The 288,358-nt window shown below is 33.7% G+C and overlaps 16 protein-coding genes and 1 non-coding gene across 40 annotated transcripts; 10 read left to right on the forward strand and 7 right to left on the reverse strand.

The window, feature by feature from the left end:
• Positions 1–670: 670 nt before the first annotated feature.
• LOC125056134 (dTTP/UTP pyrophosphatase) lies at positions 671–2,154 on the reverse strand. The gene is made up of 4 exons (XM_047659096.1): positions 1,886–2,154; positions 1,471–1,712; positions 1,175–1,321; positions 671–866 (listed from the first exon to the last, which is right to left on the reverse strand). Exons 1-4 carry the CDS (start codon positions 1,973–1,975, stop codon positions 725–727), a joined length of 621 nt encoding a protein of 206 aa, XP_047515052.1. The 5' UTR covers positions 1,976–2,154; the 3' UTR covers positions 671–724.
• A 455-nt stretch (positions 2,155–2,609) lies between these two features.
• On the reverse strand, positions 2,610–19,003 carry LOC125056133 (zinc finger protein 62 homolog). 6 transcript variants are annotated; one of them, XM_047659091.1, is made up of 28 exons: positions 18,883–19,003; positions 17,960–18,077; positions 16,475–17,695; positions 16,228–16,337; positions 15,814–15,897; positions 14,598–14,681; positions 14,265–14,314; positions 13,645–13,776; positions 13,435–13,499; positions 12,786–12,903; positions 12,517–12,561; positions 12,013–12,113; positions 11,380–11,556; positions 10,610–10,730; positions 9,691–9,846; positions 9,168–9,285; positions 8,643–8,784; positions 7,757–7,864; positions 6,995–7,127; positions 6,212–6,327; positions 5,337–5,429; positions 4,963–5,063; positions 4,356–4,434; positions 4,175–4,243; positions 3,816–3,930; positions 3,132–3,236; positions 2,833–2,929; positions 2,610–2,739 (listed from the first exon to the last, which is right to left on the reverse strand). In XM_047659091.1, exons 2-28 carry the CDS (start codon positions 18,067–18,069, stop codon positions 2,726–2,728), a joined length of 3,864 nt encoding a protein of 1,287 aa, XP_047515047.1. In that variant the 5' UTR covers positions 18,070–18,077; positions 18,883–19,003; the 3' UTR covers positions 2,610–2,725. The 6 variants fall into 6 exon arrangements, 5 of the variants coding, with proteins under 5 accessions (XP_047515047.1, XP_047515046.1, XP_047515049.1 ...); XM_047659090.1 differs by having other exon boundaries at positions 2,610–2,758; XM_047659093.1 differs by lacking the exon at positions 14,598–14,681 and having other exon boundaries at positions 2,610–2,758.
• A 459-nt stretch (positions 19,004–19,462) lies between these two features.
• On the forward strand, positions 19,463–24,632 carry LOC125055907 (sentrin-specific protease 1-like). Of its 2 annotated transcripts, none has more exons than XM_047658626.1 (7): positions 19,463–19,695; positions 19,928–20,019; positions 20,090–20,337; positions 20,459–21,510; positions 22,126–22,312; positions 23,028–23,252; positions 23,938–24,632. In XM_047658626.1, the coding sequence occupies exons 1-7, from the start codon at positions 19,610–19,612 to the stop codon at positions 24,097–24,099; spliced, it is 2,052 nt and encodes a 683-aa protein (XP_047514582.1). In that variant the 5' UTR covers positions 19,463–19,609; the 3' UTR covers positions 24,100–24,632. The 2 variants fall into 2 exon arrangements, with proteins under 2 accessions (XP_047514582.1, XP_047514583.1); XM_047658627.1 differs by lacking the exon at positions 19,463–19,695 and adding an exon at positions 19,731–19,860.
• Positions 24,633–27,736: 3,104 nt separating this feature from the next.
• LOC125056302 lies at positions 27,737–43,472 on the reverse strand. 3 transcript variants are annotated; one of them, XM_047659332.1, is made up of 18 exons: positions 43,263–43,472; positions 42,893–43,014; positions 42,475–42,621; positions 41,661–41,798; positions 40,463–40,595; positions 38,872–38,998; positions 38,058–38,183; positions 37,116–37,247; positions 36,509–36,643; positions 36,074–36,129; positions 35,137–35,289; positions 33,729–33,868; positions 32,891–33,065; positions 31,791–32,028; positions 30,865–30,967; positions 29,872–30,011; positions 28,360–28,537; positions 27,738–27,897 (listed from the first exon to the last, which is right to left on the reverse strand). In XM_047659332.1, the coding sequence occupies exons 2-18, from the start codon at positions 42,917–42,919 to the stop codon at positions 27,766–27,768; spliced, it is 2,280 nt and encodes a 759-aa protein (XP_047515288.1). In that variant the 5' UTR covers positions 42,920–43,014; positions 43,263–43,472; the 3' UTR covers positions 27,738–27,765. The 3 variants fall into 3 exon arrangements, with proteins under 3 accessions (XP_047515286.1, XP_047515288.1, XP_047515287.1); XM_047659330.1 differs by lacking the exon at positions 43,263–43,472 and having other exon boundaries at positions 27,737–27,897; positions 42,893–43,256; XM_047659331.1 differs by lacking the exon at positions 43,263–43,472 and having other exon boundaries at positions 27,778–27,897; positions 28,352–28,537; positions 42,893–43,255.
• Positions 43,473–43,831: 359 nt separating this feature from the next.
• Positions 43,832–119,151, forward strand: LOC125056303 (long-chain-fatty-acid--CoA ligase 4). Of its 2 annotated transcripts, none has more exons than XM_047659335.1 (14): positions 43,832–43,978; positions 88,785–88,827; positions 104,044–104,179; positions 104,993–105,208; positions 106,111–106,288; positions 110,526–110,777; positions 111,662–111,880; positions 112,468–112,583; positions 113,673–113,816; positions 114,155–114,333; positions 114,771–114,870; positions 115,362–115,515; positions 117,043–117,318; positions 118,374–119,151. In XM_047659335.1, the coding sequence occupies exons 2-14, from the start codon at positions 88,805–88,807 to the stop codon at positions 118,526–118,528; spliced, it is 2,148 nt and encodes a 715-aa protein (XP_047515291.1). In that variant the 5' UTR covers positions 43,832–43,978; positions 88,785–88,804; the 3' UTR covers positions 118,529–119,151. The 2 variants fall into 2 exon arrangements, with proteins under 2 accessions (XP_047515291.1, XP_047515289.1); XM_047659333.1 differs by lacking the exon at positions 43,832–43,978 and adding an exon at positions 60,618–60,752.
• On the forward strand, positions 72,774–76,952 carry LOC125056273. The gene is made up of 2 exons (XM_047659303.1): positions 72,774–73,140; positions 73,247–76,952. The coding sequence occupies exons 1-2, from the start codon at positions 72,965–72,967 to the stop codon at positions 76,950–76,952; spliced, it is 3,882 nt and encodes a 1,293-aa protein (XP_047515259.1). The 5' UTR covers positions 72,774–72,964.
• Positions 119,152–122,023: 2,872 nt separating the features above from the next.
• LOC125055720 (venom serine carboxypeptidase-like) lies at positions 122,024–131,023 on the reverse strand. Its single transcript, XM_047658227.1, has 8 exons — positions 130,963–131,023; positions 130,193–130,659; positions 129,336–129,448; positions 127,415–127,585; positions 126,103–126,267; positions 125,157–125,419; positions 123,849–123,977; positions 122,024–122,264 (listed from the first exon to the last, which is right to left on the reverse strand). The coding sequence occupies exons 1-8, from the start codon at positions 130,995–130,997 to the stop codon at positions 122,123–122,125; spliced, it is 1,485 nt and encodes a 494-aa protein (XP_047514183.1). The 5' UTR covers positions 130,998–131,023; the 3' UTR covers positions 122,024–122,122.
• Positions 122,024–159,590, reverse strand: LOC125055718 (venom serine carboxypeptidase-like). 8 transcript variants are annotated; one of them, XM_047658226.1, is made up of 9 exons: positions 159,471–159,564; positions 141,597–142,063; positions 140,682–140,794; positions 139,432–139,602; positions 138,417–138,584; positions 137,041–137,303; positions 136,442–136,570; positions 135,320–135,502; positions 122,024–122,083 (listed from the first exon to the last, which is right to left on the reverse strand). In XM_047658226.1, exons 1-9 carry the CDS (start codon positions 159,503–159,505, stop codon positions 122,071–122,073), a joined length of 1,542 nt encoding a protein of 513 aa, XP_047514182.1. In that variant the 5' UTR covers positions 159,506–159,564; the 3' UTR covers positions 122,024–122,070. The 8 variants fall into 8 exon arrangements, with proteins under 8 accessions (XP_047514182.1, XP_047514176.1, XP_047514180.1 ...); XM_047658220.1 differs by lacking the exons at positions 122,024–122,083; positions 135,320–135,502; positions 136,442–136,570; ... (3 more) ...; positions 140,682–140,794; positions 141,597–142,063 and adding exons at positions 134,269–135,292; positions 151,051–151,260; positions 152,735–152,863; ... (3 more) ...; positions 157,373–157,485; positions 158,668–159,134 and having other exon boundaries at positions 159,471–159,590; XM_047658224.1 differs by lacking the exon at positions 122,024–122,083 and adding an exon at positions 134,269–135,124 and having other exon boundaries at positions 135,277–135,502.
• Positions 159,591–162,211: 2,621 nt separating this feature from the next.
• Positions 162,212–162,283, forward strand: Trnad-guc. Its single transcript has one exon. It is a non-coding gene; the product is annotated as a tRNA-Asp (tRNA).
• Positions 162,224–164,001, reverse strand: LOC125055971. Its single transcript, XM_047658764.1, has 5 exons — positions 163,660–164,001; positions 163,272–163,448; positions 162,966–163,032; positions 162,700–162,813; positions 162,224–162,464 (listed from the first exon to the last, which is right to left on the reverse strand). The coding sequence occupies exons 1-5, from the start codon at positions 163,852–163,854 to the stop codon at positions 162,307–162,309; spliced, it is 711 nt and encodes a 236-aa protein (XP_047514720.1). The 5' UTR covers positions 163,855–164,001; the 3' UTR covers positions 162,224–162,306.
• Positions 164,002–164,871: 870 nt separating this feature from the next.
• Positions 164,872–181,443, forward strand: LOC125056264 (cyclic nucleotide-gated cation channel beta-1). 2 transcript variants are annotated; one of them, XM_047659294.1, is made up of 15 exons: positions 164,872–165,002; positions 169,834–169,937; positions 170,405–170,473; positions 171,161–171,277; positions 171,604–171,731; positions 172,729–172,988; positions 173,422–173,571; positions 173,964–174,138; positions 175,356–175,486; positions 176,034–176,157; positions 177,006–177,088; positions 177,708–177,854; positions 178,370–178,482; positions 179,137–179,425; positions 180,458–181,443. In XM_047659294.1, the coding sequence occupies exons 1-15, from the start codon at positions 164,976–164,978 to the stop codon at positions 180,554–180,556; spliced, it is 2,016 nt and encodes a 671-aa protein (XP_047515250.1). In that variant the 5' UTR covers positions 164,872–164,975; the 3' UTR covers positions 180,557–181,443. The 2 variants fall into 2 exon arrangements, with proteins under 2 accessions (XP_047515250.1, XP_047515251.1); XM_047659295.1 differs by lacking the exon at positions 164,872–165,002 and adding an exon at positions 165,570–165,708.
• Positions 181,444–196,169: 14,726 nt separating this feature from the next.
• On the forward strand, positions 196,170–199,399 carry LOC125056096 (outer dynein arm-docking complex subunit 4). The gene is made up of 3 exons (XM_047659033.1): positions 196,170–196,743; positions 197,701–197,961; positions 199,083–199,399. Exons 1-3 carry the CDS (start codon positions 196,270–196,272, stop codon positions 199,335–199,337), a joined length of 990 nt encoding a protein of 329 aa, XP_047514989.1. The 5' UTR covers positions 196,170–196,269; the 3' UTR covers positions 199,338–199,399.
• A 1,195-nt stretch (positions 199,400–200,594) lies between these two features.
• LOC125055969 lies at positions 200,595–204,563 on the forward strand. Its single transcript, XM_047658762.1, has 5 exons — positions 200,595–200,875; positions 201,127–201,183; positions 201,968–202,054; positions 203,093–203,329; positions 204,453–204,563. Exons 1-5 carry the CDS (start codon positions 200,834–200,836, stop codon positions 204,537–204,539), a joined length of 510 nt encoding a protein of 169 aa, XP_047514718.1. The 5' UTR covers positions 200,595–200,833; the 3' UTR covers positions 204,540–204,563.
• A 2,430-nt stretch (positions 204,564–206,993) lies between these two features.
• On the reverse strand, positions 206,994–225,949 carry LOC125055675 (probable histone-lysine N-methyltransferase CG1716). 2 transcript variants are annotated; one of them, XM_047658134.1, is made up of 20 exons: positions 225,747–225,947; positions 223,823–225,467; positions 223,437–223,565; positions 222,568–222,867; positions 221,794–221,884; positions 220,536–220,676; positions 219,855–220,075; positions 218,879–219,024; positions 217,920–218,044; positions 216,628–216,938; positions 215,553–215,706; positions 214,992–215,344; positions 213,990–214,104; positions 213,136–213,286; positions 212,109–212,219; positions 210,522–210,616; positions 209,497–209,670; positions 208,582–208,764; positions 207,925–208,011; positions 206,994–207,475 (listed from the first exon to the last, which is right to left on the reverse strand). In XM_047658134.1, the coding sequence occupies exons 2-20, from the start codon at positions 225,451–225,453 to the stop codon at positions 207,317–207,319; spliced, it is 4,677 nt and encodes a 1,558-aa protein (XP_047514090.1). In that variant the 5' UTR covers positions 225,454–225,467; positions 225,747–225,947; the 3' UTR covers positions 206,994–207,316. The 2 variants fall into 2 exon arrangements, with proteins under 2 accessions (XP_047514090.1, XP_047514091.1); XM_047658135.1 differs by lacking the exons at positions 206,994–207,475; positions 207,925–208,011; positions 208,582–208,764; positions 209,497–209,670 and having other exon boundaries at positions 210,555–210,642; positions 225,747–225,949.
• A 314-nt stretch (positions 225,950–226,263) lies between these two features.
• LOC125055677 (signal peptidase complex subunit 2) lies at positions 226,264–228,182 on the forward strand. Its single transcript, XM_047658139.1, has 5 exons — positions 226,264–226,401; positions 226,624–226,689; positions 227,108–227,241; positions 227,440–227,592; positions 227,918–228,182. The coding sequence occupies exons 1-5, from the start codon at positions 226,384–226,386 to the stop codon at positions 228,099–228,101; spliced, it is 555 nt and encodes a 184-aa protein (XP_047514095.1). The 5' UTR covers positions 226,264–226,383; the 3' UTR covers positions 228,102–228,182.
• A 477-nt stretch (positions 228,183–228,659) lies between these two features.
• Positions 228,660–250,693, forward strand: LOC125055676 (glycerol-3-phosphate dehydrogenase, mitochondrial). 3 transcript variants are annotated; one of them, XM_047658137.1, is made up of 16 exons: positions 228,660–228,925; positions 238,080–238,178; positions 238,844–239,012; positions 239,501–239,723; positions 240,198–240,361; positions 241,439–241,572; positions 242,276–242,433; positions 243,076–243,269; positions 244,449–244,643; positions 244,926–245,047; positions 246,143–246,279; positions 246,589–246,742; positions 247,301–247,489; positions 248,208–248,306; positions 249,765–249,908; positions 250,605–250,693. In XM_047658137.1, exons 2-15 carry the CDS (start codon positions 238,086–238,088, stop codon positions 249,897–249,899), a joined length of 2,166 nt encoding a protein of 721 aa, XP_047514093.1. In that variant the 5' UTR covers positions 228,660–228,925; positions 238,080–238,085; the 3' UTR covers positions 249,900–249,908; positions 250,605–250,693. The 3 variants fall into 3 exon arrangements, with proteins under 3 accessions (XP_047514093.1, XP_047514092.1, XP_047514094.1); XM_047658136.1 differs by lacking the exon at positions 248,208–248,306 and adding an exon at positions 248,530–248,628 and having other exon boundaries at positions 228,661–228,925; XM_047658138.1 differs by lacking the exon at positions 248,208–248,306 and adding an exon at positions 248,530–248,628 and having other exon boundaries at positions 228,661–228,925; positions 249,765–249,907; positions 250,608–250,693.
• A 3,740-nt stretch (positions 250,694–254,433) lies between these two features.
• Positions 254,434–276,613, forward strand: LOC125056129 (transcription factor Sp3-like). Of its 4 annotated transcripts, XM_047659084.1 has the most exons (17): positions 254,434–254,573; positions 257,035–257,140; positions 257,827–258,053; positions 258,768–258,842; positions 259,484–259,603; positions 260,723–260,845; positions 262,281–262,383; positions 264,021–264,191; positions 265,679–265,839; positions 267,517–267,603; positions 268,622–268,684; positions 271,017–271,157; positions 272,280–272,415; positions 273,760–273,961; positions 274,663–274,809; positions 275,307–275,451; positions 276,316–276,613. In XM_047659084.1, exons 1-17 carry the CDS (start codon positions 254,514–254,516, stop codon positions 276,478–276,480), a joined length of 2,232 nt encoding a protein of 743 aa, XP_047515040.1. In that variant the 5' UTR covers positions 254,434–254,513; the 3' UTR covers positions 276,481–276,613. The 4 variants fall into 4 exon arrangements, with proteins under 4 accessions (XP_047515040.1, XP_047515041.1, XP_047515043.1 ...); XM_047659085.1 differs by lacking the exon at positions 271,017–271,157; XM_047659087.1 differs by lacking the exon at positions 264,021–264,191 and having other exon boundaries at positions 257,827–257,903; positions 258,765–258,842.
• Positions 276,614–288,358: the final 11,745 nt, after the last annotated feature.

Here is a 288,358-nt window from a genome sequence, read left to right on the forward strand (position 1 = left end):
CAAACACGAAAAACAAACATACTTCATTCAAAAAAAACAACATTAAAATTATTGAACAGGAACAAATTAATAAATTGTCTAACAAGTATTGGTCTAAGATCCCGCTATACAACGACCTTCACCGAGATGCTTATTTAATGAAACTTATTTTATATATAATTTAATATGTCAATAAATATAATCCATATGGGTTGCCTAGCAAATTTCAGTCCAGAGTAGGTTTAATTAATTTAAAAAAAAAATATTTTTTTAAACATTTCACCGGTATGATTATTAGATAAATTCTATACCAATCGAAAGTATGAAGCCCATAGAATATGCAAACGTTAGGTTGTTTTTAATCAATTAATTATTTATGTGTATATTTTTTATGTGACACTAAAGTATATATACATCTTTAGTATATAAGAAGGTTATAGTGATACATATATATTATATAATACTACCCTGATTAAAAATATTGATTGAAAAAAGTTCAAAAAATTTACTACATGCAAATTATAAAAAAATTTTTTTTTTTTAAATATTAATTAAACATACTCTGGACTGAAATTTGCTAGGCAACCCATATGGATTATATTTATTGACATATTAAATTAAATATAAAATAAGTTTCATTAAATAAGCATCTCGGTGAAGGTCATTGTATAGCGGGATCTTATACTATATACAGTGGTAACATTGTTTGGTATATAATGCATTAAATAAAAACAAAGACTTGAAACTATTTAACCTCTTTAAACATGTCATAGAGTATAGAGCAAAGTCTGTAAAGGGGCAAGCCGACAACAGTAAAGTAATCACCTTCCACACGCTCTACAAAAGTGCCACCAACTCCTTGGATACCATATCCACCAGCTTTGTCCCTAAAATAGGAATATATTATTATTACTGACGATCAAAACAAAAGATCTGGAATGATCTGGTTTAAAATATGACAATAAGTCATACATTAGCTAATTTACTTAGATAGCTTTAAAATTATTCATTGGGTTAGTCGGCAAATAAAGATTATTTTCTTCCTACATATTTATTTTAAACAATATGCGTTTTTCAGCTTTAAGAATTAGTTGAGACTGCAGAAAAGATCATTAAATTATTACTTGCTTGTGCCACTGAGGCCACAGGCTAAATAAATATTTAACAATTCAAATGTCTTAATAATAAAGCTTACATTGGTTCACCAGTTGCAATATATCCTCGGATTTGTTCATCATCTAATTTACCAAAGTAGACATCAGTTTTTTCAGTAAATTTTACTGTTTTCTCTAATGATTTGACAACCACTCCTGTATATACTGTGTGACCTCGTCCAGAAAGCCTGCAATTGTATATTGAGATTTTGTTTTTTAACAGTAATAAGTCTTCTCTATATAATTTATAAACATATTCATGTTTTTGATACTTATGAGCTGTGGAATATGAATATTATATTGGGATATGAACTATTGACAAAAATACTGATCTTACATTGATAACATATCAAAAGCTTCTTCTTGGGTAATTGGCTTGCCAAACATTTTACCATCAAGTGTCACCATAGTATCTGCACCAATAATAACATCAGCTGCTGCACCCTCTGTTTTGAGTCGATTGTCAACCTCTAAGACTTTTTGTAAAGCTGTCTCTTCGACAAACTCTGAGAAGTTTTGAAAATTTTCAGGATCCAAATCCTCTTTAAATAAGGATGGGCACAACTTTACTTTTAAGCCCTATAAATTAGAATAGTGTGTAAGTACATATATTAAGAAATTCAATAGTTTGTATTTATAAACATATACAACAAATGTCTACTAAGACTAGATATATGGTTAAGTGTTATTATTTACTATATCAAACCTCAATTCCGACCTAATAAATAATATACAGTTGAATAAGTACTTACAATATTTTCTATCAACTCTTTTCGTCTGGGAGAGCCACTTGCTAAGATAATATGTTTTTGTTTTAATACGTGCATTACTGGTTGAAGCATGTTTGAAGAAATTAGTTGTTACTAAATATAAGGTATTTTGGTTGAAAAACGAATAGAAGTATTAATTCTACGACAACTTTAAGATAACATTTAACAAAACATTAACATATGGTGTTAACAAGTAATGTTTATCTTTACCTATGGTAATTGCCCGCGCTTTTGTTCATAAATCATAGACTACTCTCAACTCTAGACTGTTACAATTGAGACAGATACCTAGACGACAGGCGTGCTGCGTGACCCACTTACGCCAGAAAATTCGTATGGTTACTAAAATTTTATGTAAATCGTTCATTAAACCTTGTTTTTTTATTATTGCTATATATATTATTAATAAACTAAAAGTATAGAAAACACCAAACAAACCTTAAGGGGTTTTAGCCTTGGTGCCAAAAGGGCTATACCACAGTAAATTTTAAATTCCTTAAACTATAATTTAAAAAAAATGCAATTAATACAAAAAACTAAACAAAAACAGTGTCAAAAAAAGTTTTTATACGTAATGTGTTATATGCTTAGATCAAGGCACAACTCTGAGCTTTATATTTTATGTTAGAAATTGTTTACAAAAAATGTATAATTATTTAGCATGGATATAACAAATTTGTTTGACTTTAGATAAAATAAAACTTCATTTACTTAGAACAAATTTATATTTTAGCTTGGTGAGATTATTTATGTTAACTTGAGAAAAATGTTAACTGACGTAGTTACTTCCAAAAGCACCATCCTGTGAGCAGCTTCTGAACCTTAGTTGGCTAGACCTAAATAAATTATGAAGTACTAAATTGATTTTTTCGTACCATGAATAGCGACGAATATAATTTAAAAAAAAATCAATCTGTAATTTTATATACCTTCATTAGGTTTATCAAGAATGACATCAGTCCTTGGAAACGAATTGCTTAGCATTTCCAGTGCCTGCGGTGAATTTGGAATTATGTGTGGGATACCCTAAAACAAGATAAAGATTTGAGTGTAATTTTCAAGGCAGCTTTATTTCTGCTACCTACTTGTTAATTAATATAAAAATCTTTGTTTTTGACAGCAACCCTGAGTAAAAAACATATATAATTATAATGAAGTGCTTATACAGTCTTGCTTTAATCTGTTGTATTATTTAAATTGTAAAATTCATTTGTAAGCCAAAAAATACCATAGGAACGGATATGTAGTACGTTTCGGAGACGCTTTCTCGTGGTATGTTATGTAGAGATAATTGCTTCAGTACATCTTCGCGTGTTAGGCTTGTGTTTTCTAACTGAAATTATTTAGTATTAATTGTGATTATAGCACCCTTGGGACGAATAATCAATTAATTAACATATATTAAATTACATTAATACTAAATGTTACAATCGCAAACCGATACTCCTTAATATACACACACTCCTGATTCTTAAAGGAGAAGGCACAAACCATAGACCTCCAAATGCTACAAATGCTCCTTAAATATATTTCAATTTAAAATGATTCCATATAATAAAATATTTAATTAATAATCAAATGTTATAAGAATATATGAAAATGATATCTAAAGGGGCTTGTATTTTTTTTAATGTAGCAGGGGGCCTCCGGGCAGAAGGTTTACCTGATGTTAAGTGACGCCCATAGACATCACATTACCAAGAAGCTCGCAAGTGGGTAGCCGGCCTTTCAAGAACTATTACGCTCTTTTCTTTCTTAAGTATAATTAGTTCGGAAACACTTCAGTGGGCAGCTGGTTTCACATAAGAAACGCTCAGTTATGGAACGACGGACGTAAAATTAGTAGTATATTATGAAATATATCATAATTGTAAAAAAATAAATAAACTAAAGTGCATGTAAAATAAATTACCTCAATAACAATAGTAAAAGAGGGATGCTTGAGTCGTAAGTGCGCTTGTAATTCTGACACTTGACGGAACCTACCAGGGCACCGCGGACAGGTAAAAGTACGACGCATTGGCGGGCTAAAATACATAATAAACAAAGGTACAAATGTAAATGGGAAATACACATTAAAATACATACTACTATTGACAGGAATTATTTCACTCTTAAAGCCCTAGACAAAAGCTTTTAGCGTAATATGTATGAAAATAGTGGTCACAATTCACAAGTTATCAAAACATTCACGCCTGCCGCAATAAACATTTGTCTAGAGTAAGTTATCAAGCGTGCGTGAATTGCTAGTTGTAAATATTAATAAATTACCGTCTAAGAACGTTCAGAGAACGAATGGGTTCGTTGCGAACCGAATCATTTTGTATACCGTGTACTTCTCTGAAAAAAAAATACAAAAAATATGAAATGCTCTTCTATGAGTAATCATACAAATTAAACTTCAATTGCAGTCGCTTTTATTATTTCTCCAGAAATTTTACAATGAACTCACTTTAAATGTTTTTGGAGCGCATTGACATTGTGCAAGTTGTGTCCACATTTTGGACATATTGTGGAATCCTTGATCATTTCTGAAAGAAACACTTCAAAATATTAAAAGTCAAAAATTCTTTTATTTTTTTTCTGGATCTTCAAGCACTATCTATATACACAGATTACACACAATATATTAAGTTTTAACTGACAACAAATATGGCGGTAAAAACCAGAGAAAGATTTTAACTAACTACGTCAATTGTCAAACTAGTGAAACAGAATACTACTAAAATCTATAGTTGATTTTTTTCGTTCTGTATTTAGAACTAATATTTTTAAACACGCAATGAGATAGGCTTTTCTGATTGACAGCCGATGCCGACTTTTGGTTTTACGATATTTTCCCTATGAGCAAATTCTTTGTGCGCAGATAGAGAAATCCATTGTATTAGTTTAGTCTTTATTTGAACCCAGAGTTAAGCTCGTCAAATAACATGATATAACATGACAGTTACATATTATAATATTAATAATATCATAAGTATTACTTTACTAACAATATATGGACTTTTTAATGGTCTGTATTAAATGATTTTTATTTTATTTTTATTTATTAAGAGTACCTTCATAATCATCCAACGCCTCATCACAATGTTCCTTCTGTCTATGTTTGTAAAGTTCAAATTTATTTGGCAAAACTTGGTCACAATCTCGGCATGGTATTCTAAAATAAATATAATAACTCAAAAACTATGAGAATGTCAATAAAAATTATTACGAAAAGAAAGGATAAACAAGGAGATGGAGAATTTTTTATCTGTAACAACGTTTGTCACTTTTTGCTCTGGTAATGACGTCTTCTGTGGAAAAGTATGGAAAAGTGTGTATTATTTGTAAACAAAAGAAATATTGAAAAACTATAGTCATTATATATTTAGATTACATGAACATGTCTAAAAACTGTCTGAATTAAAAACTACCCAAACAAACCGTATACCTATAATAATCTTGTCTGGCTATTTTCGTGGTACCGCCATCTTCATGTGCGGTTTTTCCGTGAATTTTCTTTCTATGATATGCAACGCTCCAGCTAAACATAAATTAAGTTAAAGATTTAATTAATAAATTACTTTAATAAATTTATATATACGTGATCGAGGTTAATTCTAAAGAAGTTATATTAAAATCCATCACAATACCATATTAAATCAAGGACGGAGCGGATGAGCGGTTTCATGGAAGATGGAGGGATCTTGGGGTCAGGACCCCCTTAGAACGTGAAATGGATTTGGTTTTTATTTGATATTATTAAAAAACTACCACTCAGTTGAATGAATTTCATACTTTCATTTGATTATTTGTAACTCGCTTTCAGCGACAACGTTAGTTTAGCTTTAATATAAAAAAACTGTGTCTTAAAATGTGCTTAGAAGCCTTAAAAGCCGGCAACGCACTTGCAAGCCAGTCCAAGAGTGGAGGTGAGCACTTAACTCTGTGTTTATACGTTTGCCTCCTGTTTCATAAAAAAGGTTAACTATTCGATTGTTCGTATAGTTACAGGTATTAAATAAATTGAGAGAGCATTGTCGGCCTAGCGGCTACAGCGTGCGACTCTCATCCCTGAGGTCATAGGTTCAATCCCCCCACCGCACCATTGCACCGATGGTTACTTAGCTCTAACGGTGAAAAAAAACATCGCGAGAAAACCGGCTTCCCTTAGACCCAGTCGACGTGTGTGTCAGAAGGCTGATCTCCTACTTGCCTATTAGATTGACAAACGATCATGATAGAGAAATCTGAGGGCCAGACCTAAAAAAGTTGTAGCACCACTGATTTATATTATTTCTTTATTAAATAAATTGACTGAACTACCTGTTAGGAAATGTCAATTCACATTGGTTACACTTAAATAAAAAGTTTTCGTTGGCATGCTTCAAGCGGCGATGTACTTGTAAATACGTCCAGTGCAGATAGGAGCGACCACAGTCCTATAACGTATTTTGTATTGTAATATATCTACTGCCTATATAGAAACTACCCTCCAAATATGTAAAAAAACTTGAGAGGTGTGAAAGGACACCCGGATGGAACGAAGTACCTTTCGATTAATTAGTGAAGGAATTGTAATAAAAATTTATTTTTTTAAGTTATAATAATATATTTTTGAAGTTATACTTTTTTAGGCGCGTTATGAAAAATTGATGAGAGTGAAATTTTACGATGCGCGCACACCGTGACACAAAATTAACAGAATGAAGTTGCCCACGGAAGATGCTACGAATAATAATAGAATTTATGTTACACTTAATGTAAGAGAATAATAATAAATATTTATTTATTTAATTTTTCAAATGTAAACTGAACTTTATTGACTATAATGACTCCTTTTTCAGTCTTTGATTAATAATTGTAATTAATTATTTGCATGCAATCAAAAACTATTTTTAATATTAATAGAACTTAATTTACAAAAAAACGGGAGAAAAATAATAAAGGATGTTGCTATGCTTACTGCTAGAAGCAGTTTCTTCCAGACGTCCCAGACATAATATAAAAAATAATAATAATAACTAATATCAAAGAAGTGCCTTCCGAAGCCGTATTCAATTACAAATGGCGTATGACGTTTTTGTCAGAAATTTCAGAATGACATACCTCACACAAAAAGTGTTTGACAACAGGAAATCCACCATATCCCAAAATCCCAGCACTGCTTGCGCTTTCCTCTTTTTTACCATCAGTTAAATTCCTTTTGTAAAACCCATGTGTTGTCTTATGGGTTGTACACCTATATTCAAAAATTAATTAATTAAAATGTTACAAGATTTTAGTTCGGGACCAACGAGAACATAAGAAAAAAAACGACGGGTTGCACTAATTATCAGTATAAAAGTACTATGATTTATGTGGTAGAATTCAATATATTATTATAATTGCGCTATCGTACACAAACATGACAATTTATATTACATTAAATACGCCTCGCCAGCTGTCTACTCTCCATCCGTCTTACGAATTTTCGATCAGGTCACGTGTCCTGACGCGAGTTTAAATTTTTTTCCCATTCCAAAAAAAGTGTACAACGTCGCTAAAGAAGTTTTCACTTCAAAAATATTATTGCAAATATTCTGTATCAAGATAATGACTGCTTCATCAGGAATTGACTCCAGGACCAGGGCTGTTGCTGTATTTTTGGAACACTTAAAACTGTCAAAAGACAGAATATGAAATTCCACTTGTATCACCTCGACGTTCGTCGTTCCACAACTGAGAGTTTCTTAAGACAGTTTTTGTCGCACACCACTATGTGCCCACTGAAGTATCCGAACCAATTCCACTTAGGGTCTTTCAAGAAGAGAGCGTATCAATTCTTTAAATGAGCTGTTTGCAACCTGTTCAAATACTTTTAGTACAAACCTGGAATATGTAGCGAAGCTGACTTTGCAGACGTGACAAACGAACGGATTTTTAACACCTTTGTGCTGGATTCTGTGCGAGTTTAGAGCGCCTTCCAAATAGAACACGCTGCGAAGAAATTTAATTTTTAAATTAAATTTGCAAAAATATTTTTATATAAACCAATACAAAGAACCCTATAATATTAACTTTTCTTCTAAAATTAGAGCACTTCTAGTCAAAGCTCTACAATATTTCGTACATTCTAAGCCTACTTGAAACTTTAAATGAATTATTTTAATTTTATTTTGTTTTCTTTACCAGGGTTATCGCTTGAAAGCGTTGTCCTCCTTAATTTTTTAATTGTAATGTATTTCTTGCAACGAAGTGTTTATTTATTTATTTCGAAAAGCTTGCCAACGCTCGGCACACATTGGTACAAGAACAATAAAATACAATTTTTAATAGACAAACATAACATACACGACGAGATAACAAAAAAAAGTGTGGCATTCAGGGACTGCCGCGGTCAAGCTATTACATAGCATTTTTTATTAACTTATGCATATTATATTTTTTTTATTTATGCAATATTTTTATTTTCTTTGATATTAATTCAATCTACCACTCTACCAGACTCAGAGACTAACACGCCTATATAGCACCTGCGCTACGTCACCGATCACGCCAGACCTATGTGAGACGCAGTAAGCGTTCTGTCCCGCTCTAACGCGTATTGGCCGCACCTATATTACGTCATCGTGTGTTAGGTTTTTATTTTCGTTACGGAATTTCTTGATTCGGTCGCCGCGCTATGGATGGAGCAACCATGGATGTGTTAAATAATAATTCTGGTAGTCCATAACTCATAGGCTCCATAACAATATAAAAACAATAAAGTACTCACTCTTCACAATATTCACACCGAAAAGCCTTTTCAATTCTGACAACTCGTATGATGGCGTTGCTCGACTCATCCATCTCTTTGAGCAGGGGCTGACTCTCTTCTTGACTCACTTCTCTTGGTATTGGCTTGCTAAGAGTGGATTCTGTAATATTTTATTGATTATTCTCTTTCTTTTGTTTCTATCAAATGGTGTTATTGGTAATGTAAAGACAGATGAGCTAGAGGGGGGGGGGGGGCGTAGTTAGGGACATCTGTCCCCCCCTATATAACACTATTTTTTTTAGTATATACGGGCAAACGGGCAGGAATCTCATCTGATGTAAAGTGATACCGCCGCCCATGGACACTCTCGAGAGGGCTCGCGAGTGCGTATCCGGCCTTTTAAGAATTGGTACGCTCTTTTCTTAAAGGACCTTAAGCTAGTTCGCTGCGACATAAACATGAAAATTAAGAATGGATGGATGTTGGAGACATATTTAAGATTAAAAACCAAATTTAATTATTGAACAGTTAATATATAATTACCAGTTTTGACAGCCTGCGTCACAAGTCCACTTGTGGGAGAGAGTCGCTCGCTGGGTTCATCCCGCTTTATGTCGTTGGCAAATGTCTCAATACATTCACTTGATTTTGTTAAGTGCTCCTAAATTTTTTATAATTATTATTTAGACTAGAATATTTAAATAAAAAGGAGGCCAACTGGCGGCCTTATCTATGAGCGATCTCTTTTAGGCAACCACTGTGATTAAAAATATATTAAATTTAAGGTGAGCACAAGAAGTGCAAACATACATAAAATATACATATGTAACTAAAATAGACTGTGAAAGGGCACATGGAAAAGAAAAGGACTCATAAAACACGATATTTTCAGTTAGATCAGTTAGTACTAAAGTTACAGGTTAATAATTGCTTCATTGGTTATGGTATTTTCGACTAAAGCTGATAGTGTCTAAGCACAGTCGTGTACACAAAAATAGACAATATTTTTTTTTATGAACATCGTTTTGAGAATCAACTGTATAGTGGTAGCAGATAATAGAAATACCTGCGCATCTGTATGGTCCCTAAAAGCACGAGAACAAATGCCACAGACCAATACGAGTTTTGGGCATAACTCCTCCTCATGCGCTCGTAAATGCATACGTAAGCGAGATCTTCGAGTCAACTGTTTCAGACATATGTGGCATTGGAATGGTTTTATCTGGAAAACCATTTTTAATAACTTTTTTATACGTTTAACATATTAGAGCAGTGTTTTTTCGGATTTTAGTGGCTTCAGCGTGAGACTCTCATCCCATCCTTTCATTCTATGTGCGCATTTAAAATTAGCTCGAACGGTGAAGGAAAACATCGTGAGAAAACTTGCCCAAGACCCAAAAAGCCGACGGCGTGTGTCAGGCACAGGCGGCTGATCACCTACTTGCCTATTATATTGATCATGATTGAGTCTGAACAGATTCAGAAATATGTGGCTCAGACTTAAAAAGGTTGTAGCGCCAGTGATTTTTTTTAATACGTTTAATACTAGCGAAAAATCAGCTATGGTGGGCATAAGTATGAAAGTGGTTACATTACTCAAGTACTAATAAAGACGCAATTTTAATTTATTGTAAGAAGAAATTATTGCTATTATTATCCACACTACGTGGTCCGTCCACGATAAATCATATTTCAGAGAAACGGTTAGAAAAAATGTGTTTGGAAGGCAGAGAACCGTAGATAATAAAATTACATTTCAAATACACGCGGGTTCTAACGCTACAGAACCGGAAAATGATGGAATGAAAAAGTATTAGGTATCTGTAAAAAAAACAATAGGGCCATGTAAGACTCGATGTCGAAAAGACTCGTATCTGTAATAAGGTATGTAGTGGTTTATGTCGAAAAGGCCCGTATCTGTACTAAGGTCTGTAAGACTTCCTGCCGAAAAGAAAAGGAAAAGCATTGAGGTTATAAAAAAATACCTGTAAATGTGTGACTCCGTGCTCATCTAATGTCTGCTTATCAAGGAATCGCTTTCCACATGTCACACATACGTATCGGCGTGTGTCTGTGTGCGTGCGACTGTGTTTTGTTAATGTCGCTCTAAAATGGAATATTTTTAATACTATAAACAAAATCGATTCATTTAAAAGACCATATAAAGTTTTCAACTGAAACTATTTAACATGGAGTAAACATAACTTGATTGAAAAAGAAGAAAGAGTACTCAGTGTTCCACTACTGTTATAGTTTTTGAAGTTATACTTCTTTTGGCGCGTTAGGGAAAAATGATCAGAGTAATTTTTTAAAATGCGCGCGCCTTTTACACCTTCACAAAAAACCGACACAACAAAATAAAAATGTCAATTTCTTTAATTATGTAGAAATATTTTTTTGTGATATTTAAATAAACTTTATTTAACTAAATAATGCATTATAATAATTTCAATGTATTAAATATCTTTTTTCTATTGTTAGTGTCGTTTTTTCTACAAAAGCAGACTACAATTTTTGAAAAGATTTTTATCTTGTTAAGCCAAAGAAGTATAACTTCTAACGCGTGTACATAAGTTTTTGAAGTTTGGTTAAAGAAATCCTCCTTAGAGGGCACGCAAAGAACAAGATCTATTGGAGATTCTTTGTCCCTCTCTTTATATATATAATTTATCGGACACAATAATTTATTGAGCATTTTAGTTATTCAAACATCAAAGTATTTTGGTTCAATTTCTTAGGTTCAAATTATACTAACCTCAAAAAGAAGGTCTTCCCACAGTCTTTAACAGGGCACTGCCACCTTTTCTGTTTACTATGTTGAAAATGTATATGGTCAAATAATTCTGTCTCTGTTAAAAACGTCGTATTCTTACATTCGTTACATTTGTACATACCATCTTCGGTTTGAAGAGCGCTTTTTTCGTGGAATTGCCTTTTAAAAAAAATACAGTACTGTAAATTCAAACCTCAATAGTTATTAGTGTATCGGAATAAAAAGTTAGTTAAATTGTATATTTTTATTAATTTAGGCGTTAATTATGCGGCAAATAATAAATTTTAAATTACGTATTCCAGCATTGTTTAAACAGTACTGTATATAACGTAATCAAATCAAGGAACACTTGAAATGACGTCAAACATTTTTATCTAACACGAAAATGAGACAGCATATAAATACAACATATGAGTGAGCAGGACAAAACAATGTGATGCCTCTGTTTTACATTGTTTGCCACCACTCTTGCCGCCAAGCAACGACTATAGATGCTACAATATGTAGTGCGAAACATTTGTTCATCAAAATATAGACTATGTATATTATTTTATTTTATGGGATTTCGTTTTTATATAATATTTTGTATGGAATCTTTTATCAAATATTACGTACATATGAAATTTGAGCCTGACTTTTGATGAAAAGGACTCATTACAGTTGTGACAAGTGACAATTTGCGGACTACCTGACCGACTTCGTTTTTTACGGATTTTCTGAAAAAGAAAATATAAAAATAGGCTTCTTTGCTAATATGTTAATAACAATGATACCTAACATTTCTGTATGTGTGAGGGACATATAAACAATAGATGTTTTACTGATATTTCCATTTAATTTTGGTTACATTAATAAAAATTTGTTTATAATTTTTTTAACTAAAAATAACTGCTACGTGTGCGACGATGCCTACATATATATCCAGTTTGTCTAGCTAAATATATTTTTATAAGAGCGTACCAATTCTTAAAAGGCCAGCAATGCACTTGCGAGCCTTCTGGCAATGTGACTTCCCATGGGCGGCGGTATCACTTAACATCAAATGCTCCTGCCCATTTGCCTCATAAAAATATATACACATATTTTGACTAATCCTTACTTAAGTATATAAAACCTTACCAATAAACTATCATCATTTGTTTGTTTCGGCCTTCCTTGCGCCCGCTGTGACAAAATATTATAAATATTTAAAAAATCTGTTATAAAAAAAACACCATATTTCTTTAAAAAAATTAGGGCACTTTCGGAATAGTCTTTTGGCTCTCTATATATCTTTCTATCCCTAATGTAACGAAATATAGCGTCTTCAAATTTGAATTAATGATTTTCCGTTCCTAGATTTAAATACTTTTTTATAAACACTACTAGAATACTTTTTATGTACTTACTTTAAAAAAGTCCTCTTTAGAAGGCACGCAAAGAACAGTATCAGTCGGCGATTTTCTCTTTCTCCCTCTCTTCCTACATTTATGAGTGTTTAGGGTTTCTGCGTTTGGGAATATACGGCTGAAATTATATTTGAGTATGTTGTAGTTCCTTTAGTAAACTTTTGCAGATTTAACCGCAATCCAAAATCGTAAATTAACATTCACTATATGAGACAAATGTCATTTCTTGCTTGAAAAATGGAGATGATTGACGACTTTACCGGTTTTTTAGCGTCACATTTCATATATAACGGCAAAAAGCTGAACGAAAAACTATGTATACTAAGTATTATATTATAACAGCGTAGAATAAAAATTTCCTTTTTTCAGGGAGCAAACGGAAAAATTATATTTTTTTTTTGAGGGGGCGGACGGACAGGAGGTTCACATGATGTTAAGTGATACCACCGTCTATGGACACTCTCAATGCCTAAGAGGTCGCGCGAGCGTTGCCGGCCTTTAAAATATATTTTTTATTTCACTCTTCTCCCTAGCACGTTTTAATCTTTTGTCTCTTTCTGTTCAATTGTGACTAAAACGGCGTAATTAGACTAATTTATATTTTTAAAAGGGGAATAATTTAATTAATAATAAAATAAAAAGTACCCACCTACAATTAAAACACTTATGCTTAATCAACTCATTGACCTTCTGTGATAGCTGAACTTTTTCATTCTGAAAAGATTTACACTAAAGTATAGGCTTAAATAAGCTTAAAAAAATTATTTGCTCTGACTGTGGAACACAATTTCAAAAGCACAACACAAATCCACCAATTAAATAACATACAAAAAATAATTCTAATTTATTAAATAATTACCTTAACTTCATTAAATTTCAACAGACTCTGCAACTGTTCATCAACGTCTTCACCAGTGTGAACGATCCATATGTCTTCATCATCACTATCTAAGGTCTCTTGTTTTACTATTGTCTCTAATTGCATTGGGGCCTGAATTAAGAATTTTTCAAAAAAATAAAAATTATTTGAGCGTGAAAAAAATCGGCGAATAAAAAAAAATGCGGTTGGTAATAACGACAGATCGTGTCAAGTGAGTAGACGAGAGAGGCCTTCGAAAACTACTAAATACGATATCGTTATGACCGAATTGTCTTCTTCGATTGGAGTGATATTAATCTGAAACTTTTTGGTAAATCGAAACATTATTGCAGTTTTAGCCGCGCAGCTCTACTATGTGGAACCAGCTATCCACTGAAGTATTTTCGAGCCAATTCGACTTAGGGTCCTTCAGGAAAGCGTATCAATTTTTAATAGGCAACGCACTGGCGAGCCCTCTAGCATTAAATGTGCGGTATCACTTAAAATCAAATGAGCCAGCAAAATAATAACTCGCTTTCCAATCAATACAAATACAGATTTGTAACTTTAGAGTGAAAATGAAGGTAGTGTCAAATATTTTAACAGATTTTTTTACCTACCATGTTTCCTTCTATACCCGACTTGTTTTCGTCGTTTTCATCTTGTCCCACTAAAACAATTTTAAGAAACTTATGGAGTAGAAGTACAGAAAAAAGACCCCAGAAAAACTTTCATAAAATTCAGTTCAGTCGGCACATGAGTAATTCAAACTAGCTACATTTGTATTTCCTACAACATCTATCTATAATGATTTATAAATTGTAACTAATGAACAAATCCGCCACTGATTTATTATTCATTACTGCCCTAAATAGATATTCTTAATGAACGGCTAATTAAGCTAGTTGGCTGCAAAATATACAAATAAAGGAATTAATTAAAAATTATTCTACCGTCATCGCTCTTTTTCGCAGAACTTCTAGTCCGTGTTGCGACCGGTGAAGACGTTTTTGATGTAACATCATTAATCTCCTTATCTATACAAAGTAAATTACAATTTACCGAGGTATTTCCGCACCAATTCGACTTAGGGTCTTTCAAGAAAAGAATGTACTAATTCTTAATAGGGCCGGCAACGCACTTCCGAGCCCTCTTACATAGAGTGTCCTTGTGCGGCGGTATTAATTAACATCAGGTGAGACTCCTGCCTATTTGCCCCATGTTATATATAAAAAATATGTTTACGAAAAAGTTCACGATCTTCCAAGTAATCAATTTAGTTAGATAAAGTAACTAGTAACTCAAATTTTCAATTTTAAAACTTTCAACTGCTAATCATTGAATTACCTATAAATAAGAATCGCAAAATATGTTGCTAAGCTCAAAACTCGAAGGCCAAATCGAGTATTTTTTTATTTATTCCTTAAACCGAGGGAGAAGATTTTTATTCCGGAAAAGCGAAAAGTCTCTATGGGTTAGCATAGCAAAATGTTCTATATGTTGGTATATCCTTAAAAGGTAGGCTAAGTAAAATTATATTCAGGCGAAACGAAGGTTGCCGGGACAGCTAGCTTTTTATATTCAAATGTTTCATTATCTGTACTTTTACACTTAGCTCTTAGCAAGGGTTGTCTGGAAGAGATCGCTTATAGGCGATATACGCAATAAGCCCATTGCTCTCAGCCTTTTGATTTATAACCGTATGTAGTGTATGCAAAAGTGAAAATAAACAAAATACTCGTCACTTTTACTGGCCGATTGTCGTCAATGAAAATTATCTTACTCTTTTTCTTACAATACTTAAGGAGTTTCTTGCCCATTCATCTGCATATGATACTACTTTTTGGAAGGGGCAACTTTAATTTTTTTACATTTTTAACTTGTAATTTTAACATCACAAAATGCCTTTTAATAGGCCTAGTTGAAATAAATTGATTGACTTTGAAGATCGTGAAAGAGTTCTTCGTTTTTACCGTTTCTAACATTGGGCATTTACATAACTAATGAATTCAAAACACTTTCTCACCGAATCAAACCTAGGATCTACTTATACACCATGTTTACTGAACTTTTTCTCAGCAAACATTTCAGCAACTTTTCGCATACTTTCTGATTATTTGGTAACTAAGTTTATTAGGATAAAAAATGGCTGTCGCTACAGGTACTTACCCTCATTTTGTGCATCTTTGCTTTCTTTAGGTGGTTCGTGCGCTGTCTTTACATGTCCCTTTAACCACTTTAAGTTCGCGTAACCTTAAATTAAGCATTTGCAATTATTTATTAAAGTATTATTTGCATTAGATTTACAATTTACAATACTATATAATAAAATCTAGATCTTATGTATAGACTAACCTACTCTATTGTATTGTAAAGTTACACGTGGCGGCGGTATCAGTTATTCTATAACAAAATATTAAACAAATCTACTCTATTTAGTATAAAAACCTACTTGTCGGAGTAATATTCAAGTAACGACGACACTACAACTAAAATGACTCTTTTTACACAAATCAACATATATACCATTCTCTACCCACAAAATATTTTTTCTATCTACCCCCACAAACACTGCATAAATACCATAATCACACAATGGACAAGGAAATACGGCTTCCTCGTCTAAATCATGTTTATGCTCTTCACAGTGATCCATCACTTCTGGTAAATCCACAAAATTTTTGTCACAAAAGCTATAAAGGAATGTTGCAAATTATTAATAGATTCTAATATAATATATTTGAAGAATACCAATGACACTATCGAAGCTTTTCTTATTTAGAAATTTAAGTTTATATATTTTTTTAATTTAATTTCTAATTTATATTACCGGCACTTTAATTCCGCTAAATGCTTAGTTTGATATTTTCCCAAGAATTTTTTAACTTCTTCATCTGCCTCATCTACATTATCTATCGCTTTATCGAGTTCTGTTTCCGGTTCTATAATCTCTACGTCACTAGAACTTTCCTTTCCGCCATTTAAATCTGTCCTTAGTGGTTTGTCTTTGTTTTGATCCGAGAATTTCTTTTTCAAATCAATGTCGGTTATGTTTTGAAAAATGTACTGTTGGTTATTTTTTATAACCAAATATTCGTCGCTATTAAGAGATTCGTTCGGACTTTTAACCAGACACAATTTGAAATGGTCTTCTAGACACTGTTCACAGATAATTTTTAGCTGCACCGATGTTCTTTTTTGAGGTGAACATCTGTGAATTCTTTGATCTTCATTATCGAATAAATACATTTTCTCATAATTATTCCGGATTATCTTTCCACAGATACAACAATCCTGATTTGGGCCTGCATCTAAATTGGATTTATACCAGTTTTTATGCACGATTCTGGATGGGTCAGATTTTCTGGAATGCTTTCGTTTATCATAATTAATTGATTTATCATAGGGTAGATGCGTCACAGGCGAATCTTTAAACATGTTTAATATATCCTCTCTTGTAAAAACATCTTTTTGATTATCTTCATATTTTTTGTAGTTGTCTTTAATAATCGTTGTCGGTGATGCGGCTCCATTAACTGAGTTTAATACTGCATAAGTTTTAGTATTGGATTCTAAATATTTTCTAAATTGTAATTCATAATTAGATGTGTTATTGCATATAGACTTAAAAGGTAGGCTATTAATAAAGCTTTTGGCTCTTGTCGGGCTGGAATTTCTGCTAGACCAACGCGATACTGGGCTATCGATGTGAAAGTCTTTGATACTGATATTGTCATCAAAATCAATTTCTTCGACTGGATCATCTGTGTACTTGATGAAAGGGATTTTTTCAGCAGTTAAATCAATTAAAGGGTCTTCGTTGTCGAATTGAATTTGAGTTGCGTTTATTTGAGTACCGTCATCTAGAACGTATACTAAATCGTCGTTTTCTTTTTCTATATCACTATATCCTGATTGAATATAACTGTCAGAAATGTGTCTACTTACATTTTGCTGATTATTAAGAAAGAACTGATATATATTATCATCTAGAGATACTGGTTGATTGCCGGTGATTGAATTTAAATCAATATCAAAACCTAATTGTGATCTGAAATAATTACCAAAATATAATCCGAGATCTAGAAATGCAAATATAAAACTAAATATCAATGTGTTTATAAAATGAATCTTTATTAGGTATATGAATCTTTAAATAGTCTCTTTGACATATATATGTTTAACATTAAAAGGTACCAAATGTTGCTGTTCACCTAGAAATGATTCAATATATATATATATTTATATAATCCAATGTCTACACTGTAGGAATTTTAATTTAATTAATGAGAGAACCTTACAAATATGTACTTACTTGGCTTTGTCAAAAAATAGCCGAAAGTCATCATGTGGATCAATTTTTAAAGTTACTTCATCACCATTAATATTATCCATGCACAGGACCAGGGGTGGCGGATCTGCCATTTTAGCTTCTACAAAAAAAATGTGTTACATATGAATGTAAAAAAGAATAATTGTAATGGACAGTGGGCTGTACATAGTAAATCTAACTTTTTACTTTAAAAATATTATAAATTAAATTAAAGTACCAATATTATAAACTACTTTAATCTTAATTTTTAGCAATTGATATTATTTCTTTTACATAAAAGAAACTAACTAACTGTACCAGTTACAGTTTCAGCAGGCTTAATAAAAAAAAAAAGAATAGAGCTTTGTACCCATATTTTTTCTATGGGATACGAGAAAATAATGTTAAATATCATCCAGAGAAAGAGAAAAATGATCATTTATTCATGTAGGTAACATAATGTACATGTTTGAAAAAAATAGCAAGGGTTAAAATTTACTAAAACTCTTATTACAGAGAGAGAGACAAAATTATGTTAATTTAGTTTTTCAATGTTTTCTAAGATCAGATTCACATTATGACAAAAGTAAATAAAAGACAATTGATGAAAAGTTATAAATAAAGTTATATGAAATAATAAAACAAAAAGTTTGGCTTCTGCACATTGTTTAACTGTTTTCTTACAATCAATAACAATATAATAAAACAGAGTCTGAGCTAAAATAAAAACTAAATGAACACTGAATATTGGATGTTTTATGCCTTTTATTTCCAGCCAAGAAATTATGTTGAAATTGAAGACGAAATAGAAAAAAAACAGGTTGTGTGTGGCCAGTGAATACATTCTAAAGTAGTGTAACAAACATTAAAACGACAATTTAGGTGAAAGGGCATTATGATGAAATAAAAACTAAAATTTTACTAACCAGTTCCAGGTATTCATCAAGAAAATTCTAGTTTATCATAAAACTGGCAGAGAAAACAAATGACGATTCTGACTGTTTCGTTGAGAATTTTTTTATTCAAATTTTGTAAGTCGCGCCTCGGCCACACAATTGCGACAATTGATGATATTATTTGTCATTTCGTATTCAGCGGGAAATGTCTAGCATATGTGTCATTTTTGACACTTTCTTGAATAGTATTAACACCGCAAATTGGTAACATGCTTGGCAACTAGTTTCTATGAATGTATATTTTGAAAAAAAAAAATATTAGAATATTCGCTTGATTTAAAGTTTAGATGCTTAAAATAGCTTGCATTTATTGTTTTTACGGGTACTGATTACGACTAATAAGGCTAAGGAATGAATTGTGTGACATGTAAATAGTTTGAATAATATTTAATATTTTGTACGATATATAGTATTCCAAAATTCTTTACTTTTCGTTTTAATCAATAATAATTAATAGTTTACAATTTTATTGATATAACGTATTATATGGGCTCTGTGGATACTAAATTTGTTTGACATAACCCAAACTTGCAACACAATTTCTAGTCTGTGATTGTGAAAGCATTAAGCAATTAATGGCATGGCGAGTTAATGGCAATTCTTGTCATTTTGTTCGGCTTCTAGACTTTATATTTTATTGTTTTTTATAAACCCGCCTAAGTAATAATCGGTGTGATGGGAAAGTTTTTGTTCTAAAATGCAGTCCGTCGTATCTTACGTCCGTTCTTTGCTGGGCTGGGCTGAAGAAGACGAAATTAAAAAGACTATTATAAAACGACACAGGTATGGCTTTGACACTTGTTTACAACATTAATCTATCTAGTTATGGCGGTAAAGTCGTTGTATGAAAACATATTTACTATGTTCGATTAATGTGAGCTGCAATTGAGATTAAAAACGCACCAACATGTATAAAATACCATTAAAAGTTGCGTCAAAGTTTTGGAAGTAAGTTTTGGTTTACTATTTAACAAATTGTTAAAGCCGTTTCATATTAAACTTTGTCGTGTTTTAGATATGATGATGACTATTCTGATGATGGACGTCCGAAGAAAGTAAAACATAATATTGAAAACACAATTTTTCCTGGAGTTATGACTTCAAAAGGTATTATATATTTCTAATTGTTGGTGTGCCTATGTGAAGTATTCAAATCAAAAAATTTGTATTTTTTTAGATTTGTTTGAAGATGAGTCATATAAAAACGTAAGAATAGTACCAATAGAAATTGAGGATAGACGTCCAAGCACCTCAACCCCATATGAAAACATAAATAAGGAGAATCGCACCAGGACAGTGCCAGTTAAAATAATTGGTAGGCAGAATGGATCACTAACTCCTATTAGAAAAGAAAAACTGCATGGACCAGGAAATCGTTTAGTTCGGGCTGTACTTATTGATGATGATGCTGCTGATGAACAAGAGGTACTTACATTAACTTGTACATATGTTTTATTTATTATTGACTATAGTAAACTCTTATTTATAATTAAACTGTAAGTAATGAGCTGTGTTAGGTAATTATAATCTGATTTTCATGTTCTAGGTTACATTAGTGGAAACTCAGCCACCTAAAGAAAAACCAAAACTTTACATTAATTTAGATGACGATGAAGACAATGATAGAGATGTTGTGTTTGTGAAAAGAGTTTCTTCACCACCTTCAAGTAAACCTTTCAAACTGGTCATTGACGATAATGATACAACAGATTTTGCTGAGCCTACAAAATATAGACAATATCGTAAAATAGTTGACAGAGGCACAAATGTTTCACCAAGATCATATAGTATTCTTAGAAATAATGGTGGTATTCAAAAATCATATAAAAAAGCTCCATCACCATCATTACCAAACTGGCTTTCAGCAAATTCCACAATGAATCCGAGAACAAGAAACAACAACCTTAATGGCACCAAGTCAACACTACTAAAACTTTTTAATATAGAAGAAAAGAATAACTTTAGGGAACTTATTAAAAAAGTCTGTAATGCAAATCAAACACCACACACACAGAAACCGATTGACATAATTAATTTAGCAGAGGAATCAGCATCATTTAGGCTGACAAGGAAATCGCAAAAGAGTTCTCTGAATGAAATCAAAAGGTTTGAAAAAGACTTGAAAGGTAAAGAAAGTGAATCAACAACAGAATATGATCCAATAACAGTAGCATCAATTACCTCTTCAGATTCAGAAATAGAAGTTATACCATCTGATTCTTCAGTTTCATCAACAAGAATAGAGCCTTTAAATACATTGAGAGACTCATTCAGAGACAGAGATGTAGTATCTAGTGAATGGTTAAGAAAATTAGATACTAAATATAAGAACAAAAAGAAAGAGACACAAGTTAAGTTAAATGATGCCCGACGAGAGTCTGATATTATATCAAAAGTTAACCATGAGCAATGTTTAGCACATTTAAGGAATAAGCTAAAGTATGAGTTGTGTATACCCGAAAGTTTGATTGAGGAGGAGCAGCCAGCTGTTGAGTTACCCCCACTAACTGCGGAACAAGAGAAACTAGTCAGTAGAGCATTGGGGCCGGGACCTCAAGGACAAGTGCTTATTGAGAAATTTAATTTAAGGATAACTAGGTGAGTTGTCTTTTTATCGGTAGGGCAAACCCCAGTTCTGGATTTTTAAAATGAAAATTTTCTATTAATTTGTTACACTTTAATGATTTTTAAAGCTTTAATTCAGAACCTTTAAAGATCTATAATCTAACTATATATTTTTAATAGTCTATTGAGTTACATTTTAACTATGAAATTAAGTAATTTTAACAACCATCTGAAATTGTAATATTTTTATAATTACATTGTCTTTTTGTCCAAATAAAGTATTGATTCATTTTTATATTGATTGCTTTGAACCAATATTATAATCAAGCGTAGTTTGTGTGCTATTTTGATTTTAATAAAATTAAGTAGAAGATATTTTTTATCTTTAGAGTATAATAATAAATTTTACCAGATTTATATTTGGTTTAATCTTGACCAGAGACATTCCATTTTAAGGTAGAGCAGAGACAATTGACTGATAATGATTTAATGTTATATGTACTAGATTATTTTTAAATTTATGCAGCTGTATTTTACCCTCAGCTTGATATTAAAAACAACTCTAACCCAACATAACCAACAACTCAAAACCATAGACAATGCTTTTTTAACAAACTATAAATTTATTAATAAATAAATACTTTCCAGACGAGACCTCCAAACATTATCAGGTCTAAATTGGCTGAATGATGAAGTGATAAATTTCTACATGAATTTACTAATGCAAAGATGCGGAGAACGAAAAGATTTGCCCCAAGTGTATGCTGCTAACACTTTCTTCTATCCCAAATTGATGCAGAGTGGACAAGCTGGATTGCGACGGTGGACTAGAAAGGTTTTTTTATTTCTTATTAATTCAAATTTAAAAAATTTTTTAAACCAGGGAGGAATTTAACCTCCTTGCTTAATTTTTTTAATTTTCTTTCTTTATTCTAACAAATTACCAGTTGTTTACGATGCTAAAGTGCTTTAAGTCCCATAACCTAAAGAAGGTGGTGAATAGACATTTGTCATTTACTGGATTATACTTTTAAAGCTTTTTGTGAGCAAACTGCCTCTTGTCTATGGTTTCCTTGGGAAAACTTTTCTTATATATATAAATTTGTTTACTTTTAAAATTCATTGATTGGTTGGTATATTACAGTATAGTACAGTGTTATGGCCTGATAAATTTTGTCATTTCCAAAAATTCTATAAAATAAATACCTATAAATAATATAAAATAGCATTTGCCTAAATTTTAAAACAAGATAATTCCAATGCGTAAACTTAGCTTCATAACTGCCATAAAACTAAACAAATAACAGTATTTTCCAATTATTTTCTGTTGTGCATTCTCTTTACTATCATATAACTTTGAGTCAAATAAATATATTTTTTTATTTCTATTGCTATAGATAGTTTGAGAACCTCTTTTTGAAAGCAAAATAAAAAATAAATTAAACTTTGTAAATGCTGAAAAACTTTTTCTAAGAAATTCAAAATTAGAATAATTTATTTGTATGACAGAATCCCCCAGAAATTTAAAACAATTATTATTTATTGTTTAGGTAGACATATTCGCACACCAGCTGATGGTGGTTCCTGTCCACTTGGGAGTCCATTGGTGTATGAGTATCATCGACTTCCGGGAGAAGAAGATATCCTACCTGGATAGTATGGGAGGGAAGAACCAGGCGGCCCTGGTTGCGCTACTGCAGTATCTCCGGGATGAACATAAAGACAAGAAGGGACAACCCTTTGATGATAGTGGATGGAAGACTGAGTGCTTACGAGTGAGTATGAGTATCTGACAAAGACCAGTTTCTATTTCCAACGAGTCGTTGATTTTGTATATCGATTAAATCTGAGGTCTTTGATATGGATTGTCTATTTCGCTTAAAAAAAAAGGGTTAATACTTAATAGGCATAGCTAATATTTGCCATAGATAGAGTAGTAGATGTCAATGCATACAAACAATCAGAAACTGACATTAGCGTGTCAACATATACATATAAGTATTTTCATGCATTTTATCTAACTAGACTATAAAAATTATGCATCTCCTAGCAAAATCATTAAGGACTTTAAATAATGTTTTTTTTAATTCGGCATTTAAAATAGTTTTTTTTGCTAATAGTCAAACTAGACTTTTGACCACATCCCCTAAAATAACAATATTAGTTGTTCTATTATAAATTTTATTAATTCAAATACTATAAGAAAAATATCTTCATGGACATGTGCTATGAAATTCATAATGATATCCTCTAATCTCTATAGCAATCAGTTTATAAGTATTTTAAATTTTTGTCATTCGATATTTAAATTGAAACTTTTTTTTTCGTTGAAACTTCTGGCCAAAGTCTCGACCGGAAACTGGCATAAAGTTAAAACTATTGCTTCAATATAAAAAAAAGTGTCTACCGAATTTATAGTACGCCAATTGTTTTGAAATTTAAATATCTTTAAAATTTTAGGATATCCCCCAACAAATGAACGGCAGTGACTGCGGTATGTTTGCGTGTACGTTCGCGGAATTCTCATCGCGGAATGCGCGATACACATTCACACAGGCTGACATGCCCTATCTGAGAAGAAAAGCGGCCTTCGAGATTTTACAAGGGAAGTTGTTACTATAAGAAATAGTCCATAAGTAATGAACAATCTTCACATACAGTCCTAAAAACAATAAAAAAATGTGTTTTTTGTATGTTAATATTTTTTTCTATCCAGTGTAATTAGCTGAATCTCTATTAAATGTTTTAAACGGGTTTTTTTGGTTCAATACTCAAAATTGTACGAATTTGGTCACTTAACATAAATAAGACAAAAATGTTTTAACCCCGAAGTTACAGCAGTTTGCAGATACTATTCGTAATTTTTACGAGGCGTAATCGTTTACTAGACTAAAAACGTTAGCTCCTTAGGGTTAAGGAATGTGGCGATTCGGAGGTCTTGGGTTTGATTCCTGGCGAATCAATAACATTCGTAAACAAAATAGAAGTCTAGTATATGCCCCGTTCAGTTACGGTAACTTAAACTCCGAGTCGTAATGAATACGACTGGTTTTTCATTTAGCAACCCTTTGTATATTACAGATGTATGTATGTATGTTAATTAAATACTTTATTTGGACTATATCTTAAGAAATAATATATTAAAGAACTTCCAATATGTTTTTCATTAAATTTCCTAAAATTTCTTCCGAAAACTAATGTCCTATGCTATTACTGGAATTTTGAAAATGTTATTTTTTATCTGTATTAATGTCTTACAAAAATCTTAATTTCTCTATCATTTATGGCCTCGAAATAGTCAGGATATTTGACATAAAAACCTTAATAATAAACCTCCTTTCAAGTGAATTGTCAACTTGACCAATTGCCAGAAACCTTTGACTCAATTTCACGACATTCGAACTGTAAGATATTTTTGCTATATCAATTTTCAAATCCAATGTCCATAGGTAAGAAATTCTGACCTCTTGACTTCCAGGAGTAGTATCTCGTATTTGAGACTCATCTATTGGACTTGTCAATCCTATGCAAATGTCAATTTAAAAGTTCCATATATGTAAAACAAACAAACGAATAATATATCATATTAGGCAAGCATACACAACAGATAAACGTAAGAAGGTAAAGGTCTAAAGACGCTGGCATGTCCACGACTTGGGCGAATTAAAAAAAAACTCATTACTGTCACATTGACAGACGCAAATGAATGAAATGGCGGGCTGAATCACGAATTACTATTTTGTACCACGAGATTGTGGATTTTTTTAGAGAAAAAATATGCAAAGACAAGGTACGGTCTTAAGACAGCAGAATAAAAAAATGTTTTTAAGGATTTTGACTAAAACTACAAATTAGAATTTTATAGATTAGAATAAGTTGTATATAAATCTGAACAAAATATGTTCGTTTAGCTGTTGGTTAAAAAAATTGTTCCAGAGACTAACACCAATTGTTAATAAAATGGTCTGATTCCACTGTTACTTAGTGGCCGTTCAAGTATTACATAAGCACTATAAATAGGCATTGAGTGGAATACTTTTTAATTTTTTTTGGCCTTATTCAAATAAATAATATAATATAAAACTTAGAAATTGTTTAGTTTAACACCAGACTATTGTACAATGTACATATTATCCAACTTATATAAAAAACCCCTTTACTTCAAATAGACACGAAATACATTTACCTTCGTAAATTGGTCTCAATGTACTCTTTCGTCCCTTTCTGCCAGATTGTGTTTACGCTGTGGTGAAAAGAGATAGATGAGTTCTTTAGTTTAAACTGCAATAGTGATTTTAAGAGGGTCAATGTAGGCATATACGTGATCTGTATTTAATGATTTATTTTAAGGTTTAATGTTAAGATAAATAGTATTTTTCATTAAAATTTGATTCGTATTTTACTTTTATTTAGAATATTTTTGCATTTAAGTCCTGTTCAGTAAGGTATTTAAAAAAATTCCAATAAAATAACTTATGACTTGTTTTGAGTTTTATTTATGAATTTTACAAGTCTGTGCAATCTATTACTGCTAATATTAGTGTTTGTTACGAAATTTGCATCTTTTTTATATTTCGGATATGTCGCTGTATTATACAGGGTGGCCAAAAAGTCGTGGATCAAACGCAAATAGAGGATAGATGAGGTCATCAGCGGCAATACTAATTCTTATTAAAATTCGAAAATATCTACATCCAGTATCTTTCTCATAATATCCTCATTTTTATTTGTTATTGTTTTACCTTCGCCATAGCATAGATTATGTACTTAATATCAGAACTAGAACTGATGTCTACAGTTGGCAAAGGCCTAAACTGTTTAATTATGAGTTTCATCATCGGACGTAAAGGCAGAATACGAAATTCCACCCGTGTCACCTCGATGTCCGTTGTTCCACGAATGAGAGTTGTTTAAGGCAGTTTTTGCCACGCACCACCTCTATGTGGAACCAGCTACCCACTGAAGTATTTCCGAACCAATTCGACTTAGGGTCCTTCAAGAAAAGAGCGTACGAATTCTTAAAAGGCCGGCAACGCACTCGCGAACCCTCTGCCATTGACAATGTCCATGGGCGGGCGGTATCACTTAACATCAGATGAGCGTCCTGTCCGTTAAAAATAATACTCGAAGAATTTTATTATCTTGTCTGTAAATACTATTAATCTGTCATGAAAGACTGTTTACACAGTATTAACGCAATAACGAAACGAAGAGCGCATTTTTCTGGGAGAAATTATGATTACGTTGCGGACAATTATCACCGCTGCCAGAAACAACATTTTTGCAGCAGCTCCCGCAGCTTAAACAGGTAATAAATTAAACAAAGATTAAGGAGAAAAATAAAGAAAAAATTAATCTACATCAGTATGCATTACGGCTACTACACAGTAACTAAGTATTATTCTATTATACGATTGTCTTTCGATTAGGCTTACTGCAGTGTATGAAAATCTTTGAAACAGTTATTTCTCTGATTTAGACACAACGGTACATTCCATTTGGTACATAACCATTGGTACCCATACAATTGGGCATCTTGCGCCGTAATCTGGCCAATACAGACAAATGCTCGAATCCATCTACGCGCAAATCTTTTGGCAGGAGTGGATGTTGCGGACCTTTCTGTTTTTGAAGTTAAACTTCATTTGGCGCGTTAGGAAAAATTATGAGGGTAAACTTTTTCTATTGTGTCGTTTTTTCTACAAACGTAGAATAAGCGAAAGATAAAATTTTAGAAAGAAGTAACTTCTAACGCGTGTACATAAGTACACACACGTTTTTTATTTTATTTGAAGCTCGCGTTCTAGACAGTGGCGTAACTATACTATCTGGGGCCCGTGGCAATTCTTTTGATGGGGCCCTATCAGTAAAAATCGTTTAATCCCTGCTCAGATTAATTTTAATAAACTTCGAGATTTTCAGCGTACTCAATTACACGTTGTATATGTCCCACTAATGGCAATAGGCCTCCTCGTTTAGGCGAGAGGGAATGGTCTGTAGTCCCCACGCTAGCCCGATGCGTATTGGAGACTTCACATTCATCCATAGAACATAATATCTTTTGGGCAGGAGCCCTCTTGGTTCGGGGGCCCGTGGCATTTTGTCAGCCCTGCCACCCTATTGTTACGTCACTGGTTCTAGAGGAAGTACTACAACGGCCACTTTTCTCGACTCTTCGTCGGAGAGCCACCAATTTGTGTGTTTTTATAAAAATGACTTAAATGTATAGATAGTTTTACTAATTCTTTTAGTTGTATAAGCTGTAAAAAAAATTGCACAGTATTTATATTATATGTAATCGTTTGAAACTCGAATAAAGCGAAGTTTTCCATCTTCCAGTAATGCCACACCGGAGTCATTTGTTCCACCACAGTAGTGCGATGAGGAAAATACAGAGACTAGGCGACCATTGAATTGTACCTGTGAATATTGGTATATATTAATATCTAGATGTTGTTTTATTTGTATCTCAAATGTTACATTAAATACATGAGTTGAGACAGCCCCCGTAAGACGATTCTATGAACTTATTCTTTGCATGCGTGGTTGTGTGTGTATGTGCGCATGTGTGTATCTGTGTGTGAGTGAGTGTATACTTGTTGTTAAGTAGACTGTAGATGTAGTAGATGTAAATCCCACCAGTATCACCTCGACGTCCGTCGTTCCACAACTGAGTATGCTGCCCACTGAAGTATTTCCGAACTAATTCAACTTAGGGTGCTTGAAGAAAAGAGCGTTTCAATTCTTAAAAGGCCGGTAACGCACTCGCGATCCTCTGGCATTGAGTGTCCATGGGCGGCCATATCACTTAACATCAGATGAGCCTCCCGCCCGTTTGCCCCCTATTCTATAAAAAATGACAAGTAGAACTAACTAAGATACCATAAATCCGTTCTGTTGTAGTTCATGAGCTCGCACCACATGGGACAGCTGGTTCGCGAGAAGAAAACGCTCAAGCGCGCTCTGCTCGAACACGTGACCCGTGCCACGTTTATTGTTCACTGCGAAGCCTTCGTTCGCTGCCAGTTCTAGGGCTAGGGATGCTGTTATCTTATTATTTCTGAAAATAAATTATTCTAGCCAGCGCTGGATTTGAAATCATTTTCAAATCTACTAAAAAACTCGTAACGAAGTGTTTTTGAAGTTATACTTCTTTAGGCGCGTTATGAAAAATTTATGATAGTGAAATTTTACGATGCGCGCGCACCGTGACATAAAATTAACAGAATGAAGTTGCCCACGGAAGATGGCATTGGACATAATTTAAAAACAACATTCGAATAATAATAGAATTTATGTTACACTTAATGTAAGAGAATAATTATAAATATTTATTTATTTAATTTTTCAAATGTAAACTGAACTTTATTGACTATAATGACTCCTATTCCAGTCTTTGATTATTTAATTGTAATTAATTGTTTGCATGCAATCAAAAACTATTTTTAAATAATACCAAAGAAGTATAACTTCTTACGCGCGTACATAAGTACATGCACCCTTTTTTATATACATAGCTAGCAGGGGTTCTCTTCTTGATTCACTTCTCTTGATATTTACCGATATTGAGATCATTTTATAAAATCGATACGGGTGCGCACTCCTAAACTCTGCAGTCAACTGACAAAATGGCGGGGACGGCACGCTACAATTACAAACACAAACAACTGCGACGATATAGGTCGGCTGCCACCGACGCGTCATTCGTGCCGATCGTGCCGCTCGTGTAAATGAGCCCTAAGGTTTCTAAAACGACTCGGCGAATGGAGTTGCTGAAATGTCCGACGAGTAATTTTCAATCAGTTTTATTGTAAATCCTTTTTAATATAAATATATATGTTTAATTAAACTTCAGCAAAAGCACAGGTCTGACCATTTGACATTACTCTACTCTCATCGTTTTTACTTTAAAATATTAATTGTTACGCCATGTAGGTATTTTCAATATTATAGGCTTACTAGCTGACCCGGCAAACGTTGTTTTGCCATGTATATTATTTCTAGGAAACATTTTTTTAGTTCAATGAAAATAATGATATACTATAATAAAAAATAGGGGTTGATCGTAGAGGGGTGAAAATTAGGGGTTGTATGTTTTTTTGTATGCTGTATCATAAAATAATAAAAACAAAAAAAATTGTCTAAAAAAATAAAAAATAAATTTTTGGGGTGGACATCCTTAACACTAAGGGGTTCGAATGAAAGATAGTAGCCGATTCTCAGACTTACTGAATATGCATAAAAAATGTAGTCGTAGTAGTAGTCTTATTGCACAATTTTAAATAATCTAAAGTACTCTGTCTCTTTTCATCACAGCGTTTACACAATTTGACAGAAAGAGATGAAATATATAAAAAACAGGGCATTCAAAAGCACTAGTATTGTTTAAGTTACCTAATAGGATCATTCCATAGTAGTTCCCAAGCTATCGAGCTCTGCTCTGCTGGGCGCGGCAAGGGTACAGGAACTTTATCAATGGCTGATATAAGAGGGCACACCCATGGTGGTGGGATACCACCATGACAGCAAAATACCTGGCAAATGTAAGAATAGTTTTACAATGTAGATCCACGATTGTATCCGTTTTAGTTTAGTTTTTGATCCTTGACTCTAGATTCCTATTACGGGCAATAATTTCAATTTAGAAGAGAATTATCAATTACAAATAAATAACGTGGGCTCTTTAGCAAGTAAAACAATAGACAGTCAGACTGCACGTGATGAACCGTCTCCAAAGACGCAAAAGTCGGCTGGAAATATTTATCGAAGAATATTAAAAAGGGATAAACAATATCGACTTTTACGTAGCGTTATTTGAGCGTTTGAAGGACAGAATCGCGGAAAAACGGCGCCATTTCAAGACATTGCACCGTGTCTCTAATCAATGAAAATGATGGCAAATTTCCTTGAATTGGGCTTCGAATTACTTCCGTATCCACCGTATTCTTCAGTTTTAGCCCCCAGCGACTTTATTCTATTCTCAGACCTCAAGAGTAAGCTTGCTGGACAAAAATTTATCCGCGATACTGAAGCCTATATTGAAGTGTAAAGACATCAGACTAAAAAAATGGTATCAAAAAGTTATGACCGCTATAATCGTTGTATCGAATGCTTTATTGAATAATTTAAACAAATTCTATCTGAAAAAAGATTGATGAAACAGCTTAGATTGGCCTACAAACATTTCAACCCAACTGTTATAGTTCGTCGTGTATATAATCAAAATTAAAAGAAAGTTTATAAAACTGTAATATAAATAAGCTTTTCTAAATAAATAAGATCTTAGCAGGTAAGATACAGACTATGTATCTACACTAATACACGACTGTATATTATCCGAGCCAATAGAGACTAGAGAGCTGTTCGATAATAAACAAAAATGAAAACCTTTCCGTCGATAACAGCCGCTAGAGGTAACACGTCGAACACTTGATTGATGGCACTCCATATCCGCCCTCCGTCGACCTCACCGTACTTCGTAAGGCACTCTCTGAGGAGTACATTATGTATTGATTTAGTTATACTTTCGTAACTGTTGACTGGCTTAAAGGTGTACCATGACTGTCAAAGCAATACTTATACAAATACAGTCAAAATCTGTTATAACGACATCGACGGGACTACTCATATTTGGTCGTAAAAACCGATAGTCGTAACAGCCGATGACGTTGTTAAGTACCTAATACAATAGAATTCAGCCGGGACCTTTGATTTTGGTCAATATAACCGCTATGTTCTGAACGATGTTGTCGTAAACGGTTTTGACTGTATTTGAATTCTTCAAATATTTGAAACAATCTAACTAGTTGTAAAGGTCTCTAGGCTGCAGAAGAGTTTTGTTTGACTGATGACATACTTACGGTAAATAAATAAATCGTTTATTTGCAAGAAGTGGTACAATCATATTGAATAAATATAAAAAACGCACAATCAGCCATATTAATATCGCTAGCTACATAATATAAATATCGCTACATATTGTGATGATGTAGTGATAAAATAATATAAGAATTGACTATAATTATATGACTCATAATGTAACCTCTATGTAAAATTCCTCTTAAGACAAATTAAGACAGCATATGCTAACTTTTGATTGTACCACCAAAACACTTGTACCTACCATATTCTTGCAAATAAATTATGTTTATAATTTGAATATAAATATCGCACTTGGTACATTTTTCAATTTTGTTGTATAGGTACTTCCCTGTCACAACATATTATGCTGGGTTTTCGGCTCTTGCTAAGCTTACGTACTTTACGAAAAATTCAGCGTTAAGACAAAATCTAGAACGAAAATAGTCACATACGTATGAAAACTGAACATCTTCTGTATATCCCGTGCTTCGTGGTTTCCTCGTATGAGATAAACACCGGTGGGGCGCTGCAACTTAGCTGCGAAGAGATACGCCAGCAACTCCGTACCATATGCCCCTCTGTCAACGAAGTCCCCCAGGAAGAGCAATCGGGCTGGGACCATGGAAGGTCCAAGGGGCCAGAGAGCGGATTCCATTGCTAGCAGTGCTGGTAGGTTGCCATGCAAGTCTCCTATGACAAGTAAAGTAATAATCTTATATGAACTTATTTTGAACTGCTTTAGTAAGGGCTAGGTTTATCTGTAAAAAAGGTTTAAATTGTATATCTAAACTAATATTATAAAGAGCAAAAATTTTTATTTTGTATGAATGTTTGTAATGTTTTCACACAAAAACTACTGCACCGATTTCTAATAAAATGCAATAAGGGGCCGTTCAAGTATTACATAAGCAGATTTACTGCAATTTATCCCCCCCCCCCCCCCCCACCTCCTCTTGTCAGCAAAAGTAAGCAAAGCTCTTAAAAATAACAGTACATAAACGTATTAATTTTTTGTAGTAATCCTCGAAAGTGCATTTCGTTTACAAGCATATACAATGTGAGGGTAATATGTGTAAAAAAATAAATAATTACTGTTGACGTAATCACCAAATAAGAAAATCAAAATTTGTATATGGTGGGGTATTAGTAATAGAAAAGCATTATTGGCCTAGTGGCTTCAGCGTGCGACTCTCATACCTGAGGTAGTAAGTTCGATCCCCGGCTGTGCACTTTGTGCTGTGACTTTCTTTCTATGTGCGCATTTAACATTTGCTGGAACGGCGAAGGAAAACATCGTAGGAAACCGACATGTCTTAGACCCAATAAGTTGACGGCGTGTGTCAAGCACTGGAGGCTGATCACCTACTTGCCTATTAGATTTAAAAATGATCATGAAACATTCAGAAATCTGAGGCCAAGACTTAAAGAGGTTGTAGCGCCACTGATTAATTAATTGGTAGAATATATATAAATATACAAAAATAAATTACATGCTATATTTATATTGCTATATTTACTCACTCTGTTTTACATATATATACATTATACATACCTATAGCATAAACCGGTGAGCTTAATTTTAGTAATCTTGGTTCGAAAGAGCAAATAGACCGAACAGCTTCCGCCAGTTTGAGCAGTATACTGCCGAGAGAGGCTTCTTCATCAGGGTTTAACCAAGACCACGGTGCCTTGTTGATAGTTATTGAACCACCGCCGGATGTCCGGCGCTATACATAAGCCTCATAATTTAATTATATATCCAAACTATATTATTTTAGGTATATTTACACTGAAAATGGCGTCGAGTCTTAAAACTATTTATTAAGTACATTTTTTTTTAATATTGAGTTAAAAGGCAATCCTTTAAAAAAATATTTCAATAAATATTAATGTTCCTAATGTCAGTTTTTATAAAGATTTAAATAACTTAATAGATCGTGGATTACATTTTTAGACGTCAAACTTTATATTTTTATTATTTTTTTATGAGCCACCCACTAAAAGGACACTCATTTGAGTGGGTCGGTTGCCGACCTTTGAGGGTGGAGTATACTCTTTCATTAAATAATCGGTCAACAAACAGTGGTATCTCCCGAGAAGACTCCCACCGGGAGCTGATTCCACAGTTCGCTAGTTTGCAAAAGAAGAGTCTTGTGAAGTGGTCAGTAGAAGACCAGCCATCAAGGTGATGCGGATGAAATCACTAATTATTACGGCTCGTACGTATCATACATAAAAACATATTAATCTACTATATAAGTAAATTATATAAGAGAAATAATGTGAGATGAGAGAAAGAAGATCATCTTCATGGACTCCATTCATCAGACTCGAAACCAAGCGCTTGACCAGATAAGATAACAGGGGCTTATGAATAGGTTTGACCTTACATGAGCAGGTTTATCGAGAGGAAGAGCGAAGTAATGTACAGAGGCAAGTGCCTCAACAGGCATTGCTGATGCTCCAAGGAGGTCCATTGACGCCAATGAGTTTGATATCAAACGTGTTGTGGAACTGCTTACTACGTCTTCTGTGAATAAGAACTTCTAATAAGGAAATCATGACCGCGTTGGTTTGCTTAAAGGTACAAAGAAAATTTATTATTATTGTATAGTCTTTCTAGATCTTTCTAGATTGTCCAACCTTAGCCTTTCTAAAATTCCTATGCCCCCCTAAGCAATACATAAGATTTAATTTTTAATAAAAACGATTTAGCCTAACTTGACTTAAGATTAGTACCTAATTTAAAGCTAACCTTTACTAAGTCAAAGTCAATTCATTTATTTCAATTAGACCATCTAAAATGGCACTTTTGAACGTCAAAAAAAAATATAAAGAAGATTCTAGTTGCCCCTTCCAAAAGGTAGTTTCGTGTGGAGAAGAATGGGCAAGAAACTCCACACTTACTCTTTTAAAATAGGTTTACAATATTTTGTTACATTTGTTAAATAATTATATGTGAAGACAATGTACTCTTAGAATAAACTACTATACTACTAAAAAAGGATATTTAGCATAAGTGTCCAATAACACTACTTACCGTTTACTTAAGAAACTTAAATGATAGGTTTTAGGAAGAAATTACTAGGAAATTGTCATTCGTTAACAGAAACAACAAAAATATAAAATGAAGAACTGAAATTGAGATTTCAAAATTTTAATAAATTTCGAATTTCCTTAACAATCAAATTTCACGAAGAAATATTATTTTAACCAAGTTTTAGGATTTATGATACTTCCGTTATGTATTCTTGTGATTAAAAATGAATTTTGCTAGTTGCTATCTAGTAGCTATAGTCGTATTTTTAATTAGACGAAGTCAACTGACGTTTACGGTGTTGTCAGTTTTTAATGAAATAAAAATAGTGTTGTGACAAAGTGAATGATTGAAAAAAACTCCTGAATTAATGATCGGTGATGGCACTAGTCACCACGCCGCGCTTTGTAATAAGCCGTCAAAAAACTGATTGTAGTTACATACTACTAGTACCTAACTTATATCAGAGCACTTTTATACAATTTTAAAATAGAAATAATATTATTTTATAGTTTGAAATGATTAACTATTCACACTCATTGTTCATTCATCTGATTGAACAAGAACTGAACGTATCACTATTACTTTAAATATGGCAACATTATTTTACAAAGTGACATTAGCTACTGTCAGTTGGCTTCGTCTAATTAAAAATACGACTAAAGATAGTTGAAAAAATATAACAAAATTGTGTTAAATTTACTGGCCCATTACTAACTACAAAGAAAGCGCTAGTAACAATATTTACTTTTTCAGTTTACCATCAAAACTCGTTAAAGCCAGCATTTCAGGATCTTGCTTCTTTTGCAGTTTAACAACACAAGAAGCGAGGGTATAGTCACCCCGATGCTGTGATGCTGCGCAGCTCACTTTACCATGGGATCCTGACGATTGTACTTCTGGCATATTTGGTGCTAAAAATGTTTACCTGCTTAATTATTTATTAGTAGAAGAATGAAATCCTGTCGGTTCTGTGCTTCTGATACTGGCCGTGTCGAGATATTGAATAGCACACACTTGGGTACTGGGTACTGGGTGACAAATCATGATGATTAATTAATTTATATGTAAAAAGGGTTAAAGAGCATGCGCCACCACATTATTGCATGCCGAGTGATGGAAGTGGAGCAATTTGTATTATAAGTAATTTGGAGGAAGGAAGTTGAGCTCTTTCTCCGACCTAAAGGGAGGATCCTCGAACAGTCTAATGAATCCGGCCCGAAGGACCAATAGATCAGATCAAGAAGTTGATAATATTTACGTCCCGGTCGTAGGTTAGCATTTACGGAATTGCAGACGAATGCGGCGTTGCCCATTTTGACTGTCGTCTAGTATGAATGAATTTGCAATGGTGTATTTCAATTTCTTTGTATGGGAAAATAGTTTAGATTGGATTTTAGTTACAATTAGTTCTTGTTGCAATTTTCATATTACACCTATAGCATTATAAAAGTAATGCCATAACTTTTTTTAAATATCCTTAACAACTCTGTTTGCGCGTTTCACGGAATGATGTTATCATAGTGATGTGCAGGCACTGATTGGCGCTGTATGAAAAAGAGTTTCTGCGTGTCCAAGGTGTTAAAGAAAATTGTTCGCGGTTTTTTACAAATAGATAACTCTTTAAAGGAGAAGATTGTAGGTGTAGCTACTTCCTTCCTTCTCAATTTTCCTTGGCTATAAAGTTGAAAAGTTTACCTTGGTAGTTTATCAACTTAGAAGTGGTCGCTGCTTTCATTTCTTGGTCACGTTCGCTGCAAGTTTTAATTTATCAAATTTTAAAATACTTTAATTTGATTAAGAACAGTGAACTATTTGGTTTCAGCGTGTGACTCTCATCCCTGAGGGCCATTCTCTGTGCCAATTTTGTATGTGCGCATTTAACACTCGCTGGTACGGTGAAGAAAATCATAGTGAGGAAACCGGCTTGCCTTAGACCCAAAAAGTCACCGGCATGTGTTAGGCACAGGTTGATCTACTTGATTATTATTAGACCAAAATAAATAATCACGAAACATACAGAAATCTGAGGCGCAGAACGCTTGTAAGCGCCACTGTTTATTTTTTATATTTGATATATTGTAAAATAATGAAACGAAGAAATTTATACATTTTAATCCGTTCAAAACTTACTGAAGATCCAACAAATAACCGGCGATGCTCTTCGGTGAGCGTAACAAGGAGCTGGTGCCGCGAAAAAACATCTCTCCAACAGCACGAAGGAAGTCTGCCATCAGTAGCTGACAGTTCGGCTGGAGGCCTAATTGTCTAAAATCATATGTCCGAACGTATACATGACTGTTTAACGAACATGGAATCTTTGGGAATGTTTAACTTTAGGTATTTAGGTATAAAGAAGTTTATTCTCATTAAAAACATACCTCACATGAGAAAAAAATAATAAAAACATAAAAAGTAAAATATCACGCCACCATCGTACGCTGTTATTGCATTAGACTCCAAAAACTTCGCAGGCGTATTCGAAACGCGTACACTGCTACTATTTCCCGATTCTCAGGACGCTGTTGTATATTTTAGAAGAAGAAGAAGAGAAGAAGTTTTTGTATGTAACGAATAAACTCGTCAAATCGGATATCAAAAACTCTTTCACCAACAGAATAATTCATTCCTTCCATATTTCCAAAATGTTTAAAAAAAATTGTCCAGCCGTAGTCGGGCCAGGCTTATAGACTTTCAAATCTGGTACACGATGGATGAAAGATCTGGTCCCTTTTAATACCTAAGGCAGACATCAGCCTCCCTAGCGACACTGAGAGGATCAACAGGTAACTCTCTTGTTGCGCGTGCGGCTCCAACCAACTCCTTAAACTCTTGGTACTCCAGTTTTTGATCTCGATTTGCATCGAAATACCTTGAAAACAGATATTTTAAAGGTTAGTTGCATTACGAAAAAGGTCGTTTAAAAAATCACATTTACTTTCTTTTTAACGGGCCTGATGATAAGTGATACCCATGGACACTCTCAATGCCATATGGTTCGTGAGTGCGTTATCGGCCTTTTAAGAATTGGTACACACTTTTCTTGAAACGCGTTTAAATGTATACAACGAGAGTAAGCGTCGACTCTCGATGCTTACATGTCGATTGGACAACTTAAGGTGTAATATAATAAAAAAACATAATATTCTTAACCTACATATTAATAATAAAAAAATATATAAATAGAAAATTAACAACATTTATACGTTTGGTCCCTGTGGCAGTGTAACAATGCTGGCAGCATTTTCTCGCTGTATTGCGATACTTGTTCCTTGAGTAAGAAAAGCACCAGCTCTGGGGTCACCGGTACTATCTACCAGGCGCGAACTATATAATTATTTTTTTTTAAGTTTGGTTCCTGTGACAGTGTACCTTTAATGCTTTCTTTTTATCGCTTATTCGTTGGAAAAGCACCAACTCTGGGGTCCAAACTTTTAAATTGGTTTAAGTTTTCTAATTATCCTTTAATTAATTATTATTACTATGCAGGTTTAGAATGTTATAAATACTGTATAATTATATTATAAAGAAAACACAGTGTTTCTTACTTTATCTGCTCTATCAAAAAGTTTTATCATAATCGGGATTTAACAATAATACAGCCTCAAACCGGATTTTTTTCTGAGATTCAAGATTGAATACTAGTTACAATGTTAACATGAGTTATGTTTAATAGAACAACCTGAAAATATATCTACATCGCAGTTCAGCTGGTACGCCCAGGTGTTGCGTCATAGGCTCCAATGCCGCGCACCACAACATCACGTCAAGGAACGACAGGCCACCTCGGCATGAGATATCAGCAGCTCTAGAAATAACCATTTAAATAGTATAGAACCATAAAAATGTAATAACTATCGATTGGGCTCTATCTAATGTGTCTAGGCTTAATATAAATTGTATTGAATACAAAAGAAAAAAATATAGGTACCCTAAAAATCCCCCTAAACTATTGTACAACCTAAATAACCCCTGGGACATCTTGATTCGTCCTACATTCCCCCAACCTTGGGGGGAACCCCCTAACTTGGTATCACTGCCATGTGCTCGCTATGTACTACGTGTACGGGCTACGGGAGGCAGGAAAACAATATCCCTTAATCCGTGAAACTTTCTAGAACTTAAAAATTATTGTGAATCATTATATATTTATATTATTATATATATACATATATGTATTTGTTTTAGCCGTTTTGTTTTTTTATTTATGAATAAGTTATTTAATTTTGATTGTAGTTTTACATTTCTTGCATTATTTCATAAATATTTGTCTTTAATTTTGTTTTTCCTTATAGTGGTTGTACACTTATGCTCTTAATGATCTTAATAATTTAAATTGACTGCCAGTTCTTAAATCAAGGGCTTAGAACGAACGAGAAGAACTGGTCATCCTCTCCGTCACTTTAAATCTTTGTAATCATTACATCATGGTCTCCTTTAATTGTAATGATTAAATAATTAACAAATGAAAGAGCTTTAATAGTGTCTGTGGTTACCTAAATAAATTGGCACATTGTGTTTTCTGCCATCCAAGATCGGACATGAACTGCGTGAATATATTGGGACTCATGTAGAGAGCAGGATACACCAGGAGAATGAATTCGTTGTACAGACGAATTTGATCTAAAAATACAAATATTTATGATACGAACAATGTGATAAAACATTGTATGGCAATGAAGGTTTATTATAATTCAGCAAAAACATTCTGGTTGGCGCGACGTGAGCAGTTGTAATGTACTAATAATTAATATAGCATATGTCACACGCCAACGGTCGCGTACCGTCGCCGTCGCGCCCGACGGTAGTACAAGAAAAGTACGGCGGGGCGCGAACGGGGCGTGAGCGCGTCGCCACACGTTGTGTAAAGGCCGATTTACATTATCTTAGTGTTTATTTATTTATTTATTTACACTTCGTTGCAAAAAACAAAGAATGAAACACAATACAAAAAAATTATAATGGATGCAACGGGCGGCCTTATCGCTAATAAGCGATCTCTTCCAGGCAACCCTAGTTAAAGAGAAAAACTAAAAAAAAAAGAAACATGATGCGTGCGAGAAGTGCAGAAACAAATGTTATATAAAAAAATATATATATAATATACATAGTACCTTAATCTAAAGTAATACAAAAAAATATTAACAACAGACTAAAAACTTAAAAGCTAATCTTACAAATACATGGACAGCAAATAGTGAGTAAAAGGAAACATAAAATTTATACAAGTCACGATTGATCAGGATAGGATAATGTTAAGAAATGATTATACAGAAGAGTTTTAAAAGATGAAAGAGAGGTAGCCAATCGTACGGAGTCGGGCAGCGTATTCCACAACTTAATGGCGGAGATCGTGAATGAATTTCCTAAGAAGGATGAAGTGTGAGATGGAATTTCCGTGTTTAGGAGAGTGCTTTAGGATAGTACTTTAGTTGAAACATGTAAACGCTACTTGCTTTAGTAAACGCTACGCTAAAGAACTTGCCTTTCAAGTTGTACTAAAGCACTCTCCTAAACACTAAGATAATGTAAATCGGCCTTTATATGGGTATTCGTTGTAGTAGACAAACAGATAGCGGTACGTGACGCGTCGCGCCTGGCGTGACGGCAGCTTTGTATTCAACTACAAAAATGGACATGGAGAGAATTGAAAAACTAATCGAAAGTGTTCGAGCAAGTTTTTGTATGATTTGAGCCATTTCCAATACAAAATTGCGAGCTCGAAATCAGCGATTTGGGAATTAATAGTAAGAAATCTCAAAGAGATTGTTTCAAAATGCTCGAGAAATCACGCCGAGTGCGGCGGGTCGGCTGGCGCGACGCTCAAGTATCATCACGTCCGTAGTGTGACATTCACGCCCCGTCGCCGTCCCGCCCCGTCCGCTGTCTGACCAAACCTTCAGAGATCTTCCTACTAGTGAGAAAAGTTCACAGATAACCCTAAAAAGTTTTAATTCCAGAAAACCGAACCGTCTCTGGGGTAGCATAGCAAAATGTTCCATGTTGGTATGTACTAAAGAGGTAGGCTGAGTAAAATCACATTAAGGAGAAACGAAGTTCGCGGGGGCTAGTTACTACATAAAATACCTTCTTTATTGTAATTAGCAGCTTGCAGTAATTGACAGTGGGGTGACGATAACGCAACAGCGCCCCCAGCGACGTCGACACCAATCAGAACGTTGTCGTCACAAATCTCAACAATCATACCGGGCTCAAAATCCTGCATAAAGTTAAGGAATTTATTGTATGACAGGCTCACCTTATCCTGTAACTGCTATTAATCGTATCTGACTATCCACATTAAGATCCTTGTGCATATTATAGCAAATAAATTAATATATATAATATGTCGCAGCCAACTAGCGTAATCAGCCGTTCAATAAACAGCCTAGCCTTTTAACTAGCGGCCTGAAAGATATTCAGCCGTAGCGTTTGTTACAACATTTAAGAAACTTGCTAATGCTTAGGCCATTCGTACGCAGAAATAAAATTTGGCAGAAATAAAAAAGATGAAACATATCACGTAAAAAATATTTCTTTTATAATTAAATTGCTTGAGTCAAATTCACATTATTATTGTCACTACACTCTTCCATTCCTTTGGAAAACACCATCAAAGTTAAGGTTTGCCGACGCCATATTGACAGTTTGAAGAGTTTCGTTTCGAGCCTGAGAGTGGCAGAAAATATTTGCATAGCTGTTTGATCAACTGACTGAACATCTTTCAGGCACCTAGTTAAACGGCACCGTTTAGTTAAACGGCTATGCTGTTAATTGAACGGCTAATTAAGCTAGTTGGCTGCGACATAAACACATTAGTCTTACAATGATTTGTCTTAGTAAAGGCGATTATTTTTATTTAAAAAAAGATTTGACACAATCTCTAAATATTTGTGTAAGTTTGAAACCTATGTGGAACTAGTTAGTTTTAGAGAGTAACCCTGATGATAATTCCCGCATCATGGATATCCAAAACGACAATTGCTGGATGTACTTTTCAATATAGGGCAACACATACCCACAAACCCACATACCCGGTAGGTTTTCATTGTTTATATTCCAATTATTTAAAAATATTTTTTTTAATCGGCTTGGTATTCAGTATTCATTAATTTTGACCTATTGCATCATTATAAATATATTTTTTATTTAACTGATTACCAAGAATACTGAATAAAAAACTACGCTCAAAGCTAAATGGAAACGGAATACACCTTTCCGTATCCGTTTCTCTATAATACCAGTCTTGATTAAACAATTACATATTATTCCGTATTCAATATACCAATATATCTGCGTCCTTAGGTACATCTCCCAACGCCATTTGAGCGAAAACGGCGACTTCTGGACTCCGAAGGTTCGCGTGCGCTCGTAGGCGATCTAACTCCACCGTGGTGAACCATTGAAGACGATTTCGAACACCCTAAAACCATTTAAAATATTTGACGAAAACGAAACTAAATCAGTAATCCAACCTAATTACCTGTCTCTGTTCAACACTGTAAACGTTTTTGATAGAAAGTAACGGAAGAGTACTTTAGTTCAAAGAGTGTAATTCATTATCTTATCTTAATATATATAAATTACGTGTCACGTTGTTTGTCCGCTATGGACTCCTAAACTACGGAACCGATATCAATCAAATTTGCACACCGTGTGCAGTTTGATCTAACTTAAAAGATAGGATAGCTTACATCTCAATTTATAGCCGCAATATTATTTTATTGCAAATATTTGTTTATTATTTGATACAATTCTAACAGATGGCGCTGTGCTAAAAGTACCAACGTTTCACATAAGCTATCTACCTTTCACATAAGTTCTCCTACAGTTTCCCTTGAATAATTTACTACTATGTAATATAACAAAAACCTTAGCCACAGCAACGCTTGGCCAGTCTGCTAGTATTTCTATAAATAAGGCAGGCTTAGATGTTGTATAAAGCTTAAAGCTCGTACTTAAATAACGCCTGTAAAAAGACTAGACAATGATTGCCTTTTTTTTTCATCAGGCGTTATTTGTGAAATCTGTTGCTAAAACTTTTATTTACTCTTTTACTTAATTTTATATGTATGAACACTGTGATAAATAAAACTTACCACTCTTCGCTTGACCCGTTTTTTAACATCAGGCTTAATAGATACTTTATATACGGCATGGTAAACACAGGTGCTGGGATGATCCGGGAGCCAAATCTTGTATACGCGCAATGGATGACATTGGGCAGACGAATCCATACCGAATAACTAGTACAGACAACGTAACGTAACGTAACATTCACATATTGTGTCCACGAATTTTATTGTTTTAGGATATCTTTGAGATGGGTATCCTATGAAGCGTAATTTATTTTAAACCCCGAAAATATTCCTGTAACACTTAGAAATAATTAATGTAAACAGAGTGTCTTGATTATTTTCCAATAATATTTGTAACAACCGGTACATGTACCTCCATACTCAGTTGGTACAATTGTTATTATAGTTTTGAAGATTTGAGTACAATAAGCTTAATTACCTCAAAATTCAATTTATGTGCGGACATTTTCCAGCAATTCTTCTCGGTCCTACTTGATGGAATCCAGTATTCCCCATTAGATTCTTTAGTCAATAAATATGCCTTTTCCGCAGGACAATAAACTAATAACGACACAACATCACAAATATCAATATAATTCTTGAACATTTTATAAAAATAATTTTAAAAATATAAACAGGGTTTTGACCCTATCATGAAGCTATCAAAATAAAAACAGAATAGTGTGAAGCATCTAGCACAGGCATAGTAGTCTACTATCTATTAAAGATTCGAAATGAAAATTTCATAAAGATTGAAAGAACGTATCGTGTCACCTTTTAATTAAAATTGGACCAGAAAAATATCGTACCTACTTAATCATTTATTGTATCTCACCGGTTTTTAATCTTTACGAATAATCTAATACAAATTCTATACAAGGTGTAATATGTAACGCACACGGGATAGAAAGTGCTTGTTAATTTGCAAATTTATTAGATAATATTACTGTTTAAAGCTAAAGAAGCCTGTACCAATAGCCCGTCAAAGTTTGAAACTGTTATAGGTATAATATAAGAGGTAGTAGGTACTAACAGCTGTGACGTCGAGATCACGCCACCTTTTTCACGGTCTAGCTTTCATCTGATTGGTTAAGATTCTCATCCCAAAACAAGTTGTAACAGCGAGTTAGATTCGAGGGCAAATACGATCATAATCGACAACTCGATGGTTAGCTACCAACCTAACACTTATAATAATATTAAATGCAATTTTGTTTATCAATTAAAATAAATAGACAATACAATTTTTAAAGCAATTAATCTAAAGATACTATGTGAAAGTTTTATTGAAAAATGTTTTAAACTGCGAACAATCGTGAGAAGCAACTTCGAGTAAGTTAATCGAAATTGACAGACTGACATTGTAAGACAGCTCGATTCACTTCACTAGTTTTTCGGGTTGGTTGATTTTGCAGTCAACGTAAAAACAGAGAGTGCCAGTGTTTACTTCTAGTTTATTTAAAAATTCAGTGATAATTTACAAGTGTTATTTTCTAAGTGAATACCAAAACCTCAGAGCCGATTTGTAAGTATTGATTTAATAAACTACTGCTTTAATTATCAATTGAAAACACCAAGAGAAGTGTCGCATTTTCTAACCTATGTTGCATACAACATTATTATTAATTTTATTATCTTCTACAAAAAATAAATGCTTACGATGAGTAATAAGTCGTACACTTTTTTTATATGTTAAATGTTGCTAATATCTAATTAGAAATTCTATATAATCACGTCGTTCTTAATCCACCCACATTTTAATTTTTCACATCACAATCGGTACATTTAAAATTCTAACATTTTTTATTTTTACTCTTTATCTAAAACTTAAAATAGTAGATCGTGTGGATTACCTTACAAAGAGATAACCAATTTAGATAGATAAGCCTATGATAAGGCACATAAATATTGAACTTAATGATTGTAAATATTAATAGGAAAACGTAATATTCATGTAAGTAATAGTAGTGTTATTTCTTTTTAAATTTACTTTATAACTTATTAACTGTTACACCTTTCTAAACTGATCATGTTCCCTATATATACTAAAAAAAGTCTTTAGTTTTTATTTCCAATATTTAATTTCTAAAATAATCACAATTTTCAAATATTTGTTTTAAACTATTACGGTTTATATATATAAGTATATAATTCCTTATGTTTTTCATTCTTTTATATCTATAATCTTAAACTTTATGAAGCATAATAGTTGTAATGATTAACATTGTACATTATAAACACATTTATAATTTTAACTTACATTAATTATAATCTTATAAGTAATTAGATTTTTTTTCATTTGTGTGCTAATGTCATTACAAAAACAATTACCAAAAATAGTTATTTACACAGTGTATTCAATGGCCTTTTTTATAAATATTATACTACGACATGTACACAAATGATATATTGTGCTTACAGGTTTTTGTACTAGAGTCCTTGTGACACTGTTAACTTATATATCTCTATTAAACCAAATCAAGTAAGATTAGGTATCATGAAAATAATGCAATGAAATAAAATATAATTTTTATTTACGTGTACTGCCAGTTCTTGGATCTAGTGTGTAGTTCACAATGAAAAGTAATAAATCTCCGCAACTCTTTTTATTGGCCAGGTTCTTCTTAAATGCTCGACATGACATCTTAAGACTAATGGTAATAATTAAAATAGGAGCGTTAAATAACAGTGAAAACAACACATATATATATAAAACATTATGTATAATCTTTTTTTATTACTTACAGTTTTAAAAAATAATGAAACTGTTTTTTAATTTTTTTTCTTAGTTTATCTACTATGTTGGTGCCTACATCTGTATTGGCCTAGCTCACACATCCAATAAATAGTAACGGTTCTGCGAAGACATAAAGTATCTCTTGAATACAAAATCACACTAAGAATATTAAAAATGTATTTTTACATGGGTACTATATTTATATATCTTAAAAATCTAACCATCAATTGATTAAATTAATATTTAAAACAATGTATAATTTAAACAGCATCAATACATTTGAATCGAAATAGTGATATAGTTGTAGTTCCAAGCTCCATAAAGCGAGACTTTATTATTAATTTTTGATAGTTTTGATATGTTTGCGCCGTTTGTTGACCTTGTTACGCGACCTTGAGACGAATCATCTAATTTGAGGGCAGGGTTCAGAATCTACTTACCTACTGTGTGTCATAACATTCAAATACTTCATACATGAATATGCTATCGATTCCTATTTGATTCTAGTGTCTCCAGTTTGGTATTGATAAAATGTGTGGTATTTATTGCTGCTCAACAATGGATCTGTGTGTTGCCCCTAAAGCTATTTAAAGGATTTTATCTGAAAATTCTTGGTTTGAAGTGAACCATGACAAATTTAAAATCACTGTAGGATAATTACTAAGGTGTATAGTATTTTATTTAGTATGTCTATATATTAATAAATGTGTGATATTAAACATACGTTGACTGTGGTTTGTTACAGAGTTTCTTCAGACTTTTACAGGTTTACATAAACTCTAATTTATAACTAATATACTCTTATAAACAAACGGGACTGTTTATTAGCAACTCTCAACTAGATTAGAAAGTTTTGACACATTTCTTTATGTATAAAGTGACACAAGTAATAAGGACAAAAACACATTTTTAAATGTATTAGGAAAAGTAATAATTTTTGTTAAGGTTTAAATTTAACAAAGAATAATGCTGACAGGCTGGTTTATAAATAATATAATGGCTAATTCATAGGTAATGGATCAGACATTGTTTCCTTTCACCCATTTCTGAATCGGAATCAAAGTTCCATTAACAATTACCATATGAGCATTATTTAATTTTAACCGTTTTCAAAAAAACCGAAGAAGTTAATCAAATTACCTTTAAATCAGTTGTGTAGAAACTATAAATTTGAGAGTTATTTATGAGTAGGAATGCTTAATCCATTGACTAGGCAAGCATAAAATATTCATGTATCCCTTCATAGACTAATCAATTTAATACGCATTAGGAACATGTGTTATCTCAAAAACAACACAATTGGTTGTCTCATGCGATCAAAGTCCACGGGGACAGACATCACGCGATGTTTTGTCCTACTTATTATATATCTGCTATGATAACGTAGTCTAGAATGTAGTGCAGTTGGCCCAACGTGGGGACCACGTTCCCACAGGGGGGCAATTTGATTATTAAAGGGGGCTATTCGATAATTCATTAAAATTATTTGAGATTTGAATTTCGTTATATGTTATTTTTTTATTGTTTCGTTAACGTAATTTCTTTATAAAACCTATCATTTAAGTTACTTATAATACTTTATTAAATTTTTAATATCAAACATTATATATTATGTTACATACAAATTATAGGAAGGCTAAGCGCAAGAAAGTTTGGGAAATACTCTAGTGGGTTTGGTTAGCAAAAAAACGTTCAAAGAATTTATTTCTGAAGAACGTAATATGTTGTAGCTACATTTATATTAACTTAATAATGTATTAAAATTGTTATATATTTACTCTTAAATGTCGATTCAAAACCCTAAAGTTCTCGTTGTACACTTAGTTTGAGAGGTAATTTCAAATATGCATTAAAAACATTAAAGTAGTATAAAATAGCTGTTATTTCGATCTTGGAGTTTTATTTGGTTTAGTTTGTTGGTTGGATTCGGGGCTTAGTATATAATCGTGTGTTTTTAAAGAAAACAAAATAAATTTCTTGAATAATGTCCTGAAAATCCTCTGGACAGCTTGATTTCCCTTAAATTTGGTACTGTTATACTAAACGTGGCTGATATTTACAAGAATTCTCTGATATTAACAAATGAATTGCAATATCTGCAAGAACAGTCGAAAATTTATAAACACCTGCAAATGTTGCGACATTTTAAATACGAGCAAAAACCCTATTTAAATGTCAGCATAAATTATGCAGCGATATCGTGGCCGTGAGTTACCAATACGTCTTTTGTTAAAGTTATCTTTTTAATTTGCTCCTTTGTTTTTTTCAGTACAATGAATTTCTTCGTGTCTTTGTTATTCACTAGTGACTAACAGTTGTAACTTTAATTTATTTCTGATTAATATTAGACATACACATAACATTTATTACAAACAAAAACACACACACATAAACACACAAAATAATAATACTTAAAGAAAATAATAAAATAAGACATCAAAAACAATAAAAATTAAAAATTCCCTTTTGCCATTCACATATTACATTCTTGAATATTAAAAAAAATGTAATAGGAGGCAAGTGACACTCACATTGCCAGAAGGCTCGCAAGTGCGTTGCCGGCCTTTTAAGAATTAGTCTTTAAAGGAATTTCCTAAGTCGAATTGGTTCGGAAATTCTTCAAGCCCAGCTTCTTCTGCCTTATCTCAGTTGTCGGACGTTGAGGTGATACGGATGGTATTCTGTATTCTGCCTTGACGTCCTATAATGAAACTCAGCTATTAGTCTGAATATGCTCTAAGTCTCTTCTTTGTAGTCTTTATTACTAAAGGTCGGCCTTGTCTTGCAAAACCCTAGCTGATACGTCGACTTGCTGCCTCCATCACTCTATCCTCATCTTGTCTCAGTGTATGAGGGATTGAGTAGTTTTATTACATTTTTGAGTATAATTTAAGTTGAGATTTATTCTCATTAATACAGTTACAATTTTAATTACATTAAATTATAATTAAGTATGCCAATTGCATTCTTTGTGATTTATTTAATACATGTTAGGAATGTTTGAATATAAAATAATAGGGACAAATATTACAATATATTTTGCAGTGAGGCAAATAATAATTGCGCTCATCAAATCAAAAAAAATTCAGCCGTGTTTCATGCGGTTTCAAAGTTGAGAGTGGTTAAGCCAGAACTCCAACAGTCGGATTAGGGGAAACTGTTACCGTGCCTCCCGTCCAAAGCAGATGGGGTTGTTGGGTTCTAGTGGTCCATTGAACCTCATGAACCAGCCCCTCCCTGGGTCACTTTAATAAGATGTCCCCAGCACTGCGGCATGTTCAGTAAATTGATTTCCCAAAATAAGGGGTTCTATTGTAGCTTTCAGCGTCTATAATATTAGTAATCCCTATCATACAACATCGTTTAGGTAAAGGCAAGTTTTGTACACAGATAAATATGACTCTTCTAATTATCGTAAATCAATACGTAACCTATCACCCGGCTAGCGGCATATCCGTAAACAGCTATCTCCGGGCAAAGAACACATCCGCGTTTATCAGCCCTGTTACGATAAACTATCCGGGACCTTCGGAGATAGTGGGTCTGAAGTGCATGTCTCGCAAGGATTGTTTACAGTGTTGGGAATTATTCGTTTAGCGCTCAGTTTTACTCCTATGTTATACATTTTGACATAGTTTATTTCGAATTTATTATTACTCCCATACGAGACAGTTTTAATTTAGACATTTAGGGTCTGTTTCACAATGTATGGATAAAGTACCAAATAGCTATGCAACACATAAATTATTTGGAAGATAAATTGTGCTATTTGACATTCATCGGACTCATAATTTATGATAGACTTTATGTGACGAATAGCGCTATCTGACAGTCGTGAAACGCAACAATAGTGTTTATCCTACCAATAAGTAATAAATAGCTAATTTGGAACTTATGTAGAACTTATCCGTACATTGTGATACAGACCCTTCGTATTTAATTTAAAATATGAAGGAATTGAATGTTTTATTTTGTATAAATATTATGTTTAATTTAATAATAATCGCACGTTTTTCTATTCAATACAAAGGGACTTATACTTAATTATGAGTAATATATGAATAAAAGATTTACGTGTTATAATAATATAGCCTTTATATTCCGTAACTCTCTGATGTTTAATATATTTTCACTACAGTATATCTCGGGAGATCGGTGTGCCTCCTTCTCAAACCCACTGTTATATATCCTTTGCGACTCTTCTCCAGTTGGAGTACTAGAAGCCTACTGTTAATTTGACTTCCTCCTCCCACCTTTTGCGTTGTCGGCCTTTTCTTCGTTTTCCCTCTTTATGGCACCATTCCATTCATTAATTCCGTCCATCTGTCTTATACTATATAGTTATTTATTTTATCACATATTTATATTAATAACAAAATCTGGGGTACTCTTTTGTCTCTTTCTGTCTAATTGTGGTTTCGCTGTGACAAAGAATACTAGTTTAAACGGTGAAATTAGGCTGAATTAGTTAAGAGGTATTAAATGTGATCAACATACGGAAAAAAAATATTCCCATTTTTAATCCTATGCAGTTCGTGATCTATTCTCGTCGGTCGGACTTCGCTCCCGTACATTATCCTATCCGCGCCTGCGTGTGCGCCGCCTTCCGCCCGCCTGCTGCCATCCGCTTCGGGTTACCATACTTTTATTTTAAAGATATAATTATCATAAAGTTTTACGTTTGGTTTAAATTAGGCCGATATTTTGGTTTATCTTTCTAATCTGTTACGTATACACTCGCGATATAATATTCTAATGTATGTATAATGTATATTGTTATAATGTGTGTTAAATTAATTAAATATTTTAAAATAATGTTTTATTATAAATTGAAGTCCTGCTATTGTATTCTGCTATTGTCTCTCTCGACGCAGGGACATACCGTCTCTAAACGTATTCTACAAGGTGTGTGTGTTCATCACTGTCCGAACTGCATTAACTCAAAATTTCATCCGCAACACCTAGATGGCTGGAAGTCTTCAATGGTCCGCTTTCAGATATTTTCTTTTGCGAACTAGCGAACTGTGGAATCGTCTCTCGATGAGGGTCTTCCCTAGGAGATACGACCTCCAACTGTTTTTAATATTACCCTTCGTCCTGTTCTTGAATCTTACCCTTAAATCTTGGTCACAGTAGCGTCTAAACCAAGTTCGCCACTTAGTCACTAGCGGCACGTTTCCAGTTGTTCAGCGTCGTTTGTTTCTTCTATTTTCTTATAATTCAAATCGTCAAAAGTGAAGGTATGTTTTTAATAAACATTTTTTGGATTTAATTACTGCATTTGGTACAAAATACTTTAGAAATGAATAAAGTATCGAACCTTATTCATTTCTAAAGGCAGAACACGGAATTCGCCGTATCACCTCGACATCCGTGGTTTCACAACTGAGTGTTTTTTAAGGCAGTTTTTGCCACTATGTGGAAAAAGCTGCCCACTTGGTATTTACGAACTAGTTCGTTTTAGGGTCCTTTAAGAAAACAGCGTATCAACGAATCTATAAGATTGAATAGATTTTCAATTAAGGTATTTATATAATATACATATATAATAATATATTGTATGTTCTATAAGTTTATAACGTAAATATTGTTTCTTAAACTTTTATTTAATTTTAACAGCGTCATGTTATTTTCTATAACTTGTAACTGCATGCAGATTCGCAGGTATTTTAACCAAATTAATATGTTATAAATTAAAAATATTGTATATATGTAGTAAACAATAGCAACGATTGGAAATAAACGGGGTTTTGTTATTAAAATTTAGAGGCAAAACAGTAATACTCAATTATTCTCTATTATTTATGTTACAGAGAGTTAATATATATATACATACATATGATTACTTATAGTAAAGACCTTTAGTTAAATCAGTGAAATAGACTGATTTTATTCTTATATACATTTATTTATTGCTTATAATTCAATTAAAAAAAATGATAATGCTAAATATATTTTAATAATTTAGTGAATTAACCCATACTAGCAGGTCTCTCCAAAACAGGGAAATAATTATGACACATTGCCAGTGTTTAATTAAGGTCGGGCAATAAGTGTTGCACGAGGTCTAAGATATATATTTTCTTACGTAATACAAGAAATTGAGACTCCAAGTAAGGTAATGTTTAAGAAAAGGGCGTATTACAATGAATATCTTTATATTATAAAACTACCGAAAGTTAAAGAGACACATCTCAAACCTACGTACATACTTATTTTGCCCAACTTGTTCAACTTTTCTAACAATCAAAACTTATGATTCATTCTTAACAACATCTTTTCTACCTGTCCTATGCTGAAACGGAAAGTAGTCTTATTGTACCAGTAGTTTCATTATAAAATTGTATGTGTTATGTAGAATGTACTACGTCAAGTACCATTAATATGTCAAATGGCTCTTCCATTAACTGCCCTCGACACGGAATCCTAGTGCACTTTTTAACTAAACATTCTTTTTTATTATGTGTAATAATTTTTTTTTCAAAAATCTTGATATAATTGTATTTATATTTATTTATTTATTTAATTATAAGTAATCTTACAGCTAACATACATAATATTACAAAACAAACACTTAGATAGTACAGAAAGCCAAAACAGATTACATAGATAAACAATATTATATACGAAAAATAAAACAAATAAGCGCATCAATAGACAAAACTGAAATTTAATATTTAAAACAACAAATGATACTAAATATTTTGAATCATTTATGTTTATTTTATCAAATATTAAATGACACAGACACCAAACAATCATACATATGCATTTAATCCCGAAAGTAAAATTGATTACGTTTTTGATATACACAAGTAATATCTACTTAGAGCTACCAGAGCACAGTAAATACTCAATTGTAAACTTTAAGGATTTGATACATACATGATATTGTATCGAAGACATACATAGGTATAAAACTACTGGAGATTACTTAGTAAATTAAGAAAATAAATTTAAACGTAAAAATAGGTTGGTAAGCCAAACTACAGCTGTCATAGTACCCGTCATATGAGAGGTCATCGGGTCCTCACAACCCATCAGAGGCAAAGAAGAAATTGCACTCTAATGCGACATTAAAACCATGACCTCTTTATTTATTCATTTATAGCTCAGGCCAAATTTTAACTACAAATATAATAAAACTATACAATTTAGCTATCTAATCCTTTGCAAGTACATATTGAAATTAGGTTCAACAGTTAGCGGGGAATGGGAGCTTGTAGACGCTGGACTGCAGAGCAAAAACGTTTCCGTCAGCGCTGATAATTGTCCGGAACGTAGTCTCATAATCTCTCCCATCAAGTTCCGTTTCGTTATTTAACCAAATTTAATCAAAGCTGATTTAAAGAAGTCTATTAAGTATGAAGGTGTGCAATTATTTAATCAATTACCCTCTAAAATTCGTAATATTAGCGTGTTTAATCAATTCAAAAGGGCATTAAAGATACATATTAGAATGAGCCTAGTAGACTAAAATTGGGAAAGCTGATGGCGACACGTATCTCGCTCGTATATTATATTAAGTTTCTCATGTAAATAAAAATAAATTTTTTGTAATGAGAAATAAAGTTCTTTAAACATTTGATTTCCTACGAAGATCTAGTGAGTCATATCCACATCAAGAACTTCGTAGGGTAAGGGAAAAAGTTGTATTATACATTACATTTATTTTGTATGTAATTTATAATATACATTTTATATCTACGAGAGTAATGTTACAAGGGCTTCGACCTCGTAACAAACCCTTAACAAATTTCTTTGTTTTTGATATGATCTTCTTATCCAACATCTCGATGTATGTAAAGTAGTGTTGCCCAAATGCAAGACCAAGACGAGACTTAGGCCAGTCTTGGTATTGTCTTGCGTCAATACACCTGGTCTCGGTCTTGGTATTGGTATTGCGCTCTCAGTCTTGGTCTTGGTCTTGATCTTGCAGCAAGAGTCTCGCAAGTCTCGCAAGACTTGCAAATACCTATTTGCCTATTGCTATTTGTGGGGGCTTGCGGGCTATCCTGGAGCATTCACCAATGTACAATGTTCATCAACCAATAATAGCAGGCAGGCTACAGGCATTGTGTTGAGATTAGCAGATTTCATTGCAGTGTGCGTAGGTACATTTTTTAGGCAATTTGTCGTACTCGTGACTGGCGCGCTTTGCTACGTAGGTACTGTCGTTAAAGTATGTGTACCTAAGTAAGACACGATGTAGGTACCTACTACAACAAAATTGTATTCCTTAGAAAAATAATCGTCGTACATACACGACGATTATTTTTATTTATTTATTAAATCATCGCTGAAGACAATAGTCGCTACTAGAGTAGGTACGATAGAAGTTGATAAACCGACACTGCAATTCTCGATGATTTTAAAACAAAATGCGTAAAGCAATATGACGTCGCTCATATTTGGAACTTTTCCACGTTTCAAGTTTGTTAAAATCACCCACTTCCAATTTTGCAGTGCAATGTCCTTTAAAAAGGTATAATAGGTAATCTATATATATATAAAAATGAAACCCGTTTTCCGTTGTCACGACATAACATGAAAACAGTTTGACCGATTTGTCTAATTTTTTTTAATAATATACCTTGAAGTACGAAGATGGTTCTTACGGAGAAAAATTAAAATAAAATTGAGTGAATCAGTCTAAAAACAACACTTTTCTATATTCCCATACAAAATATTCGTAATAATACTTAAAAGTGAATTTGAACTTTAATACCATAGCATAAAGTTCAAGTGTTAGTGGAGGGGTTCCGGGAAGGTAAATTTTTATTTTTTGACATAATGTATTTGTTGTCTTATCAATTTTCTTTTTTTATCTTACTAGCTAGACCGGTGTCCCGAATAGCAGAATAAGTATAAATATAAAGAATCGACTGTTAGGCGGTACGATGTTCGCCAGGCCAGCTAGTAATAATATAAACTAGGTATATTTTTATTACTTATAACAATTTTTATAAAATCTACCTATCCTTACGACTACATTCTTCCTTGCGAGGACAACATAATCTATTTGCGTCCGTTCTGAGCACCCGGAAACTTATTTTATTCTTTAGAACATGGGCAGTGGCGGCGACCTTTGACATGAAAGCGACGGCGGCAACACAAAGTCTAGAAGCGGACTAAATTTTTACCTATTTTGGTGGGGTTGTCGATGTTGGCATTAGCACAGAAAAATAAAATTAAGTAAACACAACGTTTATCCACTTTTTAATAACTAGGTATCCACGATAGAATATTTTTTCTACTAATTTCCTAAGGGTCGATTCGACCAAACTTCAATTTATACACGAGTAACTATACCAAGAATAATCTATTCCATGATTTTAATCTCGAGTAAATCCATAGTCGTTTGTCCACGTAATCGATAGTATAATTGCGCTAGGAATAACAATACGCGAATAGCAAGAAAATGGTGAACGAAAATAAAACTCGGCAAATAAATGTTGTTCTACAACGGGACAGTGTAAGAGCATACATCATGTCAACTCGATTTTGCCGTATTATAGTGTGAAAAAGTAGCTTTTAACAGGTGTCAAACGACAACAAAAAGTTTTTATTTCTTGTTTGTTTGAGGCTTTCGTCTAAACAGGAACTTCTGTTGAGCCCAGTTTTTTTAGAGAATTTCATTCTAATATTATAGAAAATAAAAAATCTAAAAATAAATAAATAAATAATAAATTGTTTAAACGTTTCATTATACAATGCCAGCCTATTAATGTAGTGCGTTGCGTTGACTTGAAATTAAAACACAGAACACATATTTGTGAAATGACAGAAATCAGCTGATTGGACTGACTGACGCCATTAAATTATTCTAGGAATAGCTGTTATTCCGTGCGAAACGGCGGTATAGTTACAATTCCCGAATAAGCCCACTATTCTTAGAATTTGTAGTTGGTAAAACGTAAAATTTATTTACTCTCGATTAACTGACGATTTATTCTAAGATTAAGATTTACTCTTGTTTGGTCGAATCGACCCTAAGTACTCAGTCTAAATATCTTTTTCATAATTTTTGTTTTTCAATAATATGTTGTGTGTAATTGTATGGTAAACTCTAAATCTTACTAGAGAGCTTTTTTAAAATAAACTTATTGAAAGCACTGACATGGCATATACACTTTTCAATCTTGCTGCTCACATTTTAGTACCTAGGTATCACTCACTATCTACCATTTACCGATATTAACAATGATTATTTCGAAATCAAAATATTCGCAATTCAATAGATGCAATACCTACTTAGTTATTAATTATCATCTCGCCCGACAGCTTTTAACGCTGTAGTGTTCGAATTCAAGCCAGTGTGAGAATGTATTTAAATAAAAAAAACTCAGGGCATTCAATTTATACCTACCTACTGCTGGGACATCTTCAAGGTCATTTAATTTTATACTGCTATACCAACCCTACCAAAATAGGTAAAAATTTGTGTGCCTCTGTCGGCGAATGCGGCGCTCAGTGTCAAATGCTGTGTTACACTTGTTGCAAACCGCGTCTTTGTCGGTAAATTATCAAATAAGTAGGTATTTAATACACCGACCGACCAACAGTTTATTCGCAGAACGTCACATTTCCCCAATCAACTTTGAACCTTAATTCTTTAGCGATAAACTTGAAAATCTGTTGAAGAAATTTGATAGATTGTAGTACCTTGATGTGCTGGCGTCTGTACCATAGTATTGGCTGCCGTAGAAACTGTTACTAGACCTACTCGACTCGCTGTTAGTTTTAAATTTTGCTAAATAGAAGAATAATATAAACTTTGAAACATAAGTTTCACACCTACATGATGTTTATATAATTTTGTTAACTATAATTTTAAGCACATACCAACCTACGAGTACTAACGTTAGATCTGCACATTAGACATTAACAAGCATAACATATTATTATAGGTAGATACCTACAAGGTATGAACTTTGCTAGAAAGTTATTAGGGAACAGATTTGTGAGTATTAACACGCTACCTACTTAATAAATTGTTGAAATATAATAAGTACTTACCTACCTAATCAATACAATACGTTTCAGGGTGCTTTCAGACGAGCGGCACGTTGCCAATTACAAATACAACTGCAGCCCTTAGTTTAGTGTTATGATTTGTGATACCTACGGTTTTGATACTGAGGAACGTTTCTCAAAATCGGGATTGAAACCAAATACCTACTTAATAACGCCCAAATCTCAGTTTGTCTTAACTGCAAGACGCAAGAGTCTTGCAGGCTTAAGTATTGTCTTGCTCAAGTCTTGCAGGGTTCAGTCTTGGTATTGGTCTTGCTATAATAAGGCGGTCTTGGTATTGGTCTTGGTCTTGCAAAAACGCAAGAACAAGACCAAGACTGCAAGACCAAGACCGATTTTGGGCAACACTAATGTAAAGGCCTTTGTATTGAGTATTTACTACGATGTTTGCCGATTGGGTTGTTGACCTTGCTAAATATACTTCCTTTATGCACGTGCGAATGTATGTTTTAAAGGAAAAATAAGGTCAGATTTTGTTCGAGCAATAATGTAATTCTTTCCCAATGTTATTGTTGATACCAGGCTTTTATTTTGTTGTAAAACATCTGCTTATTATCGTGACGGAAGCGTATTTTTTTTAATACTTCGTTGCAGTAATACAGAAATACAGTACAATTAAAATAAGTACATAAAAAGGAACCTAGGAAAAAAATTATAAGGTGAGCGCAAGACAAAATTATTGGTATGTTCCATTTAGAAAGGGATAATAAAAAAAGGGCACATGAATCATGATAATTTCAGATGAGTTAGTACGAAGGTTAGCGATACCATGTGGCAGGAAACAGTAGAGATTTAAAGGAAGATAGAGAAGGAGCTAAGCGGATAGGCACGGGAAGTGAATTCCATAGCCTCAATGCAGAGACCTTGAAGGATTCTTTTTTTTATTTTTTTTATTGGACAATTCACACCAATTGACCTAGTCCCATGCTAAACTGGTCAAAAATCGAACCCGGGACCCATGAATTCGCAGTCAGGGGTACTAACTACTAGACCAATGAGCCGTCAAATTCGCTAAGAAAGGAAGAGTTGTGATGGGATTTCAAGGATATAGTTTTCGGAAGAGCGTAGGCTATAGCTACCTAAGGCTAATAATAACAAAATAAGACGTAAAACAAACTTATTTAATCAAAAACTGTGAAATCAGACGTCGAAAAATTGACGTTTAACAAAAATCGTTTGTGATCCTTTGTCCGATTTCTTTATTAGTCTAGTCGACAAGTTGAAAATGGAACAAAATAGAGATACTACTCTTAAAATTATGTGCGATAGCTCATTGGATCCGGAATGACGTCTAGAAAAATGTGCTAAAAGCGTGTATTAGCACATAAAAAATTGCAAAAGTTATAGACCATTAAAGATGAAAAAATAATGGCATTTAGTTTTTTGCCAATATTTAATAAACTATTAATATTTAAGAAATTTCAAATAAAGATTCTGAAAGAGGAGGAAATTTCTAATAAAAAACTCCTGACTCCCAGAACTCTATCTCCATTATTTATAATGTTAATTTAACGCTGAAAATAGGTCTGCGGGTGACATTTTTAGGATTCGCGCGTGGCGTCAAAAGCGACTACGGCACATTAATTAATTTATTTAAGGTATTGAATATTTTTTTTTAAATTTGAAAAAAATATGGTGTGTTCTGAACACTATAATTAATTTATTCCCGTTGAAAATTTTACTTAAAGTTAATTTTTCAACAAGTTAAATAATTGTTAACTAACGAAATTTTCTCGAACGACCGTCTTAATTGTAAGTGAAAAAAAATGTTTAAATAATGGTCGTAAAAATATTTCGCTTCGTAGAGCCTTTCTTACATACATACTTAACAAGATCGTGCCATAAAAGTTAAAAAAATATTTATACTTTGTTTATAACAATTTTTTTACTTAAACAAAAACTTAAAAATCCATGTAATGATGTTAAAAAAAAAATTTTTTTTCTAAATCATCATATAATCGTTTTTTTATTAATACAAGATATTATTGTTTATAATCGTTTTTTTTAATTTTCTATTGTTTAAATAATTAGTTAAGAATTTTTTTTTTCCTAAAAATCATAATTGACAGTCTTCTATAAAGTAACAGAAAAAAAAATTTTTTTAAATCAACAATTCTATTGTTTATTAACTTACCAATTTGTTATAAACAAATATTCAACTTTTGTTTATTTTTGTATCTCTATTTTGTTCCATTTTCAACTTGTCGACTAGACTATATAGACAAGAACGTGTTCAGCCTTCTGTGCATGACGTACGTTATAATTTGGGTCTAGGACACGCCAATTTCCACGCGATGTTTTCCTAACTTACGAAGATATGTTAATTGGGCGTTTAGGGAAAATTTGGTACCCGAAATCGAACGCTCGACCTCAGAAAGACTCGTTTTATAGAACAAAGAGATACGGACAGTGGGCTCATCTAATGTTAAGTGATACCGCCAGAGGGTTCGCGAGTGCGTTGCCGGCTTTTCTATATTTTGTTATTCTATGAGGCAATAGCTAAGTGTTAACTGATAGTTAATTTATTGCATACCGCAGTTCTTCGAGAATAGTTTATATGATGTTAAATTTAAAATATGTCGGTATTAATTAAAGATATGACTTTTAAATAATTTATATCAATTTCCAAGTAGGTAATTAAATCAAAAGTTTATCTATGTACATTAATTGATCTATATTGTTTGTTATTGTGTAATATCTATATTTAGATAGAGAGATAACCTTAAAAAGACCTTTTTAATCGAATTGGCAACATACTTGATAATATTGAAAACGCTAGCTTGAATTTCTATACTTTTTACACCGACTTCAAAAAAGGTGTTTAACAGTTGGAAATTTTTAACTTAAAGAACAGTCGAATTTTCATCAAAATCGGTTTAGTAGCTTATGAGATATCCATGCATATCAGAGGGCACTCTACTACTTTTAAGTACCTACTCTAATTTAACTTAATTTTTTTTTAATGTCTTTTTTATTCCCATACATTATTGCGTTTTTAAAGTAATTAAATAGACAAAGACTTAAGTTAATGCTAAAGTTTATTAAAAATAATGACATTTATTGGTACTTTCGTTAACATGTTTTATCTCGTTTATTTATATATAATATATGAGGAGAATGATAAGGACAAAATAACTTTAAAGCAGAGTACGATTATGAACAATAAATCTTACAACAATGTCTACGGTAATATTTGTATAGGGCGTTATTTGTATATTTCCAAATACCACGCAAAAGTTGCTGATCATAGTAATTTACACCAAAATCCTCTTTCATGATAAGGGATGAAATAGGATTCAGATGAAAATTGGTTCTTGCTATGAATCAGATTTGCTTTTGCAATTTTATTCATTAATTACAGTCCATGATTAAAGTTACTCTACCTAGCAAGGTAGAGTTCTGTTTTCAAAATCGAAGCAAGTAAAATAATAATTCCAATTTTGAAATTGCGTCAATTTCAAGTTAAGTTGTTTGTAACAGACTACCTTAAGACGCTTGGAATATCAAAAGCGTTCTCTTTTCAAAATTTAAGCAAGTACTTGAATAATTCAATTTTTGAAATTGCGTCATTGACAAGGTTATTTTCTTGTCACAGACTATCTAATACGTAAATTGCGTTCTCTTTTCAAAATTTAAACAAGTACTAGAGTCTATCGCATATTTAACCGGTTTTGTTATGTAGACACAGTGTCTTTATAGTTGGACAGTAATTTTGATGCTTGGTTGTTTATAATTATTTTACCCGTATCACCTCGACGTCCGTCGTTCCACAACTGAGAATTTTCTTTTTACTGAAGTTTAAGTTTGCCCCTTGTTCTAACTATAAAAAAAGTGCGTGCGTACGGAGTACACGTGTCAGAAGTGAAACATCTTTGGCAAATTAATTTTTAACTCTTGTTCATATTTATACAAATCTAACACTTACGCAAACACAAAAAGGTAGATATGTTAGGAATTAATTGAATTTAATTGTCATTAAAATATTAAAAGTGTCGTCGAAAATTAATACAAATAAAAATTTAATTTTTTAAATATATCTCTTCGATAATAAAAACACGTGGCAATTTAATTTACAATTCGTCATTTGAGATTTCAATAAAATATTTTGCATAAAATATAAAATACCTACTAATATTTCATAAATTCTCTGTACGAAATTTTAATTTTAAAAATAGAATTTCGGTTATTCGCTCTTCTCACTCTCTCTCAACCGGTCTCTATCGCTCTTTCCCTTTCGACAAAAACGCTGCACATCTTCGTGATGTTCCGTAAAAATTTTACCCTCATGCGCCTAAAGAAGTTTCACTTCAAAATGCTTGCTATGAAAAAGTATGCATAAACGAACAAGGGAAATTGCAACGTAGGTTTCTTAGTTGTCGCGCAAAGTCCAGTTGACGTTACCAGATCACGGTCACGGTTTAAACGCTAACTCAGTCTCCGAACGTTGGTTGTGTCGGATGCACGTGTACCTAGGTTTACTGTGGCTGTGATATATGTGACTAATAGTGATATTTTGTACTTTAAGGTAGGTTTTATTGTGACATAGTCTGTTTTTTAGACATAGCGTCTTTATCATTTTGTTTCTGACACGTGTCGCTTTCTTTTGTTTATCGACAAATGTCATTTCTCGCTATGACGTAGTTTACGCGCGGTTTTGACATATGGGGGTTTCAGGTGCTGACAAATATCTTTATATAAATTTAAAGCGCTTGTAATTACTAAACGACTGCACCGATTTTGTTGAAATTTTCTAAGTGTTTTTTTTAGTTGTATACGTGTAATAGTAAATGTTTTGTCTAACAAATGTTGATACGTTTATGACGATCATCATCGTCAATTAGTCCGTCAGAGGTCAACAGCTTCCGCCTGTTAATGGTTTATTTTGCACTGGCTTGTGCTGCAACAGCTGGATTATTGAGTTTTATACTCTGGTAGGCCAGGGTCTTGTTATTTGTGTAAAGGAAAACAATTAATAATATCTTAATAAAAAAAATTGTAACTGCTTCACAGATTTTGATAAAATTTTGTGTTTAAGAAAAGTCGTTAACTATCTTTATACACTTAGTTACAAGGCCAATCCAAAAGTTTTAATTTTTTACGATTTGGCATTAAAAATACTTATGACTCTTAAGTGAAGTCAAAGGTCATGAGGAAAAAGGTATGAGGTCAGAACGAGAAACAATTTAGTTTTTGTATGTTAAACTCAAGTACTCCTGGATCGGTTCAGTAGTCTCTTTGAATGATATCCCCATAAGAATGCCTCTCGAAATCCTCGGAGCAGTGAGGTCGCTTCTTGAAGCCTGCGAACCAGGAAACTTCTGAGCCTCTAGAAGAAGCTAGGTTGGTCTAATTAGCCTAAACTTTACGCACAACGGACCAAATGAGCGTCTAAGTACGGAAATTAGTCCACACTACATAGATATATATATATATATATATATATATATATATATTCATGAAGAATAAGAAGTCGAGCATGGTAATTAAAAGAAAGCTCTTCAATACTTGTATACTATCTGCAATAACATATGGATCTCAAACTTAAGCGCCCACTAAAGCGCAACATACAGGTGTGTCAAAGATCGATGGAACGATGTATGATAGGGAAGAAAAGAATATACAAAATCAATAATACAGCTTTAAGAAAAACAATAAACTAAAGTGGAAATAGCTCGACACACGGAACAGAAAAGTGGAGGAAAAAAGTACTAAACTGGTGCCCAAGGTACAGCAAACGAAAAGAGGGAGATAACTTAGAAGGTACCAATAATTGAAAGAAACAGCAGGTGGTACATGACAGAGAGTGGCACATTGCAGAGAGGAATGGCGGGATTTTTCGGGGCCTTTGCCAAAAACGGGCACAGAGATACAGAAAGAAAATTGAAATAGAAACGTGTTTAAATGTATCTGAATTAAAGGCTATTATTATTATTATAATATACATATAAGAATGCCTTCCCTATATATATTTCCATGTAAAAAGTCCAGCTGCAAAACGAAACCGCTATAGTGATATTTTATCAATGTCCATTGTCACTAGTTAGTAGTAGTGCAATAAACATGTCTTTTAGCATTTAAATTTTGCAGTTCACCATGAGTTCCATAATTGGTTTTACCATGACCCATAAGATCTCAGACTTCCTTGTTTTTAAAATGTTATACACCGCCCCACAAAACATATGACTCAATTTAAAGGTGTTCACGAGTTAGGGTGAAATTTATAAAAAAAAAAAAACGTACCTAAGAACTAAGTGTCTTCCCCTTAATAGATACTGTAAGTAGTGTTATTAAACACTTTCTTATGTCAAATATCCTTTTTAGTACATTAGGTTTTACTTATTAGTCTTAAGTTAGGCTAGATCGTTATGTCGATGATGTCTCAGTGAAGAGGCAATTTATTTAAGAAAAAGCTTAGCTCGGGTGTTGCGAACGTAAGAGTTGATAAGTGTTATCGCAGGATTCCCCGTAAAAACTTCTATACAAAATATGTATATTATATTTCTTCTACCGCATATACCTGTAGCTCAGTTTCATCATCGGACGTCAAGGCAGAATGCAAAATACCATCTGTATAACTTCGTCTTTCTTAAGGCAATTTTTGCCGCGCATGTGGAACCAGCTGCCCACTGATGTATATCCGTACCAATTCGACTTAGGGTCCTTCAAGAGAAGAGCGCACTAATTCTCAAAAGGTCTTCTCTCTCGTCTCTCTCGTCTTCTGCATTTGCGAGGCTTCTAGCAATGTGAGTTCCGTGGGCCATGTATCACTTAACATCAGGTTTTGCCTCCTGTTACATTATAAAAAACCATCAGTCACATTTTAAACCTAGTTAAAATTACAATAACTAAAATAGACAAAATTATTAATTTTTGATAATCACGCGTAGATCACTACACTGAAGTTGCAAATCACGTTATATTGATTATTATCAAAGCATTTAATTCAATATTGATTGTGAAATTTAATTAATTTCGTACAACTTGGTAACAATGATAAGTATTATCAATGTTTACACAGGATTTAGATTGTTGCTAGTGCATTTGTAAGTCAATCAGTAATCGGGGTAAAATTCAATGTCGAACTATGAGTGATATTCAGAAATGAAAACGCGTACTATATACGAGTCGTATGTCAAATGTCAATACATGTTTGACGTACGGGAAGTCAGACTTAGCCCTTAGCGCTGCTGTAACTGATGTACAGAAGCGCCGTGAAGCACAAGAACACGGTCAACGAAGCATCGATCTTTCGGTGGAAGTGCTTTTATGCGCACGAGTTATTCTATCTATTATATAAGAATTGCTTTGTCTCGCTAAAACTCGTGAACGGCTGGACCGATTTCGCTGATTCTTTTTTTGTTGTGTTTGTTATTGTCAGGAAAAGGTTCTTATGAAAGAAAAAAATTGCGCGAAAATTTAGAAAATTAAAGAATACTTAACCACCATACAATTCAAACTTTTTTAAAAACGAGTGGAGCATGACGTACAGACCCGAGCGGTAACGCAAGTCCGGCTCTGTACATCAAGAGCAAACAACGTATACGGCGAGAGAACGTTGAGGTATTTGCTACCGCGGCTAATAAATAGTCTACCAAATCACATATTAGATTGCCTAACGCCAACCAATATTTAAAACAGCAAATTAAAAAACTACTTTTATATGCATTTGTCGCGCTCCTAAACAAGATTGTTATGGTTACATCAATATAAACCACAGCGGTTTGCTAATGTAACTTGTTATGATTGTATTATATTTTTTGTAAAATAAAGAAATTAAAAAAAAAATGTAAACTTATGGCGTTTGACATAACATTGACAGAATGCGTGCTGCAAATATCGTCAAAGAGGATGTAAGATAATTATATTGATAAAATACATATAAAATAATAATCAATAAATTTATTTCAAAAAAATATGTAATATAGTATAGTCTATACTTATAACTAGATCAGCACATTACATTAAAAATCTTTTAGAAAGGGAGTCTCTTTGTGCAAAAACCAAACTCAGTTGAAGCTAAATTTCGCCTCTGAACCTTGCCCTGAACTGCGACAATAACTTGATTACAAAAATGAATTGCTATTCGTTTGTCTGAAACACGAGAATGGCTAGACCGATTTGGCTCATTTTGATCTTCAAATATTTGTGGAAGTTCAGGGAAGGAACATGAAATATGTATGATGTATAAATATTTTAATACAGAAATATTTTTATATATTTACACATCACAAACATACGAGTCATAGTACGCGCTCTCGCTCACTTATAGTCGTTTAAAACTTGACTGTGTTTAAGCTTTTTAAGTGTATTTGTTTTGTTCCTAATGTCCTCGATGCTATAATATACATATATACCATACCGGTTATATTGACCAAAATCAAAGGTCCCGGCTGAATTCTATTGTATTAGGTATTAATAACAACGTCATCGGCTGTTACGACTATCAGTTTTTACGGCCAAATATGAGTAGTCCCTTCGATGTCGTTATAACAGATTTTATATAATATATTCCCTTGTTAAGAAAACTCGAGAGGACTGGCGCAGTCATTTCTCCAAAGAAGAAAAGACTCATTAGTGTCAGAAAGGAAAGGACGATCTAATCGTCTAAAAAATAATCACGGAACGAATCGTCGCTGTAGAATGATAACCTCAAAACGAAAAAAAAATTTTAATTTCGTCAATGTTCGATAAAATATTTGTATGTGTTTTTGTCCATAGTTTTAGATGGTTAAACTTATTTATTAATAACATAAATAAGTCCTTACTTCATGATTTTACCAGTTAAATGACATAAGGGTCTAAGAATAAAAAATAAATGGTCTTTTGATACCTATACAAGGTTATTCTACAATGACGAAATATAGAAATTCCAAGACTTTATTTTGGGGTTAAATTTTTATTAATAACTGCGTTATTAGAATCATTACAAAGTCTTAAGTCCAAGTAATTAAGATAATCGAGTCGTCGCGTCGAAGTGATAACCTTTTTATCATTAACTCGACCATCAATGTGACACTTCGTCGATAGATATAAAACTGGTATATTGGAGCTTAATTGAGCTACCATAATACAGATATATATTTTTTATATATGTGACCCAGTGAACGTAGCTTGCACACTGGTGACATTTATTTATTTCTAAAGACATTAAATATTTCCCAGCCAGGGACAAGTTTTTATTGATAAATAATCTTTTCGTTTTTCGTATTTTTCTTTACTTTTAATTTCCACAAATTCCACAAATATTGCAAGATTATAATTAGCCAAATCAGTCCATCCGTTCTCGGGGTTTAGCGAGACGATCGAACAGCAATTCTTATATAATTTAGTATAATGTATATAGATTAACTCATGCGCATAAAAACACTTAAACCGAAAGATCGCCGCGTGTTAGGCAGTCTCTTCATATAAGGGTTATTTATTGAAAAAAGTTGGTCAACAGACTTTTCGCACAAAAAAATAACAATCAAAACGTCAACAATTTCACAGGCAAACACTATGCTTATTAACTATATCTTACAAACAAACAAAATATGAGTAATTTTAAAGAGTGCTTAAGGCTTATAGTCTTGAGTTGAAAGCATTTGCATAATCTTAGAAACTAAGAAAAGCCTAAGTGAGAAGAAATGATGTGAAACATTTGGTTATACTAATTACAATACCATATTCTTGCAAATAAATTATTATTAATACTAACGTTTCTGACTATGAGTTCTATTTATAACAGACATCAAAAACACTGTGACAAAAACATTTGAAACACATTTCTTCTTGGAAAAATGTTCTTGTTTTATTTAATAGGAAAAATAACAATAAAAACTTAAACCAATTAACAGGCAAACACTATACTTAATAACTATATCTTACAAACTATAAATATGGGATTTAAAATCGAGAGATATAAATGATAACTAATTACAAAATTTTGGAAAAGATAGCTCTGCGAAACTGTGAGTAAGGGGCCATTCAAGTATTACGTAAGCAGATCACTGCAATTTATAACCCCCCCCCCCCCTCCTCATGTCAGCAAAAGTAAGCAAATCTCTCAAAGTAAAAAAGTAAAAAGTACATAAACGTATTAATTTTTTGTATGAATCCTCGAATGCATTTCGTTTTCAAGCATACACAATGTGTGGGTAAATATATTGACGTAATCAGCAAATATAAAAATCAAAGCCCCCCCCCCCCCCCCCCCCCATAGTGCTTACGTAATACTTCATCGGCCCCTAAGAGAGGGACTAATTACACATCCTAGGAATGGTAGCAAAACCTAGGACGGGTTTTCGCAAGGCAAAAGGTTTAATAGGGCATTTATTTAGTCCTATTATGTTTTGTCTGTATCGCAAAACATTGCTCAGAAATATGCAAATTAAAGATTTTTTGCTGAATAAAACATGTCTGTAATCAATACTTATGCAATCCTCTGAATACACAAAAAATAAACCTGTTTTTAGCTTCCGCGTTAGTTTTGCGAGTGAAGTCCAAAGTTTTATATACCGCACTGAAGTTTTTATCCACGCGATTAAATGAATCCGTAATTTCGGTTTCTGGATAATGTCTTTAATTAATTTTTTGTACTAATATTGTAAAGAGGATTTATTTATTGATTAGTCCTGAAACAATATATATGCTAAAAATATACAAGAAAATATGTCTTCACAAATTTAACACGCACACATCAATTATATTAGAACATACTTTCAAATTAGTAAGGAATAATTTACACAAGCAAACAGCAAAAAATATCTAAATAGAAACTTAAAATTGTGTTTATAACGAAAAAAGGGGCTGATTTAAAAAAAAAACAATAAAATGCTTATATCCGCCAGTGTAAAGGGTTGTACATTTGCCCCAAACCTGATTGCTAGTAAATAATAATGCTAGAAGACCATAATGAACACAAAATAGGAGTAATTTTAAAGATATTGGCTTATACTGTCGAGTTGAAACGGTTTGGATAATCGAAGCTATACAAATAACAAATGCCTTTGAGAAGAAATGAAGTGAAACATTTGGTTATGATCAAAATACCATATACTTGCATTAAATTGAATTGCATATTAACCAAGTACTAAAATAGCAAGGCACTATGATACAAATATGTTTTTTGTGTGAGACCCACAACTGGCGGTTAAATCGCGGTTGTCCGGCGGTTTTTGCTCAGTCGGTAGCTAAATACAGAGCTGGTATGACAGCAGTGCGGCCTTAGTTTTGTCTAGCGTGATCACGCCTTGAACTCTGAGGTCACTTACAAATTGCGATTCTCAAATGTTTTGTTTATTTACAAGGCAAGACTTGTTAATCATATTTTTCTGCGTAAATAAAAATCATTACGTTAGTTAAACAATATTTTTTATAGAACAATTTATAGAACATTTGCAGAAGCAAAAAAATCAAAAATCATTTATTGATGTAGGTAACACAATGTACACTTATGCACGTCACAAAAGAAGGCTCGCAAGTGCGTTGCCGGCCTTTTAAGAATGTACCTATATGTAGAACAGCTTGATGGTGTGGAAGTCTTCCACGGTCCGCTTCAGAAGACACTTTTGCGAACTATCGAACTGTGGAATCAACTCCCGGTGGGGATCTTCCCTGGGAGATACGATCCCTCCAATTTTTTAAAGAAGTAGTATACTCCTTCCTTAAAGGCCGGCAACGCACCCTAAAAAGGGTATCCATAGGCTGCGATGACTGCTTGGGCGTAGTCTTTTTTGCCCCCTTATACTATAAAATATTTAAAAAAATAATAATTTGTTACTTGTGTCTGAATTAATCAAAATGTTCTGTATTCTGCATTGAATGCTGTGTGTGTGTGTTAAACTATTTTTAAGTAATGAATAACGTAAAAACCACAATTTTTACGGGCAATTTATTTGTGATTTGACATTGTATATACCGCTTCTACTATATTTTTAATAGCGATACTGTTTATTCAATATAACGGCGAGCTCGGGGAACAGGTATTAATTAATAACAAACATCGTTTATATCATGGAAATAATGAAGTTTTATACCAAAATAATTTGAACCATAATTGGGAGCACATATTATTGTTTTTGTTTTTTTTTTATTAGGCGAACGGGCAGGAGGCTCACCTGATGTTAAGTGATATCGCCGCCCATGGTCACTCAGGTTGCCAGAAGGCTCGCTTGTGCATTACGCTCTTTCCTTGAAGGACCCTAAATCGAATTGATTCGGAAATATTTCAATGGGCAGCTGGTTCCACATAGTGGTGGTGCACGGCAAGATCTACCTTAAAAACGCATTTTTTAAATAGTTTAAATTCCAAAACCGAAGAGGTTTTTAATAATTGATATCTTCAATGTCGTACACATGCAATTATCACATTGGACTTTGGCCGTATTGTAATGTTCGTTCTGCTTGGAATTTAATTGTCACGTTAATTAAACGTTGCGTGTGATTAAAATGTGTATGTGCACACATTAGCTAAAAGCAATTATATATTGATGTCCGGTTCAGAACAGAGTTTTCAAAAATACTTATAATAAATATATATGTATTCGTTTATATAGTATGTATAATGTATATCATAAAAATGGAACAATCAACTCTCTTTCACTCTACCTTAAATAATAATCTTTAACAGCAGGTAACCCTTATTTGCGGCCAGATTGAACTAGACACCCAAAAAATTCGCTTCAATTTGATATATAATTTATAAATGTACGTTATGAACGTATAAATGTATCGAAATCGTACCTGTTTACACCTGGCTACGAAGAAGTGCGGCCACGTGGGAAACGGCACCCGTGATTTTTTAAAATCTTTATGTAAATTGCCGTGATGTAGACGATATTTTATTTAAATAACAAGTGAACGAAATGTTTTCCCAAAAATCAATTCAAAATAATTTCATTAAAAATACTAGCTGCCAAATTTTGATAGGCAACTTGGTAGATATACATTCTCCTAACTATAAACGTAAAAAATTGGTTTTTAGCAAATAACCGATGAGCGTACTAATCCTGCGGCCGGATCTTAGACCATAAGAAGTGTTATTGAACACTTTATGTTAAATATCCTCATTAGTTAATTAAGTTAGACTTAAATTACTTATTAGTATTAAAGGCTAAATCGTAATGTTCCATTATGTCTTAGACACGTGTATTTAAAAAAATATACACATATATTGTTAAGAAAATAAATGCTAACGAAATTATGAACAATAAACTCATTACAACTAATAAAAGTTTAATTGCCCATTATAGTAGTTACATTGAATGTATTATTGTAACATAAAATGTAATATACGAAATGAGATAATTAATATGCGAGAAATAATTTATAATTTAGCTACGTATTTGAATTTCGTTTTAATAATAAAAACGTTATTCATGACAAATTGGTTGTGACAAAATTTATATATCGCTAGTCCCCACACTAGGGAGTCCCTGTGTGGGGACTCCCTAGGTCAGTATTGGTCAGTACCAATTGATATCTAGTTAGATATCAATTAGTCAGTAGATATGTTTAAAACACTTTTTTGAGAAAAAGTAGGTTTTATGTTATAACTAATCAAACACAAGTCTTATAATATATTAAGTATGCGTGAATGGGTGTGTGTGCGCATGTATTTGAGAGTGTCACTAAGGGTCTGTTTCACAATGTACGGATAAGTTCTACATAAGTTCCAAATTAGCTATTTATTACTTATTGGTAGGATAAACACTATTGTTGCGTTTCACGACTGTCAGATAGCGCTATTCGTCACATAAAGTCTATCATAAATTATGAGTCCGATGAATGTCAAATAGCACAATTTATCTTCCAAATAATTTATGTATTGCATAGCTATTTGGTACTTTATCCATACATTGTGAAACAGACCCTTAATCTTCCAAATAATTTATGTGTTGCATAGCTATTTGGAACTTTATCCATAAGTAGTATGGATTCCCGGGCACTGCCTCACCCACTGCTTCGGTAAAAAAAGCTGTTTCGGAGGCAGCGCCCGCCTAAAAAAAAAAAAAAAAAAAAAAAGTTTGTACTCTAACCCCACTAAACAGGACGTGCGGAGTCGAATGCACTCACTCCTGAACTGATAGCTCTAACCGTTCCAGAGATAGCTTTCCCAAAACCTTGCTAATTACTTACTAATCACCACCTTATCAGTTACTATTTCCTGCACGTAATCCCCACTCATTATCTAATTACTTAATGACTCAGTACGAATGCATCGTTATCTACTTTCCTACATTCACTAACCCGATCTATGGCTCTAAAAGAAAAATAGAATAATATAATATAATAAACTATATCTAACCTAACCTAACCTACGGGTCTAAGCAAACAACAATAAATATACCTACATTAACACCATTATCTATAATAAAATTAGATGTAAGGGTTACATATTTAAATAAAACATTTTTATTCCAGGTATTATTCTTTTATTTATATGTCCATTATATTTCTATACAAATTTACTAGCACCGTATCATTGTTCTCTGAGTCACACGTAAAATTTCTAAGGAAGTCTTCTAATCTCATCCCCCTGAACTTGTAATATATGTATACCAAACAGTACTCTCCGCACACCGCCGATAGGTAATCCTGAACCGTAAGGTTATTGTATCTCCACATGCAACAATTCCTCCTTAAAAATCCTTCTATTGCTTCAATAGGTTTACGTCCAAACGAATCAAAGTATTCCCCAACTCTTTCGACGTTTATATGAATAGCCACCCAATGAGACCCCGGCTGTGAATCAGGGTCAAGATTGCATATGATAAGTGCTGGCACCTGAGCATACATCGGCAATCGATTTGAAGGATATACGTTGCTCTGGAGGCTGGGATGTATTCTACGAAGACTCATTTGCACTTCTAGTGTGTTCATACTTTAATACGCGTTTACTCCCCTACTCTTTCACTCTTTTACTGACTACATTTATTACTATCAATTCATATTTATACCAATGTATTTAAACACACATAATATGATCTCAACATAAGTAATGAGTCTCTTTGTAAAAAAAGTAATGAAGGTAAATAAAAACCATGTCATATTCGATTACATTATATTTTATTATTCTTAATATCATAATAATTACATAAGTGATTGCTTAACTACTATAATCCACACATACATTTCTGTTCTTATCTATTTCTATAATATTTGAAAACTCTGCGTAAACTACACAGTTAATTGTTTCAGTCAATGCGCTCTCGAATCTTACTTCCATTCTTACACTACCATGGCGTACAAGATTCCAATGCACATTAGAGTTAGCCGACAAGTCAGGTGTTAAATCAAAAGCTAGTAAACAGTATCCATTTGAATATTGTTCCCTCGATATTCCATTACCTTCGTTAAGAAAATGTATACCGGTGCCTGAGTACAGGGTGTGGTATGCGCTAGTAAATACATCGTTTGGAAATGATGGTTGTAACGATTTTGAAGGTATCTGTTGACCATCTATATATAGGCTAAATGAGCAAATACCAAAATTTTCAAAGTTGAAAGGATTTTTAACATAACTACCGTTGAATGCTGTATTATTCACAAAACCTATAATACATCTCTTAGGAACCTGTCCTATAATATACTTCAAAAGTAATGAAGGTTAATAAAAACCTGATAAGGTTATTCGTTTATATTTTCATATTCGTAAATATATTTTATTGTTCTTAATATTATAATAATTATACGTATATGTGGTTGCTAAACTACTAGATACACACATTTCTGTTATTATCTATTTCAAAAATATTTAAAAAATGCAATGACTATTAAGATTGCAAAGGGTATTTAGAGTGCCCTTTGTATTTCTTATCCACATTTTACTGATAGGTATGGATACTTGTTCAAACATGCAGTCGAGTTGAATATCGTAACTAGATAATGATATCCATTACCAGTCTATATAACCCGATACTTGTAGAAAGATTTAGTATTGTGCTCTAAGTTCGACAAAAGTGAAGTGGTTGAAAGTTTGAAATAATAAACAACAATGGAGGTAAGTTATTTAAATTTTATAAATTTGGTTTCAGTAAATTCTTTAATAATTCCTATTTATTTTTTGAAACGCATTTTGATTTGTTTATGTTATATTTCAGTCTTCATACAACCTGAAAGATGTGGATAAATGTTTCAGACCATATAATTATTATAATTTATCTGATGATGAAGAAGAGGTTTTAAACATAACAGAAAATAAAAATAAGAAGACCAATCGTTTAGATGACTTTTTTCTTCAAGAACCTGACCGGAAGAAGAAAAAAACTAAACTTTCTTCAAGTGTTGGCCGTGCAGGGAAGGAGGGAAGCATTTCATATATATCGACTGATAAAGATGATGGAATGGACGCTGACATACTTGTTAAAATGGAATTATATAGTTTAAAAAAGTTGAAAGAAATCCCAGTGGCACAACATTGGAAAAATGCAGATATTCGTGTTAAATATTATATGAAAAACGATTCCAACATTGATGTTCAGATAAAGGATATTGTATACAACATAACAAAGGGGATATCCGAGGAAGATAGTGTAAAACGTTACAGTTTTAAAAATTAGTTTCATTTAGTTTCTTCATGCTTCAGATTTTAATACCATATGTTTATATAATTAAGTAATGTTTCAGTTTTCCATTAGTATAAATACTATGTTGCATTGTACAAAGTCAATCATTGTGCTTTTTGTTGAAGACCTTTGCGCATTAAGGTTAAAAGTGTGAGACAAAAAACAGTTGTGAAACAAATACATATATACAATGTCTCAAGAATGTGTTAGTGTTTTTTTTGATGAAATGGATCATGAATTTGAAAGCTTATCCATTGATACAATTGAACTTTTCAACGTTTGTGATGAAATAGAAAGAAATGATTTAAATCACCCATTTTATGATCAAAGAATGATGGTGCTATGTGATGAATTCGATGGGAAACTGTGAGTATATTTAATAATCATATTTTCTATATATATTTAATAATTTTTTTTTTATTTCTCTATTCGCATTTCTAACAGTTAAATATAATAAAATTTTATTCGACAGGGTTGATCAAATGGGTCGTGGAACTAAAAGGAAAGCAGCTGTTGATATTAACTCTGCTGACATCAAAAGAATAAAATCTGGATCGAACATGGATCTTTCACGGTCTTCACAAGAGCAATCAACATCGAATGAAGGTAATAATTTTAACATGAAATTTTGCTGTATTTGTAATAGAAATGTTTCCAAAAAATATTTCGCTAATCATCTAAGGAGCAATGCACATAAAAATAATGTAAATAAAAAACAACATTCAATAAAACCCAATGTTAAGATAATTGAGACTGCGTTCGGTAATAGAATAATAACCTATAGAGTAACTTCAGAAAATCAAAATGATTTACAGTTTGAGACACCAGAGTTATTTCTTGCATCTGTCAAAGATACAATATTTACAATAATAAATAAATCTATAGAAGATCATACAATTTTAAAAATAAATTTCATTTTATATGGTGACTTTGTTCAGGAGACAAAAAACATTAACAACACTTTTGATTTCCAATCAATGAATTTTATTGTTTGTATTGGTGATGATTTAAATATATTTTATACAACTCTCACGAAATCTCTAATAAACTATATAAATTCATTCGAGAGAAAGGATAGTGGGTGGAGTCTGAAAAAAATTTTACATTTGGATATGAATTTAAATCAATTTAACCCTTTAAGAGGAAAATCCTTTATTGAGTTACCACATGATATAAAAATAAAAAAAGCTGTGATAAATGTTAAAAACACTGATGATGCCTGTTTTAAGTGGGCACTGTTATCTGCTTTATTTCCAATTCATAAAAATTCGGATAGAGTATCATCATACACCAAATACAGTCATAAATTAAAGTTCGGTAATATTAAATTTCCAGTCAAATTAAAGGATATACACAAAATTGAAAGTCTTAATAATATAAGCATTAATGTTTTTGGGTTAGAATATAATGAACAAAGAAAAAAGCATTGTATTGTTGGGCCATTGTATTTTACAAAGAATAAAATGCAGACTCATATAAATTTACTATATTTGACACAGGGTAAAATCGGTCATTATTGTTATATAAAAAATATGTCACGATTAATAAGTAGTCAAGTTTCGAAATCCAAGGAAGCTATATATCTATGTGACTTTTGTTTACAATATTTTTCAACATCTGAACGTTTAAATAACCATCAAAAAAATGATTGCAGACATATTTGTACACAAATACCAAGCGTAGATAAAAATAAAAAAAATTGGTGGGGCGATATTGTATCTGAAAATAAATTAAGTTTTGATAAATTTCAACGTAAATTGATGTTACCTTTTGTTATATATGCGGATTTTGAGGCTTTTTTAAGTCCCTTAGCATCATGTTCAAACGATCCTTCAAAATCACATACAATAAATGTACAAAAACATAATGTGTATAGTTTTGGATACTACATTAAATGCTCATACGATGATAAATTGTCTAAATATGTAACATATACTGGTGAAAACTGTGCTTTAAAATTTATGGAAACCCTGAAAGATAATTTGACAACAATTGTTAAAAAAATTGGTTTCCAAAAAGTTGCTAATAAAATATCACCAATTCAGCAAGATATAGTTAGCAAATCTATTCATTGTTATATTTGTAATAAAATTTTGTGTGGGAATTCAATGATTTACCACGATTGGTTTACTGGGGAATTTGTTGGGGTCATACATAAAGTTTGTTCAGAAAAATTTAGAGTACCTTACACTATACCAGTCTTCTTGCACAATTTAAGCCATTATGATGCACATTTTATCGTACATGCCTTAAACTTTGATGAAGGTCAGGTAGAAGTTCTCCCACAAAACAAAGAAAAATACATATCATTTTCAAAGGTTCTTAAAATCAATAACAGTAATGTAACTTTACGTTTTGTGGATTCCCTAAAATTTTTACCCAGTAGCTTAGATACTTTAGCAAAAAATTTAACAAAAAATAATTTTAATGAATTATCAAAATGCTTTCCCAATTCAGAAGACTTTAAACGGCTGACTAAAAAAGGTGTATTTCCATATGAATTTATTAAAGATTTTGATACATTAAACTACAATCAACTTCCAGATCTTCCACACTTTTACAGTAGTCTCACAGATTCCATTATTTCTAATGAAGATTACAACCATGCCAAAGATGTTTGGAATCATTTCAATTGTAAAAATATGTTGGATTATTCAAATCTTTATTTAAAAACTGATGTTTTATTGTTAGCAGATATTTTTGAAAATTTTAGGCGTGTTTGCATTAAAACGTACGATTTAGACCCGGCTCATTACTATACAGCACCTGGATTAAGTTGGGATGCTATGTTAAAACATACTAAAACAGAGATTGAATTACTTTCTGATATAGATATGATTGCTTTTATTAAATCAGGAATTCGTGGTGGTGTTTCGCAATGTAGCACTCGCTATGCAAAAGCAAATAATGTTTACATGTCTGACTATAATGCGAAAGATAAAGAGTCATTCTTAATGTATTTCGATGCCAATAATCTATATGGTTGGGCAATGTCACAATATCTACCTACAGGTGGTTTTGAGTGGGTTAGTGCTGATACAGATTTTAATGTTAGTTGTTCATCAGATATAGGTTTTATCTTAGAAGTAGATCTGGAGTATCCGGTGGATTTACATGATAAACATTCAGATTTACCTCTTTGTCCAGAAAATATACCAGTTGGGGACGCTAAGGAAATTAGATTGATTCCAAACTTAAAAAATAAATCCAAATATATTATTCATTATCGAAATTTAATTCAATGTTTGAAAATGGGTTTAAAATTATTAAAAGTTTATAGAATATTAAAATTTAAGCAGAGTCCATGGTTAAAGAACTATATAGACCTTAATACACAATTAAGAACTCGAGCTAATTCTGATTTTGAGAAAGATTTCTATAAACTCATGAACAACGCAGTTTTTGGTAAGACTATGGAAAATATTGAGAAACGAGTTAACGTTAAACTGTTAACCCACTGGGAAAATAGGGGCAAAGTATTGGGGGCTGGGGATCTAATTGCTCAACCACATTTTCACAGTGTTTCAATATTTTCTGATAGTCTTGTTGCAATTCAATTAAACAAAATGAAATTAATTTATAATAAACCTATTTATCTCGGATTTTGTATATTAGATATATCTAAAACGCTGATGTATGATTTCCACTATAATTACATGAAAGAGAAATTTACTTCAAATCTGAAACTACTGTATACTGATACTGATAGTCTCATTTATCAAATATTTACTAGTAACTTTTATAATGATATAAAGCCAGACATTTGTACACATTTCGATACATCAGATTATAATCCAAACAATGTTTTTAATTTTCCTCAAGTAAATAAGAAAAAATTAGGTTATTTCAAAGATGAAAATTGTGGTAAAATCTTTACAGAATTTGTGGGTTTGCGATCAAAAATGTATGCATTACAGGTAGATGATAAAATTATTACTAAGGCGAAGGGTGTTAACAAATGTGTCACTAAAAAATTAACGTTGGATAATTATAAGTCATGTTTGTTTAATAAAAACGTACAGCATTGTAAAATGTATCGGTTTAGATCATTAAAACATACAATTTTTACACAGGAAATAAATAAGGTGTGTTTATCTTTTAATGACACAAAGCGGTACATTTTACCAAACAAAATCGATACGTTACCTATGGGTCATTACCAAATCAATAGTATGTAATTAAGTATTGTAAATATAACAAATTGTAAATTTTTATGTAAAATAAATTTGTTTTGTACATGTATAATGTATAAACGTGTACTGTACATTAATATTGTGATATAACACTTACATTTTTTGTATATTTCATATAAATAAATTGTTTTTAAAATATCAACTTAGTTTTATTCCTTTCCCTGAAGAAGACAGAAGTCAAAAAATAATGATTCATTTTATTCATCCCTTTGCTGCCATCGTAGCAGGACCTAGTGGATGTGGAAAATCTAACTTTGTTGCAAATTTCATTAAGCATAAAAGTAGTATATGTAATGAGATTTTTTTAGAAATAACATGGTGTTATGATGAAATGCAGCCGCTATATAATATACCTGGAGTAAATTACCACCAAGGACTACCGGAATTGCATATGTTTGATGGTAAAAATCCACATTTGATTATAATAGATGACTTAATGAGGGAATCTGATGGTCGAGTTGTTGATATATTTACAAAAGGTAGTCACCATAGAAATTTGAGTGTTTTTTACATAACCCAAAACTTATTTCATCAAGGAAGAGGACAGCGCGACATTTCACTTAATTCAAGTTATATTATTTATTTTAAAAATCCCCGTGACAAAACTCAAATACGATTTCTAGCTAGACAAGTTTCACCGGAAGACACGAAGTTTATTGAAGATTCATATACCGATGCTACTAAAGAAGCTCATGGTTATTTAATGATTGATTTGAAACAAAACACTGATGATGCTCGCCGCATAAAATCTAAAATATTTGAATCTAGTAATTTTTGTACAATATATGTTCATATGAAAAGGTATAAGTATCTTTGTAATCAGCCACTCTAAGTCAGTAATGAACCATGTATCAACGAATAACAACGCATAAGGAATTGTTATCAGCTTTACATAAATTAAAACCCAAACATCGTAGGATATTACTGAAGTCTTGTAATAATCAAGAAATTAACTGTATATGTGAATGTATTCACAATGTTTTACAAGGAAAAGTACCTTTAAAAGAGAATACAAAAACAAAATTAAAAAAAATTAAAAATCTCTTACGTAATCTGATCAGTAAAGGAAAAAGTTTTGAATACAGGAAAAATATATTAATACAAAAAGGAGGGTCCTTTCTTCCCATAATTTTGGGTACAATTCTAAGTACCCTTGTAAGTTGTTTTAATAAATCACAATGAACACAAAAAAAATGCTTCTTGTTGAGCAAGACTTTATTGATAAACTTAAACATCAGAATGAAAATAAAGCAACACCGCAAAGTAGATTGGATTTAGAAATGGAAAAAATTATATCAAGTAAATTGGATGATCGCGAAAAATGGGCGCTTTATCTACAAATTTTACAAAGATACTTACATTACTCCATGGAAGAACGTCAACCTCAAGAAATAACAATAACTGAAAAGGTAATAAATGATAATACTAATGAAAACCGGAACATCAATAATATAACTACTAGTGAAAATGAAAAAATGCTAAATGTTAAACAACTCCCAACGGGTGAAGACATCGCATATGGGTTACAACCAAAAGAAATATTAAAATTAATTCCTAAAACTTATATGAGGAGGGGTGAATTATTGATGGATACAATAGTAAATAAAACAGATCAATTGCAATGGAATAAAAATGGAACAGTTTTCATTAGTGGACAAGAAATACCAGGGAGTAATATTATAGATTTAGTGAATGACATCTTACGACCCTCGAAGAGATCTGATCCAATCGGTTGGGAAATATTCGCCAAGTTTTTAAATGATATAAATACACCGCTAACATACATTGGTAATCTGAAAAGAATCAAATATATATCTGACCTTAATAGTAAAGATAAAACATTGATTCAAGAATCACAAACTGAGGTTTCCCCAACTCCAACACAATCTAAACACATCAATAAATTGAGAAACAAAAGTGATTGGGAGAAATGGACCCCGTATTAGAGTTACATCGCATCTATTATGATATTTCACATCCAGCTGGTTACAGCAGTGTCAATAAGTTAACAAAGGCAATGAATGGAAAAATCTCAAAAAGTGACGTTTCAAAATGGTTGCAGTCTCAAGAAACATATACATTACATAAACCGGTTATAAAAAAATTCCCACGTAATAAATATATTTTATCAAATATTAATGAATTGTGGCAAGCTGATTTAAGTGATTTAAGAACTTACATAGAATATAATGATGGATATAAATATATTTTGTGTGTTATTGACGCCTTTAGTAAGTATGCTTATGTTAGAGCAATGAAAAAGAAGGATTCATGCACAATAAAAACGTGTTTTACTAGCATCTTTGATGAAGCTAAAACTGTTCCTAGACATATTCAATCAGACAAGGGTACGGAATTTGTATCTAAGGATGTCCAAACTTATTTAAAACGTAAAAATATAAATTATTACACTACAAATAATCCAGATATAAAGGCAAGTATAGTAGAACGATTTCAGAGAACATTGAAAATGAAAATGTGGCGTTATTTTACACATAAGAATACTTATCGCTATATAGATATTTTACAAGATTTGGTTAGTTCTTATAATCACAGTGTGCACTCTAGTATCAAGATGAGACCATGTGATGTTAAAATGGAAAACATTATGGAAGTTTGGCGGAATTTATATTATGATGAAAAGACTTATATTTCAAGTTTAAACAAAGTACCTAAGTTTAACGTTGGTGACTATGTAAGAATTACAAAATACAAACATGTTTTTCAAAAAGGTTATGAAAGTAATTGGAGTAATGAAATTTTTATCATTACTTCGATTATAGATCGTTCCCCGTGGGTTGTATACACTTTAAACGACTTAGAAAATGAATCAATAACAGGAACTTTTTATGAAAAAGAATTACAAAAAATAACTTTTTCCCCCACTTCCGAATATAAAATTGATAAAATCATCAGATCACGTAAAAGCGGTATTAGAAAGGAAGTATTAGTTAAATGGAAAGGATATCCTAACAAATTTAATTCTTGGGTCTTACTGTCGAATATTAAAAATCTACAATGAAGGAAAGTTTCTATTTAACTTTACTCAGCAATAGTTCCACACAATATTTCCCGGGAAATATGACATCAAATTTTTCTACAAAACTACCTAAAGCCATTACATTAGAAGGAGAATGGATGGTAGGTATAGTTGAGTTTCAATATCCCTCTACTATGTTCTCCGTGCAAGAACATGAAAATATCATATACATAAGTAAAAAAACTACCATCAATAATGAAGAGACCACACTAATGTATAAGAACCATATACCAGCCACCAACTATGATAATATACAAAATATTCTTATTGCTTTAAATTCGAAAGAGAAAGTTAGTTTTCGTCAGGACACCGTGTCAAAGTTTGTCTCTGTTGCAGTAAAGGATCCATCAATAATTTCACTATCTCTATCACCTAATTTGAGCTTTCAACTTGGATTTGAGCCAGATACCAATTTAGTAAATCATAATATCGGTAAACGCCCTGCTAATCTACATTTGGGGTTACCATCACAATTATTTGTGTATTGCGATATTATAGAACCACAAATTGTTGGTGATGTCATGACACCCCTATTGAGAATTATACCCTTAGATCCTGCTAAATACATATATGGTTCAAATAAAATGCATATATTTTCACCACCACATTATTTACCGGTAATGAGAAGAGAATTTGATGTTATTGAGATAGATATAAGAACAACCACGGGAAATGCGGTACCATTTCAATACGGTACATCGTGTGTGAAACTTCATTTTAAAAAAATATAATCTATATTTCCTTTTTAAAATGTATACACCTCAAGAAACTTTTATATGTCCTTATGAACATTATTATTCGCAACAAGCTGGGTCTGGTATAAATGTAATCTACAAAGGAGCCTTACATCAACGTGGTCATGGTATCGGAAGTTTTCTTGGGGGGTTATTTCGAAGTGTGCTACCTTTACTCACTAGTGGTGCTAAGGTGATTGGAAAAGAAGCACTTAACAGCGGTATTGGGCTTTTGTCAGATGTTGTAGCTAGTCGTCCTATTAAAGAATCCATTAAAAATCGATTGAAAGAGGCTAGTTCTAACCTTAAACGCAAAGTTGATACCAAAATTGATAAACTTATGACTGGATCGGGTGTTAATAAGAGACGAAAATATTGTAATGAGCTCATTCGAGTTTCACCCCTCAAAGTGAAAGGCGCTTCAAAGAAAACAAGGAACAAAAATATTAATATTTCCAAGGATATATTTTCAAACTAATCATAATGTCATTTATTCATAATCATTCATGTGAGTGCGTTAAATCTGAATTGGATCTGTTTGCTCTTCCTTCCACACAAACAAGTATCGAATATGGACACTGGATACATTACAAACCAATTTCTTCATTAAGTGATGATGGACCTATCGAATTCCAAGTACCTGGTACAGGAGATGACTACATAGACCTTTCGCATACACTACTCCATCTCAAGGCTCAAATTAAAAATCAAGACGGTTCTGCAGTTAATGCAGCTAATGTAGTGGCACCAGTCAATAATTGGTTACATTCTTTATTTAACCAATTGGATGTTTACCTAAACCAAAAACTTGTGTCACCCCCAAATAATACTTATGCATATCGCGCTTTCATAGAAACTCTATTAAATTATTCATCATCCGCCAAACAATCACATTTGACATGTGGTTTGTGGTACGAGGATACAGCTGGTAAAATGAATGAAACTAATGAGGCAAATAAGGGCTTTTACAAAAGACAACTACTTTCAAAGGATGGAAAAGATGTTGAAATGATTGGGCATTTACATGGGGATATATTCAATCAAGATAAATTCCTCATGAACGGGGTCGAATTATCTATAAAATTAGTTAGATCGAGAGAAACATTTAACCTCATGTCACAGAATGCAGATAATAAGTACAAAGTCTGTATAACAGATGCAACTTTAATAATACGCAGAGCAAAAATTAATCCATCAATACTAATAGCTCATCAAAAGGTTCTTGCCACTACTACGGCTAAATATCCTATTACAAGAGGTGAAGTGAAAGTTCTGACCATACCAGCTGGTGTGCAGGGTAAAACACTGGACAATATATTTTTAGGACAGGTTCCTAAGAGATGTATTATAGGTTTTGTGAATAATACAGCATTCAACGGTAGTTATGTTAAAAATCCTTTCAACTTTGAAAATTTTGGTATTTGCTCATTTAGCCTATATATAGATGGTCAACAGATACCTTCAAAATCGTTACAACCATCATTTCCAAACGATGTATTTACTAGCGCATACCACACCCTGTACTCAGGCACCGGTATACATTTTCTTAACGAAGGTAATGGAATATCGAGGGAACAATATTCAAATGGATACTGTTTACTAGCTTTTGATTTAACACCTGACTTGTCGGCTAACTCTAATGTGCATTGGAATCTTGTACGCCATGGTAGTGTAAGAATGGAAGTAAGATTCGAGAGCGCATTGACTGAAACAATTAACTGTGTAGTTTACGCAGAGTTTTCAAATATTATAGAAATAGATAAGAACAGAAATGTATGTGTGGATTATAGTAGTTAAGCAATCACTTATGTAATTATTATGATATTAAGAATAATAAAATATAATGTAATCGAATATGACATGGTTTTTATTTACCTTCATTACTTTTTTTACAAAGAGACTCATTACTTATGTTGAGATCATATTATGTGTGTTTAAATACATTGGTATAAATATGAATTGATAGTAATAAATGTAGTCAGTAAAAGAGTGAAAGAGTAGGGGAGTAAACGCGTATTAAAGTATGAACACACTAGAAGTGCAAATGAGTCTTCGTAGAATACATCCCAGCCTCCAGAGCAACGTATATCCTTCAAATCGATTGCCGATGTATGCTCAGGTGCCAGCACTTATCATATGCAATCTTGACCCTGATTCACAGCCGGGGTCTCATTGGGTGGCTATTCATATAAACGTCGAAAGAGTTGGGGAATACTTTGATTCGTTTGGACGTAAACCTATTGAAGCAATAGAAGGATTTTTAAGGAGGAATTGTTGCATGTGGAGATACAATAACCTTACGGTTCAGGATTACCTATCGGCGGTGTGCGGAGAGTACTGTTTGGTATACATATATTACAAGTTCAGGGGGATGAGATTAGAAGACTTCCTTAGAAATTTTACGTGTGACTCAGAGAACAATGATACGGTGCTAGTAAATTTGTATAGAAATATAATGGACATATAAATAAAAGAATAATACCTGGAATAAAAATGTTTTATTTAAATATGTAACCCTTACATCTAATTTTATTATAGATAATGGTGTTAATGTAGGTATATTTATTGTTGTTTGCTTAGACCCGTAGGTTAGGTTAGGTTAGATATAGTTTATTATATTATATTATTCTATTTTTCTTTTAGAGCCATAGATCGGGTTAGTGAATGTAGGAAAGTAGATAACGATGCATTCGTACTGAGTCATTAAGTAATTAGATAATGAGTGGGGATTACGTGCAGGAAATAGTAACTGATAAGGTGGTGATTAGTAAGTAATTAGCAAGGTTTTGGGAAAGCTATCTCTGGAACGGTTAGAGCTATCAGTTCAGGAGTGAGTGCATTCGACTCCGCACGTCCTGTTTAGTGGGGTTAGAGTACAAACTTTTTTTTTTTTTTTTTTTTTTTAGGCGGGCGCTGCCTCCGAAACAGCTTTTTTTACCGAAGCAGTGGGTGAGGCAGTGCCCGGGAATCCATACTACTTCCATACATTGTGAAACAGACCCTAAGAGTTATAAGCGTGCACTGTGTCTGTGATAGTTTTTTGGCACCTCAGAGTCATGCCAAAATACGTAGTAATGCCTCTGTAGATTCGAAATCCAATTCAGTTAGCGTAATTTTTGAATGAGATATTCAAGTTGAAGAAAGAAAATCTGAAGTACCTAAGCTTAATAATAGGATCATTTAGAAATTATTTTATATCAAAACTAAAGAATCATAAATGTATTGGATTTCGACATACAGGGGTCATAGTTCGTTCTGAATCTCTAGATGGGAAATAACAAGTTTTAAATAATTTGGTACATAATACGACATAATAAAAATATACTTAAGACTTTAGTTACTCGTAAAAATAACACTGTCGTATTTATTATGACATAAAAAAAGTCATAAAATTTATTTCCATAGTAAATATTTCCCATTAAAATTCTTTATATAACAATCAGTTGTTTTATTAGTTGTAAATACGTATATTATATATAGAAACATGTATTTATATTAGTTAATAACACGTTTTGAAATGGGCTCTATTCTAGAAATAATTGGCCTGGCAGGCTAGCAAAATTCAAAATGAAGTAAACGCCAAATGCTTTTTTATTTCAATAACTCGTAATATATATAATATTTATTCAAATCGCTAGTAACAGCTCTCGGCCAAACTAATATGCTGAAATTCAATTAATTTTTGTCTCCATAATACTCGCAATGATGGAATAAAAACGAAATTTGGCTAAAGACTGACTGTGTTTTTATATCGAGGAATTTATATTGTATTGTGTTTTTAATCAGAGTCAACCAGTGAAATTATAGTGAAGGATCAATACATATTTATTGTTTTTAATTCAAGCATCACATACTTAGATAAAAACAAATCTACGATGAGTCTTTTTGATTATTCAAAATCATTTATTCATTTAGATAATAAATAAAAACATTAAATGCTTCTAATTTTACATTTCCTGCCAGTTCTCAAATCAAGGGCGTAGAACGGACGAAAAGAACTGGAAATAAACTCTTCGCCGCTCTTTTTAGTCGCCAAGTTTTTTTGTTTTACAAAATGTTTGTAAGGAGCTGCAACCATTTCACCATGTTCCACATGACATCTTAAGTAATTTAAAAAAAAATAGTATCCGCTCTTAACGCTAAGCTCGGAGGTTCTGGGCTCTCTGGAGAAACAGTAAATGCTTCGTTCTAGTATACGAAAGACTGATCATAAAGACGTTCAAGCCTTCAAGCCCAATAACAGACGGAATTTTATTTAAAATAATATTTTTACTAGGCTGAATAGACCTATTTCTTCACCTTCCCAGCCATTGTTAACCGCCTTGGCAACGCTCCAAAGTTTATAAACTGTGTTCCCGTAAATAAATAATTGTGGGAAATGCATTACATTTGATATCAGGTCAAGGTTATGACACTGGCGGTGCAATAAGTGTTTGGCACGAGATTCTGCTCACCATATAAGGGTAAGATCGTTTCATACACATACATCAGAAGCGGTACAACCTTTTTCTGTCTGGGCCTCAGATTTTAGTATCTGCTTCAGGATCATTTGTCAATTTAATGGTCAAGTAGATGATCCTCCTGTACCTGACACACGCCGTCGATTGTTTGGATCTATGGCATGCCGGTTTTCTCACGATGTTTTGTTTTCCTTCACCGATCGAGCGAATGTTAAATGCGCACATAGACAGAAAGACAATTGGTGCGCAGCCTGGGATCAACGACTTCAGGGATAAGAGTCGCACTCTGAAGCCACTAGGCCAACATCGCTTTCTGCTAGGCGAACATTTTTATCACAATCAGTAATACAAAACAGAAAAAAAGAATGTAATAAGCTAAAAGCTTTTTCCAGACAACCTAAAGTTATAGAAGCATGGCGAATACCTATCTCAGATATTCATCGCATTTTAAGTATCAGAGACAGCGTAGTAAATAAAAATTTTAAGGTTGAAATTTAAGCTTTTCCGCTACAATTAAAGAAGACCAAGCTTCCAGTAGCGATACTGACAGCGATCCTATGAATATTTATAGTTATACATCCGAAAGTTGGGACATCAGCTAATATTTAGAGAACTAAATCGAACTGGCATACGAAAACGTTGGAGTATAGTGGGGGCTACAAGCGTTTGTATAAGGTTCTAGGCATTTTGTTAGATGCTGCAGAAATGTTCGAGGCTGTTTTCTTAAACCATACCATGATTTTAACCAACTTAGCTAAGATAACCACTTTGTGCCAGCCCACTGAATTATTCCGAACCAATTTGACTTAAAGTCCTAGAAAAGTGCGTACAAATTTTTAAAAGGCCGGCTACACATCTGCGAGCCTTCTGGCAAAGTGTGTCCATGGGCGGTAGTATCACTTAACATCAGATGAGCAATATGCCCGTTTGCCTCCTATTACATAAAAAAAGCTCTCGCTTTGCTTTGTAGGGGGTGCGTCCGCCAAGTCTGTCCGTACCTATCCCTTTTCTCGAAGCAGTACTGGATAAAAGTACTAAGTACAGTAAGGATTGAATAAATTGACTTGGGATACACGTACGTGTACATCTCTACAACTTTTTACGGTAGAGGAACTGCATAGCGAGACTTTGTTTGAAGTTATGTTTTTGATGGTATTTTACACTATTCTTGACGGTCTTTATAAACTGCAATTCCTTACGTAATGTTTTACTATAGGTTATATTGTTCAGGAAAATATATGATTATTTTCTTATTAAAATGAATGATAATAATTTCCAGTTATTTTCTAAATAGCTGGTAGTTACTGTCATAAATACAACGTCGTTAAAATTAATTGATGTTGTATGTTGTATATGAGCGATTGTTTGTGTGATGTCATGTAAAGTAAAATTAAATAATATTGTATTAATTAATCCACTGTCGCTACAACCTATTTTTTATATTTCTTATATTATAAAATTCTCATGTCACAATGTTAGTTCCCATACTCCTCCGAAACGGCTTAACCGATTGTTATGAAAATTTTTATGCATATTCAGTAAGTCTGAAAATCGGCTACTATCTATCTTTCAAACCCCTAAGTGGTGTCCACCCCAAAAAAATGGTTTTTATTATTTAGAAATTTTTTTTTGTTTTTATTTTTTTATGATACATCAAACAAAAATACATTCAATCCCTAATTTTCACCCCTCTACGATCAACCTCTATTTTTTATTATTGTAGATAGTTATTTTTATTGAACTAAAAAAATGTTTCCTCGAAATAATATACATGGCAAAACAACGTTTGCCGGGTCAGCTAGTTCATTTATATTATAATCCAAAGTCGCTACAACCTTTCTTAAACCTATTTTTTATATTTATTTATTCACGATTTATAATCTGATTTATAAAAAGAGATCTGGGTTAAGTACAAGAGCTTCTGGCAAATTCAAAATATATAAAATTGTTATCTGCATTTATTATCTTGTATATTTAATAAGTGAAACTGGTTTGAACAGTAAAATATTCCGTCTAGTCTGGATATTATTGGAGACAGTTTTAGCTGTTTCGTCATACTAAAAAAATGCAGCATTTTTTAAATATTAATTCAGTTGGTTTATGTTGTTCTTATGAAACTTCTGGTTATAATTAAAATATACTTGGAACAATTTTTTGGAATAATAAAAAATTGATTGAAGTGTTTGAAAAACTCATTTGAAATTTTGTTTAAAATTACTTCCGGTTTTGGAGTTAAATTTTTTAACTGTTCAAAATTTATTTTCTAATCAATTTTCAAGAAATTTCAATTAACATTATTTTCTAAATATGAACTTCATGATATTAACATTTCTAAAGAAAACTAAACATCATGCAAAAATGTTACTCTTTTATACCATTCTGATACACATATTGTCAATTATTATACTTCTAATATATCCAGTTCCTTTTGTAGAAAGCTATAAACATACGTACATAACCATTTAAATATTTCTCAAGTTTGCCCATTACAGCCGTGTATAATTAGCACATGGTCTCAGCTGATACTCATGTCGTTCACCTCTGCTACCATATTTTGTATTCTAACACGTCTTTCAATACTAATTGCTATGCTGTTTGATACCTACAAGCATATATGAGGTATTGTTGTAATAATACTTTCCTTTGTTATGAAATTGAAAGTACCTATATATAAAGCTCTCTTTATCCCTTTTTCTTTTTTTCTATCTATGTTTGTAAGAGACTAGATTATAGTGAACTATATACCAGATACCACATTATTTATTTATTTATTTACAAATGCTTGCCAACTCTCGGCACACTGATACATTGTTACTTATATTAAGTTATAAAAACAAACAAAAAATTAAAGTGTGAGGGTGGCAACTGGATATCCAGACCAAGCTCGTCTATCAATGGATATCGGGATACCTGTGAGCTTTGACCAAAACGCGTTCTTCTGAAAGGAGAGACAAATGGGTTACCTGGGGTGCACGAAGAATTAAACGGTTAGGGTAATTAATCTGATTGTTAAATATCAGATAACAAAGAATCTCGCTAAATTTTGGAATGTTTTGAAAGAAAATCGTGAGATTGTTTGGACTTGCTTGCAATGCCTTTTGTCATGTCAATATCCATGGGCCTTATCGCTTTTATCTTAATATATATAAATTACGCGTCACGTTGTTTGTCCGCTATGGACACCTAAACTACTTAACCGATTTCAATTAAATTTGCACACCGTGTGCAGTTTGATCTAACTTAAGATAGGATAGCTTACTTACATCTTAATTTATACCCGCAATATTATTTTATTGCAAATTATTTGACAGTCACAATTCTAACAGATGGCGATGTGTTGAAATACCAACGTTACACATAAGCTACAATTTAATGGCATAACCACCAAAAAGCATATTGGTCCCCATGACTGGTGTTCTTCTACCGTTTCCCTTGAATAATTTACTACTGTGTGATAAAACAAAAACCTTAGCCACAGCAACGCTTAGCTGGGTCTGCTAGTATTCTATAAAAAAATTGTTAGGTGGTCACTTATGTGCTGGTATTTTTTTTAATGAATTTAACTGATTGTTTTTTGTTGCAGATTAACAATTAGGAGCTGAAATGTTTATAGACGAGAATGAGACGTAAGTACTTTTATAAGTTTAATGTATGTTTATGACTGTCAATAAATTATAGATTTGTTTGTTATTTGTTAAATTACTTATATTTATCATGTTTTCTTTTTCGTGTTGTGTAACTGTTGATTGTGGGTGCAAAGAGATAGATATGGCAATCAAGGTTTATAATAATAAACATTAAAAGATCTTCCTACCATAGTTTTAAAAATCGACTTAATATAAAATTAAATGGCTCGACCGATTATTGTGAAATTTTTTATGCATCTATCTTTCAAAACCCCTAAATGTTAAGGGTGGTCCAAACAAACCCCTAATTTCATTTTTTAGATAATTTTTTTTGTTTTTATTTTTTTATGATACAGCATACAGAAATACATACAACCCCTAATTTTCACCCCGCTACGATAAATTTTACATTATTTTAGATTGTTATTTTTATTAAACTAAAAAATGTCTCCTAGAAATAATATACATGGCAAAACAACCGTGTGTCGGGTCAGCTAGTTATTATTATAGAAGTTCTATTAGCGACACGTTGTATGTGTTACACTTCCAGTATTTCTAGCTATATTCCCACCTGTTTATCCGAAACCACGTCAGATACCCAAACCTTCCTTATGGGACATTGTCTATTGGCAACGGCATCAATTAATTTTTTATAGAACAAGGGGCAAACAGCCAGGAGGCTCACGTGATGTTAAGTGATAACTGATACCGCCGTCCATGGACACTCACAATAAACCAGGGCTCGCTAGTGCGTTGCCGGCCGTTTAAGAATTATTTGGAATCTATACCTTCAGATTATAACACAAATTACCAGCAAATAGATATATTTAATGTTACTAAAATATGTTTAAAAAATAATTAAAAAAAAATTTAAATAATTTAAAAATTCTTCCTTTGTATTAAATATATTGTGATGAGCAATTAATCTTAGGTCTTAGAACTTACAATTTATTATAAATACATATTATATTCTTTGTATAGTTTTTGTATTTGTATAGATGAAATTGTGCTTTGTGTATGTTTAAATGTGTATTCCGTTTTGGCTATTGTGTACAGTGTAATTGTTTGAATATTGTTTAATAAGTAGCTGTAGGAATACCGTTGATCAAATAAATAAATATAGCGAACAGACGGTAATATTATTTTATTGAATAAATTTGTAATTAACCATATCTTACACGGTTATAATATTGATTTGTATTCTATTATTGGAAATAAACATCAGTTTTTTATCGGTTAATAACTGATACTACGAAATGTAATCTTCTTTTAATCTTATCGAGCCAAGAACATATATGCGTGTTAATATATGTGTTGGTTTATTGTGTGGCAGTGCCTTGACGGATGTACTGTTTGTGATAATGAGTGTGTATAATAGAAAGTGAGTAGAATTTAATTTTAATTGTATTTTTTTTTTGAGTAAATTTCTTGTAAAAATGGTTACAATTTGTTAGTATAATTTTTTAATTTATTTTAGTATGGAAAAACTCGGGGTTAGGAATTTCTCCAATAAGGATTTTCTCTAAGGACTCCTTGGTTTTGTTTTACCCAAACGTAAAGTGGACAGTCCATTTCGATTACATTTAATTGTTTATTTCTAGTTAGAAATTATTTTATTTGGAGCTTTGTGGGTCTGTCTGAGAATAAGTCTAATACTACGAGTAAATTTGGATCAAAAAAAGTCTAATTTACATACATATTACTAATTTATCATTAAATTTTCATAATCTTGAAACCAAAATATATAAAGGTTTCACTTCTACCACGTGTAAATTGTTTCACATGTTTTGTTTTTTTTAATTTTATTTTAAGGCCCGTGCTCAGTAAATTTCAATAGCTATGTCCTGCGTGACTAATCCGTATTTTATGAATAAAACGCATTAGCCGATAATCAACGTTTATAAGTAGGACGGTTACTTAACGCAGTAAAATGTCGTTGAGGCGAAAGTTGGCCGCGCGTTACCGTTTCGCTTGGGCGCTCGCTTCGGCATTCGGTACTGGTCCGACGCTTGTTTGACTGGATTTATGTAATGCAGCGGACTCATTTACAAGTGTTCTACAACTAAAAGGTTTCTCAACATAAACTACTGGCCAACTCGTAAAAAATGTTTATTTTTTAAATTTATTCACCATAAATACATACACTATCCTTACCTCTTCCTCCTATCCACTATCCTATCCTCCTAAACGATAATGTCGAAAAAATATATAATATTAAATACATAAGATACACAATATAGCTGCTGTGAACTCACTCTGCGAACATATATCAATGTCCGTAGTGTCGGAGACAGCATTCAGTAGGAGCAACGTCTTTGATTACGGGGATCTGTGCAACAGACTGGTTGTGGCTCTTGCATATTACCCTGGCCTTCGCCGTCACTCATACTGCATAGGTACAGAGAAACCGAGCTCTTGATGAACACTTGGTTTCTCTCTTCTTTCTCTCCTTCCACTCATAAGAGTGCGAACAGATAACATTGCATTAGTGCTACATAAAATGTTTTTTGTTGAAAACACTAGCCAATATAGTTCAAAAAATTAAAAGTATATTTTGTGAATAATCGAAACGCCGTGTAGCATTTATTTGTGTTTAGACCTAATGGGTTTTTTCGGTTCAAAGATACTTTATTTCTCAAAGAATTACATTTTAAGAATTGGTACGCTCTTTTGAAGGATATTGTTTACAAATTAAAATGAATAGTATATAATCGCAAAGATTTATTCAACCAGAACGTAGTACATTCAGGTAGATCAAAGTCCACGACGCAAGGTTACATAGTGATCTGGCAATCATAGTGATTGAGTTGGGATATAGCAGTTGCCTCAGTGTTCTCGTCATATCTAAGGCTAGTGACTCACTGAGGTTTCCTGAGGGTATAGTGGGACGGGTTACACCAAGACTGGTTTTTAGGTTACTTTATGATTTAATCTTTGGAGCTAAAGCTGTTAGAATAATTGTAGAATATACTGGTAACGAAATTAAAAGAATTCCTCAAAGGTGAACTGAAACTAAAGAAAAAGGTGAATTCGTGCTGCCCTGTCTAACATATGGAGCACAAACTTGGATTTTTCAAAACAAAACGATTCGTGCCAGCGTGCGGTAGAAAGTATTATTGGAATTGAATTATGCGACAAACCGAACAGTAAATGTATCCGCAGAAAAACAAAAATCATTGATGCTGAACTACTTATGGAGATGAGGCGTGTAGTCATAATACAGACGACATGTTCTAAAACGGTAACGGAATGGACTGGCCCAAAAGGAAGAAGAAACAAGAATACCAATAGAGGGATGGGCTGACGAGTTCGAAAGGGTAGTTGGACAAAAATGGATGACGATGGCACAAAATAAAACAGGGGCCTCATCTTAGAGTAGTAATATATATATATTTTGACTAAAACGTTCTAGAAACATTATGGTTAAGAGTGATATGGGGACGAAGAGTTTTCTAAGGCACGAGCTAGCTAATTTATTTTATTCCCGAACAGAAATTTAGACTAGGCCTTCAAGCAAAGAGCGCATTACTTTCTTCGTACTTTATTCAATTTTGTCCGTCTACTTGCATGCACCTAAAAAAAGAAGTGTAGGATATGACGCGTAAATAGGAAGTATACCTACTATGCATAGATAGCTGGAACATCTGAGTCGGATAACATTGGACGTAATAATGTGGCGTCATCGCTCTCCGCGTAACATATGAGTAGTTTGAAAGGAAATATCAAGCAAAGTGGTGACACAGTTTGCGGCTTTCCTCAGGAAAATTTAATATCAAAAGGAAAGCCGATTCACGGCCAATGCATCAGTAATCACGTTATTATTTTGTCATGCAGGACTGACGTGTTTGACAGGAAGAAACCATATTACATAAGAAGCATGTAATATGCCAACGTCATAATAAATTTACTGAGACCAGTTACTAGTTACTAGTTACGTAAATAATATACGATTTTGTAAAAATAATGTTATATATTTTTGAAAGTTAAACCACAAAACACCTATTAGGCGAATGCTACACGCTCGATATTTATCGTGATATTTGGATCGTGATCCAAAATTACGATGTGTAGTACATGCGTATCACGATCCGTGATACGGATCGCTGGATTTCTAGAAATCTAAAAATCCACGATCCGTATCAATTATCGTCGATAAATATCGAGCGTCTAGTCTCTGCTCGATATTTATCGCGTCAGTATTTATTCTGCCAGCGATGGAAGAGGACGCGCATATATGGAGGCGGAATAATATAGAGAATTCATACTTGTATTAGAAACATTACCTATAAGTATAGGCTGATTTACACGTATTAAGTTGCCAAGTCTTAACTAAATTTTAAGTAACCGTTTACACGTAAAAATACTAAATAATTAGTTAAACTCATTTATTCGCTCAAGATGGACGACCACAGCACAAAATATTATAGGATTTTCTCTTCCTGATTGGGGATTTACTGTATTGTATGCTCCAATACATGATTGTGAAGGTTCTGGGGACTCAACGTAATACGTATTTGAAGAAGGCGAAGGAGTAAAACGGCTACTATTATTCATTGGCGAAGGGGTTCTACTACTATTCATTAATTGTTGTATACGCATATCGGACAAATAGTTTTGGATATGTTTTTGAGCTTCCAGCGCCGAAAGCAAAAGCATAGCTTTGCAATGACTCCGCCAGCTTATGCTTTTCACTTAAATTTAACTAACGTTTGGACAGGCAATGTCCAAACGTGTCAAGTGATTAGCCACGCCCACCAACTTAACCGAAAAATAGACAAAATTCTATTCTACCTTGTTTAGTTGCAACTAAATTTTAACTTGCAACTTCTTACTAAATTCACTGTTTACACGGGTTAAGTTACTTAAAATTAAGTTAATATTTAGTAAATTTTTAGTCAACTTAATACGTGTAAATCGGCCATATGGGACACCTCAAATGCAAACTAGGCAAACTACAGAAAATAATTTAAAAAATAACAGATTTGAAACGATCTGGTGCTGCAGCGGAAAATGTTTACAATTCAAAGTCTTGGATATTGATGTATATCAGCATATACTGATAATAATAATAATAATAATGGCAACGCAAGCTTTCTTAATATTGTTACTCATATTGTAACACGAAATGTACGAGTGTACTCAATGAAATTTACCGTCGTACTGACGCGATCCGTATCGAGTGTGTAGTATACTAAAAAAATACAAGATAAATATCACGATAAATATCACGATAATTATCGAGCGTGTAGCATTCGCCTTAGAATTGATAGAATTAGTTCCGTACGAGCGAGTGGTAAAGTACTCCAGTCAAATTACGAAATAAATAAACATGAGCGAACACAGTTTGGGGATTTTGAGGATCGATAGGGGGGTGTATTCTGAGCATAAATTCCAATTTGAGGGGTTGTACTGAGGTCAGCTCAAGGTCATTTCGATGGAAACGCGTTTAACTCGATATCTCGAGAATGGTTAGTGTTAGGCGAAAAATTATAGAGACCTTTTCTTTTCCCAACAAAATTTACTAACTTTTTTATCTGAAACTTTTTTTTATAACATTAATATTTTTCAAGTTATTACTCCCGCAAGGCAAACATTTTACTTTTTTTTCCATTTTTCGTCGTTTTCTCCCCAACCATTCAATTTTATTAAATTTTACCGATCATCGAAGTGTAGAACTTTTAATTATGAACAATTTTGTTCTCAAACTTTTTTCCGTAATGCCAATACCTTCGGAGTTATAGATTACTTTACCGAGTGAAATCCGCGCCACTGTCGCAATATAAAAAGGTCAATCGATTAAACTATTTAAAATTAGGTATTTAATTTGGGTAAGTTTGGGTAAGAAGTAAATTAACAATTAAAACTGTTTCACACATTGTGCCAAAAGAGGCCGGCCTTTCTGCATCCGCACGCTTTTCCGCATTTGGTTGTGCATTTGCGCGCAATCGATCTCAGTAAATTATCCGGAGCTGGTTTCAATGACATCGCTATCGGCTGCAATCAACGGGGGGTGCGACGCCAGCCCCATTCCTCGGGTTTCAGATAATTTTCCAGCCAGTATTGAACTTGGTAGAAACACCTCAACGAGTGGAAAAATGCCGCATCAGAGGTAGGAGGAAGGGATTCTAATTTAACCCTCCCACTGCCTGCCATTTTTTTATATCCCTTATATCGGAGCTCGTTGAGATTGGTACAATTCGTGTCACCTGCCTTGCGATACAAATTCAAAATGAATTGTTCGCCGTATGAAGCAATAGTTGTTTTATCTGCTTTGTCTTGCAGAAAAACTTCATTTAACAAAAGCAAATCCGGAGATTTTTTCAATGCGGTCATTGTTTTCATCTTGCCTAGGTTGAATGGTGCCGACGTTGTGTCGCAACCACTAATCGCGTGCAAAAATAAAAGGTTTTTCGGCATTCGGCCCATATATCGGTTTGAGGCAGTATGGGCTATGTGTAGCGTCCGTCGATTTGCCTCGTCCAGGTTTTCTCAAGTAAATGTTGTTGCACGCGCCGGCTGTTGCAGTCAGCAAAACCAGCAAATCCACATCCTCACCAATAACAACCACAGCACTATACTCCTGCGAAATTCTATTAGCCGTACTGATAATTAGACCATCCGCATCCTCTACGGCTTGCTCCACCTCTATGTCTGATTTGATGAGAACCGTTTTCAGTAGTGAGATGAATCTGGTCTTATTGCTCTCGTTGCCTAAAAACTTATCCGTGGATACACGTTGCGACAATGGCACGGATTTCGCTCGGTAAAGTAATATATAACTACGAAGGTATTGGCATTACAGAGAAAAGTTTGAGAACAAAATTGTTCACAATTAAAAGATCTACATTTCGATGATCGGTAAAATTTAATAAAATTGAATGGTTGGGGAGAAAACAACGAAAAATAGAAAAAAAAGTAAAATTTTTGCCTTGCGGGAGTAATAACTTGAAAAATATTAATGTTATAAAAAAAAGTTTCAGATAAAAAAGTTAGTAAATTTTGTTGGGAAAAGAAAAGGTCTCTATAATTTTTCGCCTAACACTAACCATTCTCGAGATATCGAGTTAAACGCGTTTCCATCGAAATGACCTTGAGCTGACCTCAGTACAACCCCTCAAATTGGAATTTATGCTCAGAATACACCCCCCTATCGATCCTCAAAATCCCCAAACTGTGTTCGCTCATGTTTATTTAACCCGTTTTTAGCCATAATTTGACTGGACTAAAGGGAGTGTTCAAGTATTACGTCACGCAATTTTTGAGATTATTGACCCCCCCCCCCATGTAACGCACAGTAACGTTTTTCTGTACTGTACCCAAGTATAGTAAAACCACCTACTGACTCTTTATACCTAAAAGTTACCATTATGTGGTGTAAAGTACTGGAAAGTCGAAAATAATATTAACAATATCGCGTAATTCAATCCCCGCCTCGTATCGTAACGTATAACAAAAGGACCCCCCCTACAAAAATTCGTTACGTAATAATTGAACGCTCCCAAATGCGCACATAGAAAGTCCATTGGTGTACAGCCGGGTTCGTACCTACGACCTCAGGGATTGAGTCGTTATCAATACAAGAAGTATACCTATTTAATACTTAGTTCTTTAGACGGAAACACGTTTACAAGCATGTCTCCTTTTATAGTTTTATGAAGGTTGCCAGTTCAAGGTATAGTTGTCTCGTCCTGACACGTGTCAGGTTTTATAGTATTGGTACATATAGCCGAATTATACTGTACATTAATATGGTTTTATATAAAAACTGTGAAAGAAAAAAAAATATTAAAAGCACAAAATTGTTTATATAAAAGTAAAAAGTGAAAATTGAAACATAAAATTTTTCTCTTCTAGAACCGTGTTGTTTATGGTCCTGAATATTACCTAAATAAACGTCGATTTTTGATATTTCCCTGGTTATTACATAGAGCTTTTCCGTGATAAACATTTATTGATATTTTGGGTGCTTTAATCGAAATCAAGATGCAATTAATCGATGATGAAAAGAGCGAACTAATTCTTAAAAGGCCGGCATCGCACTTGGGAATTTGTGTATGGGCGGAGGTATCACTTACCACTTGCCAGTTTGCCCATTTAAAAATATGCATGAAGTATTTCGAGTTAATGTCCAATCGTCAATGAGTGTATAAAAAGCGTTGGATGCAATCAATATATCGTAAATGGGATTGCTAGGTCAGTGTCGGATGCGACTGTCATGAGAGACCGTGACCCGGGGGCAGGGGTGGGGGGTGCGCATGCGTTTTCATTCATGAGTTCGTTGTAATAGAATTCCGGCGAGCTCATCTTATTCCATCCGCATTTGTGCATCTAAGTTGGTGTAATAAAATTAATCGATCTCTTCTTCGTCTTGATTTACTTCGGTTAGTTAATAACTTAACTATCAATTAATAACAGTTTAAATCGGTTAGAGAGTATATGTATTGTAATATTCTATATTAATATTATTAATTACTTATAATTAATATTGTATATTACCAATGAGTAAAATATAGATCCGCTTATTATAATTTTAAATACTAGCTTGTATGTATATGTTTCGCGATAACATTATTTTTGTGTCTAAGGCAGTGTTCCCAACGGGGCCCCACGCCCCTCAAGGGGCAATTTTATTGTTAAGGGGGCAATCGAACACAACGTGGAGACTTCAGACTAACCAAATTGGAACCTAATCTGTGCAGCAAGCATCAAGCGCACCGATCTCACTAAATTAAAATGATAATTTAATATAGAAAAATCTTTATTTAAATTATTTGGAATTTGAATTGAAGTTTTTCATTATATGTCATGAAAATTTACTTACTGTGTTTCGTTAACAATTTTCTAGTATGTTCTTCCTAAACATATCATTTAAGTTTTTTAAATGAACAATTACTTTTTGTAATATTAAAAATTATGTATGTTACATAAGAATTTTAGAAAAGCTATGGTCCCCACCATGGAACAAAAAAGTTGGGAAGGCTAAGGCATGTCGGTTTCCTCACGATGTTTCCAGTGACTGTTCGAGCCAGTGTTAAATGCGCACGTAGACAGTCTGCGTATAGCCGTGATCCGAACGCAGGACCTCAGGATTGAGAATCGCACGCTCAAGCCAACTCTGAAGTAGTAGTTTTTTGTATATTTATTTATTAAAGTACACCACATCATATATAATGTTCTACAGTTATAAGCTATCTAATCTAAAGTACATGAGAATTATAGTAAACATATATTTTTTTAAAAGGTCTCTTCACTGAGACATCTAGACAAGTAAGTAATTTAAGTCTAACCTAATTTATTATAATAGTAATAATAAAAACTCTATTTATAACTAAGGGTCCCCGCACATGGGCCACCGGCCACAACCACAAAACGCCGCCACTGGCATATTTCCTGTAATTTTCATACATTTTATGGACTCGCCGCACACGGTTGGAGCCGGTGGCGGCCACACGCTACAAATCGTCGCAGCTTGCTTCTTGTGGCTCGCACCGGCCACTAAACGCCGACACAAAAAGCCGCCACACGCCACTCGCGCGATTCCGCGCCCCTCTCTCCCTTACCTCAGTTAACCTGAAGTCGATGGTAACGCACGCACGTAGTCTGTGTTTCATATCTTTATATATATAAAAGAAAGTCGTGTTTGTTACAACACTTATAACTCGAGATCGGCTGGACCGATGTTAGTTATGTCTTTTTTGATGGATTTTTCTCCACTCCGAATAGCAGAATAAGTAATAAAATATCGGATAAGTTATCGAATAACAATAATTAAATAAATTAATTTTACGAATGCACACGGCATGTGGTGACATTTGTTGACAAAACTACGCATCATTTTACGTCGAATTCGTGTCACTTCAAGAAATTCCGAACTTGAGGTAAATGAGGAGATGCATAACCAGGCTTTGATCTTGATCGAAAACATGTGTTACCTCATCAAAAAATGTTGTAAAGCAGAAAGTGCTTTAACATGCAGTATCGCAATATTGGCGATAGAGAGAAGAGGCCTAATGTGTAAAACTGCCATTCTTCTTTTGCAATGGCAAGCAATAAAACATTTCTCTATTTGCAAAAAAGTTATCACCTTAATGAAATCCTAAAATAAGTTAAACTAAAGTAACAACGATATTATTATTAAGGCGGAACGAAGTTAGCCGGGTCAGATAGTAGGTAGATAAATATGGATATATGTAGAATTATTTATATCAGAGATACAATCCCGTCCTGCGATTTGGGATTCAAAAAGTGATAGTTTTAGTAATAGAGGAGAAAAAGTGAAGGCCTGGGAAGAAATCTCGTGTTACTAGCCTACCTGTATTTTGTATATTTTCGAGTCCCACTATTTTCAAAGTGTGACGAAAATTGAAACCATCCCTTTTGCGAATAAAATTGTGCAAAATGCAACAAGATTTCACAATGTCTTCTGAGAAATGAACAGAAGTGTTTAATAGGCGATGTAATATTCTCCATTTGTTTGCTAGTACGCCGAAGGTACACTCAATGCAACGTCTGGCACGGCTTAACCTATAATTGAAAACTTTTTTGTCTAAGTCCAAATATTTTCTAGAATATGGCCTCATCATATTTTCACTGAGGCCAAATGCTTCGTCATGTATAGTTCAATGGTTGTTGATTACCGACCTGTCGTGGTGAGGGGATATTTAATGTCTTTCTGTGTATCCAATAACTATGGTTTCGCCTTCTACGACGACGTCTTTATATCAAAAGTAGCGCAATTAAACCTTCTTCGTCAGAGTACATTATAATACTGCAGGCAAGGGTTAAAAAAAGTAGCAGCCACCGACCGCAAGTGTCGACCACCGGCCACAAGTGGCTGTCGCGCGCTTCAGCTACCTTTGTAGCCGCTTCTAGCTTCTCGTGGCGGCGTTTGTGGCTGTGGCGTGTGGCCCGTGTGCGGCGACAGTAAAGGGTTGTGGCTAAATTCTTCTATCGCTAGTACCCACACTAGCGAGTACCTGTGTTGTAGATAACTAGAAAACAATTATTACGTGGTACATAGTACATGTTTAAAATAGTTTTTTTTAAATTAACTATAGTGTTACAACTATTGAGAGAGTAGCTGAGAGTTGTTATGATCGTGCGTTGTGTCTGTGTTAGTTTTTGGAACCTCATAGACATGCCAAGATCGTAATAAGGCCTCTGTACTGGAAATGTACCAGGTAGCAGTGACAATTCCCCTGAGCACTTTGTTTTGGTATCGCTTTGTAGTAAAATCGAATAACAAAAAACTAAAAAAAAAACCTAAAATATTGCACATCCAATTTTAGTTTTTACTTGTAATTTTTTGCTTAACAAAACGGATTAGGTATCAGTTCCTATTTGATCAGTCCACTACCGAATATATCGAGTTGCTCTGTATAGAATTATATTGTGTCTTAGTGCTAATCGGTAATACTAATACGTTCGGCCCTTAATGTTACGTAAGTAATAGGGCAGTATTTCATTATAATCTACTTGTGATTATCGCTTGTGAAACTGGCCTTTAGGACGCGATAACGGATTAAATTTTATTTTCTTAAATTATGTTTATTGTTTTTCTCCGCTCACTGCAGTGAGCTATGGGCTTCCGTCCTGCCCTTCAGGCGATTGACCAGTTGACCACCCCGCAACGCTCCAAGCCGTTAGCCGAGGTTCGAGTTTCATAGGAGACGCCCTTGCGTTAGTCGCGGGAAAACGCCCATTCCGGCTAAATCAGTCCGAGCTTAGCTGTAAAAGCCCTTAAGGCCAAAAGCGAAATTCCAAAAAAAAGTGTGCGTATGTGTCAAAGTTTTGGAGTACAACGAACTGTCTTTTATCATGTCACAGACCAAAGAGCAAAAATGTTGCTAACAGTCATAGTAAAGCGCGAAATTTACCATAGAGTATAAAGTATTGACAACTTTTAACACTTTTTTTATTATTATTGGTAACATTTGTATGTAAGTTTTCTCGTACGTTGATAAACGTTTCAAAATCCAAAGTTCATAAGGATAGAATCGATGAACTGTGGTTCAAAGTATTTGTTACGTAATACCTACTAGATCTACGTAAATGGTTACTTGAACTCTATACATAGACGATATTGGTATTTGGTTTGATAATCGAGGTGGAAATCCATTTGCTTTTTCCCCTCGTGATCATCCCATTCCCATCATGTGGAAGTGGGGGTATGTGGAGCCACATCCATTAAAACCCACCTGCATACAGGCTCCATTGTACCAGAGACATGGTACATTCTACGGCGACCAACTGGCGTTATATATACTCAAGTACTTTATTCCATGGGAGGTAGACGAACGTACTCTCTAGTGTTTTCTCTTCTTGTGTTTTCTTGTTCTAACTTTTGTTGGGTACATCGCGCGCAGTCTGTCATTTGATAAATTCTGTAAAATTACCAGTACACAAAAGCTTTTGCCTAAGCTTTTTGAGTTCAAAGGCCTCGTGGCAATGGTAAAAATACTGTGAAGCCTCCGGTATCTTCTTCTGTACCCGGTCCGCAAAAGACGATGGAAAAAATTGCCTTAATTTTAACAGTCTAGAAACGGTACTCTTTGAGTAAATTGCACAAGGCAATTCCCGTGTCGTATGCCCTTTGAATGCCTAGAGCGAGCCGAGCTGGAGGCTATTTACAAGGCTTATGCGGGCTGAATTAATTAAATAATGTACGTTATAATTATAATATATACAGCGTAAACTCTATATAACGACACTCATGGGACTGTGCCTATTTTGTCGTTACAAAGAGTTGCCGTTAAATGGAAACAAAAATTTGTATTAGAACAAGAAAGTTTATTTCAGACTAGTGTTAGTAATTACATAAAAACAATTCGTATTTAAACGCTATTGCGTTGTCTGTTATTTTTGTACTGCACCAGTAGTTAGGTTGTATTTTTTAGTTATTTAAATCATATCTGGCGATATTGAGTTCGTGATAAAGCACATGCAAGCATGCGCAATTTGTAAAAAATGAACGGATTTCTTAAAAGTTCGGAACGTATGATGAGTACCGACAGTCTAGTTTATTTCTCGCTAGGACAATAAAGCGACAAAACAACGTACACAGCAACGCAGTTTTAACCAATTTCGGCTACAGCTTTTTAGTATTTAATTGTTGTCGTGATTGAGGCTGAGTGTAATGCTATGTAGAGTGTATCATTGTATGGAAAACAAGCTTAACCAACCAAACCGAGTGATTTCGGCGCTTTAGGGGGTTGTCGATAGACAATTTTTTACGGTACAAAAATGTAAGGTATAATGGTGGTACAATCTAAAGTTCGCATATATATGTTAACGTAAAATTGTAAACACCGTTAGATTGTAATCTATCTCGCGAGATTATAAACTGTCGAAAGATTGTGAACCTCAGCGTACTGCTTACAATTTAACGTATTATTATTCGGTAGATTGTACTACACTAACTTAGTTATCATTCAAACTTCTTTGGTCAATTACAGATTAATTTTACTTCCCAACAATTTCATATAACTACCGAATAATAATACGTTAATTTGTAAGCAGTTCGTTGAGGTTCACAATCTTTCGACAGTTTACAATCTCGCGAGATAGATTACAATCTAACGGTTTTTACAATTTTACGGTGACATATACACACACATAAAAGCAAATTTGGCTTAATAGGAATTTTACATAGAAGTTATAATTATATTATGAGTCATGTCATTATAGTCAATTCTTATATAGAGTCGTGACACCTAAAAGCTTTCCATTCGTTGTCAGTATATTGACTGTTATAACAAAACATCCATTAATATAACAAAATGGAGCCATTATCGCAAGTTTCACATTACGTAAATACGTGATAATTTATGTTGTTATTGTGGATATATAATAATTAATTGAGGCATCGAAGCCAGCTGGTAATTTGGTCATTGAAGGTATCACAATGCTATGACCGAGGAAATGGAAATAAGAGGTGAAGAAATAAAAAAGGGTGCGTGTACTTATGTACGCGCTTAAGAAGTTATACTTCTTTGGCATTATTAAAAATAGTTTTTGATTAATCAAATAATCAAAGACTGGAAAAGGAGTCATGCAGAAAAGTGCAGTTTACATTTGAAAAATTAAATAAATAAATATTTATTATTATTCTCTTACATTAAGTGTAACATAAATTCTATTATTATTCGAATGTTGTTTTTAAATTATGTCCAATGCCGTAACATCTTCCGTGGGCAACTTCATTCCGTTAATTTTGTGTCACGATGCGCGCGCATCGTAAAATTTCACTCTCATCAATTTTTCATAACGCGCCTAAAGAAGTATAACTTCAAAAATTACTGCTCTGTACACTGATACATAATGAAAAGGTTTTTTACACGCTTTTAAAATTACTCATTATTTATTGAACTGTTTAAGCAATTATAATAAATAAATATCAATTGAAATATGTAAATATTGAATCGAAATTGACCGTTTCGGAAGTGACTTATTGACATTGAATGATTGTGATTGAATAATTGAAGATCAAGGTTCTCGGTCAAGGTTTCTAATGCATACGTTTAGTCTTTGCATAACAGCTTATTAGATATTTATACAAGAGCGGTTAATTTGCTGGAGGGTTATAGGGATCTGGTACTAAATGATGTGTCATGTGTAAATGAGGTGTAACGTCAGGTACGGTTGTATATTATATAACACTTTCAAAAAGGTCCTGCTAGCGTCTCGGTTATTCTTTTGTTTTTCTCTATTCTTTTGTTTTTTCTATTCTTTTGGTTCTTCTATGCTTTTGGTTTTCTTTATTGTTTTTTTTTTCTCTTCTTTTGTTTTTCTCTATTTTTTTGGTTGTTAGTGTTGAAGTGTAACATTGCGTGATACAATAAGTAATAGTGAGATACGTGAGCAGGGTGGGTAAAGGGAACGTTATGCTAATACGAAAGGGAATGCCTAGGTGGTTTGGCCACGTAGAACGGATGAAAGAGAAGGAGGTGCTAGAGGGACCAGTTAAAAGTTTCCATAACCGACGAGCATGCATGTCATAAAAGTGGATAAAGCGAGAGAGGTATTTCAGGACCGTAGCAAGAAGAAATGCTTGGGGATAAGCAAGGAAAAAGGCTTGAATGTATTGTAATATAAATTAACATAATATGACGTCTATATATATTGATTACAAATATATGGTATTTTCTAAGTAAAACAGTCTCACATTATACCCCAAAAACTGTGTCAAATTTAACTTTTAATCTCTTTTGTCCTCAGACCGGAGTCCTTGTGGGTGTCAGCTGTTCTGCAGACCATCCGGATGGTAGTGTTCATGTATGATATCATCTCATTCCCGGTACACCTGGTGCTGCAGAGACCATGGAGAAAACGATCCATGTCGCGACGTATTAAGGTAAACTTTTACATATAATCTTTTTATCTTCTATATAGGGTAGACTTAAGAAAATATCTGAAGATACGGTTGTTATTAACCCTTCAATATTCTAAATATCCTGACAGCGTCTTAAGTTTTTCTTTATTCTTTTGCTTTTTTCTATTCTTTTGTTTTTCCCTATTACACGAACCATAATACCGAAGTTTTAATTGTTACAGTCCCCTTTAACACAGTATGGAGCAATAGTTATTGTACATTAAGTTTAGTGTTTAAATTTAGACAAATGTGGTGTGAATATTTTGATAAAAAATTACACTTAATCGTAATTCGTTCACAATTAATACCTATGTAAAAATTTATTACAACAGTGGAATGTCACCAGATTCTGTCTGTGTCTTCTACCCTCAATTTTTGTTTTATACTAGCTGCCCTGCGAACTTTTTCGTAGCTACATATGGAATATTATGCTATGCTTGCCCAAAGTGTTTTTCCGGAAAAGTTTTTTGGGTATTATGTATTTCTGTGCACTTTTCCTCTCAATAGAAACATTCCTCAGTTCAAGGAAATAATAAAAAATCTCGAATTGGTCCAGCCATCTTCAAGTTTTGAGCTTAGCGCTTATATTTCGCGAAACATATAGAACAATATATAACATTTCATTGAAAATGAAATGTTATTTTCTACCCTCAATTTTAATAATTTATTTTAAAATCAAATATTCCGACACGACAGTTTAATGGTGTTACTAAATTTCACTTAGCTAGCTATGTTAAAACATCATACCCAAACTGAAATCATTACGTAATTAAATGTATTATATTTCATTTTCAGGCACAAATTATAGATTCCACTCCAAACAGCGTAACAGTCCGATCCGTGTCAACGCCCTGCAATCTTCACTTGCGTCTGGTGCGTGACAATGTCACCACCATGGAGGCCATGTTGCATGCTGCGGCCGCCAGATGGCAGGACAAACCTTGTCTGGGAACCAGGACAGTTTTAAGTGAAGAGGATGAGCCGCAACCAAATGGACGAGTGTTTAAGAAGGTGAGAGATCTGAAAGTTTGTGAGGTATTTTTCGTAGGAGCAAGTATGTTCACAAATTTCTCTAAAAGTTAGTCATGTCGAGAGTTAAATTGGGTGGCGGTTGTTCTATGTTCAGATAAATGTTAAACTAGCAAACTCGACCAAACGTTGCTGTGGCTAAGGTTTTCGTTATATGTATTACATAGTAGTAAAGTATTCAAGGGAAATGGTAGGAGAACACCAGTCATGGGGACCTCCATGCTTTTTTGGTGGTAATGCCATTAAATTGTAGCTTATTTGAAACGTTGGTACTTTCAACACAGTTGTGACTCAAGTAATAAACAAATAATTTGCAATAAAATAATATTGCGGGTATAAATTGAGATGTAAGCCATCCTGTCTTTTAAGTTAAATCAAACTGCACACAGAGTGCAAATTTGATAGAAATCGGTTTAGTAGTTTAGGTGTCCATAGCGGACAAATTTATATACGTATATATTTAGATGAAACACATTGTTTTAATCTGGGTAACAACTGGCTTTAAATAGTTTAAAACATGAGCTTATAAGTAAGATAACATTCGATCCCCGGCTGTGCACTAATAGACTTTCTTTCTATGTGCGCATTTAACATTCGCTCGAACGGTGAAGGAAAACATCTCGACGAAACCGGCTTGTCTTAGACCCAAAAAGTCGACGGCGTGTGTCAGGCACAGAAGGCTGATCACCTTCTTGCCTATTAAATTGAAAAGTGATCATGAAACAGATTCAGAAATCTGAGGCCCAGACCTAAAGAGGTTGTAGCGCCACTGATATTATATATTACTCATTCTTGTTGATTTAGGCAGGTGACCCTAAAATTTAAGGTCACCTGTTAGGACAGGATTGTTTTATAAATAAATAAAATTGGTATTTATATTTCAGTACAACATGGGCAACTATGAATGGCGGTCGTACAGTGATATGGAGAACGAGGCGACTTGGTTCGCAGCTGGTCTGCGTGAGTTGGGATGTCAGCCCAAGAAGAACATCGTCATGTTCGCTGAGACCAGGGCTGAGTGGATGATCGCTGCCCATGGATGCTTCAAGCAGAGTATTCCTGGTAAGGAATTAATCATTTTTCATCAAGACTTGATGCTCGTACTAATACTCCATGAATGTTCCACAGACATGTGGAATTTCAGTAGTATGCTGTAACTGTGTAAGACCTATAGATCACAACTTTACTTTTTAATAATACATTATACCAACTAAATTAGTAATAAGTCAATTTAAATTATTTTTTAACCATCTGCAATTAGTCTCTTGGCTTTCATCAGATTTTATGATATGATGACAAACTATCAAGCTGCGGCAAAGCTCGCCTTTCTCAGCTGAAACACGCAGTCCGCCGTTTCCAAGAGGCCCGAAGGGGGTTGACGTGTTGCTGAAGTCTCTTTTTGTATTGTTCGGTTGATATTTTAATGTCTTCATGGACAGTGGTAATTCCGAAATATTTATAGACGAAGCATTTCGTGTTAACTTAAATAATTTAATTTAATTAAAATAAAATTAATCGTTTATTTCCAAAGAAAGAGGTACATTCAGATTGATTATAAAAAACAGCACAATAATAAAAATAGGCATGCAAATGTCATAATAATTAAAGTTATTTATAACTAGCTGCCCTCGCGAACTTCGATTCGCCTTAATATGTTTTTTTATAGAATATTTTACTACCCCATAGAGTTTTCCGTGAACTTTTTCTGTCTACAAAAACTCCATCAGAGTTCAAGGAATATTCGAATAAAAAAAATACTCAAATTGCTCTAAACGTCTTCGAGTTTTGCGTTTAGCAAGATATTTTGCGATTCCTTTTTATTTATAAAGATTTTTGTCAAAAACTTATGGTCTAAATACTCTCCAACAATAAAGTCACCAAAAAAAATTACCAACCACATTCGTAATAAAATTTATACGCAAAGACTACGACAGACGTTTATTGGGGGCATTACCACCATTAAGAATGACTCACATTTATATTTGCAAGAATAATTTATAAATTACCGTTTCAAGATTAGCATACCAGTTTTGAAGGTTTCATTTCATTATTATTAGTCCGGTCAATTTAGACATCCAAGGTTACAGTAATTCGCACTTGGCTGAAAATTGGTAGGATTGCTCAATACACTATTATAAAGGAAATATGAAAAGTCCTCATCGATCCGGCACGTGCAAAAAAATTTACTCCGGGTCAAAGATCACAAAAATGGGTTTTTCGCGATTTTCAGCAAAATGGTAAGTTTTATCATAAAATTAGTTAGACAATAATTGTAGATCAGATAACTATCTATAAAAAATGTCCAAATACTTTTTTCCTAAGAGCCACCGTTTTTGAGATATAACGATTCAAAAAGTTGAAAGGGTTGTAATCGTCATAATATGCACACGTTTCCACGCCACCTTTGAGGTAGTGTACTTAGCGCTTTTTTTTTAATGTGGTTTCCCCGGTAGGCCTATTCCACTGATCTTTTATGATTCTGTTTAATTTGAAACAAGGGTTGAAAATGATGAAAGGGGTGTAAATTACAAAAAATAAGAAAATTTATCCGTCTGAATCTAAATCATCATTAACTTCTGCTTTCTCTTGTTCTTGTTCTTCTTCTCTTCCTTCTCCTTCTTCTTCTTTATCTTCTTCATTCTGGGTGTTAATAAATTGTCCCAATAATGACACATCGCATGTCTCTTCGTCAACATCAAATGAATCTTCAATTGTTGGCAATTCAACATTGGAGCATGACCGGCCTTGACAGTTAGTACATGCTACAGAACAAAACAGTCCAACTTTTTTTGCAACCACATTTAGCACTACATCCCTTTTTACAGTTGCAAAAAATGGTGTCTAGTAGTTTTTCTGGTGCAGGTGGAAGTAAAGTCTGAACTGGCTGTAATGAATTGTCGACCAACTTCCAACCCCAGTCTTTTCCAACAGCACGAAATAGGTTAGAAAAAATAGGTTACAATAAACACGTGTTTTCACTCCAGATCGATGTTGCTGAAGGTTACACTGGCGTAGAAAATAAAGGACTGGGTTTTTTTTTATCCGAAATTTTCATATTTTATATGTGTAAGTCACACTGACCGATAGAACGATATTTTTGCTTGTATTAAGGCTTCAGTGATGTATATACGTGGTGTACTTATACATAATATGACGATTACAACTCTTTTAACTTTTTGAATCGTGATATCTCAAAAACGGTGGCTCTTAGGAAAAAAAGTATTTAGACTTTTTTTATAGATAATTATCTGATCTACAATTTTTGTCTGAACTAATTTTATGATAAAACTTACCATTTTGCTGAAAATCGCGAAAAACCCATTTTTGTGATCTTTGAACCGGAGTAATTTTTTTTGCACGTGCCGGATCGATGAGGACTTTTCACATTTCCTTTATAATAGTGTATTGAGCAATCCTACCAATATTCAGCCAAGTGCGAATTATTGTAACCTTACCCCTATTTTTTAGTCTAATTTGACCGGATTATATTCTCATAACTGGATATACGATTTCAAGTGTTGTTCCTACGAACCGGTCTAAGCTTTACTATAGTTTCCCACCCTTTATTTGTCCCATGCCCCCATGCCTTTCTAAATGTTTTATGTAACATACACAATTTTGAATAATAAAATTGAATTGTTCGCTTGAGAATATTAAATGATAGGTTTTAATAAAATCACTAGGAAATTCAAATTATAAATAAATAAATAAATAGAGGAAAAATTTGATTGATTTGAATATGCTCCAAATCTACCGGATTGATTTGAAAAAATATTCTCCATTAGAATCCTTCATTATCTTTATATCAATAGGCTTTATAATATTTTCAAAAACTAGGGATCTGAAAACTTCGATTATGTAACATGAAGCTGGAAAAAATACCAATGGAATATCGCTTACGCTACGGAAACTATTGACAATAGAGCAAAGTGATGTACTACAGTTTTATAGAGGACATCTATTACATAATATTTAATAGAATAAATATGCCCTGCGAACACTAGTACAGAAAAATACAACTTTGATAATGTTGATAATTAAAAATGATTAAATTCAATCGAACAATGATTACCCAATATAACCTCATTTCAAAGCTATTAAAGAGTTATCGTGATAACGATGTAATCAATTCAAGTAGCACTCAATTATAATTAAATAGTACTAGACTTTTATACTTCGGAAAACTCGCGAATACTTCAAGCGTCAAGATAGGGTCAAGAGAGTTTCTTTGGTGTTCTCTAGGCTATGGCGACTTAGATTTACAATATCGGGACTTTGTATGCAATTTACATATATAAAAGTGAATCGCAAAAGGCTAAGCGCAAAAGTTGAGACGGCTGGACTAATTCGACTATTTATTTTTTTTAAATAGAGAAAGTAGTACTACAGTCGCTATGGGCTAGCATAGCAAAATATTTTATATATTCGTATATAGCTACTAAGAAGGTAGTCTAACTAAAATCTGGCAGCACGGCTTTGATGAAAGCAGTTCAGGCTATCTTAGACCCCTTATATTGATGGGGTAAAATTAGAAGGGATTGTATAAACACTGTATATTTTTCAATCAATTTGAACCAGTAGTAGAAATAACTTAGACATGATAAACTTATAAATTACTAAGGTTTTTTATAAGTTATGTTTTTTTACACGCTTTATATTAGCTTCACCTGTATGTATGTATGTATGTAACCGACTCCTTCGGACTCGATTTTGACCCACTTTAAACGGACAGATTTTATTCAAATTTTGCGCAACTGTCAAAGATCGATGACAATGCAATAATCCGAAAAAAATTAACTAAAAAATTAATAATAGTTAAAAAAAACTAAAAAACACGCTTTTAAAGCACATCAAACTAAAAAGTGAAAAATAATTCCTAATTTAGGCTGAAAATGGTAATGAACAAAAAATACTGGTATTATTGTGAAAAAGCGTGGGGCGCTCTGTGCCATATTTTTCGTCTATAGAGTAACCCACGCTTTTTCACAATAATACTAGTATTTTTTGTTCATTACCATTTTCAGCCTAAATTAGGAATTATTTTATTCAGGGGCAGATAGATTTAAAATATCACTTTCCGGGAACTACGCGTCACTTTTTATTTGACACAAAGTTGTTCTTAAATTTATATTTTAATAAGAATTAATTCTTAAACAATGTTTTGGGACACGCTCATGTATTTTTTCAATCGAGTTAAATATTGCCAAACTTTTTTCTTATATTTGTACACAAGGGAGATATAAATGTATGACCTAACCTCAGTAACTATGTATATTTTCTAATTTTTAAATTTTTCCAGTGGTCACAATCTACGCAACTCTAGGCGATGATGCTATAGCCCACGGAATCAATGAAACAGACGTTTCTACCGTCATCACAACACACGACCTTCTACCCAAGTTCAAGAAGATCCTTGCAAAGACTCCGAAGGTGGACACCATAATTTTCATGGAAGACCAGCTCAAAAAAACAGAAAGAGATGGATTTAAGCCTGGAATTAAGATTGTCGCTTACAAGGAAGTTATACAGAAGGGAAAGCAGTCGAAAATTGGTACGTTATCTATTGGAATCGTTTTAATTAAAGTACTCACCTGTCTCTTTTCATCACACCATAAACGCAATTTGACAGAAAGAGTCGATCAGAACAGCCCCATTTGTAAGTTTTGGTCACTTTATTTCATTATTTTCTTTTATATGACAAACTGGTGTTCCTTGCGTTGTTCCTTAACAAGTCAGTTAATATCTATATATGTATCAAGAAAAATCTATTGGTTTGACTTCCCCTATTGCCTTCCCCCTTCCTCGCTACTTTTATCATAATATAAATTAATTATTTATGATTAATTAGTTGGTTCCGATTAAAGACATACAAAGCTATATTCTTAGAAGGTAACATAATATGTCTGTTTGAGTTTTATTATATAATTTACTGTCTGTTAAGTCCATTGTTATGCGTATCTGAAAACACAATGTCTTTAGTGCTTTCAAATATATCAAACTTCATACAAAAGAAATGGTTTTACAGCTCATGAAACAAGATTTAAACTATCGTGAATTATGCTTAAAAGTATTATGAATATCCATAGCGCTAAATCACATGCATCATGAACACACACACACACCCTCATGTACATATACTCATTTTCACACCATTTCACAAGATAGCCGAATCAGGTATTACAGTTTAATGTTTAATACATTTATTCATATGACCTTTCTTAAATGTTTGAACATTTTTGTAAATATTATGTATTCCATCTTTAACTATATCTTTAGTAAAATTGTTTTTTGTTATATATGTATAAATAAGGTAAAGAACACGAAATAAATAATTTTCATTCAACTTCTAGATTAGGTTATTTTTTACACGAAATTTTTTGAAAATTTTAACTTTACTAATAATTTATGTATTAATTTAAATTCCATCACTTCCAGAATGTATCCCACCAGCTCCATCCGATACAGCGATCATAATGTACACATCAGGTTCAACTGGGGTTCCAAAGGGCGTGGTGCTATCCCACAGGAATATGATAGCGACGTTGAAGGCTTTCGCGGATGGGGTGCCGATGTATGATGATGATATGCTCATGGGATTCCTGCCTCTGGCTCACGTGTTTGAGTTGTTGGCTGAGAGTTTATGCGTTATTGGTGGTAAGTTACGCGCTATTTAGTTTATTTTGTGAAATTCGATTCCTTGTGAAATGATATTTTGTATCTTGTGTGGTTGGTAAATTAAATGGTAGAAGCTGATTTTGTGGAATTGGTAATTAAATTCCTCTATACAAATAAAAATGAATTGCAAAATATGACAGACGTTGACTTGCATGATATTTCAAGCGATTAGGATATTAAACATAGTGTGACAGTATGACAGCATATCATAGCATAACAGCTAAACCATCTACCGCCACCCGAACGCATATAAAATATCATTCAAATTCAGTAACACGCATCCAGTAGATATATATAAAGATGATTATTTTGACGTTCTGTTTACTTATATTACATTTTTGTTGTCTCGTAACTGTCTTAGGATGTTCTTATTTGATATTTCCTATTAGATTTCTATGTCCCTAAATATTTGGAAATATCTTTTGTAGCTAAAAAACCTTGTGACGAACTAAGATAACAACACTCTCTTAGGGATTACACATTGTTTCCCTATTTTCTCCTCTCACACACGACACAATGGAGTGTCATTATTTCTGAAAATTAGTACAAATTAATTTCTATTGTAGGTGTACCTATTGGCTACTCAACGCCGCTGACAATGTTGGACTCTTCGAGTAAGATAATGAAGGGAACGAAGGGAGACGCCACAATTTTACAACCCACCTGTATCACCACTGTACCTGTGAGTATATTATGATTTAAAAAAATATGTGGTCGAGGGTCTTCAAAACTGAAAAAATCTTGAGAAACCCGTCTTAAACCATAGGATTTTTGGACTGCCCGTTTGGTGCTTGAGACAAATAAACTTTGCATCGGGCGTGTCTCACTAAGGGAGCGTTCAAGTATTACGTAACGCAATTTTTGGAGATTATTGACCCCCCCCCCATGTAACTCGCCGTTACGTTATTCAATACCCAAGTACAGTACTGTACCCAAGTATAGTAAAACGTTTCGTGACCACCCAGTGACTCTTTAGTTACTATTATGTGGTGTAAGTCGAAAAAAATATTAACAATAACGCGTAATTTAATCCCCGTCCCGCATCGTAACGTTTTACAAAAGGATACCCCTCCCCTCCCAAAATACGTTACTTAATACTTTACGCCTTTCGTCAAGTTCTTTTTTCTCAGGACTCAGACATGTATCTAAAATTCAATATGAAACTAAAAAAAACGACTACGGGAGTTCATAATCAAGCGTCATTTGTCTTAATATAATAAAATAAATTTTGATTAAAGATATGTTTCGTGTTTATTACGCACATATCACTAAGACATTTTAATCATTCTCGTATATAAAATGCAATATGTTTATATGAGTAGTAGGTCCTAGAAGAAATAAAATAAAATTTATCAAAATCCTATTTAAAAGTCAAAATCATTTATTCATGTAGGTAACATAATGACACTTTTGAACGTCAAAAAAAATATATATGAAATTCTTCTAATTTTACATTTACTGCTAGTTCTCAAATCAAGATCGTAGAACGGAAGAGAAGAACTGGCAATAAACCCTCCGCCACTCTTTTTAATCGCCAAGTCTTTACACAACGTTTGTAAGGAGCTGCAACCATTACACCATGTTCCACCAGACATACAGGCCCGTAGTCTAGAAAATGTCTCAAACTTAAATCACCTTTCAACAGATGTCAATTTTTTTTTCTATTTATACTTTGACATATTTGACAATGCTCAAGCGGAGATTGTAACTTGAGATATCTTTTAGCCACAGAGTGCGATATGGAATCTGACCTTTTTTATATCTTTTTCAGCTAATAATGGACCGTATCAGCAAAGGAATAACGGACAAAGTGTCTCGTAGCGGTGAATTCGCGAACGCGTTCTTTAAGTGGGCGTATTCGTACAAACAGTCGTGGATGAAGCGCGGCTATGACACTCCTTTGCTTAATCGAGTGGTAAGTCTTTAAATAACGAAAAAAAAAATTAAATATTAGTATTTTGTTACTAACGTTCTAACTACTTACTGACGTGAGACTGATATTAAATTATTATGATTCATGTGCACTTTTTACTTTTCATGTATCCTTTATTAGTTTAGTTTCTTTTTTTTTCTTAATAACTATATGTAATACGTATTTTTGCACTTCTTGCCTACCTTATCTAATTTAATACATTTTTTTTCTCACAGTGGTTGCCTCCTTTATATTTAATTATGTTAAATTTTTATATTGTAATGCAACGAACGAAGTGTAAATAAATAAAAAATAATTAAAGTTATAATAAATGATTTCAGGTATTCAAAAAAGTCAGCCAATTGCTCGGCGGACGTGTACGTCTAATGATAGCGGGCGGGGCCCCTCTAGCGCCGGACACTCATACGCAGGTCCGGCTCTGTCTTTGCTGCGACGTTATCGCGGGATATGGTTTGACAGAGACCACATCCTGCGCCACCATCATGGATCTGCAGGACAGGTGAGATATTTAACAGCTATTTAAACGAGAAAAAAATTAGTGGTTAAAATATTGTATATGTATGTATATGTTCGCACCAGAAATTCGTGTACCCATAACTCAAAAACGTCTGAACCGATTTTGATAAAATGCGTTTAGTGTCCGAGAAACGTGCTCAGAAGCCAAAACAATTCCATATTTCTATGGTCCATTCCTATCTCATTTCATAATCTCCTCTTGATCTGTCAAATAAGTCATACAGAAGTTTTGGTTGGGTTTGACAGCTCCTCGATTTCAATTTGGTTCGAAGTGTCATAACGTCTTTTTTTAACTTACTTTATTATAATTAATTAAATTAATTTTAATACTGTTCTTTCTAGCGCTTTTTTCAGACAAGTCAATAGCTATTTGTTTTTCTTCTAAAAATGTAGTTTTAACGGAGTTTGTGTATTGTTCAGGTCAACGGGTCGCGTCGGTGCACCCACAACTGGAACAGACATAAAACTCGTCAACTGGGAGGAGGGCAACTACAGAGTCGGGAATAAACCCTTCGTACAGGTATGTTCCTTTAGGATTTTTTTAACTCTTGTACTTACGTTTGTGAGAAAAATGTTTATTTAATTGTACAAACACACTAACAAAACAAACAGACAAAGAGAACATGCACAAAAACAATTCATGCATGTGCATTAATGACAAGTGTGCTCAAAATATAAAGGTATTTCCTTTATATTTTGAGCACACTTGCACTATAATAAAGAAAATAAATAAGTATTACAATAAAGATAAATGAAAAAAAACTAGATTTAAAATTGCTTATGTTGAGCCAGGGCCAGCTACTACCACAACATATAACTCCACACACATTACATCTAATAACACATTAGACACTAAAAATGTGTGTTCACGTTGGTCATTCTGCCACAGACCACAACCGTTGGTTTGCGCCTCAGACACAAAAGAAAAAGATAGTAAAAATTGCCATTTTTTAATTTTTTGGCTTTATTTACCTCAAAACGTTGATAAAAACGTAAAATCTAAATTTCCAGGGAGAGATAGTAATCGGTGGAGACAGCGTTGCAGAGGGTTATTACAAGAATCCCGAGAAGAGTCGAGAGGAGTTTGTGGATGTGGATGGGAAAAGGTGGTTCCGCTCTGGAGATATTGGGGAATTGCATCACGACGGCTGTATTAAGATTATTGGTGAGTAATATTTATTAGCGTTCGTATACAGTTGAAGTCTACATTGGTATTAAACATATTTGTTTGTTTCCATTGAATACGCTTTAAAATTTATTCGTAAGAACTGTCGATTCGTACTGTCTTCTGAACACACCTTACGCAGAGTTGGAGATGCTACTAAGACCTAACACTCTGTTGTACACTCACTTATTGACTCACACACATCGTGTACTATTATGGAAGTTCAAATGTGGAGAATTTGTTGTAAACAGTTTAAAAAAAGGGTGCGTGTAGTTATGTACGCGCGTAAGAAGTTATACTTCTTTGGCATTATTAAAAATAGTTTTTGATTGCATGCAAATAATTAATTACAATTAAATAATAAAGACTGGAAAAGGAGTCATTATAGTCAATAAAGTTCAGTTTACATTTGAAAAATTAAATAAATAAATATTTATTATTATTCTCTTACATTAAGTGTAACAAAAATTTTATTATTATTCGAATGTTGTTTTTAAATTATGTCCAATGCCGTAGCATCTTCCGTGGGCAATTTCATTCTGTTAATTTTGTGTCACGGTGCGCGCGTATCGTAAAATTTCACTCTCATAAATTTTTCATAACGCGCCTAAAGTATAACTTCAATAAATAAAAATAAGAGTGGTTATAGATGAAACGGCTTTAGAAAGATGAAAAGCGTTGAGCGAAGAAAGTGCGTTTTTTCAGTTGCTTATATGTAGGTTTGCGTTGTGTGTGGTCGGTGTTTGTTTCCAAAAAAAGTCTAAATACAAGCACGTTTAATATTTAAAATTTATTTATTTTAATAAAACCTTAAATAATAACTTGAACCCATTGATATACAAAAACCCAAGATGCACACTCAACGTCAAAAAAACGTCCTCAAAAAATGAGCGCAACATTCTAAATTGTGCGCTCATTTCAAATAGTCTCTCGTCTAATAAGTGGAGTCGATGTTATTTATTTGTGTTTTTTTTTATAAATAAATTTATGTACTTTTGAACTTTTTTGTGTGTAGTTTTTGACAAATATATTTACGCTATATAAAGTGTAGGTCAGGAGGTAGCCAATTTAACATTTTTTTTTTTTAATTTAAAGAAAAAACTTTTTAACCGGATTAAAGATATGTATTATTATAAATTTACAACTATTTAACATCCAACACCCTTTGTCTTCAGTCACCGTGACCACACACGCTGTAAAGCACCCGAAAAGTCGGATAAATTTAAAATTATGTTAAATAGTTGTAAATAAAAAAGTCATGTTCGACTCCACTCAATACCTTGTCCTACCGACCACGGTCGGTCGTAAAATTTTATTGCTTTAAGTACGTATACACTGCGTTGTAATAACAACTTCAAGCAATTAGTACAGTAACAATAAGTATATGCTTGTAACATATACTGTTATAGACATACTGTTATAGAAAGGGACAGAAATAGTGTTTCGGGACACTTTCGAGCGTTACTTTTATTCGAGACTGTGCATCTTGGGTTTTTTGTATATCAATGCTTGAACCAAATATTTCAGACCGCAAAAAAGATTTAGTGAAGCTCCAAGCCGGTGAATACGTGTCTCTGGGCAAAGTTGAAGCGGAACTGAAAACGTGTCCAATCGTCGAGAACATCTGCGTCTACGGAGACAGCTCGAAGACCTACACCGTGGCCCTCCTGGTACCGAACCCGAGACACTTGGCGGAACTGGCCACGAGGATCGGCCTCCCGGAGATGGAGTTTGAGCAGCTGTGTCAGAATGCGGAGGTTGAGAAGGCCGTGGTCAAAGAGCTGGCGGATCATGCGAGGAAATGTAAGTATTAGTAGTCTATCTACTATATAAAAATAAGTCGGGTTTTCCTTCCTGACGCTATAACTCCAGAAAGGTCTCGGGCTCCGTGAGTTTTATAGCAAAGAAAATTCAAGAAAAATTTCTACAGAAAAGCGGGATCACCAAACGAAATGTTACATAAAACGAAGCCATCTGGTGTAGTGTAGTGTAGTATGAGTATAAAAGATAAAACAGGATAAAAGATGGACACCAGAAATAACGAAATGGACTGGACCTACTGCAAAGAGAAGTATAGGACGACAAAGGAAAAGATGGACAGATGACATTGTAGAACTAGCCGGGGAAAACTGGATGAATGTTGCTCAAGACAAAGAGAAATGGAAAAATATGGAGGAGGCTTTTACCCTAAAAGGGGCCATACAAAAACTAGACCACTAAAAAATTTAAAATAAATCTAACTTAAATTTTGTTTAAAACTGAAACTGGAAACTGGAATGTAAACTAACCAATTGTTGTATGGATTAATAAAGCTTTAATAATAATAATAATGAGTACAATATGTATATTCATGTTTCAAAACTCGGTGAAAAGAATCGGTATTGTAACATAAAACAATATTTTCAGGCTTCAAGAGGTATTACCCTAACGCAAGTGTTGCCAGATTTTTTAAAAATATAGTTTTGTTAGGCTCAAAGAATTTATTTTATCCTAACACAATAGTGTTAGAGAAATATTTCTTTCGGGCTCAAAGAATTAATTTTACCCTTACGCCACTTGCCAGATATAAAAAAATATTTTTTTCGGGCTCGAAGAATTATGCTTATTCTAACACAATAATGTTGCCAAATTTAAAAAAAAATACTTTTTTGGGGTCCAAGAAGAAGATAATTAATTTATCCTATAGCAATAGTGTTGCCAGATTTTTTTGAAATATTTTTTTTTCAGACTTAATTAATAAATTTTACCCTAAGCAATAATTTTGCCAAATTTTAAGAAATACTTTTGTCGGGCTCAAAGAATTAATTGAACATTAAAGCAATAGTTTTGTCTAAATTAAAAAAAAATACTATTTTCAGGCGGCCTTGAAAGATTCGAAGTACCTGCAGCGGTGAAACTTTGCACAGAAGTGTGGTCACCAGACATGGGTCTAGTCACCGCTGCCTTCAAAATCAAGAGGAAAGACATCCAAGAACGATACAAGGAAGATATTAAGCGAATGTACGCGTCATGAGTCGCCATCACATCCGCGACACGATCACGCAATATTGAAATAGGTAACTTGAGAATCGGTTAATATAATTATTTGTCTAAAATTAAATAGTTTTGCTTTGTAAAAGACCCTAGAAAATATATAATTTTTATATTTATTTATTTCGATATCACGTGATCTAAAATGTCTAGTAGCGGCTCCGATCTCGGACGTTGTCTTATTCAAAGTCGATTTTGCCGCTTATTTATTAGGCAAAATATTTGTTTAATTTAATTTTGTCGTAAAGGATATATGCCTATTAAATATGCGGCCATGTAAATGGTTGTATAAACTGCTTGAGATTAAATTTTGTTTGTATATCGAGCATCACAATATTATAAGATGTAAAGAAATTTAACGTATGCCAAAAGTTGTGGACTGGCCAAATCAATTCATAGATTAGAGAACGATTTAATGAACTCGAAGTCATTTTATAGCAATTTTCTATAATTTTATTAAGTCATTAAGAATGACAGAACTAACATTTTTGTAATTTGGTCGGCCACGACGTTAGCTGTAGAGGGAGCGTTCAAGTATTACGTAACGCAATTTTTGGAGATTATTGACGACCCCCCCCCCATGTAACTCGCCGTAACGTTTTTCAGTACCCTAGTACAGTGCTGTACTCAAGTATAGTAAAACGTTTCGTGACCACCTTGTGTCTCTTTAGTTACTATTATGTGGTGTAAGTCGAAAATAATATTAACAATAACGCGTAATTCAATCCCCGCCCCGCATCGTAACGTTTTACAAAAGGACCCCCCCCCCCAAACTCGTTACGCAATACTTGAACGCTCCCAGAGGTCATCGTTTAGTTTAAAATTTGTAAATAGTGTAGAATATTCTAGGCTTTTCTCATCAGTTTTTAGATCTGAGGTTAAGAAAAAAAAGTGAGAAACGAAGTGCAATTTGTCGGATATGTTTTAAATTGGCCTAGTGCAGCAGTATCGGTTTTGATGCGGTTATTATAAGTAATGTTTTAGTACTTAGACGGAATGTGCTGTTGTATCTTCGGCCAACGATTCTGTGGTCGTTGGCGCTTATGCGTTTGCATAATCCACATGTTTTATAGTTTTATTAGGCAATTGTACTCATCCTACGTTCCTCTTCATTTCGCAGTCTAATGCATTTATACAAGTCTTTTTAGAGCCATTTTAATAACGTGTTTGCATTCTGAAACGCATTTAGTACTTGACAATTGCAAGGTAATGTCGTGACAAATACGACTTGCATAATTGCTTCCGAAATTTACCGAAATATATACTCGTGCAACTGGTCGACGGAAATTCGAAATCCATTTTGACTTGAAGCGAGAAGTTGCACGAAGTATCCAGAATGCCTCTCACTTCTATCAACTTCGTGAGTGTTTAAATGTGAAACTCATTTAGTACTTGCGAAATAGCTTTTCGAAATTAACCAAAATAATACACGTGCGTGCCGTGGTTTAACAGAACATCAAAATACTTTTTGATTTGAAGCGAGAAGTTGCACGAAGTATCCAGAAGTGCCTCTCAATATTTATGATAAACTTCTATCAATTTCGTGAGTGTACAAGTATAATTTTAAAGTACATTCGGATAGCAATACGGGAGCGAGAAAAGGATTTTTTTTATTGTCGTGCTGGAACACTGTATGATATGTATAATTCCATGTATTTAAGTATGTTACTATAATAGGTAGCGTCACTTTTAATGTTAATAATTTTGAATCGTAAATTTTGAATGTTAATCGATGTTGTAGGAATTTTGCTCAGTTGGTTTGTTTGAAAATCTTAATATTCTGAAAACATTTTTTGTATTATTTATTCAATAAATAATGTTAATAAAATCAGTTTATGTTTTTTTTTGTTATGCAGTCTACAATTTCAGATGGTTAATGGGTATAATCTGGCATTAATATTACCTATCATTTTGATGAATAATATATACGAATAGTTGACGAAACGTTACAAAAAAGACCTGTTTTATTTTAATTTATTTATCAACACTTTGTTGCATTATATATTTGATACTACATTCAGATAGCTTAAAGTAAGAAGTCGACGGTGGCATTATCGCTAGTAAGCGATCACTTCCAGGCAACTAGTAAGGAAAAAGAAATACTACGGGTAAAGTGCATAATTTAAAAAAAAATTATATGTAGACGTACCCATTATAAAAGCAAAATAAAATCTAATCATGAATCACAATGCTAGGTTTTCAAATACGTAAAAACAATATATTTATAATGACAAAAAATCTCGCTATTACGCTTAAACAGATGGAATGGTTTTGGCTTAAGAAATAAGAGGTGTATAAAGGCCGATTTACATTATTATGTTTATTAGTGTTTAGGAGAGTGCTTTAGGATAGTACTTTAGTTGAGACATGTAAACGCTACTTGCTTTAGTAAACGCTACGCTAAAGAACTTGCCTTTCAAGTTGAACTAAAGCACTCTCCTAAACACTAAGATAATGTAAATTGGCCTTTATACACCTCTTATTTCTTAAGCCAAAACCATTCCATCTGTTTAAGCGTAATAGCGAGATTAAATGTCATTATAAATATATTTAGTTCAACTTGAAAGGCAAGTTCTTTAGCGTAGCGTTTACATGTTTATTGTTTCAACTAAAGTACTATCCTAAATTCCTAAAGCACTCTCCTAAACACTAATGATAATGTAAATCGGCCTTAAGACTTTAGAGAGGTCAGAGGTAGTTAATCATACGGAATCAGGGAACCTTCAAATTTCAACCTATCGTTTGTCTGGTTTACACTCATAAATTTGGTATTTCTTGCAGAGATACCAAATTTATGAGTGTAAACCAGACATACTGATTAAAATTCCACGATTCCAGGACGAAAACAATTTATAAAAAAACATGTTAAACCTTATACTACAAACCACATACAACGATAGCGCGATTCAGCACAATGCAGAAAACGCACATCCGTCATCCGTTGGTGAATTTCACAACTAAATACCATATTGTTGTACATATTACGTTTGGACACATACGTTTCAATTTTAATATACAAAATTATCAACCAATTAATTCATATAAATCTATTCTACTCACAAAAATCAGATAAGTATAAAATATTCACTAAGAAATATTGATAAATTACGTTTAATACAAACAATGTCAAATTACGGAAAACTTAATAAAAAGTTTAAGAGAAATAAAGCCTTTTTACAAATTGAAAAACATTCTTAAAGTACATATTAACAACATACCTATAAAATAACAAAAATAAAAACGCACATATATATATATGTATGTGTATATTAAAATCTCGTTCGCTCAGGTGCGTAGAGTTCCGAGTCAAAAACCACCTACTTGTCTATGAAAAACCGTTTATGTAACAGATATAGAAATATGATGCTAAGAACTTGTAGCGCATCAAGTTATATATACACTCTTTAATATATATACTATATAAAGAGACAGACACTGGAAACTTAAGACCATTTTACAAAGTTCTGAAAGTTTTTCAAATAAGCTAGTCTGTTATGAATTATTTTATTATCTAGTTGGATATAATCAAGAGTGTGATGTTATATTTTGAAAATTTCATTTAAGTATAATTATTATTCTAGTTTTTTATTCTCGCAAGTGGTCGCTTGTATATCCAGTTGGTGAGGAGGAGCTGGGCCCTCCCTGGTTGGTCTGCGGGTACCATATGCCCAGCCCCACGTACCACTGCCTCGGTCAGATTGCCCCCACTTTTGTGCCACCTGCGCATATAAAAATTTGGTGAAACAAAAAAAAATATTGCAAGAATATGGTACAAAAATGTGTAAGGTGGTACACTCGTAAGTTCGCATATTGTGCCACACACAATGGGGCGAAAATTTTTCTTAAGGAATTTTACATTTGGAATTGTTCAATTCTTATATTATTTGTATCGTACATATCATATCATACGTTATTAAATTTATATCAACTATAGTGTCTCACGCAAATAATCATTTATGAATAATACATTTTTTCCAAAAGTAATACACCAAGTTTTTAAAAATTCTAGGCAGAAGATCTTTTAATTCTTTTGGTAAATTATTGTAAACATTGATTGCCATACATAATTGTTTTTCCTAACCAGTTCCTATAAAAATGCATCCGAAGAAGTAATTGCCGATTTCAATATTTAATTTCCGATTATATAGATCTTATATGCCTAATTGCAATTAAGAGGGATTTATTAATTTATTTAAATTTTAAAAAAACTTGACAGGCGTCAAGGGACACCCAGATGGAACGAATTAAGAGACCAGGAAACTAATAGAGGAAGAAGGATGATGTCGTTGTGGTACGCAGCGATTAAATAGTAAAATAACCTAAATATAAATTAATTCAGTCTCATCTGGTTCATCTCCTTGTATAAGCTGTGCTCGTTGTGATATTAGTTCACTAATTTTTGAATTCGCAGAATTTCATGACATTTTCACATTATTTATATATTAATTATAATGAATGTTTTTTAAGGTATTGTATTTTGCAAGGAAACTAGGGACCCCGAAATTATTGTACAGGGATTCTGGTGTACGTTTACTATGATTAATTTAGTTAAGTGATTCCAAAAATAATCTTTATTTCTTATCGCTACGAAAAAAAAGCCAACATCACAAGGTGTTCCCAGGCGGTCTCCCATCCAAGTACTGACCTCGCCCGACGTTGCTTGACTTCGGTGATCGGACGAGAACCGGTATATGATAGGAAATAGTAAAAAAAGTGTCGTAACAACTTTTGGTCTTAATATTTTCCGTCTAGCCCTCTTTGGCGACGCGTGATAAGGAACTTCATTCCAAAAGGAAAACAATAGTTTTTATAGTAATACTAGCCGATCCGGCAAACGTCGTTTTGCCATGTATATCATTTATAATAAAAAAATAGGGGTTGATCGTAGAGGGTTGAAAATTAGGGGTTGTATGTATTTTTTAATTCTGTAACATAAAAAAAATAAAAAATAAAATTTTATCTATAAATAAAAAAATAAAAATTAGGGGTGGACTACCCTTAACATCTGGCGGGCTGATTTGTGAATCTAAACCATTCCCAGATCCCCTTGAACACACACAAAAAATTTCATCAAAATCGGTCCAGTTGTTTAGGAGGAGTTCAGTCACATACACACGCACACAAGAAATATATATTATATTAAGATTATAATCGCGAAAGTTTGTAAGTATGGATGGATGTTTGTTACCCTTTCACGTTAAAAATACTGAATGGATAATAGAAACTTTACAATAATATAGCTTATACATCAGAATAACACATAGGCTAGGCTAGGCAGTAGTGACGAATTAAGAATAACATACCCAGCAAGTTTCTGGTTGTACATAAACGGATATCTTTGGGAGTCTATGAACTTTTGTCTTCCTCCCCATTGCCACGTGCGGTGATTTTCAGCTGACGATGTGCACGGTATAGCTTGATCTAAATGGCCGCTATAATCAGAAACCTTGTTTACAAATCCTACTAAATATTTATATACAGCGGCGACCTTAGGGGGTGGCGAATAGGCCAATTGCTCGGGCCTCACTCTTGCAGGGGCCTCAACCCAAATTTAAAAAATATCTATTTTAAACTTTTCTTTTTCAATTTAAAACTTGATTTTGACCCTTAAATTCTTATTAAAGTTAAACATAACGGTAAATTAAAATAAAGTTAGTTAACTAATTCATTCACTCAAAACATAATTGAAAAATTATTCATGTAAGTAGTACTTGAATATCGCGCCTCGAATCGCTTGAAGGTCGGTTTTTAATCGCGTAGCACACATATCTTTCAATTTTATTGAATATTACGTCCTAAGACTTGCCGCCCAGAGCCTCGCAATGGGTAACGCCGGGAATTTAGAGTTCTGGAAGACTCGGGGCTACATAATTATTCCATTTCGGGGCGAATTAATTTCCAAGTAAAATGAAAAAAAAAATTAGTCGAGTTTTTTAATCAATGATTGTGAAAACAAGTAGATTCTTTTAGTAGGTACTTAGCAAACATGTAACATATAACAAACAAGTTTTTTACTAGTGTTTAATAAAGCCGGAATTTAAATTTTTTTTTATCTATGTGTGACCCCGGGGTTGTAACCCTAAATCCGGCTCTGATAGTATATATTATAAATACGTAGAAAAAAATGTTATTGTCTATTTAACACTTTTGATAAGCGTGAACTCGAATATCTATTAATCACAAATGTATTAGTGACAAATAAAAACTAACAATACTTGAAAATATATTTTTCATAGTATTGTCTTTGATTAACATAACCTTTACACATTTAAAGAAAAAAGCTTTTACCTTTAAATTAAAATCTCAAAAAGAAAAACAATCCGCGAAAATAGAGGACACCGTGAGCCATTTTTGCCAAAACCCTCCATCTTTTAGTCGATACCAACTCCGGGGAAATAAATACAGATAATGCAACTTTCTCTGCAGCTGTGATACTTTTTGACATTCAACACCTTTTGTCTTCAGTCACCGTGACCACGCACGCTGTAAAGCACGCGAAACGTCGGATAAATTTAAAATTATGTCAAATAATTGTAAATTTATAATAATACATAACTTTGATCCGGTAAAAGCTTTTTTCTTTAAATATATTTTTCCTTAATTTTACTTACCAATACGACAAAACCCTGTAATCGTTATCCAAAAGTTCCTCAAACAACTTCTGTGAACTGCTCAAAAAATCTGGCGCCATTTTTATGTAAACTGTGACATTTAAGAAGCTGTATTTTATATCTCCTACATGGATGGCCTTTTTTACTTCAGAAGGCTTTAAAACTTGTGCATATCCTCCAAATGTTGATTGGTCTTTAAGAAAGTTGTACGCTTGTGGTTGATGCGTTAGACGCCTTAGAGCTGAATTAATTTGCATGAATTTCTGAAAAAAATATCTTGTATTGTGCGTTCACCGTAAGAACTTCTTAGAAAATTGATTTACTGGAATGCGAACTCATAAAGAAATAGACAATTACGCGCTAGGCGTGGTTAGTGTTTCAATCAAAATTTAACGAAAAATGATATTATTACGCACGCTATCGTCTAGGGTAACGATGACCGAAACGCGAACTATAGATAAACTTAAATAGATAACTAAAAGATTTGTACCAAAAACTAAGTCTCGACTGGTAACAAACATTCCAATTTTTCAATCCTTTTTAGTAAATTAGGTTAGACTTTACTAATTAGTCTTAAGTTAGGCTAGATCATAATGTTCCACGATGTCTTGGTGTGAATAGTGAAGACACATGTATAAAAAAATGTAACAGGGGGCAATTGGGCAGGAGGCTCACCGGATGCTAAGTGATAGCCGCCCATGGGCACTCATATTGCCAGAAGGCTCGCAAGTACCAGCTTTTAAGAACTGATACGCTCTTATATTGTAGGACCCTTAGTTGAATTGGTTCGGAAATACTTCGGTAAGCAGTTGGTTCCACATAGTGCGCGGCAAACACGACGGATATCGAGCTGATACGGATGGTATTTTGTGTTCTGCTTTGTCTTCCGATGAAATGAAATTATTATTAAATTGTAATTATGAAGACTGATAAATACTCTGCTTACAGTTGCAGCAGCGACACTGTTTTTTGCATCGATATCTGCTTGGAAGGCTTTCATCAGTGGTTCGATGGCTTTCATCTGTTCTTCGTTCAGTGAACCCATGTAATATAAATGGTTAAAGTTCCTTAACATAGACGGGTCAACGTATGCGTTACCTATGAGAAAGCCCTGAAATATGAATCAGTAAAATATTTATTTATTTATTTTATTTATTTACACTTCTTTGCAAAAAAAAAGAATGAAACACAATACAAAAAAATTATAAGGGATGCAACGGGCGGCCTTATCGCTAATAAGCGATCTCTTCCAGGCAACCCTAGTTAAAGAGAAAAACTAAAGAAAAAAAAACATGACGCATCATGTTTCTTTTTTTTTAGTTTTTCTGCGAGAAGTGCAGAACCAAATGTTATATAAAAAAAAATATATATATATAGTACCTTAATCTAAAGTAATACAAAAAAAATATTAATAACAGACTAAACTTAAATGTTAATCTTACAAATACATGAACAGCAAATAGTGATGTAAAAGGAAACAAAAGATTTATACAAGTCACGATTGATCAGGATAGGATAAGGTTAAGAAATGATTATACGGAAGAGTTTTAAAAGATGACAGAGAGGTAGCCAATCGTACGGAGTCGGGCAGCGCATTCCACAACTTAATGGCGGAGATCGTGAATGAATTGCCTAAGAAGGATGAAGTGTGAGATGGAATTTCCAATAAACATCTATTAGAAGAGCGTAACATATAGTTACGGACCTAAGTTAAGTCCGGAGTTAAGGACCTAAGAATTTGAAGTGATATTTGAGATAAGAATAATATCCCGATTTTTTAAATCTATACAGAGATATAAAACAATATTCAAATCAACCTCCAGGAGAAATTAAAAAACTGAGGTCTGAGTTTTAATGAGGCGAGAGGCCTCCCCGGAGAACAAAACATTCTAACAGGTGACAATTCTAAAAAATAATGGGAAAACGTGATTTGATTGTGATTGGACTACTGGTACTGGCAACATCTTGACTTGTCATGTCGCGTGTTAGAAATGCTCGACGAATCACAATCGAACGCGCGGTCCTTTGATTTGTGAATTTCCATTTTTACACCAATCGAATGATTACGAATTGCATATTACTTAGTAGTGAGGTTAGTTTTGCAATGCGTAAATAGTAAAACACTAGTAAACTTATTAATGGTAGGCAATTAGCCAATGGGTGGAGCAAAAGCGCGCGTACAACGAACAGCAAATAAAATAAAATATTTTACGTACTAGTACATATTTTGTATTAAATCAGAAAACAATATTATTTACCTGTAAATTAACATCTAGTAATCCATCTCTTCTCGCTCTGTGTAATTCAACGCCCAACGCAGGGACATATTTCCCTGCATACGATTCACCAGCTATATACAATGGCGCTGATCGCAACTCGGGGAAAACTTGTAAAAACTGCGTCACAGTGCTCAGTAAGTGTTTTGAGTACTGAAAAAAAGGGAATGTTTACTTATACTCCAGCGACTACTGGTTAAAGGTTGTACTCCAACTTCCATCATCGTAAAACCGTGTGTATTTATAAAGCATAATGATGTATAACGCACAAATGCGTGCGAATTTCATATATAGGATAAATCTTTTATTTTGCTTCACTCCTTACCACCTTAAAATTATTGATAAGTGTAATCCATAAAAAACAAGCAACACGAATTTAAATGTTATTTAGTTTTATAACAACACAATTGAAACAGGTGCATAGGTACTTTCTCAAATCAAGGGCGTAGAGAAGAACTGGCAATAAACTCTCCGTCACTCTTTTTAATAGCCAAGTTTTTTGTTTTACACAACCTTTGTAAGGAGCTGCATCCATTATACCACATGACATCTTAAGTAAATTGATAGGTAATTAATAATAATAAAAAACCAAAGATTTTTCCTCGCCTGGTCCCAATAATTAATGAAGTATTGAAAACTCCGTTCTGATTATTAGAGCAGTGCAGATAGCCTTTAAAAATAATAAAAAGTGAAAAAAATTACAGTAGGATGAAACCCATTAGAAAAGCAGGGAATATGATCAAAATGAAAGGAAAAATAAATTACGGTCGATCTGAGGTCGGGAAGGGCTAGGGGGGGGGAGGTTTAAGGGTAAAAAACGGTTTATCTCGATTTCCGGCAAAACTAAAAGTCCTATCGAAGAAAACTAAATGGCAAAGTTGTAGGTCATAAAAAGATCTACTACTTTTGTATTCACACATTTTTCACATAACCTCAAAATTTATGTGAAAAATTCAAAAAACCAACTTTTTGGTTTTTTATTTCTATCTTTTACAAAAATTTATTTTTTTAAACGAAATTTGGTGAAAACTTACCTTATTATGTCCCAAATATACTGTAATTTATTTGATTAAAAATATTTATTTTTTCACCTTATTTTGAATTAATATCGAAAAAATACCTTAATTTTCAATTGAAAATTCACCCGTCAAAATTTCAGCTTTTTTCAAAAAGTTGGTGTGCTTTCAGTTCGTTGAAATCTCTACTGTCCTATGGTAAAAAATATATATATATTACCATAGTAAATCTTCTCAGAAAATGCAAAAAATCGTATGCAGTAACGCCCAGACCCGTCATCCCCTTCCCTACTTCAAAAGTAGAGATTTCAACGAACTGAAAGCACACCAACTTTTTGAAAAAAGCTGAAATTTTGACGTCAGAATTTTCGATTGAAATTTAGGGTGTTTTTTCGATATTAATTTAAAATAAGGTGAAAAAATAAATATTTTTAATCAAATAAATTACAGTATATTTGGGACATAATAACGTAAGTTTTCACCAAATTTCGTTTACAAAAAAATTTTTTGTAAAAGATAGAAATAAAAAACCAAAAAGTTGGTTTTTTGAATTTTTCACATAAATTTTGAGGTTATGTGAAAAATGTGTGAATACAAAAGTTGTAGATCTTTTTATGACCTACAACTTTGTCATTTAGTTTTCTTCGATAGGACTTTTAGTTTTGCCGGAAATCGAGCTAAACCGTTTTTTACCCTTAAACCTCCCCCCCCCCCTAGCCCTTCCCGACCTCAGATCGACCGTAATTTATTTTTCCTTTCATTTTGATCATATTCCCCTGCTTTTCTAATGGGTTTCATCCTACTGTAATTTTTTTTGGTTTCAAAAATTATCGGCACTGGTCTATATGAGAAAAACTATTTTAAAATATATTAACAATGTCACTTACCGTCGTCATATTCGAGACATAGCCATCCGGGTGGTTTGTAAAACTATATCCGCATCCAATGGGATTATCAATAAATAATATTGAGTGGTTTCGGATCCATGTAAACGGGTTACCTAAGAATACCAAATACTTAATTCTTTATTTACACTATTAATTTCTACTATTATTATTATTACATTATTTTTCTTTTTTTGCGACCAAGGCGCAAACTAACTGGCAGAATGACCAGCGCTGTGGAACACGTCTGCTCCACACCATAAGGGACAGTTACAACCACAGCACACACACACATTACACACGTAAAATGTAGCTAATCCCTTTTTTTGTTTTGTTTTAATTTTTATCATTATTATTATTTGGTGTGTTTCTGTGTGTGTGTTCCGTTAGTATTAAATGTTATATCTATGTCCTAATTCCTCTAGATTCAGTCACATAACACTTCCTGCGACTGCTTAGTTTAATATAAATAAACTTATAAAGATGTCTTGAGACAGTCGAACCCAACTCTTCGGACGAGCTATTATTATTTAATTTTGTCAAATAGGTTATTTGAGCGCTATTATTAAATTTATCGCCAAAACCGGTTATTTCTCTTAAAATTTCTTGTATAATCGATTGCATCTCTTGTACAGTTCGTACCAGAATTAATCTTACTGAAATCTTAAATAAACGACAGGATAAAAGACATATATGTATAACATATAACGTGATGTATTTTATACATACTTAATTACAGTAAAAAATGTTTTAATCTAGATTAAGATTAAAATTAGTGCAAAAATAATACAGCAATAAGTTTTTCTTTCTTTAACAATTCGGCTAAGCCCCTTATTAAATAGATACTGACGAATACGTACGTTTTATTGCCCCCAATTTGCTGACTATTAGGGGTCCCAACCCTTCAAACAGACCCAAAAGACTCGAGGTACCGGGACCACCTTGAAGCCAAATAATCCACGGAGTTTCATTAACTTGTTTTCCTTCCACGGGAAAATACCAAAAAAACGAGTTTGAATCATACTTTTCATCCACAGTAAAAAAGCCTGAATAACTTTTAACGCCTGCAAAAAGTTTTGGGTCAACTTCACTGAGTTTTCTTGCTTCTGCGATTTGTTCCTTTTTTATGTAAGGCGTTAGAATTAATGCAGTTCCATTGTCTACTATTTTAACTTCCGGACATTCGAGCATGCCATCTATGTCGTTAACACTATCACATTTTGGTTCTACATTAGTATCCACTGGTGGCTTATAAGTTGGCAAGTCTATGTGAGACGTAGTGTTCAGTTCAATTATGTCATTGCTCAAAAGAACTTTAGCGTATGCACTGAAAGTGATAATAAGTTTAGAAAAGTGTCTTTATTAACAACATTAAATTTATATAATAATAATAACCTAACGTAGACCATATTTGCTTATAGTAAAACTTTGATCTGATTTATAATTGATTTCGTTGAAAACTCGTGTTGTTTTCAATTAAGACACATTATAAGTAACAGTTTTCTATAAAAGCGGTATTTTGGCGGTAAGAATATTGTATTGTTATTGCGCAACATAAAGAGTATACTGCATAGTAAGAAAATATTTTGTACTTTTAATTACACCTGAAAACTCCATGTTTTTAACTTACCTTGAAAAAATAACGAAAATAATTATTAATTTCATATTTTACTATATTATACGTGTTCACCCACTACTAGTCTACTAATACATGACTTACTGTGTCTACTGTTGATAATGATATTAACTTGATCTTTTTGATCTTTAGTATCTAATTCGGTTCTGAATCACGATAGAAAATAGTATGTACATTCTTTATGTAAAAACTTTATCGTATACCTAAAAGAAAGGGACGATTCCAATCAATTCCAGCTGAAGGATACAAAATGATAAAGGATGAAGGAAAGGAAGAATGAAAATGAAGGATGAAAGAGCTGACACAGAAACAATAGTAATTAAGTGACAAAAATTTTCAAGGACAAAATATTATTCTATTATTCTTATATAAAATTAACAATAATTAAAATAAAATAAAAACAGCCTATATTCGAGTAAAACATTAGATTACATTAAGTCATTATATATAACAGAGTGAAGGTCTCCTCCAATATCTTCCACAGTCCACTTGTCTCTTACCCTATCTAAATTTCTAATCCTTCCCCGCTATTCCTTTTAATCTATCTTCCCAGGTTTCTCGTGGGCTTCCTCTCTATTTTCTTCAGACTGGGCCATTCGAAGTTAGGTTGACCTATCTGTCATCACAAACACGGGCATTGTGAGCCCATTTTCATTTTAACTGTTTTGTATGTGTTAACGTAAAATTGTAAACACCGTTAGATTGTAATCTATCTCGCGAGATTATAAACTGTCGAAAGATTGTGAACCTCAGCGTACTGCTTACAATTTAACGTATTATTATTCGGTAGATTGTACTACACTAACTTAGTTATCATTCAAACTTCTTTGGTCAATTACAGATTAATTTTACTTCCCAACAATTTCATATAACTACCGAATAATAATACGTTAATTTGTAAGCAGTTCGTTGAGGTTCACAATCTTTCGACAGTTTACAATCTCGCGAGATAGATTACAATCTAACGGTTTTTACAATTTTACGGTGACATATGCAAGAATAACGACTTATTACACCGTTATTAACTTTATCTTTGAGTTTCAGCCGAAGAATAGAACGCTCCATACTTCCATAGCCCTTTGGGCTTTAGCATACTACATACTTCTTTATTAGCGCCTTACGAAAAATTTACGACATCCATATAAATTAACGGTAAATTTGTCGATTCACGGCTCCAAACTAATCCAAATTATTTCTACACTAGTAGACTCGGCCAAGCGTTGCTGTGGCTAAGATTTTTGTTATATTACATAGTAGTAAACTATTCAAGAGAAAAGGCAGGAGAACACCAATCCACCATGCGTTTTTGGTGGTTATGCCATTAAATTGTAGCTTATGTGATACGTTGGTAATTATTTTGATAAGGATCCATACCTAGGTACGAATAAAGAGCCATTTCTAGCGGTGGTATTTTAATAATTAAATAATAATAAAAGTACGCTTATTGTGACGTAACTATAAAAGATAGAGACATGCTGTCGTTGTTTATTTTTTTACACCTTGGGTTAGATTATTCAAGTTTTAGTAAGCATCCTTATTTTTTTTGAAAATGAAACAATCAAACAAAAAATCAAACCTTTCCTCTTTATAATATTAGTTTTACATATTTTCATTACTCGGAAATGCTTTAATGTGGTGACGCATGCTCTTTAACCCCATACAAATATTCAAAAATTATGATTTGTGAAATTAATGAAAGAAGGTGCACATTTTTGGTTTTAACGTTATCTAACCTTACCAGATCACAATCGCCATTAATATGTAGAATCAAAAAAAACCTAACCTATTGTAATTCACTGGGAACTGAGACAATATCATTTACATCATGTATTATCAGTTTTTAATTTTTTTAAGGAGTCCAAAGCTATTCCCTTACTTAATATTACTTGGGGTACTACATACAAGTCGAAAGAACGGTAGAAAAAAAAATTGAGTTATTTTATTATTATATCTGCGTTTTCCAATACTAGTAGGTAAGCAAATTAATCCAGGACCATACAATATAATCATGGCATGGACAAAATAATATCCTTTTATGCAAAAGTTCGCCTCTGTGGTTTTTATGTGCATATAAAGTAAAACCTCCATCAGCTATAATAATGTTGAAAATGTATTAGAGGAGATATTGTGTAAATTAGTAAAGTGTAATAAAGGGCTAATTGTGTGTTTTAATGTCAATTTACTTTGTCATTCTAATTCAAGTGTACGCATACTTAGTCTTTTTCGTTCATACAATTTAATCAATCAATTTCCTTCACCCACAAGAATAACAGCCAGCACTGCAACTTGTATAGATAATATTGTATTTTATTGACATAACCTTTACACATTTAAAAAAAAAACTTTTTAAGCGGATTAAATTTATGTATTATTATAAATTTACAATTATTTAACATTTATGTATTATTATAAATTTACAATTATTTAACATAATTTTAAATTAACCGACGTTTCGCGTGCTTTACAGCGTGCGTGGTCACGGTGACTGAAGACAAAAGGTGTTGGATGTCAAAAAGTATCACAGCTGCAGAATAAGTTGCATTATCTGTATTTATTTCCCCGGAGTTGGTATCGACTAAAAGATGGAGGGTTTTGGCAGAAATGGCTCACGGTGTCCGCTATTTTCGCGGATTGTTTATCTTGAGATTTTAATTTGGATATTATTGGATCCCAGGTGTTTGACCATTTTAGGCCGTCTTCTCTATTGAAGGGATGGCACACTAGGTCACACAATACACAGAAAGGCAACCCACACAGATAGGTATCTCAATGGTGAATCCCACCACCACCCTTCACAACTGCTTTCTGTCGGTAAATGTTTATTTCAGAGAGCCCAACGTCTTTGTGATGCTGCCCATCTCGAGGAGGAACTACAGCATGTCAAACAGGTGCTACACCGAAACAAGCTGCGCATCTCCCGGCTGCATCACAAAAACAAAAACAAGACATGGATCATTTATTGATGAATTCAAGAAAGTATTTACTTTATTGGTCTCTGAGAAAACAAGTTTCTGTGACTGGGCAAATGAGGAGTTACACAGGAAAAGGATAAGCTTATATGAAATGTATGATGAAAAGCAATATAACACTAGTGTGGAATTTAGGGAGTAGGTATGTTAGGTTGTATTCAAATAATTTCAAAAAAGATTGCAAAATTGCAAAGTCATATTTAAGTTCAAAAATAAAAAAATTGCATGGATAAAGTAAAAGCTACTTGGAAAATAATAAATGAAGAATCAGGTAAAACGTCTGACAAACGAACCGATTATATGTTAAATATGAAAAAAATGAATAAAAAGGCCTATTTTATATTTATTTATTTAACAACACTTTATTGCATTACATATTTGGTACTACATTCAGATAGCTTAAATTAAGAAGTCGACGGTGGCCTTATCGCTCGTAAGCAATCTCTTCCAGGTAACTAGTAAGGAAAAAGAAATACTACGGGTAAAGTGCATAATTTAATTTTTTTTTAGATGTTGACGTACCCATTATAAAAGCGAAATAAAATCTAATCATGAATCACAATGCTAGGTTTTCAAATACGTAAAAACAATATATTTATAATGACAAAAAATCTCAGTATTACGCTTAAACAGATGGAATGGTTTTGGCTTAAGAAGTGTATAAGACTTTAGAGAGGTAGTTAATCATACGGAATCAGGGAGCGTATTCAATAATTTTATGGCGGATATCCTAGAAAATCGTTTGTCTGGTTAACACTCATAAATTTGGTATTTCTTGCAGAGATACCAAATTTATGAGTGTAAACCAGACAGTGTTTACAATACCTCAATTTTAATATACAAAATTATCAACCAATTAATTCATATAAATCTATCCTATACACAAAAATCAGATAAGTATAAAATATTCATTAAGAAATATTGATAAATTACGTTTAATACAAACAAGGAAAACTCAATAAAATTTTTAAGAGAAATAAAATCTTTTTACAAATTGAAAAATATTCTAAAAGTACATATTAACAACATACCTATAAAATAACAAAAATAAAAACACACACATATATATATGTATGTGTATATTAAAATCTCGTTCGCTCAGGTGCGTATTTAACACTCCTTCGAGGAAACCAGTATGTCCAAGAGTCAACAACCACCTACTTGTCTATGAAAAACCGTTTATGTAACAGATATAGAAATATGATGCTAAGAACTTGTAGCGCATCAAGTTATATATACACTCTTTAATATATATACTATATAAAGAGACAGACACTGGAAACTTAAGACCATACATTTTACAAAGTTCTGAAGGTTTTTAAAATAAGCTAGTCTGTTGTGAATTATTTTATTATCTAGTTGGATATAATCAAGAGTGTGATGTTATATTTTTGAAAATTTCATTTAAGTATAATTGTTCTGGAAACGTATTTATTCTTGCAAGTGGTCGCTTGTATATCCAGTTGGTCACGAGGTGTTGGGCCCTCCCTGGTTGGTCTGTGGGTACCATATGCCCAGCCCCACGTACCACTGCCTCGGTCAGATTGCCCCCACTTTTGTACCACCTGCGGATATAAAACGGGCGAAACAAAAATAAATAAATGTATCTTTTTTTTTTTAAAGACAATTCACACCAATTGACCTAGTCCCATGCTAAGCTGGTGAAGCTTGTGTTATGGGTACTAGGCAACGGATATAGATACATATTATTGATAGATAGACATATAAATACATATTTAAACACCCAAGACCTAAGTACAACACCAAATGCTCATCACATCGATGTTCGTCTCAGCCGGGGATCGAACCCGGGACCCATGGATTTGCAGTCAGGAGTACTAACCACTAGATCAATGAGTCGTCAAAAAGTCTGAAGAAGAAATTATTGTCAATTTCAAATGCCATGATTTTTATTAATCCGATTTCAATATTTAATCTTCGTTTATATAGATCTTATATGCATAATTGCAATTAAGAGGGATTTATTAACTTATTTACATAAAAAAAGGAAAACAATAGTTATCCTACTAATATTATAAACGCGAAAGTTTGTAAGTGTGGATGAATGTTAAAAATACTGAATGGATTGTAATGAAACTTACAATAAATATAGCTTATACATCAGAATAACACATAGGCTACAATTTAGAAAGATATTCTGTGATTTGTCCAAAATATCAAGTAAGTAACCAAAACCATATGTAATGTATGATGGAAATGTTTATCGTAAATAGACAATATCTTTAGTAGTTTTTGTACGTCACGGTAATATAAGCTACTTGAAATACTAATCCTGCGCAGACGAAGTCGCGGGCACCAGTTAGTATGTAATAATTCAACAAATGTTCCGTTTAATTTCTATTTGTTAGTGTAACAGGATCATAATGAATATGAAAATGAGTCAAAGAGATTACCACATTGTGTTGCGTATTTGTGACATCACAAACATTCAAAGCGCGTTATCGTCTAACAAAAGCAGTAGTGACGAATTAAGAATTACATACCCAGCAAGTTTCAGGTTGTACATAAATGGATATCTTTGGGAGTCTATGAATTTTTGTTTTCCTCTCCATTGCCACGTGCGGTGATTTTCAGCTGACGATATGCACGGTAGAAGTTGATCTAAATGGCCGCTATAATCAGAAACCTTGTTAACAAATCCTACTAAATATCTACATTCTACACACTATAGTAAACAGAAATTAAATGAAAAAGTTATAAATAAAATTTAATTTAATTTTTCATTTAATAAAATGAAAAAAAGTTCAGTCGAGTATTTTAATCAATTATTGTGAAATCAAGTAGATTCTTTTAGTATTTAGCAAATATGTAACAGACAAGTTGTTTACTAGTGTTCAAAAGACGAAATTTAAAACATTTATTTTCCGATGTCTATTGTGTGGGGCTGTAATCCTAAAGACGGCTCTGATAGTAGAAATAAAACATTCCGTATATATTATAAAAATGGAGGAAACTTTTTTATTGTTTAATAAACACTTGATAAGCGTGGACTCGAATATCTAGTAATTAAGTTATCATAAATTTATTGACAAATTAAAACCTAACAAAACTTTAAAATAAATGTTTCCTTAATTTTGCTTACCAATAAGACAAAACCCTGTAACCATTATCCAATAGCTCCTCAAACAAATTCTGTGAACTGCTCAAAAAATCAGGCGCCATTTTGTTGTTAACTGTCAAATTCAAGAAGCTGTATTTTATATCTCCCACATGGATGGCCTTTTTTATTTCAGAAGACTTTAAAACTTGTGTATATCCTCCAAACGTTAATTCGTCTTTGAGAAAATTGTACGCTTGTGGTTGATGCGTTAGAAGCAGTAGAACTGTTACAATTTGCATCCATTTCTGAAAAAAATATCTTGTTAGTGCGTAAGAACTTCATAGAAAATTGATTTAATGGAATGCGAACTCAAAAAGAAATAGACAATTAGGCGTTAGGCGTAGTTAATGTTTCAAGCAAAATTTGATATTACGCACGCTACCGTCTAAGATGGCGATGGCCGAAACGCGAACTATAGATAAACTTAAATAGATAACTAAAAGATTTATACCAAAAGCTAAGTCTCAACTGTTACCAAACATTACAATTATTTATCCTTTTTAGTAAATTAGGTTAGACTTTACTTATTAGTCTTAAGTTAGTCTAGATCGTAATTTTCCATGATGTCTTGGTGTGAATAGTGAAAAATTCAAAAATCATTTAATCATATAGGTAACAACACGCAAGCACGTAGTCGAAATAACTAATATCACCGCATACACGAACTCAAGTATGACCAGTCTCCACAAGCAGCACCCGTTCACGAGTATAAAAAAAATGTTACAGGGGAGGAAACGGATAGGAGGCTCACCGGATGTTAAGTGATACCGCCGCCCTTGGGCACTCATATTACCAGGAGACTCGCAAGTACCAGCTTTTAAGAACTGATATGCTCTTATCTTGAAGGACCCTAAGTCGAATTGGTTCGGAAATACTTCAGTAAGCAGTTCCACTTAGTGCGCGGCAAAAACGACGGATATCGAGGTGATACAGATGGTATTTTGTATTCTGCTTTGACTTCCGATGAAACTCAGCCGGCATTAATCCGAACATCTCCCTTGAACACTTTCCATGGTGAATGCGTTAGACTATGCAGTGCCCCACATCTCTAAGCAACGCCCAGGGATCATGCCGCTCGGAAAGTGACTGGTCGTGGACGATTTGAACAGCTCTCCGTTGAATACGGTCAAGTGGAAGGAGCTGGTACTGCTTTTATTATGTTACAACAGGCAGACGGGCAGGAGACTCACCTGATGTTAAGTGATACTGCCGCCCATGGACATTCGCACTGCCAGAAGGCTATCAAGCGCGCTGCCGGCCTTTTACGAATTGATACGCTCTCTTCTTGAAGGACCCTTGTCGAATTGGTGTCTTGTTATCCTATTGTAATTATGAAGACTGATAAATACTTTGCTTACAGTTTTAGCAGCGACACTGTTTTTTGCATCGATATCTGCTTGGAAGGCTTTCATCAGTGGTTCGATGGCTTTCATCTGTTCTTCGTTCACTAAACCCACGTAATAGAAAAGCCGGTTCACGTTCCTTATCATAGACGGGTCAACGTACGCGTTACCTATGAGAAATCCCTGAAATATCAACCCTTCATTTCAGTAGTGTCCGGAAGTAAAGACGCCTTTTAGAAATTTCATTAATGTGTGTTAGCTTTTATTATTTATTTAATTAAATTATGTAATCATATTTTTATAATATATATTCTTAAGAATTTTGCTACAAGTGCGCATGTTGTTACGAATTGACTCGAACCACTCCCTGAAGTGGTCGAGTCGGAGTAGGGAATGGATTATAAAAGATGTTGTGACACATGCGCTCGCGCAATTTCTTTGTTTAAGTTTGTAGTTATACAGTTTATGTAAAGTCAGTGAAGTGAATTATAGTGAATCAAGTCATTATTGGAGTGTTTAATTTCCTACCCTCAGATCAACTAGCCAATACAGATATATAAATAATATTCGAATCAAGGTTCTCCAGAAGAAATTAAAAAACTGAGACCTGAGTCACTGAGGCTTGGAGAATTTATGAAAAATTTATTTAAAAACATTCGAACAGATGACAATCCTAAAATCATGTGGGTAAAATGTCAACCAAAAATTGGATTTGATTGTGATTGGACTACTGGCAATCGTATCATGTCGCGCCTACTTGCTTGAAGAATCACAATCGAACGCGCGGTCCTTTGATTTGTTGATTTCCATTTTTACCCCAATTGTATGATTACGAATTGCATATTACGTAGTAGTAAGGTTTGTTTTGCAATGCATAAATAGTAAAACACTTGTAAACTTATTAATGGTAGGCAATTAGCCAATGGGTATAGCAAAAGAATCAGCGCGCGTACAACGAACAGCAAATAAAATAAAATATTTTACGTACTAGTACATATTTTGTATTAAATCAGACAACAATATTATTTACCTGTAAATTAACATCTAGTAATCCATCTCTTCTCGCTCTGTGTAATTCAACGCCCAACGCAGGGACATATTTCCCTGCATACGATTCACCAGCTATATACAATGGCGCTGATCGCAACTCGGGGAAAACTTGTAAAAACTGCGTCACAGTGCTCAGTAAGTGTTTTGAGTACTGAAAAAGAGGCAATGTTTATCTAGACCCCAGCTACTACTGGTTAAAGCGTGTAGTTGTTCTCCAACATTCATCATCGTAAACCGAAAAAGTGTGTTTATAAAGTAGAATGACGTATAACTAACGTGACCAGACGACCCCCGAAATGAACTGTGGGACGCAAAATTGTCCCGTTTTCAGATAGCGCGCGAAAATTTAAGCAACACAATATAAAAAAACTTCCCAAGAGTTTCATTCTTCTTTGAAATCGTCAACAGCTATATTAAAACAAATTTGTTCTTCTGATAAATATAAATATAACTAAACATTTTGCGTACCTATAGTTTGTGTTTCCAACTAACTTTATCTAAATAAATAACTTAAACATTTTTTTTTTCATGGACTACTTATTATTTGACCTAAATTAAACCAATGTTCCGTTTTGAGTCAAAGAATAAATGGTCACTTTATGTATAAGTCACTTAACAAGTCTTTTTCAATTCGCACTACAGATAACTTGAGAAAACTCCGCGTTAACGGGGTCAAATACCGCGTTATAAGGGTGACGGAAATCGAGTTATATGAAAACGCGTTATAGGGAGATTACTGTACTTGCAAAACACATTGCAACATTACTATGACCCTAACTAGAATGATACAGTCAATAGCAACCATTTAATTTATTATTACAATCAACGTCAAAGTCAAAATTAATTTAGGTAACATAATGTACACTTATGAACGTCAATAAAGATTAAAGAAATACATATTATATGGTAAATGCTTCTAACTTTACATTTACTGTCAGTTCTCAACTCAAGGGCGTTGAACGGACGTGAAGAACTCGCAATAAACTCTCCGCCACTCTTTTAAATCGCCAAGTTTTTTGTTTAACAATGTTTGTAAGGAGTTGCATCCATTACACCATGTTCCACATGACATATTAAGTAATTAATAGTTTTTTTAATAATAAAATTAAATTAAAAACAAACATTTGTCCTCCCCTGGCCTGGCTCCTGTCCCAATAATTATTGAAGTATTAAAACTCCGTTCTCATTGTAAGAAAAACTATTATAAAATATATTAACAATGTCACTTACCGTCGTCATATTCGAGACATAGCCATCCGGGTGGTTTGTGAAACTATATCCGCATCCAATAGGATTATCAATAAATAATATTGAGTGGTTTCGGATCCATGTAAACGGGTTACCTAAGAATACCAAATACTTAATTCTTTATTTACACTATTTATTTCTACTATTATTATTATTACATTATTTTTCTTTTTTTGCGACCGAGGCGCAAACTAACTGGCAGAATGACCAGCGCTGTGGAACACGTCTGCTCCACACCATAAGGGACAGTTACAACCACAGCACACACACACATTACACACCTAAAATGTAGCTTATTCCTTAAATATTTTTGTTTTAATATTTTATTATTATTATTATTTGGTGTGTTTCTGTGTGTGTGTTCCGTTAGTATTAAATGTTATATATTCTATGTCTATGTCCTAATTCCTCTAGATTGAGTCCCATAACATCTGAGCAGAAACATATTTCCTGCGACTGCTTAATAATAGAAATGATAGAAAAAATAATAGAAATGAACTTATAAAGATGTCTTGAGACAGTCGAACCCAACTCTTCGGACGAGCTTTTATAATTTAATTATGTCAAATAGGTTATTTGAGCGCTATTATTAAATTTAGCGCGGAAACCGGTTAATTCTATCAAGAGTTCTTGTATAATCGTCCGTACCAGAATTAACCTTACTGAAATCATAAATAAACGACAGACCAAAAGACATGTATGTATTACATGTAACGTAATGTATTTTATATATACTTATATACAGGGGCTTTTAATTAGTATTGCAGCAGAAATCATACAGTAGAAAATGATTTATTCTAGATTAATATTCTTGCAAAAAAAAATTTTTCTATTTTTTTTATTTTCTTTTAGAATTCAGCTTAGCCCCTCATAAAATAGATACTGACGATTACGTACGTTTAATTGCCCCCAATTTGCTGACTCTTACGGGTCCCACCTCTTCAAACAGACCCGTAAGACTCGAGGCACCGGGACCACCTTGAAGCCAAATAATCCACGGAGTTTCATTAACTTGTTTTCCTTCCACGGGAAAATACCAGAAAAACGAGTTTGAATCATAATTTTCATCCACAGTAAAAAAGCCAGTATAACTTTTAACGCCTGCAAAAAGTTTTGGGTCAACTTCACTGAGGTTTCTTGCTTCTGCGATTTGTTCCTTTTTTATGTAAGGCGTTAGAATTAATGCAGTTCCATTGTCTACTATTTTAACTTCCGGACATTCCAGCATGCCATCTATGTCGTTAACACTATCACATTTTGGTTCTACATTAGTATCCACTGGTGGCTTATAAGTTGGCAAGTCTATGTGAGACGTAGTGTTCAGTTCAATTATGTCATTGCTCAAAAGAACTTTAGCGTATGCACTGAAAGTGATAATAAGTTTAGAAAAGTGTCTTTATTAACAACATTAAATTTATATAATAATAATTACCTAACGTAGACCATATTTGCTTATATTTAGACCATTTTTAAACAACAAATAAGTTTGTCTGTAAAACTTTGATCTGATTTTTAATTGATTTCGTTGAAAACTCGTGTTGTTTTCAATTAAGACACATTATAAGTAACAGTTTTCTATAAAAGCGGTATTTTGGCGGTAAGAATATTGTATTGTTATTGCGCAACATAAAGAGTATACTGCATAGTAAGGAAATATTTTGTACTTTTAATTACACCTGAAAACTCTATGTTTTTTAACTTACCTTGAAAAAATAACGAAAATAATTATGAATTTCATATTTTACTATATTATACGTGTTCACCCACTACTAGTCTACTAATACATGACTTACTGTGTCTACTGTTGATAATGATATTAACTTGATCTTTTTGATCTTTAGTATCTAATCCTAACGGTTCTGAATCACGATAGAAAATAGTATGTACATTCTTTATGTAAAAACTTTATCGTATATCTAGAAAAGAAACGGACGATTCCAATCAATTCCAGCTGAAGGATACAAAATGATAAAGGATGAAGGAAAGGAAGAATGAAAATGAAGGATGAAAGAGCTGACACAGAAACAATCGAGATGTGACAAAAATTTTCAAGGACAAAATATTATTCTATTATTCTTATATAAAATTAACAATAATTATATAATTAAAATAAAATAAAAACAGCCTATATTCGAGTAAAACATTAGATTACATTAAGTCATTATATATAACAGAGTGAAGGTCTCCTCCAATATCTTCCACTTGTCTCTTACCCTCGCCACAATTTTCTAATCCTTCCCCGCTATTCCTTTTATTCTATCTTCCCAGGTTTCTCGTGGGCTTCCTCTCTTTTTTCTTCAGACTGGGCCAATCGAAGTAAGGTTGACCTATCTGTCATCACAAACACGGGCAATGTGAGCCCATTTCATTTTAACTGTTTTGTATGTGTTAACGTAAAATTGTAAACACCGTTAGATTGTAATCTATCTCGCGAGATTATAAACTGTCGAAAGATTGTGAACCTCAGCGTACTGCTTACAATTTAACGTATTATTATTCGGTAGATTGTACTACACTAACTTAGTTATCATTCAAACTTCTTTGGTCAATTACAGATTAATTTTACTTCCCAACAATGTCATATAACTACCGAATAACAATACGTTAATTTGTAAGCAGTTCGTTGAGGTTCACAATCTTTCGACAGTTTACAATCTCGCGAGATAGATTACAATCTAACGGTTTTTACAATTTTACGGTGACATATGCAAGAATAACGACTTATTACACCGTTATTAACTTTATCTTTGAGTTTCAGCCGAAGAATAGAACGCTCCATACTTCCATAGCCCTTTGGGCTTTAGCATACTACATACTTCTTTATAAGCGCCTTACGAAAAATGTACGACATCCATATAAATTAACGGTAAATTTGTCGAATCACGGCTCCAAACAAATCCAAATTATTTCTACACTAGTAGACTCGGCCAAGCGTTGCTGTGGCTAAGATTTTTGTTATTTATTTATTTTTATTTTTTATTTATTTATTTATTTATAACAACACTCCTGCCCTAACAGGCGAACCCAAATTGACAAGAGTGAACAAAAGCTTACAGACAAAACAAAAAAAGCAAAAACAAAATCAATCAGGAAAAACAAAATTACATAATAAAAAAAATTAACTAACCACTAGGTATAGGCACTAACAAATAATAAAAGTTTTGCCAGTTCACTCAACGGAGAATGAAAAAGGTCCGTTAACCTATGCAGTTCATTAACTAAACCAATACACCGAATCATATGTGCCCTTTTCAGAAGGTTAGTCCTAGCCGTGGGCACATGGAGTAACGGTGGACGATGTCGCTTTCTGACGTACCCATCAGGTACATTAAAGCTAATGTACTGAAGTACTGCCGAATTACTGTCCTTGCCATGTAACAATTTTATGAAGTACATCACAAGCGCGAATTCTCGGCGTACTCTTAGCTCGTTGTAGCCCACAGAACCAAGAATAAATAATGTCGGATACATGAGTGGGTAAAAAGGGTACACACCGTACATCTTAAGATAAATGTATCTCAAAAATTTGTTTTGTACCCGCTCCAACATCACCTTATACTTAATTTCATATGGAGCCCAAATCGCTGAATTATGCTCCATATGACTCCTCACAAGCGCATCATATAAGACTCTCACAGTAGTGATGTTCATGAAGTCTTTGACTTGTCTCAGTACAAAGCCAAGTTTTTTATAAGATTTTCGACAAATCTGTTTTATGTGTTCACGAAACATCAAGTCCGGCGTAAACACAACGCCGAGATCTTTTACTTGCGTCACCCTTTTGATGGATTCCGATCCTATTGTGTAATTATATAGTATAGGCACGTTAGAGCGGGTAAAACTCATGATGGAACACTTTGCAGCATTAAAACTGAGTTTATTTAAAATACTCCAATCAAATACCTTCGAGAGATCGCTTTGAAGATGCTCGCAATCAGATTTTTTTTCAATATTTTTGAAAATCTTCAAGTCATCTGCAAACAATAGGCATCTGCTAGAACTCAGGACCTCCGGCAAGTCGTTAACCATAAGGACGAATTCGAGTGGTCCGAGATTCGAACCCTGACTTACTCCAGATGGAGTAAAATACGGCGCAGACTCATGGTTTTTGTAGTCTACATACTGTTTTCTTTCTGTCAAATATGATACCCAGAAATGCAGCAGTTTTGGTGTACAGCCAAACTCCGCTAGTTTCCTGAGAAGAATGTCATTGTCCACCGTTTCAAACGCTTTTTTTATATCCAGGTAAACTACATCAACTTGACCCCCAGCATCCACTACAGGCATCAAATACATCATCAAGTCCAACAGATTCGTAGTCGTATTACGTCCTGGTCTAAACCCGTGCTGTTCATCGCGCAATTGAGCCGCTACTTGTGAGAATAAACTACGCTGTATTGCTGACTCAAAAACCTTTGCCGGCGTAGACAATACAGCAATTGGTCTATAGTCACGTACATCCGGTCCCGGGATCCCCTTTGGAACAGGCGTAACCCTAGTGGTTTTCCATTGTGCTGGGAAAATACTTGACTTTAGACAAGTGCTAAATATATGGTGAAGAGGCGCTGCCAGTAGTCTTTCACAGTCCCTAAAAAGAAAAGGTGGTAGGCCATCAGGACCGGCCGAACGCTTAGGTTTGAGGCGCACCAGTGCTTCACTCACTTCCCGCAAGGTGAAATCATCTAAGTGAACACGGGCGCTGCTCGTCCCATATGCTGCTGCCGCATTCACATCAAGTTGTGGCGTCTCGGTACTGTACACACTTTTGAAGAACTGGGCAAATTCGTTAGCACTCTCCTCCTCCGTTAAATTTGTTCCATCTTTTACAATACCTTCCCTTTTTAATGGTCGTGTGTGATCCTTAACATGTTGCCAAAAAGACTTTGGATCAATCGAGAATTGGTTTTGTATTTTATCTAAATGGAATTTATATGCACTTTCTATGCTATTTTTTACATCTTTTCTACATTTAGAAAACTCCTGGTAATCACACGTCGTTTTGGTTTGTTTGTATCGTTTGTGGAGTCGAGCTTTCTTTTTGATTAGGTCAATTAAGTCTTTGGTATACCATGCTGGATATTTATATCTTGAATTTCTGTTCACCGTCAAAAGAGATTTTTTAGGTACACATTCATCCAAAATACCATAAATCACAGTGTAAAAATATACAACCATCTCATCCACGTCGCTCAGGCTGTATAGCGTACCCCAGTCTACTGATAACAAACGCGTGTATAATAAATGATAATCTGCTTTATAAAAGTTCCATTTTGACCACTCATTACCAATTCCAATGTGTCCACTAGAATATGATTGTGCCGCCCCGGTCGTAGAGGACACTACAGAGCATGCATTGGAAATAAGGCCCAAGCTCACCGCCAGTGGTGGGTGTTGCACGTCTATCGGCACCAACGAACCATCCGCTTCTTCTACTACAACCTCCAGGCGAGAACCCGCGGCCAGAACCAAATCCAACTGCCGACCTATGCAATTAGGCACAGTATTATATTGAGTGAACTGACAATAAGACATTAAGTAACATTCATAATAATAGCTAACATTAACAGGACATGAATACATATTGAAATCGCCAACTATAATGACGTCTTTATATTTAGTACATAAATCTTCGATTATTTTAAATAATAGCATATAGTCATTTTCCGAACTATTCGGAGGGATATAAGCTACACAACACAAAAATAATACATTATTTTTAAGGCATACATTTGCACAAACAAATTCAAATGGACAAGAGTCAATTGATACAAACGGTGTATGTACTTGTCGTAGCTCGAATCGCTGCGTACTAACGAGAAGCACGCCGCCCTGCTTTCGACCATCGGTACGGTCACTGCGCACAATGTTATATCCCATCAGTACAATCTCAGTGTCGTTTATAGATTCATTACAACCGGTTTCCGTAATGGCATACAAGTCATAGCTCAATACATCCAAATTGTTTTTAAACTGATTTAATTTTGTGCGCAGTCCTCTGACATTTTGGTAGTATAAACTAATTTCTTTAATTTTTTTTACTTTGTTTGGCTGAGTTACGAAACCAAATCCATTCACTAAATGCAGCATTAATCGGCCATATTTCCAACTGATTTAAAATATCAAAACAGGCATGCGATACGCTTATAATAAAAGATGCGTACTGACGCTCCGTTTTATGCTTGATTTTGTCAACTTTTATGTCTGCATTCAAACTACCACACACGTTTTCTACGTGACTTTTGACATCTTCCACACTGGTGTCCGGATGCAAGCGCCAAACATGCAAGAACTTTGTGTGCTCAACACCCTTGATAGATAGACAATCAGTGTTTTTTCCTAATCCTACTACGTTTGTCTTGCTGCGAACGAAGCCCTTCTTTCGTCCTGTCACCCGATTTTCTTCCTGCTTATCATTCTCTCGCTGCCGTGGCGCAGATGTTGATGGGGAGGGACTTTTAACCGCGGCTGAGTCGGTTGCCAAAGCAATAGAGATAGTAGGTACAGCAGACGTGGTGGAAGGTGGGCTTTTGGACGACCCCGATGTCTGTTTCCTTTTTTCCATTGATTTTGTTACACTATTTACAGAGATAACGTTCGAATTTTGACTTTGGTTTGAAATGTCAAGGTTGCTATTATTATTCATCTCTGGAGAAAAACTATTGGCCTGTCTCGAATTAATTTTTTCTTCTAATGTAGTAAGGAATTTTAATATAATTTCTTCTATGTTAGAACTTTGAACCGGCATTCCTACCCCCGGTTCTTCTAGCAGAGTAACTCTCTCCTCCAGTACAGACAACCTTACGTTAAACTCATTTATATATGTAGAAATCCTGGCTATTTCATTGCGAAATTGAGATAATTCATCCCTTAACAGTCCTATATCATCTTGACTACTATCGTGGGATTTTGGTGTGTGCGGACTTTTAGGCTTATCAGAAACTTTTTTATTTTGTCCCTTACATTTAGTACAGACCCATTTTTTTGGATCAGAACCCATTGTTACGCAATGCTTGTGATACGACCCTGAACATTTCACACATTTCACCCCATCTATTGTGCTGTTAAAGAACTTGCTGCAGACTTCACACTTATTAGCCATATTGACTTTTATTGTTCACCCGCTACTTGTCAATAGATGGCGTTAATAACGTTACTTGATTTTTACTTGGACAAATATCTTTTATTATATATTGTAATTGTAATATAATAATCACAAATTAAATTTGATTTTTTAGTCACAACCAGTTATAAATCTGTGTGCTGTATCTCCATAAAACACACAAGCAACGTACTCACTTAAAGATCGCAGTCATGCGTTGCACAATAATTTTGCGTTTTTTTTTTTTGGCTTGTCACTGAACAGTTTCTGTTGATAACACTTCACGCTACACTGCGCCAAAAAATAATTAAATGTATATACTCAAAAAGACTTTTAAATAACTATAAACATTTAAATTCAATCACAAAAAATTTTTCAATATTGACTCGGTACCGTCATCCAGGAATATTTTATCCAGTTATATTACATAGTAGTAAACTATTCAAGAGAAAAGGCAGGAGAACACCAATCCACCATGCATTTTTGGTGGTTATGCCATTAAATTGTAGCTTATGTGATACGTTGGTAATTATTTTGATAAGGATCCATACCTAGGTACGAATAAAGAGCCTTTTCTAGCGGTGGTATTTTAATAATTAAATAATAATAAAAGTACGCTTATTGTGACGTAACTATAAAAGATAGAGACATGCTGTCGTTGTTTATTTTTTTACACCTTGGGTTAGATTATTCAAGTTTTAGTAAGCATCCTTAATTTTTTTGAAAATGAAACATAGCCTTTGTCACTCGGGAATAGTGTAGCTTGCCAACGGTGAAAGAATTTTTGAAATCGGTCCAGTAGTTTCGGAGCCTATTCTTTTCAAACAAACAAAAAATCAAACCTTTCCTCTTTATAATATTAGTTCTACATATTTTCATTACTCGGAAATGCTTTAATGTGGTGACGCATGCTCTTTAACCCCATACAAATATTCAAAAATTATGATTTGTGAAATTAATGAAAGAAGGTGCACATTTTTGGTTTTAACGTTATCTAACCTTACCAGATCACAATCGCCATTAATATGTAGAATCAAAAAAAACCTAACCTATTGTAATTCACTGGGAACTGAGACAATATCATTTACATCATGTATTATCAGTTTTTAATTTTTTTAAGGAGCCCAAAGCTATTCCCTTAATTAATATTACTTGGGGTACTACATACAAGTCGAAAGAACGGTAGAAAAAAAAATTGAGTTATTTTATTATTATATATGTTTTCCAATACTAGTAGGTAAGCAAATTAATCCAGGACCATACAATATAATGATGGTATGGACAAAATAATTTCCTTTTATGCAAACGTTCGCCTCTGTGGTTTTTATGTGCATATAAAGTAAAACCTCCATCAGCTGTCTATATTAATGTTGAAAATGTATTAGAGGAGATATTGTGTAAATTAGTAAAGTGTAATAAAGGGCTTATTGTGTGTGGGGACTTTAATGTCAATTTACTTTGTCATTCTAATTCAAGTGTACGCATACTTAGTCTTTTTCGTTCATACAATTTAATCAATCAATTTCCTTCACCCACAAGAATAACAGCCAGCACTGCAACTTGTATAGATAATATTGTATTTTATTGACATAACCTTTACACATTTAAAGAAAAAACTTTTTAAGCGGATTAAATTTATGTATTATTATAAATTTACAATTATTTAACATAATTTTAAATTTAACCGACGTTTCGCGTGCTTTACAGCGTGCGTGGTCACGGTGACTGAAGACAAAAGATGTTGGTGTCAAAAAGTATCACAGCTGCAGAATAAGTTGCATTATCTGTATTTATTTCCCCGGAGTTGGTATCTACTAAAAGATGGAGGGTTTTGGCAGAAATGTCGCACGGTGTCCTCTATTTTCGCGGATTGTTTATCTTGAGATTTTAATTTGGATATTATTGGATCCCAGGTGTTTGACAATTTTAGGCCTTCTTCGCTATTGAAGGGATGGCACACTAGGTCACACAATACACAGAAAGGCAACCCACACAGATAGGTACCTCAATGGTGAATCCCACCACCACCCTTCACAACTGCTTTTTGTCGGTAAATGTTTGTTTCAGAGAGCCCAACGTCTTTGTGATGCTGCCCACCTCAAGGAGGAACTACAGCAAGTCAAACAGGTGCTAAACCGAAACAAGCTTAGCATCCCCCGGTTGCATCACAAAAACAAAAACAAGACATGGATCATATTTTATTGATGAATTCAAGAAAGTATTTACTCAAAAGACTTTATTGGTCTCTGAGAAAACAAGTTTCTGTGACTGGGCAAATGCGGAGTTACACAGGAAAAGGATAAGTTTATATATGAAATGTATGATGAAAAGCAATATATCACTAGTGTGGAATTTAGGGAGTATGTTAGGTTGTATTCAAATAATTTCAAAAAAGATTGCAAAATTGCAAAGTCATATTTAAGTTCAAAAATAAAAAAAATTGCATGGATAAAGTAAAAGCTACCTGGAAAATAAAAAATGAAGAATCAGGTAAAACGTCTGACAAACGAACCGATTATATGTTAAATATGAATAATATATACGAATAGTTGACGAAACGTTAAAAAAAAGGCCTATTTTATATTTATTTATTTAACAACACTTTATTGCATTACATATTTGGTACTACATTCAGATAGCTTAAATTAAGAAGTCGACGGTGGCCTTATCGCTAATAAGCGATCTCTTCCAGGCAACTAGTAAGGAAAAAGAAATACTAGGGGTAAAGTGCATAATTTTTTTTTTTTTAGATGTAGACGTACCCATTATAAAAGCGAAATAAAATCTAATCATGAATCACAATGCTAGGTTTTCAAATACGTAAAAACAATATATTTATAATGACAAAAAATCTCGGTATTACGCTTAAACAGATGGAATGGTTTTGGCTTAAGAGGTGTATAAGACTTTAGAGAGGTAGTTAATCATACGGAATCAGGAAGCGTATTCAATAATTTTATGGCGGATATCCTAGAAGATCGTTTGTCTGGTTTACAATACCTCAATTTAAAATACAAAATTATCAACCAATTAATTCATATAAATCTATCCTATACACAAAAATCAGATAAGTATAAAATATTCATTAAGAAATATTGATAAATTACGTTTAATACAAACAAGGAAAACTCAATAAAAATTTTAAGAGAAATAAAACCTTTTTACAAATTGAAAAATATTCTAAAAGTACATATTAACAATGTTGTTAATATGTACTTTTAGAATATTTTTCGTTGTGAATTATTTTATTATCTAGTTGGATATAATCAAGAGTGTGATGTTATATTTTTGAAAATTTCATTTAAGTATAATTGTTCTGGAAACGTATTTATTCTTGCAAGTGGTCGCTTGTATATCCAGTTGGTCACGAGGTGTTGGGCCCTCCCTGGTTGGTCTGTGGGTACCATATGCCCAGCCCCACGAATCACAGCCTCGGTCAGATTGCCCCCACTTTTGTACCACCTGCGGATATAAAACGGGCGAAACAAAAATTAATAAATGTATCCGAATAAGAAATTATTGTCAATTTCAAATGCCATGATTTTGACGTGATAACGTCTTTAAAATCGTTTTAGTCGGGTGACACGTTCAGAAACTTGTGTCACACCAAAACCTCACGAGCGCGATCGCAGGTATAACGAGAGAGAGCGCTGACAGTCATTCCGTGAAACTTGTCACGCGGAATCCTCACGAGCGGAGGCTGGCATAGCGTTCGAGTGAGTGGACCGATCTTCCGTCTCTCTCACTCTAGCGGCATACAAACGAATGGAGATTTGTTATCTTCATTAATTCCTTACTTCCCAAAAACTTATATCACCAATAAGACGTTATCACGTAAACATCTCGATCGTAAACCTACTTTACAAACAACCAATATTTTTTATTAATACGATTTCAATATTTAATTTCCGTTTATATAGATCTTATATGCCTAATTGCAATTAAGACGGATTTATTAACTTATTTATATAAAAAAAGATAAACAATAGTTATCCTACTAATATTATAAACGCGAAAGTTGTTGTAAGTGTGGATGAATGTTAAAAATACTGAATGGATTGGAATGAAAATTTACAATAATATTGCTTATACATCAGAATAACACATAGGCTACAATTTATAAAGATATTCTGTGAATTGTCCAAAATATCAAGTAAGGAACCAAAACCGCTAGAGTTAGACATACCTATGTAATGTATGATGGAAATGTTTATCGTAAATAGACAATATTTTTAGTAGTTTCTTGTACGCCACGGTAATATAAGCTACTCGAAATACTAATCCTGCGCAGACGAAGTCGCGGGCACCAGTTAGTATGTAATAATTCAACAAATGTTCCGTTTAATTTCTATTTGTTAGTGTAACAGGATCGTTATAAATATGAAAATGAGTCAAAGAGATATTACCACATTGTGTTGCGTATCTGTGACTTCACAACATTCAAAGCGCGCTATCGTCTAACAAAAGCAGTAGTGACGAACTAAATTTTGGTCAGACAGCGGACGGGGCGGGACGGGGACGGGACGCCAGCGAGAGGGCGACGCGGCGTGGATGTCACACTGCGGAGGTGATGATCCTGCAAGCGTCGCGTCGGCCCGCCGCACTTGGCGTGATTTCTCGAGCATTTTGAAACAAGCTCTTTGAGATTTCTTACTATTAATTCCCAAATAGCTGATTTCAAGCTTGCAATTTTGTATTGGGAATGGCCCAAATCATACAAAAACTGTGCTCGAACATTTTCGATTAGTTTTTCAACTCTCTCCATGTCCATTTTTGTAGTTGAATACAAAGCTGCCGTCCCGCCGGGCGCGACGCGTCGTGTCCCGCTATCTGTTTGACTACCACAACATATACCCATATAACACAACGTGTAGCGACGCGCTCACGCCCCGTCCCGCCCCGTCCGCTGTATGACCAAACCTTTAGAATTACATACCCAGCAAGTTTCTGGTTGTACATAAACGGATATCTTTGAGAGTCTATGAATTTTTGTTTTCCTCTCCATTGCCACGTGCGGTGATTTTCAGCTGACGATATGCACGGTAGAAGTTGATCTAAATGGCCGCTATAATCAGAAACCTTGTTAACAAATCCTATTAAATATCTATAAACTAAAGTAAACAGAAATTTAGAGGTCTAGAGGCCTCGGGGCTACAAAGGAGTAAAGGCCCCGAATTCCCCTGGCGGCGAATTATTTTCCAAATAAAAAAAAAAAAACAGTCAAGTTTTTTAATCAATCATTGTGAAACCAAGTAGATTCTTTTAGTATTCAACAAACATGTAACATACAACATATAACAGACAAGTTGTTTACTAGTGTTCAATAGACGGAATTTAAAACATTTATTTTCCGATGTCTATTGTGTGGCCGGGGCTGTAATCCTAAAGATGGCTCTGATAGTAGAGATAAAACATTCCATATATATTATAAATACGGAGGAAACTTTTTTATTATTTAATAAACACTTGATAAACGTGGACTCGAATATCTAGTAATTAAGTTATCATAAATGTATTGACAAATTAAAACCTAACAAATCTTTTACTTACCAATACGACAAAACCCTGTATCCATTATCCAATAGCTCCTCAAACAAATTCTGTGAACTGCTCAAAAAATCAGGCGCCATTTTGTTGTTAACTGTCAAATTCAAGAAGCTGTATTTTATATCTCCCACATGGATGGCCTTCTTTACTTCAGAAGACTTTAAAACTTGTGTATATCCTCCAAACGTTAATTCGTCTTTGAGAAAATTGTACGCTTGTGGTTGATGCGTTAGAAGCAGCAGAACTGTTACGATTTGCATCCATTTCTGAAAAAAAATCTTGTAAGTGCGTAAGAACTTCATAGAAAATTGATTTAATGGAATGCGAACTCAAAAAAAAAAGACAATTACGCGTTAGGCGTGGTTAGTGTTTCAAGCAAAATTTAACGAAAAATAATATTACGCACGCTACCGTCTAAGATGGCGATGACCAAATGCGAACTATAGATAAACTTAAATAGATAACTAAAATACCAAAAGCTAAGTCTCGACTGTTACCAAACATTACAATTATTTATCCTTTTTAGTTAATTAGGTTAGACTTTACTTATTCGTCTTAAGTTAGGCTAGATCGTAATGTTCCTTGATGTCTTGGTGTGAATAGTGAAAAATTCAAAAATCATTTAATCATATAGGTAACAATGTACACTTATGATTGTCAAAAAAAAGAAATGTATATGAAATGCTTTTAACTTTACATTTAGTGCCAGTTCTCAAATCAAGGGCGTAGAACGGAAGAGAAGAACTGGCTGAACTCTCCGCCACACTTTTTAATCGCCATGTTTTTGTTTACACAACGTTTGTAAGGAGCTGCAACCATTACACCATGTTCCACATGACATCTTAAGTAGGTAATTAATAATAATAACATAAATTAAAAACAAAGACTTTTACTTTATCAGCAGGAGGCATGTTGAAATAGGACCACGCACTTACATTCTCGTGGGAAAAACACGCAAACACGTAGTCGAAATAACTAATATCACCGCATACACGAACTCAAGTATGACCAGTCTCCACAAGCAGCACCCACCCAGCAGTTCACGAGTATAAAAAAAATGTTACAGGGGAGGAAACGGATAGGAGGCTCACCGGATGTTAAGTGATACCGCCGCCCTTGGGCACTCATTTTACCAGAAGGCTCGCAAGTACCAGCTTTTAAGAACTGATACGCTCTTATCTTGAAGGACCCTAAGTCGAATTGGTTCGGAAATACTTCAGTAAGCAGTTCCACTTAGTGCGCGGCAAAAACGACGGATATCGAGGTGATACAGATGGTATTTTGTATTCTGCTTTGACTTCCGATGAAACTCAGCCGGCATTAATCCGAACATCTCCCTTGAACACTTTCCATGGTGAATGCGTTAGACTATGCAGTGCCCCACATCTCTAAGCAACGGGATCATGCCGCTCGGAAAGTGACTGGTCGTGGACGATTTGAACAGCTCTCCGTTGAATACGGTCAAGTGGAAGGAGCTGGTACTGCTTTTATTATGTTACAACAGGCAGACGGGCAGGAGACTCACCTGATGGTAAGTGATCCTGCCGCCCATGGACATTCGCACTGCCAGAAGGCTATCAAGCGCGCTGCCGGCCTTTTACGAATTGATACGCTCTTTTCTTGAAGGACCCTCGTCGAATTGGTGTCTTGTTAACCTAGACTGATAAATACTTTGCTTACAGTTTTAGCAGCTACACTGTTTTTTGCATCGATATCTGCTTGGAAGGCTTTCATCAGTGGTTCGATGGCTTTCATCTGTTCTTCGTTCACTAAACCCACGTAATAGAAAAGACGGTTCACGTTCCTTATCATAGACGGGTCAACGTACGCGTTACCTATGAGGAATCCCTGAAATATGAACCCTTCATTTCAGTAGTGTCCGGAAGTAAAGACGCCTTTTAGAAATTTCATTAATGTGTGTTAGCTTTTATTATTTATTTAATTAAATTATGTAATCATATTTTTATAATATATATTCTTAAGAATTTTGCTACAAGTGCGCATGTTGTTACGAATTGACTCGAACCACTCCCTGAAGTGGTCGAGTCGGAGTAGGGAATGGATTATAAAAAAAGTTGTGACACATGCGCATTGCGCACGGGCAATTCCTTTGTTTAAGTTGGAAGTTATACAGTTTATGTAAAGTCAGTGAAGTGAATTTTAGTGAATCAAGTCATTATTGGAGTGTTTAATTTCCTAGCCTAAGAACTAGACCAACTAGCCCTTACAGATATAAAAATAATATTCGAATCAAGGTTCTCCACAAGAAATTAAAAAACTGAGACCTGAGTCACTGAGGCTTGGAGAATTTATGAAAAATTTATTTAAAAACATTCGAACAGATGACAATCCTAAAATCATGTGGGTAAAATGTCAGCCAAAAATTGGATTTGATTGTGATTGGACTACTGGCAACATCATGACGTATCATGTCGCGCCTACTTGCTTGAAGAATCACAATCGAACGCGCGGTCCTTTGATTTGTTGATTTCCATTTTTACCCCAATCGTATGATTACGAATTGCATATTACGTAGTAGTAAGGTTTGTTTTGCAATGCATAAATAGTAAAACACTTGTAAACATATTAATGGTAGGCAATTAGCAAATGGGTAGAGCAAAAGAATCAGCGCGCGTACAACGAACAGCAAATAAAATAAAATATTTTACGTACTAGTACATATTTTGTATTAAATCAGAAAACAAAATTATTTACCTGTAAATTTACATCTAGTAATCCATCTCTTCTCGCTCTGTGTAATTCAACGCCCAACGCAGGGACATATTTCCCTGCATACGATTCACCAGCTATATACAATGGCGCTGATCGCAACTCGGGGAAAACTTGTAAAAACTGCGTCACAGTGCTCAGTAAGTGTTTGGAGTACTGAAAAAGAGGCAATGTTTATCTAGACCCCAGCTATTACTGGTTAAAGCTTGTAGTTGTACTCCAACACTCATAATCGTAAACCGAAAAAGTGTGTTTATAAAGCAGAATGACGTAACTAACGTGAGCAGACGTCCCGTTTAGAACGGGACTGTCCCTTTTTCCAATTACGAAAGGTCCCGGTGTCCCCGAAATGAACTGGGGGACGCAAAATTGTCCCGTTTTCAGAAAGCGCGCGAAAATTTAAGCAACAGAATATAAAAAAACTTCCCAAGAGTTTCATTCTTCTTTGAAATCGTCAACACCTATATTTAAACAAATTTGTTCTTCTGATAAATATAAATATAACTAAACATTTTGCGTACCTATAGTTTGTGTTTCCAACTAACTTTATCTAAATAAATAACTTAAACATTTTTTTTTCATTGACTACCTACTTATTATTTGACCTAAATTAAACCAATGTTCCGTTTTGAGTCAAAGAATAAATGGTCACTTTATGTATAAGTCATTTAACAAGTCATGTTCAATTCGCACTACAGAAATATAACTTGAGAAAACTCCGCGTTAACGGGGTCAAATACCGCGTTATAAGGGTGACGGAAATCGAGTTATATGAAAACGCGTTATAGGGAGATTACTGTACTTGCAAAACACATTGCAACATTACTATGACCCTAACTAGAATGATACAGTCAATAGCAACCATTTAATTTATTATTACAATCAACGTCAAAGTCAAAATTAATTTAGGTAACATAATGTACACTTATGAACGTCAATAAAGATTAAAGAAATACATATTATATGGTAAATGCTTCTAACTTTACATTTACTGCCAGTTCTCAAAGCAAGGGCATAGAACGGACGAGAAGAACTGGCAATAAACTCTCCGCCACTCTTTCTAATCGCCAAGATTTTTGTTTTATACAATGTTTGTAAGTAGTCGCATCCATTACACCATGTTCCACATGAAATATTAAGCAATTAATAGTTTTTAAATAATAAAATAAAAAAAAAATTAAAAACAAACATTTGTCCTCCCCTGGCCTGGCTCCTGTCCCAATAATTATTGAAGTATTAAAACTCCGTTCTCATTGTAAGAAAAACTATTATAAAATATATTAACAATGTCACTTACCGTCGTCATATTCGAGACATAGCCATCCGGGTGGTTTGTAAAACTATATCCGCATCCAATGGGATTATCAATAAATAATATTGAGTGGTTTCGAATCCATGTAAACGGGTTACCTAAGAATACCAAATACTTAATTCTTTATTTATACTGTTAATTTCTACTATTATTATTATTGAAGTTATACTTCTTTAGGCGCGTTATGAAAAATTGATGAGAGTGAAATTTTACGATTGCGCGCGCACCGTGACACAAAGTTGTCAGTGTGATAATAGCGTGCGCGAGCGAGATGGGAATAAGACAATCTACAAGTAAAAAGATATAGAATATGCGTGAAGTTAGCAAAGAATTTTGAATGACCATAATGACATTTACCTTTTAAACAAATAAAGAAGTTTTAATTCTTTTTTCAAAGAAATTTAGCAATGTTTTTTCACAAAGACCTATTGTTACTTAGTTAAAAGGTTATGAAACATACCAAGTTATTAAATTGAATTAATAATATAATAAAATAATAAATAATAATCATAATTGATATTAATATTAATTAATAATTGAATAATACACTAAATATTAATTATTAATTAATTATATTTAAAAAAATAAAGAAAGCCAAAGAAGTATAACTTCTTACGCGCGTACATAAGTACACGCACCCTTTTTTTATTATATACATGAGGGACAGTTAAAACCACAGCACACACACACATTACACACTTAAAATGTAGCTTATTCCTTAAATTTTTTTTGTTTTGTTTTAATTTTTATTATTATTATTTGGTGTGTTTCTGTGTGTGTATTCCGTTAGTATTAAATGTTATATCTATGTCCTAATTCCTTTAGATTCAGTCCCATAGCCTGAGCAGAAACATATTACCTGCGACTGCTTAGTTTAATAGAAATGAACTTATAAAGATGTCTTGAGACAGTCGAACCCAACTCTTCGAACGAGCTTTTATTATTTAATTATGTCAAATAGGTTATTTGAGCGCTATTATTAAATTTAGCGCGGAAACCGGTTAATTCTATCAAGATTTCTTGTATAATCGTCCGTACCAGAATTAACCTTACTGAAATCATAAATAAACGACAGACTAAAAGAAATATATGTATAACATATAACGTAATGTATTTTATATATACCTACATATATACAGGGGCTTTTAAGTTGTACCTATTAGAGCAGAAAATGATTTATTCTAGATTAATATTCTTGCAAAAATAATACACCAAGAAGTTTTACTTTCTTTTAGAGTTCGGCTTAGCCCCTCATAAAATAGATACTGACGATTACGTACGTTTAATTGCCCCCAATGGGCTGACTCTTAGGGGTCCCACCTCTTCAAACAGACCCGTAAGACTCGAGGCACCGGGACCACCTTGAAGCCAAATAATCCACGGAGTTTCATTAACTTGTTTTCCTTCCACGGGAAAATACCAGAAAAACGAGTTTGAATCATAATTTTCATCCACAGTAAAAAAGCCAGTATAACTTTTAACGCCTGCAAAAAGTTTTGGGTCAACTTCACTGAGGTTTCTTGCTTCTGCGATTTGTTCCTTTTTTATGTAAGGCGTTAGAATTAATGCAGTTCCATTGTCTACTATTTTAACTTCCGGACATTCCAGCATGCCATCTATGTCGTTAACACTATCACATTTTGGTTCTACATTAGTATCCACTGGTGGCTTATAAGTTGGCAAGTCTATGTGAGACGTAGTGTTTAGGTCAGTAATGTCATTGCTTAAAATAACTTTACCGTATGCACTGAAAGTGATAATAAGTTTAGAAAAGTGTCTTTATTAACAACATTAAATTTATATAACCTAACGTTGACCATATTTGCTTATAGTTAGACCATTTTTAAACAACAAATAATTTTGTCTGTAAAACTTTGATCTGATTTTTAATTGATTTCGTTGAAAACTCGTGTTGTTTTCAAATATTAAGACACATTATAAATGATAGTTTTCTATCAAAGCAATTATTTTGGCGGTAAGAATGTTTTATTATTATTGCGCTACATAAAGAGTATACTGCATAGTAAGGAGATATTTTGTACTTGTAATTACACCTGAAAAACTCCATGTTTTTTTAACTTACCTTGAGCAAATAACTAAAATAATTATGAATTTCATATTTTACTATATTACACGTGTTCACCCACTATGAATACATGACTTACTGTGTAGATAATGATATTACCTTGAACTTTTTGATCTTTAGTATCAAATCCAAATGTTCTGATATAAATATTGTATAATAACGATAGAAAATAGTATCTTTGTGCATTCTTCATAAGCCTTTTATAAATTTGACGAATACTTAAATGGTTCTTATCCTTGGGATTGATTTGCTCCAGTTCAAACAATTTGTATGACAATACTTGTAGAGCAAGATCCCAGGGCCGCCAGACATCACGTATTTTCTGACGGATGAAATGTGGACGATTGGGTAGTGTTAGTATGTACTATGTACTATGATCGTATGCCTACCTGCTAGCTTGGTCAAACGGCCAATTTCCAGGTATTAGGTAATCAAGGTACACAAAAACATTACTTACTTCACGTAAATTCTCATGGCTGATTTTTATATATGTTTTCGAGTGTATAGTTAAAAATAAATTGTCAATACTCCCAGACACTTTCCGTCGGCCATATTGCTTAACAGACGCTTTAAGGGTCTCAAAATAATTAGTCAACTTCACGTAAATTCTGACGCTCCATTTTTATATATGTTCATCCGACAACTATTTTAAAAGCTTTGACAAGAAGACAGACCGATCCAAGGGGCCAATCATCCCCTAAACTAAATTTTAATATCTCTATGAGTGAGAGAGCATTATCTACGCGCATGAGACTGAGTGAGACCGACTGCGCTGTTAAAGCCATGAAAATTACTTGAACAGATATTTTATAATTTTTAGAACTTTTGTTGACCAGTAAATTGTAGCAACAAAAATAAGAAAAAAATTGACACATAATAAATAATACTAAAGTTAGCCGACATTTTTTTTTTTTTCAATTTATTAATTAGAACTAAAAAATATTTTTTAAAAATACCACTTATATTTAAATAGCAGCAATTTTTTTAATTAATTATTTATTGGAAATTTGGAAACAAAGTGGAAAAATATTAATTCTTCAATATTTCTTAACAGTGGCTTTTAATCTTCATTATCATCATCATCAAATATCAATCTTGAAATTGAATATCTAAATCGTGATCGTCATCATCAGCATTATCCTTATTTTCTTCCTCTGTAAAAAACAAGTTAAACAATGAAGGTCTGAAAAAACTAAAAAGATACAAATAATATGAGAAACGAAAATAATTTACCTGATTGTTCTTCCAGCGACTCACTGACAAAACCCGGTAATTGATCTCCATCGAACCAATGAAAATCATATTTACCATCTTGTAGTGTCCAGCCATTGTTTTCGGGGTTGAAAATATTTATCATCTTCATACTTGCATTGTTCCAAAGCTAGCCCGTCGAAACTGTTGCCAAAGCTCACTTTTACAAGGTGGTAAGTTACAGGCATCGAAGTTTCTTAAATTCTTTCGATTGAATTCTTCATTTATATCAGATATCATGTATGTAAATGATAAACAACTGTAGTCTGGCAGCATCTACATCAATTATTCCAGGAAAATTGTAAACATCACAGATAAATTTTTGTATTATGTTGAATACACGTTCTTCTTCATCTACATCACCAACAAAATCCAACGTACCAAAACGGTGAAATGCTTTGTTGGTACTCTTCATTTTTCTTCAAAATATTAAACGGCTTTTGCTTGCCCTTTTTGAATAATAATAATTTTTCAAGTAATTTTCATGGCTTTAACAGCGCAGTCGGTCTCACTCAGTCTCATGCGCGTAGATAATGCTCTCTCACTCATAGAGATATTAAAATTTAGTTTAGGGGATGATTGGCCCCTTGGATCGGTCTGTCTTCTTGTCAAAGCTTTTAAAATAGTTGTCGGATGAACATATATAAAAATGGAGCGTCAGAATTTACGTGAAGTTGACTAATTATTTTGAGACCCTTAAAGCGTCTGTTAAGCAATATGGCCGACGGAAAGTGTCTGGGAGTATTGACAATTTATTTTTAACTATACACTCGAAAATATATATAAAAATCAGCCATGAGAATTTACGTGAAGTAAGTAATGTTTTTGTGTACCTTAATTACCTGATACCTGGAAATTGGCCGTTTGACCAAGCTAGCAGGTAGGCATACGATCATAGTACATACTTACACTACCCAATCGTCCACATTTCATCCGTCAGAAAATACGTGATGTCTGGCGGCCCTGGGATCTTGGACCATTGGCGATTAAAAAGAGTGGCGGAAAGTTTCTTGCCAGTTCTTCTTGCCCGCTCGACGCCCTTGACTTGCGAACTGGTAGTAATTGTAAATTTACAATTAATTTAACTTCTTTTTTAACGTTCATAAGTGTACTTATTTACCTATATGAATAAAGATATTTTTAGTTTATATAAAGACTTTATCGTATTGGAAGGAAAGGGAAGATTCCATTAAATTCCAGGTGAAGGAGCTGACACGGATAAAATGATGGCATGGACAAAATAATTTCCTTTTATGCAAGCGTTCGCCTTTGAGCATCAATTTGTAGACAACCGTCTACAAATTACACAATTAACTACGCATTCGTAGATATACTCTATGTATTCTTTGAAAACTAAGCAGATAATAAAACACGTGTTATCGGGTTAAATGTATTTTTTATTTAAATAGCCTCATGTTGAACAATATAATCAGATAAAATCTGTAGTATAAAGGATCTCTTCAGTAAATTCAACACTACAATCACAATCCTCGGTAGTATAGTGGTCAGTATCCCCGCCTGTCACGCGGGAGACCGGGGTTCGATTCCCCGCCGTGGAGTACAACCTTTTTTTCGTTTTTGTTTATTTTTCTTTTTTTTTTAAAACATCCCGGATATCACTGATAACGTCTGTTAATTTTTTTAGTTGCACTGAAATTGTTTGCAAACTGTTGTTAATGTTTTGTGTACATTCTAACTTCTTTTCCTCCATATTTAAAAACTTTGATGCATCATCCAGATCTGTAATGAAATATTAAATTGATGGGATACAAATTTTTTTTTGTAGTAACAAGCTATGTACATACATCTTTAAGTATAATAATTAATATTGTTTTAATTCATTTGCACTTTACATATTATAACTACAAAAGTCTAATTCAGAACTCTTTATGAGTGTATTGTATTAAATAAGTTTGAATGTAGTTTTATGCTCTGAAATTTGTGGATTACATAGGGCTACGGCAGAAATAAGAACCTGAATCATCACTATCTCTTTTGTGGAATCCATTCCGGTGAATTTTACTACTTGACGCTGCTGATTCATTCTCATCTGAATGACTCCGTTTTTGAGGCCTTTTTGCTTGTGTTACTGAAATATTTTTAGTTATTAATTCATAATTGTTAGTTATCACAAAGTATCTACCCATTTCATATGTAACTAAAGTACTACTACAAGAGACAGATACATACTTTAGTTAAAACAGTGTGATTAGTTTTTAATAAACATAGAAAATATATTACCATCAAATTTTGTTTCTTTTTCATCATCATTATCACTTGCAGTCTCATCATAGCAGTCATCATATACCTAAAATAGGCACAATATTAGAAATTAAATATGTATTTACTTATTAAGTGTAAAATATTGTTTACTAATAAACACCAATAATAATAATAATAAATGAAAACTTTGAGCATCAGGCACTTGAAGAAAATAATTTTAGGTTTAAATAGGTCATGACTATGATATTCTGTTCATATAGGATCTATTTATTTTAAAAGCTCCTCTACACTTTAAGAGGTAAATCATATTTTTTGGAAACATACATCTAAAGGATCCGTTTTAATGGTAACTTCATCCATGTTACCATCACTTATGACATTAAGAACACTTTCTTCAATTGGAGTGAGTGAAACATCATCTGCTAATGGCTTATTGTTTTCTTTAGCTGCCTTCATTTCAAGGTATCTCCGTTTTGTTCTATACTTCAAGTCACACCAATACTGACAACAATACAATTTTTTTTTTAAAATACTGATTAATGAGATTCTGCTCAGGAAAAGAATGATGTTGATTTACAATTGTAACTTTTAGGAAAAAGGCATTACGGGGAAATAATATATTATTCATTGTTTTATTTTATAAGAGCAGTTACAAAATTAATAGTAATGAGTCTCAGAAGTTATTGTAGATAAAAGTAAAATGGTACTACACCTTAGACCAGCCTTTTTTATCTTTAATCCCACCATTTTTAACACTGTTTAGTTTTTCAGAACATTCACTCCACAAATCTATTGAGTCCATATTTTGTCGTCTGGCACCCTTGTTTATTCCTTTAGCAAGACCAGGGTGCTCCCTTAAAAATTCTAACAGAATTAAATTTTGTTCAGCAGTTACTCGGCCCTTCATAATATTAAGGCTGTACAAACTAAGTACTTAATAAATACAAATAAGGTGTTTGGGATTTTTAAGTTCTATGTTTTGGCTCGCTCAAAATTCAAAATATTGCAGTTTTTTTTATTTCGTAAGCGATAATCAAATGGATGTCACAGTCAAAACGTCATGACACAAATATTGCCAGATATACACTAAACATCCAAAAATCTCCTTTTTACCAGAATTTTGGAGATTACTGGTTTTTACGTACTGTATTAATAAATATATAGTGTTAAGTGTATGTATTTGCCTTCAGGACATTAAAAAACCCTTTATTTTATTATTATGTGAATACATTCCTAAATAAACACATTTGTAAAATTTCAAAAATCTCAGCCGTTTTTTAATATTATTTCTATTATTAAGAAAACCAACTAGAAAAAATATATAATTAAATAATATTGTTATAATATATTTTCTATATGTATAATACTAACTAATGACAGTATACTTTTGTTAAAGTAGAAAAAAAATTTAATTTACAATTTAAATTGATAAGTAGGTACATACATCATTTTTATGTATTAAAAAAATACTAATAATAACTCATTAACAATAATTACAGAAGCGAAATTCAATAATCCATTGCTTTTTAAATATGTAGCTTGTTAAAAATTATATCCAGTCTTCAGGCAAAACAGAAATTTATTTGGTTTGAAAAGCCTGTTTATGCCTCCTCCTGGTGGAATATGAGATCAACTTCCTGGATTCAGCGCCGGTAACGGGAACGTCTGGGTATTACTGGGTAAGGCTATTAGAGCGACCAGCTCACAAAGGCATTTATTGGGCTTATTTAGACACATAATGTTTTTGATATAGACCAACCTACTAGGTACTCATAGAAACTAATCCTAATGAAAAATATAACCGTGAGGGTGAAATTCTATACCTATTCAATGTTTACATATCGTCACCCCTAGTAAACACCCAATTTGTATAACCCAGCAGAATTCAATGTACGTACATTGAACTGAAGGCGGTTACAATTAGAGTGGTCGCTCTTTGGTCGTATGTGTAAATCAATGGTCATGGCGAGGTGCAAATGGACATGTTCCGTGTGATAGGATCATGATTATATTAGTTAAGAATAGAAAATGGCCTGGAATAAATTAATTAACGGGGTGAGTATTTTATTTTTGTCAGTTCTCAAACGTTGTTGCTGTGAACTTTTAGTGTAGAATTAAATTATTATTATTATTAGCGTATAATTAATTAGACTTATCATTTGTGGGAGATCTTAGATCGAAAAACGTGTTATTTTTAATAAATTGAGTTAAGAAAACTTAGAGGGGACGTGCTTTAGAGTTTTATTTAAAAGGAAATTTGGAAGAAGAAAATTACATTTAATATATTTCTAAATAAGTTTTAAATATATTGATTCTTTAAAAAAACGAATTGTTTTTGTTTTGTTTCGATAGGTTAGTGGTTGTAGCAAGAATATTTTTCAAAATAATTATATTTCATAAACAAATTTAAGCCTTTAAGAATATAATATTGTAAAATAAGTTTGCCAATTCATTAATTAATGAATATTTAGGTTCTGTTCAAAGAAAACTTTTTCGAAATTAATAAACTAAAGAAATTTATGAATTAACAATATTTTTAATGTTCTATAGATACATAGATGTAGATGTTACGATACTTAATGTACTTGAGCACGCTTAGGTTTTCTTGGCAGTCAACTTCTTGACATAGACAAAGCGCTACAGTTTTTCGGTTCACCGCGTTTTTGTCTTGTCCTGGCCGAAAATATAAAAAATGGTTTCATATTCGATTTTCAAATTGACGCGCAGTGTATAAATTAAAATGGAAGTGAAAGTTGAAGTGGTGAGTTTTGATCTTTTAAAAATGTCGTGTACTTTTAAACGCGTACAAAAAACAGTTAAAGTTACTTTACGTTTTAGTTATAGTTAGCAAAAATTTGATTATTGACATAGTCGGTAAGAAATTTGCTGTTTTTAAGTATTTGCACCGCAAATAATTACCCTGAAACTACTAATGACATTACAGACTTTGAACTGTAACGTCGAGTTTATTGCTACGAAACACGCACTAATGAAAATTACTTTACATTTAAGCGATGGCTTTACTGTTTAATATAACATAGGTGTAACGCTGCATTAATAAGTACATATTAATTAACTAATCGGTTTTTATTTAAGTCTGATAATTCGCTGATTTAAAAATTACGATTTTTATAAATTGTATCAGCAATGAGACATTATTTAACATTACGATCTAGTTTACTTACTAATTAAAATTCTTCATCTAAACCACAATTGCTGTGAAGGGAACTATCACGAAATAATGTAATCATTTTAAGTTAAAATGAATAGATATACTAACTTTTCCAAGCTTTCGGAAATATTAAATTCTGTGTAATTTTCGTTAAAAGATCACTTTATTAACTAACTAACTCACACTTATTAAGTTCTTAAGTGATTGGTCCTACCTAGAAAGTTCGATTAATGAACACATTTAAGTGTCTTCGATCGTGCGTCTAATATGTCGTGGTCACTGCGATAATAGACTCACTCACACAATATAAAAATATATCCTGATAATAATCAAATTAACTACCACACGTAAAAACTAAAATAAATAAATCATTGGCGCTACAACCAATTTAGGTAATGTAGTCTCAGATTTCTGTATCTGTTTCATGATCATTTGTCAATCTAATAGGCACGTAGGTGATCAGCCTCCTGTGCCTGATACACGCCGTCCACTTTTGGGTCTAAGGCAAGCCGGTTTCCTTACGATGTTTCCTTCACCTTTCGGGCAAATGTTAAATACCTGCAGCTGAGTTTCATCATCGGACGTCAAGGCAGAATACAAAATACCATCCGTATCACCTTGACGTCCGTCGCTCCAAAACTGAGCGCTTCTTCAGACAATAACTGCCGCGCACCACCACAATGTGGAACCAGCTGCCCACTGAAGTATTTCCGAACCAATTTGACTTAGGATCCTTCAAGAAAAGAGCGTACCATTGCCGGTACCTGGCCGGCAGCGCGCTTGCGAGCCTTCTGGCAGTGCGAGTGTCCTTAGGCGGCGGTATCACTTAACATCAGATGAGCCTGTCCGTCTGCATCCTGTAACATAAAAAAAGTCCATTGGTGCAGGCGGGGATCGAACTTACGACCTCAGTGATGAGAGACGCACACTGAGGCCACTCGGCCAATACTGCACAGAAAAACTAAATTACTAATATAAAAAATACATAAATGTATGAAACACAAATTGCTCACAATATCTCATTATTGCATTATTGACATTTATTACAATAATGTTATCATACTTAAAAACAAAATTAACTTGAAATAAAAAATAAACTAATTCGGTCTTGCACTCTTTCGTCTCTTTTTCTCAAATTGATTTACGTTGCAATGATGAGAGAGATATATACTTTAGTGAAAATTAGCCCTATTTTACTAAAGTATTAGGCAGGTTTTTTAGTAGGTTGCTAGTCTATAAGAACTATTATTACTAATGGTTGCTCAGCGGTTTAGTAAAGGAATAATCTGCTGGATCGGATTATTAAAATCGGATCGGAAAATTAATCCTCTCCGCCTCTTAATCATCAATCGTACCGGAAAGATACAAATCAAAATATTACTACCTTTATATAATTTTATCGTTAATATGGACAATAAATATATGTTTCTTAGATTTCTGTTGTCTTAATAATTATTCCATTATTATCCCAAATCATATTAGATCAGATAGATCCCAAATGGCTTGTTGCCTATAAGGCTGTGGAACAGTCTGATCCTCAGCACAATGCTTAGCTAGGGCCAATTACAACCACAGCACAAACGCATTACAAAATTAAAACGTACCTTGTTCTTTGAAAGAAAAAATAATTGTTATCTTTCATTCTTTCTTATATTTTTTTTATTATTATTATTTTGTGTTTGTATGTGTGTTTTAAGTAATAAATGTTTTGCCTATGTCTAAATCTCTAATCACGATGTTTTCCCTCACCATACAAACAAGTGTTAAGTACAATAAAAGACAGTGTGTAGTGTATACCATTCAATCGCACGAACTGCGTTGAGAGCCTCTCTCCAACATTCCAACATTGCTCTTACGAGTTTAAATATTTAGGAATATTCAAATCCTTGCGTAATGCGGGCAAGGTACAAGGCAACATTAACCTCGAAGGATGTGATATGAATGGCAAGTGCTTTCCCATTTAAGAAGCGAACAATGATCCATAACGCTGCAATAATACGATTAGAATTTTAATATTGAAATATAATTTCGTATAGACTATTATAATTTTTCTTTGATGTGCACATTCGTAGGATGAAGAAATCATCATGAGACTATCATATATATAATTCAGAGTCGGACTTCATTACCTTATACAAAAACATACAAACAAAAAGCAGGTTACATATGTTATTAGGCAACGGATGGCCTTATCGCTAACAAACGATGTTTTCCTGGCAACCCTAGTATGGATATTGAGAACTGGCAGTAAATGTAAAATTAGAAGCATTTAATATGTATTTCTTTATTGACGTTCATAAGTGTACATTGTGTTACCTAAATGGATAAATGATTTTGAATTTAAATAAAAAACACCTACTAAGGATAAAGTACAAGAAGTGCATAAATAATGAACAAAATAAATCGTTGGTGTTGACAGTTGATCTGAGGAACGTGAAACAGCACGATTACGAGTCTGGTAGGCAGAAACATGAAAAGGCAATTTTTCTAGAAGGGAGCTGCAATTAATTTTATTTGACATGATGTCATGTAGTAGTAATAAATCGTATTGTTTTCCTCGAAAGTATCAATTTTATAATGTTCACACGCGTTTACAGGTTTTAATTTTATAAAGTCGCTTTGAATCTTTTAATTTTTCCAACGTTTTCCTTTTAAAGTATCTTTAAACTTTAATATCGAATATACAAGATATATTTTTTAATAGAAGGCAACTGTTTGCAAAGCTATAAAGGCGATATGGAGGAACAATCGAGCGTGGTAGCGTTTTACGTTCATTTTTATAGAAGTCATAAACTGATAAACGATGTACACTCCTTGACTTTTGACAACCAAACTCGTTCGATACTTCTAATTTGTCGTTGCGTCTCACTTCCTCTATGTACTTAGAAACTACGAAATATTTCTTTTAATATTAATACAGTTATTTATTAAAGTTCACCTCATATATGCTCTCAAACATCACACGTAAATCGGAGACAAAGAAAAATGAAATTTGTTGACAAAATATGTAAAAACGTATTTCACAAAATAAGCTACCATAACCGATTACTCGAATGCGGCAATTATTAACGTCACATGAAAAAAAAACTCAAATTCAAAATCATTTATTCATATAGGTAACACTTATAAACACCAATAAAGAAATACATATTACATGCTTAATTTTACATTTACAACCAGTTCTCAAATCAAGGGCGTATAATGGACGAAAAGAACTGGCAATAAACTCCACACTAAACAGTAATAGATTGCAATATTTACATAAAGATTAACTATGACATGAGAATTCACGAATCAGCGTTAAACATTACATTACACCCCGCCTTCGTCACCACAATATAAATTATTTTGTAGATAAGATATAGTTTTGGAAATATGCGAAACAAAAATCAAACTTAAATTACATTTTATTAATAGATGTTTGGAATGTGAAGTTGAATGGCAGGTAGACAGGCTAAACAGCAATACTGGTACATAATAAAATTCGTTCGACCTGTAAAGAGTGTTCAATGAAGAGTTCAAGAGAGTAGTGACACTCTCGGTCCTCAATAATACAATGATTATTTATTTAACTTAAGAAGTTTTCCTAAAATAATTCTTAAGATGCGCGTCGACAATATAGTTACGGATTCTAGTGGCTTCTTTTGTGATTACAAGTGCGGCGGATTCGATATAGTTTCTAGGTAGTGCAGCTACAGATCTTATTTCTTCCAGCATACGGTGTACCCTTCTTCGTTGAAGAAAGAGTCTTCACGACCTATTACCAAAGTCTCCCATGGATCGTGGGGCACTCCTGACTCCACACCCAAACATTCTGCGTAAGTTTTCAATCTCCCCGAACTTGGTCAGTAGTCGTACCCTAAGTTAATAGCTAAGCAAGTCAATTTTATTTACGCCTCTCAATTATACTGTAATTCAATATTACTTTGATAAGTCGAATTCAGCGCTGTGAGCGGTTTCAAATACGACCTTGTGTAAATCTAAAGCAGACAAGATGGCGGATCTTCATGATTTAAATTAACATTTCTTTAATTATTCTTAAAAGGCTAAGCATATAATGAAACCTAAACCTAAACGAGACTTAAGTTGTGGAGCTAAGTGTGACTCCCATTTGTCAAAAACAATTTTGACATACGACATAGTACGTGTTGTTCTTATTTTTTTGTTATTCGTGCTAAATCTTATACCTAGCGTTTAATGCTTTTGTTCCACTTATAATATTCTAATTTAGTAAATAAATTAACTCTTAGTTTATATTGGGAATTTATGTTAACATTTTTTTTAGGTTATTAAATAACTCCAGCATAGAGAAAAAATCCATTATCAAAGAAGAAGCTGCAGAAAAAAATAAACTGTGCGTAAAATATATGTACGAAATGTCCTGTTAAGGGGATATCCAAATCAAAATCTATTTTCATGACACTTGGACTTTTCCCCAAGTTGGAATATAAATATCAAATTTATTTTCTTTTTCTTTTAGTATTTTTTGTCAATTAATGTACTTACTTATGTTTTCTCTTTCATATATTATTTTTTATCTTTGTATTCTGTATTGGCTTTGTATATTGTCTATATGTTTTGTTTTATAATATGTATGTAACCTCTAAGATCACTAATAAAGAAATAAAATAAATCTAATGAAATAACTATTATTATAGTTTCCGAGAAATTTGTGAAGCATACACTAACAAAATTTTCACGCGCCTACTTAAAGTCATATAATCGTGATCAAATATAATCCATTTCCAATATCACTTACATAAGAAAATATTTTATATGCTATTTAGAAAGTGAATATATCTAATGATATGCCTGAACGCTACGCTAAAACTTTCAAATCGGTACGATTTCTATCAAAGCAAGTCATTATTCAGAAGCGCGGTATCCAAATTTAAAGGAGCATTATGATCGCCAACCTTCGAAAGGAGATGGCACTATAGGAAGCATACAAAGTTTTTTGTTGCGCTGGAATCGAATTGAGAACTTCCAATTCATACGTTATTACCATAATAGTAAATTAAAAATAAATTTTGAATTTCAGGTCCATTTTCGTAGTAGAAAAACGAGTGAGACTCTCTGAAGTAGAAAAGAATAGCGATGTAAAGGAAAATGCGACGGAATTAAAGATTTTTGATCAACTTAGAAGCTCTCAAAAGCGGTAAGAAAATTATTTTTTTATACTATTTTTTTTGAATAATTGAAAAAAGTCTACAATATTTCAAAAAGTGGGTAGGTACATCTTATAGTGGGTATCTCAAAATTTTTAATACTAAAAGTCACTTTTTAGGTAATTCCAACTTTTCCGATCTTTCACGTGCTTACAGCGTTTGACGAGTTTTTGTATTTGTCTAACATAAAAGTCGGGTTTTCATCTTCCGGCAGAATGTTTAATTTAAAGTGGAGCCTTAGCTAAGTATGCGACTCTGAGTCTTACCCTAAACTTAAGCTGTGCTACGCGACTAAAACTCATATATTTTGTTATAGTGGCTTCGAAATTAATGACGAAATAGAATCACCGCAGAGTCCAGTACCATCATCACCGTCAAAGGCAAAGTGCAAGATTTTCGGATTCCCAACATTATTCTATCCCTACATGCCAATTGATCCACAGGGTGAGTTAATGAATTATATTATTTATATACTGTAAATGCAATGCAAATTGACAAGTAATACGTCTCACCTATCTGTCAATTTGACATTTACATAGATACAACAAAGTGATTCCATAATACAGATAATCAATTAGTATTTCTTAATACTAGACATATTGTAGATATAGGGAGAAAATTATCGAGAAAAGTTTTAGCCTAAATACAGCAGTGTAGTGATAATTGAGTCATATTCCTATATGTGAGGGATATATGTTGATATGTTTGATCTACTACTTTATTATCAATATGCTTACTTAATTAAACTGTAAGTCACTGTGACACATTAAACATTTTTACACTAGAAAATAAATATTTTATTTTGACTACCATTTTATCTTGTTCTAAAACGCTTTTTACTGTACCTCTTCGTCTATATTTTCTTAAAATAGGTTTAAAAATAAATAAATACGGACTATTACTAATTCTAACTCTAAGTCGTTGTCTTATGAGTAAAAACGACTTCATTTTTGTCTTTACTTTTTGTCGGACAACTGATTAATTACAACCACTTGACGTTAATAGAAAATCAATAACGACATAGCTTAGGATAGAAGTTACGGTCTACATTCAATTTAATTTCCTTTCGTAGTTTTATATCTTAAAATACGAGTAAAAAGCGACAAGGTTAATGATACCTGTCGTAATAAATCCCAAAAAAATTAGGAACGGGAGTCTATGAACGCCTCTCAGAACTTATATAATTTGTATTTTGGTCATTGTCACAGTAAAATTTCATTTGGGGAAAGAGATAGAGAGAGTTAGAGTTTTCTTTTATACGTATCAGAAACCGCCATTTTATGCAACGAGTTTTGGTGAAAAGGATTTACAGTTTACATACTTGGGACGTCCATAGGTAATGGCAGCCATTTTATGTGACGAATCTAGTTTAGTAACATTTTTGTTGGTATTTCCACTCCTCAATTTTCTCTGTAAATTGAGTCAGTGCCACTTCTTCCAGGTCGCATCTACATAACCTGGTTATTCCTCGTAACGTTTTGCTATAGTTACAATGCCTGGGCCATAGTTTTAAGAGCGACCTTTCCATACCAAACACCGAACAACCTACCAATTTGGCTAACAGCGGATTACATTTGCGATATATTTTATATACTCGACGTGGTTCTTGTGAAACCGAGGTTGATATTTCTACACGACGGCTTCTGGGTTACGGATGAAGTGGAAACTAGGAAACATTATAAGAAAAAAACCCAGTATAAGGTAATTTAAAATAAATCGCCACAAAAAAAAATATTTTCTAGGCTAAGTACTTATTGGACCACCTTCGTACATATAAACCTTCCTGAATCACTTTTATTATTATAACAATTGTGATTAAAACTATTAGACCCCAGAGCTGGTGCTTTCCTCAACGAATAAGTATCGCAATACAGTGAGGAAATGCTGCCAGCGTTAAAGGAACACTGCCACAGGGACCAAACTTTTTAAAATTGTTTTAACTTTAATTTTTAATAATTTTAATATTTTTTATTATTATTTAAATTATACATATGTAGCATGATTAAATTAATAAAATTTAATTAAAGCCCATTACGTAATAGTATGCAACGTGAATTTAATGTTATATAATATAGATAGTAAATATTTTTTTTATATTTTTAATAAATATTAATTTGAAAAAATCTCATTTTAGTTTGACGTAATATCTCTCCTCCCGCTGGATATATTGTACGTATTTTTTGGTACAAAGATGGTCATACTGAGATTTCCCCGACTCCTTAAACTGCAGACATTCTGGGAGTTTCATCAGGCAATGGACCGAGTTCTTTCCTCGCCTTATGTGGTAATGATATGCGTCTCCTAGTTAAATTAATAATGATAACTGCTTGGAGTTGACCCTGAACTTCTATTGTAATTCATGAAAGAAAACATATTATTTTATTATATTATTATTCTCTAAGAAATTATATCTACCTGGTTAAACTTGGAATATTAAAATAATGTTTTAAAAGTTTATTGATAAACTCTAAACTGTACTCTCTATGTACTTTAAAAAAAATTGGAGTGATTTTGACGTAATGAGACAAAAATCTTACAAACTTTTTGATAATTTTTTTATAGATCCTAAGACGTACCAGCACGATGCTTTTAGCGTAGCAAGTTTTATTGACGCACACAGAAAAAATCATGCCGTGATTCGATCGCAGGACTTAAAAATCCTGTTTTTGATTACAGGTACGAATAGGAAAAACATTGTTCTACATTTTCTATTTAATTCATCTAAACGCCTGCGCTTATTACGCCATAAGTGACTATATTGGCCTCGGCTCCAATTCTTGGGTCTACGATAACGAAGGCAACGCGTACATCCGGTGTTTCTACTTTGCTACTAAAACTGCTACTTCCATAGGTATTATATTATCAATAATAATATGAATAAGTAAACACGTGTTCGCCTTACAGATTTTTTTTATGTGGAGGCAAACGGGTAGGAGGCTCACCTGTTATGTGATACGCCCATGGACTCAAATTGCAAGAGGGCTCGCAAGTGCGTTGACGGCCTTTTAAGAATTAGTACGCTCTTTTCTTGAAGGACTTTTAGTCGAATTGGTTCGGAAATACTTCAGTGGGCAGCTGGTTCCATATAGTGGTAGTGCGTGGCAAAAACTGCCTTAAGAATCGCTCAGTTGTGGAACGACGGACGTCGAGGTGATACGGATGGTATTTTGTAATGAAACAGAAACATTTCGTTATAGAATTTGTTTATCCATAATTAATAAGTGATTTTATTTAGAATATTTTTTTAAATCTACAAAAACCGTTTTTAAAAAGTTTGTTGTAACTTAAAGGTGGCTACGGCGTAGCTCGTAGCTACGACTACGTCAAATTATATTGATTAGAATTTTTACTGTAATAGAAAATGGTCTTATTTTGGTAAATGTTTGCTATACATACGACACAACATTTATCATGTAATTATAAAATCATTAATAATCATCTTAATACTTATATAATCATGTTTTCTACATGATTATATTTATTATCAGAATATTTATTGTTATGTTATGTTATTAAAATTATTTGTTTTTATTATCAGAATAAAACAAGAAGACTAAAAGAAGGAAAATAAAACTATAGATTTTATTATAAATTGGCCCTTACTTTATTTAGTTATGTTAAATTTTTATATTGTAATGCGAAGCGTAAATAAATAAATATTTTTTTATTAATCAAAGAGATCTCTTAAACTGAAACTTTAGATGAAAAGCTTTAATAATATATTTATAACACTTTACCGCAAGTATCCATCAAAGATTGCCAATCAAATAATACTTATCTCATTGATATATACATGAATTTATTACATTTTTTACGAAACGACCGACCGATTTATTACTACAAAGTAGATTTATTTATTAAATTAGTAATTAAATTATTGCATTTAAACCCCGCCACTTCTGTAAAGTGTTTCAGTTATCTTTCATATTGTTATTATTTTTTTTAATATAATCGCGGGGCAAACGGGACGCCCAAAAAGAGCAGTCATCGCAGCCCATGGACATCCATTTTTAGTGGGTGCGTTGCCGGCCTTTGAGGCAGGTACACACGTAGCATTTAATGTTATAGGTAAAAATCCCAAACCAGGCAACACATGGGAATATTTATTTATGACAGCGGCGTGGCTGATGGGAGTATTCGTGTTCGCTGTACTCATAGGACAAATTCGTGATATCATTGCTACAGCCACGAGGCAGAAGGTATCATTTGTTTTGTTTCATTCTCAAAATATTTGGCTTTTAATAAAAAATATAGTTTTTGTAAATTTTTAATAATTGTTTCTTTAAAGAATATGTGTGACTATGGTATTTTTTTTGAAACTATACTGAATAATTAAATCTAATTTTATCGATAATTTTTTGTCCACGACGGCCCCCCTAAGGGAGCGATATATTTGATTAATGAGTGTATCAATATACAGCCAAAACCAATATGGAATCTCAATCCAATTTTAGCTGTCATAGACTGACAATTCAATCCATTTTTAAAGAAAAGCATGCCAATATTCAATCCATGGACTGAGATACCAATCTAATTATTCAACCAATAGTTCAGAGAGCGGATAAGAGATTGAAGATTGCCCTCTGTATGAAAATGAATGTTTACTCATGCCAACAACCTATCTGTCCATTTTGACAGTTGCTTCGATTGGCCAAACAGTTTGGACAGTTATAACAGACATTTATTGGATGTTTGAACTTTTAATGTAATTTTTATCTTGTCGCGAATTAAAAATGTTATTCCCAGACGGAATATCGTAAGAAAGTGGACGGCTGCGTGCGATATTTACGCAGATTGAATATGCCTGCAAGTCTCCAACGACGTGTTACCTGCTGGTTCAAATATACTTGGAAAACACAAAGGTGTTTTGGTAAGTCTAAAAAACGTACGTCATAAATGTCAATTAGTATATTTCCCTTTTTATATGCGTTCAAAAGTTATTTGAATATCTCTGGAGCTACGTTTGGCGGATAAAATATAAATAAATGCTTTGGTTTAATTCCGAATGGTATTTTTTTAAATATATTTGCGTTAATAATTATATACCTAACATTTAGTAAGAATTAATTACAGAATATTAAATTTACAAATTATTTGGAAGGAAACCTCAGCGTACAGCTGGTATACCGTCGTGAGGTCTTGAGACCCACAAGAAAAGCACTCACGTGCCAATAATATATATATATTTTTTATACGTAATGTGTAGTGGTGTCGATTTCTAAGCTTTATTGGTTATGGTTGAGGTGTTAATGGCAACCTGTTTTTGGGGAATGGTGATGCCTATAGAGGCATTCCGTTGATGAATGTATTAGTTAGCTAGCTGTTGCGCCTATAACTGTCGGACAAAACATTGTATGTATTATTATAATAAAATATATTATATTTACTCATGGTAATTTAATTTAAAAAAATCTGTTATTTTTAGAACAATTTTGTATTTATTATTTTATTTAATAAACATAAAAAAAAATTATGTATCTGTTTCATGATCATTCGTCAATCTTATAGGTAAGTAGGTGATCAATCTCCTGTGTCAGAGATAGGTCGTCGACTTTTTTGGGTCTACGGCAAGTTGGTTTTACTCACTATGTTTTGCTCCCTTTCCACGAGAAATTCCATTGATGCACCTACGACCTCAGTGATGAGAATTGCACGCTGAGGCCAACACTTCATTTAATTAAATAGTTGTAGTTGTAGTTGTATACGTATAATTTTTAGATGAGGCCAGAATCCTAAATTCATTACCATACAATATGAAGCGTGACGTCGCACTCGAAGTCCACATTTCCACATTAAGTAAGGTAATTGATAATATTATCTATGGATAGAAGTACATTAACACAATTCACAACCATTAAAACAGTTATTTTACTTTATAGAGCATTCTAGAAACGGTTCTATTTTTAATAGGCAAAAAATCTAAATTATTTCCTTGATGATGGCAAGCGGCCCGATCGATGTCTTTGAATTCTTGGACGATGGGACGGTCTTTATATGGGAAGCTACTTGGACACGATAGCTTCGTCTCCCCTTCCTCAGACACGCAGAAAAGCTGCCGCGGCCACAGTTCAGAGGGAAAAATAAACGGCTCAAATATAAGAGAACTCCACCTTTGATTTAGTTGCCTTTGGAGTAGAGACTCTTAGGCCGTGAGGTTCAAGTGAACAGGCGCTAATTAAAGATTTAAGTTGGCGCCTAGTAGATGGTGCCGGTGACCCCAAAGCTGGTGCTTTCCTCGCTCAACGAATAAGTATCGCAATACAGCGAGGAAATGCTGCCAGCGTTAAAGGTACACTGGCACAGGGACCAAACGTTTTAAAATGGTTTTAATTTTCTATTTATCAATTTTTAATAATCATTATTCCTATGTAGGTTAAGAATGTAAATACTGTATATTTATGTGTTAAAAATAAATATTAGGTTCAGCTATTCAGAGACTGTTCAGCATCTCTCCTCCGCGACCTGGTGTTGCAACTTCGACCTGTTTCCTTCCTCCCAGGGGACGTGGTCGTTAGAAAAGGAGATGTGGGACATCAGATGTATATCATAAAAACTGGGAAGTGCGTTGTAAGTACCAATGGATTATGTAAAATGTTTTAGTTTGATATTCGAGAACTGACTTTCCTAAAGAGGTGCTGGCAGTAATTTAGTTTTTCCTAATTAATTTCTGCAGTGTTTGAGCAGTGTTGGCCTAGTGGCTTCAGCGTGCGACTCTCATACCTGAGGTCGTAGGTTCGATACCCGGCTTTGCACCAATGGACTTTCTTTCTATGTGCGCATTTCACATTTGCTCGAACGGTGAAGGAAAACATCGTGAGGAAACCGACATGTCTTACCAAAAAAGGCGTGTGTCAGGCACTGGAGGCTGATCATCTACTTGCCTATTAGATTTAAAAGTGTTCATGAAACAGATTCAGAAATCTGAGGCCAAGACCTAAAGATGTTGTAGCGCCACAGATTTTTTTTTAAATTAATTTCTTGTGTTTGGTATTTGTTTCGTGTATAAATTTTTTTTATTGCATTAGTTTCGATTTTTATAAATAAAATAAAAATATATATGTTATATATGTATATTTTTCAAGGTTATGTCTCCAGATGAGAAAGAAGTTTTAGCAACGTTAAGCGAAGGCTCTGTTTTTGGTGAAATCAGTCTTCTTGGCATCGACGGACTTCGACGGCGTACTGCTACTGTTCGGTAATAAAGTTTTTTTTCTGTAACAGGAGGCACATCTGATGTTAAGTGATACCGCCCCCTGACACTCACATTTCCAGAGGGATCGCTAGTGCGTTGCCGGCCTTTAAATATTTTTGTATCTTCATTGTAATAATGGTTTAGCATATATATTTGGCAAGTAACTTACCGAGTCCTGTCTTGATCGACTCTTACTTACTTTTACTTACCTAATATATGATTTCAAAGTCGCGTTACCCACGAATGGGGCAAGTGGGTGATCAACCTTCTGTATCTACCAACTCGAAACAATAATTCTTCCGCTGAAAATTATTTATTTTATGTTTAAACTAAGGCAACAAACACGTTATCTACATAGACCGTAAACTTATAAAAAAAATATTTATATAAATGATAATATTTAAGTTTGAAATTACCAGTTTCGTCATCGGACGTCAAGGCAGAATGCGAACTTCCACTCGTATCATCTCGACGACCCGTGTCCCACAACAAGTGTCCTTCAAGAAAAGAGCGTACCAATTCAATTCACAAATTAAAAGGCCGGCAACGCACTAGTTACTTGTTAGTTCTGACAATTTGCTATAACTTAAATTATTATAATTAATTTAATTTAATAATATTCCAAATATTACATATTATCTTTCGTTTTTCAAATAGATCTCGCGGCTATTCCACTCTCTTTGCTCTCTCTCGTAACGACCTCGACACAGCCTTAAGTTATCACAAAGAAGCTGAACAAATCCTTAGACGTAGAGCCGATCAAATAATAAGAGAGAACGCGGCCAGACAGACAAAGCAACAGATAGCAATAGACGCAAAAAGAGAGGACTCAGATCTTAGAAAGAGAAGAAAGAGTGGGGGAAGTAGCGAGAGTGTGAAGAGTAGAAGAATGAGATCGGCAAGTGCTCTATCGAAGCGGAAGTTGTCTATGGTGTCTGAAGATAAGGTTTGATTTTTTCATTATTTTAGTTCCCAGAGCTATAAATTGTGCTATTTCGTTACGACTTTTTTTGTAAGAATTAGAATTGTTTTATACTAAGACCATGATATTATGATGAACATTAGTAGGTACTCCACCTCCGACAGAAAGAAGGCCTTCTCCAAATTCTTCCACTTGTCTCTCTCCTCGCCACCATTTCCCAATCCTTCCCCGCTATCCCTTTTATTCCATCTTCCCATCTTTTGGTGGGTTTTTTCTTCCCATTCCAAAAGGTCTTTTTGTGCAATGTGATCACCCCATTTCCCCTTTTTGTGTGTGTTGATACTGTTATTTTTGTTATTTATGCACACATGTCAGAAGGGAAACTTCTTTGGCAAACAAATTTTTAACTCTTGTTCATATTTATACAAATCTAAAACTTTAGATTTCAGATAGATTTCCTCTAAGGGAGGGAAAAAGGAAGATATTATGTTGGGAATTTCATGAATTGAATACTAATTTATTGTCATTAAAATATTAAAAGTGTCGAATAATACACAAATAATTAATTTATTTTTTAAATTTATTTCTTCGATCATAAAAGTTCGTAGCATTTTAATTTACAATTCGTCATTTGAGATTTCATTAAATTATTTTGCATAAAATATAAAATACTAATAATTTATAAAATCATTTTAATAATAGAATTTCTAAGGTAATTTAGCCTTCTCACTCGCTCTCAATCGGTCTAAATCGCTCTCTCCCTTTTCTTCGACAAAAACGCTGCACATCTTCGTGACGTTTCCGTAAAAATTTACCCTCATGCGACTAAAGAAGTTTCACTTCAATAACCTATAATAATATAGAGTTCAGGCACCTCTCATTCGAATTCTTTGCGAATATAACAAAATCTCAAATCTCGCCTAAAGAAGTTTTACTTCAAAAGATTTGTATAAAAAAAATTAACTGAATTTTATCTGCATATTTTTTATTAATATACTTTCCCTCCAGTTAGTGTTAAAAAATTCATTCATAATAATATCATGTTTTCATCTATAGCCTCAACACGCTGACGTACGAAGTGCTTCGCCAGATATAAGGGAAATGAAAATTTCAACACCCATTCCTACTATTATATTTTCTAACGAAATGAATTAAATTTTAGAGTCCTATTTAATTAGAAGTCCAAAAGAGGCTATTATAGTCACAGGAAATGTTATGTTAGTCTGTGTATCTGTATAAATTAAAGCTGAAACTTTAATGCATGTTTTAGAATAATGTTCCGTTCAGCTGTAAGCTCGAAATTTTTTTTTTTTTATATAACATATACGTTTATCTGCGACTCTCATATCTGAGGTCGTGGGTACCAGAGTACTTTCTATGTGCGCATTTAACAATCTCGCTCGTACGGAGAGGATAAACATCATGAGGAAGCCGGAATTTTTTAAATCCAATCGATGACATGTGTCAGAAGGCTGATTGTCTATGAAACTAAACTGATCAAATAAACGGATGCAATCTGAGGCTAAGAACCTATTTCTTTCTATTTCTACTCTCAAACATCACACGTTAAAATAAGGTTTCAAATACTAGTCAAAATATCTCAACGTGTGAGATATTTAAAAAAAACTTTATTTAAAAGATTACACTTTTTATTTTAATGATTTACAAATTACTTAGATTATCTAGAGCCTAGTGCTAGGTGGTGATGTGAATGACCAGTTGTCACGAGTCTTCTGTAGGATGCCGGTGGTCACTGGTGTCATCTTAGGAATGCAGTCTTAATGACTTACTGTTTATTAATGTGCATTTGTTCTTAATGACTTATTGTTTCATTTCAAGGTGTCATTGCTCGGAGTTGTTTATCTTTATGAGAGGTGTCAGGTTTCTCAATAATTAGATCATTGTTATTTCTTTTAAAAAGAACCCTAGTGACTTGGGTGGCTTCACTCTCCCCTTCCAAATTCGAAGTCCTAGGTTTCCAAACCTTGGATCTGAGAATTTTAACAAAAATGATAATAACAATTATTATAGTTATAATACTGATCCAACTATATTGAATAATTTCGTGTTGTCTTGATCACTAAAAGAATCCATAGTTTTTAGTTGTTTCAGCTTAGACTTGACTTTTGTAGCGTCATATACAATGTCTATTTCTGATGCAGTTTCTATAATTGGAGTATCAATATTAGCAATTATCATTTTGTCTTTTGACTCTGTGGTTTTGAACATTTTTATACCAGAAATATTTAATTCACAGTTTTCACCATACAAAATGTTTGATCCTTTTGTCCATAGAGTTTCTTGATGATTATTGCAATTTGCACTTACTTCTGTGGTTTTATTCAAAAACATGTATATGGCTTTTGGTGAAATTTGGAATACTTCCTGAACTGGGCATTTTATTGGAACAGCTTGACACTTATCACTTTCTTTCTTGTTTAGTATTTCTGACTCATAAGTATTGATTTAAATTAAACTTCCTTTAAATTTCGGCAGTCCTCTACTTCATAGATTTCTTCATTGTTGTATGCTAAAGTAACCTTTTGCATTACAGGATAGGTATAGGAGGGATTATTTTGGATATTGGGAACAATTTTCCTTGACTTATAAACTTGAATCTTAATTAACGGTATATTAATAACAAAGTATATTATCTGATTTATAATTCGACTATTTACTGTAATAAAAGATTCTATATCATTTATATTATTAGATAACATTACTTCTTTTGGTATACTATTTATAGTATCCTTTAAAATATGAGATTGTAAAATGCTATAATGAAACATATTATGTTCTGCAAAAGTAATCGCAGTACTAAGTCTTTCAGATACATCTTGTAAAATTTGAGCCTGTAATAATAAGGACAACGCTACGTTTTGTTGTATTTTTGAATTAAATACTCCTTGAAATTGTTGATTAATTTGCTGTTGAATTAAGGTAATATTAGCAATTTGCTTATTATATTCTTCCAATGTATCATCTGTTACAGATATTTGTTTATTATATGCTACTCGTAGAGTTTCTAAATCTTTCTGAATACTATCTAAATCGTCTTGATCTAAATTTCCAGTAATAGATTTGATTATAGATCCTAATCTATTAATTAATCCACGCTTTACGCGACTATTACTTTGTATATTCAAATGTTTACAAATTTCCCTGATCGTTTCTAAAATAATATCAATTCTCTGATATACATGCTTGACTTCATCAGATTTAAATCTAGTGAGAGCATTTTTCATAGAATTTTTAATACTATCTAGGTTATTCTTTATAGGTTTGATATCTAATTTATGAATAATTGCCCACCGTCCTTCTAGTAATCGAGTTGGTTTAGATTCTATTAAAATTGCATTTTCCGATGGAGTTGGTTTCTGAACTTGAATGCTGTGACGAAGAAGATGAGTCTGGAACAATATTTAGTTCTTCAACATGATATGATCGACCATTACTCAATTTATATTTAGTATGTGGCTCTATACTGACTATAGTGAACGGACTTAAAAATCTAGGTTTAGTTTTGTGCCGATCTGCCATGCTTTTTTTTAAATAAGCGACATTACCTACTTTATAAATCTTAGGGGTTTTAATTTTTTTATTAATTCTTTCATTTCTAACTTCTTTTCCTCGTTTTAATAATTCATGAACATTTTTATTTAAACTTTTTGAAAATTCCCGCTGTTGAGCTGTATAATTTTGTATAACTACTTTGAATTAGAATTGTGTCTAATCTGTCTGGACCGTTCTCTGAGTCCTGTATGCCGGTTAGTGGTGGGTCTTATGTTGCATCTACATAGCTTCTTTTTTCTGTGTGACTATTTTCTCTTAGGTTTTGTTTTGCTGTTTGATCCAATATTTTGATCTCTTTTGTATTCTGGGTTAGTTGCTTTTCTTTGTTGGTTGGTTTGGTTTTTAATTATTTTTCTTTATATTGTTTATATTTTAAGCAACCTAACCTGTCCAAACCTGTGACATCTTTTGCATTGCATTATTTTTTTTTTCTTATAAGGCTTCAAATGTTACTCTCATTTGACTTAGGTATCTTCTGTTTTTTCACTGTTGAGGATGTCAAATTTGTTATGCGTCTTAGTATTGTCTCTGCAGATGGGGCTCGTTTCCTTTCTTTTTTGCCTTTTAAGAGGTACTTGATCATTTTGCCATGGGTTTAAAAGGTTCTTATCATTATTTTTAGGCTCCAGTTCATTGTTTTGAGATTGTTTACTGCTGGTTTTACTTGCTGCCACTGATGGTAGACTGTTACTACGGTTTCTGATGAACATACGTTTGTGTAATTGATCATATTATTAGGATTATTTGTAGTTTTATTGGTTTCGTTCATATTGTTCCCACGAGTGAGGTAGAAATAAATAGTCACTTGAAGGGTGACGCTTTAGTAACCGCCGCCCGAGACTCGGCGTTGTTGCTCGTTTAGCACCACCCGGGGGAGACGTATTGTTTCATTCCAAGGTGTCATTGCTCGGAGTTGTCTATCTTTATGAGTGGTGTCAGGGTTCTCAATAATTAGATCATTGTTATTTATTTTAAAAAGAACCCTAGTGACTTGGGTGGCTTCACTTAAGAAAAAATAATATCAGAACTTATCGCTACGCACCGCTAACCAGATTCGTGCAACTTCCTCACAATCTAGTGGCCCGCAATATCTGAGCGCACAACTCATGAGGGGACTCTTTGTATTGAATATGTCGCAAGCATCCACTGTAAATACATAAATATACGTCCATACATGTAGGAATAAAGAAAATAGTAATTAATTAAGGGTGGTAGTTTTACTCGATTATAATAATCCTTATTTAGGGTTAGATTATTTTAATTGTCATAAGAATCTCTATATTTTATCAACTTTTATAAATAATGCTATATCTACAATACTATATGTTACAAGCTATCTAGCATTCATAAGATTACTTATGTATACTAATGATAAAAGGAAGATTATAGTTTATTATTACGGCTAATCAGATCCTTATGAGATTTGATATACGCAGGCAGGACTATGGATTTATACAGCCTGCATATTTTATGTAGACAAAGTAGTGAACGAAAATTAAAATTATTTTATAAGTTGTAATCTGTAGTAAATTAAATATTAATGTAATATAATTACAATGTCCAAATATTTGACCCACATCTGACATGACTTATGGCAATTTCCTTTATGGGAAAGTAGAGTCAATTGGGCAACGCGAAATACCTATTTTTTATCTAAAATCAAACCAAAGAATTTAAGGTTATATAATCTTGATACATAATGCTATAATTTTAGCAAGAAAAGATCATAAAAGAATACAATTACAACAATTTAATTTATAATATTTGAGATATAAGAAAATACAATCTCGTTATTTAAAAATACATCAATACCGTAGATAATTTGACCAGAACATCGGCATCCTTTGATGAGGCTCTTCTGAAAAGAAATGGCTCCTTTTGCCACGTGTTTGAAAATAAATATAAAAAAACGGCGGTGTGTCAACCACAGAATGCTACTTGTCTATTAGAAAACCAAATGATTACGAAATGTACAGAAATCTGAAGCGCAGACCTAAAAGGTTGTATTGCTATTGTTTTTTTTAGAAATTTGTAAAATGCGAATGCTGTATCTTACAATACGACACCCAATTTTGATCTAGTTCTTTCAATGTCCTTAGCGCTGATTTCACAAAAAACAGAACATGCTCCGAAATCTCAATATTAATGTCGGTATCGTTATTGGAAGTTACTGATTCATTTTTTGACATAACTTGGTATTAGTATACAATTTACAATTACGGTTGGATAATTCAGCGCCGATAATTTTATGCATATTGAAAAATTGTAAAACGGGAAATCCTACTCTCTTGCGTGGGTTTAGAATAGAAGTTATTGATATTGTTATTAGAATAAATGAATATTTATTTACATGAAATTATGTATTTATTATAGAATCTCTAGATTTTATAAATTAAAATATTTTCATGTGTGTTTTATTTCCTTAATTTATACGATTCCTAATCGACTTTTATAACCCTACACCCTGGTTTACAATTTGACATATTCCTACAAAAACACTGTTTTTATTGTGGTCCGAAGGGGGAATGTAAATGGCAAAATTTAATCATCACAGTTCAATCACCGTTTTTGCAATTCACCAATCCATACATCTACAAGCGTATTAAGAACTGTCCGACATTCGAAAGACCCAAGGAGCTCTCGGAGCTCAAGACTGGCATGAGGGTTCCGGAATGGTATATCCGTCATGTTTATCAAGCACAGGGCTCTGGAATAATTCTGCCATAGAATTATCAAATATGTCAGTAAGATGAAGACGGACTACACGGAATAGCACAAGAGGTAACGCGGGTCCCGCCGGCCTGCGGGGTCCGAACCGCCCATAAATATTATTTATATATTTATTAAAGAAATTAAACAGATACATCTGTATACAGTAAAAATAAAATAAAAGTAAAATAAACACGTTGGACATATCCACAAAAAGTTTCACTGATAAAAAATATAATACAAAGCAAAACATGAGAGCACAAAATTTATAAATTAGGAGAACGTCAAACAAACTATTAGCTATAATAAACAAGGAAGATACAAAGCTTAAACCATTAATAGTTTTAACTTATTCTTAAATGAAGCAGTAGAGGAGTGCGAAAAAGGGTCAATGTTAGTGGCAGAATCCAAGGTAGAACACGTCCTGTGTAGAGGCTCACGGAACCCAATGTTGGTTCTGGGAGTCGGAAAGTTAAAAGTTCTGTGTGAGCGTAGATAATTACGTAGATGGTACGTAATTATCTACGCTCACACAGAACGCGATGGTACCTAGTTTACGAATATAAATAATAAAATAAAGTCCCTTTTTGGAAAGGCCGGCAACGCACTTGCGAGCCTTCTGGCATTGTGAGTGTCCATGGGCGGCGGTATCACTTAACATCTGGTGAGCCTCCTGCCCGTTTGCCTCCTATTACATAAAAAAAGGTGATATTTGACCCTCCCCTCCTGATTTGCCTGATCGCATGTCCATTTCTATGATCCATCGATAATAGGCTATGTAAGGGGTCCTTTGTATAAAAATTTGAACTAATTTCGTCGATTCTATTTGTTGTATCTGTGTGTAAGAATATAACAATGCTCTCTTCAGTAAAAGTTAAGAAATAATAAATAAATAAATAAAGACTTCATTCTCTAAACGTTAATTATAACAAAAAAATAAATAATTGGTTAGAGAAAAAAATATATATGGTCAGTCTTCTGACATGGGCCAACTCTATTTTATCCCGTTCTTCTCTTCGGCAGAGCATCTGCCCTTCTTTTTACTAGTCGTCCTCTCTTCCTTTTACCTTCTCTATGTAGAGGAAATCATTCTGTCCATTTATCTTTTTTGCAACTTATTTAGCATATCCAGTCCCAATTTATTTTTTGTAGAACCTCATTTAATTTTGTCTCTCTCTGTACATTGTAATCCATCTGTCATTTAATTTAATGCTTAGCATACTTCTCTCCATGTTTCTTTGGGAAACTATTAGTTTTTCCCAGTTGCTGTTTTTGCCAAGTTTGACACACATAAGTTAGACCCAGTACGCGAGTGTAATATAACATTGCTTAATAGGTACTGTGTTACATTGTGTAGTTTTTCAATATTTCCTTTAGTGATAGTTTCCGAACATAACTCCTGTCGGCTTCATTTGAATATTGATCCTTTATAGATATGATGATAAGTTAAGAAATAGTAATGCATTAATTACTTGCGAGAATGTCCCGATTGCGTGCAAGCCTTACCGTAAATAGAAAATTAAACCTTATTGCAGCATATAAAGTTTCAAATTTCAATTATATATACTGTCATAATGATTGACTTAGTGAATGCATTATACAGTTTTGTTGTATTTAGTTAAGGGAATAATAATATTTTTTCTAATTAGCAAATTAACAGAGAAATGAAAGAAACTGAAATTTATGACATAATTAAAATTTACATAGGTTTATACGTATAAATAAGTATAAACAAATAAACCGGGACTCTTCAAACTTCTACTGACTGATAAACTGATCTGAGCCTCTGTATATAGACATTTTTGGGTCTAAGGCAAGCCGGTTTCCTCACAAAGTATTCCAGCACCGTTCGAGCAAGTGTTAAATGCCCACGGACACAGAAAGGAGCACATCATTGGAGCACAGCCAGGGTTCGAACCTACGAGGAATAAGAGTCATACGCTAACACTGTTCTTTCTCTTTACCCTATATTGAATGAATTATAAAAATTATGTACTTTAAAGCAAGCATTTTTTATATGTGCAGGAGACTCAGTTGATGTTAAGTGATACCGCCTATATCACATTGCCAGAGGGCTCGCGAGTGCGTTGCCGGCCTTTTAGTTACGCTCTTTTTTTGTAACCCAAAGTCGAATTCGTTCCGAAATACCTAGCAGCTAGTTCCACATACTGCAAAAACTGCCTTAAAAACGCTCAATTGTCTAATTTCCACGTCGACGGAAAAATGGTGACATTTCAGCACATTGTAGTCCTATTAAAGGGATCCATTTAAATCGATAAAATTACCGTTCATAAATGTTTGCATCTATAATTAGGGGTGGTTTCGTTGGTTGCGTGTCCCAAATAATCTTTACGTAAGTAAATAAAACTGTAATTTGCAACGACTTTTTACAAAGTTACCTTGTTTTTATCGACTGGCACCATTTTTAACGAAAAGGGAGGGATAAAAAGATGTTTTGTATATCTAACATAATCTTGTTGTGCTTATAAAATAGTTTTTGTATATTTTATTCAGTTGATGATAGCTGTCGATTAGGTACAAGTACATCATTTGGCGCCTTTAAGAGGCGTTTAGCTTTATATCTGTCAATAAATATAGATTTTTTTGTTAAATTACTATATCTGCTTCATTGTTGACGTCTTTTGTATTCTTTATCATCTTTTCTTGCTAAAATTGTAGCATAAATAAAGATTATATAACCTTAAATTCTTTGGTTTGATTTTAGGTAAAACAATGGGTATTTCGCGTTGCCCAGTTGACTCTACTTACTACTAAGTCATGATGATTTGTTATTTTAAAAGAGTACCGAGAGTTTTCTACGCCGGCTTTTCTATCGGCCTACACCCTCTGTCTTCTTTCTCGATGAGTAGGGATTTCTACCGATCCAAATTTAATGACGTGGAATAAGTGATATCTTATATTCCATAATAAACATATTTTCTTTATGTCAGATGTGGGTCAAACGAACATATATTTGGACATTATAATAATATAACATAAATAATTAATTTACTACAGATTACAACTTTCGTTATTACTTTGTCTACATAAAATAAGCAGGATTTAAAATCCATAGTCCTGCCTGCGTATATCAAATCTCATAAGGATCTGATCAGACTTAATAATAAACTTTAACCTTCCTTTTATCATTAGTATACATGAGTAATCTTATGTATACTAGATGGCTAGTAACATATAACTGTAGGTATAGCATTATGTATGATGTGGTAAAGTTCAATAAAAAATAATAGCATAAGAACTAGAAGTTACGGGTTTTAGTTTACCCACTAGGTAGAGAGATTTTACGAAACGAAGATTTCGCTTATCAACAGCTTATGTATGGACAGATTTTAAGTATAAAACGATTCTACAATTTATTGATTTTTATTTAATTACCCGAAAACTTTTTGGTATCCATCAATCTTTTCTAAGTACATTTTTAAATCATATTATATAAGCCCCCATACGCTTCACAAAAAAGTCCTTCCGACCGAGCTACGCTCGTCAAAACAGCTCGTTGAGCTGCAAGAGCAAGCCAAAAGCGAGATACTATTCCAAAAAAAAGAATACAAATAGGTCACTCGAAGAGTTGAGAAAACTATTAATCTGCGAGAGTAAGTATGGAATGTGAGCTTGACGATGGACTGTGCGATTCGAATACACAGCAAAAAGGATATGTTTCTGGCTTTTCATTATTCATTATTCTTAAACAAAATTTGATAGTTGGTAATCAGCCTTAATAACCTGATATAAAACTGACGTAACCAGTGTATACAACCCCTTATAACAAGTCGACAGTCATCAAGTTTAGTCGCAAATCTTACCTCGTATTGATAACTTGCATTCATATCGACTTTAATTAATTATAACTTGAAGTGTGTTAAACTTACAGAATGTTCGTAGTGAATTAGATGCCGTTTTAATTTGTGTTTCTGAAGGTATGTTTAAGATTAGTAATATTAATTTGATAATAGGTTTATGTAATTGTAAAATTTCGTACTGTAGGAAAGTTATATTACCTTAAAGAGGGGTAAAAATTTGTTCAAAACGCATTAAGTTTATCCATAGTAAAAAACGACGATAATATCTTGGAAAATATTTTTTAACTTCATACTGTCATTTCATAACATTAATTATTACTAAAAGATTAAACACAATATCAAAATCACATTAAACTAGGGCCTGTCTTCCACATAAATAAAGATATATAAGTCGCAGTTATTGTTATCCACTTACACAGTGGCGGATTTACCAGCAGGTTGAGTAGGCCTGCCTAGGGCGGCAATAGAAATAAAAATATTTATCCTTAACGGTTTTCTAATGTTTTACAGATAGACGTCTGCAACAACTTTCCTCTCTTACTTGTCATTGTACATTCGGTGTAGCAAACTTCAATATTCTAGAGTAAACAGCTAGTTCGCCGCCTCTCAACCAGTAATCGATCTCTGCACCCTCAGCTTACACTGTAAGTGAAAAGAGCGAAATTGCAGAAAATGAATTTTCCTCATCAGCCTATCAACCCATACATATCATTCCTACTACTGGTTGGAGCCTGCGAACTGGATGGTTTGTGTATGTATAATTATGTGCTCAAAAATCAGACCCCAAAGGAAATTGTTGAATTGTAATAATATTCTAGAACATGGCAATTGCGGCAAAAACTTGACAGCTTCTTGAAAATATGTAAATCCGCCACTTACATATTTACTTAAGTAGAATACTGTTTAGAATTTCGGAACATACCATGTTACGAAGTTAACTCAACGAATTTGTCAAGTGTAAAGTTTGGTGATACCGAACAAGTGTTGTCGAAAACTTTCGTAGATATATACTTAGATAGCAACATAGCAACCATTTATGCTAATAGATATTAGAGATTTGAATCTAAACTTCTCTTGGCTACGCTTTAGAAGCACGCTGGAGTTGAACTTTTTCGTTGTTCCCAAATTACCAGTTTCTTGAGTCGCCTCGTAAGGAGTTTTTTTCCCCTTAAATCCTTCCAGGTATACGTGAGTCCATTTAAATGTGATTAAATACGTATCTCCTATAAGCGTGCTCATAGGCCACATCGCACTTAATATTAGATGGTCAGTCTGAAGTCCTTTCCACTGTCTCAATCTCTAAGCTATCATTGCTCTATTTATTGTAATCTTTCTCCGAAGTTGGATGCAAGAAGTAGGAGTCGAAGGCCAAGGGGCTGTACATCCATTGATAATTATGATGATACGCTAGACGTAACAATGAATTTCGAGGAAACAAAAAAAAATCGGTTGTGTAAAGTTCTGTAAAGTCGGTTTAGTGACGATAGTTGAACGTGACAACGTCACGAATCGCTCACTCAAGTAGGAGAGAGACAGATGTCGAACGCTGAAGAGCGCGGAGTCCGATTGTGCCTCTCTGTCGCTTCGCGCTCTCGCTTGCACTTCAAGCCTTAAATGGAACGCCTCAGAGCGAGGTAACGCCGCATGAGTCATGTTTTTTCGTGCGTGCAGCCGGCTCCATCAAATTATAAGACGTTGTCACGTCAAAAACTGTATATGTTATTTGTAATAAAATTAAATTCATAACTGTTTAATGTAGTAGTGATATTTGAAATTCTTGGCTGACTGAAAGACGCCCCTATCTAAAATTCGTCAAAATAAGTTTAAAGTTTATATCTTTACAATACGTATATTAGTAATTCTATTAATAGTTCTTATACGTAAATATAAGATGATTGACACACAATTATTTTACAAAACATATTTTTTCATTGGGCAATAAATTATGCTTTGGTTAAATCACGAAGACCTTCGTGACTTACGACCACAAAAATAATGAAATTAGATATTTCATGGATAAAACCCTTTACGACATCGTCTCATATTTCTGTTAGATAAATTATATTATTGTTTTTATGCATTTATGGTGAATACTTGGAGATGGTTCATTATTTTATTAGAATAACTTCCGCTTGCAATTTTGCTCGAATTTTGTGTATTTTGGCAAGATTTTTTTGCGTTCTCTTTAACAATTTGTTTCAGTGAACTGATATCAAACCATAATAAATTTAATATACACCTCAACTATTAACTGTCGAAAATTTAATAAATATCTAATCTTTAACTCATTTAATAATATTTATGGATTTGACGCTTCCGATCTTTGACCAAAAATCAATTAAAAACCAATTATTGTTTACTAACATTACTACGCTTATTGAGGAAGACTGTTACTTATTATTTTCTGGGCTAGCTATGTCTAAAATAAACAAATTAACAATACTCTTATTGCTCAGAGCCTTGCGGACGCCACTAGGCCATAGTGGCGTCCGCATGCGACTCTCATCATTGAGGTCGTAGGTTCGATCCCCGAGCGATGGACTTTCTGTCTATGTGCGCATTAAACATTCGCTCAAACGGTAAAGGAAAACATCGCGAGGAAACCGGCATAGATCCAAAAAGTGGATAACATGAGTGTCAAGCACAGGAGGCCGATCACCAAGTTGACTATTAGATTGACAAAATATGATCATTATACACAAATCAGAGGCTAGATCTAAAAAGGTAGTAGCGCCACTAGTTTATTTTTTAATAATCTTATTAGTATTGTACGGCTCCCGGTTCATCAGGATACTTTATGGTGGCTGTACACACTCGTCGAGACACCCCGGACAGGCCGATTGCGAGAGTGTACAGTAGAGCTCTCGTCTCGCCTCGCTTCCTCGCAGTTGGTCTCGCCTCTCTCGGTCGCCTGTCGGTTTTTTGCACACGAGTCAAAGGGTCTCGCGAGTAAAACGAGAGCGACCTGTACACACTCGTTCAATCATAAAATTTTGGATAATACTAAAACTTTATGATCCTAATTACCAATTTCTGTTGCGGTGTATAGTGACCATCTTCTTCTTCGCCATGGCTTCGTATTTTTTTTAATGGTTAACGTGAAGAAAATTATAATAACTCATTGCACAAAGACAAACAGCAGCAGCGGTTGCCACAGGTACAGGCTGCGCTCTTCTCTCGGTCCTCTCGGTCGAGACTCCCGGCGAGAAGCTCTCGCCGAGTGTGTACAGCCACCATTAAATAATACAGGATTTTATTTTTACTCTATAATTAACCACTGCGTACAACAATAGAATATATGCGAAATAATTAAATGTTATTTCTCTATGAAACGAATGCTAAATGTTGAAGAGAGTGCCTACACCTAGCTATACCCTCGGTGCGTAACTACGACTATTTAGTGACCAAATGTACAGCATTGTACATGTATATATATTCTGTGTAATATACGAATTGTTGGAATAATTATATTAAAAATATACGCACCGATTAGTACAGCCACTCTCTTAAATATTTGTTAATGCTTAATTATAGAAACAAAAGAAAACGTGCTGATTTGATTCCCTTTGAAGTTAACTTAGAAGCGTTGAAGTTATCAAATAGAATTCAAAAAAGTTCGCTGATGCAGCAATTTTTCTGCATTATGATAAAAACATGCAACTTCTAAACGAATTGTCGGATTGCATGAACAATGTGGTATCGCGCGCCGATATCAAAACTAAATTAGGGTTCATTAAGCTTGCCTAGCAATAATAAGTAATTTCATAGTAACCATCTCTTCAATCGACAGCTCATGTCTGAGCATCGTGGTCAGCAAGGAAGCATCTGGAGCAGACTATCTGTTTTCACCAGCTTAAAGAAAAAACATTAGTAGGAAATTGTTAACGAAACACAGTAAGTAAATTTTCAAAACATAATAATTAACTGATATTCAAATTCCAAATAATTTAGATAAAATTTTCCAATAGCCTAAGCTTTAGCCAATAGCTTTAGCACTCAAACTGCCCCCAGTGCGGAGTGGGTCCGACGTTGGGAAACACTGCTGTAGAGCTCTTGAGTTGGAGTTTAGTGCGTGGGCGTTGCACCTGGTAGGCAGTACTGGTGAACCCAGCTGATGTTTTTAATCGCACAATTGACCAGCATTTTCTATATAAATTTTTTGGCTTTGTTTTCAATGCAGTTACAATATCTAGTAAGAAAAAAATATCGATTAGTTTGTTGTACGAGCTTCCCCCTAACACAATTTATCATGCTAAATGCCATTTGGGAGACAGTTGACAAATATTTGTCGTATATTTTATGGGAAAGTGGATTTTCAAGTAAATTATATAGGCTGGGCGGGGTCATCAATCAAAATTATGTATAAGGGGAGAGTTTTTGACATTTCATACATTATTGACAAAAAAATATAAACGATTTTAAAATAAATGGTGACTTTCACCAGTATACTCGACACAGAACAAATTCAAGCGTACGACCAACCAGGCTCCAGAAGATAAACTACTCCTTATATGGAAATTGTATTCGTTTTTACAACAAACTCCCAAGCGAAATTAGAGAATTATTAGTAAATAAATTCAAAATTTGACGAATATTTAAATAATCCTAATCCTTGGGATTGATTTGCTCCAGTTAAAACTAAGCGATTAAAAAGACTGGCGGAAAGTTTCTTGCCAGTTCTTCTTGCCTGCTCTACGCCCTTGACTTGCGTGGTAATAAATGTAAATTTAGAATTATTTTAACTTCTTTTCTTACGTTCATAAGCGTACCTAGATGAATAAAGTTATTTTGAATTAGACTTTATTGTTTAAGAATAAACAATGGGCCGTGGAAAGGAACCTGAGCTGCCTACAAGCAACCCAGTGGAAGCTAAGAAATACCGAGACGAAGCCAGTGGTCACAACAAGAATAGGAACTATGAGCGGGCTCTTGCTTCGCTTGCTAAGGTTAGTGCTAATGTCAGTAGCCTTTGGCTGGTCCCGTTGATTTGAATAATATTTACATCGGCCATGGGCGGAGCGTGAATTTGTGGGGCTCTGGGCTATTTCGGGGAAGTCCCCCGAAAAAATACACCGACCGAAAACAAGCGACGGGGAATTCCCCGTTCCGTTAGATAGGCCTGCATCGCACATAGGTTGATTGATCTCAGGGATTCCAACCTTGATTGGATTTTTTTAAATTTCAGATGTTTTAAATTTAAAATATCGCCTACTGTTTTTAGAGGCGACTGGAGGCCCTATGTTGGAAGCCCAGGCCTGCAGCCCAAAAAGCCCTTAAGTAGATCCGTCTCTGACATCGGCAGAGTTGAGAGATATGGGGGCACGGCAGTGCGTTGTGTTTAAAATTAGAACCCTAAATTTTCTCAATGTATTTGTTTAAAACATAAAATATTTGTAATATTGATATGGTCACTTATACAGTTAATACTTATGGTTGGATATGGTTAATTACTTGATAACTAAACACAGCAGAAACATATGGATCTCACAACTTTTTACGGAAGAACTGCGTTGCGAGACTTGGATTTTTTACAAGTTTTGTTTTTGATGGCTTGTAATTTACATAAAGAATCTATAGACGTTCTATTATTGGTTAAATAATAAATTAAATCTAATTACCTTTAAATAAAGTACTCTTATCTCTGTTTCTATCAATTGTGTTTACCCTATAATGAAAGCGGTGAGAAAGAGACGCAAATGATTACTTAAGTGAAAATGGTGAAATTAGTTGATTTTGTTATGAATATATAATAATATTAGCCTGGTACAAATGGTTGATGTTTTTTAAATCAACGCATTCGCGTCGGTGTGATGGGCTGTAAGTCATGTTCATAGTCAGTCAGAGAAGTATGACATGACACTCCTGCCTCTTATTTTTTATGCACTATCGGAAAATACTAGAATTTTTGTGGAACAAATCGTATGAAAGTCGTAATTAATCCGACGAGTTCGACTAACGCTCCGTAACTGGGCCGCCGGTACCAGCGCTATGACCATCATTTTTCTTTTTTTCATTTCGTAATAAGACCCCTGAAGAACCGCCATACTGCAACTGGTACAAATGACCCACTATTTTGTGTCACTATCTGCCGGCCTATAAGTAGGTACACAGACGTTTTTATTTTAGAATAGGACATCCTTTACAGTAGTACGCTAAATTAAAATTATTTAGATTAATTATGTTAGTTGCCGCCGGAAGTGTCAAAAAACCAAGCTCTATAAACTATTTTAATTTAAATAAATCTTATAATTTAATTACAAAGTGTGGCAGCTCGTTGCTGCTCACGTTTGCTTTCTTTCAAGTCTAGACTATATCTGTCTTCTAAGTAACTTGGACTTAGGTGTCCTACGGTCTTCATTATAATTTGACACCATGGAACCACTGGTACTTGTTTGTCGATAAATAAACTACATCTTAGAAGACACTCGAGCATTTTTACTGCGACAAATAATGTCCTTTCAAATACATTATTTGTCTTAAGAAACATCTTTGTACCTTCTAAAATCTAAATCATAAAATCTCTATTAGTTTAAATAAGGAAGTGTTACGCTCTGTTATAAGGATATTTATATTTGCAATAAAATTATCTTATAACCATGTCCTCAATGCAAGCAACATGTCAACCATGCGACCCGTCGGACCATACTATTGAACTCGGAGGCGATAAGAGTGTGCGAAAACACATTCAGTCGCCATGACAACTACAGCTCGGGCGTCGAAATCGATGACACTTCACACACCTTTACATAACCATACGCGCAAATCATGGACAACGAAGACAACGCAAAAGCACAAGCCCGTTCCATCCTTGGACCTACAAAAGACGCAGAATTCCTACAAAGTTTCGTACGGATCGGCGTTGGTGATGAGGAGGAGGAAACCCCAGTCCCCAAAGCTTCGATCAGCAAGCGAGCCCCGCCCGCGGAGAAAACCGACACCATTGAAGATGAGCAGCCAGAAGATAGAAAGGAGTCGCTCAAGCCGAAGAGGAAGAGTGGACGCAAGCCAAAACGTGAAAGACGGATTCGTCAAGAGGAGTTGTATACTGATAAGGATCGGGCAGCGGCTGTTGTGATGGGGTCTAAGGACATTAAATTCTCCCTCAATATGAAGGACAAGGCGGAAAGGAGCAGTGCTTTACAAATTCCAGCAGAGGCGGATGCTGGAACACTATTAGCGTTGGCGCGTGCGGAGATGATGCGGGAGCGGTACCGTACGGCGCTGATGTTTGTGGATAAGGTATACTTATAACTAAGGATAGTGATTCGAATTGAGCTATTATTTGGGCTGAAAAGTTCGTAGGCTGACACATAGATTTTTAGTTAGCCCCAACCTTCAAAAGACACGGGTATAAATTAAACTGTCGTACTATTAGTTTGTGAGATATAGTATTTTGAGTGAAGGAACTTGTGTATATTTAAAAAAATGGATAAAAAGGAATTTCGTGTATAAGGCATTGCTTTTTGGCAAACACTATTGAAGCCAAGGCTTGGGTTGATAAACACGATTCGGACTCTAGAAAATCAACTGTTGAGAAGTGGTTTGCGAAGTTTTCTTAGTTCAAATGGTTTAATTATTTTTTAGCTTGTATTTTTGTTGTTTTTGGAGAAGATTTGGATGAACAAATTATGGGAGTAAACGTAACAGAGACCAACTTCAAAGAAACAATGGTCAACAAAGCTTTAAAGACCTTTCAAAAGCTTGCCGTAAATAGAATACAAAACAAAACAGAAATAAATAGTTCTTAATCATTCTAGTTACAAATGCTATTTTGCTAATGATAATAATATTATCTTTACGCACATTAGTTACTTAATACCTCCGACGACAATAAAGTCGGGGAATAAAGAAAATATTATATATATTTATGTATGTATATATAGTCAACATCTGTTATAACGATATCGAAGGGACTATTCAAATTTGGTCGTAAAAACCGATAGTCGTAACAGCCGATGACGTTGTTATTAAGTACCTAATACAATAGAATTCAGCCGGGACCTTTGATGTCGGTCAATATAACCGGTATGTTCTAAACGATGTCGTCGTAAACGGTTTTGACTTTATATGTATACTCTCACACAGAATATGAATATAGCAACTTAGTATGTGTTCATCCATCTTAATTAATGTGTCAAGAATGTGAGTCCTCAATAATATAGGGATATCTTAAGCTGTATCAAACTAATGTTTTAGGCTATTGAGCTGGCACCAGAGGACAAGGCAGCCTACGTCGCGCGTAGCAAGTGTTACCTGTTACTCGGCGAGCCCCGATCAGCTTTAGAGGATGCAGAAACGGCTCTCAAACTTGATCCGAAACACGCAAAGGCTTTACTGCAGAAGGCTGAATCTTTATACTATTGTGGGGAGTTCGAAATGAGTCTAGTACATTACCATAGAGGCCTACGCGCACGACCTGATTTAAATGAATTCAGACTTGGCGTTCAAAAGGCACAGGTAATTAATTAATATTGTTTCTAAAACGAGACTAATTAAAAAAAATGGTTTAATTTAAAGCTTGTCAGGTAAAACTCAGCTTAACACAAGAGTAGTGTTGGCCTAGCTTCAGCGTGCGACTCTCATCCCTGGTGTCGTAGGTTCGATCCCAGGCTGTGCACCAATGGACTTTTCAAAAAAAAAAATCAAAAATCGAAAATCATTTAATCATATAGGTAACACATTTTACACTTATGACTTGTCAGTATAGAAATACATATTAATGCTTCTTATTTTACATTTAGTGCCAGTTCTCAAATCAAGGGCGTAGAACGGAAGAGAAGAACTGGCAATAAACTCTCCACCACTCTTTTTTTATCGCCATGTTTTTTTTTACACAACGTTTGTAAGGAGCTGCAACCATTAAACCATGTTCCACATGACATCTTAAGTAAATAATAATAACATTATTACTTATAATAATAATAACTTTCTATTGCGCATTTAACATTTGCTCGAACGGTGAAGGAATAGGATAAATATCGTAAGGAAAGGCAAGCTTACATGCAAAAAGCCGACGGCGTGTGTCTGTTTGTACTTGCCTATTAGATTGACAAATGATCACCAAGCAGTGACAGAAATCTGAGGCCCAATCACATGGGTTTATAGCGCCGCTAGTTATGACTTGCAACTATAATTTCCAATACTTTCCCGTTTGATAATAATTAATAGGCAGTACCTAAAAATAAATAGGGATGTTGTCGTCGGTCTTAAATAGGCTGCTCTATATACCCGCTTACCGTCTACAATCTAAAAATTCGACTAAAGGACTGGCTTATGAGCATACCTTACACAGTGTTAGAGATGCTTTTGAGACCTAGTATGTAGTTACACACTTTATTCATTCACTCACTGACTCACTCACTCACTTACACATTTGCACCCACACACTCACTCATGCACTCAGGTGTGTTGATAACAGTTGAAAAATCAAAATCAAAAGTAAATAAAATAAAAGATGTAACTAAATTTTATATAAATATATTTTAAGAAATTTATAATTAAGTATTTCTTTACTTTAAACTTTCTTTTTTTTTTTCTTTTTTTTAATTATTTATCCATAAAGCATTTTACTTTTTCAGGAAGCCATAGAGAACACTATAGGATCCGTAAAACAAGTGAAAAGCGGTGGTAAGAGGAACAGCAAACAGTCCAGGCCAGTGCTGGGACAGCTGATGTCTGATAAACTCTATCTGGAGAACCTTCTGAAGAACCCTGACTTAGCTATTGCTGATAAGAAAAATGACGTCGTGCTAAAGCAGGCGGAGGAGGCTATACGCTTTTTGGAGAATAGGGAGGAATTCTGGAGGCAACAACAAAGCGCGAATCGTCACTAAGTTTTAGTTATTGTTTTAGTCAAGTCAAGTCAAATCATTTATTTCAATTAGACCACCTAAAATGGAACGTTAAATAAAATTTAAAGAAGATTCTAGTTGCCCCTTCCAAAAGGTAGTTTCGTGTGGAGAATAATGGGCAAGAAACTCCACACTTACTCTTTTAAAATAGGTTTACAATATTTTGTTTACATTAGTTAAATAATTATATGTGAAGACAATGTACTCTTAGAATAAAACAACTATACTAAAAGTTAAATACATATTCCTCACATATTTACAAATATCGTAACCGTAGAATATTATACGTTAAAGAGTAATAAAAATAATATAAAAAAACACAATAAAACAGTGTGTGAGATAAAATAAAATAATTACATTTTGTAGTATTATAAATTTAAAAAAATAAAAAAAAATTGTAAAAGCAAAAAATCAGCAACCAATTTGATTTTGTCCAGGCTCTATGATTGTCCTATGGAGCAGGACCAGCATGTTCCCAAGCATTGTTATCTTGAATATAATCCTCTAATTTGTAATATGCTTGTTTACAAAGTGTACTTTTAATAAAACATTTAAATTTTCGTTCATTTAGTTTTTAAAAGTCACAAGGTAAAATTTATATAATCCTAGCTGCCCCCGCGAACTTCGTTTCTTCTTAATGTGTGTAATTTTACTTAGCCTACCTTTTTAGTACATACCAACGTAAAACATTTAGGTTTTTCTGTGAATTTTTCTCTATATAAACTTCAGAGTTCAAGTCATAAGATTTTAATTAACAAATAAAGAATAGGGGTTGATCGTAGAGGGGTGAAAATGTATTTTTATATGCTGTATCATAAAATTTGGGGTATATTATTTTTATATTACAGTTTATTAATACAAGTATAAAATTTTTATATTACAGCCCTGATAATCAAGGAAACAATTTTGAATGCACCATACTCCTCCGAAACGGCTCGACCGATTCTATTGAATTTTTTTATGCATATTTAGTAAGTCTGAGAAGCGGCTACTATCTATATTTTAAACCCATAAGTGATAAGGGGTGTCCACCCCAAAAATTTTGTGTTTTTATTTTTTTATGATACAAAAATACATACAACCCCCACTATTATACTAGATAAAAAATGTTTCCTAGAAATAATAAACATGGCAAAACAACGTTTGCCGGGTCAGCTAGTAGGTATATATATTTTAATAGTAGAATTATCTGTGTAGGTATTATTGTGTAAGTGTATGGTATGTTAGTTATTGTTAAGATATGTGGAAAATAAATAAAGCGCTGCTAAATGCTCTATTTTCGGTTTTATATTTGTAGGTAGGTAATTGTTATATTTTATAAAGCATCTCTGTGAAAATTACATCCTATTTCCCTGAAACGATGAATGTGAAGGACATCTATCATCATTATAAGGTGCAAAATATAGATAATTATATGGCAATCAATTTAAATAATATATAAATAGTAGATGTAAAATATTCTCAAACAGTGCGTTACAATGAACGGTTACAGTTGGTTCCTGGTGTTTTTATTTATGAAGGTGAGTTTTTTATTTGTTTATGTTAATTGTACAATCTGTTTTCTATTTACTATATAGATAAGACTTCCATTTTTTTTCCTCGCACATAGATTTGATGAAAATGAATGAAAATTTCATTCATTTTAAAGTTGTCAACTTTGCCATAATTCTAACATAATCTAACCACTCTAATCTATGCGTAATAAATTACAAAAAGTTTTATTCGTGTTCGTTAATGAACGTAAATAATAATATATGTTTTATTTGTGCAGATAGCAGCAGGTGCAGACGATGCACTACAACCGTGTATCAATTTATTAGTGGCTGAGGTAAGGACTTAATGTACAAAATGTGTATAAAGCGTACATGCAGGATAAATAAACTGCCAACTATCCCTAAAAATAGAACAGCGTGGTTTCGCGGTAGTTTTCTATACAATGATGGAACAGTCCGCCATCTTCAATCCGAGACATCAATGGCTGTACGTCTTTCAAAATAAAATGTAAAAGTTATAATTGGAATGTCAGTCGCGTTGGGAATTTACTTAAATTGTCTCATGTTTTATTTATTTATGTAATTTTATTATGTATTTTAATTGTTAAAAAAAATTGTTAAAATATTTGTTTTGTTCAGTGTATATTGCTGACTCTCCACGATAGTATTGATGCACTAAAAAGTGTTGCTGGTGACAGCAGCTTCACTAAGCTCACATTTCTGATTAAAGTGATAAGTCCAAGATTAAGGGACAGCTTGTGCCTTATCTCAGGCCGTCAGTATTAAAATAATAAAAGAAGCAATGGCGGTAGAATCTTTGGCATTTCTCTAAATGTGTCGTGATCATTTGCTTATTCTAATAAGCATGTAGGTGATTAAACTTCTGTGCCTAAGGCAAGCCGGTTTGTCAATGTCTAGTGGCGCACAGCCGGGACAGCTGACTCTGGGATGATAGTCGCACGCTGAATCACTAATAAGCATAATTAAGCTGATCTCAAGAACACACTTAAAAAACCCAAACATACGTTAAAAATATTAGTAAGCTAGTAAATATTTTTGTCTAGTTAGACCGCTATGTCATCTACAGTACAATAATTATTATAAACTTAATTTTTGTAGGATGACGAATGCTGCGATAGTCTTAAAATCTTCAAATCACTGGACGAGGCGGAAAAAGAGTGCACTAAAGATTCTAAAGACATGACTGTACGTATACTTGACATCAATAAGGTTTATCACCAGACATTTATTAGTTAATTTACTAACCTTTGATTGGTAAGTAAAAAAGAGATTTGAATGTTGAATGTGCATAATATGTGCACACATTCTCTTGATGTGACGTCATTTTTTATTACGGGAAATCCGGCTCAAAGGACCACAAAAATGTATCTAGCTAACTCTTTATTTTTTGGTAAAGCAAAGAAATAACATGATAGTCTTTGTTTTTTTCTTCTTTATACAAAATATATGATAAGTACCTATAAGTGAAATGGGATTATATATAAATTTTTGTATATTCGTATTACTGCCCTCATATCCGCCTAAGGGTCTGTTTTACAATGTACGAATAAGTTCTACATCAATTACAAATTAGCTATTTATTACTTATTGGTAGGATAAACACTTTTGTTGCGTTTCACAACTGTCAGATAGCGCTATTCGTCACATAAAGTCCATCATAAGCTATGAGTCCGATGAAGTGTCAAATAGGACAATTTATCTTCCAAATAATTTATGTGTTGAATAGCTATTTGGTACTTTTTCCATACATTGTGTGTGTCCCTTACTGTCCTAAGATTACGTTAAACTTTTTGTTCAGGTTAAGAAAGCCAATAATATAAGGTTGTATCTACTAATCTCATCTAACCCATCAAATATTTAACAATATAAATCCAGCAGTTAAAATTTGACGGGCAAATATTACTTCGTTCATAAAATTTTATTATGTAACAAAATTCATAGTTAAAATACGTTGGAAATACCTTATGCCCCTATAGGTAAATGTAAGTAATTAACAGCTTACAAAACTAACGTCCAAATTAGCTAATTTCAGTTATTGACAATTCATTTGTTAGACGTACCTACTAGGTACACATAATCCACAATTATTCCGAACGGAATCCATAAAGATTTTTAGTTTAATAGCACTTAATGCTCTCACTTCTCAGCATTATTAGGTAGACGTGACTTAGGTACCTCAACCGGCATCTTCTGCTTCTATCAAAATACTAAGCGTTATTTCAGTGCGATAACTACAAGTGTATTTTGGAGAAGAAAGGCCTCCTCAAAGGAGATATTCTAGATGAAGAAGCCACTAAGGTGTTCTTCGCTGCTGTTGCTGATGAGTATCCCGGAGAGAAGGGTGTGGTTAAGAAAATGGAGGAGACCTGCTACAACGGAAAGAACACGGACTTTGACCTTTTGGATGAAAATTGTCCTATACTAAACTTCTACATTTGCGCCTACGTTAATGCGCTTTTGGTAAGTTTTATCTGGATTTTAAGTGAATCTTAAAAACCTTCAGCTAGTGTTGTTGGACACTAGCTGAAAGCTGTTTCCACAAAACCTCAAGCGAAGGTTGCCCTAAATTTTATAACAAAATAATAGCGTATTGTTAGATTCAAACTCATACTCAAAATAATAATAAATGAACGTCAGAAAAGAAGTTCAGTTAATTCTAAATTTACGTTAAGGGCGTAGAGCGGGCAAGAAACTCTCCGCCACTCTTTTTAATCGCTAAGTTTTGAGTCATACAAATTGTTTGAACTGGAGCAAATCAATCCCAAGGAAGCATCATTTAAATATTCGTCAAATTTATAAAAAGCTTTATTGATCATTTAGCTTTGAATTTATTTAGTAATTCTCTAATTTCGCTAGGGAGTTTATCAAAACGAATACAATTTCCATATAAGTGGTTTTTAATACCTATTAGGCGTGCAATTCTATACCCTGAACCTGGTGCAAACCTCGACTTTACACCAATGGATTTTTGTCTGCCATAAACACTTGGTAAATATCAAATAATGGCCTTAATTTATAGTATAGGGGGGGCAAAAAGTTCCAGTCCTCGTAGCCCCAAGGGTACCCATTTTCAGTATGTGATAACTTAAACAATTAGAGGGCGTATCTCTCAGGGATCCCACCAGGAGTCGATACCACAGTTCGCTGTGTTATTTCGACTATGTATTTGCGTGTTGTTCCCACGAGAATGTAAGTGCGTGCTCCTATTTCACCATGCCTCCTGCTGATAGAGGACAACTCTTTGTTTTTAATTTGTTATTATTATTAATTACTTAAGATGTCATGTGGAACATGGTTTAATGGTTGCAGCTCCTTACAAACGTTGTGTAAAAAAAACATGGCGATTAAAAATAGTGGCGGAGAGTTTATTGCCAGTTCTTCTTTTCCGTTCTACGCCTTTGATTTGAAAACTGGCACTAAATGTAAAATTAGAAGCATTAATATGTATTTTTTTACTGACGAGTCATAAGTGTACAATGTGTTACCTATATGATTAAATGATTTTTGAATTTTTTTGCTAATTTGCAAGAGCAAGGGTTCAAGACTATTGAAATCGGGAATATTTTTATCTAACTTGTTACAGGAATGCACATCATGGAAAAGTATGCCACATTGTCAAAAAATCTCCGACGATGCAAAAACTTGCAAGATTGAACTCTCAAAACTTTAAAATAAAATAAAGCATTACAAGAAATATATTTTATTGTTCATACGGCTTCAATCTCATTACATTCAGTTACCTTACACAAAATAGTATTTATGAACCAGACACTTATATTAAACAATATACAATATTTACAGGTACTATATACAATTAATAAAATTCGAAATTAATCATACTAATGCACGCTATAAAAATAAGCCTACCACGTAACTTCGAAGATTGAGGTACGTACCACAACTCCAAGTTTGTCCAAAGATGAAATTTGTTAATATGATGGCAGACAATTACTACTAACCCAATCATTGAATTCGGAATTACAGAGTAGCGGGGCTGTTCAATACAAGATCTAAACAATGTAATAAAATTTCTAACTAATGCAAAGGAAATAGGTGGTTTTCAAGTCCCGTAGCATTGTGGGGCATGTAGGTGACCCGGTGCCTACGAAAAAATTACTTCGCTGAGAACCGAACTCAGTACCTTTAATTACTGGGTTCTAAAGTACGTTCCCCACTTAGCGTCGGACGTAATTTGCACTATACAATTAAAATATTGCACTATATTTCGCAAAATTAATGTTTTTCACTTTTAATAAATCATTGTGTGTAAAAAAATCTATAATTAATTTCTTCACTTTGTCATTTTATTAATGTTAAAACATCATATACACATTAATTCATATATTTTCATTGGTCATTATTTATAATAAAGGGTTTTTTAACATAAAATCGTTATTAATTGTAATAACATGGCAACAAGTACGTTTTCTACGACCGCTGCACTTTTAAGAAACTGTGTGAAAAGGAGACAAGAGTGAAAGAGATAAACATATGTCACTCATTCACACACACCGCTACGCGACACAAAAAGTTAAACATTACAGATACGTTTTAATGTTTTTTAGGCATGTTAAGCGTGCTCAACATTTGTGGGTTCTAACCCCAGTTGTAACGATATTTTTCTATTTGAAATATGAACGGCGAAGGAAAACATCGTGAGGAAATAGGTCTTAGACACCACCATCGAATCGAAATCCTGAATATTTTTTATATATAAGGTAGAGCTATTGTATTTATATTAAAATAAGATTTCTCAGTTAATGTTACATAAAAAACTCGAGCATAATTCACAAAAGCATAAAACACACTAGCTATATACATATGTAAAATGAGGCTGTCTTTATCTCGTATGAAGTGTAGACAGAGACAAAACATCAATTATCACTACTAAAAATAATTTAAAACATTCGATTGAACATCAAGAGCGAATAGTCAGAAACACTGTCTCTTTCTTTATAATAAAAAATGACAAGGACCGATTCACAGTACTTGTTTAGGCCGATGTTCTCTGATCGATTAAATACTTCGTTCAGAAAGATCGTTATAATTGACAAATTATTACTACACACCTAATACTGTACTTATATTATTCGAGCCCTAAAAATCCCAATCGGAGATCATTGAAAATTAAAAAAAAAAAACATATGTAGTGCTAGCCACGATGACACTCTTAATATTAAAAAAATCTAGAAATTACTGTAACACACTTTTCTATACAAATTGCGATTTAGGAACTTGGATACTATTTAAATTAATAAGAATGTTTTAAACACAGAAACAAGTGGTAGGTCTAACAGCTAATTGCTGTACAAATTTTGATGGATTTTTGTATTGTATCTATAGATAGTGAGGTAACGAAGTCCGAATCTATCAGTGAATTCACTACACAATTATAAATATGGTAACGCGTCATCATGGATTGCACTAAAAAAATAATGAGGGTAGTTATGGAACTACCCTCATTATTTTAAAAACATAATGAATTTACAATACGTAAGATTACTATTTACAAATCTTATTAGAACATGATTTTAACGCTTAAAAACTTTTGCAGTTTCGTCGACATATGAAGTGCTTTTAAAAACTTTTTGGTCGATGATTCCAAATTAACTTAGAACTAATATTTTCCATGTATTACAGAAAGTGTTCAGATTGAACTTGACCCACATGTCATTATAGTCATAGATAACATAATAATGTATGTTCATGTACCAAAATAATTTTAAATAAATTAAATACAGGGTGTTAAGTCAATATCATTGAACAGATTCATACATGAAATCACTCAACACCCTGTATACGTCCGATTGTGTGAATATTTTGCAAATTATGATTTTATTAATTTTGTCATTAATGAAACTTGCTCTACTTATAAAAATCTTATGATTTCTAATGTTTATTTACTAGTCAACAAAGTGAGCTATTTAGGTAAAATTTTCATGTGTACTTTCTAACATATAAGAAATATATAGTAACATCAAAGGTCACATTTATATGCATTGCCAGCAATCAGATTTCATAATTTATATAATCAAATCATAATTACATTTACAACATCTTGCACCTTATCTCGCTAAATGAAAGTATTTTGTCAGAAATATATAAAAAGTTAGTTTATATATCTGTAAATATTAATTTTTCGTCAACACAAGTCGGTTTAATTCGTTATAGTTTACGAATTCATTGTCAATATCTCACACCAAAATCTTCAGACTTCACACTATAAACACCCGCGCGAACTTCACACCATTGGTACGTTACAATTCTCACTAAACACCGTTCACTAATCACACACGAACTTAACATTTCTAAATACGACAATACTTCATTTAATTTCACACTATTCTCGTCAGCTGTTGGCTAACTTCACTCGAAAGTTCTAGCCAGCTTTCATGATCACAGCTAAAATGGAAAGCTATTATACATAGCTTTTATCTTCAGCACGTGCTAGTCGGCTTCTTCAGGTGGTCGCTGGTAAATGGGACCAAACTTGGCCATGTACTTTTTGACGAACATTTTGGCCTTTGACCGTACAGAGTCAGTCACCACCAGCTCTTCTACTGTCCGGCAATGCTTAAGCTCTTTTAGCATCACAAAGTGAGTTAGCTGAAAAAGAAATTATATTATTGCATATAATTAAAACCATTCTCATTCAATATTATTATTTTTTTAATATCTGATCGTTAATTTTTCGAGTAGTTTAGTGATATTTGTAGATGAAATATGTATCTTATTTATTTCATAATCCTACAGCTAATATAAATTATATATAACAAAAAAACAATTATACTTAATAATAATAATAATTTATTTTCTCCCATATAACATATCCCATACAACAATAAGATAATATGTACATACATTTAACTAAGTAATACCTAATTCGGCTGTGTTGTGTGATGGTGTAAAAGTGAGGGTGTGTATGTGTATGCTCATGATGCAGGTGATTTAGCGCTATGGACATTCTTAATACTCCTTTTATATCCGGGCTGCGCTATATTATTTTTATATATCTTTTTATTATTGACGCTTTAGTCACCAATGATTAATATTACCTTTCTAGCAAGATGTTTGAAGTCAGATGTACAAGTGATGCGACCGGCGGGGGCTGACGAGTGACGATATGGGTTCAAATGTTGCACCTGGAAAAAATATTTTATATAAACTCAGATTTCTCATTCGGTAGAATTCAGACATTTCATCAGTGTTCCTACTAAAAAAGTTCTCCTCCAGGGAGGGCAATAAAATTAAATGCTACTTATTTTTAATGGTTTACGTACAAAAAGTGATCTAATACAAAAATAACAAATATTTCAATATCACGACCAATGTATCGAATTAACTTGATTTACATTATTTTATTCTTTAGCTGGCATCACTGCCTACAAATTCCAGGTTTGTACTTCCTTACAACCTTTAAAAATAAAATGTTATCTTTACTTGTTTACTGTATGTATGTAAACAACAAACGAATTAACAAACAAATACGGTGGCGCGGGGCATATGCCGTTCAACCAATCAGCGCGCGAGGTGCTTTCCGTTTCACAATTTGACAGTTTCACTTCGATAGATTACAATCTACCGAATAATAATACGTTAAATTGTAAGCAGTACGTTGAGGTTCAATCTTTCGACAGTTCACAATCTCGCGAGATAGAATACAACAAACATTGATTAGAAAGTTTAATTAATAAGCCCATTGTAACACATACCATAACCCTGGCCATGCTACTCCGGAACTGCTCCTTGATCTTCCTGGCGTTCTCCTCTATGTCAGCAGCGGATGGCGCAGCGGGGGCGGGTTTCTCAGCGGGCGGTGAGGAAAGCTTCTCAAGGATTTGGATCACGTCCGAGTCGTCATCAGAATCGCTGTCAGAGTCGTCCAGATCACCGAACTGGAAGAAATAAAAATTTTGCTAACACACCGGTCAGCCGAGAGCTGAAGAACAAAGAGAGTCACGGTGAGAGCTATGCTAGGCATCTTCCTTCCCTCCTCTCAACCGTAGCCATTAGCCATTCGAGAAAAAACCAGGTGTAAATGATATCACTACGACTTAGGGATGATCGATATCGGAAAAACATCGATATTGACTTAAAAAGTCAAAAATAATTTAATCATATAGGTAACACACTGTACACTTATGAACGTCAAAAAAGAGATATATATGAAATGCTTCTAAATTTACATTTACTGCCAGTTTTCAAATCAAAGGCGTAGAACGGAAGAGAAGAACTGGCAATAAAGTCTCCGCCACTCTTTTTAATCGCCAAGTTTTTTGTTTTACACAACGTTTGTAAGGAACTGCAACCACTACAACATGTTCCACGTGACATCTTAAGTAATTAATAATAATTACATAAATGAAAAAAAATAAAACAAAGATTAGCCCTCTATCAGCAGGAGGCATGGTGAAATAGGAGCACGCACTTACATTTTCGTGGGAACAACAAGCAAATACATAGTCGAAATAACTAACATCACCGCATACACGAATTCAAGTCCGACCAGCCACCACAAGCAGCACCCGTTCACGAGCATGACGCATGGCCAGCCATCGATGTCATAATAGAAAGCCCAATATCGATGTCCGATATTTATCGAAAACGAAACATTAGTTTAAAATTACCTTTAGGTCCTTGAGATCCTTATGGGTCAACTCCTTGCCCCGTTTAGACTTAGCTGCAGCCAACAAACGGACTTTTTGTAGAAGCTTCTCGCGTCTCTTACGCAACTTCTCCTTCGTCTGTTTGTACCTTTTCACCTCCATACGGCCGGCCAGCTTGTCCTCTTCAGTACGGGGCTATAAAACAAATGGGTTTTAAGTTAATAATAATTATTTATTTTTCTCCCATACAACATTTGAGACAAACAGTACGCTTACAGTTGAGAAGGTATTGGGAAACTGGTTTCCAAGCTTGGTAAGCACCTGTGATATGAATAACCAGGCTTAATAGGCTGAGTCACAACAAAAAAGTACATATATCAGTAGGCAACAAAATTTAAGTTTCTAAAAAAGGAAAAAAAAAAAACTAATCAAAACTGTCAACTAGATTCCTACAGAAATAGAGTTGTATGGGTGTATGTGTGAGAGTATGTGTGTGTGTGTGTGTAAGTGTGCGTGTGTGTGTGAGTGAGTATTTGAGAGGGTGTGTATGAGTTGGTAGCAGGCACGAGAGTCCGTGCTAGTGTGTGTGTGTGAGAGGGAGTGTGTGAGAGAGAGAGTGTAAGTGAGCGAGTATTTGGGAGGGTGAGTGAGTATTTGAGAGGGTGAGTTGGTATCAGGCACATGTAGGTAAATTTTTAATGGGAAAATAAAAAACAATACAACCACGCTACAATGTTTTAAAGTTTGGGCCTAAGGTGTTTTTTTATAGAACAGGGGACAAACGGCCCATGGACACTCACAATGTTAGACCGCTCGCGAGTACGTTGACACTTTAAGAATTGGTACGCTCTTTGAAAGGACCCTTATTCGAATTAATTCGGAAATACTTCAGTGGGCAGCTGGTTTCACATATTAGTGCTGCAAAAACTGCCTTAAAAAACGCTCAGTTGTAGAACGACGGACGTCGATGTATTACATTATTTTCTATAACTACCTAAAAAGTAACTAGAATATTATATAGCAAATTAAAACATATAAAAACTCACGCTAATCGGCCTCTCCGTGACGAGGCCCGGTCGTCTCTTGCGCGGCTTATCGCTGAGCAGCGCGTGCTCCGGTATCAAGCCGTCCGCCTTTATCACTGCAACGGTATTAACACAAATGAGACTGTGTGACGAATCGTAACTGCCACACAGGTACTGATAACAAATAAAAGTAGACAAAACTCTAGCTGGCCACAGATTGCTTTTTTTCTGATATGTAGGTAGTTTTTGAAGTTATACTTCTTTAGGCGAGTTATGAAAAATTGATGAGAGTGAAATTTTACGATGCGCGCACACCACCTGAGACACAAAGTTGTCAGTGTGATTATAGCGTGCGCGAGCGAGATGGGAATAAGACAATCTACAAGTAAAAAGAAATAGAATATGCGTGAAGTTAGCAGCTATGCCAAGAATTTTGAATGACCATAATTTACCTTTTGAACAAATAAAAGAGTTTTAATTATTTTTTCAAAGAAATTTAGCAATGCTTTTTCACAAAGATTGAATAAAACCATTGGTGCCAAAATTAGAACGTACGGTTCCCAACCCAGGGTTCAGACCAGACACGCGTAGGCCAACTGCTATCTAGAAGATCGCGTCCAAAGTGAGTGTTGGTGGCGCAGTGGGGTTTTAGTGGGACATATCACAAGTCCCACATCCCAAGCAGTCGCGCCGGGGTATGCGAAATGTATGATCCCAATTTTAAAACGCATATATATTTATTGCAAATTAAAATTTTAGAACAACAGGGGTTATAGCAAAATAGCAGGAGTTTAAACGCACAACCTAAGAGTTGAGAGTCGCCTTGTGTTACTAGCCTAGTGGCTAGAACACATCAACGATTGAAATCTACGTTTCAATCTATCAACAAATTCTATGGTACCAGGCTAATATGCATTGAAATAGGTTTTTCAAATGTTTGATAGTAAAAAACATGAATTAAGAAAATCGATGAGAAAGATAAGTCCTTGTCAACATAAATTCAACGTCAAATATAGAATTGTCTCTTTCTTTCTTGAGTAGAAAAGAGACAATCAAATTACTAAATAATAACCTAGAATATATTGCTTTTTACGCAATTTTAAAAATCTTCAAGAGATACGTACGTACTGTACGTACTTAAAACTATAAAAAAAAGTATTATTTGATACTCTTATAAAGGAACACACGTAAATACATTAATGAGCAGTGTTGGCCTAGTGAATTCAGCGCGCGAATCTCATCCCTGAGGTCGTAGGTTTGTTCCCCGGCTGTGCACCAATGGACTTTCTACGTGCGCATTTAACATTCCCTCGAACGGTGAAGGAAAACACCATGAGGAAACCGGCTTGCCTTAGACCCAGCGTGTGTCAGGCACAGGAGGCTGATCACCTACTTGCCTATTAGATTGACAAATGGTCTTGAAACAGACACAGAAATCTGAGGCCCAGACCTAAAAAGGCACTACTGATTTTTTGTAAATACATCTATAACTTTTGAAAATTGTCTATAGGTACATCACTAGGCAGCCATTTTATGTCACAGATTAGGTATGCACGTTGTTTATAGATTCCTATTGCTCTTTTATCTTTGGCATTAGTAAATACTCACCCTCATAAATTCCATTGACACCTTCCACCATCTTGCCCTTCATCTGCCTTCGTACTACGGCCGTTTCCACTGCACTCACGGTGTCTGCTTCTTCTTCAGAAGAACTTTCATCTACGATAAACAAATAGACTTTGGATTATAAGAGTACTAAAGTTAATCAAAAACAGACTTATCCAAGAAAATAATCAAACACGACAAGCGAAATCAGACCAAAATAATGGTAATATTACATAAAATTATCAAGAAATTGAAAATAAATTACGAAAAATAATAACATAGTTTATTTTAACTATCCCTCCGCCGCTGAAAAGTTTTAAATTAAAGTCTAATAGCCGCAGCTATAAGATTCATCTATTAACTCAACATAAATCCCACGAAAGCTAGTTTTTAATCCGCCAAAAAAAAAAAAATCTACTTCTTAACAATTATTCTTATTTTTAACTTTTAATTTAATTTTACTATACACAAGACTTCATTACGTACACTGGTAACTTTTTTTTTTCTACAAGTATTTATTACATTCTTTTTCTTTCTTTTTTTTGCGACTGAGGCGCAAACTAGCTGCAGGTCTCTGGCAGAATGACCAGCGCTGTGGAACATTCTGCTCCTCAGCATAATGCTGAGCCAGAGCTAATTACAGCCACAGCACACACGCATTAAGGTGTCTGCCCACTATCGGGCATGGATACGCTGGATACGTTCCTAGCACGGTCATGGTATGCGACGGGATAGTGGGCAGACACCTTTACACACTTGAAACGAATCGAATGGGAAAGGGGAACAAAATATACCGTTTAAAATATTGTTAACAAGCGATCTCTTCCAGGCAACAATAATAGAAAAAACCCTAAAGAGAAAAAGTAATGTAACTAACTATGTAAAGTAGTATTAATATAATATATAAAATTATTATTGTAGAAATCTTTTTTTATAGAACATTTGTATGGAAAGTAAAAAATTTGAACCTGAACAGAAAATACAAAATCTTGCAAGAACATAAATTCATTTAAATTTAGTTATATAATACCTGGTGATGGAGGCGGCTGAGGGGGTGGTAACCACTGCGGCTGCCTCAGCTTCACGTGGTAGTAATACCTTCTGCCTCTGTCGTCCAAGGCACTCCTCCACATGGACGGCAACACTGGCTCCACGTCATCATCATCCTCTGTATTTACACTCTGGAATTTTTTGGATACTGGTTTTAAGTAATTTATACCTACTCGAACTTAACCTACCCTACTCCTACAGAATATTTTCCCTAGGACCAACTTACCTTGTACACTCAGTTTAAGAGGTAATTTCAAACATGTTTCAAAATACATTTATGTAGTATAAAATTGCTATTTTTTTTTTCGATCCTGGAGAATATTAGCTATATATATAGCTATAATAACTTAGCTTAGCTAAGTATATATTATAGCTATATATATATATAGCTAATATTCTCCAGGATCGAAAAAAAAAATAGCAATTTTATACTACATAAATGTATTTTTATTATTATACTTATTATAGCTATATATATTATATATATATATATATATATATATATATATAAGTTTTGAGGATAAAATTCGTACAAATTATTGTAATATTCGACATGGTGCGAAGCTATTTATTTCATAAAGATACTAGCTGACCCGGCAAACAATGTTTTGCCATGTATATTAATTCTGGGAAACATTTTTTAATTCAATAAAAATATCTGTTAATAAAAAATAGGGGTTGATCGTAGAGGTATAGATAGTAGCCGTTTCTCAGACTTACTGAATACGTCTTAAAAAATTTCATGAGAATCGGTCGAGCCGTTTCGGAGGAGTACGAACATTGTGACATGAGAGTTTTATATATTAGATGAAGTGTTTCATATCTTGCTCTTACCTCGGTGACCATGGGCTGAGGTGCATTGCTAGGTCTGGACGCTTGAGGTGGAAAGGGTCCCATCTGCTGACCAAACATGAACCCACCCACACCAAACCCACTCATTCCCATCACACTGTAAAGAAAAATTAAATCTCAATCCTGATGTGGTGCGTTGGAATCACTGGTCTTAACAAGAAAGCGTGCCAAGCAACATTGTTTAAAAAAAATATATATATTATAATATTTCGATTAAAGGACTAGCTTATAAACACCTTACGGAGCGTTCAAGTATTACGTCACGCAATTTTTGGAGATTATTAACCCCCCCCCCCCCCCCCATGAAATGCGCCGTAACGTTTTTCTGTACCCAATAGTAAAACGTTTCGTTATCACCAAAGTGACTCTTTATACCTAAAAGTTACCATTATGAGGTGTAAAGTACTGAAAAGTCGAAAATAATATCAACAATAACGCGTAATTCAATCCCCGCCCCGTATCGTAACGTTTTACAAAAGCCTCCCCTCCCAAAATTCGTTACGTAATACTTGAACGCTCCCTTACGCAGTGTTGGAGATGCTTCTGAGACCTAGTATGTAGTTAGACATTTAACTCACACACTCACATGTACATAAGCGTGTAAAAACAGTTGAAAAAAAACAAAAATAATTGAAAAAAGATTTTTTTTTTATGGAATTTACTATTAAGTTTGTTATGGAAGAGCTTGGAGCCCTGGCACAGGTATGTCCTTGCTTAAAAGGGTTCCCAAATCGTATACATTATATTGAATTGCTGTCAAATTCAATATAATGTTGCTATTAAACACATTTTATTTTATTTATAAGAAAAAACTGATCAAGGAACGGATAAAGAGAATTGAGACTAAGGATTGTTATAAAAAACAGATCGTAACTATAACGAAGCGTAATTTTTCTACGAGCGCTTTTATAAGTACAAGCGCAAACGTATCTCAAAATATTGTTCAATTTGTCGAAAGTTTAATATATTTAAAAAATCACTCACTTGGGTTGTGGAACACAAAATGGCTGCCCCGGAAACGGTGGACAAAACCCTGGAGGACCCTGGAACTCCCCATTCGGCCCGATCCATTCAGGGGGCACATCAGCCGGTATCATACCCGGCATGAGACCCGGCATCATAAGATTCGGGGCACCCATCATATTTTGTGGACCACTTAACATATTCTGCGGCCCTGGTAACATGTTTGGACCCATTAGGTTTGGTCCGTTTGGCATCATTGGCCCATTGGGCAGCATATTCGGTCCATTTGGTAACAACGGTGGTCTGTTTGGCATCATGTTTGGTCCATTTGGGATTATAGTGGGTTGACCGGGAATCATTCCTTGCGGGAACATCTGGAAAATAATAATCTTTTGTTAAATATTTATTAAACATACCAATTATATTTTTTATGGGACAAGAGCAGCTTCAATGCGCAACTGGTTTGCAAGTGCGTTGCCGACCTTTAAGTGGCACTTCTCTAATAAACTATTTCGCACAGCCAGTTGATATAAACACCTAAGCAAAGAGTTATACGAAAATTCTTATTTAAATAACAAATACCTGTGAGAATGAATCCGGTGGCCAGTAAGGCATGAATGGCTGACTGTCCCTCTGCCGTCTGCTCTCATCAGCCGCTGCAGCAGCTTCTGCGAAGGCTCGGCGCCTCTCCTCTTTGCTCATTGGTGGAATGGCCGCTAGGACTCGGTCTGTAAGTCTATTTTCGAAAATTTTAATATACTCTCTCAGCTAACTGTACTCCGATTTTTAATTCCGTAGAATTCTGACAGCTGTCATTATTTGACATGTCAGAGATTACAAACCTTTTAGGCTGGGCATATTTTTCAATTTCAATACGAGTCTGAACATCTGAGTCTATACATACATTTTATTTGTGAATGTATCCATTTTATTAAGTGAAGTGCTCCACATTAAAAGTGGTTTTACGGCGAGTGATAATTACGTTCCTTTTCATCATAAACAGTAAAAAACGCACAAGTTATGATAAACATTTTATTTTCTTAAAAGGTTTGCTAAACATGCAATTTGTAGGCAGTGATGCCAGCTAAAGAATAAAATAAAGTAATGAAAGTTAATTCGATATATTGTTAGTGATATTGAAATATTTGTTACAAATATATGTATTAGGTCACTTGAGTAAGTAAATATTTAGATTAACTTTTTGTAGGTAAAACATAAAAATACGTAGCATCTATTTTTCCCTCAAATGGGTCAAATTTGTCCTTTTTCGGTAAATAACTTTTTTTAGTAGCAACTTATGAAATGTCAGATTTCTACGGAGCGAAAAATCGGAGTATAAGCAATGGTTAAAACGGTACAAAATAAAAACGCTCATCGTCAATCGTCACACGCTGAAGCCACTAGGCCAACACTGCTCAAAATTCGATAAAAACAGAATAATCTTAGAAGACAAATAGCCTTCTCTATTCAAGATGGCACACATATATTATGTATTTATGATTAAACAGACAAAGACATTATTTACAAGCATGCTACGTCATCGTCGATTTGACCAATCTGTACCTGTTTTGTGTCACGTGACGTGAATTATAATAAATTTGTTAAAAAATATATTAAATAAAGGAAATTGTTAGTTGTTGAAAGATATAAATCATACCGAATACTCCGCCTCCCCTCTGGACTGCTTCTTCTTTTCCGCCTGTCTCTATCTCTTTCCCTCTCTCGATCCCTCTCCCTATATCTATCCCTCTCTTTTTCCCGTTCCCTCTCCCTCTCCCGATCGCGATCACGGTCGCGGTCACGTTCCTCACGTCTCTCACGGTCACGTTCGCGTTCACGATCGCGATCACGATCGCGGTCACGGTCACGTGATCCGCTGGAGTCCGCAGCTCTCCTTTCAACATTCGCTTGACGTTCGTGCTCTTTCATCTGCTGGATTCTTTCTTTTTTCGGGATTTTGAAGACTTCCTAAAGAATATATACATTTATGTTAATAAAAATATTATAATGTGATGGCCATAGGACATTGGGCATAAATTTCCTTAGCAACAAAGGAGACTGACCCAAGAACTTCTGGCATTGAGTTAACTATGACAGATCGAACTTTTAGTTATCAAATGTAAATAATTATTAGGTATTATATATAATTTGATACTGATTTTTTTAAATAAGTAATCATTAACAATTAGTTAAGATTTTTTTCTGTATATAAAAGTTACGTCCATAATTTTTGTCTATATTTTTTTTAATAACATTTTAAAATAAAAAAAAGGGTGCGTGTACTTATGTACGCGCGTAAGAAGTTATACTTCTTTTACATTAATTAAAATAGTTTTTGATTGCATGCAAATAATTAATTACAATTAAATAATCAAAGACTGGAAAAGGAGTCATTATAGTCAATAAAGTTCAGTTTTCATTTAAAAAATTTAATAAATAAATATTTATTATTATTCTCTTACATTAAGTATAACATAAATTCTATTATTCTTCGAATGTTGTTTTTAAATTATGTCCAATGCCGTAAATTACATGCTAAATTTCTTTAAAAAAATAATTAAAACTCCTTTATTTGTTTAAAAGGTAAATGACAAATGTCATTATGGTCATTCAAAATGTCATTTCTTGGCATAGCTGCGATTTGCGAACTTCACGCATATTCTATTTCTTTTTACTTGTAGATTTCCTATTTCGCTCGCGCACGCTATAATCACACTAACAATTTTGTGTCACAGGTGCGCGCGCATTGTAAAATTTCACTCTCATCAATTTTTCATAACGCGCCTAAAGAAGTATAACTTCAAAATAGACAAAAAAAATTTATGCCAATTATAAGATTTTACTGTCTGAAAAAGGCTTTTATATACAGAAGATATGTATATCCTATAATGCATATACATTATACTATTTATAAATAATTATTTCATTTAAATCAAGAATAATACTTACTTTGAGACTAGACCACCTCTCTAAAAGCTGCGATGACAGATCCTTAATTTTCTCAAGCATAGCAGCATTCTCCTTAGCCTTATCTACTTCTGGAGCGGGTTTGCCTCCTAGCTCAACCGGTAAACCTAAAAAAAAGTACCTCACTATTAAAATACCATTTTTATAGAAACAGGAAACTTTCATAGATTTTAAAAGCACACTTTTATAAAGAAATTACATTTTATTTTATATAGAACGGGACAAACCGGCAGGTGACCTGATGTTAAGCCAGAGAGTTCGCGAGTGCGTTCTTTTAAGAATTGGTCAGCGTAAAATGTTGCTATTATCTTCTTTCAAGATAATAGCAACATTTTACGCCAATATTCTTTCCTTAAATATATTGATTTTAATGAGTCATAAAAATAGACTTTTAGTTATCTACAATAACATAATAAAAGAAGATATGCAGCGTTTTTGCCGAAGAAAAGGGAGAGAGCGATTGAGATTGATTGAGAGAGAGAAGGGTGAACAACCTTATAGAAATTCCTTTTAAACATTAAAATTTCGTAAAGAGAATTTATGTAATATTTATTATTGTAAATAAAAATGCCACGCGTTTTTACTATCGAAGAAATAAATTTAAAAAAAAATATTATTTGTATTTTTAGAAATACTTTTTCGACACTTAATATTTTAATGACAATTAAATTCCTAACATATCTTACTGTTTCCCTCCCTCTAAGGCTTGGAAATCTAATGTTTTAGATTTGTATAAATATGAACAAGACTTAAAAATTAGTTTGCCAAAGAAGTTTATCTTCTGACATGTGTACTTTGTACGCACGCACTTTTTTTAAATTTAAGTGGTTTCATGAAAAAATTAGTCTTATAAAATATCTCTTAATTGGTCTTCATAAATGGATGATTTACAAGATTCTATAAAATGACATTTAACAGCTAAATTTACAGAAAAGTTATACCAGTAGCCTCATCGATGAACACAGGTGGTTCCGGTGGGATCTCTGAAGAGCTGAGCCATCTCTCAATGATTGTGAAGAAGCGTGTCTCTTGCACCATGGTCTTGTTGGGGATGGGCAATCTATCTACTGTTTGAAGCATTTCCAATCTGGAATAATATTAAAAAAGATTACATAATTGTTGACAGTCTGATTTATTTGTATCAAAATATATTTAAAAAAAAAATTTCAACCATTACTTTAAATAAATATGACCTTTGACAACATAATTAGAGCCGTTTAGTTCACTGTAGGTAATTACTATAGATCGTTATAGATTATGGGAAATTGAATAACTACTATAATTAACTTTCATATTAAACGGTCTGGACATTTATTTATTCAATATTTTGATACTAAATATACTCTTGGTTATGCATAGGTACTTTCTTAAGATGCTGCAGAATTTTAATGATGTAAGATTTGAAACTGATCCAGTAATTTGGATCTTATAAAAATACACACAAAAATACAAATAATTCGTTATAAAATTAGACTTTTTTTTTGTCGTATATCAAATATTTGTTCATTTGAAAAAAACATGTTTGTATGTACCAGTGGAAACATTGATTAATTATATATCTAATATCAATTAACATATTTTTTAGTAAATAAATCTAATATATAAAATTCTCGTGTCGCGGTGTTTGTAGTTAAACTCCTCCGAAACGGCTTTACCGATTCTCATGAAATTTTGTGTGCATATTGGGTATGTCTGAGAATCGGACATCTATTTTTAATCCCCCTAAATGTTAAGGGTAGTCCACCCCTAAAAAAAATTGTATGATACAGCATACATACAACCCCTAATTTTCACCTCTCTACGATCAACCCCTATTTTTTATTATAAATGATATACATGGCAATACAACGTTTGCCGGATCAGCTAGTATTTTTATAATTTACTTGAAGTTTCTTGAATGTAAAAAAAAACACTCACTTAAAGTCCAAAGGCGCATCTGTACACCACGGCGCTAACAGCCTTAGCCCGCGGTAGTCCAAGAACAGTCGGCGACACGGTAAGTCAGCGTCGCGTAAGAGCCGCAATAGTGCGGCCTGCGCGCGGCGCGTCTTTGCGCGGACGACTGTACGCGATAGTCGAAGTGTATGACATTGATTCTTGACTCCGGTGCGACCGAGAGCTTCCAGATCTTCTTCAATCTATATTTTAAAATTGATTACAACTCATTTCCTCAATTGATTGAAATAGTATCTATATATATTTACATATTAATTTTATTTTTATATACAGGATGATCAGCTATTGCCATAATTAAGTAAATCGTCACGTGACCATGGGTTATATCAAACAATTTTATATTTCGGTAGCTGGTTACTACAAAGTATTTTTGTTTAAAAAACTGAATATATAAAACTAAAAAAAATTAATCAGTATAATTACACAGATTTTTCCAAAGTATTCATCGGTCTCTTTTCATCAAAGCGTTAACGCAATTTGACAGAAAGAGACGAAAACGTCGTTAAAGGAATGCTTGCACACTCATTTAGTTTTTAAGAAAAATAACTATTTAATACTGTAGGGTAAAATGATATTACTTGAATAATTTATGATCGAATTCGCTGGAGAAATCGAATTAGAGTCTTTAAAATAAAGTCTTACATCAGCATCTTGGACTAAGTCAGCACTAGGTTTATAAGTGCGATCTCTTCTTGGTCTCCGCACTCGGGGTTTCGCCTTGTCTTCTGTCGTCTGCATCTCCTCAGACTCTGCTGTGAACTTGGATGTAGACACGTCTCCCTCCTGTAAAGCATTAAAAAAGTATTTATAAAAGCTTTTTCAAATATACATCAACAATATTTTTTCAACTACCTATATTATACATCACCCTGTGGATACTCATAGAAGTGAACCAATTTTCACGAAACTTTGCTTAAAGTTTCCGAGAAATTAAAAAGAGAATTAAAATTCCGAGAAAAAATTACAAGTCATAACCTCCTTCTTTTTGAAAGTCGGTAATATTTGTAATTGATTACTTTATTACTATATAGATATTAAGGAAGTAATATATTATGTTTCATGTTTCTAGAGCATGCACTATGCCAATTTGACAATAAATAAGGTTGGTTTAATAATGACTGTAATTAGTTGATAAAAAAAGTAATTAGATTTGATGTCATTAATATTACCATAATCATATTTATGACTTCAAGAAATGTCACAGTAGAGTGATGGATTAAAACCACCACATTTATTAACACTCCATAAATTTATGTTAACTAAGTGGATTTTTCTTCCAACCCTTTAAACGCTAATTACTACGTTTACAATTGATTTAAATTCAGGAATATTGAATTATCAAGCCGGCTTGGAATATTTTCAGCATGACTGCTTGGTATAGATATTTACAATTTGTGAAATAAAACATCGTTATAAATATAGATCCTAAGATAAGTTGGACTCATGTATGTCAAATGCATTTATATTATACGGAGTCTTATATACCATGAAGTGTCCACATTAAGTCTGTTATATAATGTAATAATTTTAATATGAATTTTATTTACAAAACATCAAAAAGACTATTCTAGCATTTACTTATGTCTGCGAACGAGCGTCTTAGAAATTATTACTATTCATTGTCACATAATGCCTGTCATAACATCGATGCGACCTACCTGCACTTTTGTAACAAATATGGTACATATTGTTAGAAACTAATATTTTTATTTTATATAGTGTATTTTCAAATAATTTCATAACACGATGTACATAACTAACTTACTCTAAATTTTCTCGCTAAGTGAATGTAATTCTTTGAGAAATAATGTATCTTTGAACCGAATTCAATTTATTTAAATTACTTAACTAAATTATTTTACCCATAGCACATTAAACCTACATTTAAGATGCCACCCACCTCCTCATAATCTTCATCCTCTGAATCAGGTTCAGCTCCGATCCAGCCCCTACAATTGTCAGCGCCACAGTAACACCTTTGCGCCACTTTGCTGCGTGTAAAATATAATTTGTTACCCTCACCACACTGGAAATTTTGCCATGGCCGTTTTCAAATTCTTTTTAAGTGAAATGTCAAAATATTATTTTAATTTAAGCTATTTACTAGTATTGTAGAAAATTAAGGCATTACTTATTAACTGTAGTAACTCTCTTTTGTAGATTAGAAAAAATATGTGTACAATGACTTCTAATACAATTTAATAATGAAAATTTTGTAGTTAATACAATCACATAGTTTTTCTGTGAATACTACAAAATTCTTCATAAATATTAAAATTTCCTGGAATAAATAGATATACATATTACACATGTCAAAAGATATTTTAGTTTTTTAGAATTGTGGATTTTAATCTCTTATTTATATAGATTTAAAATACTTATCAATAGTTCACATGATTAGATGCGGTGCACTAATATTATTATTATTAGCAGATTTTAAAGATGTGTGTAATTTGAATAGAGAACACCAAAACATAAGACAAAAACCTTAAAATTTCATGAAGTAAAAATAATAGTAATTCAAATGTCAAAAGGGCGTTTCTTTAGAATTGGGTTTGAATCTTTATTAAAAAGACAATTTATAGGTAAATACATGATTGCAACTAGCCCTTACATTATTATTAGCATAATTTAAAGACAAAAACAATGTAAGCAAATAAATCTAAAAACTCACCCAAATCTTTGAAACTGGTAGTCAAATGTTATTTCTTCTCCAATCGAAATATCCCGCTTACTGAAAAATCCTATTCTGAGTTCTCCATTGACCGTCCATTTCTGAGTTTCTGCATTTGGATCACAGGAATGATTTATGAATCGCGATATATTTCCCTTCACTGTAGCATCAATTACGGTATCGCCTTTGAGTGACATGAAATAGTGGTGGAGGTTATTTTCATCGGAGTAGGCTTGGGCCCTTTTGTAGAATTGATCATAAGCGAGCACTTCACCCACGTATTCCATTAGGAATTCACCTCTGTAACCATAAAAATTATGATGAGAACGAAGAACAGTTGCCAGTTAATCATTCTTTTACACTTTGTTTTTTAATAATCACCAACAATGTGCATTTTATAGTGGTGAATGGAGTTTGAACATATTTCGCAGAGATGTTGTTCTTACATTATCTACCATGTACTTTATTTATTAAACATAAAAAATTATGCATAGCAATAATCCAAAGTACATTCGCTAAGTCACCGCTTTAATTAACACATCAGAAATATTTGTTGCATGTAAATAATATCAGAATTATTATCATGAATTTTTAAATATTCAGTCTTACATCCATATTGCTAACTTAATGTATCTGATAAAATTATGTAATACCTGTATAATTTTTTATAAAGCATGCTAAATGCAAGATCATATTTACACAGTCATATTTACAAATACATTAAATTAGTTATAGTGTGTACGAGAGTAATAATTATAACATAATATAGTTGTCCATATTATGTTTATGCATATACATATTGGGTTAGTGTTAAAGATATATATCTTTCTTAATTCATAGCTTTGAAGTACTATGCGATTAATACTTACGCTGGAACGTTAGCACTAGCTTCTACACCACACCCCTTTTTTTCAGCATAAAACACTTTTAGAGCACCATTCTCTTTCTTCTGAAACCGTCTGTTTGTACATCTATCTCCAACAGGACATCTTGAATTACTGGAACGTTAAAATGTGTACATAACACCGATTCTCTATGTAATCAGGATAAAAAAACATATTTCAGTACTTTATAAATGTTTCTGTATCGAAAATGTCAAATATATAAATAGATACTTGAAACATATTTTTTCTTAATAATCAGTATCTTAAATAACTATTAAAACAATAAATGCATAAAGTTACAATGTAACTCATGAAACGATAAATGAAATATACATACATGATAAATTTATGTACACAATAAAAAATCTTACCATTCAATCATAAGGAGTCTATTCAAACAGTCTTCTCCACAAGCAAGTTCTCCTCTCTCCAACTCTTCTTTGGTCATAAAACAGTCACAAATCATCTTCTTTGTATCCCTACTTATCATTCTATCACATAAATACTCATTTTCATCCAAATGTTGGTATTGGTTCATTCTTTCTTCAATTATTCTATCATATGCTTCCTTACTCAGGGCAACAACTTCTTTCACTTCTTCAACATGCTGTTTCTCTTCAACAGGAGGTAGTTTTGGCAAACTTGGGCTTGCTAATGGAGAAATTGATGGTGAACATGCCCCCATTTCAAGTTCACTTGAACGTCTCCACCTAGATTTAACTTTAACAGGCATTTCTGTTGGAACGGGAAATGGAGGAGGATTAGAGTTAGATTGGTTTAAGACATCAGAAGGCTTATCTTGGCTTTCGGACCCTGACTCTTCAAGTTTTAGTTTTGTTTGTGTTATTAATGTTTTTTTCAGTGTATTTCTGACTAAACCATAACCTTTAGTCTTTTGTTTTAATGTACTGATTGTTTTTATTCTATTAGATCTTCGAACACCTGATGGAGATGATTCTGAGGAATCATTTGAATTGTTCTGCACCTGGTCTGTTGCCCTTGAAGAGTTACTGTCATCAGAAATAGTAGAGCTTGGTGTTAAACTTGGATCAGGCCTATCCAAAATCTCTTTAGGGAACTGTAAATCTGGAGTAACACAATTAGAATTTCTGATAACTTCTTCACAATACTGCATTGGAGAACTAGGATTTATTGTTGGTACTAGATTAAGCTTTTCAAAATCTTTTTGAAATTCAATATCTTGATTTTCATTTTCCCTTTTGTTTTCACTTAGCTCTTGATCCTTTGAACTATCAATATCAATATTATAATAACCCTCTTGATTATCTTCATCTAATATTTGAACTATAGTTATCACTTCATCATCATCACCATAAAGATGCTCATTAAACATTTGAACTTGATCTTCATTGTTAACTTCATTGGCCTGATTGATTTCCATTTCTTGGTTGTCTATTGGTGAACACATTTCTTTTTCATCACATGCATTGCCTAAGTCCTTTTTATTTTCTATAGTATCGTCATTTGGTAAAGGTATGTCTAAGCTTTCAACTGACGGCAGAGGAGATGCATCTCTAGAACTAAAACTATGCAATGCGCGATCTGGAATGTTCATAGGACTGGGACAAGCACCACTATTTGTATCGGACTGAGTATCCACTGCAGCATTGGAATCTGATTCAGAACTTAAACCAGGATCTACGACTCTTACCTCATAGCTACTGTTAGTTTCACTGTCACTACCAACATCATATTTTTTTGTGAATGTATCATCATTATTAAACAAACATCGATATTTACCAAACTTCTTGTGCAGAACTACATAAGGCAGTTCTTGAGGTGGTTTAGCATTTGTGTCAGAAGTAGTCTGTCCACTTGTGGTTTCTTTAGTTTCAGGAGGCGGGTCTTCTGAGGCAGGTGTAGTGGCGGGTGGTTCCACCGTAGTTGAGGTTTCACCTTCGATCGCACTCTTTTGGATAGGCTTACCACGCCGCGCGGAACGCCGAGAGGCAACATTTGCTGGTTTCTTTTTCTTGGCCATTGTTGCCAATCAACCTGTAAAACAAACAAAAGGGTTAAAGACTTTACCCGCCACGGATTGCGGTAACAGTGACCTCTTTGCTAGTTACACATTTTTGACAATGCCATTTTGTTGTCGCATCGTTACATATATTATTACAAAACTGTAAATGTAATTGTGTTTTATATTCAAAGTACAGAAAACCTTGTTTCATCTGTAAGCGGCACCGGTTATTTTGTAATTAAATATTGCCAATCTAAAGAGACTACAAACAAATATTATGCTAATAGCTGATACAGCTTTTTTATACATACCATAACTTTGTGCAAGTTCCCAAAATGATTCCCTTTTATGTTTAGGTTGTAATATCATTCACAAATCTCTATCACAAAACAGATAAAATTAATATTATTCTTATTAATCAAACATGTTAATTTTTACAATCCCTTTTTTTACCCAGTACATAAGCATTTTTGTCGATTTGCCATCAGAGTGACCATCATAGAAATAAATTATCTGTCAAACACAAACAGCATTCAACAATAATGAATTATTAAATTATATGGTTATTTTTTTATTTATTGAATTTTACATTACCCTTATCAAAATAATGTATCTGAGTGGCTGTTTAGATAGTTATATATTAAAATTCTCTTATTTTAAAGAAGTTAAAGAACTGACTTAAGTGACACAATTTTTAGAATATTAAGCAATAACACTTTCCATAGAACTTCATTTCTTCATTCATTGCTTGTGTTACGCTGAGTAGATCTGCGTTGTATATTGTCAATTGTCATGGTTTTGCGAGATATTCGACAGTATTAAGTTTGTTGGCGATTGTCAGTTGTCAAAAAAATTATAACATTACTTCGTACTTCGTAGCGTGTATTTGTATCTTTAAGTATTTTCGTATTGTTCATTAACATTAAAGAATTTGTATAACTTAAAAAAATGGCTGAATCTAATGAGGTAACATCACAACTAAATTACATTTTTGATCTAATTGTTTTAAATTTGTCACTAAAAAGCCGCTTAGGAGCACAAGTTTACCGCTTAGGACACGTCACTGTTTTGCAACTCTATATTATAAACATGATAAAATTTAATAGTGTTTACTCTACCTTATTATTATTGTCCTACTGAAGTTTTAATTACATTGATCGCTTAGTTCAATTCTGTCAAAAATTTCAGACGGTGAAGATAAACAAATGGGATGGAGCCGCCGCAAAAAATGCTATTGATGATGCTATTAGAGAGGTATAGATTATTCCTAAAAACTCATTTTAAGTCCGAAACTATGAAACCTTTTTGTTATTATCACATGCAAACTATTGTATAGATTTTATACCAATAACTCAATCTTTGAACAGCATAGTTCTGTACTGGGAGCATGTTTCTTATTCATACTATTACTATTATAAATGATCTATTACTATTATAAAACCACTGAATTTAGTCCTCTGTTCTATGACCCCATAATGTGGCATATGACTGTTTTATTTTAACATTGTCATTCATATTTTCCTTCAAAGACAGGTTTAGTTATGCCATCAACCGAAATGTTTTGCGATGAATTGAACCCATGACCTTCAGTAGTTTATTCAATGAGCAGTATCAAGTTGCCAGCAGTTGGATTTTATATTATGTATATTTATCATCTGATACATTTTTACAGGTGCTGACTGGAGATTTAAAATGCAATGAAAGTTTTGCACTTATTGATGGAAGATTGTTTCTTTGTGCTCTGGCTGTAGGTGTGGCACTTTATGCCCTGCTATGGGATTATCTTTATCCTTTTCCACAATCAAGGTAAGATTTTTATTTTAGAGTATGGGTAATTAACTAATATATAAATTAGCTAAAACTAATTAATGTCACTTACTTTGATTATCAGCTTACCACATCATTTACCTAAAAATAATATATTGTTCAATAAAATATATTGGTGATTGAATAAATGCATATGTTCAATAAGTTAAAAAAACTACTACCTTAACTATTTTCCAGATTGGTCCTAATTGTTTGTGTGTCATCATATTTCATTTTGATGAGTATTTTGACTCTATACACAACATTTAAGGAGAAAGGAATATTTGTAGTTGCTAAGGAAAAAGTTGGAAACAATACCAGAGTTTGGGAAGCCAGCTCTTATGTCAAAAAGTAAGTTGTGTTTTATATATTTTTTTTTAAACAATTAAATTAATTACTAGATTTTATAACAATGTTCATTTACTAAATAAACATATTTTAAAGTATAGGTAATTTCTTGAATGGTTTAATTTTTAATTCCTAAATTAAATAACTATGTGTTTAGACATGTGGCCAAATCTTAAAATTGATTTCTGGACTATTTTATTAAAAGATCAGGCCAGCTCAATAAATAATTATTAATTGATTATAGCCAGTGCTTATAGATATAAATGGTAATATGACCACTTATATGGCATTATTATTAAAAATTTTAAAAAGAATTAAAACCTTTCAGGCATGATGATAAATACAACTTGGTTATTGTAATGCGTGATTCCACTGGCAAGAGTCGGGAAGCGTCGTTCAACAAGTCTTTCGCTAACTATATTGATACAAATGGTGCAGTCGTTCAAACCATTGTGACAAATGAAATCACAAAACTTTACAACTCACTATCTTCAGAGAAGAAGGAAAAGTGATCTCATGATCTTTATGCATTTAATATTATTTCAAATTAAGCAAACATTTGTGTAAACTAATGAATAAATGCTGAGAATATATGTTTTATAAATTTTAGTTATACTAATATTGTGCAAAAACAAGGAAATCCCTCTTGACTTAACCTCTTAATCAATTCATTATTACAATATTTAATTAGAATGAGTTAATATGTAAAAATGCTGTAAGAAATACAATAATGTAACTAATCCCTAACAAGTCTTGTCTATAGATTCACACATAGTCAAAAGATGTTAGAAAAACTTATCTTTAATTCATTCGCGAAAATTAATTCAATTATCAAAATATTCAAACCACAAACTTTGTCTTTAAAAACTAGCAGGCGCCTTTTTTGTAGTAGGTAGAGCTAACCTAGTCAAATTCATAGTATTGATTAATGAAAAGGTTTAAAATAAACTCACTTTAAATGCCATGCGCGGATTTTCGTTACTCCCGCCAGGTTGCGTGGGTGAGTGAAGTTAGGAACGTGTGAATAATTCACTATGCCATGAAATCGAAACAAACCATAGATAAAATAAAACATTATACCTACTGCCTTAGTGTAGGTGGGTCGGCTAGCAAGGGCATTGTAATGCCGCGCCGCGATTTCGTTTAGTTATAGTTACCATGTATTGATATCATTGATAGTGACCAAAAAATAGCGTTATTAGAGCTAGTGCCAGTAATAGGATCTTTAATACAATTGGATCTGATTTAAATGAGTCCCCTGGTGTCCTTGTCCTAGAAATATTTATGTAACTAATGTGCTGCTCAGCTGTTTTTATATAAAGGAATTAATTAAAAGGTAAGTGACCTTCTATTTATAATTTAAAAAATCTTATATATTTCGAATGTAAAAGAATTGTTACAGTCTAGTCTTGCACGACATTACGTCTTAGTTAAATCAATACTTTGTTTCAGCTTTTAATTTTAGATAGCTACCTAGTATTATTTATACTAAAACTTTTTTAGAATATTGTAAGAATAGTGTAGGCTTTTTATCCATCTTGAATAGCTTTTCCTGTTATAATGACATCATGCCAGCGCTCTTGAAGGTCATATTTACGGTGAACGAGTTGCATCGGACTTACTGTTCTTAGACCGTTCGTTAAAATAACCGGTTAATTACACGGCTAGTTACGTAAACGGTTTTAGAGATTAACAAATGTAAAGCGCCGGTGAAGATTTTAATAAGCGTAGGACAAGATTACTGGCAAGCTGATTCTATTTCAGTTTTGGCTGCGATCTACAAGCCTGAGACACTCTTTGTATTATAATGTACGTAGAGTGACATACATAATACATTGTTCTAAAGTAGACTATATTGTATATGAATAACATATATTGTATTACGAGAAAGATATATTTTTGTAGATAATTATACTGTGCCTTAAACAGAAATATGTTTTTATTAGGTGACGGATTGATTAAAAATCCTAACATGTAATAAGATAAAATTGATTAGACTTACACTACACATGGTCACATGCAAAGTTATATTTTAAAAAAATTAGCGCCTAAGGTGATGGGGGCGAAGTGCGCCATACTTTTTTCATAGTTGACTTTGGTGCAATATTACTTGTGCTTAAGTTCACGAGTGACACTAAATCATGGTACCATAAGGATCTGTGATGTTTTGCAACAATAACTAATGTCGTATCATTAGAATCTGACGGCAAATTAATGAATTTTAGCATAAAATTTGAAAACAGTCTGACCCGGCGCACTTTGCCGACAAATCGGGGGAGTGCGCCTTGTATTAATAAAACGCAATAATAAAGCATCAGAATAAAAACAGCCCTATATTATTTTAAGAAAACAAGCAACAAAACGCATGCCATTTTTTATTTTTTCATAGCCACATTCTAGAAGAATCTATGTATTTAAAACCAAATTTCGGCTAAATGCGCCATACAATCTGAAGTCAGAGGCTATGAACCTTTTTTCTAAATATTGATAATCGAGTGTCAAGTATATTTTTTCTTTTATTTACGATGGGAATACCATGGTTTGGAACTACTTATTTGGTATCAGTATTATAAAGGGACTAAAATAAGAAGTTAGTCATTGAAATTAGTTATTAAGTGTAATATTTATTATAAATTCTTAACAAAACTAGGTAACGAAAAGAAAATCAATAAGAAACATCTTCTAAAATATATTAGTTGTAATTATTCAAAAACATTAATCAAGCAAGGCTTGTTACCCTTACAACTTAATAAATAAAGTGAAGGAGATCGACTTTCCAGAGGATGATGTAGTCCGAGTCGATGGAAGTCCCCTAAGACCTATACTTATAGACTTTGGTTTTTTGTGGATCGCTGCAGTAACTGGTTTCATCCAAATTGTAAATTCGCTCAGGCTTGTCCTGAAGCCCTAAGTCGGCAATCACTCTGTCTAAAATATCATAAAATTCTTGGATGACAAATGGGTCTGCGGCATTCTTACGAGCAACCTCTACAGCCTGCGGTTTTTTAATTGATAACTTATAACGCTTTTTGAAGCTTGAAAACCAATCTTTGCCGGGAGTACCATCGTTGAAAGGTGTCTTTAGATCGTTCTGCTTGACATATCCCTTAATACTATCTAGAAATTCTGTACGAGTCATGCCGAAGCCATTTTTTTTTCCAATATATGCAAACATTTTGCCATCATTTTTTCTGTCTCATATTGAAATACTGGTGGTCTGCCTAGACTTAATGATTTTTGGCCCCTTCGACCTGTGACGTGGTCCATAATAGTTTTTCTTGGGATAGCAAAGGTTGATGCGGCTGCATACCCAGACATTCTCTCCGATCGAACAGCTTCGACTGCTTCATTCAAAGCCTCTCTGGACCATCAAGGAACTTCAGTTTTTCTTTCATAGCGCCCCATCTTAAACAAAAATCATAAATAATAATGATTTAATAATTGTGAGTTTTACTAGTCTATTGTAGACACATTTTAAAAAGTTTGTAACCTCTGGATTGCGGCGAAGTGCGCCATATATTAAGTCAGTATGGCGCGCTTCCCCAACTATATAAATTTGAGGTTTGAATATTTAACTTGCAAACATATATACATTTTACTAGATAGAAGTGAAATAAAGTCAGAATCTAAAAGAAAAATATTTAAATTGTGCACTTACCTCACTCGTATATCGGTAAAAACTCGATTTCTTGAGATTTACGACGATGATCACGCCATAGTCATCTCTCCTCACCACTTTGAATATCAGTGAAAATAAAATGGCTCGTGTCTCAAACTCACATGACTAGAGCTATATATGAGTTTCACCAAGAACTATGATTTAGTTTGTAGCATCGATATAAGGTGTCACTACTAGTATCAAATCGGTAGTTTACGAGATATTTGTGGTAGGTGCACTTGCCCGGTAGGCGCACTTTGCCACCGTCACCTTATATATTATTTTTAAAAAGAATGAGAACGACCTTGACATTGTATATTATTTTTGTCACATTCGTTTGAATGCATTCTAAATACAAGCACGCGTTTGGGAAAGTATGTGTTGCGTACAGACGTTAGAAATACTTTGGAGTCATATTTGTAAGCAGATTGAACACGAACATTAATTTTTTTGTTATTTTAAGTATTCGTTAAAGAATAATTTTACATAATCATTATACAGTTGGATTAAACTTTCTGAATGCTAAATATAATTACATTAATGACCTGTATTAACTTTTAATGAAGCTTTTGTACTAAGTTATTTAAATTTGACCCGCCTTTAACTTGTACCGCTAGTTAGCCATTACTTGCAGAGAACTTTTATAGTGGTTGAGGTGTGACACAATAACGGCACACCTTGGCTTTAACATACGAAATTAAAAAAAATACTTTATTCAACACATTTTTAACAATTGACTTTATTTATTCATATAAAATATAACCTAACTCAGATCTTAGATATTCTTGATTAAATGGCGAATAATCTTTATTTAAAAAGGAATTTTAATCAATGGAATTTATGTTTAATTGATTTATGGAATGGCTGAATTGATACTCATAGACGATACGCGGAAATCATAATACATAATTACTTAATCTTATCTGTGGCATGTAACGTAACTACAATTTTCCAGACATTTATTATCAGCATGATTTCCAAGAGTAATAATACATTTAATATGATTAGAAGTAATTGATTAATTATTCATCTTGATAAAGGATGTTATTAGGTTAGGTGTTTGGGTGAAACAATAAAACACACACATTAGTCAAAACTCTAAATCAATTGTGATTTGTTGAAAGAGTTGTAGGGTTTTATGAATACGATATACCACATATTAGATTTGCGACAGCGTGTACCCGGAGGCTTACAATTGGTGGCGCCGCGCCGCGCCGGTCGTCCTTCTCGCGCGCAATAAAATATTAGCTACTGATATGTTTAATTACCTACACACTCCTTAACTAGGTGACCGCAACATATACGCACACCTATAGAGTAACCCTTTTTGTTAAGGTTAGTGAAAATAAAAGTAATTCAGTTTTTATAACTGGAATGAAAAATGTACCAACTGCGCAACGCATTCCATTTTCAAATAATTAAGATCCATAGGTAATCCAACATAGTGCGTCCAGTAAGCACGGTCAATAATAACAAAACCTTTTACGTACTTTTAGTAAATGCTTAGACTTAGACGATGTGATAACATAGCTGGCTGAAAAAAAAAAGAAATTAATATAAAATATATTAATTTCTTTTCAGCCAGCTCTTTATAACATCCTGTCAATTATATGATGAATGAATGACGCGAGCTTATGGTTATCACATCGTCTAGTCGTGTAGTAATCGTGATAATCATAATTTATCGTACCTAACAACAACGAATAAAGGACTGTACATAGCAATTCAAATTTAACTTAAAACTTTTAACCTTATTCCGATGTAATAGACGTCTATAAATCAAAATAAGTACGAAAACAATATTGCTACTTCATGGCTGTGAAATAATTAAAATAATCGTTAAGTACCCCTTTAAAAAACACAAAAAAAAATATTTTTTTAATTAGATGTCTTATCTTTTGTGTGCCTTTAGTTTAACAACTGGTTTGTAAATGCATTGTTTGGAGCATAATGTATTGTAAATTTAAAGTAAACTATTTTTGTATCAAAAATATAGACATCATTCTCCAACAACAGGGTGCCATAACTAATAAGGTGCTTTCAAACCGCTTACGACAGGACACGATACACCCTATTACACAGACTACAAGAAATCATAATAATAACAAGTTATATTAAAAAATGGGAACGGGGGCCTCATAGCCTAGCGGTCTTATTAAGTGGCAGCTAGGTGAGGGGTACCGGGTTCGATTCCCGGTTCGAGGGCAAGTTTTAATTTAATTTAAATTTGTTCTCGGCCTTTGGGAGGGTTGTGTGGTACCGGGCGAGTGCCTAAATCGTACATGGAGGACACGGTCGAATTTCTAAAGACAAACACGAGCCATAAAAAAAAATGGGGTTTTTATCAATTTATGTATGTGTACCTTGAGGTTTGCAACACGTAGTACACAAATAATTTAATAAAAAAAAATAAGACATAAAACTTCTATGCATAAGCCAAAAAGTTACACTAATTGCATTGATTCGTGACTAACTTCGTATTAGTTACAGATTTATTAATGTGTAAAGATTACCTTAGTGCCTGTCAAAATAGACTTATCTATCGATTTTCAATCAACTGAACTGATATTGGGATAATTGCCTACCGATTTCGCCATACGATAATTGGCCGGCGTCCATGTTGAAACAATGCATCACCTGTATTTAGTTATGGCACGTGACAAGGCCGTGTTTGAAACGCTAACAAAGTATAGATAACGAATTCTTTAATTATAGACACCAACAATTTTCTATAGTGTTTTAAGACATTAAGGAAATAACATTTTGGAGCCAACCGGCATTGCTAGCGGCCGGATGGGATCGGACAACGAGGCAGATTACGAAATTCCATCCGTATCACCTCGACGTCCGCCGTTCCGACTGAGCGTTTTTCAAGGCAATTTTTGCCGTGCACCACCGCTATGTGGAAAAAATGAAGTATTGCCGAACCAATTCGACTTAGGGTCCTTCAAAAAAAGAGCGTACCAATTCTTAAAAGGCCGGCAACGCACTCGCGCACTTTGACTTTGAGAGTGTCCATGGGCGACGGTATCAATTAACATCAGATGAGCCTCCTGCCCGTTTGCCCCCTGTTCTATAAAAAAAGTGTCTTTGATCCTTTGGAGGATGGGACGGGCTACTTGTGTGGACACTTGAGCCCCGTCTCACCTCGGACAAGCACAAAAGCTGGCGCTGCAGTGATCCCAGAGCTGGTGCTTTCCTCGCTCAACGAACAAGTATCGCTTTACAGCGAGAAAATGCTGCCAGCATTAACGGTACCTACAATGCCACAGGAATGCCTTTTTGAATTTATTTAATTTTTTAGTTATTTTTATTATTACTATGTAAGTTAGTGATATAAATAATTTATATTCGTATGTTGAATCTATTATTAACATTTTTACTCAACGATAACGTAGGATTAGTTAGGTAGTTTATATTGTAAAGCGCCGGTAAATAGTAGTTGTCTACTAAACTTATACTAAATAATAACACACTCGGGCATTAAGTGTTAACAGTTACTTAATCCTCTTAGCAAAGATTTAAGTTAACCATAGTAGTTACGTAGGTTTCCGTGATCACTTGTGAACATGAGTGTGTTCGTGTCGTTATATTTAAAGGCTTGCGATATTTAGATACAAATCTACAATTCCAATAGCAATAAATAATAGTTTAAAAAAACTAAAAAACACGCTTTTAAAGCACATCAAACTAAAAAGTGAAAAAAATAATACCTAATTTAATGAAAGGCTGAAAATGGTAATACTTTAATTTTTCACAATAATACCAGTATTTTTTGTTCATTACCATTTTCAGCCTAAATTAGGAATTATTTTTCACTTTTTATTTATTTTTTTATTTATTTTTTTCATTTTTTTTTCGGATTATTGCATTGTCATCGACAGGTGCGCAAAGTTTGAATTAAATCTGTCCGTTAAAAGTGGGTCAAAATCGAGTCCGAAGGAGTCGGTTACATACATCCATACATACAGGTGAAGCTAATATAAAGCGTGTAAAAATAAAGGCTATCGGCGGATGGGACGCTTTGGTATGTATATCGGTTCGGTAGTTTAGGAGTCCATAGCTCACAAACAACGTTACACGTAATTTATATATACATATTAAGATAACTATTAATTAAATTTCCTTATTTAACAGAAACTTAATACTAATACAATAGAAAACGTATTAATATAAAAATTTCACTTAAAATATTATAGAAACAAAACAAGAAAACATAAAACCTAAACCTTTTTTAACTAATTATAAATAATGCAATGTTAATTCAGCCAGTGTGCCGCTAAATATATCCGACGCACATGCAATAATATTCATAATGCGCAAATAGCGCTTCTCTGGGTAAATTTGTACGCTTTTTTGTGTTGATATCCTATAGGAAACCTTTTCGCTACTCAACAACAAAACTTTTAACGATTAGACATTTATACTTAATAGCAATATGCAGATATTATTAGAAACAAACAACGTACACACCACTTCATACACAACGCAAACCTACATATAAGTCACAGAAAAAAGCACTTCTTCGCCCAACGCTTTTTCTCCTTTCGAGGCCCATTCATATGTAACCACTTTATTAAAAATAAAAATTTCTAAAATTTCAAAACTCACATTACACATTCACTTAAAATCTTACCTGTCCTATGCTGATACAGAAAATATTATCATTGTGCAACAATAATTTAATAATAAATTGTGTTGTATAGAAATTATTGTCAAGAGTTAGTAGTCTGCCCACGACAGGGAATCCTACAATGGGCGCTAGTGCATTTTATTTTACCTAAATATCCTATTATTGTGTATAATAAAGATTTTTTTTATTCTTCTTTATTATATTTATTTATTTACACTTTATTACCTTACACACAAACATACATATAAAAAAAAGCTGGTTACATAAGTTATAAGGCAACTGGCAGCCTTATCGCTAGCGATTTCTTCCAGGCAACCCTAATATGGAACAATAAAAAAGAAACACCTACAGAGGGTAATGTACAAAAAGTGCATAAAAAAAAACTCAAAATAACTAAAATCTAAAGAAAAATATTTTTTTTAATTTTTTTTGCTTTCTTATCTGTGATAAAGAAAGTTAAATAAAGATAATAGTCTCATTCTAAAATCCCAAAAGTTTCACACCTCTCTCATCGAGAATCTGGAATACTTTGATTGATTAACTAGATATAGCGTTCCAAAATACGCTTTCACGCCCTAGAACAATTCACCTCGCTGTCCTACATAAAATAATGAGTTAAATACGATTATAGTCGTAAATTGTCCCCGTTTATTTAGGTCCAAGTCAATGTATATTCTCGAATAAAGAATTATGGACTCCTGTATGTTCGAATCCATAACGTCTCTAACATAATCTATTTTGTTTGAGACTTATAATCTGCCTTATGCTTAGACATTGGACATTTGACACTGCTATTTTGGTCCTTAATTATCCTTAACGGAACAGTCATCGAGTATGTATGAGATGGCTATACTTATCCTGAAAAACAAGTAACAAAGGCACGAGCGACAAAGAACTCGAGCTCGTATCACTACAACTTGGAGCTCCCACTTAAACTAAAGAAAAAGGTGGTGGACTCGTGCTTGCTGCCTTGCCTTACATATGGGGCACAAACTTGTATTTTCTAAAATAAAACGAAATCCAAAATACGTTCGTGCCAGCGGGCGATAGAAAGAGAAGTGACAAACATGAAGTGATGGGCAAGGCACGTAACCGTTATACAGATGGCATCTGGTCAAAAATGAAAAAGGGCTGACCAAAAGAGCGATTGACATGTGAGTGAATGCACTTAAGTGCACTTCTTTGCAAGTGAATGAGTGAGTGAATGAATGAGCGGGTATTAAGCAGCTATGCTTAAGCTTACCATGTAATGCGAATAGCAGGTAAACCGCTTGAAATGTGTCGTAATCTTTAGGCCGAAGAGCTTAAGAAACATCTGGATTAGCATTAGAATAATGGCGCTTTAAAACTGGGTCAAAAATTCTTCTAAGTTTGTAAACGTTTTAACTCGTTATATATAACTAACATTTAAATGAACTAAACACACTGTTTAAACTATAAATATCTTTGTTTACCACACGTGTCAAACAAAATATCAAACCTAATTAACATAATAAATCCCGTCACTTAAAGTAAAATTATTTTTTCTTTGGAATCCTTCGGCGTTATAACGGATTAAACATTACTTATCCGGAGCTGGATATATTCGGTAGTGGGCTGATCAGTTTTAAAGAAGGCGTTGTTAAGTGCCTATCTTGTATCTAATCCGTCGTTTTGCTGGTAATTGTTTATTTTCTGCTTACCAAAAAAAATCTGGTATTTTATTTGCATTTTTTTGTAACATTTATAAATAAATAAAAATAATTGACATACATTTTAGTTAAAGGAGTTTGTAACATATTATACCGTATTGTATCATGTATAATGTGGTAAACTTTAATAAATAAATAAATTATAATGATTTATTATTGATAAACTTTTTTGTGTGGTGTGGAACCACTATTGTGAAATATTTAATACAAACATTTTACACAGACATTATCCTCTTTATGACAGTAAATGAGGATAGATGCTTGGTGACTCCCCTCCCCCCTTGAATTGCCTCAAATTTGTAATTCAATCTTTTAAAATGTTTTTTTTTCATTACATATTTCCTTATATATTCCTTATATTTCTAACCTACATAATAATAATAACAATTAAACTTGAATATAAATTTAAAACGTTTCGTCCCTGTGGGGCAGTGTACCTTTAACCCTGGTACCAGGTCACCGTGTCTGTTTTAAGTAATAGAAAATCATAGTATGTTTTTATTACCAGGCAAACATGTCACGTAGAAGATTGTTGGTTGGATGTACGGCAGGTGTAACTGGAGCGGCTGTCGCAGCCTGGGCTTTTGCTGCTGATGACTCGCCTTTGGTATGTATTTAATTACATTTTTCATTTATAAATCCTTAGCAGTGTAATATAAGGCCGAGTACTTATATTGCAGACTAATGAAGGCCAAATTAATATAATGTTTTCAAAGATTATATACATTATTTTCATGTACCCTCTAGATGCCCTATGTATGCCAATTGTCCCTCCTAGAAGAACGCGTTTTGGGCAAAACCGATATCCAGATAAAGCATTTTGATAATAGAGGGGAGCACCTCACACTTTGAAATCAATTATCCTTTAGTTTTTATAATATATGAATCGATGTATTTTTTTTCTCTTTTTCTTTATATATATATGTCACATGAAATCTTGTATTTTATTTTTCTATATGTACCAATATATCAGTGTTCCAAGCGATGACAAACTTTTGTAAATCAATAAGATTAAATTGTGAGAAAGTAACGAATGTTAAATTAAACAAACTGTTTGGTTGTTTGCAAATAGAAATTAGGATCTCCGAGCTATCCAAAGATCAATACAGCGATGCGAGCACGCCAAATACTCACTCATGTATCATCATCATTTGTCGTTGTTTCTCGTAATACATAAATCTAATTTCATTATTAATTTTAAAAAGTTTTATCCTCTATCAAGCATAACTTTAGTCTTATTTCTGCGTATGTCGAGTTCACCTTATTTTTCAGAACTGGTACCAGTCGGCAACAGTTTCAGCTAAATCTGATCGTAAAAAGCGACCTCTACCGCCCAGGTCCGAGCAAATCAAAAACCTGCAAGCGGGCCATACATATGACGTCCTTATTATCGGAGGTGGTGCCACGGGGGCTGGTTGTGCCCTGGATGCCACCACACGAGGTAAATTTTGTAATTACTCCTTAAAGTTCAAGGATCGAGGGCTTAAGTTGAAATCAAGGTCACCAAGAATAAATCCGCGAGAGCAGCGCTAATGCTAGCAATCTTTTCAGGACATGCACAGAAATATATTGTTCTCCCTGTACACACAATTGTGTCTCATAACTCTTAAAACGCTACGAGACGGTTATGAGAAACAACCCAAGAGCATCGCGTCCGCTAGAGAGGCGCTAATGCTAGCAATCTTTTTTCTAATATATAAATCTTTAATCTATTCTTCTTCACGGTTGTGCCAGAAAGAACAGAGCGATATAAAGTGCATGACACGCAACTTATGACAGTAGCAGCGGCCAATGATTTTTTTTTAGTTGTAACTTAAATATGAGACATTTTGGTCCTTCGAGCCGGAATAAAGTACTATTTCTGTAGCTTTCATTTCAAAGAAAATTTCCATTATTTAAAAAATACCCATTAACGTATTATTTTTACAGGTCTCCGCACAGCACTAGTAGAATCAGATGACTTCGCGAGCGGTACATCAAGCAGAAGCACAAAGTTGATCCACGGCGGAGTCAGATATCTCCAAAAGGCGATCCTTCAGCTGGACTACGATCAGTATAAGATGGTGAAGGAGGCGTTACACGAAAGAGCCAATATGCTGGAAGTAGCACCACATTTGACAAGACCATTACCAATATTGCTGCCCGTTTATAAGTAAGTCATCATATGCATTATGACATTACCAATTCGACTTAAGGACCTTGATAATTAAAGCAATTCGTGCAAAATTATTCCCTAACAATTCCAAAATGCAGAACGTTAACATTCAAGTTTTCACTTCTGCCGGCACTCCCGGAGTGCAACCCGTCGTTTTTTTTGTATAACGGGAAAATAGGCAGAAGGCTCACCTGATGTTAAGTAATACTGCCGCCCATGGACACTCTCAATACCAGAGTATCTTCTGTTAAGAATTGGTACGCTCTTTTCTTGAAGGACCCTAAGTCGAATTGGTTCGGAAACACTTCACTGGGCAGCTGGTTCCACATAGTGGTGGTGCGCAGCAAAATTGCCTTAAGAAACGCTCAGTTGTGGAACGGCGGACGTCGAGGTGATACGGGTGGAATGATAGACATGGAGTATGCATGTAAATCTGATGCTGCAATTTCAAGTGTTGTAATGTAATTTCAGATGGTGGCAAGTACCATACTACTGGTTCGGTATAAAGATGTACGACTTGGTGGCTGGAGACAGGAATCTGAAGAGCTCCTATTATCTATCTAAGAAGAATACTCTAGAACTATTTCCTATGTTGAAATCTGACAACTTGTGTGGAGGCATCGTGTATTATGACGGTGAGTTAAATGAGACCGTTCTATAGAAATGCCACTGTCATCCCTGAGATCGTAGGTTCGATCCCAGGCTGTGCATCAATAGACTTTCTTTATATGCGCATTTAACATTCGCTTGAACAGTGAAGGAAAACATCGTGAGGAAACCGGCTTGCCTTAGACCCAAGTCGACGGCGTTAACCACAGGCTGATCACCTCTATGCCTATTAGATTGATGATCATGAAACAGATACAGAAATCTGAGGCCCAGACCTAAAAGGTTGTAGAGCCACTTATTTATTTTGTTCTATAGAAATACTAAAGCATACTCGCGCGCGATTGCCTTTGATAACAGCTAACAATAGGCCTATAATCTACAATATTATATTAAAGTAATAGGATATTGTGAATTCATTTAATATTAGTATAATCGGAAAACCATACTAATATTAAACTTAATATAACTTAGTATTTACAATATTCTTAACCTACATTATAATAATCAAAATAAATAATTATTTATAATTAAAAATTAATAAATGGAAAATTGAAACAAATTTAAAAAGTTTGGTCCCTGTGACAGTGATCCTTTAACGCTGGCAGCATTTCCTCGCTGTATTGCGAAAGCACCAGGTAAGGGGTCACCGATGAGTTATTGTAAATTTAGATTTTATTACCTTATTATATTTTAAATATTCTATATGTAACTTAAAGTGAAATACGGTTTTTATTACATTAGGAAAGAACCAGATATGTGCGAACAGATGTTCAAAATACTTTACGCGACCATTACACACTTTTTAGTGAGAAATGCGTTTATGAATGTCACCACGTCAATTTAAATTAATATATTTAGTTGCATTGTGTGAGCAACTGCAATTAAACTTTTCTGACAAATTTAGGCGATCAGAAGGTTATTTAATTTACAAAACAAATCATGAAGGATTTCCTTCAATCCTTCACTGGCAAACGTGTGATACATTAGTTTTCTCGGTTTTCATATGGACTGGGAAAGTAAAAAATGCCGTACTGAACAAATTTTTGTCCTGTACGTATTCTAAGAAGTAAAGCTGGTAGCAATGATCATGTTTTATATTTCAGGCCAGCAAGACGACGCACGTATGAATTTAGCTATCGCGTTGACAGCTGCCAGACATGGCGCCACAATCGCCAATCACGTTAGAGTTCTGAAGTTGCATAAGACAGCTGGAAAATTGAGTGGAGCTAGAGTTAGGGTAAGTTTAAGTAGTGAGAAAAGCTGTGAAATTAAAGTTATTCTCGTCAAACCGACTAACGGCGGCGGAGTTTATCAAGTGCGCACGCGCAGCTCGACGTTCACAGCTATTTAAGCTTGCTTAAGTCATAACTGGTGTGTGGCGGACCCATGCGACTCATGTCATTTTATCTGGTTGACCATGACCATGATGTTTGAGAGCAAAAAAAACAAATTTAGTGCAGAACCAACAGTTTTATCATTTCAAATAGCTATAACTTGGTCCTTCGAACCGAAATATATATCATCTTTATAATTCTAGGGTAGGTGCGTTTGCCACTGAACTTTTCTTAATCGGCTGGATCGATTTTAATGAATCTTTTTGTTTGCGTTTGGTGGCGCCATGGTTTACATGTATAAATCAATCCGGCAGATTTCGCTGCAGTCGGTATCTAGCTTATTTATCTATACAGCGAATAATTTACATTATTAGATTTATTTTTGTATGTAAGACGTGTGTACAGGACAACGTGTGTCGGGTTAGGATTGTTATATAAACATATTTAATTTCACACGCTGTTATTATTATAAATATATTAGAAACTATGTACTAATTGGTGGCTCTCTTTGTTTAGTTGTGACTTGTGGAAAAACTAGGTATTTGTAAATCGAAGGACCAAAATCCCCCTTTATCTTTTAACAAACATAATTTTGTTAATTTTTAGGACGAACTAACAGGAAAGGAATGGGACATCAAAGCAAACAGTATTATCAACGCAACTGGACCATTTACGGACTCCATCAGGAAGATGGATGACCAGGCCGTTAGAGAGATTTGCTGCCCATCTTCTGGAGTGCACATTGTTTTGCCGGGATATTACAGGTGTGTTAAAATATACTAATATTAAAGAGCTCAAAAGTAGTTTGTCATTGATAGTTTTAATAAGAAAAGCAATGGGTTGAGTGGAGTTTCAGGAAATGAATTTGCAAAGATTGGATTTGAGAGCTTTCGAGAGCATAAATAAAAAAAGGTAACCTAATAATGTTAAATTAAAAAAAACGGGTTTCTATACGAAAAAAGATTAAAGTTGGCGCCTGGTAGATAGTACCGGTGACCCCAGAGCTGGTGCTTTCCTGGCTCAACGAATAAGTATCGCAATACAGCGAGGAAATGCTGCCAGCGTTAAAATGCCACAGGGACCAAACTTTTTAAATTTGTTGTAATTTTCTTTTTTATTAGTTTGCAACTGTTTTTATTATTACTGTGTAGTTTTAAGAAAATTGTAATTACCGTGTAAACTCTTTATAACGAATTTCAAGAGACCGAGCATTTTTATTCATTACAGAGAGAATACGTTATAGGCAGGGTAGAATTAATGTATGGGTATTGGGTTAAACCAAATAAATTTAACTCATAATTACTTTATATAGAGTTTTTCGTTATAAAAAGTTTAGCCTGTACTGGAAATTTGATGTTTTTATATAAAATAAAATTAGTTTTTAATTTGGTACTGTGGTCTTCCAGCCCCGAACACATGGGTCTTCTAGATCCGTCCACGTCAGACGGTCGTGTGATTTTCTTCCTTCCATGGCTGAAAGGGACCATCGCGGGTACAACTGACCTGCCTTGTGACGTTACGCACACGCCCAAACCCACGGAAGACGAAATCCAGTTCATCCTCACCGAAGTCAGGAATTATCTTAACCCTGATGTTGAAGGTTTAGTCATCTTATACACTATTATTTACTGTAAAATGTAGTCGCGTAATTGATAGGCTATTCATAATTTAAAAAATAAAAAGAGTACTTAAGTACACGCATAAGAAGTTATACTTCTTTGGCATTATTAAATATACATACGGATAGTTAACCTCAATTGTATTGAAGCACTTAGGAAGGTTGATGACCACAGTTTTTTTACAAATATTTTCTAATATTAATTAGTATTGATTTAAATATTCAATTTAAATCACTTCTGATTATAATTCAGACGCACTTATAAAATTCGCACTTGTATAATGCATACAAAATGAAAACACGTTAGAAACTCAAAGCATTTGGATAAATATTATAAATATAAATACACAGTTAACAGAGGCGGCGTGCGTGCCAACATGCGCCACTAACTTCATTCTGTTAATTTTGTGTCACGATGCGCGCGCATCGTATAATTTCACTCTCACCAATTTTTCATAACGCGCCTAAAGAAGTATAACTTCAATATTTTTTTTTTAATAAAGTGGATTTACTTCTCCCCACTCCCCTGCTGTTTAGTTTCTCGGCCACTGTCTGCCAGATCGCGTAGTTGATAGGCTATTAAGGGTCGTACGTATAAAAGAATATGTTTTAAGGATTTATAGTAATAACTTAATTATTTAAACAGAATATCATTATTTTTTATTATATAGGCGCACCAAAATAAAGCTTTAGACGTTTCGCAAAATTAAACCTTGATGTAATGACTTAAGGTCCAATTGCCAATGCATCAATGTATCTGAGGAAAGAGACAAATGAATTAAAACCGTAACTATATAGCACGAAGGTTCATAATCCTTTAAAATATAGGTGCGCACCAAAAACGTTCAGGTCATTCATCAGTAGATTTTACTCCTCACATTTTTCTTATAGCGGGCGCCTTATATACGGCGGGCGGGCGATATATTATATAATATATATATAGTATATAATCGAGTTTCATATTATGAGAATCGATTCTTAAGGTGTAAACTCCAAAAACAAAGTTTATTACCGATACATTTGTTGCATAATAGTAATATGTCCGACTTCTTGAAGTAAGTACCTACGACCATGGGATGGGAGTCGCACTCTGAACAACAATAATTTATATAATAAACACTAAACTCTACGTAAAGATTTTAAAGCACAAATTGTTTTTAGTTCGTCGTGGTGACGTGCTATCAGCATGGTCGGGCATTCGGCCCCTCGTGTCCGATCCCAACAAGCCGGACACGCAGTCCCTCGCCCGTAACCACATAGTCCACGTGTCTCCCTCTGGATTGGTCACCATCGCTGGAGGGAAATGGACCACGTACCGGTCTATGGCCAGTGAAACTATTGACGCTGCTATTGAAAGTAAGCTTATTTACTATTAAGTAGCGACCCGCCCCGGCTTCGCACGGGTGCATTGCTGATACTAAATACTCTTTATTTTATACTTGGAAAATTGGAATGATAATGGGAAATAATAAAAGTAGACTAAGTCTCCAACCAATATTTTTATTGAACTCTGTGTCTTAGAGAATACGACATACATAATACTTAACAATAATTCCGACCGTCACGCGACATGCAACACACAGACGAAAAAGTTTCACTTTAAAAATGTTAATTTAATTTAATTTTTCCCCTTCATAGGTGCGAACCTGAAACCTCTGTTCCGTGAATGTCAGACCGACGGCTTCCTTATTGAAGGTGCTCATGGCTGGACACCTACAATGTACATACGACTCGTACAGGACTTCGGACTTGAAATGGAGGTAAAGTATTGTATGAAAGATTTGCGATGACGTCATACCTTGAAACGCGCTAACGAAATATTTTGAGCTTTGCATATGTATGTGGGTAGTCTCCCACGATGACCCAAGCTGAGGTCCGAGTCTCGCAGGAGACGCCTTTGTGCAAATATTCATTCAAAAATCATTTATTCATTTAGGTAAGCGGGCGTTCAAGTATTACGTAACGAATTTTGGGGAGGGGGGGGTCCTTTTGTAAAAAGTTACGATGCGGGGCGGGGATTGAATTACGCGTTATTGTTAATATTATTTTCGACTTTCCAGTAGTGGTAACATATATAATGGTAACTTTTAGTTACAAAGAGTCACTAGGTGGTCACAAAACGTTTTACTATACTTGGGAACAGAAAAACGTTAGGGCGCGTTAAATGGGGGGGGGACGTAATATTTGAAAATGTACACTTATGACCGTCAATAAAGAAATACATATTGAATGCAAAATGCTTCTAATTTTACATTTACTACCAGTTCTCAAGGGCGTAGAACGGACGAGAAGAACTGGCAATAAACTCTCCGCCACTCTTTTAAATCGCCAAGTTTTTTGTTTAACAAAATGTTTGTGAGGAGCTGCAACCATTACACCATGTTCCACATGACATCTTAAGTAATTAATAGTTAACAATTAAAAAAAATTAAAAACAAAGATTTGTCCTCTATCAGCAGTAGGCATGGTGAAATAGGAGCACGCACTTACATTATCGTGGGAACAACACGCAAATACATAGTCGAAATAACTAACATCACCGCATACACGAATTCAAGTCCGACCAGTCACCACAAGTAGCACCCGTTCACGAGCCATCGACTAGTCATGGGAAACCCATTTCTGGCAGACCTCACCAAAATAGCCAGAGCTGAGCTATCAAGACCCTTCAGGCCAATAGCCAGATTTTAATAGTGGGTTTACTGGTCAAGGATCCTTTAGGTTAATCACCTACCACCACTTTAGGCTAATCACATCATCGTTCTAGGATAAATTTTGAAACCAAAGTTTTTTAACCATGCAGTCCGTTGCCCTCCTCTATCTGCAATACATATGCCTGTTTATAACATTCGTAGGTCGCCCAACACTTGGCAAAATCATACGGTGACCGTGCCTTCGCTGTCGCCAAAATGGCTGCCATGACAGGCCAGAGATGGCCTGTTATTGGTAAGAAGTTGCATCCCGAGTTTCCTTACATCGATGCTGAAATCAGGTATGGTTTCTATTTAAATGTGTTAAGCATTTTATTAATACTCCACTAATATCAGATGGATGGATACAAATTTAGTTATATATATAAGAAATTTCTTGACAAATACGTGTAACTCAGTCTGGGTAGAAAAGCCGTCAAACTTGGTTAAGTCATTTGACGGAATGTCAGTGTGACATTTGACGTATGACATTTTCAATAGGCTGTATAACATTGCTCTGTGACAGAACACAATTTTACATAAGCAATAATTCCTAAATCAGATAATTATAGATAATTTATTTTGTAATTTCTTAACATTTTTTTTTAAAGATACGGTGTCCGCGAATACGCGTGTACGGCGATCGACATGATCGCTCGGCGTCTCCGTCTGGCCTTCCTCAACGTACAAGCTGCTGCCGAGGCCTTACCTGGAATTATCGATATTATGGCTGAAGAACTTAAGTGGAACGAGTCTGAGAAACAGGTAGATATACATATATACTAGCTGCCCCCGCGACCTTCGTTTCTCCTTAATGTGATTTTACTTAGCCTACCTTTTTAGTACATACCAACATGGAACATTTTGCTATGCTACCCCAGAGACTGTTCAGTTTTCCGGAATGAAAACTTTTTTGGTTTTTCTGTGAATTTTTCTCTATGTAAACCTTAGAGTTCAAGTCATAAGATTTTAATTAACAAATAAAAATTAGGGGTTGATCGTAGAGGGGTGAAAATTAAGGGTTGTATTTGTTTTAGTATCATAAAAAATAAAAACAAAAAAAATATCTAAAAAATTAAAGTTTAGGGGTGGACCACTACATTTAGGGGTTTGAAAGATAGTAGCCGATTCTCAGACTTTCTGAATATGCATACAAAATTTCATAAGAATTGGTCGAGCCGTTTCCGATGAGTATGGGAAAGAACATTGTGACATGAGAATTTTATATATTACATATTATATATTGTATGAACTCCTCTACATATTTTTTAGTTCCCGAGAAATTTGTGGACCTCCTTTTTTGAATTGTGTAAACTTTTACAGAGACAAATGAAAATGGCCGCCGATTTCCTAGCGAACGAAATGGGACAGATGGTGAACCGAGCTAGTCGTGACAAAATACCAATTAACCTCAACAAAGACGAGATACAGACGTACATCAAACGTTTCCAGATCATAGACAAGGATAAAAAGGGTTATGTGTCTATTAACGATATCAGAAGAAGTCTTAAGGTAATAAATTTTCTATTTATATAATACAGTATTAAGTATACACACACATACGTACGCACCAACACACACATATTTAGATAATATTTTACAAGGGAAGCCAAACTTAAAGCAATAAATTTAAAAAAGACATTTCGCTGATAATTTAAAAATACTTTTCACCAGCCCTGGACTCCACAATAGACTTTAATAATAAAAAAATAATTAAAGAATCTATACTTGGTTTCACAATAGAAAATAGCGTACCAATTCTTAAAGGGCCGGCAATGAACTTGCGAGCCTTCTGGCAATGTGAGTGTCCATGGGCGGCTGTATCACTTAACATCAGACGAGCGTCCTAACTATTATGATTGATTGAAGTACATAAATCAGTGGCGCAACAACCATTTTAGGTCTGGGCCTCAGATATGTATCTGTTCCATGATCATTTGTCAATCTAATAGGCAAGTAGGTGATCAGCTTCCAGTGCCTTACACACGCCGTCGACTTTTTGGGTCTAAGACTTGTCGGTTTCCTCACGATGTTTTCCTTCACTGTTCGAGCGAATGTTAAATGCGCACATAGAAAGGAAGTCCATTGGTGCACGGCCGGATCGAACTTACGACCTCAGGGATGAGAGTCGCACGCTGAAGTTACTAGGCCAACACTTCTTTTGCACTGATGGACGTGAAAAAACACCATGTATAGCATTAATATTAATTCAATTGGCCAATAATTCTAGAGTATGGGTGTGAAACCTTCAGATGCAGAAATAAGTGCAATTTTATCTGAAATAGATGCTACATATCATGGACAATTGGAAATACAAGATTATCTACAGGTAGAATAATGGACTGGAGGGAAAAGTGTTTAGATTTAGTAGCTTGGGACGGGGTTCAAAGATTCTAGAATTGTTTTTTATCTGTCGTACGACATGTACGAAAAAAACGTTAACCACGTTAAACACCCGCCAAACAGTTCTAGATTCTTGTCATTTCGCACGGCTTGACAGCTGTCAAGTCTCCATTGTGTTGTCTGTGCTCTGTAAAAACGGTATTCCACAGAACTACGGCGAGGAGGTGACCGGCGAACAGTTACACGAAATATTGCGTGAGATCGACACTAACATGAACGGGCAGGTCGAACTCGACGAATATTTGCAGGTGCATTCAAATATAGACCTGCGTTTTAGCTATTTTCTTTATTTTGCATGACGGGAGCTTACATATTGTGATACCTTTTGACATTCATATGCCAGAGTCTCATTGTGGGCGGCCAATAAAAAATGAGTTAACCGCCTTATTTGCTTCATCTCTTTTTATGCATGGAACTACTTTCGTTATTTTATTTATTGAAGTTATACTAACTGGCGCGTTAGGGAAAAAATATAAGAGTACATTTTTACGATGCGCGCGCACACCGTTACAAAAAACCGACACCCTGAATATCTGTTCAAACGTCGGTAAAACAGTCTGGGCCGCTAGTTGGCGCTTGCTCTGTTTTATCGACATGTTGCATTCTCTGTCATGGCGTAGTGTTTTTTCAGAGTCGTGTTTATTTAAACCAAAATAATGATTTCTATAAGAGAAAACCCGTTCCAATGTGATAAAAAACATTAGTGTTTATTGTAAAATATCATGATTAGTACATATTATATCGTTTCGATTGGAAGTAACCATTAAAATGGACAAGAAAAATGCAATTCGAAGAGAGTAACGTCGCTCTAAAGTGCTCGAAGAAAATTATTACGCCAAAGAAGTATAACTTCAAACGCGAGTACATAAGTACACACACGTTTTTTTTTAATTTCATTATTGTCGCTCGTTCGACCACCACGATTTCTAAAAAGCACCCGAAATGTCTAATTTAAATAATGCAATAAATTCGTTAAATATGTATGAAATGAAATGAAATCGTTTATTTGCTAAGTGGTACAAATGAAATTTGTTCTACTCGCGTTAAAATATCAAAACTACTAAACTAATTTTAAATAGTTTATATATAATTTAATGTTTTGCTCTTTTTATTAACACGTCAAAAGAAAGACCCAAATTTTTATATGTTATTATATGTTGCTTTTCGAATGTTGTGTTTAATATAATACTAATCTTTGATAATAGCATTGCTTTTATAACTAACATAAGACACTAATTTCTCACTAAAAATTAACAAAAAATTTAATTTCATGGATTTAAATAAAACCACAGACTTAGTGGAAAAATAAAAAACACAATTGGTTTTTTTTTAATCTTGACATTTAAATTCGCGCCATTTTTACTAATACGCGTGCAATACACAGATGATGTCAGCCATCAAATCGGGTCACGTGACGTATTCGCGCTTCGCCCGGATGGCGGAAATGGAAGAGGAGCATCACGAAAAGGAAGTTCTCAAGAAACAGATCAGTGTTGAGAGGAGTGGCGGTGGCTTGTAAGACTTTTTTTAGGTAAGTTTAGTAGCTTGTAGTTTATTTTTTTCAAGTTATAATATTAACATACCACAGATCCAATAGTGTTTATCAAATCGACTTATGATTTAAGTTAGAAATCAAATGTCAAACCTCATAAAATTTAACACAAAAAGCATATTGAAAAGTCTTCGAGTTCGAAGTAGCTTGAGAGGTAATAAATGGGGAGCGTGGTTTATACTGGAGGTTTTGGGTTCGATTCCCGGCGAAACAATTTTGTAATTGTATCTTGTCGAGACAGTGTGACAAATAGACAGTTTCAATAATGTTATTGATTATATATATAATACAAACCAGAAAGGTTTCTTTAATGGTCTTGGCGTCCTATATTTATGTTGCCACATACATCAAAATCTTATAGAAAATACTACAGAATATATATAGTATGTACATTTTTAGTGCGTATTGATCTACGATACGCTACAATGGTATAAAATACTTTTGTTATTAGCGCCATCTATCCATATGTAATAAAACAACAATAACAGAAGCGCTTACAACGGCTCAACCTTTTTTGTACGAAAAGCTTCCAATGTAAAATAATAGATGGCGTTTCAGACAATAAGACTTTTTAGTCATTCTGTTTAGCTGTGTTATCACAGTAGTTTTAATCATGCGCTAGATGGCGCTATAACCTTATTTCCGTCGTGTAACGGTTTTCCGTATTGTTTCAGATAGCTACGAACACCTCTTCAGTTAAACAATCCTGTAGGTTTTACTTACCCCAAAGTATTATTGGCAAGAACATCAAGTACTACGACTAAAAAATGAACTTGTGTATATCCTTATTATCGTGTTAGTGTTACCTGTTACTTATTTTAATTTAGCACATAGCATGTAGCAAGTTATTAACATCGTGATATTTTATTTAACCTTAAGTCCTCAAAATAATTATTTATTGATCAAAATCAAATTACCGAAGCTTTTCCGTAAAAATACTTTTTTCAATTTTGAATGTTTACACTTATTTATTAATGAAGACATTTTTCAAATTATCTTTGATTCAATAAAGTATTAGAAAAATGAATTGTGTTTTAATTATTTCTTATGCTAAAAAACCAATATGGAAAAATAAAAGCTTCGAGTGGTAAGTGTTTACTGAATTACCTTAAAGTTAATAGCAATATTTTAGACCAAAAACATATTTGTTAATTAAAAATTATCTGTGGTAATAAATTAATTTACAAAAAATGTAGGACCGGAAGTGAAGTCCAATAATTTATTGAAGGACAACTTACGAACACGTGATGTAACGAGGGTCAATGAACCCTGATTGGGTACAACTTAATACATTAACAGGGGAAGACAGATTCATTAAAATTGGTAAAAAGTAAGTTCTACAAAATATTTGGTGGGAAAAAGTTTAAGTTTTGTAATACCGGATACAGGGCGGTGGTTACGCCCCCGTGGGCCGCTTTCGGGCGGTGGGTGGTCGCTGTACCGTGTTTATTAATTTTTCAAACGCGGGAAACGAGGGTGTCTAACGCGAGTGCTCTTGACAGATGTAATGCTTAAGCCACGCGCCCACAGATATTAACACTTTATACTATAAAGTCTATAGTCAAAAATAAAATCGTAATTTGTATTCGTATACTACGTAATCTTAAAAGCACTTGTAAATTATGGCTTTATTGGCTTATGGATAATTTAACAATCAAGGTTTATAATAAGTCAGGAAATACAAAAAGTAGTTTCGTATTAGTAATAAGTTAAGGATTTTAAATTCGAAAATTTGGCCCTCTATTAATATTATTTTTGTAACGAGCAATTCTTCATTTATTCTTGTTTTATTCTTCATTTACAATTATTAACTATGGTCTATACCTATATACAAAAGATTACTTAACTCAAAATAAAATATAATTGGTAAAAGCTATCGTTAGGGACGGCGCTCTCGCGTTGAATGCAGTGCAGTACACGTTCTATAGGCGGGCATAGTTCAAAGAGACTTTTTTGGGGATACATGGGTTTTAATGAGTATCTAACATGCTAATTAGCGTGATGCAACGTCTCGAGAGCAAGGGCGTGTCGGGAGGGGGCGGGTGGCGGTCTGGCCCGCCCACGCTCTTCCGCTTCCGATCATCTCAGCTGTAACCAGCAGGTCAAATTTCCTTCCTTGACTTTTTGGTCCCTTTTATGCCCTTTCATTATATACAGTGGTTCAGTATTAATTAATTGATGCCAATGGTATTACTGCAATGTCAAGTGCTTGTTGCACCGTAATAATATGATTTCAAAGTAATAAGTTGCAAAATACTTATAATGAAGGCAATTCATCAATTTAGTAACACATTTACTGCGATACACAATTTCATGACTGTTAAAATATTCTCATATTCCCTGAGATATAACGAAAAACAAAAACTAGCAGCCCTTATTATGACAATACAAATTCAATGACAGCTTTTTGTATTATAGGCAAATGCTAAAGTCCTTTGCCTATCCCATTAGGGATAAATGTATATCATCATTTTAGGCAAATGTCATTATAATGACAGATCACAAATTTTGTTTAACCATTTTGAACTTTCACCTGTTATAATAATTATGTAATTCTTTCAATCACTGTCGTAACAAACAAGAAGTAAAGTTAGAATCGTAATAGATACAAAAGAATCTTATAATTCTACTTTTAACTATATAATTATTTAAATCAGATTAAGTGAGCACGTACATTCACTTTACGCATAAAATATGTGACTCAAACCAGACCACCTTGGCGGGAAACGATTACTTTGATTATCAAGGGTTATGCCAGGTTATGCCATACACGTAACACATTATGGAGGACTGTCATCGAATGAATTTATTTGTAGCGAATCGTAGATACGCACTAAAATGTACATACTCTTTTGTATAGTATTTTCTATAAGATTTTGATGTACGTGATAACATAAAGATAGGACACTAAGAAAAGAAGATACCGGACGTCACTCAGAATAGACTTTTAAGACGAGCGATATTCAGTGGAATTGGAAACTCCGATTAACTACTGGTTAGTGTTATCGAAGGTTTGATTTATTAACAGCCCATTTTACCATCTAGTTTTCAGTATAAACAAAAAGTTAGTTATAATAACAATGAGTTACAAAGTGATAATATATTTATTTATGTATATATTGAGAGTTCGTTTCTTTGGTGGCAAAAGGTCAAGGGACGATTGTGGGCTGTGATGATTCATTCTCTTGTTTTGTTCACTTGTTTGCTTAAATGACTTAATTAGCAAATGAGTATGCGCATTCCAGCAGGACAATAGTGAATCTATGGGTATAAAAACATGATGATTTCATCAATTCTCTCATCTACTAAGTATACACAAACACTATCGCGTCATTCAACTACCGCATGCCACGCCAAGGTACACCCATAATAGAGTTATCATTTATGAACAATGTCATAAAAACAAAAACTGTAGCAGTTCAAAATCATCCTTAATCCGGGTGAATAAGGTTAAAAATTATTTAGCATTGTTACAAATTGATATTCCTTAGAATTACGTGTTCTAGATAATATTTATATTCAAAAATGTACTCTAATGAGTAGCTGGTAAGGTTTAAAATACATTTTTATTTAGAGTGATAATTAAGCCTCGGATACATGCTCTCACGGGGCGGCTGCTCATTCGTGCATAATGGACTTGGGGCTAAAGCAACAGACGCTTGACAAAACGTAAAACAACTTTCACTTTCATTTCGAGGTTACCTGCGGCAGTATATATTTACAGATTTTAGAGTATTTTGCAATTTAAAAAAGTTAATGGCTGTAAAAAGAATTCAGGTCGACCCGTTCTATTTGGATTTCAAGTCAAGCTATTCAAGCTTAAAGCACTTATTGCTCATATTGTATTCATGCTGCCTGAATTTATATTTGTGTCTTTTATGAAGAAAATATTTTTTGCACTATAGTCATCATATAAGTGACTTTTCCCAGATAATTTACTTTCTTATTACTATAATCATAATCTGCTTCAACGAAATAAAAAAAAAGTATTAGGGATGCCCCTTTTTTTTTATTCGTTTAAGCAGGTTTATCGGAATAAACAAAGCAACTTTTACACTAAAGAACACGACATGTGTGCATTTTTTGCCCGCCCAAGGAGGCCGCGGGCGCGAGGTTATACACCCATTATTACGTCCTTCCTACTTTCAATTATTATTATCGGGCGGCGGCTGCACCTCACCCGCGACGGGGAGGAGAAGAGAGGCGCAGCTGCTGCCTACCAATAATCAAGACTTGTATTTATTAGAACGAGACAGCGATACTCGGTTTAAACATTTTAAAACAGTTTTTTAGCGATAACCAGTCAGTTTTACGCCTGAAAAAATACATTTTATTTTACTTGGAGATCTCTTAAAATATTTCAGCTTGATAGATTTGTCTTAAATTGCTTCAGAATGAAATAAAAAGACTTATAACTTTAAAATTACGAACGCGATAGGAGGCGGATCTCCGAAAACACCCGAACGCTGTCGTTATTGTTCGTCGCTAGTTCGCTCGCCGCAGCTTGGCGGCTGGTCGTGAGAATGGTGCGTTTCTTAGATGAACAAAGCAAATTAAATTATTTTAAGTTCAAAGTAGATAATGTCGTCTGAGCCTACAAAAGTGGACGTAGAGTACATTAGTGAGGAAAAACTATTAAAGGTAAATGTTTTAAAGTGAAAGGATACTGTGTTATTGTGTAACGCATTGGACGCTAGCGGGCAGCGGTCTCGTGCGTTGCTCAGCGCAGGGGGAGGGCGGGGCGAATGCAGTTCCAGCCGTGTGGGTCTCGCCAGGCCACACGCAGGAGGTTGTGACCGCGTTTGGAGCTACTCCCTTACCAAAATGTTCCTTACATTGTTATGGTTACTAATATAAGTTTAACTTCTTAGTTACTACAAACACTATGGTACATATTATTTCAGTTATTGATTCTTGGATATACATTAGTGGTGTTTTTGAATACCTAATGTAAATGTGTCAATAGATCACTTTCGTCATTAGGTAATTGGGTGTCATACAACGAATAAGATAGTATAGCGTTCGTAAATGTAATTTTGGTGTTTATGGTAACCTAGTTAAAAGTGCGTAAAAATCAAAGTCACGCGATCTAAGGTGGGTGGATCTAAGGGCGGCGGCGGCCTTGAATGCGACGACTCCCGGCTCCCGACACTTGTTAGGAAAAGGCGTGTCAACTGTAACATAGTTGTTACAAAATACTTTTCCTACTTAATATTTTACAAACTTAGACAAACATACCTACAGTTCAAAAGTTTTCGAAGTTCATTTATAACCCAAGAATTTTATTTGAATAATGAACACGGATGTTCATTTAGATTCACTGAGAAGAAAACGACAATATTATTCACATCACTAATTCGGATTTCGGACTAGTTTTTATAATATGTTAGCGGAAGTGCAAAATGTCAAAACGATTTTTTTGCACCAAAATCCGTTATTGTCTATTGATCCGAAAAAAATATTGTATAAATTAAAAGCCAAAATATTATTTACAAACGTGTACAAAAATATTTGTTTACGTTTTGTATGTTATGATCTAAATAAACTTTTAATCATTGCTTTAATTACTTCAAAAACAAAGTTAAATTTAATATTTTTATTGCTCCAATCTCGTTTTAAAAGCGTCATTGTTTACTTAGTTTCTCAAACTAAGTAAGCACTGCTGCTCTTGACACTCAATCTCCAAACTCCCTACAAAATAGCTGGTTCCAATATTGTGACTAAATTATTTCTAACATACCAATGCCATTGAACCAATTTGTAGTCAGTCAGCAAATAAACAAAATATTGGACATCAAGTACCTGTTTCAATAGGAGCAAATGTTACTAGACAACTAATTTACACAGCGTCTTGTTATTTGCATAGTTACTGAAGAGCAATAACTTTCTTTAATTTCTACCTATTACACAATTACATATCATCATTGCTTGAATGTTAATTACTATGCAAAAATATGATGACATATTTTTGCATACTTATATAAACTGTACTAATAATAATTTTCCATATATGTTTCCGAGTAAAAATCAAGGAAATGTTTATCAGGATCAAGATTTTGCAGCTAAACTGAGTATCAATATAGAAATTTGATGATTTTCCTTACATGTTTATTTCATGCAAATCAAACTGCCTTTTATATAGTTTCAAATCTTCATTAATATTTGCAGTATGTTTATTTACATAGACAATTAAAAATAAATTTAAATATCTGCTATATAACACATTACAGATAGTCAAAGACATAGTGAATTAATATTAATGATACATGATTTACAAGCTCAATTTACCTTGTTAATTTCCTGTTACTTTAAAGTAACCTTTAAGAATTTATTATTGTTTTCCTATTTCGACAAATCTGGCAGTGTCATGTGCTCTTAAAAAATTAAGTCTGGCGTTTTACTACATTCAATAATGTTTAGCAATTTGACTAGTATTTAACAGCCACAACCCATTAGATTATCTACAAGTTTAAAAACAAAATTATGGATAAGTTATTGAATATAACTTCTGTGTTGTAAATGTAATGTGCTTAAAATTAACTTAGTATAGATTATAGTGTTTAAATCAAGAAGTAGGTCCATCAAGATAACACAAGTATTGATAACAATGCTTACTATGCTGTCATAGTACCCTCGGAAAGATTAGAAACAGATATTTTGTCTCATATTACTCTATGTTGTAATTAGGTACACTAACAGATACTTTGAACTTATTTTTTCTTTATAAAAACTTAAATTTTTATACTACTGTAAAACATAAATAACAAAATAAGAGAATGGATCTGATCTTAAACTTGTTACCAAGAAACAATGTTCCAAAATTATTAACTCAATTCTCTACTATTGTATTATTGATGCTTAGATATTCAAATACTAATCCACTAGGTTGCTGGTCATTCTACCATGGCATCAATGCAGCTGTTATTCATTTTTTAATTCTTTTTATTAGCTGTGTTCCTCACAAAAACATACATATATATTACAATTTAATATTTTGGACACTCACCTGACTAAAACAGGTCTTGTATAACACTATTTCTTTTTTGTCCATTCCATAAATAATCTGTTTATTGTAGTATCAATATTTATGAAATTCTTCCAGGAAAATAGTGGCAGTCAATCACCTCTAGCTCTCTTAGCAGCAACCTGTAGCCGACTTGGCCCCGCCAACATGGGGCCAGAACAGGACAAAGACCAGCAGCATTACAGTAAGTAGCCATTGTAAGCCCCATAAAAAGGAGACTTAATTATTTATATAATAATTTAAACAGTTTATGAAGTATACAAACTACTTATTGTATATTTGTACATTGTAAGATTTAATCATATCTTACAGTATTTATTACTAGATACTAGAAGAGCAAAAAAAATTATAATTTCTCAACTAGCAAATTATATTAGCATCTCAATTGATTAGTTTATGAGGATTGTGCATATAATCTAGACGCTTAATTCCCAGAATAATATTTAAATGTGGATACGTACCAATTATAGCAAAAAGAATCTATTAGGCTCTGATATTGCTAGATATATGTCAATATTGATTGCTCTAAATTCTATAAGCGCTTATATGTGTCAAGTAAACAGCTGATAGGGGAGGTTATAAGTTCAAGGTTAAGGGTGATTGACCCTGAGTTTTGTTCATTGTACTGCATTGCTTGTTTATGTCAGAATTGCTTGAGCTGTACCATACCATAATCAATGCATTCTGACCATTTATAAGAATACTATGAACAAATAAAATTTTTACACTTATAGATAGCTTATTCACTCTCTCATAGCTATTAAATGATTGGTCCTTATCACATATATGAGGCTTTAAATGTTTATTTTTAATTGGAATACACTTTGTTTGATACATACATTGAATTGACCTTACCAAACATATTTCCAGGCCCACAGCAACAGCAGCAAGTGCAACAGCAACAGCAACAACAGCAGCAGCAACAACAACAGCAGCAGCAACAACAACAACAGCAGCAGCAGCAACAGCAACAACAACAACAGGTCCAACAACTCGTACAACAAGGCGAAGTTGCGCTCATACAACAATACCAACAGCCTCACTTGAGGGTCATCAGCACTGCTGTTGTGCAACAGCTCAGAGCGCAAGGGCTGTCGGTGAGTTAGGCGATACAGGGTTTAAAGCGACAACGAAACACACGAATGTCACTTTATACATCTTGTATATTATCTCTGTTCCATAATGGGATGTAAATTTGTAATTATAGATCTTTAATTGACAGAGTTTTTATACAAATTTAGTATCTCATGGAGCAATAGATTAGTGACGCGTACAAGCTCTTGCACTCTGGGCTAGGAAGTAAGTACAGCATGCTTTATATGCATGGTTTGTTCCTGTTAAAGGTACGTTTGGTCTAGATTATTCTTATACTTTAGAACTTCCAGATTGTTCCATATCACTTGAGTTACTTGGCTAAAAATCAGTTAGCAATTGTTGTCCCATATTACAATATCAGTTTGGTTCAACAGCTTTAGTGACTAAATGGATACACATTAAAACCCGGATGGGTTTGGTCAATTTATGACAAAATATGCTGAAGAGCCTATATTGCTGTCGGAGAAATGTCCAAGCCATGCCCCATTAGGGAATTATTATTCAAACCACATTGATTTCACTGAGAGATTTTATTTCCAGTCTGTTGATTTTAATATTGTAAGGAATATACTTCAACATGGCACTATTATTGTGTGTTTAACACACACACACTTCTGACTCTACGATCCAAAATGTGGTATGAGGAATGAGAATCTTCTATCACTCTGGAATGCTTCTGTTTAGTTACACTGGTTTAATAAAAAAATATATTTCAGGGCAATGAACTGTCTGCGGCGATTGTCAATGCAGCAAGCACTGTACCTAATGGTATACAAGTTCAACAACCGCAGGTTTGTATTCTGTATGAGTTTTTAGATTTCTGTATTTTCATTGATAATTTATATCCAAGTGGGCGGTCAGCCTTATGTCCTTTGAAACATTATTATACAATTATTATTTAACCAAATTACGTAAAAAAAAATTCTATATTTTTTTAAAATTAAACACTAATTAGAAAAGATTTGTTAAATAGGAATCAGTTACAACCTTTTTAGTTCTGGGCCTCAGTTCTTCTGTATGTGTTTCATATTTGTCAACCTAATAGGCAAGCCGGTTTCCTCAAGATGTTTTCCTTTTCCTTCACTGTTCTAGCGAATATTAGAAGAGCACATAAAAATTCCATTGGTGCGAGGATCGAACTTACGACCTCAGGGATGAGAGTCGCACGCTGAAGCTACTAGGCCAACACTTTTTTTATCAAGCATAGCTTAAAGATATGTTGTATAATAATACAATTACAGTTTGTTCTCATTTTTTAGAGCAAAAAACTTGTCTAGAATAAGAACTGTCAATAAATGTTTAATTAACTTGTGACCTAAATGTGTTAGTATCTTTTATATTTGATTTAATATATATTATACGTCAGGAGTAAAATGAACTAGTGGGGCTAGTTCATTTTGCCCCTTTATTAATTAATTTTATATAATTCCAGGTGATATCGATGCAGCAGTTGCAGTCCCTCTTGGGCGGAGGAGTCGTCCAGAGTTCAGATGGCGCCACTTATCAGAATGCGTCACAACCCTTATTGCAAATACATCCACAACTTTTACAGGTACAGTCGCGTTCACAAGTGTTTAATACAAATAGTTTAATTTACAACGAGTGTCTATTTTATTTATTTATTTACACTTTGTTGCATTATGATATAAAAATTTAACAAAATTACAAGTAAAGGAAAGACAACTGGCGGCCTTATCGCTTTCGAGCGATCTCTTCCAGGCAACCACTGTGAGAAAAGAAAAAAAAGAAAATGTATTAAATTACATGAGGTAGGCAAAATGTGCAAAAATACATGTATTACATATACTTGTAAAGAAAAAGAAACTAAACAGGAACAAAAAAAAAACTAATAAAAGATACTTTAAAAAAAAACAAATTATACTAATAATAATAAGTGCACATGAATCATTTTAATTTAATTTAAGATCAGTCTCACGTCGGTTAGTTAGTATTATTAAAGTTAGGAATACGATGTGGACTGGTAATGTTTGTACAGAAGACTGTGTCTAGTGATGTTAGTAAATCGTTATTTTATTTGTTTGAAATTTTATTTATTAATTCAAAATGAGAGACATTTCTTGAGGTCGACTTCACCAAATTGTGTTTTCTGAATGCATTAGTATGATAAAAACATCAACCTTTTTTGCAAATGTATTCACAACAGTCAGGTACAGTCGTGTAGACAAGTGTCTGAATTTCAACGCTCTTATAAATCCGTTTATTCATTTATGGGTAAGGTTGTGTTGAAAAGTGTAATATGAAATTAAATTCTTCTACAACTTATCTCTTTAGTAGCAGCTAAGGGAGCGTTCAAGTATTACGTCACGCAATTTTTGGGGATTATTGACACCCCATGTAACGCGCCGTAACGTTATATCATTTCGTGACCACCCAGTGACTCTTTATACCTAAAAGTTACCATTATGTAATGTAAAGTACTGGAAAGTCGAAAATAATATTAACAATAACGCGTAATTCAATCCCCGCCCCGCATCGTAACGTTTTACAAATAGAACCCCTCCCCCTCCCAAAATTCGTTACGTAATACTTGAATGCTCCCTAAGCCTGCCCATTTTTTAAAAAATCTGGTAATCGAACCTATAAGCCCGTTTAAATGATAATCTGTAAATGCTGCAAAAGTTCAGTAATTTATTTTTCGAAATATTTCCAGCAACAAGCTGGGAACGTGTACGGTAGTTGCCTCGTGGGGGGCGTTGGGGGGGGCATGGCTCAAATGCAAACGGTCACCGTTGACGGACAAGAGGCGCTCTTCATACCAGCACAACATGCTCAGGTATTTTTTGCCTTTATCAAAAAAGGCACACAGAAACTTTAAAAAAAATATTGAAATAGAAACGTTTTTAAATGTAACAGTAGCTGAAAAAAAAAATTATACATGTAACACCTCATTTGGTTACATAACTCGGCACTGATCTTTTTTATTTAAAAAAAAATTGAACATGTCCAGTACAGTTCAGTATTTCTTTAATCCACTTCACTTAATACCATAGACCGGTTTATAGTACAAATATATTTAAAAAAAACAGGTTTTTTGAACACATGCGCCCTTGACCTTGAATGAACTGAATTAAAAGGGGTAATGGTAAGCCAAATTGTACAAGTTTGAGAAATATATTTTTCTTTTGTATCTGTCATTTTATACTGGATATAATTATTGCTTTTTGTTAATATTGTCGCTGTAGAATGCATCGTATGTCCAGATAATCAAACATTACAGGAAACGATTTTTTTTTTAAATTTCCTCAATGTTCGTTGTATTATTAAGTGTTTTTGTCCATAGTTTTAAATGGTATAACTTATTTATTAATAACATAAATAAGTCCTTACTTCATGATTATACCAGTTAAATGACATAAGAGTCTAAGTATAAAAAATAAATGGTTATTTGACATACGAGGTTCATTCATATTCCATTCTATAGTGACGATATGTAAACGAACGGCAACATTATGAATAAAAAATATATGGGCACTGCAAGGTTTGATGCGCAGGAGTAGTTTTTTATTTGATACTAAAAACATGTTTAAATTTTATCGCGCTACTTAAATCTTACTAAGTCGTTTCTGAGTAGTTGCTTAAGCGCTAAGTTTGACTTATACTTGTCAAATTCAATATAGTTTTGCAGACACTGGAGTTGTACGTAAATGAAAAATTATTTAATTTTTATTGGAGGGGCAGGAGGGGGTCAAACGAGTACCTGTAGCTCGCCCGAAAAGGACATACATATATATCCTTTTCAGTGAGTGCTTTATATTAATACTCCTGAGGCTGTATTAATGTTGATATTTCAAAGTTTCTTAATTACTAGCAGACCGGCCAAGCGTTGCTGTGGCTAAGGTTGTCGTTATATTACATAGTAGCAAACTATTCAAGGGAAACGGTAGGAGAACACCAGTCATGGCGACCACCATGCTTTTTTGGTGGTTATGCCATTAAATTGTAGCTTATGTGAAACGTTGGTAATTTCAACACAGCGCCATCTGTTAGAATTGTGACTATCAAATAATTACCAAATAATTTGCAATAAAATAATATTGCGGGTATAAATTGAGATGTAAGCTATCCTATCTTTTAAGTTAGATCAAACCGCACACGGTGTTCAAATTTGATTGAAATCGGTTCAGTAGTTAAGGAGTCCATAGCGGACAAACAACGTGACACGTTATGTATATATATTAAGTATTGAAATTTGTATTAAATGATTCCAGAATTTCTCAGGCATGGGCCAAGTGAGCCTCGTGAATGGCCAATTAGTTCGGACACCAGTGTTGCCAGCGGGCTTCCTACAAAATGTCATGCATTTACCCACAGGTAAACTATAAGCCATAGACCGAATGCCATAGATCGTAGACGCCATAGATTCTGCTCTATCATACCATAGATGCTTATCTAATCTCTCATTACTGTGGGACGGCTTTGTTTATTTGCTTTGCTCGGGGGACTTTAATTGCGTCACAGATTGTCCGAAGTGATTTCATTTTGAATATATTCTTTACGATAATATATCGTGTGACGCAATTTATGACCCCTAAATCCTTTTAATGTTATTTAATAAGAACACAAGGGATTACTGGAACTAAACCATACAAATTGATATTAAAAATAATTAATAATAAAGTTAAATATAGTTATAAATATTGCTAACTTGACATGACATTCACTTATGTCTACAAAATAGATTCCCATTAAATTAACGAGTTAAATTTAGTTTTTGAAAATTCTTGTAGATTTTAGGGTCTTAGGGTCCTTCCAGAAATGAGCGTACCAATTCTTAAAAGGCCGGCAGCGCACTCGCAAAGTGAGTGTCTATGGGCGGCGGCTTTGTTTAACATCAACCCGTTTGTCGTCTTTTATGTAAAAAAAAAACTATTACACTATAATTTAGTGTCGCTCTAGCCCATTGTGGGAGAATCATTTTTGATGCACGAGGTTACTTTTGGATATTTAAGAAATTAAGGATAATTTTGGGGTTTAAGTCTAAGGTTCTGTAATGGATAAAATAACTTAACTGAATGTGATTTTAGCATGAAAAAAAAAAATCTGTGGAACTACAACCTCTTTAGGTCTTGGCCTCAGATTTCTGAGTCTGTTTCATGATAATTTTTTTTATCTAATAGACAAGTAGGTGATCAACCTTCAGTGCCCTGACACACGCAGTCGACTTTTTGGGTCTAAGACATGTCGGTTTCCTCACGATGTTTTCCTTCACCATTCGAGCAAATGTTAAATGCGCACATAGAAAGAAAGTCAATTGGTGCACAGCCGGGGATAGAACCTACGACCTCAGGTATGAGAGTCACACGCTGTAGCCAAAAGAAACAAACAATATTTACTTACGATTACTTCGCCGTATAATTCTCACATACGTCAAAAGGGTATTTGAATTTTGACGTATAAGAGTTGCAGTTCGTGCTTAGTCACGTTTTTGACTCTCGTCCTAGTTCTAGGACCTTAGAGTCGAGACCTATTAGATTTTGATATGCGTGAGTCATAGTCTGACTGAATTTTTCTTTTAGACACTACAATGAGTGAATGTCCTGTCAAAGTCTGTTGACGTATTAAATAGTTTTAATAACTATATTTTTTTTTCTGTAAAAATTCTGGCGATAGCTGAATTCGGTTGCGATTGTCGCACAAAAGCTTAAAAAATCACTGCTTTCCCGCTTGTCATCTCGACGAGACTGAGCTTTCGTGATGCCGTGTCTGAACAAGTTGCAAAAAAAGCTAATATAAATATATAAAATAATCAATGTTCCTTTTTATTAAAAAAATACAATTTTATTAAAATACCTTTGGATTTATTTAAATAGTCGATAAAATTTAAAGTTTAACGTAAAATGAGGGTACTTTCAAAAATCAAAAGCTTTTAAATAGAAAAAAAAATTGTTCAACATGGCAACCCACGGCCTCGCGAGACCCATACTAATTCCTTCGGGCACACCTAACAGAGCAGCAAGCGACGATCACTATCCCCGGTACTAACATAAGCATCCCTCTGAGTGCCCTCGGGAACCAAGTGATCATACCGGGAACGAACCTTTTATCCGGGGTCCTCCCGAATCAGTTGAACGTCGTTAGTGGGGGGGAGAAGAAGGACAAGGAACAGAGTGACGCACAAGGTAGGTCCGAGGGCTTTTGAACGGTTTTGGGAGCGTTCAAGTATTACGTCACGCAATTTTTGGAGATTATTGCCCCCCCCCCCCCCCTGTAACGCGCCGTAACGTTTTTCTGTACCCAATAGTAAAATGTTTCGTGACCACTTAGTGACTCTTTATACCTAAAAGTTACCATTATGTGGTGTAAAGTACTGGAAAGTCGAAAATAATATTAATAATAACTCGTAATTCAATCCCCGCCCCGTAACGTTTTACAAAAGGACAAAAAAAATCGTTACTTAATACTTGAAAGCTCCCTTTGCTGTAAAGGTTTAAAACTAGTCGGAGGAAATTAGTCTCTATTTTTTATGTTTATTAATTTATCAAATATTTGAAAAAGGTTTTATATATTGGGTAAGACGATTCAAAAGCTCTCTAAAATCCTTAACCAAAAGCTTATTAATTTTCTTGCAGTCAACATGCTTGGTGTATTCGTTTTGGCCACTTTCATGCACATGTCACAATTTATGTATTAATTTTAGATTTTTTTTTGCTGTGTGGCTATATACAAGTTTTGTGTTTCTGGGAAACGAACCTGGGACTAGTTACGAAGCCGATCAACATTGATAAGTATATAGTCAGTTATGATTTGCTTTTTGTTGTGTCAATCTATATTTCTTGGAGAATATAGCTATTCCATTTTTATATAGCAAATCAGCAAAAACTGCTTTTCAAAGTTTGAGGTAATTTTTTATAAGTCATATGTCTCTTTTCATCAAAGTGTAAACAATATTTATGAGAAAGAGACGAAAGAATTCTTACGAGTATAATTCAGTGTTTAAAGTTTTATTTAATTTTGATATCAAATATGTTTTTGGTATTTAATTTAAAAGCCCTGTTGAAATAAAAAAATCATCCTATTAGACCTGGTGTAAAAGACCAGTTCAAAAGTATAATTTGCCGGTATAAATAATAATAATACATTTTATTTGCCTCTTCACAACATTGCATTATATGGGTTTAGATGCTGTAGGTATTACCATCTTTGTGAGAGGCTGGTGTCTATAATAGGACTAAATATTATGGTAACTGGTCATCGGCCTTCAGTTGTTTATAGAAAATAAAAAAAACATGACCACATACTATGACTAAAGTAAAGTAATAAACAAAATAAAATAAACTATTACTTACTACTTGAAAATCCTACTATACAGGAATTCATTACAATTTATTTTATCTCCATAGATTGATTTAAATGTTTAGTGCGATATTTTGGAGATAATTATTTGCCGTTGAGGGAATGTGTATCGAACAATAGTTCTTGCCCGTGACCGAATTAAGTTGTAACAATAATGTGAAGACTACCTTTTTTGGGAACCGGTATTCCAGACGACTGCTGCATAAAATCTCTACTCTATGGAGAGTTTTTGTGTGAAAGAAATGTTGCACTGGACAATAAGGCAACCAAAATCAAATTTCGATAAGTGTCTAATAAAAATATATTACCGTAGGCGGGGGCGTGGCAGTCCGCGGTGGGGTGGGCGGAGTGGGGGGCATGGGCATGGTGCCAGTGCAAGTGCCCGTGAGCATGGCCAACGGACACACGGTGTACCAGACCGTGCACGTGCCCATACACGCGCCGCATTTGCAGATTATACCACAGTTACAACAGGTCAGTTGGAGATACGGACTTCTTTTGTTATTTATTTAATTTCTTCATCTTCCCGACTCTTGTGGTCCCTTTATTTTATATATTGTAAAGATTTGTAAAGACATTTCCTAATATAGGTGAGTGGGGGTCCGCCATTTCGCGAGTCCCGTGACCATTGATATACAAAAAACCCAAGATGCACAGTCTCGAATAAAAGTAACGCTCGAAAGTGTCCCGAAACACTATTTCTGTCCCTTTCTATAACAGTATGTCTATAACAGTATATGTTACAAGCATATATTATTGCAAAATCAACCTTACGCGAATTGCTTAAAGTTGTTATTACAACGCAATGTATACGTACATAAAGCAATCAAAATTTTACGACCGACCGTGGTCGGTAGGACAAGGTATTGAGTGGAGTCGAACATGACTTTTTTATTTACAACTATTTAACATAATTTTAAATTTATCCGACTTTTCGGGTACTTTACAGCGTTCGTGGTCACGGTGACTGAAGACAAAAGGTGTTGGATGTTAAATAGTTGTAAATTTATAATAGTACATAACTTTAATCCGGTTAAAAAGTTTTTTCTTTAAATTAAAAAAAAATGTTAAATTGGCTACCTCCTGACCTACACTTTATGAAGCGTAAATATATTTGTCAAAAACTACACACAAAAAAGTTCAAAAGTACATAAATTTATTTATAAAAAAAAACACAAATAAATAACATCAACTCCACTTATTAGACGCGAGACTATTTGAAATGAGCGCACAATTTAGAATGTTGCGCTCATTTTTTGAGGACGTTTTTTAGACGTTGATTGTGCATCTTGGGTTTTTTGTATATCAATGCCCGTGACGCAGTGACACAGTCCCGCTTTTGTCGCGGTGACAATTATATTGCAGAAATCTTCCAGCTGCGATCTGAAGCGTCTTAATATTTCGGGTAACTGTTCGGCAGTTACCTTTATATCGATTTGTTGCTCCAGGCGACTGGAGGCTCAAAATTCTGGACGTTAAGGCGCTATTCTGCTAAATGTCTGTAAGAGTCTACTACGGAAACTAGTGATAAGGGAGCGTTCAAGTATTACGTCACGCAATTTTTGGAGATGATTGATCCCCCCCCCCTACATGTAACGCGCCGTAACGTTTTTCTGTACCCAAGTATAGTAAAACGTTTTGTGACCACCTAGTGACTCATTATACCAAAGGTTATTATTATGTGGTGTAACTGGTGGTACTGGAAAGTCGACAATAATATTAACAATAAAGCGTTATTCAATCCCCGCTTCGCATCGTAACGTTTTACAAAAGGACCCCCCCCCCCAAAATTCGTGACGTAATACTTGAACGCTCCCTATTTATGGGTTGTTTATTTTATAAATTACTTACTAAAGGATATTTATAAAATCAAAAGTAAATAATAATTTCACAGGAACACAATATTATCCATAACGTCAAATATCTATATATGTTTTATTCCCTACCCTCAACTATAGTCTCGTTTCTGTTGCCGTCCACTTCTGGACATAGGCCTCTCCCCTCAATCTCCCCTCCCTAAAGTTCCTCGCGTCCATCGCCTTCCGTCTACCCACACCAGGTCACGCTGATCCTCGACCTCCAGGACTTTGCTATTTGCCATCCGTTCTTTGGCCAATCTGTTATGAATTAATTTGGAATATGAAATTGCAGATGCAAGCACAGCCCCAGGTGGCGAACGTACTGACTCCGTCAGGACAAATTCAGCAGATACAGATCGCTTCGCTTGGCAATGTTCAGGTAAATATCAATGACTGGTTTGATTTTTACGTCTAAACTGTTTTCGCCTAACCTATAATTCATGTTATATGTCTTAGGGTCTGTTTCACAATGTACGGTTAAGTTCTACATAAGTTCCAAATTAGCTATTTATTACTTATTGGTAGTATAAACACTATTGTTGCGTTTCACGACTGTCAGATAGCGCTATTCGTCACATAAAGTCCATCATAAGTTATGAGTCCGATGAATGTCAAATAGCACAATTTATCTTCCAAATAATTTGTGTTGCATAGCTATTTGGTACTTTATCCATACATTGTGAAACAGACCCTTAATGTTTTTTGTTTTTATAACTGGGAAAAATGTTTTTCTATGCAATATTTCTGTGTATGTATTTACAATTTTTGGGTTTCCTATGTGCTTCTTCTATCGAAGGACTTGTAAACAAAACGTTATATGAAATCTTGACTAAGCGCCCAAAGTACTTGACATTTGGAAGTTTATCCCGTGTTCTAGAACGTCAAGTGTCAAAGCACTTTTTCTGTATGAAGTTTGACATTTGACAGCGCTTAAGATTGTGACTTACGAATTAAAATATGGACCTCGCGATCTCGTTTATGAATTTTCATAATAAACAAATATTTGAATATATGAAACTGTACGTAAGTGTACCGGTGCAGTGATGTACAGGCGAGCACACAAATACTTTCAACATAACAACGCACTCGCGAGGCCACTCTTGAGTGTCCACGGTATCACTTAACTTCTGGTGTGCCTTCTGTCCGTTTTGCCCCTGTTTAAAAAAGTAGTATTTAGTCACACATCGGTAATATTGCATTAACACCGCGACTGTACGAAACTCAGCCGCTTTGGCCATACCATAAACAACTGTCTTTGTCAGTACAGGTAACGCGCAAAGCTAAAATTTCTAGATATATACAAACACGCCGTTAGATTTACGTGTTTATGCTGTTTTCGAATGTTTACATGGACCTAAATGCTTGGTTACGGTTTTTCAATGCTTGATTTGCTACAGCAAAATGGTGCTACACAAAACGCAGTCAGCGGCTCCCCCACACCCGCTACTATAACGCTGCAGGTAATTATTTAGGAGTAGTTCCTCGTGGTGCTTATTTGTTGGGGACTCGTCTCACTGTCATATTTGTATGATATTTTTTCTATTTATAATATTATATTCCAATCTTAATTTAAAATAATATATATATCTATAACGTATAATTGCTATGCGATAACTTTTAACAGTTTTTAATTTTATAAAACTTTTATAAAATTATACAAGTAAATATGACATCACAAATTTTACACGTACACATCAATTATATTAGAACACAAGCTAGCCAGGGCCAAAAATAAATAAGCAATCACAAAATAAAAATAATAACTAAAAGGAAACTAACTCTTTAAAAGCATGATAAACAAAATTACGGTAAGTTGGAAGATTGTTGTAAAATATGATGTATATGTCGCAGTAAAGTAGTTAAATCGGAGTGTTAATTGAATATCTAGACAGTTAATTAAAGATCGATCGAGCAGCATCAAAGACGTTTAACTATCTGTCTGACCGAAAGCCAGCGTGTTGATTAATAATGTAAAACAACAGCTGATTACTTTTAGACTTTTTTTTTGTGTTTTGTTTTATTGTAAATGGTTAGGTTAGGTTAGTAATAATTTTAATTGTGTTAGTAAGCATATATATTTTTTCCAATCAAATATCTTGGTCGCCCTACCAAAGTTGAAATGCGTCTTGTTGTCTAGGAACGTTTAGGAAACTCGTTTCGTTCAGTCACTTGTCTGACGGAACTTTAGCGACTTGATTGAATATCGATCTTTAATTAAATGTCTAGAGATTCAATTAACTCTCTGATTTAACTACTTTACTGCGACATATATAATACCTTCCTTACCTATAATTGCATCTCAAACAGTATTTGAATGTAATAATAATAAACGCCCGTTTATTTTCCAATCATTACAAAAGGAGAATATACTGTATATATAGCTATAGACATACATTTTTTCTTGTTATTTAAATGTCCTAGCTTCCTTCAGTAGCATTGATCGGAACCCCTTAATGGGTAAGGGTTTCCTCCAGCTTTTTCCAAATATCTCTTCTGCATGGCTTTCTTTCTCCATTCGCTGCCTGCTAACGCTTCTATTTCTTCTATCCACCTTTTATTACCCTCTAGGAAAAGAGTATTTAAGTGAGAGAGGGAGAAATCTAAACTAAAAGCTAAATTTATTTTATTTTGTATTAGGTTTGGTAATTTTATTTTTCAGTGTTACTTCTAATTTTATATTTGTTGATTTGGTTATGCACTTATATACCCTGAGTATTTTTTTTTAGTTTCTTTATTAGGGTTGCCTGGCAGAGATTGATGGTTAATAATAATTATTAATAATTTATTGCAGTAAAAGTGGTACATTTAGTATATTTAGATTGAATAAATATAAAAATAGGCATGCAAATGTCATTTTAATTAATGGCATAATAATAAGATCAGATAAGTTATAATGGTTGTCAAAACTTATGGTCTAAATCAGTGTTTTTGTGCCATGCCCCACCTTAGCCAACCTTAAATTCTTATGCCCCCCTATGTAACAAACATAATTAAAAAATTGATTTGTTTACTTAAGAAATTTTAATGATAAGTTTTAGGATGAAATCACTAGGTTAACAATAAACGAAACAATAAGTAAATTTTAATAAAGATTTTTCTATATTAATTTAGTGAGATCTTTGCGCTTCATTCTTGCTGCACAGATATTTTATATTGGGTTCCAATATAAAATAAAGGGTGAATAAATTTTTGATGATTTTTTGAATAAATCGTGATGCAACATGCAGTCACCCACAGCCGTGTTGGATCCCTAATAATTTATGTTATTTGTTTTTATTTTAATGTAAAAAATGTTGTTAATTTATTGGTTGTCTGGAAGAGATCGCTCGAAAGCGATAAGGCCGCCAGTTGCCCTTCCTTTCATTTAATATATTAATCTAATATATGAAACTCTTGTCACGGTGTTTGTAATTAAACTCCAAAATGGCTCTACCGATTTTCGTGAAGTTTTGTGTGCATATCGGTTAGGTCTGCGAATCGGACAACATTTTTCAACATCTATTTTCATTTTTTTATGTTTTTTTTGTATGTCGTACAGTAGATAGTTATTTTTATTGAACTCAAAAAAATTTTTGGTACAAATAATATACATGGCAAAGCGTTTATTATATTTATGTATGCAACGAAGAAAATAAATTAATATTTTATAATTTTTGCTTATGTCAAACGACCAGGAAAGCTTACAAAGTTCTTTTACGGCTTTTGCGTTGTTAGCTTTAGATAATTGATTTAAAATTACGTATTAACCTTTCCTCCCGTGATAATTATAATCTCGTTCACGCTGCTCGGAAGGCGGTGAATCAGATCCAGACTGATGCGAGTGGGATCCAGCAGCAACCCACGCAGACCATTATAACGACCACACCCAATGGGCAACAACAGGTCACGGTTATACCTGCATGTAATAATGTGAGGAGTGCTAATATTGTACAGGTATTAATAGTTCAAACCGTCAACTGGAAGACGAGAATGTGGTATTCATCGCGATGTGTACGTGGACCGTTGATTTTTTTGCGGGTAGGAAGCTTAGTTGATGTTATGTTTATAGGAAGTTTTCTCCTGTAAACAAACTTAAAACTTGAATAAATAAATAAATTAAATAACCTAGACTATAAGCGAAGTATGTATATCGCCGCCCGTGGACACTCCGGCCTTTAAAGAATTGGTGCGCCCTTCTTGAAGGACCTTAGGCCAGAATATAATGTTAAGTGAGATGCGGCCTTTTGAAGGGCATGTCTGTCCAGGAGACATGTCTGCCTGATTAACCACCGTTTAAATTGACCCATATGAGATATTTTATGTAACGCGGGAAATGGATAGGAGCCTCATCTGATGTTAAATGATACCGCTGCCCATGGACACTCACGTCGCCAGAAGGCTCGCGAGTGCGTTGCCGGACTGTTAAATGATGAATGTCCTCTTTAAGGGCATGCCTGTCCAGGAGATGCCTATTTAAAAATTCATAATAGTTATAGCGGTTTTGATGAACGAGAAGCGGAATAAATATTATTCAAATGTACTTATGTATGTGTCGTCATTCGTCATTCTGATTTTTGAGGTTAATAATATGTTAAGGTTTAAAGAAGTTTATTCTCATTAAAAACAGTAAAAAAAATAAAAACAAAAAGTAAAAGATAGTCCATCTACCAAAAAAACCCCAGGCGTATTTGAAACGGATCCACTGCTACCATTCCGTATCTCAGAAGCTCTTGTAAAGACTCTTCGAAATAGGTTCTATTTTTGCGACCGTATTCGGTTCTGATTTTAGGTAGGTATAGGATTAGTGTTAGGTAGGTATAGGATTAGTATTAGGTAGGTATAGGATTAGTGTTAGGTAGGTAAATTTAATGCTGGTGTATTTGCTTATGTAAAAGTATAGGCAATAGTAAAGAATTTTCATCACGCAAAATCTTGATAGGTTCACGTACACGGGAGCTTTATTAAAAATAAATTTCAGTTATACCTTACTAACTGCTTAGTGAAATTATAAGAACCCATAAGTAAGTATTTCAAATCAGGGTTTTCTTAAGCTCATGATAGAAATGATTTTTTCAGATGCCAACGTTGGGCGTTGGGGGGTTAGGCGGTGCTGTCCAATTGGTCCCAGCTATGGGACTGCCGGGTGCAGTTCAGTTGGCACAGATACCACAAGCGCAACCGCAAGCGCAGCAACAGCAAACAGTGTCTATTGGTGAGTTTTTTAAGGACATTTCTACTGTACAGGACAAGGTGATCAGAGCGTTGGCAACTGCCGTTCAATAAATGTTATGTTATAGTTAGCTAATGCATTAAGATGCATTTTTCAAGGCAGTTTTTGCCGCGCACCACCACTATGTTGAACCAGCTGCCCACTGAAATATTTCGGAACCAATTCGACTTAGGGTCCTTCAAGAAAAGAGCGTGCCAATTCTTAAAAGGCCGGCAACGCGCTCGCGAGCCCTCTGGCATTGAGAGTGTCCATGGGCGGTGGTATCACTTAACATCAGATGAGCCTCCTGCCCGTTTGGCCCCTGTTCTATAAAAATATATATATCAATAAGTAAATACAGATTGGGCCTAGTAAATGAAACTACAAGTAACACTGAAACATTATGTAATTACCAAACTTAATGTAAAATAATAAAAAAATGGTTGTCTATAAGTCGGTTTACGGACGATAGTCGTGACAACGTCAAAACAAAACATTGATGTAGTCTTCAAGTGGAAGAGAGATAGATGCGGCGCAAGCGTACAATGAGCGTAACGGGACAACGACATGCATTATGCGTGCAGCCGGCGTTCATCGATTTTAAACGTCACGTCAAAAAATAAAATCTAAACGCTAATCTTCATGCATTAACAATGCCATATAAAGTAAATATATGAATTACAAAACTAGCGATTAATCGGGATAGGATATATTGTTTAAGAAGTGTTTATTTAGAAGATTTTTAAAAGAGTCAGAGGTAGCCAATTGTGTGGAGTCTAAAACATTCTAAATTTCACCAACATCTTGATGGCTGGAAGTCTTCCACAGTCCGTTTCACAATGCATTTTCTTTTGCGAACTAGCGAACTGTGGGATCGACTCCCGGTGGATACAACCTCCAACTGTTCACAATTTGAGTGTACTTCTCCCTTAAAGGTCAGCAACGCACCCACTAAAAATGGGTGTTTATGGGCTGCGATGTCTGCCCTTATTGGGCGTTCCTAGTATATGTAATATATGTAAATAAATAAGTATATTTCTTAAATTAGATTATTTATTATCTATTTTGTTTTTATAAATGTTCACTAGTTTTCTTGTTAGTCTGTGGAAAATACACTAGTTTTGTTTGTCTATGTATGTGTCATTTTTAAATTGAGCGTGAAGTGTTTTTTATGAATACATTTTTAATTGATTATACAAGAAATAGGATAAAACTACAACTGAAATAGCAAACTCTAAATGTTGTTTCTTAAAAATAAATATTTTTGCAACACATTTGAACTCCCTTATACATATATATATATAAATCGACTATTTGTGGTATACTCACCTCATAAATACTCAACAGGTCAGCAGATACAACAAGACCCCAATGAGCCAGGCAAGTGGCAAGTCGTGACGGTGAGCTCTGGCAGCGGTAGCAACGGCAACGCTGCTAGTCCCACCACGGAGTGCGAGGCCAGCAAGCAGAGGTCCGAAAGCCCCAATGGGGGGAAGCGGTTGGTCAAACGGGTCGCCTGCACTTGTCCGAACTGTGATCAGGGGGAAAAGTGAGTTGTGCATATTTTGTTCTTTATACATTTATGAATCTTGTAAATTATCTATGTTTTGGGATGAAACGCTATAATAATAATATTAGCGTCACGAAGATGTGCAGCGTTTTTGTCGAAGTAAAGGGAGAGAGCTATAGTGAATAGATTGAGAGAGTACATAATAGCGCTACTGTGAACTCACTCTGCGAACATATAAAGATGTCGATAGACAGCAATCATACACAGCTTTTAATTTTTAAATTAATTTAGTAAATCTTTACAGCTTACTTTTATTAATTTTTATTTTACTTATACTTATTTTTTTAAATCGAAACCCTAATTAGTTCTACAGACTTAATAATAATATGAAAGAGAATGCGCGTGTGTGTGTCTAACTGAAGCTTGTGTGTTAAAACTGGCTTGATTTAGGGTCTGTTTCACAATGTACAGATAAGTTCTAGATAAGTTCCAAATTAGCTATTTATTACTTATTGGTAGGATAAACACTATTGTTGCGTTTCACGACTGTCAGATAGCGCTATTCGTCACATAAAGTCTATCATAAGTTATGAGTCCGATGGATGTCAAATAGCACAATTTATCTTCCAAATAATTTGTGTTGCATAGCTATTTGGTACTTTATCCATACATTGTGAAACAGATCCTTAGTGATGTAAAGTGTATGTAATGAAATATACTTTATTGCTTGATTCCTTTAGCCGCATGGTGGACCGCAAGAAGCAGCACGTCTGCCACATTCCAGGCTGCAACAAGGTGTACGGCAAGACCTCGCACCTTCGAGCTCACTTGAGATGGCACTCCGGGGAGAGACCCTTCCTCTGCAATTGGCTATTCTGTGGGAAAAGGTTTGTTAAAATAATTTCACCAAATTTTCTATACAGGTATAAAGTAGGTAGATATTGTTTATCAAAACCATTTAGTAGTTTTGAATAGCTCCGTTGATAAAAGGTTGTCGATATGACACATAACATGTGTATGTTTGTCCACACATTTCTTGGAACTTACTAAACCAGATTATATGTAAATAAATGTCTTTTTTTCGTTAAAACCGACACCCTGAAGTTAGCCATAGTCAACTTTTTAGTTTTTTCTATTGTTAGTGTCGTTTTTTCTACACGTAGAATAAAATTTTTGAAAAGATTTTTGTCTCGTTACGCCAAAGAAGTATAACTTCTAACGCGCATACATAAGTACACACGCGTTGTTTTTTTGTAATTTATCTCTACTCAGACACAATTTAACATTACGATCTAGCTCCTAAGCAATTTAAAACTAACCTTTACTAATAAATATATTAGCCTCCTTTTTTAAGTTGGTTAAAAATGGTAAAATATTTTTTCAGGTTCACCCGGTCAGACGAATTACAGCGACACAGACGGACACACACAGGAGAAAAGAGATTCGAGTGCCCCGAGTGCAGTAAACGGTTCATGAGGTCCGATCATTTGGCCAAACATGTCCGGATACACACGAAGAATAGGATTACTGTAAGTTTATATAAAGGTCGTAGGTTCGATCCCCAGCTGTGCACCAATGGACTTTCTTTCTATATGCGCATTTAACATTTCGAACGGTGATGGAAAACATCGTAAGGAAACCGGCTTGCCTTAGACCCAAGTCGACGGTGTGTGTCAGGCACAGAAGGCTGATCACCTACTTGGCCTATTAGATTGACAAACCATGAAACAGATACGGAAATCTGAGGTCTACATAAAAGGCTGTAGCGCCACTGATTTTTTGTTTAAAAATAGTGATGATCGTAGAACAATGTTGGATTTGAAAAAAAAACCTAAATCCACTTTTTATCATATTTGGATACTGCATTGACTAAATATTAAGGCTACATTAAAAATAAAACATGTTTTAAATTTCAAATTAATCAGTCGGTAAAGTGACGGATTTGATAGACGCTCATAGAAGCATGTGATTTTTCTAGAAAACTGTGTAATTTAATGTTATTATTTTTATTTTGTTTCAAAATAAACCCTTTGCAAACCAAACAAAATTGCTTGTATGCCAATTTTCATAATAACAGAATATGAATTCTGACAAAAACCAACATGATTATATTAGTTAGTTATACGCAATTTTTGGAGATTATTGACAAAAAAATACCCCCCCCCCCATGTAACGCGCCGTAACGTTATATCATTTCGTGACCACCCAGTGACTCTTTATACCTAAAAGTTACCATTATGTAATGTAAAGTACTGGAAAGTCGAAAATAATATTAACAATAACGCGTAATTCAATCCCCGCCCCACATCGTAACGTTTTACAAAAGAGGCACTTTGTTACGTAATACTTGAACGCTCCCTAACAACAAATTTAAAAAATATCTATTTTTCCAGGAGGTGGCAACATCAACACAGTCCATGTATTCGGATTCAGCGGAGGACAGTTGCGAAGAGAAAATGATGCTAACAATAGAAACGATACACTCCAATGAGAATGATGAGAAGCTGGTGATGATCAGGCCTGGACCCAAGATGGAGCCGGATCATGTGGACAGTTAGGACGCGCTTGTCTTGGATTCCGACCAGGAATAAGGTCTGAACCAAGAAACAGGGAAATGAACTACTATAGGTGTACATTATACTTGGTCCAATGGAGTGTTAACAAAATTATTTAGTGGGTTCGAAGTCAGTGAATAATTGCTAGGAGTGATGCCTATGTGGCTTAGTGGTTAACGCGAAAGAGATTCGAATCTCTGCGAAGTGAATGTTTTTGCAATTAACAAAAAATGCTAAAACAATTTTTTTCTAGAAAAATCTACGTCTCGTACAATGTACGGTTGGTTGTTTATGAAATCCGGCATGACGAATAACCTTTGATAAAGCAACGTTTAGTCAAATTTACTGTAATGTTTGAAATTAAAGAAGTGAAGGACCATTAATGAATTGAGCCCCATTTACCAATAATCTGGTACTATTGGTTTGGTTAATGAAAATTCTGTATATAGATAAAATTTGGTTTTTGCGGGTACTACACATTTAAAAAGTTCTGTAACGGTTAAAAACGCGAATTTACTGAATTCTTGATTTAGCTATAGCAGTGGAAAAAGATCACGTAGTGACAAGGATACGAAATTAATGCTTGTGGTTTGGCAATTTAGAATGGATGAATGAAAAGCGGTTAACAAGTATGGCAACCTCGGATGGTGAAGTCGGGTTGGGTTTGCCTTGACCTGGACTAAATTCAGGAGGAACTAGAGAAGGTCAAAAGCACCCATGAAGAGCATGAGTGGTGAATGGCAAGTAGATGAAGTGTGAGAGGTTTATCAGGACCGTAGCAAGTGGAGATCCATGGTCTTTGCGCGTACCCCTTCGGGAAAAAGGCGTTTTAATTTACATAGCTATCAATTGATTTTCAGCACAACTTGGCTATTTGATTAGAGTCTAGATGTTTCCACATATAAGTGGATTTATATGTGTAGTACTCGCATAAACAAGATATGAAAATAACTTTTATTCCAGTGGAACCCATCATAAAAACTAAAAGTCTAGCGTTTTACTGTTTTGTCTCACACTTAACAGAAAGAGATGAAAAAGTATAATTTTAGATTTACAGTCAAAACCGTTTATAACGACATTGAAGGGACCGTATAGTTGCCGACGTTATATCCGATAGTCGTTATAAGCAATGTCATATACACAAGTACAGTACATATGTATGTACATTCTATATTATCATAGTTATCTATCTAGGTAGGTAGGTATGGGTTATATATGGTATGTTAATATTATAATGTGTAAAGGAGTCAAAAAAGAAACAAAAATATTTATTACGAAATAATTAGGTACAAAAGTAATCAGTCATTTTGGTCTGTTTTTTTTTATCCCAGTCTCAAATATTTTTTGCATTTTATCCATATGACATGAGATTTTTATTCAATAGAAAACACTTTTTTCTTTTTTTGCGACATGATAACACATAAATTCACAATTGCACAGTCTAAACAACACCAACACTTTTAAATCAAACTGTTACTCACGCAGTCAAGTAGCGAACTAAACATGAGTAAAGTTTGCAAAGTCAAATGGCCGGGAAGAGGTTCGGATGAGGCGGGAGAAAGTGCGTAGGTAATAATATGCCTAATATTCATTCAATACTTATAAATAAGATTTAAAATCGTTTGTATTGTTATGTTTTGCTGAGACAAGAACGGTTGGTCGTTATAGCCGATGAAATGATATAGATATATCGATAAAATTTCGTCGTTGTAAGCGATATGTCGCTGTATCCGATGTTGTTATAAGCGGTTTGTTTACTGAATAGTTTACTAGGGATTCGGACGGGACCATACAATCTGGTTGTAATAACCGATAGGTCGTTGTAAACGATGTCGTTATAAACGGTTTTAACTGTATTATGAAGATTAGATTGACAGTTGAGATTAAAGTTTCGTTCCGGAATCGAAGGACCAAATCTTGACATCAGAAGTTCAATGGTCAAACTATTTTTTAAATTGCCGCCTAGGACCTAATGTCAGGATACTCTATCGTTTCTGGCTTAATTAGAAGAGTCCAAGATGTTTATAAGAACTCGAAAACGTGTCGTATATGGTAGTAATGGTCACTTCCTATGAATTAGGTTTTTATATAAAATTTAAAACAATGTTTTTCTATGAACTTAAAAATGATTTTTAGCTTAAAAAATCAACAAATCGGGTTAAATCAAATTCTATTTATATTTTACACTATTTTCTCAAAACAAAAAACAATATTATTGTTTTGGCTCTCTTAGCTCTCAGCATCATACGAGTCGGTTTTTATGTCTTTACTAAAATATGAATTGATAAAAACCGATTTTTTACGGCCATTTTTCCACTTCATTAATTGATTTTTTATATTATACTCTGTATAAATTTGGGTTTTTTACCAAAAACACTTTGAAAATCTGTTTAAACCTTAATAAGTCCTGTTTACACACATGTTAAAATGGACAGTTAAATAGTAAATGTCGGTAAGTATGCCGATAAACCGCCTGTTAATTGTAAATACAGTCAAAACCGTTTATAACGACATCGTTTACAACGACCTATCGGTTATTACAACCAGATTGTATGGTCCCGTCCGAATCCCTAGTAAACTATTCAGTAAACAAACCGCTTATAACAACATCGGATACAGCGACATATCGCTTACAACGACGAGATTTTATCGATATTCATCGGCTATAACGACCAACCGCTTCTTGTCTCGGCAAAACAAAGCAATACAAACGATTTGAAATCTTATTTATAAGCATTGAATGAATATTTAGGCATAATATTACCTACGCACTTTCTCCCAACGAACAGTTTCAGCCAACAACGATTTCCGAGGCTCTTAACGCTGTAACAATTTTGCAAAAATTTGTTGCCTTTAACGAACAGTTTGATGCTGGTGATACTCATACCTCGAGGAGTATGAAACGTAAAATGCAAAAAATATTTGAGACTGGGCTAAAAAAAACAGACAAAAATGACTGATTACTTTTGTACCTAATTATTTCGTAATAAATATTTTTGTTTCTTTTTTGACTCGTTTATATATTAATATACCATATTATAACCCATATTTACCTATTCTGGATAGATAACTTTGATAATATAACTATGTACATTGTACTTACATATGTACTGTACTTGTGTATATGACATTGCTTATAACGACTATCGGATATAACGTCGGCAACTATACGGTCCCTTCAATGTCGTTATAAACGGTTTTGACTGTATATATTTTGTGCTTAAATCATGTTTTCACTTTTATATGGATTACATCTTTTAGGCCAAATCTCGCTAAGAAACATTTAAAATCTCAAAACTGATTAAAAGAGTTTTGGAATAGATTTTCTGGGCGTGATCTTGAAATTATCAATTACAATATATTTTTGAAATTTTCTAAACTGTCAAGTAAATGTCAAATTGTACGCATTTTGACAGATGTCAGAACATGAAAGATGTTTCTGATTGTATCTATCCATTAAAAAAAGGTTAGTATTATAGATAACATTGCATATTAATTTCTATTAACTATAACCATTTTATTTATAGCGTGGCCTAAACTTAGATTGGTTACCATGGTAACACTGTTTAGTCATCGTTTTGTAATAAAAAAGAGTAAAAAGTGGTAACTGGCCTAATATCCATATTTGTAAAATTCTTTAATCGCTTGGTACATAATTAGTATACGAAATCTAAAACGTCTTCAATTATTTTTATTAAAAAAATCGTAAATATATACGTAAGGTATGATATTTATTTTCTAAATATAACTAACGTATAAAAACCCGAATTTATTACATGATTACCTTAAGGCTTTTCAGTAATGCGGGAGGTTATTTTTAATTCAATAATTATTCGCTTAAACACTCCGGACTGTTTAATAATTGGTAAAATAATCTTTTATTTAGTTATGTACTTAAATTGTTTATCTGTGATTAGATTATTTGATAAAATTACCTGTAGAAAATCAAATACAGTTTTGTTAACCAGATTAATTGCTGTAACTGTTTGACTATTCCATTGATCCAATGATTTTAATAATAAATTTAACAATGAACTCTGTAAGGACACTCAACGTTAGCACGATGTCCTTAACTAAGAATTATGAAGTATTAAAATCGGAATATTTTGTGCTGTATTTTTATATAAAGCACGCCTATTTAAAATATTACAAATATTTCCACTTAAATTAATATATTTCAAATGCAATAGTGAAAATATTATAAATTATGTTCACTACTTAGAGATACTAAATACATTTAAATACAATTTTAATGTTCAAACACTTTTTAAATTAACTAATCATGAACGTACAATAAACCTTATGTTTATAAACAACTCAGAGTCATTACATAATAACATTATCTAATGGAAAAGTAATCTATCTTAACGGATCAAAGAAATTTAATCATTTTTAAGAAATATGACACTATCGGATATGTTATTATTATATAATGTAAGTCTACCGGGTCTGGATCATGTCTCATATCATTTTCTTGCTGAGTGGCTATTTATTAATTAAAATTCATCACATATAATGTTATATCTACAGTATATGTTACAAGCTATCTTTTTAAAATACATGACAATTATGGTAAACATAATATATTATTATTATGCTAAAATTGGCTATAAGGGAATATAAACACATATATGTTGAAATCATGTTTTCACTTTTATATGGTTTACGATCAGAGACATCTCTCATCAATATGTTAAAACACAATTCTTTAGAATTTTATCAGATCTTTTTCGTTTATATTCCCTTTGTTTAGTAAAGATTATTAATGAACTATGATAAAATGCTATGTTATACTGTGGAGGATTCCACAAACAATCTGATCCTTTTGAAAGCATTAAAGGTGTGATGAAGTAGATACTGTATATAATGCATCATCAGATTTTAATTTTTAAGCTCTCAATGACTCTTGAGTTCATGAAAAAAAAAAACAACAAATTTAGATAATAGGTCGTTCAAAGTCTAATCATACTTAAGTACATTGTTGGCAATTTGTGTTTTGTGATGAAAATAGTGGTTTAGATTTTTTAATGAAAAACTAATATTTTAAGGAATGTATAATATTGTGTATTTATTATATTTAAGATACCAGCAATTCAAAGGGTCCAAATAGACTCGAATTAATTGTAAATATCAATGTACAGTAATGTTAAGGTATGTACATTATTTTATTGTTGACAGTTGAATTAAATATTTTAATAAAATTTGTTTTTTATTTGTAACTGAGTATTGGTGTGTAACTGCCAAAATCTCTTAAAATTTCTATTGATCAGCGTTTTGTCTTAGCGTGCATGCTCCTCCTGGACAACCGGCAGTCAGATGAATGCATCTATTTCAGTTTAAATTTTTTGAGTTCTATCTCTATATGCCTGATAAAGGTAAGATTTTGAGTCAATACTTAGTCCAAACTTCTGATATTTATTAAAGTTCCTTCACAGTGTGGAAGTTTAAAGCGCTTAAAAGTTCGTTGGTAAACAACTAAGGTTCAAACGCCCAACGTGTGAAAATGAAACATGCAGTTTGAGTAATATTTGATAAACAATATATTTTTAGATCAAAGAAATTATTCAAATTCAAAAATCATTTCATCATATTGGTAACACTTTGTACACTTATGACTTGTCTGTAAAGAAATACATATAAATGCTTCTAATTTTACATTTATTGCCAGTTCTCAAATCAAGGGTGTAGAACGGAAGAGAAGAACTGGCAATAAACTCTCCGCCACTCTTTTTAATCGCCATGTTTTTTTTTTTACACTGCTGCAACCATTAAACCATGTTCCACATGACATCTTATTTGTTCATATATCATCATTATAAATTTATATTTCCTATCTGCTCTAAGAACACTGCCTTTTATCCTAAATTATCAAATCGGAAAATAATATCCAACGAAATTTATGACAGTTCGTTGCCCTCAATTTTCCGTGTCGTCTAATGGTGGCCATTACTGGGCCCGTGAAATCGTGATGTCGCTGTCCACAAACGCTTAATTCCATGCTACACCGCAGTGGCTTTTGTGAACTAATAGATTCACACGTTTTAAGATGGTTTTGAGTTTAATGGGGTTGGAATGTACTTACTTTATGTTTAACAAATCGTTTTTGTAAAAAGTAAATTCAATAAAAGTAAAAAATCAAATTCATTTATTCATATAGGTAACACAATGTACACTTATGAACGTCAAAAAAGAAATATATATCATTAAGTGCTTCTAATTTTACATTTACTGCCAATTCTCAAATCAAGGGAACCACGGAAGAGAAGAACTAGCAATACACTCTCCGCCACTCTTTATAAACGCCAAGTTTTTTGTTTTACAAAATGTTTGTAATAATCTTAATATATGAAAAAAATTGGGTTTGTTCGAAATTTTTTTCCACACACGGACCGATTTTCTTAATAGTTTGTTGTAATTTAAAAAGATTGGAAAATTGACGAAAAATTTAATAAAAAATATCAATAATCTCGAAAAATTGCGTGACGTAATACTTGAACGCGAGTACTACATGTACATTATACAGTTATACACGTAGGTATATGTAACTGACATAAACCCAAATTTATTATATTATTTGATCTCTTGCTGACCAAGATTGCTGGAAAGCGCAGGAAACGTCGTGTCATCTGAATAATGTAATAAATTGACCAATGAAGTTTTAATAAATACAAGTCAAACAATCCTGGTCTTGTAGTGTGGACTCTTTCTGCCCTTAGACGCTCATTTGGCCCGTTGTAAAGGCCGCAAAGGCCTGGCTAATTAAGCCAGCCCAGCTCCTTCCAGAAGCTCAGAAATCTCCTAAGCACTTCGCAGCCTCACGGAGCCACCTCACTGCTCCTAGGATTTCTGTTCGTAAAAAACAGTCTTAGCTAAACGTCTAAGAAGAGCGAGCTAAAATCTCAGCCGGGTTTTGTTTTATACTGATCATGCTTACAATTAACATTTTAGTACATTTAGTTTTTACCTGGAAAAAGCAAGCGACCAAAAATAAATATTTAATACGTACTAAGTATTACAGAGTATAATCTTCCTTAGCTTGGCGCTGCAATTAAATCTCCCTCATCTCATAAATTAAGCATGGTGCTTAAAGCCCATGATAATGATCGAATGCAAGAAAGCAAAACAATTGTCGCTTCGCTGATCACAACGAGGCCTTTCTAAAGGTACGTTGTAGCCATATTATAAAATAAAAATAGGCTTAAGACAAATAATTTATACTACATTATGATGTGTAAATTCTATGGTCTATGGACTATGACTGTAGGACTATTCTATTATGGGCTGAAGTATTCTATGGATGGCAATAATTCTATAATACATTTATAATATCTCGTTTTGGAATAAACGCGTTAATAATAGAGTTCTTTAAAAAGCTTTTTTATAGAATAAGTAGCAAACGAGCCTACGGGCGCCCAAAAAGGGCAGTCTTCGCAGCCCATGGATATCCGATTTAGTGGGTGCGTTGCCGGCCTTATACACGTCAAACATAAAGTCATTTCGAGAAGCACTGATTATTGAGTTAAATAATATAACGCTATTTCTATTTTATTCACCGTTTTTAGTTTTTTTTTAATTTTCATTAAATTAATACTTAATTATTATCATTACAGTAGATTAAACATGGTATCTTCTAGCGTTTTATATGTTATGGGCGATTAAATCTTATTCATAGTTATACCTTAATTTCATTAGCATATTGACGATGCGATTATTCAGCTAACAATTATAAATGATTTTAGATAATAGAAAATAATTTGTATTCGTATTTGTTAAAATTGAAATATTTTACAAAGAAAGCCTCTATTTAACTTAGCATGCACGTATATTCTATAACTTCCACTCGATAATGATAGAAAGCCCGATTATATCAGGTAGGTACCCAACTTCGGTATTTTTTTTACAACATTCATAGCGCTGATGTAAACTAGGGATCGCGTCAAAACTCAATATGAATTCGGAATTATTTAGACTATTTTGGACGTTACAGATTACCGGTAGTGAAGAAATATTTTGTTGTTTAGGAGTGAAATTTCTATAATAAACTCGGTGAACTTCATTATTTGTCTGAATACGTGTGGATGGATCAGTATGTCCAACGAGAAATACAGTTTTAGTTGTAGAATTTTTTGGAGGGTTCCTATTATTCATGCTACTAACTATATATATTAAACGTTTTTGTATACGGTGTTGAAAAACTTTTGAGTTGCCTGGAAGAGGCCGAATAACAATAAGGCCGCTTCTTCAAAAAAGTTTATTTGACATCATGGAATATGGCGATTTTTTTGTAATTTTCAACCTAGGACTTACAATATCCGTCAGTAGACGGCTATCAAAAATTTGCCGAATAGAATCTTGATTAGCCTTGTATATGAATAAACTACCTCACCTTAAAATGATTATTATAAAGTTGAACAATGTTAATCACTAGAAAGCAGAAATATTTATAATAACAGGTGTCAAAAGAAAGTTTTCATTTCAATTCAGAGCGTTATGTGAAAATGTTCGACGACTTCTTGGTGCCTGAACTTCAAAACTTTCCTGGCTATAACCAGAGAACATGGTTCCAGCAAGACGTAGTAACGTCACACACGTCCAATACGTCTCTGCCACGAGTTCGTGAAATTTTCTCAGGCAAATTGATCGCCAGGAGTGACATAAATTTGCCTCCACGCAGTCCTGATTTAACCCCTATGGATTTTTTCTTATGGGGTTATCTTAAATCTAAAGTCTCCGCCAATAAGCCGACTTCTCTGGCGCAATTGAAAGAAAATATCCGTCACGAAATGGCAGCCATCACTGAGTCCACCTGCCGAGCCGTCATAAGTAATTTTATTGTTCGATTAAATGAGTGCCGCGAACGCGAGTGTCTACATTTGGACGGTATTATTTCAATGAAAATTCCCAAAATGTATACTACTATGAATAATGAATAAACACTTTTTTGATACACGACTTACTTGTTTTTAATCGATCAACTAAATATGAACACTCTGTACATTTTAATACGCAATTACGAAGTAATGATAACAATGATCTTTCTAAATCTTCAACTGACGTAACCTATAAAGTGTTTTTGCAGCGTAAAGGTTAGTGCAGGTGTAATGTTCTGCCACCTGTCGAGTGTCAGCCACCTCTATTCTCCACGGACGATGCGCGCGCGGCGACGCGTGGCCGGGTCGTCGGCATTCACGGGCCAAAGATGATAAAGCAGGACCTTTTCGATATTTTCAACTCCATTTACCAATAAGTACAAATGCAAGTGAAATAATCAACCTGGTTTAGTTGTGCGGCTTTTATAGAAAACATCGATTCTGTACCAATGAAAAGATTGTGTGCATACACTTGGAGAAGAAACATACCGTGAGGAAACCAGCATGTGTTATAATAATAGCTTTATTCAGCTTCTTTTACACTTAAACACATTTCTATGTCATTCTTTCTAGGTATCTGTGTGCCCTTTTTTGGCAAAGGCTTCCTTCAACTCCCGCCATGCCTGCCATGTACTGCTTTTTCCTTAATTTGGTCTATCCACGTATTAAATTGTCTTCCTCTTTTTCGTTTATTGTACCTTGAATACCAGTTTAGCTCTTGCCATAACATAGCCTTGGATCAAAATATATAAATGAAACATAGACACACAGAAATGCATCCATCGTATGGTACCTTTCGGTACTTCAGGACTTTATATACAACTATTTACATACAGTCTCTGTGATATTGAATAGGTTTAAGAAGATATAGTATAGGTTTTTAATAGGTTGGACCACTATGACTTCTTTAAATTCTTAACATTGAAATTGTAAAAGAAATTTAGCAACACCGAGAGTCTCTTAATAGGTTTTCTCTCTGATTCATGACCAAGCAATAGATATAGAATCGTTTTTGTTATTATTATTTAAGATCTTATCGATATTTTAATAACTTTCAAACAAGAATTTTCACCCAAAGATAGAGTGGTTTCGAGGTATGATTTAGGTGTATAATTCATAATGATTTCATGTACATTAACTGAAATATATTGTCAGAAGAGGTCAAATATCTTGACAAAATATAAACTGGAATATATTACTTGACCATTTCTCTTCTGTCTCGTCCATCAATATGATACAATCTTCATTAGATTGCAGAACAGTATACTGTGGCGAACTTAATTAAAAACAATTTTTCTGAGTAACATTCAAGTAACGAAGTATGTTTATTGAATAGTTAATTCAAGTACTCGGAAGTTAGTTATAAAGTTATGACGGTCTGTGTGATTTTTATGGTTAAAGGGTGCATAATGTGTTCAATTGCGTAACGGAGGATTTATATTTAATCCTTTGAACATACTCCAGTTCATTAGCACATAACCGTTTGGTTCTTGAGGTTATATAATATTTATAAAAAGGAATTCTAGTTTTAAATCTACAGCAATTATTATTTTATGTATTGATGACTCTTGGGCCGATGGGTACCTAAGCACTAATTGTTGTTCCTGGTAGACAGTACTGGTAATCCAAAGGCTGGTGCTTTCCTTACTTGACGAATGAATCGCAGCGAGGAAATGCTGCTGGTATTAAAGGTACACGGCTACAGGGACTGTAAACTTCTTATGAGACAATATTAAATTATTTTTTTCAAGCTAGTTCAAGTCTTTTCGAAATAATGCTTTTCTACTAAATCGTATAATTATTATAAATAGGATATAATATATACTTCCCTTCCTGATACGTCGGGAAAGTTTTGATGAGACAATATTAAATTATTTTTTTCAAGCTAGTTCAAGTCTTTTCGAAATAATGCTTTTCTACTAAATCGTATAATTATTATAAATAGGATATAATATATACTTCCCTTCCTGATACGTCGGGAAAGTTTTGAATAATATTTTGAACAAACAATACTTTCTGAATTTAACGCTACGAAAAACTAAATAATAATCCACGAATCTCATGCTGTGCACGACTGATTCTAAAAATGATTTTAACCTTAAACAGGAAATTGATGCTACTTTTGAAATTTAGTCGCTTAATATTGTAATTATTATGAAAAGCCTGAAATCTCTAGGTATCTCTATCTCTAGGCAATATTCTAATAAATATGTTACTTCATAAATTGAAGAATATGTATTGTGTATAATAAGAAATTATTCTTTTAATTCGCAATTCGGGTTTGGACCCTTGTATGACAAAAACACAGGTGAGTTTCGTTAAACCCGTTTAACCGTTATCAGTCTAGTGGTGAGTTCATATTTTTAATACCTCTTTGCCTAGGTGCCTGTCCTGCGGCTGCGCCTCTCTATAAGAGTAATGGAATAGATATCCTGACTGGCCACGGGGCTTTTGGACACTATTTACACAGATTCCAACTGTTCCAGCCATGTGCGACTGTGTAGAAAGAATCGAGCAAACTGCGGTTCATTTACTTGTTGACTGTCCGACTTTCGAAAGAGCCAGGCGAGCTGGAGCTAGAGACTTGCATGAGGGTATACCTGGATGGGCTATCCGATATGTTGTTTGAGTACAGATGCAGAGCACAGCTGGAAAATTGCTGCAATTAAATTGTCAAATTTGTCACTAAGAAATAGCACAAGTGGTAACGCCAGTCCCTTTTTAGGAAAGGACAGATTTGACACTCTTTGGCCGATTAGCTTCTTGGCCACAGATCTGCCTGATCTCGTGCCTGATAGGCTACCCATGTAGGGTTCCTATAAATATGAATGGAATAGATAGTGCGATTGTCTGCTTATAAGAGATCTCTTTAATCGGCAGCCCATGTCTGAGCGTCGTGGTCAGCAAGGAAGCATCTGGAGCGGACTCTGTTTCCATTGGTTTCTGTCCAGCGCCTCTTATGACAGTGTACAGTTTTGAGAACAATGAGTCTTTCACTTGATCGGTCCATC

Source organism: Pieris napi, chromosome 14 (genome assembly GCF_905475465.1).
Source record: "Pieris napi chromosome 14, ilPieNapi1.2, whole genome shotgun sequence".
NCBI lineage: Eukaryota > Metazoa > Arthropoda > Insecta > Lepidoptera > Pieridae > Pieris > Pieris napi.

What these genes read in the sequence shown, in the direction of transcription:
- LOC125056134 (XM_047659096.1), bottom strand. Translation starts at nt 1,975, where the DNA reads ATGCTTCAACCAGTAATGCACGTATTAAAACAAAAACATATTATCTTA. An exon ending in GCTTTTGATATGTTATCAAT is followed by an intron (nt 1,322 to 1,470) that starts GTAAGATCAGTA and finishes ATACAATTGCAG; the next exon opens with GCTTTCTGGACGAGGTCACA. An exon ending in ATTGCAACTGGTGAACCAAT is followed by an intron (nt 867 to 1,174) that starts GTAAGCTTTATT and finishes TTCCTATTTTAG; the next exon opens with GGACAAAGCTGGTGGATATG.
- LOC125056133 (XM_047659090.1), bottom strand. Translation starts at nt 18,069, where the DNA reads ATGGCAGATCCGCCACCCCTGGTCCTGTGCATGGATAATATTAATGGT. An exon ending in CATAAGTGTTTTAATTGTAG is followed by an intron (nt 12,904 to 13,434) that starts GTGGGTACTTTT and finishes ATATAATTTCAG; the next exon opens with CCGTATATTCCCAAACGCAG. An exon ending in TCTTGATAAACCTAATGAAG is followed by an intron (nt 2,759 to 2,832) that starts GTATATAAAATT and finishes AAATCAATTTAG; the next exon opens with TACTTCATAATTTATTTAGG.
- LOC125055907 (XM_047658626.1), top strand. Translation starts at nt 19,610, where the DNA reads ATGCAGTCCGTCGTATCTTACGTCCGTTCTTTGCTGGGCTGGGCTGAA. An exon ending in TGGAGTTATGACTTCAAAAG is followed by an intron (nt 20,020 to 20,089) that starts GTATTATATATT and finishes GTATTTTTTTAG; the next exon opens with ATTTGTTTGAAGATGAGTCA. An exon ending in ATGCTGCTGATGAACAAGAG is followed by an intron (nt 20,338 to 20,458) that starts GTACTTACATTA and finishes TTCATGTTCTAG; the next exon opens with GTTACATTAGTGGAAACTCA.
- LOC125056302 (XM_047659330.1), bottom strand. Translation starts at nt 43,060, where the DNA reads ATGTTCAAGAATTATATTGATATTTGTGATGTTGTGTCGTTATTAGTT. An exon ending in CGATGTAGATATATTTTCAG is followed by an intron (nt 37,248 to 38,057) that starts GTTGTTCTATTA and finishes TCTGTTTTCAAG; the next exon opens with GTATTTCGATGCAAATCGAG. An exon ending in TAAGTTGATAAACTACCAAG is followed by an intron (nt 35,290 to 36,073) that starts GTAAACTTTTCA and finishes AAACATTTTTAG; the next exon opens with CACCAAATATGCCAGAAGTA.
- LOC125056273 (XM_047659303.1), top strand. Translation starts at nt 72,965, where the DNA reads ATGTCTCAAGAATGTGTTAGTGTTTTTTTTGATGAAATGGATCATGAA. An exon ending in GATGAATTCGATGGGAAACT is followed by an intron (nt 73,141 to 73,246) that starts GTGAGTATATTT and finishes TTTATTCGACAG; the next exon opens with GGTTGATCAAATGGGTCGTG.
- LOC125056303 (XM_047659335.1), top strand. Translation starts at nt 88,805, where the DNA reads ATGTTTATAGACGAGAATGAGAC. An exon ending in ATGGACGAGTGTTTAAGAAG is followed by an intron (nt 105,209 to 106,110) that starts GTGAGAGATCTG and finishes TTTATATTTCAG; the next exon opens with TACAACATGGGCAACTATGA. An exon ending in GGAATAAACCCTTCGTACAG is followed by an intron (nt 114,871 to 115,361) that starts GTATGTTCCTTT and finishes CTAAATTTCCAG; the next exon opens with GGAGAGATAGTAATCGGTGG.
- LOC125055720 (XM_047658227.1), bottom strand. Translation starts at nt 130,997, where the DNA reads ATGAAATTAATAATTATTTTCGTTATTTTTTCAAG. An exon ending in ACAGTGTCGCTGCTGCAACT is followed by an intron (nt 125,420 to 126,102) that starts GTAAGCAGAGTA and finishes TATTTTTTTCAG; the next exon opens with AAATTCATGCAAATTAATTC. An exon ending in TACAGGGTTTTGTCGTATTG is followed by an intron (nt 123,978 to 125,156) that starts GTAAGTAAAATT and finishes TTCTGATTATAG; the next exon opens with CGGCCATTTAGATCAAGCTA.
- LOC125055718 (XM_047658226.1), bottom strand. Translation starts at nt 159,505, where the DNA reads ATGAAATTCATAATTATTTTAGTTATTTGCTCAAG. An exon ending in ATGTCTCGAATATGACGACG is followed by an intron (nt 139,603 to 140,681) that starts GTAAGTGACATT and finishes CCTCTTTTTCAG; the next exon opens with TACTCAAAACACTTACTGAG. An exon ending in TACAGGGTTTTGTCTTATTG is followed by an intron (nt 136,571 to 137,040) that starts GTAAGCAAAATT and finishes TTCTGATTATAG; the next exon opens with CGGCCATTTAGATCAACTTC.
- LOC125055971 (XM_047658764.1), bottom strand. Translation starts at nt 163,854, where the DNA reads ATGAAGGGCCGAGTAACTGCTGAACAAAATTTAATTCTGTTAGAATTT. An exon ending in TTAAAACGGATCCTTTAGAT is followed by an intron (nt 163,033 to 163,271) that starts GTATGTTTCCAA and finishes TGCCTATTTTAG; the next exon opens with GTATATGATGACTGCTATGA. An exon ending in AAAAGAAACAAAATTTGATG is followed by an intron (nt 162,814 to 162,965) that starts GTAATATATTTT and finishes AAAATATTTCAG; the next exon opens with TAACACAAGCAAAAAGGCCT.
- LOC125056264 (XM_047659294.1), top strand. Translation starts at nt 164,976, where the DNA reads ATGGCCTGGAATAAATTAATTAACGGG. An exon ending in AGAAAAAAACCCAGTATAAG is followed by an intron (nt 172,989 to 173,421) that starts GTAATTTAAAAT and finishes ATCTCATTTTAG; the next exon opens with TTTGACGTAATATCTCTCCT. An exon ending in CTATGGTGTCTGAAGATAAG is followed by an intron (nt 179,426 to 180,457) that starts GTTTGATTTTTT and finishes TTTCATCTATAG; the next exon opens with CCTCAACACGCTGACGTACG.
- LOC125056096 (XM_047659033.1), top strand. Translation starts at nt 196,270, where the DNA reads ATGGACAACGAAGACAACGCAAAAGCACAAGCCCGTTCCATCCTTGGA. An exon ending in CGCTGATGTTTGTGGATAAG is followed by an intron (nt 196,744 to 197,700) that starts GTATACTTATAA and finishes CTAATGTTTTAG; the next exon opens with GCTATTGAGCTGGCACCAGA. An exon ending in TTGGCGTTCAAAAGGCACAG is followed by an intron (nt 197,962 to 199,082) that starts GTAATTAATTAA and finishes TTACTTTTTCAG; the next exon opens with GAAGCCATAGAGAACACTAT.
- LOC125055969 (XM_047658762.1), top strand. Translation starts at nt 200,834, where the DNA reads ATGAACGGTTACAGTTGGTTCCTGGTGTTTTTATTTATGAAG. An exon ending in TGGTGTTTTTATTTATGAAG is followed by an intron (nt 200,876 to 201,126) that starts GTGAGTTTTTTA and finishes TTATTTGTGCAG; the next exon opens with ATAGCAGCAGGTGCAGACGA. An exon ending in AAGATTCTAAAGACATGACT is followed by an intron (nt 202,055 to 203,092) that starts GTACGTATACTT and finishes GCGTTATTTCAG; the next exon opens with TGCGATAACTACAAGTGTAT.
- LOC125055675 (XM_047658134.1), bottom strand. Translation starts at nt 225,453, where the DNA reads ATGGCCAAGAAAAAGAAACCAGCAAATGTTGCCTCTCGGCGTTCCGCG. An exon ending in TACCAGTTTCAAAGATTTGG is followed by an intron (nt 221,885 to 222,567) that starts GTGAGTTTTTAG and finishes TTTTACACGCAG; the next exon opens with CAAAGTGGCGCAAAGGTGTT. An exon ending in AGGATGAAGATTATGAGGAG is followed by an intron (nt 220,677 to 221,793) that starts GTGGGTGGCATC and finishes AATGCTTTACAG; the next exon opens with GAGGGAGACGTGTCTACATC.
- LOC125055677 (XM_047658139.1), top strand. An exon ending in TATCCTTTTCCACAATCAAG is followed by an intron (nt 227,242 to 227,439) that starts GTAAGATTTTTA and finishes ACTATTTTCCAG; the next exon opens with ATTGGTCCTAATTGTTTGTG. An exon ending in GCCAGCTCTTATGTCAAAAA is followed by an intron (nt 227,593 to 227,917) that starts GTAAGTTGTGTT and finishes AAAACCTTTCAG; the next exon opens with GCATGATGATAAATACAACT.
- LOC125055676 (XM_047658137.1), top strand. Translation starts at nt 238,086, where the DNA reads ATGTCACGTAGAAGATTGTTGGTTGGATGTACGGCAGGTGTAACTGGA. An exon ending in TGAGTGGAGCTAGAGTTAGG is followed by an intron (nt 241,573 to 242,275) that starts GTAAGTTTAAGT and finishes GTTAATTTTTAG; the next exon opens with GACGAACTAACAGGAAAGGA. An exon ending in ATATCAGAAGAAGTCTTAAG is followed by an intron (nt 247,490 to 248,207) that starts GTAATAAATTTT and finishes CAATAATTCTAG; the next exon opens with AGTATGGGTGTGAAACCTTC.
- LOC125056129 (XM_047659084.1), top strand. Translation starts at nt 254,514, where the DNA reads ATGTCGTCTGAGCCTACAAAAGTGGACGTAGAGTACATTAGTGAGGAA. An exon ending in CAAAGACCAGCAGCATTACA is followed by an intron (nt 257,141 to 257,826) that starts GTAAGTAGCCAT and finishes ACATATTTCCAG; the next exon opens with GCCCACAGCAACAGCAGCAA. An exon ending in AACTGTGATCAGGGGGAAAA is followed by an intron (nt 273,962 to 274,662) that starts GTGAGTTGTGCA and finishes TGATTCCTTTAG; the next exon opens with CCGCATGGTGGACCGCAAGA.